The sequence below is a fragment of the Chiloscyllium punctatum genome, chromosome 48 (genome assembly GCF_047496795.1).
Source record: "Chiloscyllium punctatum isolate Juve2018m chromosome 48, sChiPun1.3, whole genome shotgun sequence".
Taxonomy (NCBI): domain Eukaryota; kingdom Metazoa; phylum Chordata; class Chondrichthyes; order Orectolobiformes; family Hemiscylliidae; genus Chiloscyllium; species Chiloscyllium punctatum.
This window is the reverse complement of record NC_092786.1, coordinates 61,914,299-62,184,537: the sequence shown is the minus strand read 5'-3', so window position 1 is coordinate 62,184,537 and position 270,239 is coordinate 61,914,299. Positions and strand designations below refer to the sequence as shown.

The following is a 270,239-nucleotide window of genomic DNA, read 5'->3' as shown; positions in this document are numbered from 1 at the left end:
TTGGCTGGGGAAGTGGAAAGTTCTGGAGCACAAGTCTTCAGTACTATTGCCAGAATCTTGTCAGGGCCTGTAGCCTTTGCAGTATCCAGTGTCTCCAACCATTTCGTGATATCATGTGAAGTGAATCGAATTGGCTAAAGACTGGTATCTGTAACGCTGGGCACCACTGGAGGAGCCTGAGATGGATCACCCACTCCACACTTCTGGCTAAAGATTGCTGCAAAGGTTTCAGCCTTATTTTTTGCACTCGTGCTGGACTCTTCCATGATTGGGGATGGGGATATTTGTGGAGCATCCACCACTAGTGAGGTGTTTAATCATCCATTCCGCAAAGACCATTTGTTCCGTGATACCTGGTCAGGTCCACGGCCCCCCCCAACAACCCACCCTCCCCTCTTGGCACCTTCCCCTGCCACCGCAGGAATTGCAAAACCTGCGCCCATACCTCCCCCCTCACCTCCATCAAAAGCCCCAAAGGAGTTTTCTACATCCACCAAAGTTTTACCTGCACTTCCACAAATGTCATTTATTGATCCATTGCTCCTGATGCGGTCTCCTCTACATTGGGGACGCCTGGATGCTTTCTCACAGAGTGCTTCAGGGAACATCTCCGGGACACCTGCACCAATCAACCACACCACCCTGTGGCCCAAAATTTCAACTCCCCCTCCCACTCTGCCGAGGACATGCAGGTCCTGGGCCTTCTCCACCTCCGCTCCCTCACCACCAGACGCCTGGAGGAAGAATGCCTCATCTTCTGCCTCAGAACTCTTCAACCCCAGGGCATCAATGTAGACTTCACCAGTTTCCTCATTTCCCCTCCCCCCATCTTACCCCAGTTCCAAACTTCCAGCTCATTACCATCCTCATGACCTGCCCCACCTGTCAATCGTCCTTACCACCTATCCGATCCACTCTCCTCTATGACCTATCACCTTTACCCCTTCCTCCATCCACCTATTGCACTCCCAGCTACCTTCTCTCCAGCCCCACTCCCTCCCATATATCTCTACACCCCCAAGGCTTTCAGCCTCATTCCTGATGAAGGGCTCCTGCCTGAAACGTCGATTTTCCTGCTCCTCGGACGCTGCCTGACTTGCTGTGCTTTTCCAGCAACATTCTAATCTTGACTCTAATCTCCAGCATCTGCAATCCACACTTTGCCCGTTTAATCATCCATCACTATTCACAACTAGATGTGGCATGACTGCAAAGCTGAGATCTGATCTGTTGGTTCTGGGATCACTTAGCTCTGTCTATCACTTGCTGCTTATGCTGTTTGGCAAGTAATCCTGTTTGGTGTCGAGAGTGTGATGCTTAAAAGCACAGGTCAGGCAATATCCAAGGAGCAGGAGAATCAATGTTTCAGGCAAAAACTCTTCATCAGGAATGAGTCCTGTTTGGTAGCTTCACCAGATTGACCCCTCATCTTCAGGTATGCCTGGTGCTGCACCTGGCATGCCCTCCTGCACACTGCATTGAACCAGGGTTGATCCCTGGCATGATGGTAATGTTTGAGTGGGGGATATGCCAGGCCATGAGATGGTGCTGGAGTACAGTTCTACTGCCGTTGATGGCCCACAGTGCCTCGTGGATGCCCTGTCTTGAGCTGTTAGATCAGTTTGAAGTCTGTCCCATTTAGCATGGTGATAGCACCACACAACATGATGGAGGTTATTCTCAATGTGAAGGCGGGACTTTGTCTCCACAAGGACAGTGCAGTGGTCACTTTTACCTATACTATCATGGACAGATGCTTCTACAGCTGGCAGATTAGTAAGGATGTGGTCAGGTATGTGTTTTGTTCTTGGTACCTTCACCACCGCTGCAGTCTCAGTGTAGCAGTTAAATCCTTTCAGACCCGACCAGCTCGATCAGTAATGCTGCCGCAGATGCAATCTTGGTGGTGAACATTGAAATCCCCCATTCAGAGTATGTTTTGCACCCTTGCCACCCACAGTGCTTCCATGTTCAACATGGAGGGATACTGATTCATCAGCCGAAGGAGGACAGTATGTGGTAACCAGTAAGAGGTTTCCTTGCCCATGTTTAACCTGGAGCCATGAGACTTTATGAGTTCGGAGTCAATATCGGGGGCTCCCAGAGTAACTCCTCCTGACTGTATCCCACGGTGCTGCCACCCTCTGCTGGGTCTGTCCTGCCGGTGGGACAGGACATATCCCAGGATGGTGATGGTGAGGTCTGGGACATTGTCTGTAAGGTATGATACCGTGAGAATGACTATGTCAGACTGTTGCAGACTAGTCTGCCAATTTTGGCACTAGCCCCCAGAAGCTGGGGTTTGCAGGGTCCACAGGGCTGCGGGTTAGGGTGAGGGGTTACTGTGAGGGGCTGTCGTTTGGGGGGCGCTTAGGGTTAGGGGTTGGCGTTAGCCTGATATTTAAAATCGGAGTTGGACAAGATAAATGTTTGCTTCAAAGACGCGTGGAGTGTGAGCTGCACGGAGTCCCCTGGAACTGAGGCAAATCTCAGGCTCTTCCTTCATGTGGCGCCGGAGGGACACTCGGGCTCGATCCCCGCTCCCTGATCGACTCCAGCAGGGAAAAGATGAGCAAACAGCGCCACTTCTTTCAAACACACTCTGTTTCTACTTCACTCTGGGTCGGGTTCCAGAATAGTTATAGTCCGCAGTAATAATGGATCACAATCTCTCCCGAGTTTTGTAAGAATCGTTCTGATCGCTACTAAAGGAACCGATCACCTCCCACAGTCCAAAGATGTGCAGGTCAGGTGAATTGGCCATCACCATAGTGTTAGGTGCATTAGTCAGAGGGAAGCGGGTCGGTGTGGACTGGTTGGGCTGATGGGCCCTGTTTCCACACTGTAGGGAATCTAATCTAATCTAATTTGCTAATTTCTGATTTATCATTTCACAAAGTCTCTTAAATTCTTGACGTGACTATTTATAAATAAGTTTTGACCTTTAAATTCTGATCCGATTTCCCTTTAAATTGACAAATTAAAAAGACTCCAACTGTTCCCAGAAACACAGAGAACCTCAGGCTGGCCATTGGGGATACAGGGGTGGGGTAGGAGGTGGGTCTGGGTGGAATGCTCTTTGGAGGGTCGGTATGGACTCGATGGGCTGAATGTCGTGCTTCCACACTTTTCTGCAACTTGAGAGTTCATGTCACTTTCATGACGGATTCTGTCTCGCCCAGCTTTCAGGCAGTAACTCCCACAACTTGCCCCTCTCCCCATCTCCACACACCCCACATCCGTGAAAAAAAAACACCACTTTCTTCAATCCTCCTCCACCTGTTAGTTCCTGGTAAGTGGTCACCTGTAGGTCAATGGGGCATTTGTTTTCACTCAGTTTTAAACTCCACACCATTGCATACAGTTCCAGTTAATCTCCGACAGGGAAGAGAACAACTCCGGGCTTAGACACATTTTAAGACAGCTATTATTCTGATCCCTGTGCCAGACCAGACAGCCATTATCACCAACAACACGTTACGTAAATACTTGGAAATACCGGCGCTTCAAGTACCTTCCAAACCGCACTTGTGAATGCACTCACGCACATACCCTGAGGCCACTCAGGGAGGCAACTCATTACAACATTGTCAGGGGCAACTGGGTAGGCGCAGTACATGCTGATGCAGCCAACAACACCCACATTCTGCAAACAAATAAATACTTTGCTACTGATCCTGTCTGTGCAGATCCTGCATTAAGGTTTCTTGGTGGGGTTAAGATTCAGAGCAGTCATAATCTAACTGAATGATTTGTAAAAAAAGGCTTTAAGTAGTTTTGAATAAACTACTTCAAAATCGGGAATTAAAAGGAACACAGAAGGAACAGAGTGGAAGTGAAAAAGGCATGCTAGAAAGGCAAAGAAAAGTTACGAGGAAGACTCGCAGCCAACATTAGGGGGTCTCCCAAAGTCTTCTGAAGGCAAATACACAGTATGGGACTGTTAAAAGGAGGAATAGGACAGATTAGGAATCAAAAAGGAAACTTACACCTGGAGGCAGGGGGCATAGTTTGAGGTATTAAATGAATCTGTCTACCAAGAAAGTAGATGATACCCAGGCAATGGAGACAGGAAAAAGAACTTTGTCACTAGAAAGTTCAAAATTGATAATGAAGAAATAGAAAATTAGAAAGCATAGAAAATAGAATAAGGCTAGTTGGCCCAGTGATCCTGTTCTGTCATTCAACATGACCATGGTACATTGTCCACCTCAGCATCATTCTCCAACTCTTTCTTCATACCCATTGACACCTTTAGATTCTCGAATTCTACCTATGTTTTCCATAAATGTTTTTAGGGACTTTGTGGTGGAATCCCTCAGCTTCACCACACTCTGAGTGAAGGTATTTCTCTTCAGCTCATTCTGAAACAACCTATAACTGTACCTTGAGATTGTGTGAGCCTGCAGCCAAAGGAGGGGTGGGGGTGAAGGGGTGGGGACACATTAGTCCTGTATCCGGTCTGTCCAACCCTGCTGGACCTTTATACATTTTATTTAGATCCCCTCTGTGGGATATAGGTAAAGTAGTGTTACTTCTGCAATTATAATTACTTATGCAAGGTAAATGAACTCACACCAGTGTGTAATTGTTTCACCTAAGAGCTGAGTCAACAAGAATGCAAACTATGTGGAGGAAATACATAATTGTTTTTGTATTAGTTAAAATTGTATGCAAGAATGAAACGTGACTGCAAAACAATGGTAGATGTTACAGACAAATAGATAAGGTGCTGTGAGGATGTAGGTTAAGCCAGATATGCTTGCACAAGCAGTAGTTATAAGCATCTGTTTCTCACTTTTACAGAAACATAGGAACAAACCCCAATTAGAAGGTCATAAGGATCAGTACGGTTGGGGAAAGCACAGATGAAGGGAGTAGATAATACCTAACAATGGGCCACAGCAGGATGTGGTCAAACGGCCTTTTGATAAGCATTTTGTCACAGATAAGGCCGGATAAGGCAAGAGATAAACAGGAGTAATGGGTGCTGGTCTTAGAGAAGTGGAAGATGTAAACGGGGAGGAGCAATGGGATAAAAAAAGGAATCAAATTACATAAATATCGTGTATTCGTTGGATTCAGGGTGTGTGTGTCCCCCTGCCTTGTAGACAGTGGACATCGCACCCTCTTGTAAGGGTAAATTAAATGACACTACTGATTCAGATCTTGACTGAAATTATTGAAATGAGTGAGCTTTGATTCTCACACCTCTTATTCTTCTGAATTTCAATTAATCCAAGCCCAACTGACCCAATCTCTTTTCATACAACAAATCTGCCATTGCAGGAATCAGTCTGGTGCACATTTGCATACTTTCTGTTGCAAGTATATTTTTTCTCAGGTAAGGAGACCAGGTGTGGTCTTACCAAGAGTCTATGCAACTGCAATAAGTCTTTCTTGCTCTTATACTCAGACCATGCATTAAATGTGAAATGTTGAATATAATGGAGAGACTGTCATTATTTAAAGTTGGCAAGGCACTATGATCAAATGAGATGTATTCAAGGATATTGAAGGAAGTGAGATTGAAAATGGCTATGGCACTGGCAAGGGTATTTCAGTCTTTTCTAGATGCTGGGGAGGTGCCAGAGACTAGAAAGTTGCAAACACCACATCCTTATAGGGTCAGTGGTGCGGGAGCTTCTAGAAGCAGTTATTCAGGATAGAATTACTAAATCACATGGAAAAATATGGGTTGATTAGGAAAAGACAATAAATTTCTAAAGGGGAAATCATGTTTAAATTTGCTGGGGTTTTCTGAAAAGTTATGTTGATGATGGTAACAATGTTGATGTGGATTACATGGATTTCCAAAAGGTGCTTAATACAGAGGAAGAAGTGAAGACTACAGATGCTGGAGACCAGAGTTGAAAAATGTGGTGCTGGAAAAACACAGCAGGCCAGGCAGCATCCGAATTTCCTGAAGAAGGGCTTATGCCTGAAACATTGATTCTCCTGCTCCTCAGATGCTGCCTGGCCTGCTGTGTTTTTCCTGGACCATGTGTTTAATACAGAGCCAAACAACAGACTTGTGAGTAAAATTATAGCTCATGGAATAAAAGGGACTATAGCAACATAATCACAAAATTGACTGAATGAGAGGAAACAGGGTAATAGCCCATGGATATTTTCAGGTTGGAGTTAAGTTTGTAGTGGTATTTCCCAGGTGCTGGTTTTGGGATCCTTACTTTTCCTGGTGCATATTCATGATTTGGATCTTGATGTATGGGAGGCAGTTTCAAAGTTTGTAGATAACACTAAACTTGGAAGCATTGTAAACTATGAGGAGGACAGTGTGAAACTCCAAAGTAAATTGAGAAGCTGGTGGAGAGGGCAGATAGGTTACAGATGAGGTTCAATGTAAAGAAGTGATGGCCTTTGGTTGGAGGAACATTGGAAGAGAATATAAAACAAGGGGTACAATTCCAAAGCAGGTGCAGAGCAGATGGACCTGGGAGTATAAATACACAGATCATTGAAGTAGCAAGACAGATGGAAAGAACAGTAAATCAAGTGTACTATTTTCTTGACTTTATTCAAATGAGCACAGAGTCCTGGGTGCCACACTATGGGAAGAAGAGTGAGAAAAACAACATTGTAATATTTTAGTGGAAGGAAATTCAACACAAAAGTGGGAGAGGTCACAAAGTGCGTACAATTTCAAAAGATTAGCATGAGCAGGGAGATTCTGGCGCATTTGCATAATCCTTTGCCAGGTCATTAAATAAAGTATTAACAATCCTGATCTTTGTACTTGGGAAAAACCGAGTACAAAGAAATATTTCAAAGGCACTGTTGGCTGGAATTTGCCCCCCAGGTTTTCTGCAGGATGACCTATGCCCAGGCAGGTAGGAAGGCCTTTCCTCCAGGGGTTTGGATTCTATACTAGCTGTGTCAGCCTGAACCTACCTCAACAAAACAAGCTGGGATCAGTATCAGGCTGCAGAAATTGGCTGATTGGTTGTGCTAGGAGCTTTGATCTCCATCTACCTCTGCTTCTGACTTCTGAGAGGCTCAAAATACTCAACCAAGTGAGTCCAATTGTGGGCTTCACATTTCAGGAAAGCTTTGAAGAGGGTGCAGAGAAATAACGACCATAATTCCAAGGATGAGGGATGAAAGGTTTCTGGAGAGCCTGGAGACACCCTGAGAGCAAAATAAGTTTTTTAAAAAAGGGCTTGATGGACCAGGTTAAAATTCATTGCAGTTTTAGTGACAGAAGCTAGAGAAACATTTGCCACTGGTTTCAGGAGATCAGTGAAGGAACCAAATGCAAGATGAGGAGAACCATTTCAATCAAAGAGCAGTCAGTCTAAGCACACTACCTCATGGGACCGAATGAAAAGCCTTCACAAGGGAATTAAAGAGGAGAAAATGGCAATACTGTCGAAAAAGTGTGTGGGAGTGGGACTAACTGAATTCAACTTGAAAAGAGACTTATTGTGTTCAAGAGTCTTCCTCTGTGGTGTATGGTTCTACAAGGGGAAGGAGAGAACTTGAAACATAATAACAAGTGAAGCCCAACAAGTGGAGATTGCTCACCACCAGGTATTCTGCCTTATGGACAATGTATCATTTACAAAGGCAATGGATTTCAATATGACCTGATGGTGGGAATTCTGCATAATTGGATTCTTTCAGGTAACTGTCAGTTTTGACAGGCTATCTCCTGTGGTAGAATTAACAGCATCCCTTTCAAATAATGTTAATCCAAAAGAGCCATCTCATCCCTCAGGTGAACACCAGAGAAGACCTCCCAGTATTCTGGGCCAATCAAAGATAGTAGTGGGAAGTTGTTTGTGGAATCTGAAGACAGAAGAGAATTGCTTAGTGAATACTTTTGATCGGTATTCACATTGGAAAAGGCCAATGTTAGTGAGAATAAGGAAATACAGGCTACAAGATTAGATGGGATCTCAGTTGATAAAGTGGAGGTTTTAGCAAATTGGAAGATCTCAAAATAGATAAGACCCCTGGGCCGGATGGGATTTATCCTCAGATTCTCTGCGAAGCCAGGGAGGAGATTGCAGAGCCTTTGGCTTTGGTCTTTATGCCATCATTTTTGACAAGAGTAGTGCCAAAAGACTGGAGGATAGTAAATGTTGTTGCCTTGTTGAAGAGGGGGAGTTGGGACAACCCTAGTAATTATAGGCCAGTGAGCCTTACTTCGGTTGTAGGTAAGGTGTTAGAAAGGGTTATAAGAGATCTGGAAAGGAATAATTTGATTAGGGATAGTAAACGCAGTGTTGTGAAGGGTAGGTCATGCCTAACTAACCTTACTGAGTTCTTCGAGAAGGTAATGAAACAGGTGGATGAAGGTAAAGTGATTGATGCGGTTTATATGAACTTCAGTAACGTGTTTGATAAGGTTTCACATGGTAGACTATTGCACAAAATATGGAGTTTCGGGATTGAAGGTGATTTAGTGATTTGGGTCAGAAATTGGCTGGCTGAAAGAAGACAGAGGGTGGTGGTTCATGGGAAATGTTCATCCTGGAGCTCAGTTACCAGTGGTGTGCCCCAAGGATCTGTTTTGGGGCCATTGCTGTTTGTCATTTTTATAAATGATCTGGATGTGGGCATAGAAGGATGGGTTAGTACATTTGCAAATGACACAAAGGTAGGCAGAGTTGTGAATAGTGCAGAAGGATGTTGTGGGTTACAAAGAGACATAGATAAGATGCAGAGTTGGGCTGAGAAGTGGCAAATGGAGTTTAATGCAGAAAAGTGTGAGGTAGTTCACTTCAGAAGAAGTAACAGGAATGCAGTGTACTGGGCTAATGGTAAAATTTTTGGCAGTGTAGATGAACAGAGAGATCCTGGTGTCCAGGTGCATAAATTCCTGAAAGTTGCCACCCAGGTTGGTAGGGTTGTTAAGAAGGCATATGGTGTGTTGGCATTTATTGGTAGGGGGATTGAGTTTCAGAGCCACTAGGTCATGCTTCAGCTGGACAAGACACTGGTAAGACCGCACCTGGAATATTTCATACAGTTCTGGTTACTGGATTATAGGAAGGATGTGGAAGCTTTGGAAAGGGTTCATAGGAGATTTACTAGGATGTTGGCTTGTATGGAAGGAAGGTCTTATGAGGAAAGAGTCTAGATTGGAGTGGTGCTGGAAAAGCACAGTAGGTCAGGCAGCATCCGAGGAGCAGGAAAATTGACATTTCAGACAAAAGCCCTTCATCAGGAATGAAGACTGAGGGAACTGAAGCTGTTTTCATTGGAAAGAAAAAGGTTGAGAGGTAACTTAATTGAGATGTATAAGATCATCACAGGGTTAGATAGGGTGGACAGTGGGAGCCTTTTTCCTTGGATGGTGAAGGCTAACACAAGTGGACAGGAGGTTAAAAAGCAAGACTTGAAGGGTAGTAATCTCTGGATTACTCCTGGTGCCATGTGTTATTGAGTAGGAATAGGAGGATAGGGCAGGTGAATCTGTGGCTGAGGAATTGGTGCAGATCTCTTCTGGGGCAGAGGTAACTTGTACAAAAGGGACAGTTTGCACATGAACAGGAGGGGGAACCAATATCCTAGAAGTGAGATTCACGAAAGCTACTCAGGAGGGTTTGAACTAGTCTGGCAGGGTGATGGGACCCTTAACATTTAGTGAGACAAGAGAGAAGGTTGAAGAGTAGAGGATTTAAAGAGAACAAGTTAAGTTGGCAAAGCAGACAAGAATATGGCAGAGAGTGATGGAAGACAGATGAATGAAACTCTGTTTATTTCAATGCTAGAGGCCTTACAGGTAAGGCAGTTGAACTCAGGCCGTGGATGGGAACATGGGACTGGGATATCATAGCTGTTACAGAAACATGGCTGAGTGAGGGACTGGACCGGCAACTCAATGTTCCAGGTTATAGATGCTATAGGAAGTATCGAAGGGGAGGCAAGAAAGGAGGGGAAGTTGTGTTTTGATGAGGGAAAACATCATGGCAGCCTAGACCTAGGATAGACATCAGGAATAGTATCTTTACTCAGAGAGTAGTATGGGCGTGGAATGGCCTGCCTACAACAGTAGTAGACTCGCCGACATTAAGGGCATTTAAATAGGCATATGGATAATAGTGGAACTGTGTAGGTTAGTTGGGTGTCAGATTATTTTCACAGGTCGGTGCAACATCAAGGGCCGTAGGACCTAAACTGCACTGTAACTTTCTACGTTGTATGTTCTATTTCTTCCTCAATGAACACCATTATTCTGAGAATTATCTCACTCATGTTTGTGGGATCCTGTGTTGCTGCACTTCCTACATTGCAATATGACCTACAGTTCAATAAACGAAAGAATCACCTGGGAACACAATCACCCACTAGTTACAGCACAGACAGTAGGAGGCCACTTATTTCATTATGTCCATTTGAGCTACATAACTGAAGTTCCTTATTCCTGAAACAATTTTCATAAATCTTTTCCACACCTTCTCTGATGCCTTCACATCCTTCCTAAAATGTAGTACCCAGGACTAAACACAAAATTTCATTTACAGCCAAAACACTATTTTATACAATGTTACCAAAATGACTCAAATCAGGCAAAATACTGCAGATGCTGGAAACATTAAATAAAAACAGAAAGTGTTGGAGAACTCAGCAGGTCTGGCTGCATCTGAGGAATGAGAAACAAAGATGATCTTTCTAGTCTGGTATGCCTTTCAGTTTTTATTTCACATAATTTCCTTTTTTGCATATTCTTGCCTTATTGATAAGAATTCTGTTGATAATCCCAGGATGTTGTTACGGTTTTATCAACCCTTATCTCAACCTTTTCTGTTACCTACAATAATTTATGTCACATACACACAATCCCAGTCTATTCAGCCTTTCTTTGTAATGCAACCCTTTCATACCCACCAACACCTTGGTAAATCTCTTCTAAACCCTCTCCAGCTTAATCATATCCTTCCCATACAAAATTTCTTATAATCAGATCCTCAAAATCTCTAGTCATCCAGTGTTCCCTACTCCTGCCAGCCTTCTCCTTCACACTAACAGGAACATACTGGCCCTGAACTCTTGTTATCTTACTTTTGAAAGCCTCCCACTTGCCAGACATCCATTTATCTGCAAACAGTCTCCCTCAATCAGTTGTTGAAAGTTCCTATTTCATACCATCAAGATTGGCCTTGCCCCAGTTTAAAACTTTGGCATGTGCAACAGGACTATCCTTTTCCATAACTATTTTAAAACTAATAGAATTATGGTTACTGTTTTGAAAGTGCTCTTGCCCTGCCTTATTTCCCAATAAGAGGCTGGGTTTTGCCCCTTCTCTAGTAAAGCTATCTATATATTGATTGAGAAAGTTTTCTTGAACACACTTATCAAATTTCTCCCCATCCAAGCCAGTCCATGTTTGGAAAGTTAAAATCCTTTACTATTGCAACCCTATTATTCTTATTTCTATCTGAGATCTGTCTGACTGATTTGCTCCTCAATTTTCCTCTGACTATAATCCATCAAAGTGATCGCTTTTGTTTTATTTCTGAGTTCCACCCATGTGGTTTTACTGAACGATCCCAAAGGAATATCCTCTTTAAGTGCTGCCATGATGTTTTCCCTCATCAAAACACAACTTCCCCTCCTTTCTTGCCTCCCCTTCGATACTTCCTATAGCATCTATAACCTGGAACATTGAGTTGCCGGTCCAGTCCCTCACTCAGCCATGTTTCTGTAACAGCTATGATATCCCAGTCCCATGTTCCCATCCACGGCCTGAGTTCAACTGCCTTACCTGTAAGGCCTCTAGCATTGAAATAAACAGAGTTTCATTCATCTGTCTTCCATCACTCTCTGCCATATTCTTGTCTGCTTTGCCAACTTAACTTGTTCTCTTTAAATCCTCTACTCTTCAACCTTCTCTCTTGTCTCACTAAATGTTAAGGGTCCCATCACCCTGCCAGACTAGTTCAAACCCTCCTGAGTAGCTTTCGTGAATCTCACTTCTAGGATATTGGTTCCCCCTCCTGTTCATGTGCAAACTGTCCCTTTTGTACAAGTTACCTCTGCCCCAGAAGAGATCTGCACCAATTCCTCAGCCACAGATTCACCTGCCCTATCCTCCTATTCCTACTCAATAACACATGGCACCAGGAGTAATCCAGAGATTACTACCCTTCAAGTCTTGCTTTTTAACCTCCTGTCTAACTCCTTATATTCACTCTTCAGGACCTCATTTATTTTTCTATGTCATTGGTACCAATGTGTACAGTGATCTCTGGTTGCTCACACTTCCCTTTGAGAAACAGCTAGAATCATTCTGAGACATCCTTGATCCTGACACCAGAAAGGCAACACACCATCTTGGAGTCTCACTTGCAGTCACAGAAATGCCTATCTGTGTCCCTGACTAGAGAGTCCCGAATCACAATTACTCATTTGGACTTTGCCGTACTCTGCTTTACAGCAGAGCCAGTTGTAGTGCCAGAGACCTGGCTGCTGCTGCTATTTTCCCATGAGACTCTATTTCTCAACAGCATCCAAAAAGCTATACTTGTTTGAGAGAGGGAAAGCCACAGAAAACTCCTGCACTACCTCTCCTGGCATTCACTCATCTAACTGACTGAACCTGCAGAGTGAACCCCTCCCTATCTATCACACAAATTAGTTCTCGGTTGTAAATCATAGAATCCCTACACAGCAGAAAGAGGCTGCTCGGCCCATCGAGCCTACATGGACGCTCTGAAGAGCATCTCACCCAAACCCAGCCCTATAACCCCGCATGGTGAATCTACCCAGCATGCAAGTCCTGGACATATGAGGGAATTTAGCATTGCCAATCCAACTAACCTGCACATTTTTGGATCGTGGGGGGGATCAGAGCACTCAGTAGAATGCCTCAAGGACACAGGGAGAAAGTGCAAACTCCACACACTCACCCAAGGCTAGAATTGAAGTTGGAACCTTGGTGCTGTTTGGCAGCAGTGTTAACCTCAGAGCCACCATGCCATCTCATTTTCCTTCGATGATCCGTATTTGCCTAAGTGATTTAGTTTTGTCTCAAATTAGCATTTCTAAAGACTTCCCAACACAAAGGTCAAACTGACTGGCCTTTTAATATTGAACAGATATTTTTTGAACAAACAAGTGATGTTTGCAATTCTCCAGCCCTCTGGCACCAGCCTGAATTTAAGCAAAAAAATACTGGATAATTATGGCCAGTGCTTCCACAATTTCCACTCTCACTTTCCGCAATATTCTTGCTTATATTATCCCAACCATTTGGAGAAAGTGCATGGATACTCTTGCCCCTCTCCTCCTGGCATCATCACAAAATAATTAATTAAATTACTCAAAGTTCTCAATTTACCTGCCTCAGGGTCATAGTAACCATTGACCAAGTTTCTGTACCTTACAAGAAATTCTGTTTATTCCAAATAAATCAGTTTTAACCACAGGGACACAAAACATAATTTAACTTATAATTCTTTAACTTAAATTTTACGTGTTAAACACCAACACACTTACAAGCAGATAGATACAAGCAAACAAAATATAGGTGGAAGGAAGAATAATTCTGGGAACAGGGTTCAATAGCGTCAGTCAATGGGATTCAATGCAGTATCCTTTTGTTTCTTCCGAACCCATCTCATCTCTGATCTTCTTTCAAAATCACTTCAGTTATTTTCTGACAACATGGGGCAATTGCCACATCAATTTTTCAGTTCGTGTCATTCGTTCAAGGCAACTTCTTAAATGGTGAAAGAGAATTTCTGGCTATCTTCCAGTACTTTGTTACTTCTCTGAAAGGAGAGAGAGGATATTGACATTTTTGGAGTCTGGAGGCTTCCTGTCTCTATATTGTTCACATACATGCTGTCTACTAGACCAGGAGCCAATGAAAGAGTTATTGTCATACTTGGAACTTCTGACCCACACAACTGATTCTGATGAATAGCAAATTAACAGTCTGTGTCTCGGCAAAACTGTCCTGGACACACAACAAAGGTGCTGAAGATTCCAGCAATTCTCCCTCACTGCTTGAGCAAAGCAACCATTGACATAGGAGCAGAACTCAGACATTCAGCCCAATTATTTACAATAAATAATAAGTTTTGTTCAGTGGGGAAACCTGGTCTGAAAGTCAGCTAAACCGGAGAACTCTGCACACCTTTGAAAAATGTTAACATTTGGTATGACTCCAGCAATAGTGGGGCGTGCTACCCCAGGGGATCATAACAGAAGATATTAGTTTTAACCAATGAAACTGAGCACAAAGAGTATTAGTTACCATTGAAATTCAGTTGAGTTTAAAACTTTGTGAACAAATTAAACCATTAGGGCTCCATATTTGATGTTGTCTATGATGGAACATTACTCATTCAGAACTGGTTAGACAACACATCAATAAAACGTTTATGCAATTTTAACTACAATTGGGCAGTCACAAGTAACAAGGGAATTGCATCTCATGTGACATCAAAAACAGCTGACAACAGAATTCCACAGCTCATTGCTCTTGAACATGTTCCACTTCCCATTGCTGTGCACGATGATCAAATGACAGTTAATCATTGTAACAATGCATTCTGGATTAGTGGTGCTGGAAGAGCACAGCAGTTCAGGCAGCATCCAAGGAGCAGCGAAATCGACGTTTCGGGCAAAAGCCCTTCTTTTGCCCAAAACGTTGATTTTCCTGCTCCTCGGATGCTGCCTGAACTGCTGTGCTCTTCCAGCACCACTAATCCAGAATCTGGTTTCTGGCATCTGCAGTCATTGTTTTTACCACGTTGATTGTAACAATGCAGTTGACTGGTGAGAATCAAACATTTGCCTGTGCAAATGCTGAAGTAATATAAATACCCCACTCTTTAATGAAATAATTGTTCAAATTTCAGACAATAGAAAACAAGACTTACAGTTAAAAAGCATCTTTCACAACCTTGAATGTCCCACAGTATGTTACATACTGGAGGTAATTTTTGAATTCAAGTTGGTGTAGTAGCAAGTAATACACTTCCTGATTCCTTAAAGCTTTTCCATTATCCACAAATCTGGATAATATATCTCTGTTCCTTGACTGTCAATGGGCCAAAAGCCTGAACTCTCTCCCTCACAGCATTGTGGGTTTACCTACAGCACATGGACTGCAGAAGTTCAAGGCAGCTCACCTCCACATTCTCAAGGAGCACCTAGAGACGGGAAATGAATCCTGGGCCAGCCAGTGATTTCTTCATCCCATGAAGGACTTTTTAAAAAAGTGCTGATTACAATAATAATCTGTTTGTTGCAGATGCATCTTCCTTCGTCAGAATCAGTAAGAATTACCACCCCAGTTCTCTTGTGAAGACGATGTCCTGTCTTTATATCAAGGATACCCTTCATTTTGTTGTGTGGCATTATCACTGTGCTAATTGGGATAACTCCAAATATATCAGCAATTCAAAACTCGGCATCCATGAGGTATGGTGGGCCAGCAGCAGCAGAATTGTATTCAACCACAATCTGCAACCTCATGATTCATTTTCAGACGTTTTATCAACATACTAGGAAACATGATCATGAGTCTCCAGATGAAGCACTGGTGGTATTTAAGGTTTCCTTGGGTTGGTGATGTCATTTCCTATGGTGTTGTCAGTTCCTGTTCTTTTTCTCTGGGGGTGGTAAATGGAATCCAAGTCAATGTGTTTGTTGATAGAGTTCCGGTTGGAATGCTATACTTCTAGGAATTCTCATGTGTGTCTCTGTGGGCTTGTCCTAGGATGGATGTGTTGTCCCAGTAGGCCCACTGGGCCATGTGGCTCGTTGGTCTAGGGGTATGATTTTCGCTTCAGGCCTTCAGCTGCGTGGACATGTGAGAGATCCCGGGTTCAAATCCCAGACAAGCCCTCATTTATTATGGGTGGCACAGTGGCTTAGTGGATAGCACTGCTGCCTCACAGTGCCAGGGACCCAGGTTCAATTCCAGCCTTGGAGAACTGTCTGTGTGGAGTTTGCACATTCTCCCTGTGTCCGCGTTGGTTTCCTCCCACAATCCAAAGATGTGCAGGTTAGGTGAATTGGCCATGCTAAATTGCCCATAGTGTTAGGTGAAGGGGTAAATGTAGGGGAATGGGTCTGGATGGGTTGCTCTTCGGAGGGTCGGTGTGGACTTGTTGGGCCAAAGGGCCTGTTTCCACACTGTAAGTAATCTAATCTAATCAAAGTGGTGCATCCACAAATGGAACTGTGTTAGAACATAATTTCAACAAGCCATGACACACTGCAGCACACAGGAACTACAAAGAGTAGAGGAAAATCACCTATACAGTGTATTCAAAATGAACACAGTCCACTGATTTCTCAGCAACAAACCCAAACAAGCAGACAAATCAATTCCAGAAACCCTAGTTGCTCTCCCCTACATCAAAGACATCTTGGGAATGACTGCCAGACTACTCAGACCCCTTGGCATCATGGTAGCCCACAAACCCACCAACACACTAGATCAGCAGCTAATGAACTTGGACCCCATACAGAAAACAAGCAAAACTAAGGTCATTTACAAAACACCTTGCAAGAACTGTAACAAACACTACATTGGAGAAACAAGCAGAAAACTAGCCACCAATATGCATGAACATCAATTAGCCACAAAACAGACATGACCCACTCTCACTCATATCCTTACATACAGATGAGGAAGAACACCACTTCGAATGGGATAGTGCATCCATCCTAGGACAAGCCAAACACAGACCCACACAAGATTTCTTAGAAACATGATATTCCAACCAGAACACATTGACTTGGATCCTATTTACCACCCCCTGAGAAAAAGAACAGGAACTGACGTCACCACAGGAAATGACATCACCAACCCAAGGAAGCCTAAACACATAAATAAAAAGGGGGCCATACCACCGGTCCTTCATCCAGAGGCTCGTTGAAGATGTTACCTAGTATGGTGATGAGACATCTGAAATCAAGCCTTCAAGCTCAGTGAACAAACCTACGTCCAGAACCTCAACCTGAGCTACAAATCTTCTCAAAACCCGCTAACCTCTTGGTTCAGTGTAATCCTCACTCGACAATTACCATCAAGCCAGGGGATCAACTCTGGGTCAATGAAGAGAATAGAAGAGCATGCTTGGAACAGCACCAAACAATCCTACAAATGAGGTTTTTGTTATTATTCATTCACAGGATGGGGGCATCGCTGTCTAAGGCCAGCATTTATTGCCCATCCCTAACTGCCCAGAGGGCTGTTGAGAGTCAACCACATTGCTGAGGAGCTGGAGTCACATGTAGGCCAGACCAGGTAAGGATGGCAGTTTCCTTCCCTGAAGGACATTAGTGAAACAGATGGGTTTTTACAATAATCGACAATGGATTTGTGGTCATCACTAGACTCTTAATTCTAGATTTTTAAAATTGAAATCAAATTCCACCATCTGCCGTAGTGGGATTTGAATCTGGGTCCCCAAAATATTGTCTGAGTCTCTGGATTAACAGTGATGACACTGGACCCCCTGTATGCCAAACAGTGGAAGCAGCCTGTGATTGGCTGGCCTAGTAATTATTCGTCCAACAGAGTTCAAAGTCCTACAGTCCTCTCCCAGGAATGTGGCTGAGTGTTACCTGCCTTGATTGCTCCAAAATCAAAGTGAGAACCTCCAACACACATAGACTGCAGGGATTCAAGTCTACAGTTTGCCACTACTTTCTTAATGGGAAACAATAAATGTCAACATTAGCCATATCCTATTAATGAGTAAAGAAATATAACTGAGAAATGTGAATCAATAATTAGTTTTTAACTGTCTGCTAGATAGTTTCCCCCGCCATACTTTCCAAAAATAGGTTCTTTATGGTTGTTTAGGTTAATGAGTTAGCAGCTTTCCAAATTACTTCTATTCTTGGAAACCAGATAGATCCATCAGGCCATGAGGTATTACAATCATTCTTAATCGCATTCTTACCCACACTGGGCCAGTGACACTGCATCATTTCCATGCTCATCTGAGACACACACACAATCTATCTGTAAATAACAGGAGGAATCATAGCAGCCTCTTCCTGAGCTGGAAGGGTCAATGCCAAATCAAGTGTTATCAACGCTGAAACACCACTATTTATCAATGTGAGCCCAGTTCTCCACTTTATCAAAACCCAGTGACAAGTCCTCAAACCCCAAAGAATGCTGCAGGGGAAATTATGGTCTTTTCATATTCCATGACTGGAACAGATATTTAAATTCTATATTGAAATATACAATGTTTTGAATAGAGTTTTAGGTTATATATCATAACTTTTAATTGTAATCTGTATTATTTGACTGCTAGCAATTCTGTTTGCTGTATCCCTTCAAACCTTCTGCCTCTCTTCAACAAATTTGTTAGAAATGCACCAACAGTGCTGGAGTTCCGAACAAACTTGTGGTGGAATTCACATATGCCAAAATTACAAAAAAAGTTTATCTAGGCACAGGAAAATCCAAAATAACTTTTGCTTCTCTAGGTGCTGCTTGGCCTTTTCCCACAGCATATTCCTAATAAATCACTCTGCCCTTGGCAAATTCACTCTTCACCAAATTTATAACTAAATTAGCTTAGATAGCCCATCAGTTTCATCAAATATTGTACTGTTCTTCTTGGGTTGAGCTAAAAACAGTCACAGCTGACAATATCAGAATTTGGACGCAGAAAGATCCTGTCCTGACAAAACTCGAACTACTGATGGTGATGGAGGAAACCAAAGGACCATCACAACCAGAATTGAAACCTTTTTGGATCTGGAGAGACCAGCTTACAGTACAGGATGGCACATTATTAAGTCGGGCAAGAATGATTATCCTAAGCAAAGGTCACAGCCAAATACTGGCTGAACTCTACCAAAGTCATCCAAAGGTCTCTAAAATGAGGGTGCTGGTGAGCCTGGTAGCCAGGCTTGGATACAGATACAGTCGCATTCGTGGGGCACTTCCCAGAGTGCCAACAAGGACAAAACTTACTACTAGCAGATCCCCCACATTGATGGGAATGACTAAATAAATCCTGAACATGGTTGCAAATCAATTATGCAGACCCTTTCATGGTCTGTGATCTTCGTCATAGTGGATGCTCACTCAAAGTGTTTGGATATGCATAGAATCCATTCATGAAACACCTGTCTCTCAGAATTGTAAGTCACAGATAATAGGCCATCATTTGCCTGAAGGGATTTAAGTAATTCCTAAAGTTGAATGGGATTTGATGTACAGCTCCATGCCACCCACTATCAATTGACCTGGCAGAAAGAGCAGCTCAAACTTTGAAGACTGGCTTGAATAACCTACAGCCTCCCTAAATACCATGCTGTCATGGTTACTATTTGGTTTTGGACCACGCCAAATGCAACTACAGGGATAGCACTGGCAGAGTTGTTAATGAGTAGAAGATTCTGAACCAGGTTAAATCTGATCTTTCTAGACCTGGAGCAGGGTGTGAAATGGCATCAGGAACGCATGTGTTGAACCCAAGACTCTGCCAGATACAGAAGTTGAAATTTGGTGTAAAAATCACCCAAATAGCCCTGCATGGAAAGGCAGCATAATCAGTGTGAGATCAGGATCAATGCGATATAAAGTCTGGGTCAGTGCAATGGTTCTGAACAAGCAGGTGTTCCATATGAAAGCTGCTAACTTGCAAACGATGCAGGAGCAAAATATGCCCTGCCCCTCAGAACAATCGAAAAGGCTGCCTAAACCTATGAACTCACCCTCTCCATCAAGGACTAATAAGACTTCTGCATCTGAGATAGACATGGCAGATGTAGCCGCTTCGATGCCTTGGTGGGGTAAGAAGAGACTGTATTTCTACCGAGGCATTTTTAAAAAATTTATTCTTTTGTGAGATGTGGGCATTGCTGGCTGGCCAGCATTTATTGCCCATCCCGAATTGCTCTTGAGAAGGTAGTAGTCAGCTGCCTTCATGAACTGCTGCAATCCATTTGGGAGGGAATTCCAGGATTTTAATCCAGCGACACTGAAGGAACGGACAAGATATTTCCTGAAGAGAACTTGAAGGTGATGGTGGTCCCATATATCTTCTGCCCTTGACCTTTGAGATGAAAGTGGTCAATGGGTTAGGAAGATGCTGTTTAAGGACCCTTGGTGAATTTTTGCAGTGCATCTTGTGGATAGTACATATTGCTGTTACTGACTGTCAGTGGTGGAGTGAGTGGATCCTTGTGGATGTGGTGTCAATCCATTGGGCTTCTTTGTTCTAGATGGTGTCAAGCTTCTTGAGTGCTGCTGGAGTTGCACCCACCCAAGTAAATGAGATGTGTTCCATCACACTCCCGACTTGCGCCTTGAGGATGGTGGATGGGCTTTGGGGAGTCAGGAAGTGAGTTACTCATCTCAATCTTCCTAGCCTCTGACCTGTTCTTGTAGCTAACATATTTATGTGGCAGGTCCATACATTCCTAGTTGCAAGAGGCAAGCTCCCATTACTCATCGTCCGTATTGGACACTGAGTCGGAGGAACCTGACCCGATGCTAAAACATCCTATGTCCTTGGACTCAGAGGGGGAGGAATGTAGTGATTGTAATAAGATCAGTCAACTGTACCTCTTAGAATAAGAGCTTCCTGATTGGGGCTGTTAAGCTGGGCTAATCAGGGAGCCCTGGCTGACAGATATAAACAGAAATGTTAGAGATTCTGAGACTCTAGGTGCAATCTGTGACAAGGCTCAGCCAGAGTCAAGGACTTTCCAAGTGTAAATAAAGGGTAGTTTCATCACACATGTGGAATTATTTCATCTGTGACTAGCAATGCACCACAGAGAGAAATGGTGAGACTTTTACTGTTTGTTACATACACTCACATCCAAATTATTAATGTAAAATGTATAATTAATAAATTTGCAGATACCACAATTCGTGTTGTTATTGATTATTATGGACTAGGCCAAACCACTAAGAACATTCTTAAGCAGGCAGCCCAGATCATAACTTTGCAATTTGTTTCACTAATGAACAGTGAAAATTACCTGGAGTAAGATAGCTAGGTTGACCACCATGTTTTAAAAAAGACAAACATTTATTCACAAATTACACAATGAAACACAAAGAAAAAAATAAAGAACTTCTACAGAATCAGTCTATCCAAACTAGATTTAATTATATTGTTCCAAATATACACAACAGTCCCAATAAACAACCCCCTTAAAAACCAATACAAATAGAACACATGCTTACAGGTCTAAGTTAGAAGGGCAGAGAGAGAGAGTTTCCACACAGCTCACTGTTGAACTCCCAACCAGTTCTGGACTGAACTAAACTGCTCAGCTCAGCTACAGAGCTGACCACTCGCCTTTCATTATACAGGTCACTTCTAAAACATGACCACTTTGGCCTGAAGTCTCATCTGTTCACATATAAACAAAAGGCCTCTCAAAGTTCTTTTCACCTCTATACCAAATCAGACTGATCAGAGCCCGGCCTGGTTTATTACCCCTCTGAAAAAAATCAAGGACCGAGTATCCTTGAGCCTAGGAACAGCTCATTTAAAAAAAGGGACTAGCTTTGTGACATGATAGTGAAGAGGATGGTCTCAGGCTACAGATATTGAGTAGCTGGTAAGTTGGGCAGAACAATGACAGATGGAATTTAATCCTCATAAGTGTGAGGTGATGCATTTGGGATGTCTAATAAAAGAAGGATGTACACAATGAGTGGTAAGCCCTTATGGAGCACTGAGGAACAAAGGGACCTTGGTGTACAAGTCCTTAAATCCCTGTAGGTAACAGTACAAGTAGACAGTGTAGTGAAGGAGACATACAGATTGCTTATTTTCATCAGCCAGAGCATAAAATATAGGAACAAGGAAGTCTTGTTACAACGTTTAAACATTGGTCAGGCCACAGATAGAATACTGGATGCAGTTCTGGTCACCAAACTATCGGAAGGTCATGATTGCACTGGAGAGGGTGCAGAGAAGATTCACCAGGACGTTGCCTAGGATGAAAAGTCTCAGTTATGAGGAGAGACTGGATAGGTTGAGTTCATCTTTCACGGAGCAGAGGAAACTTGGGGAGTGGGGGCGTTCTGATTAAGGTATATAAAATTATGAGAGGCTTGGATGAATCTCTTCCCCACGGTAGATATCATACAGTTACACGGCACAGGTATAGACCCTTCAGTCCAATTCATCCACACTGACTAGATATCCTAAATTAATCTAGCCCATTTGTCAGCATTTGGTCCATATCCCTCTAAATGTTTCCTATTCATGTACACATCCAGATGCCTTTTATATGTTGTAATTGTACCTGCCTCCACCACTTTCTCTGGCAGCTCATTCCATATACACACCATATTCTAAGTGAAAATGTCGCCTCTCAGGTGCCTTTTAAATCTTTCCTTTCCCATCTTAAACCTATACCCTCTAGTTTTGGACTCCCCTATCCTGGGGAAAGACCTTTGCTATTCACCCTATCCATGACCTTCATGATTTTATAAACCTCTTATAAGGTCAGCCCTCAGCTTCTGACACTCCAGGGAAAACAGCCTCAGCCTCTCCTATATATAGCTCAAAAACTCCAATCCTGGCAACATCTTTGTAAATCTTTTCTGAACCCTTTCTCCAAGTTTAACAACATCTTTTCAAAGCAGGGAGACCAGAATTGAAAGCAGTATTCTAACAGTGGTCTCACCAATATCTTGTATAGCTATACATCCCACCTCCTTTACTCCATGTACTGACCAATGAAGGCAAGCATGTCAAATGCCTTCTTCACCATCCTGTCTACCTGTGACTCCACTTTTAAAGAACTATGCATCTGCACCCCTAGATCTCTTTGTTCAGCAACATTCCCCAGTGCTCCACCATTAACTGTATAAGTCTGAATGTAGATGAGCAGAGAGATCTCAGTGTCCATGTACATAGATCCTTGAAAGTTGCCACCCAGGTTGATAGGGTTGTTAAGAAGGCATACAGCGTGTTAGCTTTTACTGGAAGAGAGATTGAGTTTTGGAACCAGAAGGTCATGCTGCAGCTGTACACAACTCTGGTGCGGCCACACTTGGAGTATTGCGTACAGTTCTGGTCACCGCATTATAGGAAGGATGTGGAAGCTTTGGAAAGGGTGCAGAGGAGATTTACTAGGATGTTGCCTGGTATGGAAGGAAGGTCTTACGAGGAAAGGCTGAGGGACTTGAGGCTGTTTTTGTTAGAGAGAAGAAGGTTGAGAGGTAACTTAATTGAGATATATAAGATAATCAGAGGGTTAGATAGGGTGGACAGTGAGAGCCTTTTTCCTTGGATGGTGATGGCTAGCATGGGGGTTCATAGCTTTAACTTAAGGGGTGATAGATATAGGACGGATATCAGGAGTAGTTTCTTTACTCAGAAGTTGTGGGGGTGTGGAAGGGCCTGCCTGCAACAGTAGTAGACTCGCCAGCCTTAAGGGCATTTAAATGGTCATTGGAATAGTATAGGTTAGATGGGCTTCAGATTGGTTCCACAGGTCAGCGCAACATTGAGGGCCTGTATTGCGTTGTAATGTTCTAACTCCTATCCTGTCCTGGTTTGCTTTGCCATTATGCAAATACAGAGGAATGTCAATTATCCATAGGACATGGGCAGGCAGTATTTCATTTGGTGAATTGAATTCCAGATAATTGAGTGCTGGATAACATAGTTTAGCTGAGCATTGAGACATTGCGATCTTCCAGCTAATCCAATATTTGAATAATCGAATGCTGAATAATCGAGGTTTCTATGTACAGCTGGGTCGAAGACCAGAGGGCACGAGTTTAATGTGAGGATTAAGTGGTTTACAGTGAATTGGAAGAATTTTATTTCACCCAGAGGGTGATAGAAACGTGGAAGGTGCTGCCTGAGAGGGTGGTGTAGGCAGATACACTCTCAACATTTACGAATCATCTGACGAGCATTTAAAATGCCAGAGTGAAGCATGATATGGCCTAAGTGTGGGTAGGTAGGATTAGTATAGCTTGGTGTTTGTTTGTCAGCATATACATGGTGGGTTGAAAGAACACTGATTGAAACTTGAAAAATTAATTGATTTATTGTCACATGTACTGAGGTTGCTCAGTGGCTTGCACTGCTGCCTCGCAGCACCAGGGACCAGGATTCAATTCCAGCCTCAAGTGACTGTCTGTGTAGAGTTTGCACATTCTCCCAGAGTCTGCGTGGGTTTCCTCCCGGTGCTCCAGTTTCCTGAATTGGCCATGCTAAATTGTTCATAGGGTTCAAGGATGTGTAGGTTAGATGCATTAGTCAGGGATAAATATGGAGTAATTGGGGAATGGGTCTGGGTGAGATACTCTTTGGAGGGTCGGTGTGGACTTGCTAGGCCGAAGGGCCTATTTCCACACTGTAGGGATTCTATGGCTCTATAAAAAGCTTTGCTTACAAGCAGATCAAAGTAAGCAAGGATGTATAGATCAAAAAGACTTCATTTAAGTTTAAAAGTGTAGTACGATTATAAGAAATGTTTGGGTTAAATCTGCTGTAGACAGCTCGCAAACAGGTGTATGGTGTAGGCGCCATCTTGAATCCTGTTTCAATACCGTATGACTCTAACCTCTTAAGCAGTTCTGTTTTCAATTGGATTGTTCAAGGATCAATTCTTGAAGCTTGAAGTTCTGATTCATTCTCTAATTATTCTGATGTCTCTACCTCATTCTCCATTTCTTTCATGACAAGTCCACTTAGCCCCTTGACTATCATCCCTGAGATAATATCTTTTCAATGTGTTAACATGGTACACTCATTGATTCTTTCTCCCACTTGAAGTACTCACGACACAATTCACATCATTTAATTTCTTTTGGATTTAATAAGCTCCAGCAAACCTTGCTTTTAATAGTTCTCCAGAAACAGGTTTTGAACTTTTGCTTTTTCATCTGCTCTAGTTTTCATTATTTGTTGAGCACTCTTCAAATGCTTTTCAGCCAGCTCAGATGCTTGGATCAGTTCCCCTCAAATTCAAAACATCAGTTAGAAAACAAAGCCCAGCTTTTGTTTATCAATTTAAATGGCCCTCCCAACTCATGTCATATATTGTATAAAAGGATTAAATCCTGTGGATTCATTAGAGATTATCCACAATAATGTGATTGAGTGCCAACTGCTTTCTGAAATGTAGAATCCCTACGGTACAGAAAGAGGCCATTCAGCCCATCAAGTCTACAATCCTCCAAAATGCATCCCAGCCAGACCGTGTTATGACACAGAGGTGAATCTTGCTGTTAATTAAACCAAACACCCAGAAAAGCTCAGCTTGCCTCATAATCTGTTAAAATATGGGTGACAGAGAACTCCCAAATTATATTATTTAAAGAAAATAACATCAATTTATTTTCTAACTCTAAAAGTGAACATTAAACAAAAACTATTCACAAATCTAAGCCCCCCTTCTTTTAACTGCTTACTATCTGTCTCCAACTCTGTAACAATATGCTGTTCCAGTAAGACACTTATTAAAATTAGATCAACTTAATTTCAAAACCACACAGTCTTTGTCTTCTTCTGTGTCTTCACTGTTCCAGCTGATGATCTCCCTGGGTCATCTTCTTCCTTTTTACTGTGAGTGTGTTTCACATGCAAAGGTAGCTTTCATAGAGAAGGTTTTCTAATTTCTTTGAGAGCAAGATGTTAGATGGGCAATTAGCTCTCCAGGAGTTTCTCTCTCTCTCTGACCAGTTTTCAAAATGTCCACACTCTTAAACTCCCACCATCAATTGTCTCATTGGTTCAGTGTTGGCAAAACAATAAATTCAAACTTGATTGGGTTTTATTGTCCTGGGGTATAATTCAAACTAGTTAAATTCAAATAGTTGTCAAAAAAGCTCAGCAACCAACTCAGTCATCCATTTCACAACCAAATGTTACATATTTTCAATTTTCCAGTACATTCAGTTCAGAATAGCATTCTCTCTCTCTCTCTCAAAGGTACAGTACACACACTTTCAACTTCATAACAACTCATACAATCCTCTAGCTTGTACATCTCTGGACACTACAGGGTAATTTAGCATGGCCAATCCATCTAACCTGCACCAGGATATCAGAGCACCCAGAGGAAACCCAAACAGTTACAGGGAGAATATGCAAACTCCACAGAGACAGTTACCCAAGGCTGGGATCGAATCCGCATCCCTGGCACTGTCAGGTAGTAGTTGCTAATCACTGAGCCACCGTGTTGCCCTAGCAACTATCCTAGCAAGACACTCAGTTCAAAGACAGTTAAGGATGGACCATGAATGTTGTCATTGCCAATTACCCTATATCCTACAAGAAAACCTTTTAAAATAACACAGGCTGCCATTGGACAAAATCAGTCAATTTGGCACATGATTCAGCAGTTTTGCCTCATGATCCCTTTTATGTTTTTTGCATTCAAGGTTATTTGCACTGCCTTTCCAATCTGCACAATTCTCCTGTGCAATTTATTGACTTACTGCAGATTTAGAGGAATTGAATGTTCAAGAGGAAGGGATGCTTGGAGTTGGAACATTTACCTTTGAACAGGACAGGGTCATTCCACTGTATACTGTGTTGCTGCCATAGGTAAGTGGCACTGAAAGATGTGAGCTGAAAGACAGAGGGATGTAAATCAGAGAGTGGAAATTCACCAAGCCATATCTGTGTGACAGCAGTGATGTGGGGGGAGAGAAAACTACAGAAAGGTGAGGAGGTACACGAAGATGAGGATAGATGGGGGCATGTAGAGACTATTTTCCTGAAGAAGGGCTTTTGCCCGAAACGTTGATTCTCCTGTTCCTTAGATGCTGCCTGACCTGCTGCGCTTTTCCAGCAACACATTTTCAGCATGGAGAGACTAGTTTAAGTTCCACAGAAGAGGGATTAATGCCAGAGGAGTCACAACTACAATTGTTCCTATCAGCAAAATAGGGGATTGAACAAACTTGGAAACAATAAACCAATCAGGTTTGGGGGGTGTAATACGTTAGTTACTGGAAACAGGAGACAGACATACACTATTTTTAAAAAATGCAGCGTGGATTCAGAAAGGCAAAGATAACCTGTGAGAATTCCTTGAAGTAAAATCCCTGCAATCCCACTTTCTCATTTAGAGGGTTACCTACCTCAGGTAAGGAGTGAGACTGAGAAGGAGAGACCTGCACAGTAATTTCAGCTTGTGCAGGAATTGAACCCAAGTTGTTAGTTTCGCATTGTGATACAAACCAGCCATCCACCAACTGAGCTAACCACATCAAAGGAAGGCCTTCAGGAGGTTGTAGGGGAAATAACTCAATGAATAGAACATTGCTTATGAGAAGAAAGCCAAACAAAGAGAGTTACTAAGATTGGAAGAAGGTAGAACGAATTGGTGCCAACGTCACTTCTTCATAATTTACATGAGCAATTTTGACTCAAGAACAAGAAATTCAAAATTAAAATTAGCAGATAATGCCAAATTGGCGAGTGCAGCTAACAGGAATAAAGAGTGATAAACAATAAAAGAAGACATTGGAAAACATGCAAATTGGGCAGTTAACTAAATTAACTAGCACAAATAAATGTGATACACTTTGATAGGAAAATAGACATATCATCAATACTGAAAGGATATAAAGGAAAGGATCTAGAATACAAGTGAATAAATCATTCACAACACAACCACAGGTTGGCACAGCAATTACACTAACAAGGTTCTGGAACAAAAATAGAAATTACTGGAAAACTCAGCAGGTCTGGCAGCACCTATGGGAAGAAAGCAGAGTTAACCTTCTGAGTCTGGTGACTCTTCGCTCAAACTGGAATATTATTGGTGTGATGATATTATGGCTGTAAAAGGCATATTTTGTCCTTTTTTTTAAGAAGAAAGGTTGAGACAGAGGCACTGAACAGTCTGCTCTAAAGCCAATAAACAGCTTGTAAGGCCTTGGTTTTTTTTATAGTTGGAACTATAGAAGCAGCCTGAATGGGTGGGCTCAAGCTCCCACAGAATCAGGATTATTTTTAGGTTTAGCCTTCATTTGCAGTTGCTGCTGGTCTCCTGAAGCTGGAAATGGAAGCTGTTTTTCCTCTCTTGTTACAGCTAAAAGCTGGGGCTCTCTTCTTACTGGTAGAATTGCGTGTGAGCCAATCTGTTTTACTGAATTTGTCTTTGCCAAGGGTGTGTTTATGGGAAGTTACCATGTTGAAACAGTTATTGTTTAATAGTTAAATAATCTATTATTCTGTTAGGTTTTCCAAAAGGGTTAAGTTAATCCAATTTTTTCTTTCTTTTGTTGCATTTTATTTATAATGTATGAATGAAGTATGTTTTACTTCAAAACTGGTAGTTTGACCAATCACATTGTATCCAGAAAGCAACGCCTGGCATTTGCCTTTAAACTAAGAAAAGTAAGGGCCTGGGCTATCATTTTAATGCATTTTGAGGTGGCTTGGTGTGGTCCATAACACTTGCTCTTTCGCTCTTCAGAAGCTGCCAAGCTGTAAAGCATTTTTAATATTTTCTGTTTTCAATTCAGATTACCATGTTATAAGTGTTGTTATAATACAGAGATAATACAACCAATCTTGCAATGCAGCACCTGTCCCACAGAATCTTGCAGTTGGAAAGTAAACTGGAGAATATTGAGACATGATTTCCATATTGAAATTATAATCTCATGTTGCATTCCTTGGATATCACAGAGGCAGGAATGGTTGTTGGATATTCCAAGATTTAGAAGTTTCAAAAGGATTGGGGTGAGGGGGACAGGTAAAAGAGGTGGAGGAGTGGCATTGCTAATCAAAGATAGTCTCACAGTTACAAAAAGGGTGGTTGTTGAGGAGGGTTTATCTCCACAGTCAGTCTGGGTGGAAGTCAGAAACAGGAAAGGAGCAGTCACTTTATTGGGAGTTTTTACAAACCCCCCAATAGTAACAGAGGCACAGATTGGTAGGCAGATTTTGGAAAGATGCAGAAGTAACACTGGGTGACTTTAACTTCCCTAATATTGACTGGAACCTCCTTAGTTCAAATAGTTTGGATGGAGCAGTTTTTGTCAGGTGTGACCAGGAAGGGTTCCTGACTCAATATGTAAATAGGCCGCTTGGCAACGAACCATGCCAGGTGTCAGATCTCTCGCTGAGAGAACATTGCAGTAATAGTGATCACAACTTCCTGACCTTTAATATACTCATGGAGAGGGATAGGAACAGACGGTATGAGAAAGTATTTAATTGAGGGAGGGGGAATTACAATGCCATTAGGCAGGAACTGGGGTGCCTAAATTTGGAACAGATGTTCTCAGGGAAATGCATGACAGAAATGTGGAGGTTGTTTTGGGAGCACTTGCTGATAGTGGTGGACAACTTGTCCCACTGAGGCAAGCAAGGGATGGTAGGTTGAAAGAACCTTGGATGACAAGGGATGTGGAACATCTAGTCAAGAGGAAGAAGGAAGCTTACCTAAGGTTGAGGAGGCAAGGATAAGAGGGTTACAAGGTGGCCAGGAAGGAAGTGGAAAATGGACTTGGGAGACTAGAAGGGGGCATGAAAAAGCTTTAGTAGGTAGGATTAAGGAAAACCCTAAGGCATTCTACACTTATGTGAGGAACAAGAAATGGCCAGAGTGAGGGAGGGCCGATCAGGGAAAGTGGAGGGAACTTGTGCCTGGAGTTGGATGAGGTAGGGGAGGTCCTTAATGAATACGTTGCTTCAGTACTAATTGCTGATAGGAATCTTGGTGTTTCTGAGGACAGCATGAAACAGACTGAAATGCTTGAACAGGTTGATGTTAGGAAGGAGAATATGCTGAAAGTTTTGAAATTCATGAGGATAAATAAATCCCCTGGGCCAGACAGGATGTACCCTAGGTTACTACAGGAAGCGAAGGAAGAGATTGCTGTGCCTTTGATGATGATCTTTGCACTCCCACTGCCCACTGGAGTAGTGCCAGATGATTGGAGAATGGCAAATGTTATTCCCGTGTTCAAGAAAGGGAATAGGGATAATCCTGGGATAACAGACCAATCAGTCTTACATCTGTGGTCGGTAAACTATCAGAGAGGATTTTGAGAGACAGAATTTATGGTTACTTGGAAAACCATAGTTCGATTACAGATAGTCAGCATGATTTTGTGAGGGGCAGTTCATGCCTTAAAAACCTTATTCAATTCTTTGAGGATGCAACAAAACACACTGATGAAGGTAGAGCAGTGGATTTTAACAAGCTGTTTGATAAGTTTCCCCATGGTAGGCTCAGTCAGAAAGTAAGGAGGCATGGGATACAGGGCCTGTCTGTATACAGAATTGGCTGGCCCATTGAAGACAGAGGGTGGTGGTAGATGGAAAGTATTCAACCTGGAGCTCGGTTCTGGGACCTCTGCTCTTTGTGATTTTTATAAATGGCTTGGATGAGGAAGTGGAAGGCTGGGTTAGTAAGTTTGCTGATGACACAAAGGCTGGTGGAGTGGTAAATAGTATGGAGCGATGCTGTAGGTTGCAACGAGACATTGACAGGATGCAGAACTGGGCTGATTAGTGGCAGATAGAATTCCACCTGGAAAAGTGTGAAGTGATTCACTTTGGAAGGTCAAATTTGAATGCAGAATACAAGGCTAAAGACAGGATTCTTGGCAGTGTGGAGGAACAGAATGATCTTGGGATCAATGTCCATAGATCCCTCAAGGTTGCTACCCAAGTTGATAGGGTTGTTCGGAAGGCATATTATGTGTTGGCTTTCATTAGCAGAGGCATTGAGTTTAAGAGCCGCGGGGTCATGCTGCAGCTCTATAGCACCTTGGTTAGACCACACTGGAATACTGTGTTCAGTTCTAGTCACCTCATTATGAGAAGGATGTGGAAGCTTTAGAAAGGTGCAGAGGAGATTTACCAGAATGCTGTCCTGAATGGAGGGCATGTCTTATGAAGAAAAGCTGAGGGAGCTAGGGCTTTTCTCACTGCAGCAAAGAAGGATGAGAGGTGACTTGATAGAGGTGTACAAGATGATGAAAGGCAGAAATAGAATGAATGGCCAGAGACATGTTCCCAAGATAGAAATGGCTACACAAGCGGACATTATTTTAAGGTGATTGGTGGAAGATTAGGGGAGATGGCAGAGGTAGATTCTTTACACAGAAAATGGTGGGTGCGTGGAAATGCACTGCGAGCAGTAGTAATTGAGTCAGAGACACTAGGGACATTTAAGCTACTCTTAGATAGGCACATGGAAGATAGGTCGGTCTGATCTTAGAGTAGGGTAAAATATCATCACAACATCAAAGGCCGAAGGGCCTGTACTGTGTTATACTGGTCTATGTTCTATTTCAAGCACATGGCTCATGGGAGATGAAATTTTCCTAATTAATAAATAATATCTGTGCACAATTCATTGTACCCTCCTTGGACACACAGAGTGGCTGTAGATTTTAAAAGTGTTGCATATCCTGCTGCATAACCTTAAAGACCTTAAAGACTAGGGACACATCAGCTAAGCGTCTCTTCTTTTTTACTTTGTGATAAGGGGACTACCAGGGATGGCAGTACAGGGAAAGCAATGTTCCTCCTGCATGATGTTTGAGGTGAGGGACACAATTAGTGTCCCATCCAAGTACATCTGCAGGAAGTGCACCCAACTCTCGCTCCTCCAAGTCCGTGTTAGGGAACTGGAGTGGGAGCTAAATGAACTTCGGATCATTCGGGAGGCAGAGGCTGTGATAGATAAGAGTTATGGGGAAGTAGTTACTCCTAGGCACGAAAAAACCTGGGTGACTGTTCAAAGGGGGAAAAACAGTCAGTGGAGGGATCCCCTGTGGTCATTCCCCTGAAAAACATGTATACCGTTTTGCATACTGTTGAGGAGGACAACTTACCAGAAATATGCAATGGGGCCCAGGTCTCTGGCACAGAGCCTGTCCCTGTTTCACAGAACGGAAGGAGGGAAAGGAGGACAGTGTTAGTCATTGGGGACTCAATAGTTAGAGGCTCAGATAGAAGGTTTGTTGGGAACGAATGAGACTCACGGTTGGTGTGTTGCCTCCCAGGTGCCAGGGTCCATGATGTTTCGGATCGTATCTTTGGGGTCCTGAAGGGAGAGGGTGACCAGCCTCAAGTTGTGGTCCATGTAGGTACCAATGACATAGGTAAAAGAGGGATAGGGATGTAAGGCAGGATTTCAGGGAGCTAGGGTGGAAGGTGAGAGCTAGAACAAACAGAGTTGTTATCTCTGGTTTGTTACCCGTGCCACGTGATAGTGAGGCAAGGAACAGGGAGAGATATCAGCTGAACATGTGGCTGCAGGGATGGTGCAGGAGGGAGGGTTTCAGGTTCTTGGATAATTGGGACTCATTGTGGGGAAAGTGGGACTTGTACAAACAGGACGGTCTTCACTTGAACCAGAGGGGTACTAATATCCTGGGTGGGAAATTTGCTATTGCTATTTGGGTGGGTTTAAACTAGCTCAGCAGGGGGATGGAAACCTGAGGTGTAGTTGTAGTGCACAAGAGTTTTACAGTAGGGAGGACAGGGGCAGGATTTCAGGGTCACAGGCATGTGCTGGCAGACAGTAAGCTGGTTTGAAGTGTGTCTACTTCAACACCAGAAGTATCTAAAATAAGGTAGGTGAGCTTGCAGCATGGATAGGTACCTCAGACTATGATGTTGTGGCCATTTCGGAGACATGGATAGAGCAGGGTGAGGAATGGATGTCGCAGGTTCCAGGGTTTAGATCTTTCATTAAGAACAGGCAAGGAGGTAAAAGAGGGGGAGGCGTGGCCTTGTTAGTCAAGGATAGTATAATGGTGGCTGAGAAAACTTTTGACAAGGACCCGTCTACTGAGGTAATGTGGACTGAGGTTAGAAACAGGAGAGGAGAGGTCACACTGCTTGGAGTTTTTTATAGGCCTCCGCAGAGTTCAGGGAGGTGGAAGAGAGGGTTGTCAAAATTATTCTGGGTAGGAATGAAAGGAACAGGATGGTCATTATGGGGGACTTTAGCTTCCCCAACATTGACTGGAAATGCTATAACTCTAGTACATCGGATGGATCAGTTTTTGTCCAATGTGTACAGGAGAGTTTCCTTACACAGTATGTCGAAAAGCCGACAAGAGGGGAGGAGGAGGCCACACTGGATCTGGTGCTGGGTAATGAACCAGGCCAGGTGTTTGGTTTAGTTGTCGGTGAGCACTTTGGAGAGAGTGACCATAATTCAGTTACGTTTAGTTTAGCGATGGAAAGGGATAGATACATGCCACAGGTCAAGAGTTATCAATGTGGCAAGGGCAATTATAATGCGATTAGGTAAGACTTAGGATGCATAGAATGGGGTGGCAAAATGCAGGGGATGCAGACAGTGGAAATGTGGAGCTGGGTTAAGGAACAGATATTGTGTGTCCTTGATAGGTATGTCCCTGTCAGGCAGGGAAGAAGTTTACTACAGAAATTGCATCTCTTATTAAGCAGAAGAAGGAGGCTTATGTGTTGATGAGGCAAGATGGTTCAGATGAGGCAATGGAGAGTTACAGATCAGCTAGGAAGGATTTAAAGAGAGAGTTAAGAAGAGTAAAGAGCAGACACAAGCAGTCTTTAGCAAATAGAATAAAGGAGAACCCTAAAACTTTGTATAGGTATGTGAGGAACAAAAGGATGATTAGGGTAGGAATAGGACCAATCAAAGACAGAAGTGGGAAGTTGAGTGTGGACTTGTGGAGATCGGAGAGGTGCTAAATGAACATTTCGCATCGGTTTTCACTCAGGAAAAGGAGAATATTGTAGAGGAGAAGAATGAGGCATGAGATATTAGACTAGAAAGGATCGAGGTTAGTTACGAACTGGTGTTATCAATTCTAGAAGGAGTGAAGGTAGACAAGTCCCTTGGACTGGATGGGATTTATCCAAGGATTCTCTGGGAAGCTAGGGAGGAGATAGCAGAGTCTTTGGCTTTGATATTTGAGTTGTTCTTGTCTACAGGTTTAGTACAGAGGAATGAAGGATTGAAAATGTTGTGCCCTTGTTCAAGAAGGGCAGTAACGATGACCCAGGTAATTATCAACCAGTGAGTCTTACTTTTGTTGTAGGAAAGGTTATGGAAAGGATTATAAGAGATAAGATTTATAATCATCTAGCAAGCAACAATTTGATTTCAGATAGTCAACACGGTTTCGTCAAGGGCAGGTCATGTCTCACAAACCTCATTGAGCTTTTTGAGAAGGTGACCAAGCATGTAGATGAGGGTAGGGCAGTTGACCGGGTATACATGGACTTCAGTAAAGCCTTTGATAAGGTTCCACATGGTAGGCTGTTGGAGAAAATGCAGAGGCATGGAATTGAGGGTGATTTAGCAGTTTGGATTAGAAACTGGCTTTCTGAAAGAAGGCAGTGAGTGGTGGTTGATGGAGAATATTCAGCCTGGAGTCCAGTTACTAGTGGTGTGCCACAAGGATCCGTTTTGGGACCACTGCTGTTTGTCATTTTTATAAATGACTTAGACGCAGGCATAGGTGGATGGATTAGTATATTTGCAGATGACACTCAAGTAGGTGGAGTAGTGAACAGTTTGGAAGAATGTTACAGGTTGCAGGGGGACTTGGATAAACTGCAGAATTGGGCTGAGAGGTGGCAAATGGAGTTCAATGCAGCTAAATGTGAGGTGATGCACTTTGGGAAGAATAACAGGAAGGCAGAGTACTGGGTCAATGGAAAGATTCTTGGTAATGTGGATGTGCAGAGGGATCTTGGAGTCCATGTACATAGATCCCTGAAAGTTGCCACCCAAGTTGATAGTGCTGTTAAGAAGGCATACAGTTCGTTATGTTTCATTAGTAGGGGGAGTGAGTTCCGGAGGCACAATATCATGCTGCAACTATACAAAACGCTGGTGCGGCCACACTTGGAATATTGTGTAGAGTTCTGGTCGCCATATTTCGGGAAGGATGTGGAAGCATTGGAAAAGGTGCAGAGGAGATTTACCAGGATGTTGCCTGGTCTGGAGTGAAGGTCTTATGAGGAAAGGCTGAGAGACTTAGGTCTGTTCTCATTGGCAAGAAGAAGGCTAAGAGGGGATTTGTTAGAGACATACAAGATAATTAGAGGATTAGATAGGGTAGACAGTGAAAGTCTTTTTCCTAGAATGATGACGTCAGCTTGTATGAGGGGGCATAACTACAAATTGAGGGGTGATACATTTAAGACAGATGTCAGAGGCAGGTTCTTTATGGGTGGTAAGAGCGTGGAATGCCCTCCCTGCTAATGTAGTCAACTCAGCCACATTAGGGAGATTTAAAAAACCCTGAGGTAAGCACATGGATGATGATGGGATAGTGTAGGGGGACAAGCTGAGAATAGTTCACAGGTCAGCACAACATTGAGGGCCAAAGGACCTGTTTTGTGCTGTATTGTTTTGTTTTCTATAATTTTGCATTATGTAACATTAAGTTTTGGGAATATGAAATCATTGCAGATAAACTGTTATTTATAGCTTTCAGCCAGGGTGGCATTTTCTGAAGAGCAGTCACAGACCCCTACATTCTTGTAGGCCACATTACTCTCATCAAAATCAGTCAAAATCAACCTTTACTAGTTTGGCTTTATGACAAGTCACTAAATAGACTGAGCTGCCCTGATACATCCATGACCTAAAGACAAACAGTCTCAAGTACAGAACAAGCTAATTTACACATAGGATTAATTAATAATCTTATTGTAAAACAACTTTTGGGAGATGTGTGACCACAATGTGATAAGAATTTTATATTGTATTTCAAACATTTGTAGCTCACTCTGAATCAGGGTGTTCGGTTTGAATAAGAGAAATTTTGAAGGGATTAGCCACAAATTGGCTGAGGTGGATTGGCTGAATACATTAGAAGTAATGACTGTACATAGGATTTGAATAGCCTTCAAAGAGTGTTACATGGCCTATAACAACTATACATTTCTACCAGGTGCAAAATCACAGAAAAGGTCAGTCAACCATTGGCTAACAAAGGAAGTTCAGGATTGCGCTCAATTACAGGAACAGACCTATAAAGTTGCCTGAAATAAAAGCCATTCTGAGGATTGGGAGGTTTATAGAATACACAAAGGGCAAGAATCTGATAAAGAAGATGAATGCAATCACTAATATCCTTTAGGGAAGGAAATTGAGGAGTGGTGAAATCCACATCAGTAAGATTATGCTGGAGAAATTAATGGGGCTGAAAGTTAATAAATCCCCAGGACCAATTCTATAAATGTTGGAATGGTTCCTGTGGATGGGAAAGTAGCAAACATGACCCTGCTATTTAAGAAGGGAGGATGAGAGAAAACACTGAATTGCAGACCTCTTAGTCCTACTTCAGTAGTTGTTGGGGATCAGTTAGCTCAGTTTGCTGGACATCCAATTTGATGTCAACAGTATGGATTCAATTCCCACATCAGTTGAAGTTACCATAAAATTTTCTCTCATCACCTAAGGTGTGGTGAAACTCAAGTTAAATCACATCCAGCTGTTACTCTTCTAGTGAGAGTGCAGCCCTATGGTCTGGTTAACATCAGTAGTAGGAAAATGCTAAAATCTATTATAAATGATAGGACACAGAGAAACCTGGTTGATAGTGGTCTGTTTGGGATAGTCAAATTTGCGAATGGGAAAGAGTTTGATGAACTTGTTGGTATTTCTTTTGGAAGGCGTTACTAACAAGATTGATTAAGGTGTCAATCGATGTAGTATACTTAGATGTCCAAAAGGCTTTTGAGTGGAGTAGTGTGTACAATTTTTATTTTCTCAGGAAAGATATTGCCATTGCAGGAGTGCAATGAAGGTTCACCAGACTTCGTTCCCGTTGGCAGGATTGTACCTCATGCCTGAACTGCTGTGCTCTTCCAGCACACTCATCCAGAATCTGGTTTCCAGCATCTGCAGTCATTGTTTTTACCTTGTACCTCATAGGAGCTAGTCAGAAAAATTAAAATACATGGAGGTAATACTCTGGCATGGATTAATCATTGACTAACAGACAGAAAAGAGAGTTGGAATATCTGAATCATTCTCACAGTGAAACAATGCGACTACCAGGGTATTGCAAGTGTATATACTTGGGGCCCCAGCTGTTCACAATATATATCAATGATTTGGAATTGGGAACCAAATGTAATAGTTCCATAATTGTAGATGATACAAAGTTAAGTGGGAATGTGTGTTGTGAGGAAGATCTAAAGCAACTTCAGAAGGATTTGGACAGGCTTAGTGAATGGGCAAGAACATGACAAATGGAAGGAAATATATAAAGAAAAATGATTTACTTTCATAGGAGAAATAGATGTGCAGAATTTTTTTTTAAATGGCAAGAGGTTTGAAGGGGTAGTGTTATGAAGTTGAAAGCATGTACTGTACCTTTGAGAGAGGGTGAATGCTGTTCTGAACTGAGAGATTACAAGCCCCTGTGTATATGACAAGATGGCAGCCCCAGAGTGTACTGGAAAATTGAAAATATGTAACATTTCACTGTGAAATGGATATCTGAGTTTTGGTTGCTGTTTTGACAACAATTCAAATTTAACCAATCAGTTTAAATTATACCTTAGGATACTAAATCCAAATCGAGTTTGAATTTATTGTTTTGCCAACATTGAACCAACGAGATGATCTGACGTTGAGGATATAAAAATGCGGACATTTTGAAAATTGGAGAGAGAGCATCTGCCATCAAGATAGATCCAAGAAATTAGGAACACTCTGTCAAAGGTAGCTTTTCATATGGAACATACTTGCACTAAAAAGAAAGATGACAACCCAGGGAGATCCTCAGCCGGAAGAGTGAGGTCACAGAAGACAACAGTGGCTGTGGGGTTTTGAAATTAAGTTGATGTAATTTTAATAAGTGTCTTATTGCAAAAGCATATTTTTATAGAGTTAGAGGCAGGTAATGAGCAGTTAAAAGAAAAGGAGGCTTAAAGTTGTGAATAGTTGTTGTTTAATGTTCACTTATAGAGCTCAAAATAAATTAAAGTTGTTTTCTTTAAATAGTCAAAGCGGCCTTTGTGTGGAGCCACAGAAAATGGGGGAGATACTAAATGAATATTTTGCATCAGTATTTACTGTGGAAAAGGATATGGAAGATATAGACTGTTGGGAAATAGATGGTGACATCTTGCAAAATGTCCAGATTACAGAGAAGGAAGTGCTGGATGTCTTGAAATGATTAAAGGTAGATAAATCCCCAGGACCTGATCAGGTGGACCTGAGAACTTTGTGGGAAGCAAGGGAAGTGATTGCTGGGCCTCTTGCTGAGATATTTGTATCATTGATAGTCACAGGTGAGGTGCCGGAAGACTGCAAGTTGGCAAACGTAGTGCCACTGTTTAAGAAGGGTGGTAAGGACAAGTCAGGGAACTATAGACCAGTGAGCCTGACCTCGGTGGTGGGCAAGTTGTTGGAAGGAATCCTGAGGGACAGGATGTACATGTATTGGGAAAGGCAAGGACTGATTCGGGATAGTCAACATGGCTTTGTGCGTGGGAAATCATATCTCACAAACTTGATTGAGTTTTTTGATGAAGTAACAAAGAGGATTGATGAGGGCAGAGCAGTAGATGTGATCTATATGGACTTCAGTAAGGCGTTCGACAAGATTCCCCATGGGAGACTGATTAGCAAGGTTAGATCTCATGGAATACAGGGAGAACTAGCCATTTGGTTACAGAATTGGCTCAAAGGTAGAAAACAGAGGGTGGTGGTGGAGGGTTGTCTTTTCAGACTGGAGGCCTGTGACCAGTGGAGTGCCACAAGGATCGGTGCTGGGCCCTCTACATTTTGTCATTTATATAAATGACTTGGATGCGAGCATAAGAGGTACAGTTAGTAAGTTTGCAGATGACACCAAAATTGGAGGTGTAGTGGACAGCGAAGAGGGTTACCTCAGATTACAACAGGATCTTGACCAGATGGGCCAAAGGGCTGAGGAGTGGCAGATGGAGTTTAATTCAGATAAATGCGAGGTGCTGCATTTTGGGAAAGCAAATCTTAGCAGGACTTATACACTTAATGGTAAGGTCCTAGGGAGTGTTGCTAAACAAAGAGACCTTGGAGTGCAGGTTCGTAGCTCCTTGAAAGTGGAGTCGCAGGTAGATAGGATAGTGAAGAAGGCGTTTGGTATGCTTTTCTTTATTGGTCAAAGTATTGAGTACAGGAGTTGGGAGGTCATGTTGCGGCTGTACAGGATATTGGTTAGGCCACTGTTGGAATATTGCGTGCAATTCTGGTCTCCTTCCTTTCGTAAAGATGTTGTGAAACTTGAAAGGGTTCAGAAAAGATTTACAAGGATATTGCCAGGGTTGGAGGATCTGAGCTACAGAGAGAGGCTGAACAGGCTGGGGCTGTTTTCCCTGGAGCGTCGGAGGCTCAGGGGTGACCTTATAGAGGTTTGCAAAATGATGAGGGGCAATAATAGGATAAATAGGCAAAGTCTTTTCCCTGGGGTCGGGGAGTCCAGAACTAGAGGGCATAGGTTTAGGGTGAGAGGGGAAAGATATAAAAGAGACCTAAGGGGCAAACTTTTCACGCAGAGGGTGGTGTGTATAATGAATGAGCTGCCAGAGGATGTGGTGGAGGCTGTTACAATTGCAACATTTAAGAGGCATTTGGATGAGTATATGAATAGGAAGGATTTGGAGGGATATGGGCCGGATGCTGGCAGGTGGGACTAGATTGGGTCGGGATTTCTGGTCAGCATGGACGGGTTGGACTGAAGGGTTTGCTTCCACGCTGTACATCTCTATGACTCTAGTGGGATTTGGAAGTTCTCTGTCACTTATTTTTTAACAGATTATGAGGCGAGGCAAGCTTTTCTGAGTGTTCCAATCAATTACCGAGGGGTTCACCACCATGTCATAACAGTATCGGGGCTCGGGTCTGAGATTTGGACAGGTTTAGACAGATCCAGTTTAGATTTGAACAGATTTGGGGTACAAAAGATTCCAGAAGATTTAAACATTTGCCAATTAGTGGCCGATATCTTTAAATAAACCTAGGTGAAAAAATTTGTTTAATTTCAGTTACTTGTGGGTGGTTAAATTAACAGTGAGGGAAATGGCTAAAGAGGTTCTGGGGTTTGAAGATGCTTCCCAAATTTGCCATGAAAGTTTAGAAAAACAGAGGAACAACATACTTGTAGAATTAGAAAACAGGTTACAATTGGGTTTAACCAGGGATGAAAGGAAAGCTGAAATTGTAATGGAGTTGATCAAGCACTGAGGTGTGTCAGAGAAACAGACAAGTGCAGTTGAGTTAGAAAAATGTAAATTGCAATTTAGGCAAATGGAGTTAAAGATAGAGAAAGGGAAAGAGCCATGAGAGAAGAAAAAGAGAGAAAGAGAAAGAGAAGAAAAAGAAAGGAAAATATTCTTAGCTGAGCAAAAAGAGAAAGAGAGAGAATTTGAACCTCAGAAGTTCCAAATTAGTTAAGTTAGCAGGATAGAGATGAAGAGAGAAGGTAGAGATGTGTGCAAATATGTTAAAACATTGCCACATTTTGACGAGAAAGATATCAAAGCCTTCTTTATTTCATTTGAAACATTGGCTAGGGAGATGGAGTGGCCAGAGAACTTGTGGATCATGCTAGTTCAGACTAAGCTGGTAGGCAGAACTAGTGAGGTATTTGCAGTGCTGTCAGATAAGGGGTAAAGAGATTATGCAGAATTGGTACCAGAAGCGTATAGACAGCAGTTCAGAAACATAAAGAAGGAACCAGGTCAGACTTATGTTCAGAGCAAAAGAATTAAACATAGTAATTTGACAGATGGGTTTAGGCCTTAAAAATAGATAAGACTTATGAGGCTCTAAGATAAATTATTCTGTTGTGTGGTTCTGTTCGCCGAGCTGGGAATTTGTGCTGCAGACGTTTCGTCCCCTGTCTAGGTGACATCCTCAGTGCTTGGGAGCCTCCTGTGAAGCGCTTCTGTGATCATTCCTCTGGCATTTGTAGTGGTTTGAATCTGCCGCTTCCGGTTGTCAGTTCCAGCTGTCCGCTACAGTGGCTGGTATATTGGGTCCAGGTCGATGTGTTTGTTGATTGAATCAGTGGATGAGTGCCATGCCTCTAGGAATTCCCTGGCTGTTCTCTGTTTGGCTTGTCCTATAATAGTAGTGTTGTCCCAGTCAAACTCATGTTGCTTGTCATCTGCGTGTGTGGCTACTAAGGATAGCTGGTCATGTCCTTTCGTGGCCAGTTGGTGTTCATGGATGCAGATCGATAGCTGTCTTCCTGTTTGTCCGACGTAGTGTTTTGTGCAGTCCTTGCATGGGATTTTGTACACTACATTGGTTTTGCTCATGTTGGGTATCGGGTCCTTTGTCCTGGTGAGTTGTCCAACTCACCAGGACAAAGGACCCAATGACCCAGCATGAGCAAAAACAATATATATTGTTGCCTAAGGCAAAATCTCGCCTCCAGCAAGAATTTCATCCTGTAAGGAATGAAAATTGGGAGAAGGGGAGGTCCTACAGAACAAAATAGAGAGTAGAGCACACTGGTAATAGTTTACCACAAGTGAAAAAAGAAGCCCAAGAGGGTGAAAAGGAGGTGAAAGAGCTCAGGTGTTTCCATTGTGGTAAGGTGGGACACATAAAGTCACAGTCATTGAAGAAAGGCACTGTGGGAAAAGATGTGGTAAAAGAGGCTAAACCAGTGGGATTAGTGAAAGTAGTAAAGGAAACCACAAGAAATGTTGAAGATCTGCAGGAGATTACACAGCCCAGACAGGGACTGGGTACTGAATTTGTGCCTGATCTCTTGAAGACATCACCTCTGTGGGTAACGTTTACTCAGGAAGAACAGAGGGAGAAGGAAAAGAATTTACAATTTTGAGGAAGGGAATCTAATCGGTTTCTCATGATAAGAGATGAAAGTATTTGCGCTCTGGCATGTTACCTGAGAGAGTGGTAATTTGTTTCAGACATTTTGTCGCCATACTAGGTAATATCATCAGTGAGCCTTGGGATGAAGCTTTGTCAGTTAGTAGGTTTGCAGATGATATCAAAATTGGACAGCGAAGAAGGTTACCTCAGATTACAATGAAATGAGAAGTGGCAGATGGAGTTTGATTCAGATAAATGCGAGGTGCTGCATTTTAGGAAAGCAAATCTTAGCAGGACTTATACACTTAAGGGTAAGTTCTGAGGGAGTGTTGCTGAACAAAGAGACCTTGGAGTGCAGGTTCATAGCTCCTTGAAAATGGAGTTGCAGGTAGATAGGATAGTGAAGAAGGCGTTTGGCATGCTTTCCTTTATTGGTCAGAGTATTGAGTACAGGAGTTGGGAGGTCATGTTGCGGCTGTACAGGACATTGGTTAGGCCACTGTTTGGAACATTGCGTGCAATTCTTGTCCCCTTCCTATCGGAAAGATGTTGTGAAACTTGAAAGGGTTCAGAGAAGATTTACAAGGAAGTTGCCACAGTTGGAGGATTTGACCTATAGGGAAAGGTTGAATAGGCTGGGGTGGTTTTCCCTGGAGTTCAGAGGTTTGAGGGGTGACCTTATAGAGGTTTATAAAATCATGAGGGGCATGGATAAGTCTCTTCCCTAGGGTGGGTGAGTCCAGAACTGGAGGGCATAGGTTTAGGGTGAGAGGGGAAAGATATAAAAGAAACCTAGGGGGCAACTTTTTCATGCAGGGGATGGTATGTGTATGGAATGAGCTGCCAGAGGAAGTCGTGGAAACTAGTACAATTCCAACATTTGTATATGAATAGGAAGGGTTTGTAGGAATATAGGCCTGGTGCTGGCAGGTGGGACTAGATTGGGTGAGGATATCTTGTTGGCATGGACAAGTTGGACTGAAGGGTCTGTTTCTCTGCTGTACATCTCTATGACTCTATGATGCATACTCAGAAATCAGAATGTATTAACTGAGCGTTATTATCTCAAAGACAGAATCCTAAGATGAAAATTGACACCGCAGCAGGTTAGTGCAAAGCAAAAATAGGCAGAAGTGCACCAGATTGTGTTGCTGGTAGCATACAGACAGGAAGTGTTACAGGTAGCACATGAATTACCAGTAGGAGGTCATCTAGGTGTGAGGAAGACTCAGGATAAGGTACAAAAGCATTTCTATTGGCCTGGACTGCACACAGATGTGGTTAAATTTTGCCATACATTCCAAATGGTAGGTACTCCACAGGCAGTAATAAAACCAGCATCTTTGTTGCCAATTCCCACATTCATAGAACATAACAGTGCAGTACAGGCCCTTCGGCGCTCGATGTTGCGCCGACCTGGCATACCAATCTGAAGTCCATCTAACTTACACTATTCCATGTACTTCCATATGCTTGTCCAAGAACCTTTCATGCTGGTTTTGATTGATTGTGTAGGTCCCCTCCCAAAAACTAAAAGTGGGGACCTGTACTTGCTAACCATAATGGGTATGTCTACCAGATTTCCAGTGGCAATTCCATTGTGGAGTATTAAGGCAAATAGAAAAGTGGGGGAGTTAGTAGCTTCCTTCACATTATGGGCTACCCAGAGAGATTCAGTCAGACCAAGGGTCTAATTTTACTACTAGGCTGTTTAAGGAAGTCATGGACACCTTAGGCATACAGCACTTTAAATCAAGTGTGTAGCATTCTGAATCCCAGGGAGCTTTGGAAAGGTGCCTTCAGACCCTGAAGACCATGTTAGAGCATAGAACATAGAACAATACAGTGCAGAACAGGCCATTCAACCCTCGATGTTGCGCTGAACTGTGAACTATTCTCAGCTCATCCCCCTACATTATCCCAAAATAATCCATGTGCTTATCTAAGGATTGTTTAAAACTCCCTAATGTGGCTGAGACACATATCTATAAGTTTTATATCTGATTAATGCCTGGAGACAGGGCGCTGGTGGAGAGTTGTGTGTGTGTTTTTCTGTGTATATCTGCTTAATGACAGGAGACAGTGTGGTGGTGGAGGGATGTGTGTTTCTATGTATATCTTTTTAATGGCATGAGACAAGGTGGTGGTGGGGGTGGGGTGCTTTTAGAACTGGAAGCATGTGACCTCCCGTGATACATAGGACAATGTGTTGGATCCACTTTTGTTTGTCATTAATATAATTGACTTAGATGAGAATTATAGAAGGCATGATTAGCAAACTTGCAGATAACATCAAGATTGGTTGTGTAGTGGACAAGTTTTGTATAATGGTTTACAGTCTATGATTATAGACAGATCTTGATGTTAACAGCATAGTGTTTGGATTACCGGAATGATTGGGATCAAGGTATCCCATTCGTATTGTTTGCCATTAGAGATGCCCCAAATGAATCAACTTGGTTTAATCCCTTTGAGTTGATATTCAGACATGAAGTGAGAGGGCCTTTGAAATTAATTGAAGAAAATTTGATAGAACTAAAGTCGGAGATCTCACACTTTGATTATGTATCTGAGGTGAGGTAGAGATTAAATTGGGTAGGTGAGTTAGCTAAACAGCACCTGAAGAAGGCATGGCATAGAATAAAGCAGATGGCGGATAAAAACTCTAAAACTCAGATATTATTCCATGGGGATGATGTATTAAAAATGTTACCAGTGATGGGAGATCCTTTCAAGGGCAGGATTAGTGGACTCTATCAAATTGAGAAAAAGTTGAGTCACATAAACTATCGGTAAAGATGCCAGATAGAAAAAAACTGTATTGGATATGTCATGTGAACATGTTGAAACCTTATTATAATAGAGAAAAGGAAGTGGAGAAACGTGTTAGTTACTGCCCCACAGACTGAGGAATCAAATACAGATGTCATGGAGTTTGATGTGCCTAAAAATCCGTTAAATAATGAGGAAGTCTATGAGGAGTGCAGTAGGATACTGAACTATCTGTCTCAGGACCAAAGAACCCAGTTGAAATGTTTATTGCAGCAGTATGAGGACATGTGCAGGAATAAGATAGGGAGGTCCCATATTAATGTGCATGAGGTAGAACTAGGGAATACTGTTCCAATAAAACAACATCCCTACAGACTTGATCCTCTCAAAGCCACACAGGCCCAGAAGGAAGTGGATGTGATGCTCAATTAAGATATCATCAAACTGAGTCAGAGGGGAGTTTGCTGATTGTGTTAGTTCCTAAAACTGACGGGACTCAATGATTTTGTGTGGACTGTCAGAAGGTCAATGCGATAACAAAATCAGATTCATACCCATTACCAATATTGAAGGACTGTATAGAGAAAGTTGGAGAAGCCACTTACATCACAAAGTTGGACTTACTGCGTGGTTATTGGCAGGTATCTTTATCAGAGAAAGCGAAAAAAGTTTCTGCGTTTGTAACCCTAAATGGGCTATATCAATTCAAAGTGATGTCCTTTGAAATGAAGAGTGCACCAGTCACATTCCAAACACTCATGAACAAAGTTGTGGCCAGATTAACAAATTGTGCAGGTTACCTGGATGATGTAGTGATCTTTAGTGAGTCAATGGAAAGATCACCTGGTACAGTTGGTAGAGCTCTTAATGATTATGAGAAGCAAAACTGGTAATAAACTTAAAGAAAACAGAATTCGCGAAGGCAGAGTGGTGTTCTTGGGACATAACATCAATCATGGAAGGTTGACCTCGAGGAATGTGAAGGTAAAGGCCATTGAGGAATTTCCAAGACAAATCTTAAAGAAAGAAGTGCTTTGATTTTTGGAACCAAGCGGATTCTACTAGAAGTCTGGTCCAAACATCAGCAGTGTGGTGGCATTGCTAACAGATTTACTAAAAAAAAACACAAAGTTTTGGTGGACAGAATAAGGCCAGGAGGCATTTGAAAATCTAAAAACAGTTTAAACCACCGCATCAGTTTTAGCTACACCAAATCTTTTGAAACCCTTCAAAGCTGCCATCAATACTAGTGTTACAGGAGTTGGAGTTGTACTGCTGCAGGAAGATGATGAAATTGAACAGCCAATTGGCTACTTTTCAAAGAAACTCAACACCCACCAGAGAAAATACTCTACCATCGAAAGAGAATTGCTGAGTTTGGTACTGTCCTTACAACATTTTAATGTTTATGTGAAGAACAATGTGTCAGAGACAGTTACATACACGGACAACAAACCTCTTACCTTTTTGGAAAGATTTAAAGACAAAAATATGAGACTATTTTGTTGAAGTCTTACTATTAATTTACAAATTGTACATGTTACAGTTCATAAAAATGTGATAGCAGATGGGTTATTAAGGATTTAAAGGAAAAGGTATAGGTAAGATTGGACACATTCCAATGTTAGATGTGTGCAGAAATTAATATGAAAGTATAACTTAGATTAATTTTCTTTGTATTTCATTGTAATTGGATTATGAATTAGAAAAAAATGAAGGCATCTTTTCATTATGATGATTCTTTTTTTCTTAAGGGGGAGGTGTTATGAAGTTGAAGGCATATACTGTATCTTTAAGAGAGTGAATGCTGTTTTGAACTGAGAGATTACAAGCATCTTCTTCACTATCCTATCTACCTGCGACTCCACTTTCAAGGAGCTATGAACCTGCACTCCAAGGTCTCTTTGTTCAGCAACACTCCCTCAGAACTTACCATTAAGTGTATAAGTCCTGCTAAGATTTGCTTTCTCAAAGTGCAGCACCTCACATTTATCTAAATTAAACTCCACCTGCCACTCATCCTATTGGCTCAACTGATCAAGATCCCGTTGTAATCTGAGGTAACCGTTTTGCTGTCCACTACACCTCCAATTTTGATGTCATCTGCAAATTTACTAACTATATCTCTTATGTTCATATCCAAATCATTTATATAAATGACGAAAAGTAGTGGACCCAGCACAGATCCTTGTGGCACTCCACTGGTCACTGCCTCCAGTATGAAAAGCTGTAGGGAGAGGTTGAATAGGCTGGGGCTGTTTTCCCTGGAACGTCAAAGGCTGAGGGGTGACCTTATAGAGGTTTATAAAATCATAAGGAGCATGGATAAATTAAATAGACAAAGTCTCTACCCGGGGTGGGAGAGTCCAGAGCTAGAGGGCATAGGTTTAGGGTGAGAGGGACACCAGACACACACACCCACATACACATACATGCTTGTGGGGTGAATTTGTACTTGCAGAGTTACATTGTACTTTGCTCAAAAACTGCATGAATCCATGTAAGACTCTGTTAACGTATTTTTTAGATTAGAATCAGCCTAAACATTACGGCACAGACAACAGTACATAAGGGGCTAACACCTTCAACACATTATCTGGGCTGACACCAATTATTAAAGTTAACCTGAGAATGTAACTTTTAAAAAAAATTTTGTGATTTACACATGAAAGGAGTGAAACTAGCATGGTCATTCTAACAGATGAGAGACTTAACAAACAATCAAGGTATTTTTCAATGTATAATTTCAGTTACATTACACTGTAAATTTTTGCTATAAATTCTGTGTCTTACAACCGTGTACACCACAATCACTTGCTAAAGGAGCAGTGCTCCGAAAACTAGTGCTTCCAATTAAATCTGTTGGACTATAACCTGGTGTCGTGAGATTTTTAATTTTGTACACCCAGTCCAACACTGGCATCTCCAAATCATGACTCTTTATCAAAGGTACCTTTTCACATGAAACATACTCACACTAAAAAGAAAGACGATGACCCAGGGACATCCTCAGCTGGAAGAGTGAGGTCACAGAAGACAACAGCAGTTGTGTGGTTTTGAAATTAACTTGATGTAATTTTAATAAGTGTCTTATTGTTCCAGCATATTGTTATAGGGTTGGAGGCATGGGAGGAACCGCGATTATCCGAACAATACAGGCGGGGAGTATTTTTTCGATAATCAAATGCCGGATAATCAAGGTTCCTCTATAATATTAAGAGAAAGGGGGGGCTTAGAGTTGTGAATTATTGTTGTTTAATGATCACTTTTAGAGTTAAAAAAATTGATGTTATTTTGTTTTAAATAGTGGGATTTGGGAGTTCTCTGTCACTCATGTTTCAACAGATTACGAGGCGAGGCGAGCTTTTCTGCATGTTTAATTTAATTAAGAGGGGTTCAACTCCATATCGTAATAGTTGTGCCGAGTGCAGGAGACTGGGACCAGCGTAGGTAGTCGTACATTTTTGGCTGTACAGACACAATGGATCAAAAGGCTCTTCTCTCCTGTATGATGCTATATACAAAGTGATCTAAGTGTCTTTGTTTTTAACCTTTAGTGACTTATTGACAAGTGCAGCAAGCTATTAGGAATATTCATGGTAAGTTAGTGTTTATCACAACAGGATTTGAGAACAGGAGGAATGAAATTTGCTTCAGTTCTATATATGCTTGGTTAGACTGCAGCTGGAGTAATGTGAAGTTTTGGTTGCCTCAGAATATTGTCATAGAGGGAGTGCAATGAAGATTTGCCAGGATGGCAGGGTTGTCTCATGAAGAGACCAGGCAAACTAGACCTGTATTTCTCCAGATTTCAAAGATTGAAAGATGTTATTTGAACCTACAAAATACTTAAAATTAATGGACAGGACAGATGTGGTCAAAATGTTTCCCCTGGTTAGGGAATTTAAAACCAAGGGAGTAAGTGGTTACCACTCAGGTGAGAGATAAAGAGAATTCATTTTACTCAGAAGGGTTGTGAACCTTTGCAATTCTCTACCTCCAAGTGGAAGCTCACCCTTTGAGTATATTCAAGACAAGAGTACAAATGATTTTCGATGACTAGAGGTGTACATGGTAAAAGGGATGGAGTAAGTAAAAGTAATCAGAATGTTCAATCAGCCATGATCATATGGAGCAGTGGGACAGGCACGATGGCCCGTGCAGGTTCCTATATTAAACTTGTTACAAATTCGCTTACATTGTCCAAATGAGGTGTGTGTAAAAGGAGTTCAGTCAGAGTCATAGAGATGTACAGCATGGAAACAGACCCTTCGGTCCAACCTATCCATGCCGACTTGATATCCCAACCCAATCTAGTCCCACCTGCCAACATCAGGCCCATATCCCTCCAAACCCTTCCTATTCATATACCCATCCAAATGCCTCTTAAATGTTGCAATTGTACCAGCCTCCACCACATCCTCTGGCAGCTCATTCCATACACGTACCACCCTCTGCATGAAAACGTTGCCTCTGAGGTCTCTTTTATATCTTTCCCCTCTCACCCTAAACCTGTGCCCTCTAGTTCTGAACTCCCCGACCCCAGGGAAAAGACTTTGCCAATTTATTCAATCCATGCTTCTCATAATTTTGTAAACCTCTATAAGGTCACCCCTCAGCCTCCGACGCTCCAGGGAAAACAGCCCCAGCCTGTCACCCTCTCCCTGTAGCTCAGATCCTCCAACCCTGACAACATCCTTGTAAATCTTTTCTGAACCCTTTCAAGTTTCACAACATTTTTCCAATAGGAAAGAGACCAGAATTGCATGCAGTATTCCAACAGTGGCCTAACCAATGTCCTGTACAGCCACAACATGACCTCCCAACTCCTGTACTCAATACTCTGACCAATAAAGGAAAGCATACCAAACGCCTTCTTCACTATCCTATCTACCTGCGACTCCACTTTCAAGGAGCTACGAACCTGCACTCCAAGGTCTCTTTGTTCAGCAACACTCCCTAGGACCTTACCATTAAGTGTATAAGTCCTGCTAAGATTTGCTTTCCCAAAATGCAGCACCTCGCATTTATCTGAATTAAATTCCATCTGCCACTTCTCAGCCCATTAGCCCATCTGGTCCAGATCCTGTTGTAATCTGAGGTAACCCTCTTCGTTGTCCACTACACCTCCAATTTTGGTGTCATCTGCAAACTTACTAACTGTACCTCTTATGCTTGCATCCAAATCACTTATGTAAATGACAAAAAGTAGAGGGCCCAGCACGAATCCTTGTGGCACTCCACACACCCTCTCTGTCTTCTACCTTTGAGCCAGTTCTGTAACCAAATGGCTAGTTCTCCCTGTATTCCATGAGATCTAACCTTGCTAATCAGTCTCCCATGGGGAACCTTGTCGAACGCCTTACTGAAGTCCATATAGATCACATCTACTGCTCTGCCCTCATCAATCTTCTTTGTTACTTCTTCAAAAATCTCAATCAAGTTTGTGAGACATGATTTCCCACGCACAAAGCCACGTTGACTATCCTGAATCAGTCCTTGCCTTTCCAAATACATGTATATCCGGTCCCTCAGGATTCCTTCCAACAGGATATTGGTTAGGCCACTGTTGGAATATTGTATGCAATTCTGGTCTCCTTTCTATTGGAAAGATGTTTTGAAACTTGAATGGGTTCAGAAAAGATTTACAAGGATGTTGCCAGGGTTGGAGGATCTGAGCTACAGGGAGAGGCTGAACAGGCTGGGACTGTTTTCCCTGGAGCGTCGGAGGCTGAGGGGTGACCTTATAGAGGTTTACAAAATTATGAGAAGCATGGATTGAATAAATTGGCAAAGTCTTTTCTCTGGGGTCAGGGAGTCCAGAACTAGAGGGCATAGGTTTAGGGTGAGAGGGGAAAGATATAAAAGACACCAAAGGGGCAACTTTTTCATGCAGAGGGTGGTACGTGTATGGAATGAGCTGCCAGAGGAAGTGGTGGAGGCTGGTACAATTGCAACATTTAAGAGGCATTTGGATGGGTATATGAATAGGAAGGGTTTGGAGGGATATGGGCCGGGTACTGGCAGGTGGAACTAGATTGGGTTGGGATATCTGGTCGGCATGGACGGGTTGGACCAAAGGGTCTGTTTCCATGCTGTACATATCTATGACTCAACTTGCCCACCACCGAGGTCAGGCTCACTGGTCTATAGTTCCCTTGCTTGTCTTTACCGCCCTTCTTAAACAGTGGCACCACGTTTGCCAACCTCCAGTGGGGTACCCGAAGACTATCGATGATACAAATATCTCAGCACCTTTCTTTCTTTACCAGCTTTTCAATGTCACTTGAGAAACCATTCACTGAGAAGTGAAAGAGAATGTACATTCACAATATAATTTGGTGGACTGAAATGCTCTTTAATTGTCAGTATTACAAATTTCAGATTTCTATTAAAGCATATGCCAATTTTCCATCTTGAAGGAAAATCAAAAACTGGCTCCAGGAATTTCCTTTTTACATTACAAATGGAAGCAAATACACCCTTTATCTTCCAACAGAAAGGACAAAGGAGTCAACAGGCATTTGTTCAGGAGTACACAGCTTTTCAGGCATTTGTGTCATCACCATAAGACCACAGTAAAATTACCCCTCATTACATCTCCCCAATGTCTGGAGGATACCGTGAGGAGTTGCTATTGAGTGTTTCCAGATAACTGCCTCTCTCTAGGATGAAACTGGCTAACAGTTTAGAGCGTGCCCACTCTGATTCAAAGCACCTGACTGCGGATTAACCCTGGCTACGGGCAGCACAGTTGCTCAGTGGTTAGCACTGCTGCCTCACAGCGCCAGGGACCCGTGTTAGATTCCAGCCTCAGGTGACTGTCTGTGTGGAGTTTGCACATTCTCCCCATGTCTGTTTCCTCTGGGTGCTCCGGTTTCCTCCCACAATCCAAAAGATGTGGTCAGGTGAATTGGCCACACTAAATTGCCCATTGTGTTAGGTGCATTAGTCAGGGGTAAATATAGGGCAGGGGAATGGGTCTGGGTGGATTACTCTTCGGAGGGTCAGTGTGGACTTGTTGGGCCGAAGGGTCTGTTCCATACTGTAGGGAATCTATTCTAATCTAAATGTTTAAAGTGCTCCTGTGTTGTGCCAAATGCAAGGGCTCACACACCAAATGGAATAATACCTGCATTAAATTTTTTAACAATTTAGAATTTTCTTAGCGGTTGCAATGGAAAAACCACCACAAGCCATTGTATTTTTACAATAACAACCTTCAAATGAAAAGCTGATGTGAGAAAGCTCTCAGTATTTACAGGCGAATATAATGGCTGACCAGGTATCATTAATATGAACTGTCCTACACAAATGGAGACAGATTTGAAACTTTGATGTTACGTGGGATATCTGGCAGATTGATGTTCTTGACAGCAGAGACTGCACGAGCAGGAGCTCCAGAGAAGCCAGCCTAAAATTACAAAAACAAACTTTACTTTCATGACATATAAAGTAATTCAAACTGAACACAGGGAACGAAACCAACAAAAAAAGACATCCAGTAAGTCATTTGTTCAAAAGTGCAATGTTACAAGCAAAATACAAAGAGCTTCCAAAAAAGAGTGGAGACAAAATCAGAAAAAGGAGGAGGAAATTAGTAAAGTGGAGTTACGTGTTAAATTTCCAACAATGTTGCTCCTTTCATGGAAAGTAGCTTGGCAAACCTCGTTAATCCACAACCTGCAAATACCAAGCGGTCAAATAAAAACACAGTAGTCTCTGCAGTGCACCTCACTCTTCAATCAGTATTCAGTCTGATCAGTGATAATTCATCTGTGTACTGCAGCCAGTCCATCTTAATCACATGTAAACAGCTATGAACTATCAACATATGGCTCTACTGGTTAAAACTCTAAACCTTTTAAAACTGCTATATATACATTCAGACACAGACAAACAGATAAACACTATTTTTATGGGTGGGGCAACACAGTTCAATAGCACCAATCCACTGAGTCCATTGAAATGTTCCCTTTGCTTATCAAGACTTTAGAGTTATAGAGTAATACAGCATGGAAATTGGCCCTTCAGCCCAAACTGGTCTATGTTGACTCAGCTAATTCCAATTGTTTGCATTTGTTCCATACCCCTCTAAACGCTTTCCAAAAAATGTACCTATCCAAATGTTTTTTAAACTTCGCTATTGTACTTGCCTCAACCAGTTTCTCTGGCAGCCCATTCCATATGCACAGCGCACTCTGTGTGAAGAAGTTGCCTCTTAGGTCCTTTCTAAATCTTTCTCCTCTCACCTTAAACCTATGCCGTCTAGTTTTCAATTCCCCATCCCTGGGAAAATGATGATATGCATTCATCCTTCATCCTATCTATGCCCCTAATGATTTTATACACCTCTATCAGGTCATCCCTCATTCTCTTACATTCCAAGGAATAAAGTCCTACCCTGGCCAACCTCTCTCTATAACTCAGAACTACTAGCCCTGGCAACATCTTCGTAAATCTTTGCATTCTTTTCAGTTTAACAAAGTCTTTCCTATAACAGGGTGATCAAAACTGTACACAATTCTCCAAATGCGGCCTCACCAACTTACAAAAATGCAACAGAACATCCCAACTCCTATACTCAATACCTCGACTGATGAAGACCAGCTAAATACCTTCTTCACCACCTTGTCTACCTTTGACGTCATTTTCAACAAACAATGTACTTGCAGTTCTGGGTCCCTCTGTTCCACAACACTCCTCACGACCTGACCATTTATTGTACAAGTCCTGCCTTGGTTTGACTTTCTAAAGTGCAACACCTCACGCTTCTCCACTGAACTGCATTTGTCAATCCACAGCCCACTTCCCCATCTGATCAAGATCCCTCTGTAACTTTTGATAACTTTTCTCACTATCAACGATATCTCCTAATTTTGTATCATCTGCAAACTTTCTAATCATGTCTTGTATATTCACATCCAGATTATTTATACAAATAACAAAGGTCCCAGCACCGATCCCTATGGCACACCATTAGTCCAGGCCTCCAGTCTGACAAACAACCTTCAATCGTCACCATCTGCTTTTTATCATCAAGTCAATTTTGAATCCAATTAGCTCGGTCTGTTGTGGCCTGTTTGCCGAGCTGGGAATTTGTGTTGCAAACGTTTCGTCCCCTGTCTAGGTGATATCCTCACTGCTTGGGAGCCTCTTGTGAAGCGCTTCTGTGTTGGTTCCTCCGGCATTTATAGTGGTTTGTCTCTGCCGCTTCCGGTTGTCAGTTCCAGCTGCAGTGGCCGGTATATTGGGTCCAGGTCGATGTGCTTATTGATAGAATCTGTGGATGAGTGCCATACCTCTAGGAATTCCCTGGCTGTTCTCTGTTTGGCTTGCCCTGTAATAGTAGTGTTGTCCCAGTTGAATTCATGTTGCTTGTCATCTGCATGTGTGGCTACTAAGGATCGCTGGTCGTGTCGTTTCGTGGCTAGTTGGTGTTCATGGATGCGGATTGTTAGCTGTGTTCCTGTTTGTCCTATGTAGTGTTTTGTGCAGTCCTTGCATGGGATTTTGTACACTACATTGGTTTTGCTCATGCTGGGTATCAAATCCTTCGTTCTGGTGAGTTGTTGTCTGAGAGTGGCTGTGGGTTTGTGTGCTGTTATGAATCCTAATGGTCACAGTAGTCTGGCTGTCAGTTCGGTCTCCCTGGATCCCATGCGAACTAACCTTCTTGACTAGCCTGGTGTGTGGGACCTTGTCAAAGACCTTACTAAAGTCCATATAGACAACATCCACTGCCCTACCCTTAACTATCCTCATGATTACTTCTTCAAAAAAGAAACTCAACAAACTTTGTCAGACATGACTTCCCATGCAAAAATCCATGCTGACTACTCCAAATCAGATTTTGACTATCCAAATGTTGGTTGATCCTGTCTCTTGGTATTCTTTCCAATAACTTGCCTACCATTGATCTCTCTCTCTCTCTCACACGCCGCATACACGTTTAAATCTATGGTGTGAAGTTGCATTTGCAGAATGATAATTGCAGATACATTTTATTCTGTTCAAAAGCACACAATCTGCAGGCAGTAAATCCATGTAACATTTTATAAATTCCTATATTGGAAATTGAACCAGTCTGACTCAAGATTGGGATACAGACACTCTAATCTCACCCCTTTAATGCATTGTCTAAGGTTAGATGTCACTTTTTTAAAAAATAAAACCTTGCTACCTTGAGAATGTGATTTGAAAGAAGTTTTGGGATCTACATATTAATTTTTAGATTAGATTAGATTAGATTAGATTAGATTTACAGTGTGGAAACAGGCCCTTCGGTCCAACAAGTCCACACCGACCTGCCAAAGCGCAGCCCACCCATTCCCCTACATTTACCCCTTACCTAACACTACAGGCAACTTAGCATGGCCAATTCACCTGACCTGCACATCTTTGGACTGTGGGAGGAAACCGGAGCACCCGGAGGAAACCCACGCAGACACGGGGAGAACGTGCAAACTCCACACAGTCAGTCGCCTGAGGCGGGAATTGAACCCGGGTCTCTGGTGCTGTGAGGCAGCAGTGCTAACCACTGTATTTATACTAGGCTCAGAGAAGGTGAGTCATGGCTCCAGAAGCAAAGGGAACAATAAAGAGGTGATAATGACAGTGCATAGAGAGATTATAGGGAGATTAGGAGCTGTGAATGACCAAGACTGAAGCCAGTGCTATGTGACAAAATATGTGGGGGATGGGGAATATGAGGAAGCAGAGGCAAAATGGAACATAGGGGAGAAGGGTAGCAAAGGGGGAAGAGGTGAAGAAAAAGGTGATGAGAGAGTGGGGAGCGAGAGAAAGAGAGACAATCAAGAAATAAGAGGTACAGAACAGTGAAAATAAATTTAAAAAGTAAATAAAATAAATGAAATAAAATTACGGAGCAGAATGAAAACAAAGGGGTCGAGATGGGATAATCATCTGAAGTTGTTGAATTCAATGTTGAGACCGGCAGGCTGTAACATGCCTAGTTGGAAGATGAGATGCTGTTACTCCAGTTTGCGTTGAACTTCACTGGAACATTGCAGCAGGCCAAGGGCAGACATGTGGGCATGGGAATAGGATTGTGTGTTGAAGTGGCAAGCCATGGGAAGGTCCGTGACCTGATTGCGTACAGACCGAAGGTGCTCAGCAAAGCGATCACCCAGTTTTGTCTCTCCGATATAGAGGAGACCACATTGGGAGCAACGAATGCTATAGACCAAATTGAAAGAGGTACAAGTGAAATGCTGCTTAATCTGAAATGAGTGTCTGGGGCCTTGGATGGTGAGCATGGAAGAGGTAAAGGGGCAGGTATTGCACCTTCTGCGATTGCATGGGAAGGTGCCATGTGTGATGGGAGAGGTGTTAGGTGTGATGGGAGAGGTGTTAGGTGTGATGGGAGAGGTGTTAGGTGTGATGGGAGAGGTGTTAGGTGTGATGGGAGAGGTGTTAGGTGTGATGGGAGAGGTGTTAGGTGTGATGGGAGAGGTGTTAGGTGTGATGGGAGAGGTGTTAGGTGTGATGGGAGAGGTGTTAGGTGTGATGGGAGAGGTGTTAGGTGTGATGGAGGAGTGCACTAGATTGTCCCGGAGGGAGGGATCAATCTCTGTGGAATGCAGACAGGGGAGGGAAGATATGTTTAGTGGTGGCGCCGTGCTGGAGTTGGCAAAAATGGCGGAGGATTATTCTTTGCATGTGAAGGCTGGTGGGGTGAAAGGTGAGAACAAGAGGGACCCTATCCTTGTTCTGGGAGGGGAGGGAGGGGGTGAGTGTTGTGGCATGGGAAGTGGACCACACGCTGTCGAGAGCCCTGTCAACAACTGTAGGTGGGGAGCCACGGTTGGAGAAGGACACATATTAAGAGCACCACTTTGGTGCTGAGGGAGAGTATGGTTCAGGTCTAGAATGCACTGCCTGAGAGTGTGGTGGAAGCAGATTCAATTAAAGCTTTCAAAAGGAAATTGAACTGTTACAAGGAGAAGGCAGCAGAATAACACGAACCGGTATGCTCATTTGGAGAACCAGTGCAGGCACAATGGACCAAATGGCCTCCTGTGTTGTAGCAATTCTGCAATTTTCTCAGTTTTGGCAACTTTACCTGAATATCCTGGACAAGGTCACATGCTCATCACATCTAACAGGTCAAAAGAATTCTCAAACTATAACTTGGTGGTACACCAAAAAGAACCATGCTGCATATTCAGTCTGACTGCTTTGACATCAAGTGATAACAAAGTTTTCACTGGATTAAACCAACAATCAGCACCACGACTTCAATTCACTTCAAGTTAGACTTAATCATTACTCATTAAATACTCTGAATTTCACTAAATCATCTTTTTTACTGCTTGTTTCTTCAATTGTTAGAAACGACTGATGCTGTGATCGAAAGTATATCGATAGGGAGCTTGATCCAATCACAGACTAATCAATAATTAACTCAACTTTAACATGGGTATGAGATTGTCTTAATAATCACAATCTTTACAAGATTAGATTGCATCCCTGCAATCAGTTAAAAGATTAGTTTTTAATGAAGCTTGAAGATTTATCTAGGTTTATTTTGGTACAATTAGATTTTGGAATAAATTGTCCTTGACTCATGAAGCAATTAAGCAATTCAAAACTGTATTTTGTGATCCTACCAAATTATCATCATCACTTTCTAACTGCTGACTCTGCCACTCTACTAAACCAAGTAAACTAAATTATTCCAAAGGTTTATGATCCAATATAAAATTGTATATCAATGAAAAGCCAAAATACTTCATGTCAACACAGGCCTGGAATTAGTTCAAACACTGAAAACCAAGAGCAGAAGAAATTAAGGGACATGGGGTGTGGGATGGAGGAGTTGAAGTCAGCCATCTCTTATTCCTTTAGCTTGTGCTCTGTGCTGGGGCTGCAGATAAATATTTACAAAGGAATAAGTTCATTAGAGAGAGAAGATCAATGTGAGGTAGAATACTTTGGAACAGAAATAAGCAGAGAGAAGAATTAAAAATAGTTTCAAGAAAAGTGAAATCTGAGATTTACAGAAAATTTCAATCACAAAGGAGCACGATGCAAAGACTGAAATCATTCTGCGTCATGGTGTGAAAGGGAGAGGTCATGCCAGCATGTTGTACAACAACCGCCTCAGGCTCCAAACCAACAGGTACACAGGAGTAAACCATCAGGCCCACTCCAATCACCGATATCCTCCTCTTCCACTGCATCTGGCAGCAATGAGAGACCCAGGGTTACCGTGTGATGGACAGGAATTTCCTGCAGATGTATGTCAAATATTTCTTACCTCAGATTTTTCAAGTTTAGTCTGTGCCTCAACCTGTGACACAATCTCAGTCATGTTAGTCTCTAGGACCATTCCTCCCATTACCACCTCCTGAAGAATACAATGAACCTGCGAGGAAACAGACAATAGCATCTATTTACTGACTCAGTGACTCTCAGACAGACTACAAATAACTGATTGTATTGAAACAATGCACAAATTCCACAGAAAAATACAATTCAGTATTTGGTTCATAAAAATAATTTAAAATAAAGTTATTCTACTTTTAACAAAGCAACTACGTCTTCCTTTCAAATGTCTATTCTTCAGGATTTAATGAACAAGTTATTGCTGTGGCTCAGCTTCACGCTGTCTTAACCGAACAAAGACGCACTTCAACCAGGGCAGTAGACTGCAATGGGATTAATCTAACCTATTTGAGACCAGAAATCAGAAATGAATGGTTGGTGGATCTCTGTAGAAAAGCTGATTCAATATTACAATAAGGAAAGAGGTATATAAAAGGCTGCCTGACTTTAGTTATTCTTGACTTCCAGATATTTCCAATCTGCAAAATTCCAAAATTTGGAATTAAGAGTCTAGTGATGATCATAAATCCATTGTTGATTGTTGGAAAAAACTTTTTTGGTTCACTAATGCCCTTTAGGGCAGGAAACCACCTTCCTAATGTGGCCTACATGTGATTGCAGACCTACAGCAGTGTGGTTAACGCTCAACTGCTCTCTGGGCACTTAAAGATGAGCAATAAATGCTGCCTAGCCAGTGATGCCCTCATCCCGTGATTGAATAAAGAAAAGTATCTCTGTAATATCAGTATCAAATGGCATGGGGATAAGAGAAAACTGGGCACTTTGTTCTGGGAGGTAGCCATATCCTTGTAAATCTGGATTAACAAACTTCCATCAATTGATTGTTATTCCAAAGACTGTTCATGGACTAAAATGGTCACAAAGGTCACTTGACCACAGATTGAGAAAGATTCATGAGACCTAAATGTAATCACCAAAACTGTGTACACGGAAATGACATTTTAATCTAAATACACAAAAGCAGGCACATTAGTCAACATCAAGAAATCTTGTAGTGTTCTAGAGATCTACAGCATAGAAGCAGACCATTCAGTCCAATTTATCCATGCTGACCAGATATCTTAAATTAATCTGGTCCCATTTGTTCGTATTTGGCCCATATCCCTCTAAACTCTTCCTATTCATGTATCCATCCAGATGACTTTCAAATGTTGTAGTTGTATCAGCCTGTATATCTTGTATATCTTTCCCCTCTCACCTCAAACCTATGCCCTCTAGTTTTGCACACCCCCCACTGTGGGGAAAAGACCTTGTCTACTCACCCTATCCATGCCCCTCATGTCTTCAAAAACCTCTATAAAGTCACCCCTCAGCCTCTGATGATCCAGGGAAAATAGCCCCAGGCTATTCAGTCTTTTCCTATTGCTCAAACCCTCCAACCCTGGCAATGTCCTTGTGAATCTTTTCTGAACCATTTCAGGTTTCACAACATCCTTCCTATAGGAGGGAGACCAGAACTGCACACAGTATTCCAAAAGAGGCCTAACCAATATGCTGTACAGCTGTAACATGACCTCCCAACTCCTGCACTCAATGCATGAAACAAATAAAGGCAAATGACTTCCTATTAACCTGGACTCCAAGGTCTCTTTGCTCAGCAACACTCCCAAGGACCTTACCATTTGCCTTTCCAAAATGCAGGACCTCACATTTATATACATTTAACGTCCTCTGCCACTCCTCAGCTCATCGGCCCATCTGATCAAGATCCTATTGTACTGAGGTAACCTTCTTTGCTGTCTGTTACACCTCCAATTTTAGTGAGTAGGGAGAGACTAGAGCTCCTTAAAGACCAACAGGGTCACCTATGTTAGGGGGAGATACCAAACAAGTATTTTGCATCAGTGTTTACTGTGGAGAAGGATATGGAAAATAAAGAATGTGAGGAAATAAATAGTAACATCTTGAAAAATGTCCAAATCACAGAGATGGTGTTGCTAGATGTCTTAAAATGCATAAAGGCTGATAAATCCTCAGGATCTGATCAGGTGTACCCTAGTACTCTGTGGAAAGCTAGAGAAGTGATTGCTGGGCCTCTTGCTGAGATATTAGTATCATCAATAGCCACAGGTAAGGTGCTGGAAGACTGGAGGTTGGCTAATGTGGTGCCACTGTTTAAGAAAGGTGGTAAGAAAAATAAGGGAACTATAGACCAGTGAGGCTGACATCAGTGACGGGGAAGTTGTTAGAGGGAATCCTGAGGGATCTGATGTACATGTATTTGGAAAGGCAAGGACTGATTAGGGATAGTCAAATAACTTTGTACATGGGAAATCATGTCTGATGAACTTGATTGAGATTTTTGAAACAAGATGATTGATGCAGCAAACGTGAGATGTTCATTAAGGTTCCCCATGGGAGACTGATTAACAAGGTTAGATCTCATGGAACACAGGGAGAACTAGCCGTTTGGATACAGAACTGGCTCAAACGTAGAAGACAGAGGGTAGTGGTAGAAGGTTGTTTTTCAGACTGGCAGTACCAGCAGTAAGCCACAAGGATAGGTGCTAGGTCCACTGCTTTTCATCATTTACATAAATAAGTTGGATATGAACATAGAAGGTATGGTTAGTAAGTTTGCAGATGACACCAAATGTTCTTTTCCTGTTTTAATTCACACTTGTATAATAATTTCACATCGGAAAATGAAAGGCTCACCAGCTATTTAGCCAGCTTGGAAAGATAATGGAACCAGACTCAGGAATATACAATGAACTGAGCGTAAGTGATATAGTAAGTAAGTTTGCAGATGACACCAAAATTGGAGGTGTAGTGGACAGCGATGAAAGTTACCTCAGATTTAAATGCGATCTTGATCAGATGGGCCAATGGGCTGAGAAGTGGCAGATGGAGTTTAATTTAGATAAATGAAAGGTGCTACATTTTGGGAAAGTAAATCTTAGCAGGACTTATACACTTAATGGTAAGGTCCTAGGGAGTGTTGCTGAACAAAGAGACCTTGGAGTGCAGGCTCATTGCTCCTTGAAATCAGAGTCACAGATAGATAAGATAGTGAAGAAGGCATTTGGTATGTTTTGTACAGGAGTACAGGAGTTGGGAGGTCATATTACAGCTGTACAGGACATTGGTTAGGCCACTGTTGGAATATTGCGAGCGATTCTGGTCTCCTTCCTATCGGAAAGATGTTGTGAAACTTGAAAAGGTTCAGAAAAGATTTACAAGGATGTTGCCAGGGTTGGATGATTTGAGCTATAGGGAGAGGTTGAATAGGCTGGCGGTTTTCCCTGGAGCCTCGGGGGCTATGGGGTGACCTTATAGAGGTTTATAAAATCATGAGGGGCATGGATAGGGTGAATAGACAAAGTCTTTTCCCCAGGGTGGGGGAAATCCAGAACTAGAGGGCATAGGTTTCGGGTGAGAGGGGAAAGATATAAAAGAAACCTAAGGGGCAACGTTTTCATGCAGAGGGTAGTACGTGTATGGAATGAGCTGTCAGAGGAAGTGGTGGAGGCTGATATAATTGCAACATTTAAAAAGCTTCTGGGTGGGTCTATGAATAGGAAGGGTTTGGAGGGATATGGGCTGGGTGCTGCCAGGTGGGACTAGATAGGGTTGGGATATCTGGTTGGCATGGACAAGTTGGACCGAAGGGTTTGTTTCCGTGCTGTACATCTCTATGACTCCATATACATACTTTTCAGCAGCAGAACAGAGATAAAGAACATGGATTCCCAACACCAAATTGACTGAAGTTGGTGTTTGTGAGAAGGACTGGTGATTAACAGCTATGGTTTCCAAACACTCACTCAATGGGTTTTCCTCAAGACAAGTCACCATTGGGCTGTTCTCTCATTACAGAGACAAAACTGGTGGTGATTTAACCTGAAGGCCACTACACCTCAGGTGAGAAAAAAGGTTGAGAAGGAGAGTCCTCCATAGTACCCTTAACCAGTGAGGGGAATTGAACCCACATTGTTGTATCACACAGCTTTGCAAACCAATCATGCAGCCAACTGAGCTAAACCGATGCCTGGCCTGGCCCAGCAGACTCCTCCCATAGCGTCATCCTGGAATGGCTTGGCAACCCACCGGCCTGGCATAGCTGCCTCCCCGCATGGCATCCTTGGCCCGCCCGGCGTGGCAGTCTGAAGCAATCTCTTAGTCTCATGATCCCCAAGGTGAAGCCCAGTGCAGTCTGGAGCCAATGCCTAGTCTGGACTGGAAGCTATGTGCCAGTATGGTCTGCTGTTCTGAACTTTTATTTTCTGCAATGCCTGACATTTTATTTCTCTACTGTCTAAAATCTTGTAACTAAAGAAAATAAAACGAGATACCTTTGTACTTAAGTCAGTGCTTTAAGTGGCAACGTATAAATTTTTCACTGTATTCATTTACTATATCTAATTCTTTCTCCCACAAGTGAAATGAGGAAAAGAATTCTGAGAAAGAGTGAAGGCTGCTTTAATTAGCTTTGATCATAATAAGATTTTGGCCCTTGATAGTTTTGCTCAGTATTGCAGTATTTCAAGTAGCCTTTAATCCTCAATTTCTTCTTTTAATGGTGTCTCTCGGTGCTCTTAAGTATTCTAACAAAATGGTGTCTATCACAGCAGTGTTAACTTTGATGAATCACTGTTCCACAAAGCCAAGGCAAATATATTGGCTTCCCTTATGGTGTCCTTTCAGTCTCCTGTTTCCTCAGAGTTTTAAATTGTCTCACTTTTACAAAGACTCAAAGTGTTCCAAAGGGTTAATCCAATTCAAATGTCTCCCTTTGTGATTGATACTGAGATAACACATCAGTCTGTCTGCTTTTTGGCTGACAGTAAATCAATGTGACTTCTGGACACATCTTGTAAAGCCTTTTTTACAATATATTTAATATTATAACACTTGACCTTTCAAAAGTATGTCAAAGGATCACAGGTTTAAACCAGAAAAATAAAAATTCAGAATTAGTACCAGAATATTGATTCTCACATGAGCCTGATGATCAGACAGCACTGGAAGGAAATACCAAAATCAATTAAGAACCAAGTGGAGACAACTGGGAAATTTTAGGGACAATCCTGGAGCATCTAATTTAGGCTAAATGATCTTTCTCAACTGGAATGATTTTGAGTGTTTGATACAGTTCCCCACAATGGAAATCCTAAAGCACTTCACCACTCTTTGTGTCGGCAAACAGGAATTATGTTGTGCAAGATTCCACAAACAGCAATGGAATCAATAACCAGGTCACCTACTCAACCACAAAATCAAAATACTGTGGAAATCTGAAACAGAAAATTTGATTTATCGGAAACATTAACCTTATTTCTTTGCAAATTTTATCTGACTTATTAAGTATTTCCAGTATTTACTGTTCTTGCTTCAGAAAATCAACTTCTGTGATAAATCTCCAACAAATGATCTTGATTTGCACTATCAGGAAACATTACAATGACTAAAGCTGAATTGGGAGTAAAGGTTGTGAAGAATGAGTGCAAGTGGTATTAATGCAACATATCAAATGATAAAAAAAAGGTTGTCAGCTTTTTTTCCCCCCTTGAGATTGATATCATGCAAAATAAACATTTATTACGATAAGTAATCTAAAATAATGTTTGATTTACCTGCTCTATTGCAGTATGTCCTGATGGAACTTCCATGTGAGAGTCGCAAAGAATCATTGAACTGAGACTTTCAACTCGACTTTGTGATTGCCTCAGTCTTGCCTCACAATTTACATATATATTGTGTTTTTAAGCTAGCAAAATATCCCATGATGTTTCATTATGTCAGAAACATCAGGATTTGATTTGAAAACTGAAGAGTTTGAAACATAATTTCTGTTTAATTCCTCCACTATGTTGCTAGTGTAATAACTTGGTCAGAGTTTAATTCTTTATAATAATAGAACCATTACCGTGCAGAAGGAAGCCATTCTGCCCAATGTCCCTGCACTGGTTCTGTTACCAAGTGCTAATTTCTGCTAACACCAGTTCTATCCAAATAATGCCTTAATTGAACTTGCTTCCATTATATTTCCAGGCAGCATTCCATGTCCAAACTACCCGCTGTGTGAAACAGTATTCTTTTTCTTCACAACACCCTTGCTTCATTTGCATTTCACTTTAAATCTACGCCCTCATTTATTCATTCTTTTATGAGTGGGAACTGCTATTCCTATCTACACGCTCCAGCTGGCTCATGATTTTCCAAATCTTTATTAGATCTCCTCTCAGATTTCTCTCCAAGGAGAAGAGTCCCAACCTCTCCAATCTAGCTTCATAACTGGAATTTAACATTCTTGGTACCATTCTTGTAAGCAATTTTACTCTTCTCCAATATGTACACATCCTTCCTGTAATGTTGCGCCCAAAACTGCACACAATATCTCAGCTGGAATCTGATGTGTGTCTTGTACAGTTCAACATCACCTCCTTTCTCTTGTATTCTATGCATCCTTAATTAACTGTTCGCTCCATCTGTCCTGACATTTTCAATGATCTGTGCACATACAGACTCAGGTACCTTTGCTCTTGCACTCTCTTTAGAATTGTTCTCCCTATTTTATCTTGTTTTTCAACGTTCTTCCAACCAAAGTGCATCATCCCACAATTCTCTGCATTGATCATCAAACTACATTGATATCCCCTATCTGCCTACTCCACCAACTTGTCAATGTCCTTTTAGAGTTTTACACCGTCCTCCTCACAGATTATAACTTTGCAACTTTAGTGTCATCTGCAAACTTTGAAATGTGTCCTACCCACCATGAACTGGATCATTAATATCTAAACAGAAAAGAAAGGTCCTAGTACTAAACCCTGGGGGACTCCACTGGAGGATAGGGCAGATGAATGAATGGCTAAGGAGCTGGTGTAAGGTGCAAGAATTTACATTTTTGAACTACTGGGATACATTTGAGGCTGGTACAGGTAGATAAGGGAAGCAAGTTAATTGATCAAGACAAGAGGCTTGACAGCTAAGGCAGATGAATTAGGGCATGGTTGGAAACATGGGTCTGGGATATCATAACTATTACAGAAATGTGGCTCAGGGAATGCAGGATTGGCAGCTTAATGTTCTGAGGTATATAATGTTCAGGAAGGATAGAAAGGTGGGGGGGGGGGAGCAAGAGAGGGGGGACAGTGGTGTTTTTGGTAAAGGATAACATTATGGTTGTACTTAGGGAGCATGTCATGAGAGAACGTCCAGGGAAGTTATATGGGTTCAACTGAGAAATAAGAAAGGGATAATCATTTTATTAGGATTGTACCAAAGGCCTCCCAATAGTCACCAAGAAACTGAGAAGCAAATTTGTAATGAGGTCTCAGACATCTGTAAGAATAATATGGTTGTGATGGTTGGGGATTTTAACTTTCCAAACATAAACTAGGATTCCACAATGTTAAGAGTTTGGATAGAAAGGATTTTGTTAAGTGTGTACAAGAATTTTTTCTTATTCAATAGGTGGATGAAAATATTTGAGAAAGAGCAAAACATGATTTTCTCTTGGGAAATAAGGCAGGGCGAGTGACTGAGGTGTCAGTGGGGAGCACTTTGGGGCAAGTGATCATAATTCTTTTAGTTTTAAAACAGTTGTAGAAAAGGATAAACCTAATCTAAACATTATAGTTCTAAATTGGAATAGGGCCAATATTAGGCAGTGTGGATTATAGGTAAAGTAGTGTTACTTCTGCAATTATAATTACTTATGCAAGGCAAATGAACTCACACCAGTGTGTAATTGTTTCAACTAAGAGCTGAGTCAACAAGAATGCAAACTATGTGGAAGAAATACATAATTGTTTTTGTATTAGCTAAAATTGTATGCAAGAATGAAACGTGACTGCAAAACAATGGTAGATGTTACAGACAAATAGATAAGTATTCACTCAGGAACAGGACACTGTTGCTGATGTGAATATTGAGTCACAAGTGATTAGAATGGATGGCCTTGAGGTACGTAGGGAAGAGGTCTGGGGAATACTGGAAAGGATGAAAATAGATAAGTCCCCTGGGCCTGATGGCATTTATCCTAGGATCCTCTGGGAAGCAAGGGAGGAGATAGCGGAGCCATTGGCCTTGATTTTTATGTTGTCGTTGTCTATGGGAATAGTGCCAGAAGACTGGAGGATAGCGAATGTGGTCCCCTTGTTCAAGAAGGGGAGCAGGGATAGCCCGAGTAACTATAGGCCAGTGAGTCTCACTTCTGTTGTGGGCAAAGTCTTAGAGAGATTGTAAGGGATAGGATTTATGAACATCTGGATAGGAATAATGTGATCAAGGATAGTCAGCATGGTTTTGTGAAGGGCAGGTCGTGCCTCACAAACCTTATTGAATTCTTTGAGAAGGTGACCAAGGAAGTGGACGAGGGTAAAGCAGTAGATGTTCAATAAGGTACCCCATTGCAGGCTAATGCAAAAACTATGGAGGTATGGCATTGAGGGTGCATTAGAGGTTTGGATTAGGAATTGGCTGGCTGGAAGGAGACAGAGGGTAGTAGTTGATGGTATAGGTTCATCTTGGAGCGCAGTTACTAGCGGTGTTCCACAAGGATCTGTTTAGGGACCATTGCTGTTTGTCATTTTTATAAATGACCTGGAGGAGGGGCTTGAAGGGTGGGTGAGCAAGTTTGCGGATGACACGAAAGTCGGTGGAGTTGTGGACAGCGAAGATGGATGTGGCAGGTTACAGCGCGATATAGGTAAGTTGCAGAGCTGGGCAGTAAGGTGGCAAATGGAATTCAATGTAGCTAAGTGTGAAGTCATTCACTTTGGTAGGAGTAACAAGAAGATGGATTACTGGGCTAATGGTAGACTACTTGGTAGTGTGGATGAGCAGAGGGATCTTGGTGTCCATGTACACACATCTCTGAAAGTTGCCACCCAGGTAAATAGTGCTGTGAAGAAGGCTTTATTGGTAGAGGAATTGAGTTCCGGAGTCCTGAGGTCATGTTGCAGTTGTATAAGACTCTGGTGCGGCCTCATCTGGAGTATTGTGTGCAGTTTTGGTCGCCATACTAGAGGAAGGATGTGGAGGCATTGGAACGAGTGCAGAGGAGGTTTACCAGGATGTTGCCTGGCATGGTAGGAAGATCGTATGAGGAAAGGCTGAGGCACTTGGGACTTTTCTCATTGGAGAAAAGAAGGTTTAGGGGAGATTTGATGGAGGTGTACAAGATGATTAGGGGTTTAGATAGGGTTGACAGTGAGAACCTTTTTCTGCGTATGGAGTCAGCTGTTATTAGGGGACACAGCTTTAAATTAAGGGGTGGTAGGTATAGGACAGATGTTAGGGGTAGATTTTTTACTCAACGGGTTGTGAGTTCATGGAATGCCCTGCCAGTAGCAGTGGTGGACTCTCCCTCTTTATGGTCATTTAAGCGGGCATTGGACAAGCATATGGAGGTTATTGGGCTAGTGTAGGTTAGGTAGGCTTCGGTCTTCGCAACATCGAGGGCCGAAGGGCCTGTACTGCGCTGTATTTTTCTATGTTCTATAAGGTGCTGTGAGGATATAGGTTAAGCCAGATATGCTTGCACAAGCAGTAGTTATAAGCATCTGTTTCACTTTTACAGAAACATAGGAACAAACCCCAATTAGAAGGTCATAAGGATCAGTACGGTTGGGGAAAGCACAGATGAAGGGAGTAGATAATACCTAACAATGGGCCACAGCAGGATGTGGTCAAACGGCCTTTTGATAAGCATTTTGTCACAGATAAGGCCGGATAAGGCAAAAGATAAACAGGAGTAATGGGTGCTGGTCTTAGAGAAGTGGAAGATGTAAACGGGGAGGAGCAATGTAATAAAAAAAATAGGAACCAAATTACATAAATATCGTGTATTCGTTGGATTCAGGGTGTGTGTGTGTCCCTGCTTTGTAGACAGTGGACATCGCACCCTCTTGCAAGGATAAAATAAATGACACTACTGATTCAGATCTTGTCTCAGACTGAAATTATTGAAGTGAGTGAGCTTTGTTTCTCACAGGCAGGAACTTTCAGAAGTTGGTTGGGGAGGTTGTTTGTGGATAAAGAGATGATTGGAAAGTGGGAGGCCTTTAAAAAAAACAGATAACAGGGGATTCAAGATGGCAGCAACTCAGCAAGTCTAAGTCTGTAGCAATCTGCCCAAGACTCAGGCAAAGTGGGATACCCGCCTCCACCACACCCTCTAAACCATTTAAAATAACTCTTACCCAGCATATTTAGTCATTTTGCACCAAACTTGAACAGTTTGGTGCTGTGCTTAAAATGACTAAGGTAAAAATGCCCGCAGCTCACAACAGGCAGGGACCTCTTTCCCACCCCCACCCCCTTCAGCAGCAGTGGAGATGTCCGCGGCCGCTTCGGAGGACTTACTGGCGGAGGTGAGCCTAGTCTCCATGAACAATAAGTTGCAGGAGACAATCGACGCAGTTATCGAAGAATCCAGGAGAAGTTGGGAGTTACTTTCAGTCATGCTGCAAAAGCACAACCAAGAAATTGAAAAACTTGAACATCGCGATGGAGGGGCGGAGCTAAAGGCCGCGACCTCAGAGACTGCCGCTGAATCGGCCATGGGCCGGGTCCAGGGTCTCGAACAGCGAGTCCGGACCTTGCAGAAACACACCGACGATCTCGATAATCGGGATCGTCGATAAAATATTCGGTTGCTGGACCTTCCCGAACGGGAAGAGGAAGGCCAGCTGGCAGTTTTTTTGGAACAATGGCTCCCTGAAATATTAAAATTGGAGTCTGGATCAGGTCAGGTGCGGGTAGAGTGGGCCCACCGGGTTGCTATACGCAGGCCTGGGTCAGACCAGCGCCCCCGCCTGGTTCTGTTCTGGCTCCAATGCTACAGAGAAACAGATGCTCCTGGAAGCCTCTAGAATCCTGGGGAAGGATCCCCAGGCCATGGTGTACAAGGGCTCTGGGATTATGCTGTTCCAGGATTTTTCTCCAGACATGGTCCGCAAAAGGAGGGCAATTCATGAGGCGAAGAAGCGTCTGAGAGACTTAAACATCCAATATTCCTTGCGTTACCCAGCAATGCTGTGGTTCAGCCATGAAGGATCAGTTTATAACTTTGGATCACCAGAGAAGGCTAAAGAATTTTTGGACTCTCTTAAATAGACTTAAGAATTAAACCGTATGGCTAATGATGCTATTATGTGGTGTCTGGGTCAAGGGCAGGGCACTGGTTGGGAGAGGATACGGTGGGTTTATTGATAGGTAGTGATGCCCCCTGGGAGCAAGGGGGAAAAATCTCCTTTTAAATGTGTTTTATATTTTTCTTATTTAGAAATAGTTTTAACTATATTGGCGTTAATGTATTAAAGAATTTCTACTTTTGTGAATTTTCTACAGTCTATGCTTGGGGTGTTTTGGGTGGGGTTCTTCCTCCCCGGGGAGGGGAGAGTCTCGGACTTGCACTTGCCTGGACGATCATGGTTAGTCATTCGATTAGGTGGTGTACCTGAAACGTCAAGGGGAGTAATTCACCCATCAAAAGCAAGAAAATACGATCAAGCCTCAAAAAAGAAAGGGTTGATATAGTTCTCTTACAAAGGACACACCTTCTGGATAAACAGCACTTAAAATTACAACAAGAAGGATTCGATCAGGCCTTCTTTTCATCTTTTAGTTCAAAGAGTAGGGGAGTAGTCTTTCTCATTCGGAAGAATCTTCCTTTCAAAATCTTAAGTCAGGTAAAAGATTAATCTGGATGGTATATACTGATTAAAGCCCTCATAAATGGAGAGGAGTATGGAATTTTGAATCTTTATTGTTCCCCGGCACACCCCTTCAAATTTATAATGAAAGCGTTCTCCAAACTGATGGCTTTTGGGGCTCGTTACACAATTATCGGACAAGATTTTAATTGTACTATGGACCCAGAGGTATACAGGATACCCAAGAGTACTGCAGGTATATCTCTTAGATCCAGACAATTGGCAGATTTGAATAAGGAGCTAGGGTTAATAGATGTGTGGAGGTGCCTTCATCTGCAGGGCAGACACTTTACTTGGTACTCTAACCCACATGAGTGTCATACTGGAATTGATATGTTTTTTGCTCCCTCGACCTTTTTGAACTCCATAGTATCCTGCAAAATAGGTAATATAATAATCTCTGATCATGCTGCAGGAAAGGAGAAAGTGAGGACTGCAGATGCTGGGGATCAGAGCTTAAAAGTCTGTTGCTGGAAAAGCGAGCAACATCAAAGGAGGAGAATCGACATTTACGTCGATTCTCCTTCTCCTTTGATGCTGCCTGACCTACTGCGCTTTTTCAGCAACACATTTTTAAGCTCATGCTGCAGTATACATGGAAGTTAAGACTAGGGACGATGAGACAAGCCCCGACATTGGCATATGGATTCCTTCTTAATGAAGGATAGCAAATTCATAAAATATTTCTCTCAAGAATTCAAAACCTTTTTGGAAATTAACAGGTACGGCCAGTAACCCGTCAGTGATGTGGGAGACCATTAAGGCTTATGCGCAAGGTCTCATTATTTCATACTCGGCGATACAAGAAAAACAAAAGGGAGAACAACAGCGTCTACTCGAGGCTTGCTTGAAGGCAGCTGAGACAGCGTATGTTGATCGGCCCTCTGCTGCTAAGTTACAAAGAATTACAGCCCTTAGGACAGCCTTGAATACCAGACTTACCCAAACAGCAAATAGGGAAATATTATTTGCAAAGCAAAGACTATATGAATATGGTGATAAGCCTGGTAGATACCTAGCGTATCTCGCAAGGAGAAAAAAGGCCCCACAAGCTATCACATCCATTAGGGAAAGTGCTAGTACTTTGACTCATGACCGCAAAAGGATCAGTACAGCCTTCAGAAAGTTTTATTCTGATCTGTATACATCACAGGATTTTGAAAACAGAGCTAAGAAGGTGGAGTCCTTTTTTAAAAGCCTGGCCTTTCCGGACTTAACCCCAGAACAGGGTGCTGATCCTGATTGCTCCCCTGGCAAGCCAGGAAGTACTTGATGCAATCAGGCAGCTTCTGAGTGGTAAAGCACCTGGCCCAGATGGATTCCAGGCTGAATTCTAAAAAGAGTTTATAGGGGTATTGGCTGGCCCACTTACAGACATGTATAATTATTCATATAGTCAGGACTGCCTCCCGCCTTCGATGAGAGAAGCAAATATTTCTCTCATTCTTAAAAAGGAAAGGCCCCAGAAGATTGTGCATCATACAGACTAATATCTTTGCTAAATGTAGATTTAAAAATTCTTTCTAAAACATTAGCATTAAGGCTGGAGAGAGTTTTACCATACAACATAAAAGATGACCAGATGGGGCTTATCAAGGGCCGTAGATCACCTAATAATATTAGAAGGGCTTTAAATGTGATTCAAACTGTCATCAGGAAAGAATACTGGGAATAGTAGTCTCCCTAGATGTGGAGAAAGCATTCGATGGGGTTGAATGGTTATATCTGTTTTACACATTGGAAAATTTCAGTGTCGGAGAGGTATTCGCTAAATGGGTCTCCATATTGTACAATGACCCCAAAGCAGCCGTGATTACAAATGGTTTAGGCTCAGATAGCATCAGTGTGGGTAGAGGCTGTCGTCAGGGATGTCCTCTCTCACTGTTATTATTCACGCTAATAACTGAACCACTAGCGGAAGCTATATGGGCCAATTCTAATATAATAGCTCCGAGAGTTGGTTCCGGTAAACGTAAAATTACCCTTTATGCAGACGATGTTCTCCTTTTTCTTAGAAATCCTTTGATATCCATGCCCTGCTTGATCCAAGTAATCAATTTATTTAGTGCGTTCTCACATTACAAAATCAACATCGGAGGCCATGTCGATGGATGGTCTTGCTAGTATGTCCAATTTATTGGACGGGTCTTGCTTTCCATTTCGGTGGTCTCTGGAGGGTTTTTAATATTTAGGTATTTTTAATCACCCCAGTATTTGGTCAGCTGTATAAAGCCAATTTGGGCACCCATTAGAGAGTATAAGGCAGGACCTTCAATGCTGGGGGGGGAATCTCCCAATATCTTGGTTAGGCAGAATAGGTCTGCTTAAAATGAATATTTTGCCCGTCTCTTATACTCTATGAGAATGCTCCCTGTGTGTACTTCAACACCAGGAGCATCCAGAATAAGGTGGGCGAAGTTGCAACACAGGTTGGTACCTGGAACTCCAATGTTGTGGCCATTTTGGAGACATGGACAGAGCAGGAACAGAAATGATTGTTGCAGGTTCCAGGATTTAGATGCTTCAGTAAGAATAGAGAACATGGTAAAAGAGAGGGAAGCGTGGCATTGTTAGTCAAGTTAGACAGTATTACAGTGGCAGAAAGGATGTTTGAGGACTCGTCTACTGAGGTAGTATGGGCTGAGGTTAGAAACAGGAAAGGAGAGATCACCCTGTTGGGAGTTTGAGAGGCCTCTGAATAGTTCCAGAGATGTAGAGGAAAGGATAGCAAAGATGATTCTGGACAGGAGCAAGAGTAACAGGGTAGTTGTTATGGGGGTCTTTAACTTTACAAATATTGACTGGAAATGCTACAGTTCGAGTACTTTAGATGGGTCAGTTTTTGTCCAATATGTGTAGGATGGTTTCCTGACACACTGCGTAGACAAGCGAACAAGTGGCGAGGCTGCACTTGATTTGGTAGTGGGTAACGAACTTGGCCAGGTGTTAGATTTGGAGGTAGGTGAGCACTTTGGTGATAGTGACCACAATTCGATTATGTTTACTTTAGTGACGGAAAGGGATAGGTATTATAGCGCAGGGCAAGAGTTAGTGCTGGGGCAAAAGGCAATTATGATTCGATTAGGAAAGTTTTAGGATGCATAGCATGGGGAAGGAAATTGCAGGGGACACGCACAATTGAAATGTGGAACTTATTCAAGGACAGCTATTGCATGTCCTTGATAAATATGTACCAGTCAGGCAGGGAAGAAATTGTCGAGCGAGAGAGCTGTGGTTTACTAAAGAAGTTGAATATCTTGTCAAGAGGAAGGGGGCAGCTTATGTTAGGATGAGATGTGAAGGCTTAGTTAGGGCACTTGAGAGCTACAGGTTAGTCAGGAAACACCTAAAGAAAGAGCTAAGAAGAGCCAAGAGGGAACATGAGAACCCGTTAGCAGGTAGGATCACGGAAGACCCTAAAGCTTTCTATCGGTTTATCAGGAATAAAAGAATCACTACAGAAAGATTAGGGCCAATCAAGGATAGGAGTGGGAAGTTTTGTGTGGAGTCAGAGGAGATAGGGAAAGTGCTAAATGAATATTTTTCATCAGCATTAACACTGGAAAAAGACAATGTTGTCGAGGAGAATGCTGAGATACAGGCCACTAGACTGGACTGGATTGAAGTTCACAAGGAGGAGGTGTTAGCAATTCTAAAAATAGGTAAGTCCCCTGAAAAATATTTCAATTTATTAATAACAGAGAAACCACTGCTCTTGGGCTAAAAAAATTCAAAGATTCATAAGCTTTGAAAGGAAATCATCTTCATTTTAGAACTAAATAGTCGATTCTTATTCTGAGACTATGACTCACGAGTTCTAAACTTTACAGCCAAAGGGAAGGTGGTGGATTAGTGGCATTATCGCTCGACTACTAATCCAGAAATTCAGAATAATGTTCTGGGGAATTGTGTTCAAATCCTACAAAAGCAGATGGTGGAATTTCAATTAAGAGTTGACTGATGACCCTGAAACCATAGTCAATTGTCAGAAAACCCAACTGGTTCACTAATGTCATTTAAGAAAGGGTATCTGCCACCCTTACCTGGTCTGGCCTGTATGTGACTCCAGAGCCACAGCAATGTGGTTGACTCACAACTGCCCTCTGAAATGACCGAGCAAACCACTTAGTAGAAATGAAACCAAATGGACCACCTAACATCGACCTTGGAACCAGAAAAGGCAACGGCAAAAATACAAATAGCCTGTCGACCATGCAAAGTCCTCCTTACCAACATCTGGGAGCTAGTGCTGAAATTGGAAGAACTGTCTCACAGACTAGTCAAGTAACAACCTGACATAGTCATTGTTAAGGTATCATACCTTACAGATAACTCCCCAGCCACCACCATTACCATCCCTGGATATGTTCTGTCCCACCGGCAGTACAAACCCAGCAGAGGTGGTGGCACAGTGGAAAACAGTCAAGAAGGAGTTGCCTTGGGTGTCCTTGACATCGACTCCAGACTCCATGAAGTCTCATGGCTTCAGGTTAAACATGGGCAAGGAAACCTCTTACTGGTTACCACATACTGTCCTCCTTCGGCTGATGAATCAGTATCCCTCCATGTTGAACATGGAAGCACTGTGGGTGGCAAGGGTGCAAAACATACTCTGAATGGGGGATTTCAATGTTCACCACCAAGATTGCCTCTGCGGCAGCATTACTGATCGAGCTGGTCGGGTCTGAAAGGATTTAACTGCTACACTGAGACTGCAGCGGTGGTGAAGGTACCAAGAACAAAACACATACCTGACCACATCCTTACTAATCTGCCAGCTGTAGAAGCATCTGTCCATGATAGTATAGGTAAAAGTGACCACCGCACTGTCCTTGTGGAGACAAAGTCCCGCCTTCACATTGAGAATAACCTCCATCATGTTGTGTGGTGCTATCACCATGCTAAATGGGACAGACTTCAAACTGATCTAACAGCTCAAGACAGGGCATCCACGAGGCACTGTGGGCCATCAACGGCAGTAGAACTGTACTCCAGCACCATCTCATGGCCTGGCATATCCCCCACTCAAACATTACCATCATGCCAGGGGTTCAACCCTGGTTCAATGCAGTGTGCAGGAGGGCATGCCAGGAGCATCAGCCATACCTGAAGATGAAATGTCAACCTGGTGAAGCTACCAAACAGGACTACTTGCCTGCCAAATGGCATAAAAAGCCAGTGAGAGGCAGAACTAAGCGATCCCATAATCAATGGATCAGATCTAAGCTTTGCAGTCCTTTCACATCCAGTCGTGAATGGTGGTCGACAATTAAATAAGTCACTGGAGGAGGCTATACAAATATCCCATCCTCAATGATGGAGGAGCCCAGTACATCAGTGCAAAAGATAAGGCTGCTGCATTCACAACAATCTTCAGTCAGAAGTGCCAAGTGGATGATCCATGTCGGGCTCCTCCAGTGTTCCCCAGCACCACAGATACAAGTCTCCAGCCAATTTGATTCACTCCATGTGATATTAAGAAATGGCTGGAGGCACTGGATACTGCAAAGGCTCCGATAACATACCAGCAATAATACTGAAGACAATGACCATCACCAATAACTGACACTCGAACCACGGCCCCTTGACATTCAATGGTATTACCATCACTGAATCCCCCACTGTCAACATCCTTGGGGTTACCATTGACCAAAAACTCAACTGGACTCAGCTCATAAATACAAGAGCAGGTCAGAGGCTTGTGATACTGCGGCAAGTAACTCACCTTCTGACACTCCAAAGTCTCTCCACCATCTACAAGACACAAGTCAGAAGTGTGATGGAATACTCACCACTTACCTGGATGGGTGCAGCTCCAACAACACAAGAAGCTTGATACCATCCAGGACAAAACAACCCGCTTGATTGGCACCAAATCCACAAACATTCAATCCGTCCACCACCGGTGCTCAATAGCATCAGTGTGTTCTGTCTACAAGATGTACTGCAGAAATTCACCAAAGATCCTTAAGACAGCACCTTCCAAACCCAGGATATACCACCCCTCCTGAACGCAGTGGCTTGCTCCATCATTTCAGGACATAGTTAAGAGTCACTCAGCAGCATTAAAATATAAAAGAGTGGAAAAAGTTTCCCAAATAAAATATAAAATCGAGCATATGAATCAAAAACAGGACTGGTGAAATACAACTAAAGAGTCAGACTATTTCTCAGAATTTTTATTTACTGAAAATATGTTTGTGGCAAAGAGGATCCTGCTGAATGTTGTTGCTTCATCATGTGTTTGAGCGTTGACCATCAAGTCACATCGCTACAATTTTCTAAGCTATATATTTGGCTACTTCCCCCTCCCCCGCCCCTGCCCGCCCCCACCACCCCTCCAAGATCAGCAGTCTATTTGGATCTTATCAATTCATGCAAGAAATAAATCTTGTAATGGGCCAGGTTAGGGCTTCCTAACAATGGGTTATATCTTCCTGTGGGAATACAGGAAAAAATTTGGGTCACAACTTTTGAGCAGCAATGGCTATCATGGAGTTTTGGGCCAAGGGCTAGAAGGCCTCTTTAAACACACTTTTTTAAAATGAAGGACATTGCCTAACTGACCAATCTCTGCAATTAAAACCATTTTCCCCAATCCCCACTGCTCTATCCTGACAACCTCACTCACTCTGGGGTGACTGCATTTTAAGCCTAAAAATAAGGTTACAGCAGGTGGAAAGTTTGGGAAGCACTAGTCAAGGGAAAGAACATTGATCCTGAAGTCCTGCCAGCTCATATGCATTCTAGTGAAAGTAAGCAACCGCTAATTCTAGCCTGAGAAGCCTTGTTACACTGAAACTTGAAACCACAAGGGAACCAAAGCTCAGTGACCCAGACACTGAAACTGACCAATCGAATGCATCAACACAGAAAGCTGATTCTAATCTTAACATTTAGGATTGAAATGCTCTAATTTCCAGGTGCTATATACATCTAAATACAATTACACAGCAGGCAGTTTTCAGTTTGCAACGTTGCCAAATCAGATAAAGTTACACAATCCTTTGGTAAGTTTTATTAGATATTTTTTCACTCCCATAATTGTGTTCTGTGAATGTGTGTCATAATGTTAACAAATCTGTCAGCAATTAATAAACAGAAAAACATTTCAATCACACGAAGCCAAGAATCTAGTGGGAGCAACAAAATATTTTTTGCAGCGGCAATTGGAGTGGGAGGAGCAACAGCGAGGACCAGAGGCCTGAAGGGAAGATAAATTTTAATTTTAAAAACTTACCTTAGGTATAAGCAGAGCGCACACTGAGCAGACGTGGACATGGGACTGCTGTTAAGTGAGGCTTTATATCTGGATGGTTGATTTATCCAAAACACTACTTGGGTAGTGTCTCCCACCCATCCTTCTCCTCTAACCAAAAAAAAAGGTTCTACGTGTCAGATTGGTAAGGTGACTTTTTTTTTGTTTTTCAGTAGTCTTGTTGGAAATTTAGAATAGTGGGAATGGAGGTTTGGGTAGTTGAATGCTACTCCTGCAGAATGTGGGAGGTAAGGGTCACCACTACTGTCCCTGCTGACAGCATCTGTGAGAAGTGCACCCAACTCCAACTCCTCGAAACCACTGGATCTGGAGGAACTTCGGATCATTCAGGAGGCAGAGGGGATTATTGAGAGGCGTTACAGTGAGGTAACTCGGGTAAAAGAAGAAGGTAGATGGGTTACTGCCAGGGGACGGAAAGGGAACCAGCAGGCAGTGCAGGCATCCCCTGTGGCCGTTCCCCCTCAATAACATGTATATTGTTTTGGATACTGTTGGTTTGGGGGAAATCATCTTACCAGGGGTAAACAATGTGGCATAGGTCTCTGCCACGGAGTCTGTCCCTGTTGCTCAGAAGGGAAGAGGAGTAAAGCATTAGTCACTGGAGACTCCATAGTTAGAGAGAAAGATAGGAGGTTCTGCGGGAACAAGAGAATCATGGTTGATGTGTTGCTTCAAGATGCCAGGATTTGTGATGTCTCAGATTGTGTTTTCGGGATCCTTGAGGGGCAGGGGAGCAGCCCCAAGTTGTGCTCACATAGATACCAACATAGGAAAAGAGATGGGGATTTAAGGCAGAAATTCAGGGAGCTAGGGTGAAGGCTTCGAGCTAGAACAAACAGAGTTGTTATCTGTGGTTTGTTGCCATGCCACGTGCTAGCGAGGCGAGGAATAGGGAGAGAGAGGAGTTGAACGCGTGGCTACAGGAATGGTGCAAGAGGGCGGGTTTTGGATTCCTGGATAATTGGAGTGCTTTCTGGGGAAGGTGGGACCTCTAAAACAGGATGGTCTTCACTTAAACCAGAGGGGTACCAATATCGGGGGGGGGGGGGGGGGGGTGTAATATTTGCTAATGCTCTTAGGTTGGGTTTAAACTAGTTCAGCAGGGAGATGGGAACCTAAACTGTTGTTCGAGTATACAGAAGATTGAGAGTAGTGAGGTCAGAAATAAGGTTTCAAGGTCACAAGAACACACCGGCAAGTAAGAAGTTGGATTGAAGCGTGTCTACTTCAACGCCAGGAGCATCCGGAATAAGGTGGGTGAACTTGCAGCATGGGGTACAGGGATTTCAATGTCGTGGCCATTTCGGAGACATGGGTACAGCAGGGACAGGAATGGTTATTGCAGGTTCTGGGATTTAGATGTTTCACTAAGAACAGAGAAAATGGTTACCAAAAAAAGGGGTTTGAGGTGGTGTTGTCAGTTAAGGACAGTATTACGGCGGCAGTAAGGACATTTGAGGACTTGTCTACTGAGGTAGTATGGGCTGAGGTTAGAAACAGGAAAGGAGAGGTCACCCGGTTGGGAGTCTCCGAATAGTTCCAGAGATGTAGAGGATAGGATAGCAAAGATAATCTTCAACAGGAGTGAGAGTGACAGGATAGTTGTTATGGGGGACTTTAACTTTCCAAATATTGACTGGGAATACTATAGTTCAAGTACATCAAATGGGTCAGTTTTTGTCCAATGCGTGCAGAAGGGTGTCCTGACACAGTATGTAGACAAGCCAACAAGGAGCGAGGCCACATTAGATTTAGAACTGGGTAATGAACCCGGCCAGGTGTTAAATTTGGAGGTAGGTGAGTATTTTGGTGATAGTGACCACAATTCAGTTATGTTGACTTTAGTGATGGAAAGGGATAGGTATATACCACAGGACAAAGGTTATAGCTGGGCAAAAGGCAATTACGATGCGATTAGACAAGATTTAGGATGCATAGGATGGGGAATGAAACAGCAGGGATGGGCACAATTGAAATGTGGAGCTTATTCGAGGAACAGCCACTGCTGATCCTTGACAAGTATGTACTTGCCAGGCAGGGAGGAAGTTGTTGACTGCAGGAACCTTGGTTTACTAAGGAAGTTGAACCTCTTGTCAAGAGGAAGGAGGTGGCTTGTTAGGATGAGATGTGAAGGCTCAGTTAGGGTGCTTGAGGGTTACAAGGTAGCCAGGAATGGCCTAAAGAGAGAGATAAGAAAAGCTAGGAGGGGACATGAGAAGTTGTTGGCGGATAGGATCAAGGAAAACCTTAAGGCCTTCTGTAGGTATATCAGGAATAAAAGAATGACTAGAGTAAGATTGGGGCCAATCAAAGATAGTAGTGGGACATTGTGCGTGGAGTCAGAGGAGATAGGGGAAGCGCTAAATGAAGATTTTTCGTCAGAATTCACGCTGGAAAAAGATAATATTGCCAAGGAGAATTCTGAGATACAGGCTATTAGACTAGATGGTACTGATGTTCACAATGATATGGTGTTAGCAATTCTGGAAAATGTGAAAATAAATAAGCCCCCTGGGCCAGATAGGATTTATCCTGCGATTCTTTGGGAAGCCAGGGAGAAGATTGCCAAGGCATCTTTAAGGCATCATTGTCTACAGGAATAGTGCCAGAGGCTGGAGAATAGCAAATGTTGTTCCCTTGTTCAAGAAAGGCAATAGAGACAACCGTGGTAATTAGACCAGTGAGTCTTACACCTGTTGTGGGTAAAGCGTTGGAAAGGATTATAAGAGATATAATCATCTGGAAAGGAATAAGTTGATTTGGGATGGTCAACATGGTTTTGTGAAGGGTAGGTCGTGCCTCACAAACTATTGAGTTCTTTCAGAAGGTGACCAAACAGATGGATGAGGGTAAAGTAGTTGATGTGGTGCATATGGACTTCAGTAAGGCATTTGATGAGGTTCCCCATGGTAGGCTATTGCACAAAATACAGAGGCATGGGACTGAGGGTGATTTAGCAGTTTGGATCAGAACTTGGCGAGCTGAAAGAAGACAGAAGGTGGTGGTTGATGGGAAATATTCATCCTGGAGTTCAGTTACTAGCGGTGTACCGCAAGGATCTGTTTTGGGGCCACTACTGTTTGTCATTTTAACAAATGACCTGGGTGAGGGCATAGAAGGATGGGTTAGTAAATTTGCGGATGACATTAAGGTCAGTAGAGTTGTGGATAGTGACGAAAGATGTCGTAGGTTACAGAGGGACATAGGTAAGCTGCAGAGCTGGGCTGAGAGGTGGCAAATGGAGTTTAATGCAAAAACATATGAGGTGATTCACTTTGGAAGGAGTAACAGGAATAAAGAGTACTAGGCTAATGGCAAGATTCTTGGTAGTGTAGGTGAACAGAGAGATTGCAGCGTGCAGTTACACAATTTGGAGATGCCGGTGTTGGACTGGGGTGTACAAAGTTAAATATCACACAACACCAAGTTATAGCCCAACAGGTTTAAGTGGAAGCACTAGCTTTCAGAGCGCTGCTCCTTCATCCATCTTCGACCACCTGATGAAGGATCAGCACTCCGAAAGCTAGTGCTTCCAGTTACACAGATCCTTGAAAGTTGCTATTCAGGTTGATATGGTTGTTAAGAAGACATACAGTGTGTTAGCTTTTATTGACAGAGGGATTAAATTTCGTAACCACAAAGTCATGCTGCAGCTGTACACAACTCTGTTGGAAGCTGCACTTGGAGTATTGCATACAGTTCTGGTCACCGCATTATAGGAAGGATGTGAAAGCTTTGTAAAGGGTTCAAAGGAGATTTACTACAATGTTGCCTGGTCTGGGGGGGAAGGTCTTATGAGGAAAGGCCGACAAGAGGGGAGGGGGAGGCCACACTCGATCTGGTGCTGGGTAATGAATCAACGCTTAACAGATTTACTTCAGTAATAATTTAGAAATCTAACATTCACTCATATTAAACTGCATTGCTTTCATGATGCTAAATTAAGCATTTAGAAATTAAGAAATGGGGACTGTCAAATAAAATTGAATTTCAAAGCAATTAAAGACAATTTCACACAACACATATAACAATAGCAGATACTAACATACCTTATCCATATGGAATATAAGGTCCAGCTCACAGACATTCTCAAAACACTTGTCCAATGTTTCCACAAATACCTGAAGAAACAAACAAGCAACAGCTGTTCCTCAGTCTGACAATTCAATATTTTCTAATCAACATTGAACCCATGCCTGCTAGTTTACAGATAGGGACATTATCATTGCACCAAAAGACCCCTGGCAGACCTATAAAAGGCCAGTGACTGCTTACCCTAAAATGTAGCCCCTCAGTCAGCCAGAAACTGGGAGAGGCAATGGACAAGTGGTATTTTTGCTGGACTGTTAAATCAGACAGGTTGACTCTGATTAGCCATGGCACTGTCCTGAGAACTGAATCAGCAAATGACTGTCATTATTTTATTGAGTTGAAACAGCTGTAGTGCATAAAACATCTTCCTAGACCAATAGCCTGAACTTCTGGATTACTAGTCTAGTGATGTTACCACTATGGACTATCCTGATGTATGCCACACATAAAACTTTGTCAGGATGTCTTTTTTTCAGCAATATAGATTGCTTTGAGAGACATTAAAAGCTGAATCACTGGACTGACAGTGGTTCACAGCCTATATCAAGCAGATGTATCTTATTTCAAAGAATGATAGAGGCAGATGAGGAACCTATCTGTCGGTAACTAATTAATTAAAGATTTAACTTAAAATCATAGGTAAAGCATAAAAAGAGGCCATTGTCCATTAGGCCAAGAGCAACTATGGATTCCTTAGCAAGGTTATGGCTTTTGCCCGAAACATCGATTTCAAAGCTACTTGAATGCTGCCTGAACTGCTGTGCTCTTCCAGCACCACTAATCCAGAATCTGGTTTCCAGCATCTGCAGTCATTGTTTTTACCTCTACAATTAATCCCACTGCCCAGTAACCCCACAAATTTCACTCTTAAATATTTATCCAATTCCCTTTCAGTAGTTATGACTGAATCTGATCCCATTGGCAGCTCATTCCAGATTACCATTCTCTCTGTAGGGAACAACTCCCTTACCCCAAAGTCTCTCTACCTTGTTTGGTGCGTTTTGTGGTCACCAAATGGTTTGTCAGAGAGAACAGTTTCACCTTAGTTAGTCTAATGAAACACTTTATGATTTAGAATACCTCTGTCTCTTTCTTTGCTGTTAGAAGAACAATCCCAGCTTTTCTGATCTCCGAACACAAGTGAAGTCCGACATCCGGAACTATTTTGGCAAATCCCCTCTGCACCCACACTAAGGACTAGACATTCTTCCTAAAGTGTGGTGCCCAGAATTGATTTTTCAATTAAGATCAAAATAATGATTTGTAGAAGTTTAATATAACTGCCTTGTTTTTCTACGCTTTACCTCTAATTATAAAGCCGAGAACCCAACACAATATTTGTAACAACTTTCTCACCTTGCCTTGCATGCACCTTTCTAAGGTTTTTTGGATAGACATGGTCTCTTCATTTCTGCACCTATTTTAAAATTATGTAATTCCACATATGTTCCTCCTACCGAAATTCATCACTTCACAATTCTCCATGAAATCACATCTCCCAAGTAACTGACCATTTCATGAATTTCACGCACATTCCTCATCAGTGTTTATTACATCATCTGCAAACTCTGAAATTATACCTTGAAAAAATGCAGGTTGTTAATATAGAAGGGATGGCAGTGCAGGGAGAGCAATGTTCCTCCTGCATGATGTTTGAGGTGAGGGATGCCATTCATGTCCCAACCAAGTACATCTGCAGGAAGTGCACCAACAACATAGGTAGAAAGAGGGATAGGGTTGTAAGGCAGGATTTCAGGGAGCTAGGGTGGAAGCCAAGAGCTAGAATAAACAGAGTTGTTATCTCTGGTTTGTTACCTGTGCCACATGATAGCGAGGCAAGGAACAAGGAGAGATATCAGCTGAACACATGGCTGCAAGGATGGTGCAGGAGGGAGGGTTTCAGGTTTTTGGATAATTGGGGTTCATTCTGGGGAAGGTGGGACTTGTACAAACAGTACGGTCTGCATTTGAACCAGAGGGATACTAATATGCTGGGTGGGAAATTTGCTGTTGCTATTCGGGTGGGTTTAGACTAGCTCAGCAGGGAAATGGGAACCGGAGTGTAGTTGCAGTGCACAGGAGGATGAGTGTAGGAAGGACAGGGACAGGATTTCAGGATCACAGCAATGTGCTGGCAGACAGCAAACCGGTTTGAAGTGAGTCTATTTCAATGCCAGAAGTATCCGAAATAAGGTAGGTGAGCTTGCAGCATGGATAGGTACCTGGGACTTTGATGTTGTGGCCATTTCGGAGACATTGATTGATAGAGCAGGGTAAGGAATAGATGTTGCAGGTTCCAGGGTTTAGATCTTTCATTAAGAACAGGCAAGGCGATTAAAGAGGGGGAGACATGCCCTTGTTCGTCAAGGATAGTATAATGGTGGCTGAGAGAACTTTCATTTGAGTGGGAGCAGCGGCCGAGGAAAAACGAACCCGGGAGACTACAGCTAAGGTAAGACAGTTTGTTTCAAAATTACTTACCTGTAGCGGGCAGCGGAAGTGAGGTTGGAGCGCATAGCTGGGCGGGAAGGTAAGTGATTAGTATTTGAGTGGGTGTGTTCTAAACCCCAGGTCCTACTTTCGTAGGGCCTCCTCTAACCTAACTTTAAAGTCCACAGGTAAGTGACTCAGTGTTCTTGTTTTTGGAGACAGTGTACAGTCATGGCAGCGCAGGCGGTGGAATGTTCCTCCTGCAGGATGTTTGAGCTAGGGGTGACCACCGATACTCCTGCCGACTTCGTGTGCAGGAAATGCAGTCAGATCCTGATCCTCACCGAACGAGTTAGGGAACTGGAACTGGAACTGGATGAGCTGAGGATTATTCGAGAGGCTGAGAGGGTGATCGATAGAAGCTACAGGGACATAGTTACGCCAGAGAACAGAGGTAGCTGGGTAACAGTTAGAGGTGGGAAGGGGAAGAAGCAGGCAGTGCAGGGTTCCCCTGTAGTCGTTCCCCTAAAAAATAAGTATGCAGCTTTGGAAACTGTTGGGGGGGACAGCCTTGCAGGTGTAAGCTGCAGTGAAGGGGTCTGTGGCTCTGAGATTCAGAAGGGAAAGGGGGAGAAGAAGAGAGCGCTAGTTATAGGGGACTCTCTAGTTAGAGGGACGGACAGGCGGTTCTGTGGACATGGGCGAGACTCTCGGATGGTTTGTTGCCTCCCGGGTGCTAGGGTCCGAGACGTCTCGGACCGTGTCTTCAGAATCCTTAAGGGGGAGGGTGTGCAGCCAGAAGTCGTGGTACACATTGGCACCAACGACATAGGTAGGAAGAGGGGTGGGGAGGTCATTCAAGAGCTCAAGGAGTTAGGCTGGAAGCTAAAAGCTAGGACAGACAGAGTCGTCATCTCTGGGTTGTTGCCGGTGCCACGTGACAGAGAGGCAAAGAATAGGGAGAGAGTGCAGTTGAACACGTGGCTGCAAGGATGGTGTAGGAGGGAGGGCTTCAGATATTTGGACAATTGGACTGCATTCTGGGGAAGGTGGGACCTGTATAAACAGGACGGGTTGCACCTGAACCAGAAGGGCACCAATATCCTGGGGGGTAGGTTTGCTAGCACTCTTCGGGGGGGTTTAAACTAATTTGGCAGGGGGATGGGATCCGGACTTGTAGTCCAGCAAGTAAGCTAGCTGTGTGTCAGGAAGTCCAAGACTGTAGGGAGGCTGTGGAGAAGGTAGCACTGACCGGGACTACTTACGGACACAGAGATGGGCTCAAGTGCGTATACTTCAATGCAAGGAGTATCAGAAATAAGGTGGGTGAACTTAAGGCATGGATCGGTACCTGGGACTACGATGTTGTAGCCATCACGGAAACATGGATAGATGAGGGACAGGAATGGCTGTTGGAGGTTCCTGGGTACAGATGTTTCAGTAAGATTAGGGAGGGTGGTAAAAAAGGAGGGGGGGTGGCATTGCTAATTAGAAATGGTATAACGGCTGCAGAAAGGAAGTTTGAGGGAGATCTGCCTCTGGAGGTAGTATGGGCTGAAGTCAGAAATAGGAAAGGTGCAGTCACCTTGTTGGGTGTTTATTATAGGCCCCCCAATAGCAGCAGAGATGTGGAGAAACAGATTGGGAAACAGATTTTGGAAAGGTGCAGAAGCCACAGGGTCGTAGTCATGGGCGACTTCAACTTCCCAAATATTGATTGGAAGCTCTTTAGATCAAGTAGATTGGATGGGGCGGTGTTTGTGCAGTGTGTCCAGGAAGCTTTTCTAACGCAGTATGTAGATTGTCCAACCAGAGGGGAGGCCATATTGGATTTGGTACTCGGTAACGAACCGGGACAAGTGGTGGGCTTGTTAGTGGGTGAACATTTTGGTGATGGCGACCACAATTCTGTGACTTTCACCTTGGTTATGGAGAGAGATAGGTGCACACAACAAGGAAGTTTTTACAATTGGGGGAAGGGAAATTACGATGCTGTAAGACAGGATTTGAGGAGCATACGTTGGGAGCATAGGCTGTCAGGGAAGGATGTGGTGGAAATGTGGGACTTTTTCAAGGAGCAGATACGACGTGTCCTTGATATGTATGTACCGATCAGGCAGGAAAGAAATGGTCGTGTGAGGGAGCCTTGGTTGACGAGGGAGGTTGAATGTCTAGTAAAGAGGAAGAAGGAGGCTTACATAAGGTTGAGGAAACAAGGTTCAGACAGAGCAGTGGAGGGATACAGGATAGCCAGAAGGGACCTGAAGAAATGGATTAGGAGAGCTAAGAGAGGGCATGAAAAATCCCTGGCGGATAGGATCAAGGATAACCCCAAGGCATTCTATGCGTATGTGAGAAACCTGAGAATGACGAGAACGAGGGTAGGTCCGATCAAGGACAGTGGTGGGAGACTGTGTATTGAGTCGGAAGAGATAGGAGAGGTCTTGAACAAGTACTTCTCTTCAGTATTTACGAACGAGAGGGACTGTATTGTTGAAGAGGAGAGTGTGAAACGGACTGATAAGCTAGAAGAGATATCTGTTAGGAAGGAAGATGTGTTGGACATTTTGAACAACTTGAGGATAGACAAGTCCCCCGGGCCTGACGGGATATATCCTAGGATTATGTGGGAAGCAAGAGAGGAAATTGCAGTACCGTTGGCAATGATCTTCTCGTCTTCACTGGCAACGGGGGTGGTACCAGGGGACTGGAGAGTAGCGAATGTTGTGCCCCTGTTCAAAAAAGGGAATAGGGATAACCCCGGGAATTACAGGCCAGTTAGTCTTACTTCTGTGGTAGGCAAAGTAATGGAAAGGGTACTGAGGGATAGGATTTACGAGTATCTGGAACGGCACTGCTTGATTAGGGACAGCCAGCACGGATTTGTGAAGGGTAGGTCTTGCCTTACAAGTCTTATTGAATTCTTCGAGGAGGTGACCAAGCATGTGGATGAGGGTAGAGCAGTGGATGTAGTGTACATGGATTTTAGTAAGGCATTTGATAAGGTTCCCCATGGTAGGCTTATGCGGAAAGTCAGGAGGCATGGGATAGAGGGAAATTTGGCCAATTGGATAGAAAACTGGCTAACCGGTCGAAGTCAGAGAGTGGTAGTAGATGGTAAATATTCAGCATGGAGTCCAGTTACAAGTGGAGTTCCGCAGGGATCAGTTCTGGGTCCTCTGCTGTTTGTAATTTTTATTAATGACTTAGATGAGGGAGTCGAAGGATGGGTCAGTAAATTTGCAGATGATACGAAGATAGGTGGAGTTGTGGACAGTGAGGAGGGCTGTTGTCGGCTGCAGAGGGACTTAGATATGATGCAGAGCTGGGCTGAGGAGTGGCAGATGGAGTTCAACCCTGCCAAGTGTGAAGTTGTCCATTTTGGAAGAACAAATAAGAATGCGGAATACAGGGTTAATGGTAGGGTTCTTGGTCAGGTGGAGGAACAGAGGGATCTTGGGGTCTATGTACATAGATCTTTGAAGGTTGCCACTCAGGTGGATAGAGTTTGTAAGAAGGCCTATGGAGTATTATCGTTCATTAGCAGAGGGATTGAATTCAAGAGTCGTGAGGTGATGTTGCAGCTGTACAGGACTTTGGTTAGGCCACATTTGGAGTACTGTGTGCAGTTCTGGTCGCCTCACTTTAGGAAAGATGTGGAAGCTTTGGAGAGGGTGCAGAGAAGATTTACCAGAATGTTGCCTGGAATGGAGTGTAGGTCGTACGAGGATAGGTTGAGAGTTCTCGGCCTTTTCTCGTTGGAACGGCGAAGGATGAGGGGTGACTTGATAGAGGTTTATAAGATGATCAGAGGAATAGATAGAGTAGACAGTCAGAAACTTTTTCCCCGGGTACAACAGAGTGTTACAAGGGGACATAAATTTAAGGTGAAGGGTGGAAGGTATAGGGGAGATGTCAGGGGTGGGTTCTTCACCCAGAGAGTGGTGGGGGCATGGAATGCGCTGCCCGTGGGAGTGGTAGAGTCAGATTCATTGGCGACCTTTAAGCGGCATTTGGATAGGTACATGGATGGGTGCTTAATCTAGGATAGAAGTTCGGCACAACATCGTGGGCCGAAGGGCCTGTTCTGTGCTGTATTGTATTGTTCTATTGTTCTATTCTATTGTTCTATTGTTTTGATGAGGACCTGTCTACTGCAGTAGTGTGGACTGAGGTTAGAAACAGGAGAGGAGAGGTCACACTGCTTGGAGTTTTTTATAGGCCTCCGCAGAGTTCAGGGAGGTGGAAGAGAGGATTAGCAAAATTATTCTGGGTAGGAGTGAAAGGAACAGGATGGTCATTATGGGGGACTTTAGCTTCCCTAACATTGTACTGGAGTTATAGCATTTCCAGTCATCGGATGGATCAGTTTTTGTCCAATGTGTACAGGAGGGTTTCCTGACACAGTATGTCTAAGGGCTGACAAGAGAGGAGGAGGAGGCCACACTCGATCTGGTGCTGGGTAATGAACCAGGCCAGGTGTTTGATTTAGTTGTCAGTGAGCACTTTGGAGAGAGTGACCATAATTCAGTTACGTTTAGTTTAGCGATGGAAAGGGATAGATACATGCCACAGGTCAAGAGTTATCAATGTGGCAAGGGCAATTATAATGCGATTGGGTAAGAATTGGGATGCATAGAATAGGGTGGCAAAATGCAGGGATGCAGACAATGGAAATGTAGAGCTGGTTTAAGGAACAGATATTGTGTGTCCTTGATAGGTATGTCCCTGTCAGGTAGGGAGGAAGCGATAAGGTAAGGGAACTGTGGTTTACTACAGAAATTGCATCTCTTGTTAAGCAGAAGGAGGCGGCTTATGTGTTGATGAGGCAAGATGGTTCAGATGAGGTGATGGAGAGTTACAAATCAGCTAGGAAGGATTTAAAGAGAGAGTTAAGAACAGCAAAGAGAGGACACAAGCAGTGTTTAGCAAATAGAATAAAGGAGAACCCTAAAGGTTTGTCTGGGTATGTGAGGAACAAAAGGATGATTAGGGTAGGAATAGGGCCAATCAAAGACAGAAGTGGGAAGTTGAGTGTGGACCCTATGGAGATCGGAGAGGTGCTAAACAAACATTTCTCATCGGTTTCCACTCAGGAAAAGCAGAATATTGTAGAGGAGAAGAATAAGGTACGAGATATTAGACTAGAGAGGATCAAGGTTTGTTACGAACAGGTGTTATCAATTCTCGAAGGAGTGAAAGTAGACAAGTCCCCTGGGCCGGATGGGATTTATTCAAGGATTCTCTGAAAAGCTAGGGAGGAGATAGCAGAGCCTTTGGCTTTAATAGTTGAGTCGTCATTGTCTATAGGTTTGGTACCAGAGGACTGGACTATTGCAAATATTGTACCCTTGTTCAAGAAGGGTAGCAGAGATGACCCAGCTAATTATCAACCAACGAACCTTACTTTTGTTGTAGGAAAGGTTATGGAAAAGATTATAAGAGATAAGATTTATAATCATCTAGCAAGCAACAATTTGATTTCAGATAGTCAACAAGGTTTCGTCAAGGGCAGGTCATGTCTCACAAACCTCATTGAACTTTTTGAGGAGGTGACCAAGCATGTAGATGAGGGTAGGGCAGTTGACCGGGTATACATGGACTTCAGTAAAGCCTTTGATAAGGTTCCACATGGTAGGCTGTTGGAGAAAATGCAGAGACATGGAATTGAGGGTGATTTAGCAGTTTGGATTAGAAACTGGCTTTCTGTAAGAAGGCAGTGAGTGGTGGTTGATGGAGAATATTCAGCCTGGAGTCCAGTTACTAGTGGTGTGCCACAAGGATCTGTTTTGAGACCACTGGTGTTTGTCATTTTTATAAATGACTTAGACGCAGGCATATGTGGATGGATTAGTAAGTTTGCAGACGACACTAAAGTCGGTGGAGTAGTGGGCAGTGTGGAAGAATGTTACAGGTTGCAGGGGGACTTGGATAAACTGCAGAATTGGGCTGATGGTGGAAAATGGAGTTCAATGCAGCTAAATGTGAGGTGATGCACTTTGGGAAGAATAACAGGAAGGCAGAGTACTGGGTCAATGGTGTGGATGTGCAAAAGAATCTTGGAGTCCATGTACATAGATCCCTGAAAGTTGCCACCCAGGTGGATAGTGCTGTTAAGGCAGCTAGGTTTCATTGGTAGAGGGATTGAGTTCCGGAGCCGCAATATCATGCTGCAACTAGCAAAACGCTGGTGTGGCCATACTTGGAATATTGTGTACAGTTCTGGTCCCCATATTTCGGGAAGGATGTGGAAGTGTTGGAAAAAGGTGCAGAGAAGATTTACCAGGATGTTGCCTGGTCTGGAGGGAAGGTCTTATGAGGAATGGCTGAGACACTTGAACCTGTTCTCATTGGCAAGAAGGCTAAGAGGGGATTTAATAGAGACATACAAGATGATCAGAGGATTAGATAGGGTAGACAGTGAAAGTCTTTTTCCTAGGATGATGACATCAGTGTGTACGAGGGGACATAACTACAAATCGAGGGGTGATAGATTTAAGACAGATGTCAGAGGCAGATTCTTTACGCAGAGAGTGGTAAGGGTGTGGAATGCCCTCCCTGCTAATGTAGTCAATTCAGCCATATTAGGGAGATTTAAACAATCCTTAGATAAGGACATGGATGATTTTAGGATAGTGTAGGGGGACGCGCTGAGGATAGTTCACAGGTTGGCACAATATCGAGGGCCGAAGGGCCTGTTCTGCGCTGTACTGTTCTATGTTCTATATATCAAAAACATCAGTGATCCTAACACTGGCCTGAGGTAACATCTCTATAAAATATCCCTTCAGTCTGAGGAAACAGTCAGTAATTCACTCAAAGACATTCTCAAAACACTTGTACAATGTTTCCACAAGTACCTGAAGAAACAAACAAACAGCAGCTGTTCCTTAGTATGACAATTCAATATTTTCTTATCAACATGTTCGGAGGTATTGAACCCAGGCCTCCTAGCTTAGCGGTAGGGACATTACCATTGCTCCACAAGACCCCTGCCAGACCTATAACAGGCCAGTGACTGCTTGCCTTAAAATATAGCCCCTCAGTCATCATGGCAATTTGTGGATCTATGCTGCCATTATCCCTTTGAATTTTCAATTTTACGATCATCTCTTATGTAAAAGAGGAGGTGATAGATTCAATAACAAATTCAATTTTAAAAATGTGAAACTAAGAGTCTAACAATGACCATCAATCCACTGCCGATTGTCAGAAAATCCATCTGGTTCACTGATGTCCATTTGGGGAGGAAACTGTCATCCTTTACTTGGTCCGGCCTCCATGTGACTCCAGACCCAAATCAATGTGGGCGACTTTTAACTGTCCTCTGAGCAATTAGGCTTGGCAACAAATGCTGGCTATGCCCTCAGACCACAAATTAATGAAACATTTGGTGCTATGTATAAGTCTGTATGAACATCATCAACTGTATAAACTCGGTAAAAACAATGCCTGCAGATGCTGGAAAACCAAATTCTGGATTAGTGGTGCTGGAAGAACACAACAGTTCAGGCAGCATCCGAGGAGCAGTAAAATCAACATTTCGGGCAAAAGCCCTTCATCAGGAATACAGGCAGAGAGCCTGAAGGGTGGAGAGATAAGTGAGAGGAGGGTGGGGGTGGGGAGAAAGTAGCATAGAGTACAATAGATGAGTGGGGGAGGGGATGAAGGTGATAGGTTGGGGGGGGTGGAGTGGATAGGTGGAAAAGAAGATAGGCAGGCAGGACAAGTCATGGGGACAGTGCTGAGCTGGAAGTTTGGAACTGGGGTGAGGTGGGGGAAGGGGAAATGAGGAAACTGTTGAAGTCCACATTGATGCCCTGGGGTTGAAGTGTTCCGAGGTGGAAGATGAGGCGTTCTTCCTCCAGGCGTCGGGTGGTGAGGGAGCGGCGGTGAAGGTGTCCTCGGCAGAGTAGGAGGGGGAGTTGAAATGTTGGGCCACAGGGCAGTGTGGTTGATTGGTGCGGGTGTCCCAGAGATGTTCTCTAAAGCGCTCTGTTCGGAAGCGTCCAGTCTCCCCAATGTAGAGGAGACTGCATCGGGAGCAATGGACACAATAAATGATATTGGTGGATGTGCAGGTAAAACTTTGATGGATGTGGAAGGCTCCTTTAGGACCTTGGATGAAGGTGAGGGAGGTGGTGTGGGTGCAGGTTTTGCAATTCCTGCGGTGGCAGGGGAAGGTGCCAGGATGGGAGGGTGGGTTGTAGGGGGGCGTGGACCTGACCAGGTAGTCACGGAGGGAACGGTCTTTGCGGAAGGCGGAAAAGGGTGGGGAGGGAAATATATCCCTGGTGGTGGGGTCTGTTTGGAGGTGGCGGAAATGTCGGTGGATGATTTGGTTTATGCGAAGGTTGGTAGGGTGGAAGGTGAGTCCCAGGGGCGTTCTGTCCTTGTTACGGTTGGAGGGGTGGGGTCTGAGGGCGGGATGTGGACGAGATGCATTGGAGGGCATCGTTAACTACGTGGGAAGGGAAATTGCGGTCTCTAAAAAAGGAGGCCATCTGGTGTTCTGTGGTGGAACTGGTCCTCCTGGGAGCAGATACGGTGGAGGCGGAGGTATTGGGAATATGGGATGGCATTTTTACAGGAGGTAGGGTGGGAAGAGGTATAATCCAGGTAACTGTGGGAGTCGGTGGGTTTGTAAAAAATGTCGGTGTCAAGTCGGTCGTCATTATTGGAGATGGAGAGGTCCAGGAAGGGGAGAGAGGTGTCAGAGATGGTCCAGGTAAATTTAAGGTCAGGGTGGAATGTGTTGGTGAAGTTGATGAATTGCTCAACCGCCTCGCGAGAGCACTATAAGCAGGAGCGTATAATCTCACCAACACTTTCCGCTAATATACCAAGAATGCAATGTAGCCAGTCAAATACAGTAATACTTTAACAAATTAGAGATCCATCAATCTGTAATGGCAACTCTGTTTTTTTCCCACACATACTGCCAGACCTGAATATTTTCAATACTTTTTGTTTATACTGCCCTTAAATATTTGCTGTCCATCATTTATTAACTCTGAATTTTCCAAATAACAATTAATTTATCTCAGAATATTGTGTTTAAGACGTTTTTCCATTTACATAAGGCTGAATGACCCACTTCTGAACCAAGGTATAAAAAAGGCAATCTTTTCTCCTTTGACACTAATTGCTATCCTCTTCTCACTTTGTGGCTGCCTCATTTACTGCTACATTAACAACATTGTTCTCCATGGAACACAGATGAAGACCTCTTACTTATTGAGGAAGAGCATATGGTCGAGATAATAAAATCTCTTTTCTCATCCCTTCATTCCTTTGACTACCTTTTGGCACAGTGTTAGCACTGCTGCTTCACAGCGCCAGAGACCCGGGTTCAATTCCTGCCTCAGGCGACTGACTGTGTGAAGTTTGCACATTCTCCCTGTGTCTGCGTGGGTTTCCTTTGGGTGCTCCGGTTTCCTCCCACAGTCCAAAGATGTGCAGGTCAGGTGAATTGGCCATGCTAAATTGGCCGTAGTGTTAGGTGCTGGGATAAATGTGGGGAATGGGTCTGGGTGGGTGCACTTCGGTGGTCGGTGTGGACTTGTTGGGCCAAAGAGCCTGTTTCCACACTGTAAGCAATCTAATCTAATTTAACTCTGGCTTTGCTTTAATGTTTATTTGCTGATTAACTCTCATAGTTTATCTTTAGCTCTCTTCATCCCATCCTCAGTTCTCAGCTGTTCTTTCTACATTTAACTTGCTTCTCTACAGAGTTGTGAACCTAATATTTATCAAAAGTCTCCTTATCTAATTTTATTTTACTATCTGTTTAATAATTTAATCCTCCGGAGTCTTTATTCTTCATATCTCCTTCATGGGAACATGTCTTGTCTGTTACACTCCCCCAAATCGTTTCCTCTTTGAAGCTCTCCCATTGCTCAATTACTTTTCTATCTGCCAGTCCTCAACTCCAATGCATCTGGACGTGGTCCATTTCCAGCTTATTTAAGAGCACTTTTTAAGCTTAAAGGGTTCATCTGGAGTGCAAGTAGGATCTAAATTTCATTACGTTTCTCCTCAAAATACATCCAAAATATTTTTCCCTGTTATCAGCTTTATTTGGATTGAGCACAATCCCGTCTGGTTACAGTACACAATTGAATTCGTAAAAGACAAATTCCTTAGATCATATTGACAACTCTGACAGATCAATCAAAGCAAAATGTGTTTCCTGTTAGAACACTTCACAGTGGGAAAGTGACCACTGCATCACGGGTTCAAATCAACTGAGACAAATCCTGTTTGACTACTGCTTGCTCAATTATTTCCACAGCTACTGTTGGGAATCTTTCAAAGGGAATTGGTTAACTGAGGACAATACAGTTTTAATTTTCTTTTGAATTTACAGAATTTAAATCAGAAATTCAAGTTGACTGGCAATGGCGTATATTCTTGAATTTTCTTTCCGCTATACTAGCATCACCTTGTTAAGTTGCATTCCAACCTGTGTTATATTTTTAAGTCAAAATCGAACAAGATAAATGGAGTGTCAGAAACTTATATTGTCTTTGGAATGGAAAGGAACATTAAATATAATTATTGGTAAACTTCATTTGATGAACTATTTTTGTTTCCCGAAACACTAAAACTTTTAAATTGGAAAAGACAATTTTACTGAGCTGGGATCTGACTTAGTATAAATGGAACATCCACTTGAAGGATGTCAAAGCAGTGGGGCACATTCATAGAGGATATATAGAGAGTATAGAATAAATATGTTCCCATTATTAAAAACAGAACTCTCAAATCTAAACCCACCCTGGATATCCAAGAAAATTTAACTCTTGTTAAGTCAAAAATAAAGAGAAGAGGCCAAACACTCAGGGCTCTGAGTCATGAAGTCATTTACAATGCAGAAGGTGGCTATTTGGCCCTTCAGGTCCATGCCAGGTGTCATGAGAAAAGCTTTGCCTAACTTTCCTGATCTAAACCTGTCATAATCATGCACACTAAATTTTCGCACAAACTCCTATCCACCCATGGAGGACAATCTGAGCTTCGCCAACGTAACCTTTCCCATCCTTCTAATTTCCCTGGAAGTCTCCAAACAAGGGCCAGGCCATATGCTAATTATTTCATTTGCTAATTTCTCCTTTGAATCCTCCCACTTCCTCCAAACAAAAGGGGTAGCCATGGGCACCCGCATGGGTCTCAGCCATGCCTGTCTCTTTGTCGGTTACGTGGAACAGTCCATCTTCTGTAGTTACATCAGCACCATTCCCCACCTTTTCCTCCACTACATTGATGACTGTATCGGTGCAACCTCATGCTCCCACGAGAAGGTTGAACAGTTCATCAACTTCACCAACACATTCCAGCTCAACCTTAAGTTTGCCTGGACCACCTCAGACACCTCCCTCCCCTTCCCAGACCTCTCAACATCTCTATCAATGGTGACCAACTCAACACGGACATCTTCTACAAACCCACTGCTTCCTACAGCTACCTGGACCACACCTCCTCTCACCCTGCCTCCTGTAAAAAATTATCCTTTATTCCCAATTCCTCTGCCTGCACTGCATCTGTTTCCAGGAGGACTAATTCCACCACAGAATTTACCAGATGGCCTCCTTCTTCAAAGACCACAATTTTCCCTCCTACATAGTCGATGATGCCGTCCAGCACATCTCATCCACTTCCCACGCCTCTGCCCTCCAATCCTACCCCTCCAACCACAATAAGGACAGAACTTAAGGATATAAGGACAGGTGGGCGGCATGGTGGCACAGTGGTTAGCACTGCTGCCTCACAGCGCTGGAGACCCGGGTTCAATTCCCGCCTCAGGCGACTGACTGTGTAGAGTTTGCACGTTCTCCCCGTGTCTGCGTGGGTTTCCTCCGGGTGCTCCGGTTTCCTCCCACAGTCCAAAGATGTGCAGGTCAGGTGAATTGGCCATGCTAAATTGCCCGTAGTGTTAGGTAAGGGGTAGATGTAGATGTAGGGGTATGGGTGGGTTACGCTTCGGCGGGGCGGTGTGGACTTGTTGGGCCGAAGGGCCTGTTTCCACACTGTAAGTAATCTAATCTAATCTAATCTAATCTAATCTAATCTAATCTAATCTAATCTAATCTAACTCCTTGGCCCTCACCTTCCACTCTACCAACCTCTGCATACATCGCATCATCCTCTGCCACTTCCACCACCTAAAAACTGACACCACCACCAGAGGTATATTTCCCACCCCCACTATCCACTTTCCGTAAATACCATTCCCTCCATGACTCTCTAGTCAGATCCACGCCACCCGACCCACCTTCCCTTCCTGTCACCTTCCCCTGCCACCACAGGAATTGCAAAACCTGCACCCACACCTCCTCCCTCACCTCCATTCAAGGTCCCAAAGGAGCCTTCCACATCCATCAAAATTTTACCTGGATGTCCACACATCATTTACTGTATCCGTTGCTCCCGATGCGTCTCCTCTACATTGGGGAAACAGGGCGCCTACTTGCAGAGCGCTTCAGAAAACATCTCTGGGACACCCGCACCAACGAACCCCACCGTCATATGACTGAACAGTTCAATTCCTCCTCCACTCCGCCAAGGGCATGCAGGTCCTGGGCCTCTGCCATGGCCACATCCTCACTACCTGACGCCTGGAGGAAGAACACTTCATCTTCCGCCTTGAGACCCCCCCCCCCCCACCCCACCCCCAACCACACAGCATCAATATGGATTTCACCAATTTCTACCTTTCCACTCCCTCAATTTTATTCCAGTTCCAACCTTCCATCTTGACACCTCCCTCATGACCTGTCCATTTTCCTACCCACCTATCCACTCCACCCTCCTCTCCAACCTTCACCCCCACCTCCATCTACCTATTGCACTTTCAGCTCCCTTCCCCCAAGCCCCACCCCCACTCCTATTTATCTCACCACCCTCACAGCTCACAAGCCTCATTCCTGATGAAGGGCTCTTGCGCGAAACATCGATTCTCCTGCTCCTCAGATACCGCCTGACCTGCTGTGCTTTTCTAGCACCGCACTCTCGAGTCTGATCCCCAGCATCTACAGTCCTCACTTTCTCCTAATGATTTCACTAGTCGTCATCTGCCATCATTGAGCCAACTGTTATTTACACATTACGTGTCCTTCTGGACAGGGCTATATTAATATGGGGAAATCATTATACTATGTAGGATGATATCATTGGACAGATGAAGGAGAAAGAAAAGTAGCAAATGAAATTCAATCTGGAAAAATGTCAGGTAATGCATTGAGGAGAGCAAACAAGGCAAGGGAATGGACAATACATGGTAGAATACTGAGTTGGACAGACCCTTCGGTCCAACTTGTCCATGCTGACCAGATATCCCAATACAATCTAGTTCCACCTGCCAGCACTTCACCCATACCTCCCAAACCCTTCCTATTCATGTACCCATCCAGATGCCTTTAAAATGTTGCAATTGTCCCAGCCTCCACCACTTCCTCTGGCAGCTCATTCCATACACGCACCACCCTCTGAGTGAAAAGGTTGCCCCTTAAATCCCTTTTATATCTTTCCCCTCTCACCCTAAACCTATGCTCTCTAGTTCTGGACTCCCCTACCCCAGGGAAAAGACCTTGTCTATTTATCTTATCCACACCCCTCATGATTTTATAAATCTCTATAAAATCACCCCTCAGCCTCTGACGTTCCAGGGAAAACAGCCCCAGCCTATTCAACCTCTCCCTATAACTCAAATCCTCCAACCCTAGCAACATCCTTGTAAATCTTTTCTGAACCCTTTCAAGTTTCACAGCGTTTTTCCAATAGGAAAGAGACCAGAATTGCACGCAATATTCCAACAGTGGCCTAACCAATGTCCTGTACAGCCGCAACATGACCTTCCAACTCCTGTACTCAATACTCTGATCAATAAAGGAAAGCACAGCAAAAGCCTTCTTCACTATGCTATCTACCTGAGACTCCACTTTGAAGGAGCTATGAACCTGCACTCCAAGGTATCTTTGTTCAGCAACACTCCCTAGGACCTTACCAATAAGTGTATAAGTCCTGCTAAGATTTGTCCTCCCGAAATGTAGCACCTCATATTTATCTAAATTAAACTCCATCTGTGACTTCTCAACCCATTGACCCATTTGATCAAGATCCCGTTGTAATCTGAGGTAACCTTCTTCACTGTCCACTATATCTCCAATTTTGGTGTCATCTGCAAACATACTAACTTTACCTTTTATGCTCACATCCAAATCATTTATGTAAATGATGAAAAGTAGTGGACCTAGCACCGATCCTTGTGGCACTCCACTGGTCACAGGCTCCAGTCTGAAAAACAACCCTCCACCACCACTCTCTGTCTTCTACCTTTGAGCCAGTTCTGTATCCAAATGGCTAGTTCTCCCTATATTCCATGAGATCTAACCAGTCTCCCATGGGGAACCTTGTTGAACGCCAAACTGAAGTCCACATAGATCACATCTACCGCTCTGCCCTCATCAATCCTCTTTGTTACTTCTTCAAAAAACTCAAGTTTGTGAGACATGATTTCCCATGCATAAAGCCATGTGGACTATTCCTAATCAGTCCTTGTCTTTCCAAATACATGTCCATTCTGTCCCTCAGGATTTCCTCCAACAACTTGCCCACCACTGACATCAGGTTCACTGGTCTATAGTTCCCTGGCTTGTCCTTACCGCCTTTCTTAAACAGTGGCACAATGTTAGCCAACCCTCCAGTCTTCTGGCACCTCACCTGTGACTATTGATGATACAAATACCTCAGTAAGAGGCCCAGCAATCATTTCCCTAGCTTTCCATAGAGTTCTAGGGTACATCTGATCAGGTCCTGGGGATTTATTCACTTTTGTGTGTTTCAAGACAGCCAGCACTTGTCACCATCTGTTTCCCTACATTCTATATCTTCTATGTCCTTTTCCACAGTAAACACTGATGCAAAATACTCATTTAGTATCTGCCCAATCTCCTGCGGCTCCACACAAAGGCCGCCTTGTTGATCTTTGAAGGGCCCTATTCATTCGCTAGTTACCCCTTTGTCCTTAATGTATTTGTAAAAATCATTTGGATTCTCCTTAACTCTATTTGCCAAAGCCATATCATGTCCCCGTTTTGCCCTCCTGATTTCTCTCTTAAGTATACTCCTACTGCCTTTATACTCTTTTAAGGGTTCACTCGATCTATCCTGTTAATACCTGACATACGATTCCTTCTTTTTCTTAACCAAACCCTCAACTTCTTTAGTCATCCAGCATTCCCTATACCTACCAGCCTTTCCTTTCACCCTAACAGGAATATATTGTCTCTGAACTTTCACCATCTTATTTCTGAAGACTTCCCATTTTCCAGTCGTCCCTTTACCTGCGAACATCTGCCCCCAATCAGCTTTCAAAAGTTCTTGCCTAATAACATCAAAATTAGCCTTCCTCCAATTTTACAACTTCAACTTTTACATCCAGTCTGTCCTTTTCCATTACTATTTTAAAACTAATAGAATTATGGTCGCTGGCCCCAAAGTGCTCCTCCACTGACATCTCAGTCACTTGCCCTGCCTTATTTCCCAAGAATAGGTCACGTTTTGCACCTTATCTAGTAGGTACATCCACATGCTGAATCAGAAAATTTTCCTCTCCATCTAAACCCTTAACACTATGGCAGTCTCAGTCCATGTGTGGAAAGTTAAAATCCCCTACCATCACCACCCTATTATCCTTACAGATAACTGAGATTTCCTTACAAATTTGTTTCTCATTTTCCTCTGACTATAAGGGAGTCTATAATACATTCCCAATAAGGTGATCATCCCTTTCTTATTTCTCAGTTCCCCACAAATAACTTCCCTGGATGTATTTCCGGGAATATCCTCCCTCTGTACAGCTGTAATGCTATCCCTTTATCAAAAAATGCCACTCCCCCTCCTCTCTTGCCTCCCCTTCTATCCTTCCTTGTAGCATTGTATCCTGGAACATTAAGCTGCCAGTCCTGTCTATCCCTGAGCCACGTTTCTGTAATTGCTATGATATCCCAGTCCCATGTTCCTAACCATGCCCTGAGTTCAGCTGCCTTCCCCGTTGAGCCTCTTGCATTGAAATAAGTGCAGTTTAATTTATCAGTCCTATCTTGTTCTCTGCTTTGTCCCTGCCTGCCCTGACTAATTGACTCCCTTTGTTCTCAAACTGTACCAGTCTCAAATTGAAATCTTTACTCACTATCTCCCTGGGTCCCACACCCCCACCTTACTAGTTTAAATCCTCCCGAGCAGCTCTAGCAAATCTCCCTGCCAGTATATTAGTTCCCTTTCAATTTAGGTGCAATCCGTCCTTCTTGTACAGGTCACTTCTACCCCAGAAGAGATACCCATGATCCAAAAATGTGAATCCTTCTCCCGGACACCAGCTCCTCAGCCATGCATTCATCTGCTCTATCCTCCTATTCCTGCCCTCACTAGCTCGCAGCATTTGGAGTAATCCAGATATTACTACTCTCGAGGACCTCCTTTTTAAATTTCTGCCTAACTCTTTGTAATCTCTCTTCAGAATCTCAACTTTTTCCCTTCCTATGTCATTGGTTCCAAGGTATACAATGGCCTCTTGCTGGCCCCTCTCCCTCTTGAGAACATTCTGCATCCTCTCTGAGACATCCTTGATCCTGGCATCAGGGGAGCAACACACCATTCTGATTTTTCGCTGCTGGCCACAGAAACATCTGTCTGTACCTCGGATTAGAGAGTCCCCTAACACTATCAATCGTTTGGAACTCGACTTACCTCTCATTACATTAGAGCCAGTCTCAATACCAGAAACTTGGCTGTTCATGCTACGTTCCCCTGAGAATCCATCACCCCCTACATTTTCCAAAACAGCATAGTTGTCTGAAATGGGGATAGCCACAGAAGACTCCTGCACTGCCTGCCTACCTCTCTTACCTTTCCTGGAGTTAACCCATCTACGTGACTGTACCTGAGACTGCCCCCCTTCCTGTAACTGCCATCCATCACATTCCATTCCTCTTGCAAATTCCTCAATACCTCTAACTGCCTCTTGAACCAATCCATTTGATCTGATAGGATTCGCAACCAATGGCACTTATTGCAGATATAATCCTCAGTAACCCACATCCGACAAGAGCATATCACTCTACTAAAGACCATTTTTGCTTCTTTCAATCTATAGACCCAGAAAATAGCATTCCGTCTATAAAACATTGCTCCAGGTTAAGTTAATACTTATGGCTTATATTTTAAGTTTAATCAAGAACCATACTTCAATAAAACATATAATCAAGAAAGAACCGACTCTACTCACTACCGCAGACCTATTTTAAGGCCACGCTTAAAATCCACTTATTTGCTTCTGTGCTGTGACCTCTCCCAGACAGGTTCCTCCAAGGTCAGTTGTGAATTTGACTGTTTTTTTAATTTTCCCAGACGCACTCCAATGTCCAGCAATACATGAATTCAACAGCAAAGGCAGTAACTGCTAACTCTGTCAGTTAACTCTCTTGCTTGCACTGACCTCACCATGCGCTTCCTTTGTTCTTTTTTTTTGAAGGTGCTGTTGATTTGACTTTTTTTCCCCCAAAGTTCCAAAACAATACAACAGCATATAAAACAATAATCGCTGCTCCTGGAATTCGAGGAAATAACCTCCAACACCTAAAATACCTCAAAAAAAAGGAGCACCTGTTACAGTCAGAAATTTTTCCCGTCCTCCATCTTGGATCACCCAGAATCCCACACTTTATTTGGGTGCAACTGATAAATAAGAAAGGCATGATCACCTGATTGGGATTGTATTATATACCCCCTAATTGTCAGCGGGAAATTAAGAAACAAATTTGTAAGGAGATTTTGGGCGGCACAGTGGCACAGTGGTTAGCACTGTTGCCTCACAGCGCCAGAGACCCGGGTTCAATTCCCACCTCAGGCAACTGTCTGTGTGGAGTTTGCACATTCTCCCAGTGTCTGCGTGGGTTTCCTCCGGGTGCTCCGGTTTCCTCCCACAGTCCAAAAATGGGCAGGTTAGGTAAATTGCCCGTAGTGTTCGGTGAAGGGATATGGGTCTGGGTGGGTTGCTCTTCAGAGGATCCGAATGGACTTGTTGGGCCAAAGGGCCTGTTTCCACACAGTAGGGAATCTAATCTAATCTAATAATAGGGTGGTTATGTATGGTATTTTAATTTTCCAAACATAGACTGGAATTGCCATAGTGTCAATGGTTTAGATGGAGAGGAATTTGTTAAGTATGTACAAGAAAATTTTCTGATTCAGTATGTAGATGTTCCTACTAGAGAAGGTGAAAAGCTTGACCTACCCTTGGGAAGTAAGGCAGACAGGTGATTGAGGTGTCAGTGGGGGAGCACTTTGGAGCTAGTGACCATAATTCTATGTTTTAAAATAGTGCTGGAAAAGGATAGACCGGCTGTAAAAGTTGAAGATCTAAATTGAAGGAAGGCTAATTTTGATGCTATTAGGCAAGAACTTTCAAAAGCTGATTGGGGGCAGAGATTTGCAAGTAAAGGGACGGTTGGAAAATGGGAAGACTTCAGAAATGAGATAATGAGAGTCCAGAGACGGTATATTCCTGTTAGGATGAAAGGAAAAGCTGGCAGGTGTATGGAATGCTGGATGACTAGAGATTCGAGGGTTTGATGAAGAATAAGAAGGAAGCATATGTCAGGTATAGACAGGAGAGATCGAGTGAATCATTAGAAGAGTATAAAGGCAGTTGGAGTATACTTAAGAGGGAAATCAGGAGGGTAAAAAGGGGACATGATATCGCTTTGGCAAATAGAGTTGAGGAGAATCCAAAGGATTTTTACAAATACATTAAGGACAAAAGGGTAACTAGCAAAAGAATAGGGCCCCTCAAAGATCAGCAAAGCAGCCTTTGTGTGGAGCCACAGGAGATGGGGGAGATACGAAACGAGTATTTTGCATCAATGTTTACTGTGGAGAAGGTCATGGATGATATAGAATGTAGGGAAATAGATGGTGACATTTTGAAAAATGTCCATATTACAGAGGTGGTGGTGCTGGATGTCTTGAAACGGATATAGGTCGATAATTCCCAGGGTCTGACCAAGTGTATCCTAGAACTCTGTAGGAAGCTAGGGAAGTGATTGCTGGGTCCCTTGCTGAGATATTTGAATCATTGATAGTTACAGGTGAGGTGCCGGAAGACTGGAGGTTGGCTAACATGGTGCCGCTATTTTAAAAAGATGGTAAGGAAAAGCCAAAGAATTATAGATCAGTGAGCCTGAATTCAGTAGTGGGCAAATTGTTGGGAGGGAATCCTCAGGGATAGGATTTACACATATATGGAAAGGCAAGGACTGATTAGGAATAGTCAACATGGCTTTGCACATGGGAAATCATGTCTCACTAACTTGATTGAGTATTTTGAAGAAGTAACAAAGAGGAGTTATAAGGGCAGAGCAGTGAATGTGACCTATATGGACTTCAGTAAGACGTTTGACAAGGTTCCCCATGTTATACTGGTTAGTAAGGTTAAATCTCATGGAATGCAAGGAGAACTAGCCATTTGGATACAGAACTGGCGCAAAGGTAGAAGACAGAGGGTGGTGCTGGAGGGTTGCTTTTCAGACTGGAGGCCTGTGACCAGTGGAGTGCCAAAAGGATCGATGCTGGGTTCACTATTTTTCGTCATTTACATAAATGATTTGGATGTGAACAGAGGAGGTATAGTTAGTAAGTTTGCAGATGACACCAAAACTGGAGGTGTAGTGGACAGCAAAGAGGGTTACCTCAGATTACAATGCAATCTTGATCAGATGAGCCAATGGGCTGAGGACTGGCAGATGGAGTTTAATTTAGATAAATGTGAGGTGCTGCATTTTGGAAAAACAAAGCAGAGTAGGAACTATACACTTAATGGTAAGGTGCTAGGGAGTGTTGCTGAACAAAGAGACCTTGGAGTGCAGATTCATAGCTCCTTGAAAGTAGAGTGGCAGGAAGATAGGATAGTGAAGGTGGCGTTTGGTATGCTTTCCTTTATTGGTCATAGTGCTGAGTACAGGAGTTGGGAGATCATGTTACCGCTGTAAAGGCCACTGTTAGAATGCTGCATGCAATTCTGGTCGACTTCCTATCAGAAAGATTTGCGAGATTTGAAAGGGATCATAAAAGATTTACAAGGATGTTGCCAGGGTTGGAGGATTTGAGCTATAGGGAGAGGGGAGAGGCTGATTCGGCTGGAGCTGTTTTCCCTGGAGCGTTGGAGGCTGAGGGGTGACCTTATAGAGATTTATAAAATCATGAGGGGCATGGATAGGTTAAACAGACAAGGTCTTTTCCCTGGGGTCCAGAACTAGAGGGCATAAGTTTAGGGTTGAGGGAGAAAGATATAAAAGGGATCTAAAGGGCACCTTTTTCACGCAGAGGGTGGTATGTGTATGGAATGAGCTGCCAGAGGAAGTGGTAGAGACTGGGACAATTACAACATTTGAAACGCATCTGGATGGGTATATTAATGGAAAGGGTTTGGAGGGATATGGGCCAAGTGCTGGCAAATAGGACTAGATTGGTTGGGATACCTGGATTAGTGGTGCTGGAAGAGCACAGCAGTTCAGGCAGCATCCAAGGAGCAGCGAAATCGACGTTTCGGGCAAAAGCCCTATTTTTTACCTGGTTGGCATGGACGAGTAGGACCGAAGGGTCTGTTTCCATTCTGTACATCTCTATGACTCTAAATATTAAACTAACTCACTTTTCAAAGCCACAAAAAAAGTCTCCAACAAACTCTCAGAACATGCATTTCAGCCTCCAAAAACTTGCTACTTTTCCTCAAGATGCCATTGCTCATTCTACACGTCAACATAATTCTGCACCTTCTGGTTCTCAATCCTTCCATGAGTGGGAACAGTTTCTTGCTATTCTTTCTGGTTAGGCCCATCTTGATTTTAAACACCTTGATTAGATGTCTTATTAATTCTCTTCTCTCCCGGGTGAACAGCTAAAGTTTCTCCAATGAACCTCACAACTAGAGTTAACATTTAATAGAATGTGATCAGGAATGAAGTCATCTTACTAGGAGTTCAAATTCAATAGGATGCAATTATTTTATTTGGAACAGACCAGGGTGATTTAATCAAGGTGTTTAAAATTATGTAGGGGCCTGGATAGGGTGGGTGGGACAGATTTGTTTCTGTTAGTACAGTGATCAATAACATAGCTGCATTGATTCAAAGTCACTGGTATCTTATAGAGTAAAATTTCCTCTATACTATCTGATTCATCATTCCCAGGGCATGCACATGTGTTAGCTGGGAAGAATACACCAATAATTGTGCCCCACTGGTACACAAGCCATCATGAAATGAATAAGATCCTAATGGGGCCACCAAACTGACCAATTTGCCTGATTGTCTGCTATTCAAGACAAAAACAATTCCCACCAGGTTTCTTTATTAACAGAAAATAATTAATGATTGTAACACATTTAATGTAAACAAGTGGCAAAGAAAAGACTGGCTTCCTAATCTACTCTGTACAACTTAAACTAAACACCTTTAAACTCCAAATTCATACATACACAGAATTACAACAGGCATAACACAGATGCTGTGACATGTATTATGAGTTAAAAATTACATATACAGGGAACAAAGTTCAGATTTCAAGATTGGGTTAAATTGTTTCTCAAGACTCCTTTTGGTTTCAGCAAAGATAATAATCTGTTACGTATAAAGTGATGGTTGTTCATCACTTTGACAGTTGATCCTGCAGATTTAGGTCTGGCTAAGTTTGAATTCCCTCTTAAGCTTTTTTTTTGCTTTTCACTCAGACCAGGAGGAGGAGGAGGATGTTTTCAGTTTTTTGTCTCAGAGGTCTCTGGGTGCTCAGCATTTTTAGATTTGCAGCAATCTGCAGCTCGACTGATCCGAGGGCTGTTTTCACGCAGTTTACCCTTAACTCAAAACCTCCTAAAGGTGCTCAGTCTCAAAGAAGTTATATTAATTCTCTTGCACAACTAACAGTGTGCATCACTTGTCTTTTCCAAGATGCAAAATGCTCCAAGCAATTCAGTGTCTAAATTCTCTTTCAGTTTATAGTCTATATTGGGAAATACATAGTTTCTTACAACAGCAAGTTAGATAAGAATGACATACCCTTTACACTGTTAGAGGCGTCTCTGATTTTTTTTGTTAATTTTATTCTTTTATCCATTTTGATTTGGAGCTGTGAATTGGGAACTGTGAGCCAAAATGACTTTTGAACTGTGAGTGACAGCTTGTGTTAAAATAAAACAGACAAAACAAGCTTTTGTTTACTCAAGAGGCCCGGTCCTTTTCTTCCACCCACCAACCTCCACATATATCGCATCATCCTCCATCACTTCTGCCACCTTCAAATGGATCCCATCAGCAGAGATATATCTCTCTCCCCAGTCTTATCAATGTTCCGGAGAGACCATTCCCTCTGCAGTTCCCTCATCAGATCCATGCCCTCCCACTAGCCCACACCCCACTCCTGGCACCTTCCCCTGCCACCACAGGAAGTGCAAAACCTGAGCCCACAGGACCCCCTTTCACCTCCGTCCAAGGCCCCAAAAGATCCTTCCACATCTGTCAGAAATTTACCTGTACCTCCACACATCATCTACTGTATCCATTGTACCCAATGTGGTCTCCTCTACATTGGGGAGACAGGACGCCTACTTGGGATTCTGGGACAACCGCACCAACCAACCCTAACGCCCTGTTGTTGAACAGTTCACTCCCTCCTTCCACTCCACCAAGGACATGCAGGTCCTGGGCCTCCTCCATCACCAAATCCTTACCACCCGACGTCTGGAGGAAGCACACCTCACATTCCACTGTAGGTCCCTGCAACCACACGGGATCAATGTGGATTGCACCAGTTTCCTCATTTCCCTCCCCCTACATTATCCCAGTCCCAAGCCTCCAACTCAACGATGCCCTCCGGACCTGTCCATCACCTTTCTCATCTATGCACTCCACCCTCCTCTCTGACCTATCACCTTCTCCTCCACCTCCATCTAGCTATCGCAGTCTCAGCTACCTTCCCCCCAAACCCCTCCCATTTATCTCTCAGCTCCCGGCCCAAAAGCCTCATTCTTGATGAAGGACTTATGCCCGAAACATCAATTCTTCCTCTCCTCAGATGCTGCCTGACCTACTGTACTTTTACAGAACCACACTCTCAACTCCCATATCTCAGTGAACTGTAAAGGTGACTCTGATTGACAGCTTCAGAAAGTCAACCAATATTTGTGGCTGTCAAACAACCGATCATGAAAACCATTTAAGTAATCTTGCCGGTTTTGTTGTTTTCTTTGTATTTATCCCATAACTGTATTTGTCTTTTTTGTGAATGCGATTGAAAACAAAAGTTTTTAGTTTTATAGCAAAGAACAATTAGATTATTTTGTTGTTTAATTTTACTCTGCTAAAGTTATGGCATTATTAATAAATTGCTAAATTTTCTTTTTAAGGTAAAAACTGGAATTAATTATTCAAAACGTCTGGTTAGGAACCATGGGAGTTGATTTTGAGGATCTTTTGAAGGCTTTAAATCTTACTGTGTTACAAATAGAGGTAGGAAGGCTGATTGGATACAGCTGTCTAAATCAGTGTTGTAACAACACTCTCCCCAACAAACTCTGCAATGACAGGAACAGCACCAGGTTAGATTCAAAGTAACACTTTGTCTACACCCTCATCAAACATTTCCAGGACACGTACTGCACAGGATAGATAGAGTCAAGCCCCCTCTACTCTTTTAAACTCAACTCTCTCTACTCTATTAAATTGAAACTAAAGCTCCCCCTACGGTTTTAAACTGAAACTAAAGCTCCCTCACTGTCCCCATCATACATTCCTAGAACAGGTACAATATGGAGTTAGATATGGAGGCAAGCTTCATCTATAGCATCCCCATCAAATACTTCTATGACAGTTACAGCCTTGGGTTAAATACAGAAGTCAATCCAAAAGACTTTACAATAACATCAATAAAATGCACATGAACCTTTAAAACTCGATTGCCTCATGATTAGAAAGGACATCTGGGTGTCTCTGGGTCAGCGTGGACAAGCTGAGTCAAATGGCTCCCTTCTGCACTGTATCATTTCTGTAGTTTCTTTGAAAGCATTTATCTGGCTCTCTTGCTGAGATTTTCTGTCGACCCAATAGGATTAACTGAGTTATACTAGGAAAACGGCATCTCACAAACCTGTATCAAATCCAGAATTCCCAATTCACTCTCAGACGAGTCAACACAGAACAGGAAGTAGAGAGTAGCATAGTGTCGATATATCAGCTTGTAGTCAGACCCACCGATCAAACTGGAACAAATCAAAACCAATATGAACATTCAAAAAGGAGCAGGTAGATTCTTGAGTTGGCCAATAACAGTGTGAACAGGGACATGTTTCCCATTCAGTAGCATCTCATGCAACTGATTGGAAGATCTCCAAGTCTGTTCTCAAATTGGCTGTTGGGTTTCTGCATGAAAGAGATGTGGGCAACTGAGATTTATGCATTAAACTACAAAACAAGCTACACCATTCTGTGATAGGATATGCATGACGAATCATCAAACCATCCCTGTCTTTCTTTATATCTTTAAATTGAAGTCTTATAAAAAGGAAGATAATATTCAACTGAACTTAACCACTGATTTTTTTTTCTCTTTTTTTTCCACAAATACTGCTAGTGAGGTCAACATTTGTTGCCCTTTAACTCACATCTCATAGGACACTTCAGAATCAACCATGTCGCTGTGGATCTTAAGTCACATGTAGGGCAGACTAAGTAAGAATGGCAGATTTCCTCCCCTAGAGGACTTTAGTGAATTAGAAACATTTTTACAATAAACATAATAAATATGATAGTCACCATTACCAAAACTAGTTTTATATCGCAGATTTGCTCACTGAATTAATATTCAATCAGCTGGCAGGATCAAGGAAGTCTCAGAGAGGGTGCAGACTGTACTCCATGGGGACAGGGACCAGCAGAAGGTCATCGTACACATTGGAACCAACTGCACAGGAAGGAAAAGGGATGAGATTCTGAAGGGAAAATATTGAAAGTCAGGCAGAAATTTAAAAAGGAGGCCCTCGAGGGTAGTAATATCTAGATTATTCCCGGTGCTTCAAGCTAGTGAGGGTAGGAATAGGAGGATAGAGCAAATGAAAGTGTGGCTAAGGAGCTGGTGTATGGGAGAAGGATTCACATTTTTGGATCATTGGAATCTCTTCTGGGGTAGACGTGACCTGTACAAGAAGGATGGATTGCACCTGAATTGGAAGGGGACTAATATACGGGCAGAAAGATTTGCTAGAGCTGTTCAGGAGGATTTAAACTAGTAAGGTGGGGGAGTGGGACCCAGGGAGATAATGAGGAATGAGATCAATCTGAGACTGCTACGGTTGGGAAAAGGAGCGAGTCAAACAGTCAAGGCAGGCAGGGACAAAGCAGGGAACAAGGTAGGACTGATAAATTAAACTGCATTTACTACAATGCAAGGGGCCTAATGGGGAAGACAGATGAACTCAGGGCATGGTTAGGAACATGGGACTGGGATATCATAGCAATTATGGAAACATGGCTCAGGGATGGCAGGACTGGCAGCTTAATGTTCCAGGATATAAATGCTACAGGAAGAATAGAAAAAGAGGCGAGAGAGGAGGGGGAGTGGCGTTTTTGATAAGGGATAGCACTACGGCTGTACAGAGGGAGGATATTCCCTGACATACATCCAGGAGAATTATTTGGGTGGAATTGAAGAATAAGAAAGGGATGATCACCTTATTGGGATTGTATTATAGACCCCCTCATTGTCAGGGGAAAATTGAGTAACAAATTTGTAAGGCAATCTCTGTTATCTGTAAGAATAACGGGGTGGTTATGGTAGGAGATTTTAACTTTCCAAACATAGACTGGGACTGCCATAGTGTTAAGGATTTAGATGGAGAGGAATTTGTTAAGTGTGTCCAAAAATGTTTCTGATTCACTATGTGTATGTACCAACTAGAGAAGATGCAACACTTGACCTACTCTTGGGAAATAAGTCGAGTGTGCAGTACTGGAAAAGAACAGCAGGTCAGACAGCATCCGAGGAGCAGGAGAATCAACGTTTTGGGCAAAAATCCTTCATCAGGAAAATAAGACAGGGCAAGTGATTGAGGGGTCATTGGGGGAGGACTTTGGAGCCAATGACCAAATAATGATGGAAAAGGATTGATCAGATCTAAAAGTTGAAGTTCTAAATTGCTGCTAATTTTGATGGTATTAGGCAAGAACTTTCAAAAACTGATTGGGGGCAGATGTTTGCAGATAAAGGATCGCCTGGAAAAGGGGATGCCTTCAGAAATAAGATAACAAGAGCGCAGAGACAGTGTATTCCTGTTAGGGCAAAAGGAAAGGCTGGAAGGTGTAGGGAATGCTGGATGACTACAGAAATTTAGGGTTTGGTTAAGAAAAAGAAGGAAGCATATATCAGATATAGACAGGATAGACTGAGTGAATCCTGGCCTGCTGTACTTTTCAAGCACCACACTCTGGGCCCCTCAAAGATCAGCAAGGCGGCCTTTGTGTGGAGCTGCAGGAGACGGGGCAGATGCTAAATGAGTATTTTGCATCAGTGTTTACTGTGGAAAGGATATGAAAGATATGGAATGCAGGGAAATAGATGGTGACATCTTGAAAAATGTCCATATTACAGAAGAGGAAGTGCTGGATGTCTTGCAAAGCATAAAAGTGGATAAATCGCCAGGACCTGATCAGTGTACCCTAGAACTCTGTGGGAAGCTAGAGAAGTGATTGCTGGGCCCCTTGCTGAGATATTTGTATCATCGATAGTCACAGGTGAGGTGCCAGAAGACTGGAGGTTGGCAAACGTGGTGCCACTGTTTAAAAAAGGTGGTAAGGACAAGCCAGGGAACTATAGACCAGTGAACCTGACCTCGGTGGTGGGCAAGTTTTTGGAGGGAATCCTGAGGGACAGGATGTACATGTATTTGGAAAGGCAAGGACTGATTCGGGATAGTCAACATGGCTTTATGTGTGGGAAATCATGTCTCACAATGTTGATTGAGTTTTTTGAAAAAGTAACAAAGAGGACTGATGAGGGCAGAGTGGTGGATGTGATCTTCAGCGGTGGACTTCAGTAAGGCATTCAACAAGGTTCCCCATGGGAGACTGGTGAGCAAGGTTAGATCTCATTGAATACAGGGAGAACTAGCCATTTGGGTACAGAACTGGATCAAAGATAGAAGGTAGAAGAGGTTGGTGGTGGAGGGTTGCTTTTTCGACTGGAGGCCTGTGACCAGTGGAGTGCCAATAGGATTGATACTGGGCCTACTACTTTTCATCATTTACATAAATGATTTGGATGTGAACATAAGAGGTATAGTTAGTAAGTTTGCAGATGACACCAAAACTGGAGGTGTAGTGGACAGCGAAGAAGGTTACCTCAGTTTAAAATGTGATCGTGATCAGATGTGCCAAAGTGCTGAGAACTGGCAGATGGAGTTTAATTTAGATAAATGCGAGGTGCTGCATTTTGGGAAAGCAAATCAGAGCAGGACTTATACATTGAATGTAAGTTCCCAGGGAGCGTTGCTGAACAAAGAGACCGAGGACTGCAGGTTCAGAGCCCCTTGAAAGTAGAGTCACAGATTGATAGAATAGTGAAGGCGGCATTTGGTATGCTTTCCTTTATCGATCAGCATTGAACACAGGAGTTGAGAGGTCATGTTGCAGCTGTACAGGACATTGATTAGGCCACTTTTGGAATACTGTGTGCGATTCTGGTCTCCTTCCTATCAGAAGGATGTTGTAAAACGTGAAAGGGTTCAGAAAAGATTTACAAGGATGTTGCCGGGGTTAGAGGATTTGAGCTATAGAGAGAGGCTGAACAGGCTGGTGCTGTTTTCTCTGGTGTGTCAGAGGCTGAGTGGTGACCTTACAGAGATTTACAAAATCATGAGGGGCATGGATAGGTTAATAGACAAAATCTCTGCCCTGGGGTGGGGGAGTCCAGAACTAGAGGGCATAGGTTTAAGGTGAGAGGGGAAAGATATAAAAGGGACGTAAAGGTCAACGTTTTCACGCAGAGGGTGGTGAATTTATGGAATGAGCTGCCACAGGAAATGGTGGAGGCTGGTACAATTGCAGCATTTAAAAGGCATCTGGATGGGTATATGAAAAGGAAGGGTTGAGAGGGATATGGGCCAAGTGCTGGCAAATGGGATTGGACTAGGTTAGGATGTCAGGTCAGGCATCCGAGGAGCAGGAAAATCAACGTTTTGGGCAAAAGCTGGGCCTTTGCCCGAAACAGGATTTTTCCAGCACCACGCTCGCGACTCTAATCTCCAGCATCTGCAGTTATCACTTCTGCCTAGGTTAGGGTATCTGGGCAGCATGAACGAGTTGTAGCGAAGGGTCTGTTTCTGTGCTGTACATCTCTATTACTCTATGACATGGCAGCACAATGAGTCAGTGGTTAGCACTGTTGCCTCACAGCGCCAGAGACCTGGGTTTGATTTTAGCCTTGGGTGGTGGTCCACGTGGATTCTTAGATTACTTACAGTGTGGAAACAGGCCCTTCGGTCCAACAAGTCCACACCGACCCGCCAAAGAGCAACCCATCCAGACCCATTCCCCTACATTTACCCCTAACACAACGGGCAATTTAACATGGCCAATTCACCTAACCTGCACATTTTTGGACTATGGGAGGAAACCGGAGCACCCGGAGGAAACCCACGCAGATACGGGGAGAATGTGCAAACTCCACACAGTCAGTCCCCTGAAGTGGGATTTGAACCCGGATCTCTGATGCTTTGAGGCAGCAGTGCAAACCACTGTGCCACCGTGCTGCCCACTGTGCCACCCGTGGAGTTTGCATTTTCTCGCCATGTCTGAGAAAATTTCCCCCGGGTGCTTTAGATGGGTCAGTTTTTGTCCAATGCATGCAGGTTGGTTTCCTGACACAGTATGTAGACGTGTCAACAAGGGGCGAGGCCACATTGGATTTGGTACTGGGTAATGAATCCAGCCAGGTGTTAGATTTGGAGGTAGGTGAGCAATTTGGTGATAGTGACCACAATTCGGTTATGTTTCATTTAGCGATGGAAAGGGATAGGTATATTCCGCGGGGCAAGAATTATAACTGGGGTAAAGGTAATTATGTTGCAAGGCAAGATTTAGGATGCGTAGGATGGGAAAAGGAACTGCAGGGAATGGGCACAATTGAAATGTGTAGCTTATTCGAGAAACAGCTACTGCAGGTCCTTGTTAAGTGTGCACCTGTCAGGCAGGGAGGAAGTAGTCAAGCAAGGGAGCCCTGGTTTACTAAAGAACATGAATCTCTTGTCAAGAGGAAGAAGGCCTATGTTAGGATGAGATATAAAGGCTAAGGTAGGGCACTTGAGAGTTACAGGTTAATCAGGAAACACCTAAAGAAACAGTTAAGAGGAGCCAGGAGGAGATATGAGAAGTCATTGGCAGACAGGATCAAGGAAAACCATAAGGCTTTCTATCGGTATATCTGGAATAAAAGAATCACTACAGAAAGATTAGGGCCAATCAAGGATAGTAGTGGGAAGTTGTGCGTGGAGTCAGAGGAGATAGGGAAAGCGCTAAAAAAATTTTTCATCAGTATTCACACTAGAAAAAGACAATGTTGGCGAGGAAAATACTGAGATACAGGCTACCAGACAAGACATGATTGAGGTCCACAAGGAGGAGTTGTTAACAATTCTGGAAAGTGTAAAAATAGATAAGTCCCCTGGGCTGGATGGGACTTTGGATGGGAGGAGATTGCAGAGCCTTTGGCTTTTATCTTTATGTCATCATTGTCTGCAGGAACAGTGCGAGAAGACTGGAGGATAGCAAATGCTGTTCCCTTGTTCAAGGAGGGGGGGTCAGGACAACCCTGGTAATTATAGGCCAGTGAGCCTTACTTCAGTTGTGGGTAAGGTGTTGGAAAATGCTATAAGAGATAGGATTATAATCATCTGGAAAGGAATAGTTTGATTAGAGATAGTCAACATGGTTGTGAAGGGTAGGTCATGCCTCACTGACCTTATTGAGCTCTTTAAGAACATGACGAAACAGGTGGATGAAAGTAAAGCAGTTGATGTGGTGCATATGGACTTCAGTAACGCGTTTGATAAGGTTCCCCATGGGATTGAGGGGGATTTAGCAGTTTTGATCAGAAATTGGCTAGCTGAAAGAAGACAGAAAGTGGTGGTTAATGAGAAATATTAATCCTGGAGCTCAGTTACCAGTGGTGTACCACAAAGATCTGTTTTGTATTGACTGCTGTTTGTCATTTTTATTAATGACCTGGACGAGGGTGTAGAAGGATGGGTTAGTAAATTTGCAGATGACACTAAGGTTGGCAGAGTTGTGGATAGTGCAGAAGGATACCTCAGTTACAGAGGGACATAGATAAGCAGCAGAGCTGAGCTAAGAGGTGGCAAATGGAGTTTAATGCGGAAAAGTGTGAGGTGATTCTCTTTGGAAGGACCAACTGGAATAAAGAGTACTAGACTAAAGGTAAGATCCTTGGTAGTGCAGATGAGTAGAGAGATGTCAGTGTCCAAATACATAGATCCCTGAAAGTTGGCACCCAGGTAGATAGGGTTGTGAAGAAGGCATATGGTGTGTTTTCCTTTAATGGTAGAGGAACTGAGTTTCAGAACCATTAGGTGATACTGCAGCTGTACAAAATTTTGCTGTGGCTGCATTTGGAGTATTGCATATAGTTCTGGACACCTCAGTATAGGAAGGATAAGGAAGCTTTAGAAAGGGGTCAGAGGAAATTTACTCGGAAGTTGCCAGGTATAGAGGGAAGGTCTTACGAGGAAAGGCTGGGGCACTTGAGGCTGTTTTCACTAAAGAGAAGATTGAGAGGTGACTTAATTGAGATATACAAGATAATCAGAGGATTAGACAGGGTGGGCAGTGCAAGCCTTTTTCCTCGGATGGCCAGCACGAGGGGACATAGTTTTAAATTGAAGGGTGACAGATGTAGGACAGATGTCAGAGGTAGTTTCTTAACTCAGAGAGTAGTATGGGCATGGAACGCATTGCCTGCAACAATAGACTCGTCAAATTTAAGGACATTAAAATGGTCATTGCATTAACATATGGATGAAAATGGAATAGTGTAGGTTAGATGGGCTTCAAATTGGTGTTACAAGTCGGCATAACATCAAGGACCAAAGGGCCTGTACTGCACTGTAGTGTTCAATGTTCTGGTTTCCTCCCAGAATCAAAAGATGTGCAGCTTAGGTGGTTTGGCCATGCTAAATTGCTCCGTAGTGTACCAAGAATTTGCCGGCTAAGTGAATTAGCCATGGGAAATGTGGGGTTATGGGGATTAGCAGGGGTCTGGACAGTTGTTAGATTTGACAGGCCAAATCCTCTGCAAGCATTCTATGAAGCAGTGAGGCTTGATTCTTACCCCAGTGCATTCACCCGAGTCTCTAATTTACTCTTCCAAACCACCAACAGACCTGCAGCAAGCTCTATTCCTGTATCTGCTTTATAAGCGTAAGAGTTATGTAGTTCATGCTGTCTCTCACAAACTTAAATATTATCTATTTTATCATTCTGTCAACATGAAATCTATTGCTTTTTGATTTTATTTCAGAACTACAAGAGGGCAGGTTTTGGGGTAATAATTGAATATGGAAATGTTGTAGATTGCGGGTAGTAGGGATATTCCAGGCAACTACAGACCAGTGAACCTGACGTCGGTGGTGGGGAAGTTGCTAGAGAAGGTACTGAGGGATAGGATCTATTTATATTTCGAAAAGAATGGGCCTATCAGTGATAGGCAACATGGTTTTGTGCGGGGAGATCGTGCCTTACCAACTTAATAGAGTTCTTCGAGGAAGTGACCAAGTTGATAGATGAAGGAAGGGCTGTTGATGTCATATACGCGGACTTTAGTAAGTCGTTTGATAAGGCTCCCCATGGTAGACTAATGGAGAAACTGAAGTCACATGGTGTGCAGGGTGTTCCAGCTAGGTGGATAAAGAACTGGTTGAGCAACAGGAGACAGAGAGTAGTAGATCAAGGGAGTTTCTTGAAATGGAGAAAGGTGACCAGTGATGTTCCACAGGGGTCAGTGTTGGGGCCACTGTTTTTTGTAATATACCTAAATGATCTGTAAGAGGGTACTGTTGGTATGATCAGCAAGTTTGCAGATGACACAAAGATTGGTGGAGTAGCAGAAAGCATAAGGGACTGTCAGAGAATACAAGAGGATATAGATAGACTGGAGAGTTGGGCGTAAAGGTGGCAGACGGATTTCAATCCAGACAAATGTGAGGTGATGCATTTAGGCAAGACTAATTCTGGAGCGAATTATACAATGAATGGAAAAGCCTTAGGAAAAGTTGATGGGCAGAGAGATCTGGGAGTGCAGGTCCATTGTACCCTGAAGGTTGTTGTACAGGTGGATAGAGTGGTCAAGAAGGCATATGGTATGCTTGCCTTCATCGGACGGGTTATTGAGTATAAGAGCTGGCAAGTCGTGTTAAAATTGTACAAGACATTGGTTCGGCTGCATTTAGAATATTGTGTATAGTTCTGGTCGCCCCAATACCAAAAGGATGTGGATGCTTTGGACAGCGTACAGAGAAGGTTTACGAGGACGTTGCCTAGTATGGAAGGTGCTAGCTACGAAGAAAGGTTGAGTAGGCTAGATTTATTTTCATTAGAATAAAGGAGATTGAGGGGTGACCTGATTGAGGTTTACAAAATCATGAAGGGTATAGACAGGGTGGATAGAGACAAGCTTTTTCCCAGGGTGAAGGATTCAATAACAAGAGGTCACACTTTCAAGGTGAGAGGTGAAAAGTTTAAGGGGGATACACGCGGTAAGTACTTCACACAGAGGGTGGTGGGCATTTGGAATGCGTTGCCAGCAAAGGTGGTAGAGGCAGGCACAGTAGATTCATTTAAGATCCGTTTGGATAAATGCATGAGTAGGTGGGGAGTAGAGGGATACAGATGCTTAGGAATTGACCGACAGGTTTAGACATTACATTTTGATCAGCTCAGGCTTGGAGGGCCGAAGGGCCTGTTCCTGGGCTGTAAATTTTCTTTGTTCTTTCTTATAACACAATTTGCTAGTAAATCATCAAGATTCACTCCAGATAGGATTTGATAATTTTACAGTATAAAAGAATTAGTGAATTCAACACTGTCTGGGAGCTAAATTAACATGTTCTGTTCAAAATTTGCACAACTGTTAATTAAATTGTTTGTAATTGTTCATGATAATCAAAATTAGAAACATCAAGATAACAATGTGGAAGTGAACCACTTATTCTTACTCATTTTATTAATCAATCCTCAACACAAACTCTTAAAAGAGCCCTAATCCCATAAACACTAATTTTTTGGGACATCATATCTTGAAAACCCAAATGAACCAACTCCACTCCTCCTTCTTTCCCTACCATGTTTACCACAGCCCCAAACATTTGTAACATAGTGTGCATGTGGTGCCCCACCTACTGGAGCTGAGCAGTAAAAATCTGTCCAGACCAACCGCCACTTGGGAGTTTCTTCAATAATCAACCCACTCACCTGCCACCTTCCAAAAAGTTGCAGACATTTTCATCTCTCCTGGAGACTAGATGGAACGTCTCTCGGATGATCTGCTGTTGCATGTCCTCTGACTGAAGTTTCAAAACAAACATATAAGCTTTGAGAACTACTGAAGCTGTTGCTGTGACACTGGTGGTGCTCAAAAAAACAAGCACAGCACCAATCAACATTACAACTGAACAGCATGTGTAGTCTTCAGTCAAAAATGGAAAGACAAGCACATGCAGATCTACTAGAAATATACAGAATATACACTCTGCAGTCTTTCGGAACAAGATCCACATTACTAGGGATACAATTATATCAATCATTGTGAATTCATTCTCAAATTATTTCATTATGAGTCCCAGATATAGAGAGCCAGAAATGCACCAACAGCAATTGGGTAGGAATGAAAGCATTCAGTTTAGGATTTCCAGTTAATAAACGTAATCATACAATTTAAGGACAGCAATTGGGACAGAAAAAAAAACTAAATACTGAAAATGTACAAGGAATGGCAAAATCATATTTGACTTCGTTGATTTTTATAGGTAAAAACTGAAAGAGTCAACAAGGTCATTTAAAAGTGTTTCCTAAAGTACAGCAAAATTGACTTCATAAAAATTGAAATGAGATGGAAGAGTTAAGGTCAGGAAATAGGACACAATGGTGACAGGTTAAATTTAATTGTGGAGGAATTGCACAGTGGGGTCGCCCAGAGCTCAGCGTTGAGACCCCGACTCTTCCGCATGTATATTAGTGGATGTAATCTAGCCACAGAGACATTAATGATAGTTTTAGGATGAGAAATGTTAATAAACACTGAGGAGAGCGGCGGGCTGGATAATGGTGTAAAGCGGTGCTTGTGAGGAGATGGGTTTTGGAAAGGAGACTCTCTGGACCATGGCGGACGGTAAAGGCCAAGAGCTGGAGCGGGACGGTCATAGATTTTGGATTTTTTACACAAAACCGTTTTTAAATGAAATATTCGCCCAAGGGGTGGGGGGGGGGGGGGGGACCAAGTCCCAGGCTCGGGTACTCACGAAGCGTTCATAGAAACGGCTGAGCCGCGGCTTCCCATGATTATTAAAGATCAGAATCGCCTTGATCATTCTGCCATTCACTGGTGCTACACCACTTCCTGTCCCCAGCCTCCCGGCGCAACGCCTCTTCCGGTCCCCCGCCTCCCCGCGCAACGCCTCTTCCGGTCCCCCGCCTCCCCGCGCAACGCCTCTTCCGGTCCTCCGCCTCCCCGCGCAACGCCTCTTCCGGTCCCCCGCCTCCCCGCGCAACGCCTCTTCCGGTCCCCCGCCTCCCGGCGCAACGCCTCTTCCGGTCCCCCACTGCAGCACCTTGAAGAGCTGTGTTCTCACAATGTTGTTAGAGCTTCAGGATTGGGACTCAGCGGCACTGAGGGAATAGCGAAATATTTCCAAGTCAGGATGGTGAGTGACATGGTGGGGAACTAGCAGGGGGTTCTGTCCCCATGTATCTGCTGCCCTTGTCCTTCTAGATGGAAGTGGTTGTGCGTTTAAGAAGGTGCTGTTTGAGCATCGTTGGTGAATTACTGCAGTGTGTCATGTTGATGGTACACAATGCTGCTATTGAGTGTTGATGGTGGAAGGAGTGGATGTGGTGCCAATAGAGTGGGCTGCTTTGTCCTGGATGGTGTCAAGCTTGTTGGGTGTTCTTGGAGCTGCACCCGTTCAAGAAGCAGATATTATTCCATCACACTCCTGACTTGTAGATGGTGGACAGGCTCTGGGGAGTCAGGTGAGCTCCTCACTGCAGCAGTCTGCACTTCTGACTTGCTCTTGTAGCCACAGTGTTTAAATGACTAGCTCAGTTCAATTTCTGGTCAGTGGCAACCTCTAGGATGTTGACAGTGGTGGATTCTTAGGAGGCCTATAAACTACTTCCCCACAAATGACCCTTCAAACTTTCTATCTCTTATCTCTATCCAAAAAATATCATGCTGGGTCCACTGTTTTTGTCATTTATAAATGAATATGTGAGTATAGAAGGAATAGAATGTAGGAACAAAAGAGAAAGACAACACAGAAGCAGGACTTTTGGTTCTCCAAGCCTGTGCTGATCATCATGCCCTAGCTAAACTGAAAAACAAACGTGACTTTATGTGGTCTATATTCCTCCATTCCCTCCCTATTCACGTAACCATCCAGATGTCTCTTAAATGTTGACAAGTGCGTGCTTCCAATACCTCTTGTGGCAGTGCATTCCAGTCTCCTACCACTCTCTGTGAGATAAACGTCCCCCACACGTTTACCTTCAACTTTCCCCCTCTCACCTTAAACCTCTGACCTCTTGTAATTGAAATTTCAACACTGGGAAAAAAACTCTGACTATCCATCCTATCTATGCCTCTCATTATTCTGTGGATCTCTAGCAGGTCTCCTCTCAGCTACTATCTTTCCAGTGAACACAATTCTAATCATTTTTAATCTTTCCTCATAGCCAATGCCCTGAGCTGAGGTAAAATTGCAGTGAGACCTCTCTCCAAAGCTTCCACATCCTTCTGGTAGTATGGTGACCAAAATTGCACATGGTACTCCAAATGTGGCCTAACAAGGGTTTTATATAGCTATAACATGTCTTATGAAGATGTGGGTGTACTGTGCCTTTAAAAGAGTTAAAAGCTAGCAGAACTACCAGACAGCAAGTGTTCTGAACAAGATATAATGTTACATGTGCTTGATTAGCTTGGGTAGCTGGTTGCCTGGAAATGACAAAACAGATTTGAATCAGGCCAATCAATTTTAAAGTATACCCCAACAAAACCAAACTCCGATCAAATTTGAATTTACTATATTGACAATCTTAAAAGCCAATTACACAATCTGATGCTTTGGGGGTATAAGACTGGAGAAAACTGAACATTTGGGAGGAGAACCATCAAGTCACCAGCATCTGCAGACTGCCAGAGAGTAGCTGTCTTCAGGGTATCTTTATTGATCAGTGACCTGTGAAACAGAAATCCCTAAGAAGAAGAAAATTCGACATCTGGCTGGTTCTTGAAAAGTTGAATTTCGGTGAATCTTAATCAGGGATTTTATTGGACTAGTATTATAGAAGGGAAAGTAAAAGATAGGTTGGAGGAAGGAGTTGTAATTAGTTGTTAGTTAATTATTCTGTTATATTTTAAGAAATAAAGTTTTTACTTTATACTTCAACTAGTTCTTGGCCTCTCGAATTTTTGCAGATTACTGCACGGGATAAATCTTTCCTGTGTTGCTGGTTTAAATTAAGCAGGAGGGTTTACCATGTGTTGTAACAGTTTGTGGGCTCATTGTCAGGCTTTGAACTGGTTTGAACAGGTTTGGGGGTACGAAAAATCCTAGCAGATTTAAATATCTGCAGGTTAGTGTCCTAGATCTTTAAATAAAACGTAGGTGAGGCAGTTTGTTTACTTTCGGTGACTTGTGGTAGATTAAATTGAAAGTGAGAAAAATGGCCCTTAAAATTGCTAAAGAGGTTCTGGGATTTGAAGATGATTATCAAATTTGCCAAGAAAGTTTAGAAGGAAAGAAAAAAGCCATACTTTTAGAATTAACAAATAAGTTAGATTTAGGTTTAACCAAGGACAAAAGTAAAGCTGAAATTGTAAAGGAGTTTCTCAAACACTTAGGTGTATCAGAGAAACAGACAAGTGCGGTAGACGTAGCAAAACTTAAATTACAATTGAGGAAAATGGAGTTAGAAGATAAACAAAGGGGGAGAGAGAAAGTTCTTAGCTGAGCAAAGAGAGAGAGAATTTGAACTTGAAGTTGCAACTTAGTAAGCAAAGTCAAGTTAACAGGATGGAGATTGTAGTTTCACAATCCAGGTCTTTTTCAATATATAATTTCAGTTAATTTACACTGTAAACATTGACTATAAATTCTGCGTCTTACGATCTTATACTCCACAACCACCTGATGAAGCAGCGCTCTGAAAGCTAGGCTTCCAAATAAATCTGTTTGACTATAACCTGGTGTTGTGTGACTTTTAAGGATGGAGATTTAAAGAGAAGGTAGTGATATAAACAAATATGTCAAAACTTCCACACTTTGATGAGAAATTTCATTTGTAAATTTGGCTAGGCAGATAGTGGTCCAAGGATTTATGGGTAATGCTAGTTCAGACTCAACTGGTCGCAGATGTAGTGAGGTATTTGCCATGCTGTTTGATGAGGTGTCAAGAGTTTATGAAGAGGCTAAACAGGCTATTTTAAGTGCTTATGAATTGGTACCAGAAGCCTATAGACAGCGGTTCAGAAACACAAAGAAGGAATCACATTAGACTTTTTGTGTTGAATTCAAAAGAATTAAATAGTCATTTTGATCGATGGGTGCGTGCTTTAAAAATAGATAGGACGTTTGAGGCTCTAAGAGCGATTATTCTGCTGGAGGAGTTTAAAAACGAACTTCCAGAGATGGAAAGAATTCATGTGGAGGAATAAAAAGTTCAGGAAGTAAGAAGGGCAGCAGAATTAGCAGATGAGCAAATGTTGGTGCATAGGACAAGCTCCTGGCCACAATTTCATCCTGTGAGGGATAGAAGTTGGGAGAAAGGGGGATCCTACGGTACGGAACTAAGAGTAGAGAGCACTGGTAAGAATTTACCACAGAATAAAAAAGAAGCCCAAGAGGATGGAAAGGAGGAGAAAAGCCTTGGGCATTTTCATTATAATGAAGTGGGACACCAGAAAATTACAGTGCCAGTGGTTTCAGAAGTGTGGTATCAGACCTTGAAGACCATGTTGAGAGCATACTGTCAGGATTACCCAAATGATTGGGATAAAGGAATCCCATTCATATAGTTTGCCATTAGAGATGCCCTAAACGAATCTACTCAGTTCACTCCCTTCGAGTTAATATTCAGTCATGAAGCGAGAGGCCCTTTGAAATTAATTAAAGAAAAATTGACAGAATCAAAGTCAGAGATTTCACATTTAGATTATGTATCGGAGGTGAGGGAGAGACTAAATTGAGTAGGTGAGTTAGCTAAACAGCATCTAAAGAGGGCACAGTATAGAATGAAGCAGGTGGCAGATAAAAATTCTGAGATTCAGACATTTTCCCGAGGGGATGATGTGTTAGTACTGTTACCATTAATAGGAGATCCTTTCAAAACCAGGTTTAGTGGTCCCTATCAAATTGGAAAAAAAAAAGTTGAATCAGGTGAACTGTCTAGTAAAGGTGCCAGATCAAAAAAAAAGGTTTCAGGTATGTCATGTGAACACGTTGAAACCGTATTATACTAGAGAGAAAGAACCAGAAAAACAGGCGTTAGTTACTGCCCTGTAGAGTGAGGAATTAAATCCAGATGATGTGGATTTTGATGTGCCTCAAAATAGATGAAAAAATGAAGAATGGATATCCCGTTGTCTCCTTATGAGGAGTAGGATAGCTTAGTAAGCTCTCTGTCTCGAGCATAGAATGCAGTTGAAAAATTTGTTATTGCAGTATAAGGACATATGTAAAATGAAATGGGGAGGACTAATGTTATTGTACATGAAGCAGATGTAGGGAATACTGCTCCGATAAAACAACATCCCTATTGGCTTAATCCTTTCAAAGCCAGGCAGGTCCAGGTGGAGGTGGAGGCTATGCTCAACGAGGACATTGTTGAACCAAGCCAGAACGAGTGGAGTTCATCGATTGTCTTAGTTCACAAACTGGACGGGACTCAATGATTCTGTGTGAATTATCGGAAGGTCAACGCAGTTATAAAATTGGACTCCTATCTAATTCCTAGATTGGAGGACTGTATCGAGAAATTCAGTCAACCTAGTTACCTCACCAAATTGGACTTAATGCTTGGTTATTGGTAGGTACCTTTTATCAGAGACAGCGAAAGAAATTTCTGCGTTTGTAACCCCAAATGGACTATATCAGTTTAAAGTGATGCTCTTTGGAATGAAGAACGCACCTGCCACATTCCAAAGACTCATGAACAGAATTGAAGCTGGATTAACAGACTGCGCGTCTATTTGAATGATGTTGTGATCTTTAGCAGGTCCTGGAAAGATCACATGGTACTGTTGGCAAAGCTCTTTGAATGACTATGAGAAGCAAAACTGGTGATAAACTTAAATAAAACTGACTTCGTGAAAGCAGGGGTAACATTCTTGGAACATAACATCGGTCATAGAAGGTTGACCCTACAGAACACAAAGATGAAGGCCATTGAGGAATTTCCATGACCAACCTCGTAAAAAGAGGTGCTTCGATTCTGGACTCAGTGGATTCTATCGGAAATTTGTACCAAACTTCAGTGGTGTAGTGGCGCCGATAACCAATTTGCTGAAGAACACCACAAAGTTTCAGTGGACAGAACAATGCCAGGAGATGTTCGACCATTTGAAATCAATATTAACCACCAAACCAGTTTCAGCTACACCAAACTTTTCAAAACCTTTTAAAATCACCATCGAAGCTAGTGACATAAGAGTTGGAGCTGTATTCCTACCAAAAGATGAGGATGGGCTTGAACTGCCAGTTGGTTACTTTTCGAAGATGATCAACATCCACCAGAGGAAATACTCCATAATCAAAAAAAGAACTATTGAGTTTGGTACTGGCCTTACAACATTTTAATGTGTGTGTCACGAACAATGTGTTGGAGACTGTTGTGTACACGGATCACAACCCGCTTACATTCTTAGAATGCTTTGAAGATATGAATATGAGACTATTTCGTTGGAGTCTTATGTTACAGACTTTTAATTTAAAAATCATACATGTTGCTGGACATAAGAATGTAATCACAGATGCGTCATCGTGGACTTAACTGATAACATTAAATAAATACAATTCTCATCTAAACTTTGTTATTTTAAATGTGTGTGTATATGGGAAGAAGTTAAGGTGACCTTATATTAAAATAATCTGTATGTTAGGGTAAGGTGTTTTAAAGAAATAGAAAAAAAATGAAGCCATCTTTTCATTATGATGGTTCATTTTTTCTTAAGGAGGGAGGTGTTATGAAGATGTGGGTGTGATGTACCTGTGAGAGTTAAGAGAGCTAGTAGAGCTTCATGACAGCACCAAGTCTTCTGAACATGTAACGTGGTTCAGTAGCTAGCTGCCTGGAAATGACAAAACAAGATTTGAATTAAGCCAATCAGTGTAAATTGTGCCGCAAAAAATACCAAACTCCAATTAAGTTTGAATTTGGTATACAGAGAAACCTCGATGATCCAAATGAGATGGGTGGGGCACTATTTTGTTCAGATAATTGATTATTCGTTTATTTGATTTCCTCTGGGGCTCGGAGTTTTCAGTGAAGTCTGCTCCCTTTTCAGGAGACGAGATAAAAGCACACTGCATGTGAGACCCCGCCCCACCGCCTGCCTGCCAACCCCCAAACCCCTTCCGCCCCAACTCTGTCCACCCACAACACTTCCCAGCCCCAAACCCCGCACCGCAATCCATCCCCCACCCACCATCCACCCCCCCCACCAACCCCAATACTAGAGTCCCAACCCTGCCCCCATCCATCCCCACACACCTTCTGACACCCATCCATACCCCTGCCTGTCTGACCCACTCCCCCCAGGGCAGCCATACTGTACACTAACAGTAAGACTGCTGCTGCCTTTGTGGGGTAAGTCTCCCTCAGAATTTTGACAGATTCCACCTCTCCAACAGGACAGTGTTGGAGAGATTATCTGGGGAAGGGGGTTTAGGGTGCACCCCTGTGTAAAACTCCAGGGAAAGTGTGGGGGGAGAGAGAGAGGGCAGGTGGTCAGTCATTTAGAGGTGGTGCCTGGGTTCATTTTTAATCACGCAATCAAGGTTGAAACAGCTCTTTGACGTAATGTTTCTATCGGGACCTTGAGATCCCCTTTGGATAATCTGATATTCGGATAGTCAAGGTTCCTCTGTATTGACAATTGTAAAGGCCAGTGACACAATCCGATGCCTTGGGGGGGGGGGGGGGGGGGTTCCTCTGTATTGACAATTGTAAAGGCCAGTGACACAATCCGATGCCTGGGGGTGGGGGGCGGGGGGGTATAAGACCGGGGAAACCGAACAGTTGGGAGGAGAACTGCCAAGTCACCAGCATTTGCAGACAGCCTAAAGAATAGCTCTCTTCAAGGTACCTTTATCGATCAGTGACCTGTGAATCAGATATCCCAAAGAAAAAAAGACGACCAAGGAAGCGAAGATTTGACAGCTGGCTGGTTTTTGAAAAGTTGAATTTTGGTAAATCTTAATCAGGGGTTTTATCGGACTAGTACTATAGAAGGGAAAGCAAAAGATAGGTTATAGGAAGGAGTTGCAAATAGTTGTTAATTAATTATTTTCTGTTATACTTTTTAAGAAATAAAGTTGTTACTTTTTACTTTAACTAGTTCTTGGTCTCTCGGAGTTTCACAGATTACTGCATGGGATAAATCTTTTGTGTTGCTGGTTTAAATTAAGCAGGAGGTTTTCCCTGCGTCGCAACACATGGTTTGCCAAGCCATGTCTTCCATGCCATGGCTGATGAAGGCAAGCATGCCAGAAGCCCTCTTAATCACCTTGGCCCCCTGTGTGCCACTTTGAACCTTCATGCCCAGATCTGCCTGTAGCTTAAGGGTTACAGGGCTAAGGGTTCTGCCATTTCTAGTTTTCTTCAGGTGACACACTGGTGCACCAATTTCCTCATTTCCCGACCATGCGGAAAGAGGCCATTCAGTCCATCAAGTTTGAAACAACCCTCCATACAGCATCCCACCCAGCTCCAGTTTCCATCTTATCCCCATAAGCCCATATTTACCACGGCTAATCCACCTAACCGGACATCTCCGGACACCACAGGGAAGTTTAGCACAGCCAATCCCCCTAACATGTAAATCTTTGAACTGTGGGAAGAAACCGAGCACCTGGAGGAAACCCACACAGACAGGAGAATGTGCAGACTCCGTACAGACCATTGCTCAAGACTGAATTGAACCCAGCTTCCTGAAACTGTGAGGCTGCAGTGCTAACCACTGAGTCACCATGCCACCCCAACTCCTCAATAACTTGTTTAGAGCCCTCTCTACTTTTCTGATGGTACAGTTCATAAGAACACTGTTTTCTTCAATCTCCCTGGAATGTTAGCTTTGGAACCGGAGATGCAGGGAGATAATTTCCAGTCACATGGACAGTGGCTAGTCCATTAAACTTGATTTTTCACAAGTTTTGTCTCAATGCTCTGCACCTGCCTTCCAGAACGACACAATTTGTTCCATGATCTTCTAGTGGAATCCAGAAGATACTGGGTAACTCATGACTAATCAAAGACTGTCTATTGTTCTAATCTGAGACCCAGCCTCAGTAACATTGGTATTCACAACCTTTACAAGCACAGCATTTCCAGCATTACCAGGAATTGCATCTGTTCACTGGCAGTAGCATCAAATGTAATCTGCTGAAGTGAAGTTTACCTGGCTGACCTATGTGAAACAGTTACTTGGAATTCAGTAAATGAGGGAAGCAAGCTTCCTAAGCAAAGAGTGATTGTTACAAAACATAGTTCCTATTCAAACTTCCCAGTGCAGATTCTCTGCCACAAATCTTTTTAAAAAAGCTAATCTAAGGTAGTAAAACTTGACACTGCAAAAAGAAACTGTTTCAAGAATAAGGCAACTTGTTGAGATCAATTTTCATTGAGATTCTGACATTTGGTCTTACGCAATAGTACATGTATAATGAAGTCTCAGTAATGTGCTGCGCATCAAGTAAGATCCAACTCGAGCTGCAACCATTACAGCATCCCATCAGTAACAGCTCTTTCATTACTTACAACTCCCATAAAGCACCGAAAGACACATGGATTCCGGGTCAACTTTGTGAAGCATCATTAGAAGTGCAGCAGCAACACAGATTCAGGAATTTTCAAAAACGGTACTCAATATCTCTCATTTAAGAAAAAAATTATGAAGTTTTCTTTAACCAAATTAGCAGTATTTCCCCAAACATTAAAAGAGTAAAAGTTGAAACACTAGCAAATGAACTTTATTAGCAGCAGTATACAAAAATGCACTCGATATTTTCAATAACTTATATGTTGCTCATTTGAAATCACTAAAAATAATTATTCTAAACTATGATGCAATCACGTCAGGCGATCACCTCAATTTTCCACTTCTGACTGTTTGATAACAGATGGAAAATTTCACATTCATCAGAAAATGAGTCAAGGCATCAACTAATAGAGTTACACAACTTTAGCACAAAATTGATATGTTTTATTTAAAAAGCTGGTGTGGAAAATTTACACTGATACAAACCACAGCAGAGGATTGATTAAACATTGTCAAAAGCTTTTGGTATCAATCCTTTCATTCCTGACCTGGTATCCATGTAAAACTAGTGTAAACTTTATCAACAGAATTTCTGTTGCCTTTAGAAGTAAAAGTTAAGAGAATTATTGAATGGTAACAGTGCTTCCTATTGTGTCCAAGCTGCAAGATTGGTTCCATTTCTCCAAGGCCCCACACCTTTTTTCCCCTCTTAAGATAGTTTATCTTACTATTTGGGCAATGCATTCCAGAGCCTAACTACTTTGCATGAAAACATTTGTTGCTTCTTTTGTCATTCATTGTTTCTGTCAATAGGAAAAGTTTCTCCCAAACTACCTGTATTCTGTCACCTCTTGTGACATTCACAAAATTTTAATTGTCAGCAAGTTGTACTAAGCTGCACCTGGAATTTGGTAAAGGATCTCAGCAATGAAGCCTGGAGAAAATATTTTATTACATTGGTCAATAATCTTAACTGCACACCTCAATCCCTCTGGTAATCGTTGACCACAGTTTGTACAAAGTGATAATATGCTGGAATTAAATAGCACAGACAGAATTAGTCATCTGTGGCAGGTTTCAAATGCAGGTGTTTCAAAGGAATTCCAACAGGCACACACAATTTGACCAGTCAATAAAAATTGATTCATTGTGTGGAGGTGCCAGTGTTGAACTGGGGTTGGACAAAGTCAGAAGTCACACTGACACCGGGTTATAGTCCAACAGGTGACTCTACCTGACAAAGCAGCAGCATTCCAAAAGCTTGTGATTCCAAATGAACCTGTTGGACTATAACCTGATGTTGTGTGAATTCTGACTTTAAGGCATCATCATCAATTACTTTCAACATTTTGTTTTCTTAAAAAGTTTATTTTGTAGTCTCATCTCTACTCTCCAAAGAAGGCATACAGTCCCTTCTCATACTTCAAGTACTAGAAATATACAGAAATATAACTCTTGGTTCGCTCCTTCGAACATTGATGAACAGAGTGGCTGGTCAATTGTAAGCAGAACATCAAATCATATCACTATCATACAGCACATCGACAAGGTTCAGTGACAGGTATATCAATCCCACAATCAGTTCATAATGTATTTCTGTTTGAGACTTTGGAGGAGATTTGTAGCTCAGTTGTGGATGAGCTTGACTGGGACAATATATCCATCCTGAGGAGACAGGCTAAACAAAGGCACACATGGGAATTTCTAGAGGCCTGGCATTCAAGCTGGAACGGAAGCCCATTAACAAGCATATAGATTTGGACCCCATTTACCAACCTCTCAGAAACAGAACTGGGAATGATATCACCCACCACAACAAACAGAGACAGATAAATAGCAAGCAGGACAGAACACTAATGCTTCACTGGAGGCTCATTGATGATAGTATCTAGCATGGTGACGAAAGGCCTGCAAACTTACAATGTGATATTACTAACATTTTGTCGATAACTTACACTTGACAATAAAATATTTTTGAGGCCAAAGGAAAAGGAAGAATAAACAGTGTAAAAGATAAATTAAGGTCTGACCATTCAGAGTAGGTTTACAGGAAGCTTTTAAAGAACATATTTGAATTTGTCAGTGAGAAATAAATGGAGATGCTCAGGGAGACAATTACAAAATGAGAATCAGGATTGCTGCAGAGACTATGAATGTAATAACCTCTAGGGGGATCAACAATTGTTGGACCTCCAACCATTTTGATCGAAGCTCTGTATTCATTGCATGAATCAAGGATAACTATACAGATGGACAACATGCTGGATGGTTATTTGAGCACATCAAGCAAACAATTGCAGATACTGGATTAGAGTCAGAAGACATTTAGCTGGAATGGTTCACTCAGTAATCTAGTCCAAGACTGGCTTCACCAAATGGTCCGAACACATTGTGGAGGTCCAATCATCCAACTTGAAGAAAGTACCTTGTTTGACACCCACTGGTGCTCCAAATCAGCCATGTCACTAAGGGAATCACAAGGCAATATTGGTCCAAATAACATTACTTCAAGGATAATTTTAATAGTGAAGAAAATGAAGGCCTTTGCAGACATATCAGAATTATCCTCTGCAATCCTCTAGTTAATGTTGTAATGCTTAACAAGACATCATGGTTATTGAAGTTTAATTTGTTTTGGTTTTATTGTTAGTAAAGTTTTGCTCCAAATTTCAAAATCAAAAATCAAATGAAAAATAGCTTGATCTGTGATCTCTTATCCTGTTCAATAATTTCCAGAATTGCTGCCATTTGTTGGTTTTGTTGATGTTAAGGAATCTCAATCAATCATCCTGGAAGAAAAAAAGATTAAATGAATATACTGAATGAACAGATCATTCGTCAAAAAAAATGGAAAGAGAAAATATTGAAAACAGAGGGTTAGTTCAGCAAAAATCAGACATATATTCAGCCTTCAGGTGAACTGGAAAGGACTGCACAAAGGGAAATGACATACAAGCTAAGAATCAGAAATATGTCTCTGAATAGAGAATCTATCTATCTATGGACTGGATTCTAAAATGTTCAGATTTGAAGCTAACATTTTCACTGATCACAAGGTAGATTCAATTTAGAAATTGCTCTTGGGTAGTGACACCAGGATCAGATCAGCTGCCTGTAACCCGCAGCACTGGATATGTAATTTTATCCATTAAATAGCACAAGCCGTATATCACAGCCAGCACTGTTCTGCACCATTGCTGGAGTGAAATACTCCCTCAAATGTCCAAACAAGAATCATATTTATAATCAATCTGAATTTTAAAGATTGCCTACAATTGCTTTGAAACACATTTTTACAAACTATCACAATTTCTAACACGATGATTAAGCTAGCTACTGAAGCCAACTTCTATCCTGAATTTGTAAAAATGGTTATTATTGATAATTAATTTTTAGATGTAATTTAATATTTACTGTGTCAGCTGTTCACGCAGATTTGTTGTATTTATTGTTTTGTAGACACTTGACAATGAATTCCTGAACAATATGACTCTTGAATGAAGTATCACTAAAGATCGGATAAATCTGCCAATATAAGGAGTAAGTGAAAGAAACACTCTCCATCCAAGTCTTACCCATTCATCCTCATCAACGCCTTCTCCTTGGGTGCTAGTTTTGGCCTCTTGCTCAGTTTTGCACTTTGCAGCAAATACATTGTCAGTCCAAGAAGTTCCCACCTTTTCACCTCCTGCAAAGTTGCATTTAGCCACAGTTCCAGCATCCATTTTGGCCAGTGAAACTAAAAAAAAGCATTTTTACAGTAAGAGCTTGTGACATTTTTAATCCTGTCAGAGACTTAGTCAAGCTTGGCTTATGGAAAGGTCACTCATTCAACTTCACGCTGAGTGACCCACAGCTAAAGGATACAAGGCGCAAGACTTAACTACTGTGAAACTTGTTTAAAGATATATATGTGTTACAGTCTATCATGGTCCAGTTAATAGTGGGGGTGGGGTGGGGTGGGCACACATTTTCCTTTTAGACTGTAAACTGGAATAGAAATCAGACACTACTAGAGACCTAAAATACTAGAATTCTGCAACTTGAAAAATTTAAAAGTGCAGATATTTAGCTATACATAACAATGTTGCTTTTGTAGTAATGAGATCATTATATTAGTGAGACAGAGCAGTATCAGGAGGTTTTGAATCAAGGAAAAGCTGCCTGATAACATCCTTCAGATTGGTCAAGCCATTGAGTCCTCAGTAGCAGTCTGTCAGGTAAATTGATCATCTAGTGGTCAATTGGATAATTACAAATTTGTGATGGCTTGTGGAAGAGCAAGACTCAATTATTGATGCAGTGTTGTTGCGATAATACAGTGAACTTCTGATATTTCAGATATATAGCATTTATCGAAAGTGCCAAATCATAAAGTAGTTTGGTAGGGTATTCATACTGGATTTACAGATGAGAAACTCCAAACAAACATCACACCATTAGATGCATTAGATCATGGATATTATCAGCCTTTGAATCCCACAGCAGCACTCTGGCGGCAGCAGCAGCATGGGGTGGGCTGGTGTAGCTTAAACTGGGGAAGTGGTGATGAAGAAGTTATCTTTCTTTATTTTGTTTTAAGTTGATGTGAATGACGCTGATTCTTGGCGACAGTATAAACTTTTCACTATGTTATATTAACTACACATGACAATAAACAGTTCACTAAGGTGCTAGTTAAAACAAAGTTGCTGTACAAGAAAAGATCCATGTCCACCAAAACAGCAGTCAAATTGAAGAATGACAATCGTTATATAGATACCAGCATATCACCAATGCTAAAAATAAAGGAGAGAGACAACTTTGGATCTTCAGAATTGTTTTCTTGGTGTCTTTTCAAGCTATGATATTTGTATCAAAATTTTTTGTCTCTTTTGTCTAATTCGTGAATGAGTGTGTATGTATTTGAGGTTTCAAGAGGGTATTGTTTAAGTCATAGAGTAGTACTCTTTTCTTCACTGCTATTTGTCAAAGTTCCTGTCAACATTGAAATCTGGTGTGAATTACTTTTGTCCTGAGTAGCAGTCCATCAAGTAAATTGATCATCTTGGTGATCAATTGGATAGTTACAAATTTGTGACAGCTTGTGGTAGAGTTAGGTTCAATTATTGGTGCAGTCTTCCCAGTTAAGTCAACAAAAGCACTTCCATCTCTCACTCACAAGATTAGAGGTTTAAATCTCAACCTAGGGATTAAGTACAGAAATCAAGGCTGACATCCTAGCTCTCACCTGAGCATGTGTGGCACACTCCGAAAGGTACTGCCTTTACATAAGGCATTAAACCAAGCCCTACCTGCCTAAATTGACGGATGAGCAACTTGGGATGGGCAATAAATGCTACCAGCCAGTGACTTCCATGAATTAATAATAAAAAAGAACAGTGGAGCAGACTCAATGGCTTAATTCTTCTCTTATATCTTATGGTCTTACGGATGTACAGGAACAATCGTTTTATTGCCCATCCCAAGTTGCACTTGAGAAGGTGGCCTTTTTTACCCACCAACATGAAGGAACAGCCATAGATTTCCAAGTCAGGATGGTGAGCTACTTAGAAGGTAATTTGCAGGTAGCGATATTCCCATGTAACTGCTGTCCTTGTCCTTCTAGATGGAAGCGATTGTGGGTTTGGAAGGTGCTGTCTAAGAATGTGTGATGAATTTCTGCAGTGCATCCTGTAGATAGTACAGCTACTGAGTGTTGGTGGTGGGGTTGGATACTTGTGGATGACATGCCAATCAAGTGGGGACTGCTTTGTCCTGGATGGTGTTGAGCTTGATGTGTTATTGGAGCTGCACCTATCCAAACATATGGCTGATAATGTTTCTCAACCTAGTCTCCTGCCATCTCCCAGTGACCCTTGAGCCCCTTACCACTCAAGAACCTGTCTGTCTCAAATACACTTAAATGATTTGGCCTCCACAGCTTTCTGTGGTAATGAGTTCCACAGTGTAACCACTCTCTGGGTGAAGAAATTCCTCTTCATCTCAGTTTTGAAGAGTCAACCCTTCACTCTGAAGCTGTACCATTGGGTCCTAAATCTCTCCTGCTAGTGGAAATGTCATATCCACATTTACCTATCCAGGCCTCTCAGTATTCTGTAAATTTCAATGAGATTCCACTCCATCCCAGGAATGAGTCAAGTGAATCTTTCTTTAACAGCTTCAAACACAATTCTATATATCCTTTAGGGAGATCAAAACTGTACATAGTATTCCAGATATGGAGTCACCAAGGTCTTGTGTAGCAGTAGCAAATCTTGCCTACTTTGATATTCTATTTTCACTGAAACAAACATCAAACATTCCAATTAACTTCATAGAATCTATTATGCTCTAAATCTACACTCATCCACTTTCCAGCATTTGGCCCAAAGCCTTGGATGTTATGATATTTCAAGTGATCATCCAAGTACTTTGTAAAAGGTTCTGAAGTTTCCCATCTCAATCATCCTCCCAAGAAGTGCATTCCAGATTTCCCTCCAACCTTCAGGTGGAAAAAAAATTCTTTGAATCTTCTCTAAGCTTCCTACCTACCAAATTGAAACTGTGCCCTATGTTTTTTTTAAATTAACCAATTTTTCTAACTAACCTGTTGAGAAATGTCATTACACATGTATGCAGCAGGAAAGACTTGAACACGGCCTCTTGGTTCAGGGGTAGGTATGCTACCACTGCACAAGAGAGCCTGGGCCCTCATTATTAATCCTTCAACTAAGAAGAAAGACTTGCTTTCTATCCAACCTATCCCTGCCCTTCAGTCCTTTACAACTCAACCATGTCCCCTCAGCCTCATATTTTACCCAGTTATCCAGCCTCTCTTCATAGCTAAAATGCTCCATCCCAGGCAACATCCTGGTGAATCAGCATCTCATTTCCCTGGGGACCCTGCAGCCTTCAGGGCTCAATATTGACTTCAATCATTTTAGGACCTGAGCACCTTCTCTCATGTCCTTCCCTCGACCGAGCACACCAGGCCTTGTCATCCAATGGGCTGTCAACCATAGCCAACCCATTGTCACCCACTAAAGGTCTCCATTAGCAGCTTTTCCTTTTCCCAAATTCCCCATTATCCATTTCATTCTCTACCCAACTGCTGTTCTCTCGCCCTGGGCTCTATTTCCACCGTCATTTCCTCCTTCACTCTTCCCCCCCCCCCACATTCTATCTCAGCATATATACAAAACATTTTATAGCTATAATCAGTTCTGAAGAAGGGTCACTGGATCCAAAACACTTACTCTGCATTGATGCTGTCAGACCTGCTGATTTTGTCCAACAATTCCTGTTTTGTTTCAGATTCACGGTTCTTTGTTTCTTTTCCTGCAGAATCTGCTCTACACCCCCTCCAGTGCAACCTCATCCTTCTTATAGTGCAGTGACTAGACCTGCACTGCATACTCCGGCTGTGGTCTCAAAGTTGTGTACAGCTCCAACAAAACCTCCCTGCTTTTATAATCTACACCACAATGATAAAGGCATGTGTCCTGTATACCACTTTAACCAACCTATTAACCTGTTCTGCTGCCTTCAGGAATCCATAGACAAGCGCCCTAAGATCTCATGTTCCTCTTGAGGTTCCTAGTATCCTGCCATTCATTGATTATTCCTTTCTTCCACATTACATTTCACATGTTTCCCCGTTAAATTCCATCTACTCTGATCTGCCCAATCCGGCTATATCTACCTGCAACCAAGACCTTATTCCTCACTGTCACCCCCCCAGCCAAACTTTGTATATTAGAGTCATACAGCATGGAAACAGACCCCTTGGTTCAACTTGTCCATGCTTCCCAAATTAAACCAGTCCTACTTGTCTGTGTTTGACCCATATCCACTCAAACCTTTCCTATTCACGTACTTATCCAATGTCTTTCAAATGTTGCAACTGTAACTGCACCATTTCCTCTGGCAGTCCACACACAAACCGCTGTGTAAAAAGGTTTCTCCTCATATCCTTCGTAAAACTTTCTCCCCTCACCTTAAAACTAAGCCCGATTTTGAACTCCCCTAACCCAGACAAAAGACCCTTGCTATTAACCTTTTCTTTGCCCCTCATGATTTTATAAACCTCTACAAGATCACCCCTCAACCTCTTACACTCCAGTTAAAACTTATTTTTCCTTCTTCCCCCTCCTTTCTCATCTACTCCATTTGTATAGATCATGAACAACAACAGGCCCAGCACTGATCCCTATGGCACGCCACGAGACATCTGCGTTCAGTTACATAAACAGCCTTCTACCACTATCATCTGTCTCCTTTCACTAAAATAAATTTGGATTCAACTTGCCAAGTTACCCTGGATTTCAGGTGCTTTTACTTTTTTCTAAACTTCGGACTCAATATCTTTGCTGAAATCCATACAAACTACATTAACTGCACAACACTCATCTAACACTCTGTCATCTCCTTGAATAATTCAATCAAAATTGTTAGGCACGACTTCCCTCTGACAAAGCCATGCTGAGTATCTCTGATCAAACATTGCCTTTTTAATCACTTAAACGCACCTGCATACTAACTTTTGAAACCACATGTTCTAGCTCACAGATCCCACTGGGCTTCAGAGTTCTGCAATCTCTCACCATTTAAAATAATGCTCCTTCTTGAGTCTTAGTGACAAATGGACAAGTTTACAATTTTCCATATTTTACTCCAATTGCAAAAATATCACAGTCACTTAATAGTCTATAAGGAATTTGGACTCAATAATATACACTTGACATTTTTTTTAAACATCCATTCTATACCTGTTTTTGTGCAATAAGCAAATGTGGCAATCATATTTGGATCCATGCATCCACATCATTGATACAGATTGTAAATAGGTGAGGTTCAGCATTAATATCTGTGGCATTACACTAGTTAAAGCTTGGCAATTTATATATGACCTACATACACCTATTCTATACAAGATGCAAGTATTCTCCCAGGGGAGATTATAGTGTAGTATAATGTCACAAGGTTGATATTCCAATGTTCCTGGGGAAATGGGTTTGAATTCCACTGTATCAGATAGTGAAATGTGTGCAATAGCAATATAAAGATAAATAGCTAGCCCAATGGCAGACAATTAACCATTGTCAATTATCATTAAAAAATGCTCTCGTTCACTAATGGCAATGTTATTACGCAGTCTGACCAATATCCAACTCTGATCAGCAAAAGGAGGGGAAATAAATGCTGGCCTAGCCTGTGAATAAATACATGAAACCTATTCAACTCTGTACCAACATTCCACATTATTGACTTCCCAATATTGCTCTTTAGAACCAATGCTCACTTTGGTTACATTTTCCTTTTTAAATACTTAAAACAGCTTTTAGGTTTAGTTATAATTGTGGAATGCTTTCTAATTCCTCCTTTGTTGATTTCCAAATCTTTATGGACGTCAGTTCCATCACTACATTAATTTTCACAGCAATATACGCTGCTCCCATTTTGATTCCAGCCTTCATCTCCCTTGTTAACTACCCAGAGGGCTGTTGAAGGAATATATGTTTAGTGACTTATGAAAAAATCTCTAAAATATATGGCACTGTCCGATCTTTTAACCCATTTTCCCATATTGATTTAGCAAAGTGTCCTTGTAATTGCCTTGATTCAACTTCAAGACACTAGATTTGAGTGCATGAGAGAGAGTGTGAAAGAGTACGCACATGAGAAGAAGAGATGGAGTGGGGGTTTGTCAGAGTAAACAGCTGGGTGTGTGTGTGATCCTACTGTGCACAAATGGTTTTGTTTCTCATTTTCTAATTTTGACAATCAACTATTGGCTGCGAAGGATTTGGGGAATTCCAGACTTGATGGAAGCTCTTGCTTCTCATAAGTTGGGGAACTTGCAGCATGGGTTGGTACCCAGGACTTTGATGTTGTGGCCATTCCAGAGACATGCATAAAGCAGGGACAGGAATGATTGTTGCAGTTTCCAGGATTAAGATGCTTCAGTAAGAACAGAGAAGATGGTAAAAGAGGGGGAGGTGTGACATTGTCAGTCAGGGACAGTATTACGGTGATAGAAAGAATATTTGAGGACTTGTCTATTGAGGTAGTATGGGTTGAGGTTATAAACAAGAAAGGAGAGAGGTCACTCTGTTGGGAGTTTTCTATAGGCCTCCGAATAGTTCCAGAGATGTAGAAGGGATAGCAAAGATAATTCTGGATAGGAGCGAGACTAACAGGGTTTTTGTTATGGGGGACTTTAACTTTCCAAATATAGTCCGGAAAAACTATAGTTCGAGTACTTTAGATGAATCAGTTTTTGTCCAATGTGTGCAGGATAGTTTCCTGACACACTGTGTAGATAGGCCAACAAGGGGCAAGGCCACATTTGATTTGGTACTGGGTAATGAACCTGGCCAAGTGTTTGATTGGAGGTAAGTGAGCACTATGGTGCTAGTGACCACATTTCAGTTATGTTTACTTTAGCGATGGAAACGAATAGGTATATACCGCAGGGCAAGAGTTAATGCTGGGGAAAAAGCAATTATGATGCAATTAGGCAAGATTTAGGATGCATAGCATGGGGAACAAAACTGCAAGGAATAGGTACAATTGAAATGTGGAGCTTATTCAAGGAATAGGTACTGCATGTCCTTGTTAAGTATGTGCCTGTCAGGCAGGGAGGAAGTGGTCGGGTGAGGGAGCCCTGGTTTACTAAAGATGTTGAATCTCTTGTCAAGAGGAAGAAGGTGGCTTATGTTCGGATGAGACGTAGAGGCTCAGTTAGGGCACTTGAGAGTTACAGATAAGCCAGGAAAGACCTAAGGAGAGATCCAAGAGCAGCCAGAAGGGGACATGAGAAGTCATTGGCAGATAGGATCAAGGAAAACCCTAAAGCTTTGTATAGGTATATCTGGAATAAAAGAATGACTAGAGAAAGATTAGGGCCAATCAAGGATAGTAGTGGGATGTTGTGCATGGAGACGAGGAGATAGGGGAAGCGCTAAATAAATATTTTGTCAGTATTCATACTGGAAAAAGACAACATTGTTGAGGAGAATATTGAGATACAGACTACGAGACTAGACGGGAAGAAGGAGGAGTTAGCAATTCTGGAAAGTGTGAAAATTGATAATTCCCCTGGGCCAGGTGTGATTTATCCTAGGATTCTCTGGGAAGCCAGGGAAGAAACTGCAGAGCCTTTGGCTTTGATCTTTATGTCGTCATTGTCTACAGGAATAGTGCCAGAAGACTGGAGGATAGTAAATGTTGTCCCTTTGCTCAAAAAGGGGAATAGAGACAACTCTGGTAAATATAGATCAGTGAATCTTACTTCAGTGGTGGGTGTGGAAAGGATTATAAGAGATAGGATTTATAATCATCTGGAGAGGAATAAGCTGATTAGAGATAGTAAACACTATTTTATGCAGGATAGGTCGTGCCTCACAAAACTTACTGAGTTCTTTCAGATGGTGACCAGACAGGTGGATGAGGGTAAAGCAGTTGATACGGTGTATATGGATTTCAGTAAGGCATTTGATAAGGTTCCCCACAGTATGCTATTGCACAAAATACAGTGGCATGGGATTGAGGGTGATTTAGCAGTTTGGATCAGAAATTGGCTAGCTGAAAGAAGACAGAGGGTGGTGGTTGATCAGAAACGTTCATCCTAAAGTTCAGTTACTAGTGGTGTACCACAGGGATCTGTTTTGAGGCCACTGCTGTTTGTCATTTTTATAAATGACTTATATGAGGGTTTAGAAGGATGGGTTAGTAAATTTGCAGATGCCACTAAGATCGGTGGAATTGTGGACAGTGCCTAAGGATGTTGCAGGTCACAAAGGGACATAGATAAGCTGCAGAGCGGGGCTGAGAGATGGCAAATGGAGTTTAATGTGAAAAAGTGAGAGTTGATTCACTCTGGAAGGAGCAATAGGAATAAGGAGTACTGGGCTCATGGTAAGATTCTTAGTAGTGCAGATGAGCAGAGAGATCTCAGTGTCGATGTACATAGATCCCTAAATGATGCCACGGTTGATAGGGTTGTTAAGAAGGCATATGGTGTGTGAGCTTTTGTTGGTATGAGATTGAGTTTCGGAGTCACGAGGTCATGCTGCAGCTGTACAAAACTCTGGTGCTGCATTTAGAGTGGGTTGCATACAGTTCTGGTCACTGCATTATAGGAAGGATATGGAAGCTTTGGAAAGGATGCACAGGAGATTTATTAGGATGTTGCCTGGTATGAAGGGAAAGTCTTACGAGGAAAGGCTTGAGGAGGAAGTTGAGAGGTGACTTAATTGAGACCAATGAGATAATCAGAGGGTTAGATAGGGTGGACAGTGAGAACCTTTTTCCTCAAATGGTGATGGCTAGCACGAGGGGTCATAGCTTTAAATTGAGGGGTGATAGATACGGGATAGATGTCAGAGATAGTTTCTTTATTCAGAGAGTAGTAAGGGCATGGAACACACTGCCTGCAACAGTAGTAGACTCACCAACTTTAAGGGCAGTTAAATGGTTATTGAATAAACATAAGGATGAAAATGGAAGAGTATAAGATAGATAGGCTTCAGATTGGTTTCACAGGTTGGCGCAACATCAAGGGCCAAAGGGACTGTACTATGCTGTAATGTGCTATGTTCTTGTTTTGTAAGAACACCAGCGAACGATTTACAGCTGCAAAAACAATGAGTCTCAGTATTGTCAATTATTCCAGGATGTAACACTCAAACTTACAAATAAAAGGACTGTCCCCCAGGGTTTTCAGTCGTAATCCATCTTCAACTTCCAGCTCAATGTTTTCCATCTCTCCCTCCAAGATCCAGAATGCCAAGCTGTGACTGGGGGTGTGTTTCTCTGAGATTTTAATAAGCTCTGGTTTATTAATCAATTGCTTCAGATCTTCAGCTGAAATCTTATCTGTCTGTCCTGCTGGTTCAACCTCTGCCACATGACATAAAACATGAAAACAAAAAGTTAAGAAACAGACTCTTAAGTCCATGGCATTAGGTGTTTGACAATTTTCACCTGCTTTTTGATGCGAGGTGCTGCATTTTGGGAAAGCAAATCTTAGCAGGACTTACACACTTAATGGTAAGGTCCTAGGGAGTGTTGCTGAACAAAGAGACCTTGAGTGCAGGTTCATAGCTCCCTGAAAGTGAAGTCGCAGGTAGATAGGATAGTGAAGAAGGTGTTTGTTATGCTTTCCTTTATTGGTCAGAGTATTGAGTACAGGAGTTGGGAGGTCATGTTGCGGCTGTACAGGATATTGGTTAGGCCACTTTTGGAATATTCTGTGCAATTCTGGTCTTCTTCCTAACGGAAAGATGTTGTGAAACTTGAAAGGGTTCAGAAAAGAAAGATCTACACGGATGTTGCCAGGGTTGGAGGATTTGAGCTATAGGGAGAGGTTGAATAGGCTGGGGCGGTTTTCCCTGGAGCATCGGAGGCTGAGGGGTGACCTTACAGAGGTTTATAAAATCATGAGGGGCATAGATAGGATAAATAGACAAAGTCTCTTCCCTGGGGTGGGACAGTCCAGAACTAGAGGGCATAGGTTTAGGGTGAGAGGGGAAAGATATAAAAGAAACCTAAAAGCAACTTGTTCACGCAGAGGGTGGTACGTGTATGGAATGAGCTGCCAGAGGAAGTGGTGGAGACTAGTACAATTGCAACATTTAAAAGGCGTCTGGATGGGTATATGAATAGGAAGGATTTGGGGGGTATATGAATAGGAAGGATTTGGAGGGATATGGGCTGGGTACTGGCTGATGGGACTAGATTGGGTTCGGTTATCTGGTCGGCATGGACATGTTGGACCCTAAAGCTTTCTATAGGTATATCAGGAATAAAAGAATGACTAGAGAAAGATTAGGGCCAATGAAGAATAGTAGTGGGACATTGTGCATGGAGTTCAAGGAGATAGGAGAAGCGCTAAAGGAATTTTTTTTGTCAATATTCACACTGAAAAAAAGACAATGTTATTGAGGAGAATACGGAGATACAGGGTACTAGTCTACTGCTAGAAAGGTCTGTTTCCGTGCTGTACATCTCTATGACTCTATGTGACCATTCTCACACCAACTCCTGCTCACGAAGGTTTTATGACTGCTGTTTTTGGTCCTTTATCTTTGACATAAAATAACACTGAAGAGGAAGAAACAAATATTCAAAACTTACCCAAAACTGATTTGCCAGTATGGATCACTTCGGGCAGATTGAATGACTTTGACTTTTTATAATTATTTGTGTTCTCTAAAGAAACAAAATGGGATCACCCACTGCCCCCACACCAAAACTAGTAATGTCATAAACACTAATTTCCAGATAATTTCAATCTGCACATCCTCCAAACATGGATAAACTTGCACACTGGACTAATAGAGAGACCATTCAGCCACTTGAAAAAAATTATACACAAATAGGAGGCCATTCATCTTCTCAAGCCTGTCACACTAGCCACTCAAACCTGTTACACAGGAACAGGATTATTCAGCCCTTGAGCCCATTATACGTGGTAGGTAATTCACACTGTCAAATCCATTTTAACATTCAATATGCTCATGGCTGCTCAAATCTAACTTCATATACTCACTGAAGGAAGACATCAAATAGCCAGTGTTGACCTTTTTAGTTTCACTGAAATTTGGTTCAATCTCCACACCAGCAGAATCAAACTGCCTTTTATGGATCCTTGTTGGTTCAATATAAAGAATGAAATAACGATGCTGGAAAATGTAAATACATTTTATTAAAAACTCAACAGACATTTCAGTTTATTAAATAAAGTAGACTAAATGAATTATATATAATTTATAGTTCCAATGAAGGGTCATTGGATACAAAAACTCTATTTCTGCCGCCACAGATTCTGCCAGACTGGCTGAGTTTCACAACCTCGACCCAGCCCCCCCTCACCCCCCGGCCCCCCTCAGCCCTCCCCTACCCCATTAAAACCTCCCCCCGCCCACCCCCTCTCCCACCGCCACGTCCAGTCCCCGCCCCCCTCCCACCCCCGATCTCCCACCGCCCCCCCCTCCCACCCCCGATCTCCCACCGCCCCCCCCCACCCCCGATCTCCCACCGCCCCCCCCCCCACCCCCGATCTCCCACCGCCCCCCCCCCACCCCCGATCTCCCACCGCCCCCCCCCCCACCCCCGATCTCCCACCGCCCCCCCCCCCACCCCCGATCTCCCACCGCCCCCCCTCCCTGTTCCTAACCCCGCCCTCCCCCAGCTCCTAGCCCCGCCCCCTTACCCCTCAGGGTAGTGGCCCCGGACTATCTTGCCGGCCCTTACCGTGCTCTTTCCGCTCTCGATGATTTGATGGCGACTGATGGCCCGCAGTTTTCCCTCCAGCACCACCCCAGGGCCGCTGCAAACAAAATGGAGCCGTTACCCTCTTTCGGAATCGCCCGCTTTCCGCCCCCTGGTTCCGGAGGGTCAGGGTCTGCAGGTCAGAGAGTCTGCTGCTGGAAAAGCACAGCGGGTCCGGCAGCGTCCGAGGAATGGCCCTGATGTCCCGACCCCCCTCCCTGCTGCTGCCTGACCCTCAAGGTACGGGCCCGTTACCGATACTCACCGCTGCATCTGAGCCGGCTCCCACCCCCCCGGTACCGACTCCGGGATCACCGGTCTGTTCGCTAACGCTTTATCCTCGTAAATTCTGCTCATGGCGTTTTCCTGGGACCGAGACACAGGCCCCGGGCTCAGAGGGCGGGGCGTCCGCGGGTTCAGGGGAGGGGCGTCCGCGGGTTCAGGGGCGGGGAGGGGCGTCCGCGGGTTCAGGGGCGGGGCGGGGCGTCCGCGGGTTCAGGGGCGGGGCGGGGCGTCCGCGGGTTCAGGGGCGGGGCGGGGCGTCCGCGAGGGGAGGGGAGGGGCGTCCGCGGGTTCAGGGGCGGGGCGGGGCTTCCGGGAGGGGAGGGGCTTCCGCGGGTTCAGGGGCGGGGCTTCCGCGAGGGGAGGGGTGGGGCTTCGGCGGGTTCAGGGGCGGGGTCTCTGGGGCCATGGTTGCGCTGCTCCTGCTCCCTCCAGAAGCCGGGGATCGGGCTTCCCAGCGCTGCCGCCTCGGGCCCCGGGCTTTGGCTGCTCTTGGCCTTGGCCTGGGCTCCCCGTTGCGGGTCTGGTTACAGGGTGGCTCCGCTCTGTGTTCCGCCTGGCCGCGGCGAGACCAGGCCGAGGGATTCTTGCAGCTCGACACCACGTGCGTGAGTCCGGGGCTGTTGGAGAGACCGGGCCCGGGCCGGGGCCGGGGCATGAGGCTGAGCCTCGGGCATTTAGAGCCTCTGTCCTCCGTTAAACTGAGGCGGGTCCGGGTGCGGACTGTGCAGGCGCCTGGGCCGTGGGGAGAGGTCGGGCCTGCTGTTCCAGCGGACGTCGAGCTGCTGCTGCTGAAGGAGCTACTCAGGGGGCTTTTCCTCCGCCCGGCGTTTGTGGTGACGGCGGAGGCCGCGGCCTGGCCTGGGCTGTTCCTGGTGGAAGTGGCCGCAGTGGAGCCGGAGCTGTGTCCAGGTGGAGCTGGGCTCATGGGCCCTGGGACCCAGCTGGAGGTAGCGGAGCGGCTGAACCTGGATCAGTTTCGAGCCCGAGGTCGGGGCCTGGGCCTGGGGCTGGGCGGACTGCACCACTCCGCTGCCCCGCTCCGAGAGATGCTGAGCCTCCCACTTCGCTTCCCGCAGTCCCTGCGTCGCCTCGGACTGTCGTGTCCTCGGGGGTTACTGCTGCTTGGGCCCCCGGGGGTGGGGAAGACGGCGCTGCTCCGGGCCGTGGCCCAGGACTTGGCCGCGCCGCTGATCCTCGCATCTCCCGCCACTCTCCGGGGCTCCCGGCCGGGAGACAGCGAGCAGAGGCTGCGCCGCCTCTTCGCCCAGGCCCAGGCCCAGGCCCGGGACAAGCCCTGCATCCTCTTCATCGACGACATTGAGTCATTGTTCCCCCGGAGGGCAGCGGCGGGGAGCCGGCCTGAGGACCGTCTGGTAGCCCAGCTCCTCACCCTGATGGACGGCCTGAAACCTCACAGTCGCCTGGTGGTGGTAGCGGCCAGCAACTGCCCTGAGGCCTTGGACCCTGCCTTGAGGAGGCCCGGCCGCTTTGACCGAGAGGTGCCCGCTTTTATGTCACTTCGGGATGTCTTCCTGCACCGGCCTCTTCCCGGGATCTGGGGATAGGGAGAGACAGAGGGAGACACCCACCTTGGTTTAGGGGGAGAAGCAGATACCAGGTATAGGAAGCACGAAGACAGGGAGAGACACCTGTGGGGTAAGGGTGAGGGGACAGGGAAGGGGGTCGAGGGATAGATCCTTGGGAGCAGAGAGAAAGAGAAACAAGACAGACATTGAGGGAGAGGAAGGCTGAGAGAGACATACCTGATGTAGCACGAGGTGAAATACTCCCAAAGAGTATTAAGTGCATTTTTTATGCACTTAACTCCTTAACGGGTGAGTTTATAATTTAGTGAATCTGAATCACTGAGTCTGCCTTTTAATTATTTTTGTAGATCTTAATTGGGGTTCCAACGATGTTGCAGCGCCAATCCATTCTGGAAGTAGTAACCTCATCGATGCCTCTGAGGGCTGATGTTGATCTGTCCTGGCTGGCAGAAGCTACAAGTGGTTATGTCGGTGCTGACCTAACAGCTCTCTGCCGAGAGGCTGCTCTGCAGCTCGTGAGGCGCAGCTCCCAGGTATGCAGAATACTGAAGAAAACAAAGTGCACTGTATATACTGACCCTGCTGCCCAAGGGAAAGTGAGGCCTGAAGTGGTGACTCGTAGAATTTATTTGTACCAACTGGAAAGTACCACCAGCTGTGAAAGCAAACTGTAATTCAATCAGCCCCAGAACTACCTACCTTCTCGCTTGAACAACAGCTCAGGCAATCGGGTCGTTGTTCTCAAGTTGTACAGCATGGTAACAGACCCTCTCCCTCTAAACCATTCCTGTTATTGTACCTGTCTGGATTCCTTTTAAATGTTCGCTGATGGAAAATGCTTGCAATTCTTTAATAAGTGTCTCACAAGTGTCTAGATTTGAAAAAAACTTTCCAAACTTTCAATGTGGTCAGCAATAAGAATGTTGCATGGTTTTCTCAACCTATGACTTCTGAAGTCATATGTAAGTCAGCTGAGGCCAGATCAGCATCTGCAGCATGTTATGAAGGTGTAAGGGGTACTGTACTTTTTAAGAGAGTTTAAGGACTTAGCAAGAACACAGTACTTGAGAATGTACAATGTAACACTTGGTCCAGCAGCTAGCAGTACCTAGGTTATTATGAGACAAATTCAAATTTGGCCAATCAGTTTAAGCTATGCCCCAAGATATTAAACTGTAATCAAGTTTGAATTTAGTATTTTGGTAATATTAACACCAATGAAACCAAAAAAATTGGATAGTTGGAGAGAGAACTGCCAAGCCACCAACATATGCAGACTGTAATGGAGAATAGCTCTCTTGAAGGTACCTTTTATCTATTAATGACCTGTGAAACAAATCCCTATTAAGAGAAAATTTGACAGTTGGCTGGTTTTGGAATTTGAATTTTTTGGTAAATCTTAATCAGGGGTTTTGCAGGCTAATATTGTAGAAAGGAGAGTTCAATAAGTTAGACAAAAGAGTTGTAAATAATTGTTAGTTAATATTCTATAATAGACTTAAAGAATAGTTCTTAAATTTTTTGTACTTTAAATAGTGACTTTTGGGATATTCTTGGCCTCTCGAATTTTAACAGGTTACAGCGTGAGTTGTTGCAAGCTTAAATCGAGGGAAAGAGGGGGTGTTTACCCCGTGTCATAACGAATCACGATATCTGGTCAGCATGGACGAGTTGGACTGAAGGGTCTAATTCCATGTGTGCATCTCTATGATTCTATGACTTCCTCCTCTTAGAGACTTTTTAAAAACTTTAGTATTAATCAGATGGACTTTAGGAATTGTTCTCCTATAAAATTTCCGTTCATTTTTATTGACTTTGATTTCTTTGAGGAAGGACACAGTGAACAAGAAAATCACCTTTGCAGACTTCTGTGAAGCAATAAAGGTTGTGCAGCCTTCCTGTCTGAGAAGCAGCGTTGGGCTAACTGACTTCAAACCTGTCCACTGGGATGAAATTGGTGGCCTGGATCAAGTGAAATTGAAATTGAAACAGGTGAAGAATGTAACTGTGGCTTAAAAATACTGTCATAACCCATGCCTCCCCCTCACCCCAGAAATCTGTCACGCACTCCCAGCTGTCTGCTCTAATGGACTGGAGATTTGAGAGGCAGATCTAGAATGCAGTCTGTAATTGTGAGCATTCTCTCTGCAGAGTATTCAGTGGCCAGTGCTGTACCCGCAGGCATTTGAGAGGATGGGAGTGACCCCCACTCATGGGATTCTGCTGTATGGACCCCCAGGATGTGCAAAAACCACGTTGGTGAAAGCTGCAGCCTCCAGCTACCGCTGTTCTTTCCTGTCGATCAGTGGGGCAGATCTCTTTTCACCATTTGTAGGTGATTCTGAAAAGATTTTGGCTCAGGTGTGTATTTACAGTAGGTTCACTCCAGGTCATCTACAGCCAGTTTAATAGTCACCTTATTTAGAGATTAGACACTATCCTTTAGTAAAAGGAAAGCCATGTGCTTCATTGTCTCCAACCCTGTAGTCTACCATTTCCCTGATTCTGAGCAATTCTGTTATATGTATATTTGTCATGCAGTGAGCACTTCACAAAATATCATTTCCTTTGCTAAAACTTTAATTCAGATTTTTCTGAAGCCTGTGAGAGCTCAATGTTCTTTAACACTGTTAGTATAAACTATTTATCAAATCTGTAAAAATGAAATTATGGTAATAGTTGATTGTGTTAGTTCTATATTTGCTGCTGCCGATCCCCTTTCCCCCAGCGCGTTGACATTCTGTTCTGTTTAAAGTGCAGGTTTTTCAGCAAGCTCGAGCTGCAGCTCCATCCATCCTGTTTCTGGATGAAATTGATTCCATCTTTGGATCGCGTTCATTTGATGGAGCAAATGGCCGTTCTGTTAAAGAGCGGGTACTCTCTGTTCTTCTTAATGAGATGGATGGAATTGGCCAGCCATTGATTGGGAAGAGAATCTCAGAGAGGAACATACTTGCATCTGAAGCAAATCAAGTTGAACCAACAAAAAAGGTAAAAGATTAAATTGACTAAAACTAAATGTGCTGCTGATTCTTGTGAGTGCTGAGCAATTTCAGTGAAGTGAGGGGGCATGGGGTGGGGGTGGTGAGGTGCTCTAATAAGGTCATCTCACATTTTACTAAACTGAGTCTAGGACTAACCACAAGACCATAACTTACCAAACCTCTCCCCAGGAGAGGTCCCTCCATATCTGGAATCAACCCAGTGAACGTTCTCTGGACTGCTTCCAGTACCAGTGTAGCTTTTGTTAGATACAGTAGTGCCTCGACTTACGAACTTAGTCCGTTCCGGGACTTGATTCGCAAACCGAATCAATTTTTCCCTTTGTTCGGATAGTGTAAGAATGTTTGGATGACTGTTCACAGCACATGCGCCAAAGACTAACTGAATGAGATCACGCAGAGCCAAAGAGCTTTTGCGTTCAATAAGCATGTAGCAAAGCAGAACAATGAAACCACGTGGTCGCACACGGGCTTTTTGAGGTCGTACCTTGAATTTCGTATGTACGTTTAAGCAAAATTTTACGTACAATCCTGTTCGTAAACCGATTTGTATGTGAACAGGGTCGTTCGTATGTCGAGGCGCTACTGTAATGGGATTAAAACTGTTCACAGTATTCCAGGTGTGGTCTAACTGGTGGCTTGTATAGTATAGCAAGAGTTCCCTTTTCTTATTCTCCATTCCCTTTGAAATTAAGGCCAATATTCCGTTTGCCTTCCCTATTACCCACTGAACCCGAAAGCTTTTTTTTATTATTAATGTATGAGGATGTTAAATCCCCCTGTATCTTTCTGCAGTGACTGTCTATTTAAATAACATTCCACTATCCTATTCTTTCTGCTAAAGTGCACTACTTTACATTTTTCCATATTATATTCCAAGTGCCAAGTTTTTGTCCATTTGCTTAACCTGTCTTTATAAGGACTGTATAAAGAGAAGTATAACAGAGCAAAGATAAGCGGGAAGCCGGAGGACTGGGAAACTATGACAACAGAGGATAACTAAAAAGGCAATACGTGGAGGGAAATGAGGTACGAAGGCAAACTGGCCAAAAAAAGAGAGTAAAAGCTTTAAGTATGTGAAAAGAAAAAAAATTTAGACTAAAATTGGTCCCTTGAAGACAAATGGGTGAATTTATTATGGGGATCAAGGAAATGGCAGAAATGGATCCGTCTTCACTGGGGAAGACACAAGCAATCTCCCAGATGTAATAGTGTCTGAAGGGTAATAAGTCCCCGGGACCTGATGGTCTGCATCCCAGGGTACTTAATGAGGTGGCTCTAGAAATCATGGACACATTAGAACATTGGAAAATGATTACCATCGATTCAGGAACAGTCCCTGCGGTTTGAAGGATGGCTAATGTTGTCCCACATTTCAAGAATGAAGGGAGAGATAAAACAGGGAATTATAGACCGGTTAGCCTGATGTCAGTGGTGGGAAAGATGCTGGAGTCAATTATAAAAGATGAAATTATGACTCATTTGAATAGCAGTAACAGGATAGGTCAGAATCAGCATGGATTTACAAAGGGGAAATCGTGCTTGACTAATCTTGAATTTTTTGAGGATGTAACTCTGAAGGTGGACAAGGGAGAGTCCGTGGATGTAGTGTACCTGCACTTTCAGAAAGCCTTTGATAAGGTTCCACATAGGAGGTTAGTGAGCAAAATTAAGGCACATGGTATTGGGGGCAAGGTACTAACTTGGATTGAAAATTGGCTGACTGACATGAAACAAAGAGTAGTGATAAACTGGTTCCTTTCATAATGGCAGGCGGTGACTAGTGGGGTACCACAAGGTTTGATGCTGGGAATGCAGCTTTTTACAATATACATCAATGATTTGGATGAAGATGTTAAAAGTAATATTAGCAAATTTACTGATGAGACAAAGCTGGGTGGCAGGGTGAAATGTGAGGATGTTATGAGAATACAGGGTGACTTGGACAGGCTAGGTCAGTGAACGGATGCATGGTAGATGCAGTTTAATGTAGAATGATATCTAGGTGTTCTTGTCCGTCAGTCAATGAACGCAAGCAAGCAGGTACAGCAGGCAGTGAAGAAAGCTAATGGCATGCCGGCCTTCATAACAAGGGAAGTTGAGTATAAGGGCAAAGAGGTCCTTCTGCAGCTGTACAGGGCCCTGGTGACACTGCGCCCGGAATGCTGTGTGCAGTTTTGGTCTCCAAACTTCAGGAAGGACACTCTGGCTATTGAGGGAGTGCAGCATAGGTTCACGAGGTCAATTCCGGGAATGGTGGGACTATCAAATGTTGAAAAATTGGAGCAACTGGGCTTGTATACGCTTGAGTTTACAAGGATGAGAGGGGATCTGATTGAGACGTATAAAATTATTAAAGGATTGGACACTCTGGAGGCAGGAAGCATGTTTCTGCTGATGGGCGAGTCCAGAACCAGAGGACACAGCTTAAAAATAAGGGGTAGGCCATTTAGAACCGAGCTGAGGAGAAACTTCTTCACCCAGAGAGTGGTGGGTGTGTGGAATGCTCTGCCCTAGAAGGCAGTGGAGGTCAAGTCCCTGGATACTTTCAAGAAAGAGATGGATAGAGCACTTAGAGATAGTGGAATCAAGGGTTATGGGGATAAGGCAGGAATAGGATTCTGATTGTGGATGATCAGCCATGAGGACAATGAATGGTGGTGCTGGCCTACTCCTGCACCTGTTGTCTATTGTCTATATCTATGCAACACCTTCTCAAACTAGTATGGAGTAAGGATAAAACCCTTTTGAGAGACAGAAAACACTGGCAAGCAGGAAACTGCTAAACCATGGTTCAATCGATGATAGTTTAGTTTTGAACGAGTTACTTTTTTTGTCTCATATCTAGAATGATTCAGTTAAGTGTTCTGTCTCCACAAACTGGTATTATTCTGAGGTACAAAAGAATGTACTTAAATAGAGGTCATCTTCATCGGCCTAAACATGGCTCCAGGACTTGAAAGTTCTTGTACTGTCAAAATTTGCCTTGCTCTAATTTAGAACTTCAACCGTTAGATCTGATCTATTTTTTTCCATCACTATTTTAAAACTAATAGAGTTATGGTCACTGGCCCCAAAGTGCTCCCCCACTGACACTTCAGTCACCTGCCCTGCCTTATTTCCCAAGAGTAGGTCAGGTTTTGCACCTTCTCTAGTAGGTACATCCACATGCTGAATCAGAAAATTCTCTTGTACACACTTAACAAATTCCTCTCCGTCTAAACCCTTAACACTCTGGCAGTCCCAGTCTATGGTTGGAAAATTAAAATCCCCTTACATAACCACCCTATTATTTTTACAGAAAGCTGAGCTCTCCTTACGAGTTTTTCTCAATTTCCCTCAGACTTCTTAGAGGGTCGATAATACAATCTGAATAAGGTGATCATCCCTTTCTTCTTTCTCAAATAACCTCCCTGGATGTATTTCCAGGAATATCCTCCCTCAGCTGTAATGTTATCCTTTATCAAAAATGCCACTCCTCCCCTCTTGCCTCCCTTTCTATGCTTCCTGGAACATTAAGCTGCCAGTCCTGCCCATCCCTGAGCCATGTTTCTGTAATTGCTATGATAACCTAGTCCCAAGTTCCTAACCATGCCCTGAGTTCATCTGCCTTCCCTGTTAGGCCTTTTGCATTGAAATAAATGCAGTTTAATTTCAGTCCTACCTTGTCCCTGCCTGCCCTGACTGTTTGATTTGCTTTTGTTCTCAACTGTACCAATCTTAGTTTGAAATCTTTCCTCACTATCTCCCTGGGTCCCAACCCAACACATCCTACTGGTTTAAATCCTCCCGAGCAGCTCTAGCAAATCTCCCTGACAGTATATTAGTTCCCTTCCAATTTAGGTGCAAATGTTCTTCTTGTACAGGTAATTTCTACACCAGAAGAGATTCCAATGATCCAAAAATGTGAATCCTTTTCCTGTACACCAGCTCCTCAGCCATGCACTCATCTGCTCTATCCTCCTATTCCTGCCATCACTAGCTCCGTAGCACTGGGAGTAATCCAGATATTACTATTCTCCAGGACCTCCTTTTTAAATTCCAGGTAAAGGGACGCTGGAAAATGGGAAGCCTTCAGAAATGAGATAGCGGACATTAAGGACAGGACAAAAAGGTAACTACGGAGAGAATAGGGAAAGAGAAGTTGTTCAGAGTGAGGACCGGTTCAGTCAGTCGAAGCCCTCCGCTTCTTCCTTTCCTGTCGAACCAACTAGTACCCTTCCGTTGACACCCTTCGACTGACTGAACTGGTCCTCACTCTGAACAATTTCTCTTTCCAATCCTCCCATTTCCTCCAAACCAAAGGAGTAGCCATGGGCCCCAGCTACGCCTGCCTCTTCGTAGGATATGTGGAACAGTCCATCTTCCACAGCTACACTGGCATCTCCTCCACTTCCTGCTTCCCCGCCCCTCCAATCACCACCAGGACAAAACCCCACTGGTCCTCACCTACCACCCCACCAACCTCCAGATACATTGTATCATCCTTCGTCCTTTCCACCACCTCCAAACAGACCCCACCACCAAGGATATATTTCCTTCCCCTCCCCTATCAGCGTTCCAGAAAGACCACTCCCTCTGCGACTCCCTTGTCAGGTCCAAACCCCCTACCAATCCAGCCTCCACTCCCAGCACCTTCCCCTGCAACCGCAAGAAATGCAAAACTTGCGCCCATACCTCCCCCCTCACTTCCCTCCAAGGCCCCAAGGGATCTTTCCATATCCGTCCCAAATTCACCTGCACCTCCACACACATCATTTACTGCATCCGCTGCACCCGATGTGGCCTCCTCTACATTGGGGAGACAGGCCGCCTACTTGCGGAACGTTTCAGAGAACACCTCTGGGACACCCGGACCAACCAACCGAACTGCCCCGTGGCTCAACACTTCAACTCCCCCTCCCACTCCGCCAAGGACATGCAGGTCCTTGGCCTCCTCCATCATCAGACCATAGCAACACGACGCCTGGAGGAAGAGCGCCTCATCTTCTGCCTAGGAACCCTCCAACTACAAGGGATGAATGCAGATTTCTCCAGCTTCCTTATTTTCCCCTCCCCCACCTTATCTCAGTCCCAACCTCTGACTCAGCACCGCCTTCTTGACCTGCAATCTTCTTCCCGACCTCTCCACCCCCACCCCCTCTACGGCCTATCACCCTCACCTTAACCTCATTCCACCTATTGTATTCCCAACGTCCCTCCCCCAAGTTCCTCCTCCCTACCTTTTATCTTAGCCTGCTTGGCACACCCTCCTCATTCCTGAAGAATGTCAGTGCTACCTGACCTGCTGCACTTTTCCAGCAACACATTTTCAGCTCTGATCTCCAGCATCTGCAGTCCTCACTTTCTCCTAGAGAATAGGGCCCCTCAAAGGTCAGCAAGGTGGCCTTTGTGAGGAGCCGCAGGAGATGGGGCAGATACTAAACGAGTATTTTGCATCAGTGTTTACTGTGGAAAAAGACATGGAAGATATAGAATGTAGGGAAATGGATGGCGACATCTTGAAAAATGCCCATATTACAGGGGAGTAAGTGCTGGATGTCTTGAAACATATAAGAGTGGATATATCCCCAGGACCTGATCAGTGTACCCTAGAACTCTGTGGGAAGGTAGGGAAGTGATTGCTGGGCCTCTTGCTGAGATATTTGTATCATCGATAGTCACAGGTGAGGTGCCAGAAGACTAGAAGTTGGCTAATGTGGTGCCACTGTTTAAGAAGGGTGGTAAGGACAAGCCAGGGAACAATAGACCAGTGAGCCTGACGATGGTGGTGGGCAAGTTGTTGAAGGGTATCCTGAGAGACAGGATGTACATGTATTTGGAAAGGCAAGGACTGATTAGGGACAGTCAATATGGCTTTATGCGTGGGAATTCATGTCTCACAAACTTGAGCTTTTTGAAGAAGTAACAAAGAGGATTGAGGGCAAAATGGTGGATGTGTTCTATATGGACTTCAGTAAGGCATTCAACGTGGTTCCCCATGGGAGACTGGTTAGCAAGGTTAGATCTCACGGAATACAGGGATTTGGATACAGAACTGGCTTAAAGGTAGAAGGCAGAGGAGTGCTACAAGGATCGGTGCTGGGTCCACTACTTTTCATTGTTTATATAAATGATTTGGATGTGAACATAAGAGGTATAGTTTGCAGATGACACCAAAATTGGAGGTGAAGTGGACAGTGAAGAGGGTTATCTCGGATTACAACAGGAACTTGGATCAGATGGGCCAATGGGCTGAGAAGTGGCAGATGGAGTTTAATTCTGATAAATGTGATGTACTGCATTTTGGGAAAACAAACCGTAGCAGGACTTATACACTTAATGGAAAGGTCCTCGGGCATGTTGCTGAACAAAGAGACCTTGGAATGCAGGTTCAAAGCTCCTTGAAAGTGGAGTTGCAGTTAGATAGTATAGTGAAGAAGGCATTTGCTGTGCTTTCCTTCATTGTTCAGAGTATTGAGTACAGGAGTTGGAAGGTCATGTTGTGGCTGTACAGGACATTGGTTAGGCCAGTGTTGGAATGTTGTGTGCAAATTCTGGTCTCCTTCCTATCGGAAAGATGTTGTGAAACTTGAAAGGGTTCAGAAAAGATTTACAAGGATGTTGCTAGGGTTGGAGGATTTGAGCTATAGGGAGACGTTGGATAGTCACTGGCTGTTTTCCCTGGAGCGTTGGCGGCTGAGGGGTGACCTTAGAGGTTTATAAAATCATGAGGGGCGTGGATAGGGTAAATAGGCAAAGTCTTTTTCCTGTGGTGGGGAAGTCCAGAACTAGAGGGCATAGGTTTAAGGTAAGAGGGGAAAGATACAAAAGAGACCTATGGGGCAACTTTTTCATGCATGGTACGTGTACGTGTATGGAATGAGCTGCCAGAGGATGTGGTGGAGGCTGGAACAATTGCAACATTTAAAAGGCATTTTGGATGGGTATATGAATAGGAAGGGTTTGGAGGGATATGGGCCAGATGCTGGCTGATGGGACTAGATTAGGATGGGATATCTGGTCGGCATGGACAATTTGGACCGATGGGTCTGTTTCCATGCTCTACATCTCTGACTGGTGCAAGGTCCCTGCTCCCGGCCTACTGCAGTCAGGAGTCGACACTCCTCCATTGCTGTAACCGACACCTCGTCATCAATTCGAGGAATCCACGCATGGGGCTTATGAAGCCAAGAGTCCCTACTTCAGTCATCACCACCAGTGCTCCAGCCTCACTGTGACATCAGGAAGATGAAGAAGAGAAGAAAAAAAATGCAGCCAATGTGGAGTAAATGGGCCCACTGTGCCACTGCTGCCGTTTGAAATGGCTGGGTCAACTCTCCCTTCCTCTGTCTTTGATGCAGCAATTCATTTCTGGGCACCTAATGATGAGAGCCTTCAATGATTGTGACATCTGTGCTAATACCAAGACCCTTGTGTATTAGGCAGCCATCTTTCTGAATCTTCTGTATGATTCTAAAACACGAATTACATATAGATACCAGCTCAAGACCCTTGAGAAGTACTGTTAATGCTATTTTGAAGTTGATTCGCTACGTCAGCTGGGAGGACAGCTGCATTATCAACAAGCAGCTAATAGCATCAGCACAGGCCATACTGACTCTGCTGAACTGGCCAGCTACCAAAGCAAATCATCTTCACCCCACTCAAGGAAGGCTCGAATGAGAGGGGCATAACAGAAGCATTTCAGAGACTCCCTGAAGATTTCCCTCCAGAATTGCAAAATTGATGTCAACGCATAGGAGATTCTCATTTAGAAGAAACTGCCTTGGGGGAAGCTCCAATATGAAAAGTTGTAATTCTATTGACAACGACTGTTCTCTGGAAACAACCAAAGAAAGTAATGCCCACAATCCCGAAACCCAGAAACCAATTCCACCTCCTAGAAAGACCTATCAAAAATGTGGTGGGTAATGCAGCTCTGTCTGGGCTCATCAGCCACAGAAAACCCCCCACAACCTGTTGTGACCAGAGAGAGACAATTTGCTGGGTAGACTATCATACTCATTTGCAAGTGAATACTAATGTTGACCATATACCTCTACAGTCTCGCTGTCGTCATCACTTACTTTTTGTGTGGTATGCAAATCTACCAATAATTCATACATATTTGTCATTGCTATAATTTACATATTATTTATTAATCCATTTGTGAGTGGTGGTGAATTAACAATTCACTGGAGGTGGCAGCTCCACAAATAACTTCATCCTTAATGATGGGACATTCCAATATACCAGTGCAAAAGATAAGGCTGAAGCATTTGCAGTGAGCTATCAGTGTCTTGCAGTGGCAGAAGGTGGCAGCTGCTTTACCACAAGCAAAATGGAGTTCCTAGTTTATAAATCTTATGACCTTTGATAGCATAGTCAGTGTTTGAACGAGTCAATGTTTATTCGTATCAGGCTCTAGTGTCCTGATGGGCAATATTGAGGCAGTGGAATCTCTACTCAAAATCCTTAAACGGCTATATCTGAAGCAGTAACGTAAGCTTGGGGCCATTTCCCACTTCACCCGCAGCTTCAGCATGAAGCTAATTTTAAAGAAGCAAAGTTGGACGGTTTCAGTCTGAAAGGGGTTTTTTATTTTTAAAAATCTGACTTTTAAATGACATTTGATGTTAAAAGTAAAGTCTATGGAACTGTTCTGTCTGTCTTTTTATTGATTTGTTTTTTGTAATATTTACAGTAACGTTTAAAGTATACTGAAGACAGTATTACAGGAGATACTCTTTGTATGTTGCACAAACTGTTTCAAGTTGATAAATCAGTGGTTGCAGTTTGCAGCAGCTATAAATTAACCCTCAAACATTACACAGGTGTTGACATCATTGGATGTAGATGGGAACAAAACTACTCCCACATTCGCTGTCTACACTTTGCATCAGATTGTTTAAACTAATAATTCCTAACTTGATGAATCAGATTATTAATCATTTCTAACAGTAAATAGGAAACACTTATCTACCTGCTTCTTGCTTTTTTTATTGACTGTGTTATTGAGGACTCATATTTCTGCCACTTGAGGGACAGGAGTTGTCTTTATCCCTTGGTATCCAAAGTTGTATACATCATGTTAACATTTCAACAGCTTCTCTCAAACACCCAGTTTGTTTAATGGAAGTTTTTTTTTGTGTTTTGTTTTAAAGTTTCAGGAGGTTTGTAACAAAAATGTGATCGTGGTTGCAGCTACAAATCGGCCAGACCTATTAGATGATGCTTTGTTGAGACCTGGAAGATTTGACCAAATCATCTTTGTTCCATCTCCAGATGAAAAAGTAAGTTTGGGCTTGAAGTTCATCACCAATACCCTATAGCTGTGATCTGGATGTTGAGGGCTGTGCTACTAAGCAGACACTATCTGTACTCTGATATTTCATTTCAATTGTATTCATGTCTTTGTCACAATGCAACAAAACATGCTCACTTTTTTAAAAAAAAACTTGTATTTAAAACACAGCCTTTGAAGGCATCCAAGACATTCTAAATAACTGCATTGAAGTATAGTCATTGTTGAACTTCTGGAAATGCAACAAGAACAAAACACAGTTAAACAAATGTAATAGAGGGAGAAAATAAACTTTGAGGATATGCTTGCAAATAGTAAGGAGACAGGATCAGCTTTAAAACAATATAAAAGGGAAAAGAGGAATCAAGTTGAACCTAGGCTCATCAGAGACTGAAGCTAGGGAAATAATAAGTCCCTTAGACCTGAAGGTATATGTCCTAGGATATTAAAGGAAGTGGCTACAGAGATAATGGATGCATGTACTAACCTTTCAATCTTAGATTCTGAAAACGTCTTGGAGGATTGGAGAACCGCTAGTGTAACACCTTTTGAGAAAGGGAAGGAGACCAAAGAAAGGCAATTGTAGGCCAGTTAGTTTAACATCTGGTATTAGGAAAATATTTACTGTAAAAGATATAATAGAATTGCATAATATAATCAAATAAAGTCAGCATGGCTTCGTGAAGGAGAAATCATGCCAGACAAACTTACGAGAATTCTTTGTGGTGGTGACAAGCAGAATAGGTAAAGGGAAACCGGAGGATATAAGGTATTTGGCTTTCCAGAAAATGTTTTAATGAGGTCTAACACCTCAGACCTGTTCAGAAGCATGTTGGTAGAGTGGAGCATGGATGGGCGATTAGGTAATGAGGTGAAGACAGTTGGGATTAGGGGGCACATTTTCTGGTAACTAGTGGTATGCCACAGGGGCCACAATTATTTATAATATTTATTAACTTAGGTGAATAAAGCGTGAGAGAACCAGATTTGTGGATTATGCAATAATAGATGGGAAGGCAAATGATGACAAAATGAGTTTGTAGAGGGGTAAGGACAGGTTGAGTGTGGACACAAATTCAGCAGGTAGAATATAATGGCAAATGTGAGGTTATGCACAATTCACAAAGTAGAGGAGCTGAGTATTATTTACAGGGAGAAAGTCTGTAGAAAGCTACAGAATTGAACAATTTTTATTTAATGTGATGTGGGCTTCACTGTCTAGGCCAGCATTTATTGTCCATCCCCAGCTGGACCTTGAGCTGCTTTCTTGTAAACCCACAATATCCTTGGGGGAGGCGATTCCAGGATTTTGATACAGCAAACTTTGTTTTAACAAGCACATGTGATAAACTGGCAAAAATTATACACCTGAAATATCAGAAGCTGGCTGTGTTATCAAGATATCCGTGACGTCAGAGTAGTCAGTTGAGGGTGAGAGTGAGAAGACTCTCTCCAGGTTAGTTTTATTTAAAGCATTATTATTGAAATGATGCTGTAAATAAAGTATAGTAGTGATGTGCATGCTCCCCATAACTGAGTGTCTTTTTACATAGATTATGTGGACCTCTTGATGAACTGGCACACTCCTGGTCTTATGGGTGCTGGTTAATAGAATGTTTTGCTGCAAGTGGCTGAGGGGATGTTGCAGATGGTGTTCCCATGTATCTGCTGCCCTTCTAGATGGAAATGGTTGTGGTTTCAAAGGTACTAATTTAAGGATCCTTTGATTTTTTTTTTTTTGCTAATGAGGATAGTGGTGGAGAGAGTGAATGTTTGTGGGTGGGGTGCCAATCAAGCGGCTGCTTTGCCCTGGCTAGGTGTCAAGCTTCCTAAGTGGTGGTAGAGCTGCATTCATCCAGGCAATTGCGGGGTTAGGAGGTGAATTACTCATTGCAGTATTCCTAGCCTGTGACCTGCTCTGGTAGCTACTATATTTTATGTCATGAACCCAGTTGAGTTTCTGGTTAATGGTAGCCCCAGAAAGTTGACAATAGGGTATTCAGTGATGGTAAGGCTATTGTATGTCAGGGTGGTTAGGTGCTTTCTTATTCATGGTTTGTGGACTTTGTAAGGAATGTTACTTGCCATTTGTCAGCCCAAGCCTGGATAATTGTCTAGACCTTGCTGCATTTGAACATGAACCGCTTCAGTATCTGAGGAGTCATGAATGATGCTGAACGTTATGCAGTAATAAGCGAACATCCCCATTTCTGATGTTATGATGGAGGCGAGGTCATTGAAGCAGCTGAAGGTGGTTGAGCCTAGGACACTACCCTAAGGAACTCCTGAAGGGATGTCCTGGAGCTGAGATGACTGACCTTCAACAACCACAGCCATCTTTCTACATGCCAGGTATCGTTCCAACTCTCAGAAACTTTGTCTCCAATTCCAGTTTTGTTTGGCCTCCTTATTGCCGCCTTGATGTCAAGGGTTGGCACTCTCACCTCACCTCTGGAATTCAGTTCTTTTGACCATGTTTGAGCCAGGGCTGTAATGAAGTCAGGAATTGAGTGGCCCTTATGGAACCCTAACTGGGCATTATTGAGCAGGTACTGCTTGATGGTGTTGTTGATGACACCAACTGTTGGAGAAATTTGCCCAATAGGTTAGAGATCACAAAAAACAGCTCAAAGTGAAATTGGCAAACAGTTTATTGCAAGCAATATTGCTGGAAGAGAAATTCACCTAGGCTGACACAGAACTGACAGTGTGTTACAAGTAGATCAGATTTCTCCTCCCAGAGCTGAGAATGAGACCAGTTTTATAGTAATGCTGCACAATGACACTAATGAATGGGAAACTACAATGTTTCTGGAAATGGAGTAATTTAGTTATAAGGGTGCAAATTGGAAAGCAGTTTAATCTGCTGAATGTCATGTTCCTTCACACAATTCAACAATACGTTTAAACTAAGTAGAGGGGGGGAGGGAACAAACTGGATGTTTAAGAAGGAAATTGAAGGGAAAGTTAGAACAAGGGAAGTCAAGAAAGACAACTGTATCAATGAGGCAGAAAACTCAGAAAAGGATCATGCTGTAAGGTTGAGTGAAATAGGAGTTGATGGGAACGGCGAGGGCAGTAACAAATTAAAAATACTATACATGAATGCACGAAGTATTAGAAATAAGATGGATGAGCTTGAGGCTTTTTTGGAAATTGGCAGATAAGATATTGTGGGGATAACTGAGACGTGGCTTCAAGTGGACAGGGCCTGGGAAATGAATATTCAAGGCTACACGTGCTATCGTAAGGACAGACTGACGGGCAGAGGGGGTGGGGTGGCCATGTTGGTAAGGGATGATATTCAGTCCCTTGGGTGGGGGGACCTAGAGTATGGGGATGTAGAGTCAGTGTGGATAGAGCTGAGAAATTCTAAGGGTAAAAAGAGGCCCTCTTGGGAGTTATCTACAGGCCCCCAAACAGTAGTCTGGATGTCGGATGTAAGTTGAATCAGGAGCTGAAATTGGCCTGTCGCAAAGATGTTACTACAGTTGTTATGGGGGATTTCAACATGCAGGTAGACTGAGAGAATCAGGGTGGTATTGGACCTCGAGAAAGAGACTTTATGAAGTACCTCCAAGATGGATTCTTAGAACAGCTGGTGCTGGAGCCTACCAGGGAGAAGGCAATTCTGGATCTGGTATTGTGCAATGAACCAGAATTGGTCAGGGACCTCGAAGTGAAGGAGCCATTGGGAAGTAGTGACCATAATACAATAAGCTTCAATCTGCAATTTGAGAGGGAGAGGGTATATTTCTGTTGAATAAAGGGAACTATGGAGCTATGAGGGAGGAGCTGGCCAAAGTTCAATGGTGCAATACCTTAGGGATGACAGTGGAGGAACAATGGCAGATATTTCTGTGGATGATGCAGAAGATGCAGGATCAGTACATTCCAAAATGGAAGAAAGATCCTAGGAAGAGGCATGGGTGGTCGTGGCTGAGGAGGGAAGTTAAGAAACATAAAGTTAAGAGAAAAAGTATAAAATTGCATAGATAAGTGGGAAAACAGACAACTGGGAAGCTTTTGAAGAACAACAGAGGATTACTAAGAAGGAAATATGCAGAAAAAAAATGAGGTACGAAGGTAAACTGGCCAAAAATATAAAGGAGGATAGTAAAAGCTTTTTTAGGTATGTGAAAGGCAAAAAAAAATGGTTAAGCCTAAAATTGGGCCCTTGAAGATAGAAACAGGGGAATATATTATGGGGAACAAAGAAATGGCAGAAGAATTGAATTAGTACTTCAGATCTGTGTTCACTGGGGAAGACACAAGCAATCTCCCTGAGGTAACAGTGGCTGAAGGACCTGAACTGAACGGAATTTATATTGGCCAGGAATTGGTGTTGGAGAGACTGTTAGGTCTGAAGGTCAACGTCCCAGGGTACTGAAGGAGGTGGCTCAAGAAATCGTGGATGCGTTGGTGATTTATTTTCCAGAGTTCAATAGATTTGGGATGAGTTCCTGCAGATTGGAGGGTGGCTAATGTTATACCACTTTTTAAGAAAGGTGGGAGAGAGAAGGCAGTAAATTATAGACCAGTTAGTCTGACCTCATTGGTGGGAAAGATGCTGGAGTCTATTATAAAGGATGAAATTACGACACATCTGGATAGTAGTAACAGGATAGGTCAGAGTCAGCATGGATTTATGAAGGGGAAATCATGCTTGACTAATCTTCTGGAATTGTTTTGAGGATGTAACTCTGAAGGTGGACGAGGGAGATCCAGCGGATGTCGTGTACCTGGACTTTCAGAAAGCTTTTGATAAAGTCCTGCATAGGAGGTTAGTGAGCAAAATTAGGGCACATGGTATTGGGGGCAAAGTACTAACTTAGACTGAAAGTTGGTTGGCTGATAGGAAACAAAGAGTAGTGATAAATGGCTCCATTTCGGAATGGCAGGCAGTGACCAGTGGGGTACCGTGGGGATCAGTACTGGGACCTCACTTTTTACAATATATGTTAATGATATAGAAGATGGTATTAGTAATAACATTAGCAAATTTGCTGATGATACTAAGCTGGGTGGCAGGGTGAAATGTGATGAGGATGTTAGGAGAATACAGGGTGACCTGGACAGATTAGGTGAGTGGTCAGATGCAGTTTAATGTGGATAAATGTATGGTTATTCACTTTGGTGGCAAGAACAGGAAGGCAGATTACAACCTAAATGGAATCAATTTAGGTAAAGGGGCAGTACAAAGAGATCTAGGTGTTCTTGTACACCAGTCAATGAAGGTAAGCATGCAGGTACAGCAGGTAGTGAGGAATGCTAATAGTATGCTGGCCTTTATAACAAGAGGGATTGAGTATAGAAGCAAAGAGGTTCTTCTGCAGCTGTACAGGGCCCTGGTGAGACCACACCTGGAGTTCTGTGTGCAGTTCTGGTCTCCAAATTTGAGGAAAGACATTCTGGCTATTGAGGGAATGCAGTGTAGGTTCACGAGGTCAATTCCTGGAATGGCGAGATTACCTACACTGAAAGACTGGAGCGACTGGGCTTGTATACCCTTGAGTTTAGAAGACTGAGAGGGGATCTGAGTGAGACAAATAAGATTATTAAAGGATTGGACACTCCTGGAGGCAGGAAACACGTTTCCGCTGATGGGTGAGTGCCGAACCAGAGGGCACAGCTTAAAAATACAGGGTAGACCATTTAGGACAGAGATGAGGAGAAACTTCTTCACCCAGAGAGTGGTGGCTATGTGGAATGCTCTGTCCCAGAGGGCAGTGGAGGCCCAGTCTCTGGATTCATTTAAGAAAGAGTTGGATAAAGCTCTCAAGGATAGTGGAATCAAAGGTTATGGAGATAAGGCAGGAACAGGATACTGATTAAGGATGATCAGCCATAATCATATTAAATGTGGTGCAGGCTTGGAAGGGCAGAATGGCCTACTCCTGCACCTATTGTCTATTATCCTGACAGTATCATGGTTCCATTCATCTCCACAGGTGGGTAGGTGTTAAAGTACACTGGTAGGTGTTAAAGTCTCTTCTAAAGTGGTGAGGTGCTTCCATTGCTCTGTTTCTGGAGCATGTCCTTTGTATTCCATTGCCTGCATGCTGTCTGACTTGGTTTGTGAGCTGCTCTGGAATTCTGGGTGTTCAGGTACAGTTTGGCCAATTTTTATTTTGTGGGCCAATCTGGATTAGCAAGTCTTTCCCCACATCTTCCATCACTTTACTGATCGAGAGTGGACTGATGCGGTAGTAGTTAGTTGGGTTGAATTTGTCCTTTGTGTACAGGATATAGTTGGGCAATTTTCCACATTGTTGGGTAGATACTAATGTTGTAACCGTACTGGAACAGTTCTGGAGCACAAGTCTTCAATACTATTGCCAGAATATTGTCAGGGCCTATAGCCTTTGCTGCATCCAGTGTTTCCATCTGTTTCTTGACATCACCTAGAATGAATCACATGGGCCAAAGGCTAGTAGATTGGTGCTGGAGACCACTGGAGGGGGCTGAGATGGATCTTATTGAGTTCTTTGAGAAGGTGAGCAAACAGGTGGATGAGGATAAAGCAATGTGCTGTATATGGATTTCAGTAAGACATTTGATAAAGTTCCCCTGATTTGCCTTTCCAAAATTTAGCACCTCACATTTATCTAAATTAAACTGTCAACCACTCCTCAGCCTGTTGGCCCATCTGATCAAGATTCCAATGTACTCTTGAGGTAACCTCCTTTGGTGTCCACTACACCTCAATTTTGGTGTCATGTGCAAACTTACTAATATACTTACTTTCGCATCCGAATCATTTATATAAATTTCGAAACAGTGGACCCTAACACCGATCCTTGTGGTACACCACTGATTACAGGCCTCCAGTCTGAAAGGCCACCCTCTGTCTTCTACTTGAGTCAGTTCTGTATCCAAATGGCTAGATCTCCCTATATTCTGTGTGATCTAACCTTGCTAATCAGTCTACCATGAGGAAATTTGTCAAAAGCCATACTGAAGTTCACAGATCATATCCACCACCCTGTCCTCATCTGTTCTCTTCAAAAAACTCAATCAAGTTCATGAAACACGACGTCCCATGCCCTAAGCCAGACAGACAGCCTGGCATGGTCTTAGGAAACAGAAATGACCACAGTCTACCCAGGCCTGCCATCTCAGTGAATCAGTCTTCCATACCATCATCTGGAGGCTTTTACCAAAATAGGGAGTTTTCCCTCCAATTGGTCAAACAAAAACCTGATGCAGAGTTTGCCAAAATGTCATTAGCATAAATTTGACAAAACTTTGTCAATCATCGCTTAGGTATGCTGTCCCATCGGGATGACAGATTCAGCACAGCTACTGGAGTATGGCATACGGTCAAGAGGTAGACTTTGGGTGTCCCTACAGTCCAAAGACTGCTGAGGTTGGAGATAGGTCATCACTACTACTGTGAGGATGTTTCGGGATGGATGATAAATGTTAGCCTAGCCAGTGATACTCCTCTTGTGAGCAATTCCTTTTAATCATTGCAGAGCAAACTCCTGCAAGCAGCAATGACAACATAATCTGTTTTTTGCTCATACTACTTAGATAATCTCCAGTTTGTTTTCTGAAGCAGCCATTTGTTTGTTTTGCTTAGTAACGATGTTCATTATACACAGACCAGACTTTCCATACTGAGGATTTGTACTTCCAAAACTCCACTGGATGATGTGTCTTTGGAGGGACTGGCAGCTGAGACAGCTGGTTTTACTGGAGCAGATATACAAAATTTATGCAAAGAGGTGAGTGAGGTGTTTGTCTGCGATTGGATCCTCCACCAAGGGTCAGCAAAGGTTTGGGTTTGTTCACTTCATCCTGTTAGCAGTTAGTGGTACGTGTATGGAATGAGCTGCCAGAGGAAGTGGTTGGGGCTGGTACAATTACAACATTTTAAGAGGCATTTGGATGGGTATATGAATAAGAAGGGTTTGGAGGGATATGGGCTGGTTGCTGGCAGGTGGGACTAGATTGGGTTGTGTTATCTGGTTAGCTTGGATGAGTTGGACTGAAGCTGCTGTACAACTCTATCAGGATTGAATGTGACCATCACAGGGTTTGAAACTGAAAAAGCAGCATTGTTTAGAAATGTAGGGACCCGAGTGCTTTGAATTTGAAGGTAATGAAAACATGGACTGGTTATGGGGTGATGCTAATCTAGGCTACAACGTTACAATCAATGCTGACCATGTCCCACAAATGAAGTTTGTTTTAAATCTCAGCTGGAACTGATCTGACCTTAAATTCTATTCTGCTGAAGGAACAAGGCACCTGTCAGCTCTATCATGTGTCTTGTCTCTATTGTCACCTTTCAACTGAAACGTTTTATTTTGTTGCTTGTTCCCCATAGGCTGCACTATTGGCTCTTCAAGAAAATGGACTGGATGTTGCAGCTGTGAAACATGAGCACTTTCTCAAATGTCTTCAGAGTCTAAAACCATCTTTGAGTGGTCAACAGTTGCATTTCTATCATCATTTATTCTCTACAGTGACCCAGGAGATAACATGATTTTTCTCATTGCAGTCAAGGACAAGCTAGCAATAAGAACCAAACTAGGATAGAACTGTAATTGTATTCTGTAAATGCATATTGTGTCTCAAAAATCAGAAATCTGAAAAATGTATCAATCTGATGATCAAATATAAACTGCAGCAGTTCAAGAAGGTAGCTCATCACCATCATTCGCAGCAAAACTGGAACAGTCAATACCTACTGACCCAGCCAGTAACTCCCACATCTCTCAAATGAATAAAGACATGTACAACACTCACCTATTACAGCCAAGATGGAGAGGTGCCAACCTGCTGTGATTCATTATTTAATGTAAAATAAGATATTTGATCATCGTCCTCGTCAGTGAGCACCACCTGAAGCAATGAGTATGAGGGTGTTCAGTATCAGCTTTGTGTTTTCCATTCCCTGATGAGTGCTGACCCCGTTATGAGTGGGGAACATAGGCTCATCTAGTGCTAACGATGAGCGAATGGAGTTTTCCAACAGTGGTGTTTGATAGGTGTAAACCTTCTGTCTAGTTCTGTTGCTTTGAATTAATGGATCCAGCTGCATGCAGCAGATTATACTCTAAAACAAGCTAGTGTGTTCTCACCCTGACATCAGCTCCATCCTGCAGAGAGAAGAGTGCCTGCAGATGATGGAGAGATGAGTTTTTAAGGTTGGCTTTGGATAAAAGATCTAACTGGTTTAAGAGAAATTGTAGCTGAGGGTAGTGTCCAATGTTATAGAACAGCAGGAGTGGTAAAAGTGCAGCCCAAAAATCCAGTATGAGATGTTGACCAGACTGGAGCAAAGCTGCAGAGGTCAGGTTTCAGTTGATCAGTTTAGAGGAGGTGGGTGGGGCCATTGTTAGGGCAAATGTTAAGGCAACATGCTAAAAATGTTGGGAGTCCTGCCTAATTCCAGGCCAAAAGGTTGAGCACAAAACTGGAGAAAATGTCAGTTTGAAAGACATTAGTCAAGGGCAGAGAGCATGGATTTGTTAAGAAGGTTACAAGCTCAGTGGCAAGTGGAATTCAATCTGGATAAAGTAAGGTGATGCACTAGGACAGGACAAACAAGACAAGGAATTACATGAATGATAGGACTCTTGGTAAGCACCAAGGATCAGAGTGTGTAATATCCACCCATCCTTAAGAAAGCAAAATAATGGGTAAAGTGATTACCAAGGTCTATGGAATAACTATCTTTATTAGCTGAGGCATAAAGTTGAAAAGCAGTGATGTTATGCTGGAACTGAGAAACGTTGGTTAGGCAACAGGTAGAGTATTGTGTACAGTTCTGAAATCCACATTATAGGAGCAATGAGATTGCACTGGAGAGGATGCAGGGGAGATTTACCAGGATATTGGCTGGGCTGGAGAGTTTATAAAGAGAAATTGGACAGACTCAAGTTCTTTTCCTTAAAGCAGAGGAGATTGAGGGAAGTCATGATTTAGATGCATACAATTATGAGAGATGCATAAGTTAGAAAAGAAGAGACTTTTCCAGCTGTAGGTTTGCTTGTTGAGCTCAAATGTTTGTTTTCAGACATGTTGTCACCATACTAGGTAACATCAGTGAGCCTCCAGATGAAGTGCTGGTGGCATAGCCTGTTTTCTTTTTTTTTCCTCCTACTACCGCCTAACTGCGGTAGTGCTTATTTTTTCCCCAGCACCCATGGTGTGTGTGTGCAGGTGTGAGACACAGTGAAAGACACAAAGTGCACATTGCCACCACCAGGAAGATATGTAAAACACCCGAGTGGCCAGTGACAAGTACTGCCCTTCACATCAAAGGGCAATGCTGTATGATCAAAACAGTGAAGGGGAGGGTAGGGACTAAATCAAAATAGAGTTGGACAGGGAAATAATGCACTCCACTCGCTGCGGTGCCCACCTGTCCCTGAACAACTCCAGGCTGTTGGTGGACATCACGTGCTCCTTCTCCAAGGACACCCGGGCTCTAATGTAACCGCGGAAGAGGGGCAGGCAGTCGGCCCTAACGACCCCCTCCACGGCCCGCTGCCTGGACCTGTTGATGGCCAGGCCCAGGAGCAGACCCACGAGGTGGTCTTCGGACCTGCCCTCCCTCCTCCGTACCGGGTGCCTGAAGATCAGGAGCGTGGGACTGAAGTGCAACCAAAAGCAGAGGAGAAGGTTTTTAAGAAAATCAAAAAGGGAGTGCAAACGCCCACACCCAATATATACATGGTCCACGGACTCCACAGCGCCACAGAACAAGCAGTTGGGCTGGGAGCATAGCCTGTTTTCTATTTGTGCTCAGGTTTCCTTGGGTTGGTGGTGTCATTTCATGTGGTGATATCACTTCCTGTTATTTTTCTTGGGGTGGGAGGGTGCTAAATGGGATCCAAGTCAATTTGTTGATAGAGTTCCTGTTGGAATACTGTGCTTCTAGGACTTCTCATACGTGTATCTGTTTGGGTTGTCCTAGGATGGATGTGTGGTCCCAGTCAAAGTGGTGTCCTTCCTCATCTGTATGTAAGGATATTAGTGAGTGGGTCATGTCGTTTTGTAGCTAGTTGATGTTCGTGTATCTTGGTGACTAGCTTTCTGCCTGTTTGTCCAATGTAGAGTTTGTTACAATTCTTGCACAGTATTTTGTTAATGAGTTTCGTTTGTCTGTAAAACAGACTGTGTATAAGGAGACTTTTCCCCTTTGATGGAGGATGACTGAGCAGAGGCATAGATTTGTAAGAGGCAGGAGATCTTGGGATGCGAGGAAAGACCTTTCTACCCAGAAGATGTAGGAATCTGGAACTCTCTGCCTGTAAGGGTGTTCTGAGCAGAAACTCTCCGAACAATAATGAAGTTTTTAAATGTGTACATGTAAAGCCAAGTGCGAAAAGTGTGATTAGATTAGATTAGTTGGCTGGTTTTTCACTGGTGTAGACTGGATGGGTTGAAGGGCCTTTTTCTGTGCTGTGAATCTCGACTTTTATATTGGAAGACAATGTGACAGTGTGCTGTGGTCGACATGGATGTCAGCAAGGCCATTATCCTGGCCCTGTTTTGTAGACCAGTCATGAAAATGGAGTCACGGGACTAAAATAATCTTTCGATGCGTTCCATTATTGTCTCCCTGCTGTTTGTGGGGTAGGTCAATGATTTAGACTAAATGGAGGGAACATGATGGGGAGGATTTTGCCAGACTCTAAAATGTTACGTCTGAGACTGTTTACTTAGGCCTAGTGAATCTGACGGGAGATTTAATTAAGATGGATAAATGATGAGGGATTTGGAAATCTACTTCCCTTAACAGAAGAATCAACAGCAATTAAAGTAATCGGAATCAGGATTAAAAGAGTGAGAAAAGTTTCCATATAGAAGATAGAGCTCTGAAACTTAGAAACCTCATTGCATTTTAGAAACACTTGAATTTGCAGGTGAAGGGCTGGAATCCATAGGGAAAGAGCTGAATAGTGATAATACCTACAATGTCATCAATGTTTCTGCAGCTCGGCCTGTCCTGTATAACCTCAGCAATGTGATCTTCGCTGGAAATTTCCCTCATCAACCCCGCTCCAGCCAATTGGGAGGAATGCAGGATTCTGCCAGAAGCATCCTCATTTCCTTCTAATCCTCTTCCTCCCAGACAATGTAAACAAAGTGATCAAATTACTGGAACTGAATTAGTTAATTGACCCACTAGAAATGAATATTTTAACCAAGCAGATTTTAATATAAATTGATCCGTTACCACTTCATTCACCTTGTATCAATATCCTTTTTATTCATCTGCCGTTTTCGCTGCTGACTTTAAAAAGACTTGCACCTACGTTTCAAGTTCAAAACAAAATAATAAAACATGAATAAGTTTCACATGCCGAGAGAAGCAGCAAGTAGATCTTGTCTCTGCGCCTCTCTGTCTTACCTGTATGATGTCTGCACATTTCTACCACTTGTCTGTTCCAGTGTCTCGAGATATCCGTTGTGTTTCTTTGTCTGTGTTTGGCTGACTGTTAGTGGCTTCATGTCTTGTTATTTCTCTTTCTCAACCTCTCTGGCTTTGTGTGTTGTTTCCGTTTGGTTCTCCCTTTTACTGCCTCAGCTGCTGTCGTTGTCTCACTCTCTTTCTCTCTCCGTGTTTCACTGTCTCCCATGTCGTTTTCACTGTGATCCTCTTTCTAACTTGATTATTGCCGATATCTGTGTGTTCCTTATTTTATGTGACCCTCTGTTCATTTTTCTGTGCCCCTCTCTTGTGAGCTCCTCTTGTCTGTGTTTTGTGTTCCTGTAGTTTCTTTGTGTGTGTGTATCTCTCTGGCGGTGTCTTTCTTTGTTTCCATAACCCCTTCTCCCCCCGGTCCCCTGCATCCCCATCTCTTTCCCCCCCCCCAACCCCCGTCACCCCTCCCCCAACCCCCTCTTACCTCCCCACACACGGTTAAAGGAAAAGTTATGGATTGATGGAGTAGACTCGATGGGCTGAATGGTCTAATTCTGCCCCACTGTAACTGGGTCTAAGGTCCCTGAGCTACACCTGTTTCCGCGTTACCCTGCCATTCGTGGTGCGGCCAGCAGAGAGCGCAGCGAGAGCGATGGAACAAGCGGCTGCTGCACAATCAGGAAGGAGTCGCCCTTCGTCGTGCCGCAGTTCAGACAACTTCAACCCAGCCTGGGCTTTCAGTTTTCAACAGGTACCGAACCCATGGAAAGATAGTGTGTAGGTACTCGGAATAACATCGTGAAACCGAAGTTGATCTCCTTTCTTCTTGTTTCAGGAACTAGGACACTGCACCGACTGAACATAATGAGTATCTTCAGTATGATGCGTAAAAGGAAAGAGGTGAGAATTTATTCCACATTCCGATCAATTACTTTCGATTTCTTTAACAAATATTTAATCTCCACTGTCATTTAATTGCTTGTTTGTTCATCAATTTCATGACATTTCATTCAAAACACTTTTTAAACATTTTAGATATTTCATTTTATTCCAATGTGATATAAAGAAGCAGATTTTCCGAATTCTGTTGAAACCGTTAATTTAAACTAAAATTCTAACTATTGAATTAATTGTTGGAATGTTCCTGTTTGCCATTCGGAGGTGCCGTTATTGAACTGACAGGATCCCAGTTACATTATCATATTGTTCCTGTGATCACGATCAGGGATATTGGCAGCAAATACCAAGTGAAACTGGTAAAACTGAGCTGCTGGTGCTATCACTTCCCTATTTCATGTTAATGCCTCCCTTCCCCATCAGGTGATTTTCAAAAGGAGGGTTTGGTCGATATTTGAAGGAAACGCACTTTCGGTGCTGCAGGGCTAGAGCGGGGGAAATGAGTTGTTCTGCAGGGGGCCAGTATCGACTGAAAGGTAGAATGGCCTCTCTGCTTTTTGGTTCTGGTGGTGATCACGGGCTGAAATCCCAAATGTTTAACTTTTTGTTGTAATAAGTTTTCGGAACGATCAGGTTCAGGTAGTTTGATGAAATGTCAGCCCTTGCAGTAAACTAAATCTGTGTGTCTCTCTGTCTGTGTGTCTCTCTGTCTGTGTGTCTCTCTGTCTGTGTGTCTCTCTGTCTGTGTGTCTCTCTGTCTGTGTGTCTCTCTGTCTGTCTCTCTCTGTCTGTGTCTCTCTGTCTGTGTCTCTCTGTCTGTCTCTCTCTGTCTGTCTCTCTGTGTGTGTCTCTGTGTGTGTGTGTCTCTCTGTCTGTGTCTCTGTCTGTCTGTGTGTCTGTGTCTCTGTCTGTGCGTGTACAGCTGATCCCTATTATTGGTCTGATGGCTGTCGCCGCGTCCGGGGCTACCACCGTCTCCATTTACTTCCTCCTCACCAAACCTGACGTCATGTAAGAATTGGGGATGGGGTGAGGAGTGGGGAGGGGAGTGAGTGAGTGGGGTGGGGAGGGGTGGGGAGGGGTGGGGAGGGGAGTGAGTGAGTGGGGTGGGGAGGGGTGGGGAGGGGTGGGGAGGGGAGGGGAGGGGTGGGGTGGGGTGGGGAGGGGAGGGGAGGGGAGGGGTGGGGTGGGGTGGGGAGGGGAGGGGAGGGGAGGGGAGGGGTGGGGAGGGGTGGGGTGGGGAGGGGTGGGGTGGGGAGGGGTGGGGTGGGGAGGGGAGGGGAGTGAGTGGGGTGGGGAGGGGAGGGGAGTGAGTGGGGTGGGGAGGGGAGTGAGTGGGGTGGGGTGGGGAGGGGAGTGAGTGGGGTGGGGTGGGGTGGGGAGGGGAGTGAGTGGGGTGGGGAGGGGAGGGGAGTGAGTGGGGTGGGGAGGGGAGTGAGTGGGGTGGGGTGGGGAGGGGAGTGAGTGAGTGGGTGGGGAGGGGAGTGAGTGAGTGGGTGGGGAGGGGAGTGAGTGAGTGGGTGGGGAGGGGAGTGAGTGGGTGGGGAGGGGAGTGAGTGAGTGGGTGGGGAGGGGAGTGAGTGGGGGTGGGTGGGGAGGGGAGTGAGTGGGGGGGGGAGGGGAGTGAGTGGGGGTGGGAGGGGAGGGGAGTGAGTGGGGAGGGGAGGGGAGTGAGTGGGGAGGGGTGGGGAGTGAGTGGGGAGGGGTGGGGAGTGAGTGGGGAGGGGAGGGGAGTGAGTGGGGAGGGGAGGGGAGTGAGTGGGTGGGGAGGGGAGGGGAGTGAGTGGGTGGGGGTGGGGAGGGGAGTGAGTGGGTGGGGGTGGGGGGGGGGGGGGGAGTGAGTGGGTGGGGGTGGGGGTGGGGAGTGGAGTGGAGTGGGTGGGGTGGGGAGTGGAGTGGGTGGGGTGGGGAGGGGAGGGGGAGGGGGAGTGGGTGGGGTGGGGATGGGAGTGGGTTGGGGTGGGGAGTGGTGGGGAGTGAGTGGGTGGGGTGGGGGTGTTAAAAGTGCGCCCGGGAATGAAAAGGACACAATTTAAAAGTAAACTGAGATTCATTTTTTTAAAAATGAATGATAATGGCTTCAGGTCCATTACTGAGGTTCTTGTTACTTCTGCCACAGACTCAATAAGACAGGAAATCCTACTCCCTGGGAAAACGTGGACCCCAAAAAACCACAGAAGGTACTCGTCTATTCGCTTTAAGGTGTTGATTCTGTGAGAGTCCGCCGCGAAGTCTGATGTTGCGCGGCTTTAGGCAGAGCTTTCCAAGTTATCCTCAATCGGGGATGTACAAGCGGAAGGGGTCGGGGGCAGGCCCAGCTGACTCTGAGTCAGGACTGATGATGATTCAGTCTCGGAAAAATACCAGCCCTGGCGCACCTTCACTCAGTAAGATGCAGACCAAGGGGAAATAAAGATACGAGGATCTTAACCCCGACCCGAATTCCTCCTAGATTCATCATTGTAGTAAGTTGGAGTTTCCCTTGATTTCTCTCCTTGAGTGTCAGTGCTGGGAAAAGTGAACACGGTTTCAGTGATGACAAGGTCTACACAGGAATTATTCAGCTCACGATTTTCCCTGAAATATTTACCGTTTCATCCTTTTTAAATAAGGCAAAAAATGAACTTGTGCTGGTTCCTGGCTGATGGCCATTTAGTGTAGATCAATAAATTTCAATCTGTTTTGACACATCAAATATTAATAACCCATGAGATGAGAGAAGCTTTTAGTATGTTGAACACAGTAATCAGCGGGTGACTTCAGTCTGCATATTGACTAAGTAAATCATTGAGCTGTAAAGCTGTGAGGTTTCTGGAGTGTCTTAGAGATCGTTTTCTAGAGCAACATGTTGAAAAGCCGACTAGAGGGCAAACTATTTTGGATCTAGTATTATGTAATGAACATAGACTAATTAACAATATTGTTGTGACAGAACCTTCAGGGATGAGTGACAATAATATGATAGAACTTTGTTTGAAAGTGAAGTAGTTCAATCTGAAGCAAGAGTTTTGTAATTGAATAAAGATATGAAAGCATGAGGTGTATGTTGGTTGAGCTGGATTTGGAAAATGCATTAAAAGGCATGACTGCATATCGGCAATTGGTAGTGTTTTTAAAGACTATCATAGGTACAGGTATATGGTTTACAGCAACTGTACATTCCTTTAGGGTGCAAAGACACAAGAGGTCAGTCAGCTATGGTTAATGAAGGACACTTAGGGTTATATAAGATTGAAAGACCAGTAAGGTGGCTCAATAGCTTTAATTTTGAGGATTTGGAGGTTTATAGAATACAACAAAAGAGGATCAAGAAACTGGCAAGGAAAGAGAATGGAATATGAATGCAATGTAGCAAAAACATTAAAAACAGACTGTAAAAGCTTCTGTAGGTATGTGAAAAGGAAATGTTTGGCTAAAATGAATGTAAGTCTATTGCAAGCAGAGGCAGGAGAATTTATAATGGGAAGAGAGAAATGGCAGGAAAGCTAAATGATTGTCTGTTTTCATGAAGGAAGATACAAGAAATAGAAATCTAAGCAATGAGGGAGAATGAGGAGTTGAAGGAAATTAACATCAGTAAGAAGATTCTACTGGAGAAATTAATGAGGCTGAGAGTTTCTAAATCATGAGCACCTGATGCTCTGCATCCCATAGTGTCGAAGGACATGGTTATAGAGGAAGCCAATGAATTAGTGATTCTAACAGTCTGTAGATTTTGAAATGATTCCTGTGGATTGGAAGGTAGAAAATGTGACAAAGAAGTGTGAGAGAAAACAGCTAGAATCTGTTAAAATAATTGAGATGAAGAGAAGTCTGGTTGTAAACAATGTGATAGGAGAAAATCAGCATGGATTTGCAAACAGGAAAGAGTGTTTGATGAACCTGGAGTTTTTTTAAATGATCCTTACAAAATTGATAAAGGAGAGCCAATGGATGTCATAAACTTAGATTTTCAGAAGGATTTTGATAGAGTCCCTCACAGGAGACTGGTGAGAAAAATTAAAGCATGCGGCATAGAAGGTAATGTACTGACCATGGATTAACGATTAACTAATGACAGTAAACAGAGTCAGAATAAATGGCTCAATCTCATGTTGACAAGCTGTGATTAGTGGGATACCAAAAGGATCAGTACATGGCCACAGCTATTCATGATATTTTTCAATGATTTGGAGGTGGGGACCAAACAACAGTTCCATCTTTTCAGGTGACCGTTCTAATACAGGAATGCATGTTGTGAGGAAGATATTAAGCAACTTTAGGAGGACAGTTTACGTGAGTGGGTAAGAACATTACAGATGGAAGAAAATGTGGAGAAATGAGAGATTATTCACTTTGGTAGGAGAAACAGATGTGCAGAGTACTTCTTAAATGATGAGAGGTTGAAACATGTGGATGTACAAAGGGACCTAGGTGTTCTTGTTGATAAGTCACTGAAGGCTAGTATGCAGATGCAGCAAAGTAGTGGAATATTAATCTTTACTACAAAAGGATTTAAGTACAGGTGTAGTGAAGTCTTGCTTCCATAACACACAATCTTTGGTTAGACTGCAGGTGAAGTACTGTGTGCTGTTTTGGTTCCCTTGCCTTCAGACAGGTATTATTGCCAGAGAGGGTGTGCACTGAAGGTTCATCAGTCTTGTTCCCAGAATGGCGTGACTGTCCTCTGAAGAGAGATTGAAGAAACTGGAAATGTGTTTATGGGGTTTCATAGAATGAAAAAGCGGTCTTAATGAAACTTACAAAGTACATAATGGGCTAGACTGGGTAGATGCAAGTCAAATATTTCCACTGGGTGGGAACTCGAGAAATGAGGCCTAATTTTAAAATAATGGTAGCCACCTAGGTCCAAGATGAGGCTTTTACTCAGAACCTTTGGAATTCTGTCTCTCAAAGGGAACTGTGAAAGCTCAGTCTTTGAGAATGCTTAAAGTAGAGGTTGACAGATTTCTGATTATCAATGGTTTATATGGCTATGGGGATGAAAAGGCTTTGAAGTGTTCAACCAGCCATGATTGAGCATGCTCCAACATTCTACCCAATGGGCCAAGTGGCCTACTCCTTTTCCAAAATAATTAAAAATAATTGATCAGTGACAGAAAATTGTGAGCAAACTTTCTGTACCAACTCTATCACAGTTCTTTTCAGTTGAACTGTATGAGATTTTGCAGAGTTTGTGAGGAGAGAAACAGAGGCCAAAATGGTTCAATATTTTGGAGACGACCCTTGATATTTCTATCACCTCATGGTGGGAATGGCCACAAGAACCAGGTAACAGATCTGTCCAGACAGTACAACTTGTACAACGGCATAATTGCCTACCAACACCCTAACCCCACACCCAACCCCCAGTCATGAGTTAATTTGACTACCACAAACAAAAACACATGTAGTGGTCATTCAACCAACCAGCATTATTCACCCTGACATTCCAAAATTGGAACAGTAATTTCTTAGGTACACCAGGAAGGGGGGAAATGTCTCAGAGCATCAAGAAGTTATCCATTTTCTGCTTTACTTAATATTTGCAACCTGTTGGAAGTGGGATTTAGGTTTTTTGAGTAACATTCAAGAATGATTCCTTTGGGATTATACTCAACAAGCATATGGATGAGAATGGAATAGTATAGGTTAGATTGGCTTCAGATTGTTGCACTGACCTGTGGAACCATCGAGGGCCAAAGAGCCTTACTGTGCTGTAATGTTCTATGTTCAATATTCCTGAAGCTGATATCTATGAGCACCTGAATGTGTTTGGATTGGGAACTGAGAATTGCAGGCAATGAATCCTCTGTTTCTGTTACTTGTCCACCTGCAGCTGCTAACGATTAACCAGAAGTGGGAGCCAGTGGAGGAGGTCCAGATATTGAAGCGTTACAGCAAGTAATGGAGCAGACTGTCTCATCAGTACTGAATGTTTCACTGATTCCTGACCTGAAATACCACTGGAGAGGAACAGCAACACTTCTGTTTGAATTTTAGGATTAAAAATTGTCAATTTCTACCCCAACAACTCCTCCCTCTCTTCCTCCCTCTCTTAACTTGTGCCTTTGTCTTCAGGATGAGTGGCTGCACTACGGATGGGCAGATATGAAACAGCAACGTGTGTATTTTGACTCAAATTATTCCTACTGATAAGATCTATAAGCCAATACATTACTGTAAAAAAAATCGTGTCTAATTTAAATGTGTTCAGAGTTTGTAATTAGATTCTAAGTTTAGTCATTCTTACCTAAAATGAATTTTATCTTTTGCTACTTTGGGTCTATTCAGCCTCCTCTAGACACTGAGTGAATCTCTTCATTTGCCACAGGAACAGTGCACACAAACCACTGGCCATTCATTGGATGTAAAACAGTTTATACTTTTTAGAGAATTTCATACAGTTAAGATGATTCTTGGAATAAGTGAATCTGCTCCAATTCTCATGGTGTGCCCCTGACTGAGTGTGTTTCCCAACATAGTCTATCTTGCCTTCAGTTCCTGCCCCAACTCTCAGAATCTTCTGCCTCTGGCCTGTGGCTGAGGTAGACAGCAAGGTCATGATGTGACTTTAACATTTAATATTGGAAGTTATTACTGAGGAAATAAAGTAAATGCATTAAACAGTTTGCTGAAGGGACAGACAGGCAGACACACAATCACCGAGTGCTGCTCACAGAATCAGTCCCATTATCTCAATGACCACAAAAGCCGCATTGTTTCCATTGGAAAATTGCTGTCTGGGTGTAAACGTTGGTGTAAACTGAATGAGGGAATCATCACAAGGTCATTCCAAATTCTTGCTACAAGGTTCCACTGAAGCCCAATGCGAGCTGGAGGAACAGCAGCACTTAATTTAGGCACTGAACACTCTCTATGGTACTAAAGCATGAACACTGTTCTCCATTTTGATCATCCATTCCCTTCCCCACCAAAGGCTTGTTTTGGGGGGTTCTGGTCTATTTTCTGTCATTGGTGCCAGCTAGCAACAGTCTCTACTCTTCATCTACATTTCCTTTTTACTATTGTTAGTACTTCTATATTTTGTTCTGGGGCACCTTCACTATCTGTTCAACTTATTCATTTCCCTACAGCCTGCCATCTATCATTTCTACAGGCCCCTACATTTTCAAAGAAAATGTCATATTGGACTCCAAGCATTAACTGTGTTCCTCTGTCCACAGCTGTTCCAGACTGAGTTTCTCCAGCATTTTTCTGTCTTTGTCACTGAATTTTTATTATTCAATCTCTTCATAACTCAACAGCATCCAACAAAAATACTTAAAATTTCCTAATTCAGATTCAACTCTAAATATGCAAAAACTTTTGTGACAAAATGGGACCCACCATTTGTTGATGCAGTTGTTCTTCAATTCAAATCACTGCCCGTTTTCCAGCTCCGTCATACACTCCATTTACAGAATCTGTATGTTGTGTTCAGTGGGATTCACTCCCAAAATCACATCACTTAGAGAGAAATCTGACATTACTCCTCTGAAGGGGGCAGACAGATAGAGCAGCACTGAGTGAGTGGGGGTTCAGTACAGCGGGAATGCTGCTCTGGGAGGGGATCAGTACAGAGGGAATGCAGCTCTGGGAGGGGGGCACAGAGGGAATGCTGCTCTGGGAGGGGGTCTGTACAGAAGGAATGCTGCTCTGGGAGGGGGTCTGTACAGAAGGAATGCTGCTCTGGGAGGGGGGCACAGAGGGAATGCTGTTCTGGGAGGGGGGCACAGAGGGAATGCTGCTCTGGGAGGGGGGTACAGAGGGAATGCTGTTCTGGGAGGGGGTGGTCAGTACAGAGGGAATGCTGCTCTGGGAGGGGAGTGTAGAGGGAATGCTGCTCTGGGAGGGGGGCACAGAGGGAATGCTGTTCTGGGAGGGGGGTACAGAGGGAATGCTGTTCTGGGAGGGGGGTACAGAGGGAATGCTGTTCTGGGAGGGGGTGGTCAGTACAGAGGGAATGCTGCTCTGGGAGGGGAGTGTAGAGGGAATGCTGCTCTGGGAGGGGGGTACAGAGGGAATGCTGCTCTGGGAGGGGGTCTGTGCAGAAGGAATGCTGCTCTGGGAGGGGAGTGTAGAGGGAATGCTGCTCTGGGGTGGGGCAGTACAAATGGACTGCTGCACGAATTGATAATGTTCGTAGCTTTTGAGCCGAAAAGGTGCAAAATGGAAGTGTTGTCCGAACGACCAGGGAAAGTCACTTGTCTGTTAACTACCTTCAGGGAATATATTTTTCATATAAAATCAAGCTCTTTATTTCTATATGACAAAATGTCCTAGACTCAGTAAATTAAAATCTGACTCGGAAACCACACATTAATGAGCGGTGAATCATTCAGAAACTAAGATCTCTCTTGCAGCTTTTCCTGTTCAATCTCGCTGCTACGTGACAAGAGATTTATGCTGAATCACTCCAACTCGGCATTTCTGAAAAAAAAGGAAGTAACTTCAGGATTATTTTACACAAACAGCCGGCTGATTGCTTCATTTTGGGAGGTACAGTTTCTCTTCATCGCCCCACGAACCAGACACTGATTCCAGGAAAAACTCTTTCTGTTCCTGGGACCTCCTTTTATGACATGTCTCACAGTTTTTATAATTTTGAGAAGCCAATGTTGGACTGGGGTGTACAAAGTTAAAATCACACATTACCAGATTATAGTCCAACAGGTTTATTTGGAAGCACTAGCTTTCAGAGGGCTGCTTCATTCGCTTGAAACCTGTGTTCTATGTTCAGACATGCTCTGAGGCATTTCTGTGATGAATCTAGTTTGATTGTATAAGCTTGAGCAGACCATAATATTCATTTATGAAATATTAATGATTTTTTGGGGAATTGAGAAGTATGTTGGTGGTCTTCCTGTCATGAATGTGGTGAACCTTTGCAAAGAAAATTTGAAGAGAAGAAACTTTGGTTGTAAAATCTGTAATAAAAACATAGCGAGGTACATGCCCTTTGGCCCTCTGTTGTGCCACCCTGTGAAACCAATCTGAAGCCCATCTAACCTACACTATTCCATTATCATCCGTATATTTAGATTAGATTCCCTACAGAATGGAAATAGCCCTTCGGCCTCACAAGTCCACGCTGACCCTCTGGAGACCAACCCACCCAGACTCATTCCCCTACCCTTTTTTTACCCCTGACTAACGCACTTAACACTATGGGCAATTGAGCATGGGCCAATTCACCTGGCTTGCCCATTTTTGGAAACTAGAGCACCCAGGGCAAACCCACACAGACATGGGGAGAACGTGCAATCGCCACACAGACAGTCGGCCAAGAGTGGAAGCAAACCTGGGCTCCCTGGCACTCTGAGGCAGTAGTGCTAATCACTGAGCCACCCTAGTGGACTAGTTATCCGACAACCATTTAAATGCCCTTAATGTTGGTAAGTCTACTACTATTAAAGGAATAAAAAGTCGCAAAACTGAAACATCTTTGTAAATTATGTTTTGTACATCTGTTTTTTTCAGAATCAGGTCTAACAGTGAAGAGTGAATTGATTGGAAGAAGTTGATTTTGAAGAAGTTTATGTTGTTTTGATTTGATTTTTTTGCTGCTGAAGATATAAGTTCCTGGTTATTGCCTTGATCTAGCAACGGTTTCTATCATCTCGTGTTTAGTTTTCTCAAGGACTATTGTCATCTCGATGATATAATCCTTTACATTATTGGAATCTATCCCAGATCATAGATAAACTCAATGGAAATCAGAGAGAACAGGATCTACAGCAAGGTGTTCTAAATGTGATATGTTCCTGTGACAGGGGAAAGACGTATGAACCAATATCTATTCTTGTAATAGATTATTGTACAAAATACACTCTGGAATCTCAGTTACAGGTTATGATTCGAGAGTATGGTGCTGGAAAAGCACAGCAGACAGCATCCAAGAAGCAGGAGAATCGATGTTTCATGAAAAAGCCCTTCATCGAGAATGAACTTCATCACTTTTTCCCAGGTTATGACTGTTTATTTTGTCAATGTAATGAGTGCAGATGAATACGTGGCTGCAGGGCTGGTGTAGAAGGGAGGGTTTCAGATATGTGGATCATTGGAATATCTTTTGGCAAGGTTGGACCTGTACAAGAAGGATGGGTTGCACCTGAACTGGAGGGGCACCAATATCCTGCACGGGAAATTTGCTTGAGCTCTTCAGGAGGGTTTAAACTAGATTGGAAGGGGGGCGGGAACTGAAGTTATGGATCAGATGATGGAATAGCTAGTGAACAGCCAGATACAGTGTGCAGAGAGTCTGTGAGGAGGGATAGGCACTTGATAGGGCAAAGGTGTCGTCAGTGTGATGGGTCGAAGTGTGTCTATTTTAATGCAAAAAGTATCAGGAATAAGGGTGACGATCAAGAGTACTTGGATCAGTACTTGGAGCTACAATGTTGTGGCCATTACAGAGACTTGGATATCACAGGGGCAGGAATAGTTGTTGATGTTCCAGGGTTTAGATGTTTTTAAAAGAAAAGGGTGACAGGGAAAAGAGGTGGAGGAATGGCATTGCTAATCAGGGATAGTATCACAGCTGCAGAAAGGGAGGTCGTCAAGAAGGGTTTGTCTACAGAGTCAGTCTGGGTGCAAGTCAGAAACAGGAAAGGAGCAGTCACTTTATTGGGAGTTTTCTACAGACCCGCCAAAAGCAACAGAGACAAGGAGGAGCAGATTGGGAGGCAGATTTTGGAAAGGGGCTAAAGTAACAGGGTTGTTGTCATGGGTAACTTTAACTTCACTAATATTGATTAGAACCTCTGTATTTCAAATAGTTTGGATGGAACAGTTTTTGTCAGGTGTGTCCAGGAAGGGTTCCTGACTCAATATGTAGATAGGCTGCTTGGCAATGAACCATGCCAGGTGTCAGATCTCTCGGTGGGGGAGTATTTCAGTGATCACAACACCCTGACTATACTCATGGAGAGGAATAGGAGCAGACAGTATGGGAAAGTATTTAATTGGGGGACGGGGAATTACAATGCCATTAGGCAGGAACTGAGGTGCCTAAGCTGGGAACAGATGTTCTCAGGGAAATGCATGACAGAAATGTGGAGGTTGTTTTGGGAGCACTTGCTGATAGTGGTGGACAACTTGTCCCACTGAGGCAAGGAAGAGATGGTAGGTTGAAAGAACCTTGGATGACAAGGGATGTGGAACATCTAGTCAAGAGGAAGAAGGAAGCTTACTTAAGGTTGAGGAGGCAAGGATCAGATAGGGTTCTAGAGGGTTAACAAGGTGGCTGGGAAGGAACTGAAGAATGGACTTAGAAGAGCTAGAGGGGGCATGAGAAAGTTTTAGCAGGTAGAATTAAGAAAAAAACTGAGGTATTCTACATTTATGTGAGGAACAAGAAGATGGCCAGAGGGAGGGTAGGGCTGATCAGGGATCGGGGAGGGAACTGTCCACTGGAGTATTGCCAGATGATTGGAGGATGGCAAATGTTATTTCCTTGTTCAAGAAAGGGAATAGTGATAATCCTGAGAATTACAGATCAGACAGTCTCACATTTGTGGTGGGTAATGTATTGGAGAGAATTCTGAGAGAGAGGATTTATGATTACTCAGAAAAGCATAGTTTGATTAGAGGTAGTCATCAACTTTTCCATGTATATGACATCTACGGCCCTTCCTTCATCTATCAACTTGGTCACTTCCTCGAAGAACTCTATTAAGTTGGTAAGGCACGATCTCCCCCACACAAAACCATGTTCCCATCACTAATAAGCCAATTCTTTTCCAAATATAAATAGATTTTATCTCCCAGTACCTTCTCCAGCAACTTCCCCACCACTGACGTCAGGCTCACTGGTCTGTAGCTACCCAGAATATCCCTACAACCCTACTTGTACAGGGGGAACAACATGAGCAACCTTCCAGTCCTCCAGCACCTCACCTGTATTTAAGGATGCTACAAAGATATCTGTTAGGGCCCCAGCTATTTCCTCTCTCGCCTCCCTCAGCAACCTGGGATAGATCCCATTCAGTCCTGGGGACTTGTCCACCTTAATATCCTTTAGCCTACCCAACACATCATCCCCCCTTATGTCAACATGATCCAGACTAGTCAAACTTCTATCTCTAATTTCAACATTCATCACGCCCCTCTCCTCAGTGAACACTGATCATTGAGAACCTCACCCATTTTCTCAGGTTCAACACACATTTCTTCCTTCTCCTTTAGTGGACCAACCTTTTCTCTAGTTACCCTCTTGCTTCTTATATAAGAATAAAAGGCCTTGGGATTCTCCTTAATTCTGCTTGCTGAAGTTACTTCATGACCCCCTTGAGCCCGCTTGATTCCTTGTTTAAGACTGGTCCTACTCTCCCGATATTCCTCCAGGCCCCGTTCTGTTCTTAGCTGCCTGAACCTTCTGTACACTTCCCTTTTCCTCTTGGCTAGTCGCACAATTTCTCCTGTCATCCACGGTTCACGAGTCTTGCCTTTCCTATCCCTTGATTTCAAAGGGACATGCCTATCCTGCACTATCTTTAACCTATCTTTGAAAGCCTCCTACATATAAAATGTGGACTTCCCTTCAAATAACTGCTCCCAATCCACATTTCCCAGTTCCTGCCGAATTTTGATAGAATTACCTTGGCCCAGTTTAGTATTCTTCCCTTAGGACCACTCTCATCTTTGTCTGTAAGTATTCTAAAATTTACAGAATTGTGGTCAATATTCCCAAAGAAATCCCTCACTGCAATTTCGACCACCTGGCCTGGCTCATTCCCCAACACCAGGCCAAACTGGACTATTGACATACTGACCTAGAAAACTTTCCTGGATGCTCCTTACAAATTCTGCCCCATCCAGACCTCTGACACTAAGTGTATCCCAGTCAATGTTGGGAAAAGTCTAATCTCCCATCGCTACCACCCTGTTGTCTCTACATCTTTCCATAATCTGTTTACTTATATGTTCTTCTACCTCACACTCACTGTTGGGAGGCCTGTAATACAGCCCTAACAATGTAACTGCACCCTTCTTATTTCTCAGCTCACCCATAATGCCTCACTACCCAAGACCTCCATAGTGTCCTCTTTTAGCACAGCCGTGATATCATCCCTGACCAGCAATGCATCTCCACCCCCCTTTTACTTCCCTCCCTGTCCTGTCTGAAGCGTCTATATCCTGGAACAATTAGTTGCCAATCATGCCCTTCCCTCAACCAAGTCTCTGTGATTGCAATAACATCATACCCACAGGCACCAATCCAAGCCCTAAGTTCATCTGCCTTACCCACTATACTCCTTGCATTAAAGTAGATGCACTTCAGACTGCCAGTTCTTTTGTGTTCATCTGCTCTCTTCCTACTCTTCCCCTTGGTAATTCTAACTGCATGATCCTTACAGTCTCCAGTCTCCACTTCGCTGCCTGCTTGTTTTCTCTTCTGGTTCCCAGTCCCCTGCCACATTAGTTTAAAACCTCCCCAATAGCAGTAGCAAAAACTCCCCAAGGACATTGGTTCCAGTCTGGTTCAGATGTAGACTGCCCATTTTGTAATAGTCCCATCTTCCCCAGAACGGTCCCAATGTCCAACGAATCTGAACCCCTCCCTTCTACACCATCTCTCAAGCTATGTGTTCATCCTGCCTATTTTTTCATTTCTACGCTGGCTAGCACATGGCACTGGTAGTAATCCTGAGATCACTACCTTTGAGGTCCTCCTCTTTAATTTCTCTCCTAGCTCCAAGAATTCTGCTTTCAGGACCTCATCTTGTATTTTACTTATATCATTGGTGTCTATATGCACCACAACAACTGACTGTTCACCAACCCCCCCCCCCCCCCCCCAACCTTTTAGAATACTCTGCACCCGATCGGTGACATCCCTGACCCTAGCATCTGGGAGGCAACATACCATCAGGGACTCTCGTTTTTGGCCACGGAACTGCCTATCTATTCCCCTTGCAATCGAATCCCCTATGTCTATAGCCCTTCCATTCTTTTTCCTGCCCTTCTGTACAGCAGAGCCAGCCACGGTGCCATGAACCTGGCTACTGCTGCCTTCCCCTGGTGAGCCATCTCCCCAAACAGTATCCAAAACGGTATACCTGTTTTGGAGGGAGATGACTGCAGGGGACACCTGCACTGCCTTCCTGCTCTTTCTCTGCCTTTTGGTCACCCATTCACTGTATCCCTCAGCAATCCTAACCTGCGGTGTGACCAGTTTCACTAAACGTGCTCTCCACGATCTCCTCAGCATCTCCTCCACTGCTCCACAGTGAGTCCATCCACAGCTGCAGAGCCGTCATGTGGTCTAACAAAAGCTGCAGCTGGACACACTTCTTGCAAGTGTAAGAGTCAGGGAGTCAGCCACGTCCCTGAGCTCCCACATCAAGCAAGATGTACATGCCATGGGTCTGAGGTCCCCTGCCATTGTAAACCTTAGCTTTAACTCAACTAACTAAAACAACACATTTAAATATATGAAAGAAAAGAAAAAAAACCTTACCTTACAGAGTCCTTTCCTTCTGGTTAGAGGAGGGGGGGAGGTTGAGCAGGAGGGAGATACTACATGCATAGTATCTCCTGTTTAGTCGCTGCCCAAATATATACTAAGTCCTTACTTTCCCGGCAACCTCCTGGACTCCAACATCACCTTTGCTCTATCTCCCGCTGCTCCTGGACAGGAAAAAGAATGCTCCCTGGACCGGAGGACATGTCTTATGAAGAAAGATTGAGGGAACTAGGGCTGTTCTAATTGAAGCGAAGAAGGATGAGAGGTGACTTGATAAAAGTGTACAAGATGATGAGAGGCATACATAGAGTGGATAGCCAGAGACATTTTCCCAGGGCGGAAATGGCTATCATGAGGGGGTCATAATATTAAGGTGATTAGAGGAAGGTTTAGGAGAGATGTTAGAGATAGGTTCTTTACACAAGAGTGGTGGGTGCATGGAATGCACCGCCAGGAGTGGTAGTAGAGTCAGGGACATTTAAGTGACTCACATGAAAAATAACACACTGAAGGGTATGTAGGTCAGTCTGATCTTCGAGTAGGATAAAAGGTCATTACAACGTTGAGGGCCAAAGGGCCTGTACTGTGCTGTACTGTTCTATGTCCTGTATTGGGAGAGCTCTAACTCAGAGGAGTTCTGTAGCAGCCAAGAAATTATCAGACATTTATACATTAAAAACAACATAGGCAGTACATTTCTTGATCTGTTTAAGGTCACAAATCAAAAATATATGTCTGTTGCAAATTGTAAAGAGGCGGGGTGTCTGGTACCCCTGGTCTTATCTACCTCCTGTATCTCCAGATGCTGCCCTAATCTCTCCTCTGGAGCCTGATTCTTATTAATCTTGTCATCTTGTGAGGCATCTCTCCCTACTACATCATGTTGTTGAACACAATTCAGAGTGACATGACATCTTTAGGCATTTAAGCTGCTGATAAGGACTCAGAGGCTACTACCAGCCCGACATTCCATCAGTTGTGTCTGCTATATCAGCATTTTAGCTTTGGATTCAATTTAACTCCAAAACTTTTCTTAATCTTAAATGGGAATAAATGAGCGATAAATTCCTTAGTCCTTTCTAATATAATCACTTAAGACTTAAGATTTTGATTGATCACACTCAAGGGTAGCCCATAATCTAAGTCCATATTCAATTCCTTTCTCCACAGCATCAAGCTTGGAAAAATGCTCTGTGCCTGAAAACTTGGGATTACACATTTCCAAGATTGGAATCTCATGGTAACATCTTTTTTTGTGCAGCATTCAGTTACCTTGGATTTAAACATTCATAAAGTATGTTATCTTTCTGCAAAACATGAGTAATCTCCTCTGTCCTGAAGCTCTTCAGCCTCCAACTTAGCACCACCCTCTTGACCTGTCCATCACCTTTTCGATCTGTCTGCTCCACCCTCCTCTCCAACCTATCACCTTCTCCTTCATCTACCTATCACATTGTCAGCTACCTTTCCCCCAGTCCCACTCCCTCCCATTTATCTCTCAGCCCGCCTGGCCCACAAGCCTCATTCCTGATGAAGGGCTTTTGCCCAAAACATTGATTCTCCTGCTCCTCGGATGCTGCCTGACCTACTGTGCATTTCCAGTGCCACAGCCTCGACTCTGATCTCCAACATCTGCAGTCCTCATTTTCTTCTAATCTAGTTTCACCAATCCATGTGGTCTTTGTTAAAGGGAGTAAATTGAACATGGCTTTAGAGAAATCAAACCTACAATACAGCACACTGTTTTTGTCTCTGTAATCAAGGAGGGATTCACTTGCCTAACAGGGGATGCAACCCGACTAATCCCTGGGCTGTCCATCAGGAGAGACTGAGTACAATAGAGTATAAGAATGAGAAATTATCTCAATGAAACACAAGGGGGTTATAAGAAGACTTGAAAAGGTAAATGCCAAGAAGACATTGATCTATAAGTCCCACTGAAAATAATCAGAAACTCTCTTCATCTCTCCTGGGCAGAAACATCCTGATCAATATGTTGCTTCCAAAATTTATTTTTACCAGAACATCAAGCAATTTTATCTTATCTAACTGACATATTTGCATAACAGGTACAGTACCATAAACCCTGACTCTATATCACAAAGATTGTATTGTCACTGAAAAAAGTTATTTACACAATGGCTTGATGTAAGATCAGCTCAGGAACTGAACTTCACTCAGGACATTTTAACTGTCTGATAGTAATTGTATCAGCCTGAGGGGGACCCACTAGATTCAAGTGGTCTCTCTTCATTGGCAGCTAATTACTGCCATAGATTTACAGTGACAGGAATCTATAGGCAGTATGTGTCTAGTAATTCTCTGCATAATGAGACACAGTTAATGACCCTTGCAACATGAACAGTGACTCACCCAAACTTGTCTTTTCTATTGCTGAAGATCAGAGAGTGACAACAAACAATTATTGAGATCACAACCAGTAAATGGCTGGTTACCAGTCCCACACCCTGTTGCTAAGGGAGATTAACATGTGGTTGTAGAAAAGGTGAGTGAGGGAGGCTTCACTTTCGTGAGACATATCAGTTCTGAGTGACAGGAAACTGTGGATAGTTTGTACCAGTGTAGCTGGGACCACATATGGAGATTAATGAGTCCACTAGTGGGACAAAGTTCAAATTAACATGGCAGGGAGTGTGAAACACAGGAGAAATGGTGCACAGAAAACCAGGAAGAGCTAACAGTATAATTCTAAAGTAATGCTGAAAAAGATAGACTGATGCTGTTGAAGCTTTTCATCTCTAAGGACGGATGTGCTTTGAGTGACACCTACAGCAAATTCTTGAAATTGTTTAAGAAAGAAAACTTACATTTACAGCAACTTTATAAAGCATTTGGAGCTATGGAATTAGAGAGAAAGAAGGAATTAGAAAGAGAGGAACAAAGGCATCAGGGATACATACACATTTATGGACAATGAGCAACTGGGCTATGGAACTTTGGACATTTCTGATTACTGCACAATTTCTTGGAAATGAGAAGTTGCAAAGTTAAAAGGAAATTGTGGGGTTTTTTTTACAGTTTACAACAGTCAGGTGACTCATAAAAGCAAAGTCTTTAAGACATAGGAGGTCCACTTTGTGTTGTACATTGTTTTATCACAATGTTCATTGTCTTATAACAGCCTCTTGGTCAAGTTACTGTGTGTTGTCATAGACCCAGGATGTGAGTTGTTGGAGAGTTTTGTAGAGCAGGCAGATCTGTCTCCCTCTCTCTGTCAGTAACAGACATATCTTAAAACAAACCCAGTATATGTCTCCCTTAGTGAGTAGCTTGAAAACCTGATAAAGGTTTCAAAGATTAATACTATTTGTTTATATCAGAATCTAAAATCTGGTCTAAAGATCTTCCATTATTCTGCAACCATAAGTAATTTGATGTGAGTGACTAAGGAATGTGAAAATTTAACCCATTAACATACAGATAGATCTGTGCAAGCAGATCCCATAGTTCCCTAAAAATGGCACACCGGTAGCCAAGGTGATTTAAGAAGGCATAAGGCATGCTTGACTTCATCGGCTGGGGCAGGGTATACAAGAGTTGGGAAATCATGTTACAGTTATATAAAACTCTTGTTAGGCTGCATTTGGAATATTATGTGCAGTTTTGTTCGTTACGCTACCAGAAGGACATGGAAACTTTGGAGAGAGTGCAGGGAAGGTTCACCAGGATGTTGCCTGGCTTCGAGAGCATTAGCTAGGAGAAAAGGCTAAAAAGACAAGGATTGTGTTCCCCGGAAAGACAGTGGCTGAGAGAAGACCTGATAGAGGTCTACAAAACAATGAGAGGCATAGATAGTCAGAGGCTTTTCCCCAGGATTGAAGTTTCAATTACAAGGGGGCAAAAGTTCAAGGTGAGAGGGAGGAAATTTAAGGGAGATGTGAGTGGGAAGTTTTTCACAGAGTGGAAGGAGCCTGGAACACACTCGCAGAAGTGATGGTGGAAGCAGGTACATTGGTGACATTTGATAGACATTTGGATGGTTACATGAATAGGGAGGGAATAGAGGGATACAGTCTGAATAAGGGCAGATGGTTTGTTTTTTTAGTTTAGTGAGGGCATGATGATCAGTATGGGCTTGGAGGGCCGAAGGGCCTGTTCCTGTGCTGTACTTCTCTTTTGTTGTTTGTATTCTGCCTTCTCTATTCAAACCCTTGACTGACATTGGGTGATGCTCCTGTTTTGCTTATTTTTATCCACAACCATAATCCCTCTGCAGAGCTCAGTTGTCTTGTCCTGTCCTGTCTGTATATGAATGTGGTTTGGAGATGAAGGGGGACATGGTACAGTATAATACTGCATAGTATCTTGTCAGATACAGTCATACAGTACAGAAACAGACCCTTTAGTCCAACTAGTTCATGCTGAACATAATCCCAAACTAAACTAGTGCTACCTGCCTGTTGCTAGACCATATCCTTCCAAACCTTTCCTATTCATGTATCCATTCAAATGCCTTTTAAACACAGTAATTGTATCTGCACCCACAACTTCCTCAGGATGTTCATTCCACTGAGTAGAGAATTTTCCCCTCATGTCTTTTTTAAATCTCTCTCCTTTCAACTTAAAAATGTGCCCCCTAGCTTGAAATCCCCCATTCTAGGGAGAAGATAACTCTGTTAACTCTATCCAGACCCCTCATTGTTTTTATAAACTGTCCTCTCAATCTCCTACACTCCAGTGAAAAACGTCCAGCCTTTCTTTATAAGTCAAACCTTCCATACCTGACAAAATTATGATAATTTCTTCTGAACCCTCTCCAACTTAATATCTTTCCTGTAACAGGGTGACCAGAACGGGACACAGTATTCTAGAAAATGCTTTATCAAAGTCCTATACAACCTCAACACAATATCTCAACTCCTATACTCAAAGGACTGAGCATTGAAGGCAAGCATACCAACTATCTTTTTAACCATTCTGCCTATATTGTAAGAATAAGTTTTTCCTTTAATGAATGTGTTCGTTTTGAAATTATGTTGAAAAGACTTTGGTCTAAGTCTCTTTTGTTCTAGATAATAGTAACAAAGAGGAATTAATTGACCATTCTTGTCAATAAATAAAACATTTACATTTTTGGTACAACCCATGAAATATTTGACATTGTTTTTCTGTTCACTTCGCCTGTCAGAATCAGTGAAAGAGGGAAAGAAAACATTAGAGAGAATGTGAGCAACGGAATGAGAGAAAGACAAGAGTGAACAAATTAATCAGAGAGAGAAAGCAAATGAAGATGTTGTGTAAGGTATAGGACGCTGGCGCAACTTCATGATAATACCGAGGAGCTGATCCATGAGGAGCTGCTTCCTGCGGAGTATGAAGATGATATTAAATATAGAAACAGAATTCGGCCATTCAGCCCATTGAGCCTGCTCCACCATTCCATCATGGCTGATATGGTTCTCAACCTCACTCTCCTGCCTTCTCCCTGTAACCCTTGATCCTGTTACCAATCAAGAATCTATTTATCCCTCTCTTAAAGACACTCAATGACTTGGCCTCCATGCCTTTTGTAACAATGCGTTCCTCAGACTTAACCCCCCCCCCCACCCCATCTGAAGAAATCCCTCCTCATCTCAGTTCTATAGGTTCATCCCTTCACCGAGAGGCTGTGCCCTCAGGTCCTAGTGTTTCCTACTAGTGGAGAAACTTTTCTCCATCTGCTCTATCCAGGCCTCTCAGTATTCTGTAAATTTCAGTGAGATCCCTCCTCATCTTTATAAACCCCATCGAGCACAGACCCAAAGTTCTCAACTGCTCCTCATGTGATAAGCCCTTCATCCCCAGGATCATCTTTGTAAAGCTACTCTGGACCCTCTCCAAGGCCAGCACATCCTTCCTTAAATATGGGGCCCAAAACTGCTCACAATATTTGAAATACTGCTCCTCGGATGCTGCCTGATCTGCTGTGCTTTTCCAGCACCACTCTAATCTAAACTCTGGTTTCCAGCATCTGCAGTCCCCACTTTTGCCATATTTGAAACGCTGTCTGACCAGAGCCTTTTACAGTCTCAGCAGGACATCTCAGCTCTTATATTCTGGCCCTTTTGAAATAAATGTGGACATTGTATTAGCCTTTTGAACTGCCAATTGAACCTGCATGTTAACCTTAACAGAATCCTGAACTGGAACTCCTAAGTCCTTTTGTGCTTTAGATATCTGAAGCCTTTCCCCATTTCAAAAAAAATCTGCATCTTTTTGCACCCTACCAAAGTGCACAACCTCATACTTACATTGTATTACATCTGTCATTGCTTTGCCCATTCTCTGAGTCTGTCCAAGTTTTTCAGTAGCCTCCCCACTACCTCAACACTACCTGTCCTTCCACCTATCTTTGTCTCATCTGCAAATTTAGTAACAATGCCCTCAGTTCCTTCAACCAGTTCATTAATGTATAACCTGAACAGTTGTGATCCCAACAAGGACCCCCTATGGAACTTCACTCGTCATCATCTACCATCCTGAAAAAGACTCCATTTTCTTCCCTCTCTGCCTTCTGCTAGTCATCCAATCCTCTGTCCCCAGTACCTTGCCCCTAGCACCATTGGCTCATATCTTATTTAGCAGCCTCACATGTACCACCTTGTCAAAAGTCATTCTGGAAATACAAAAATATCATGTCCACTGGCTGTCATTTGTCTAAGTTGCTCGATACCTCCTCAGAGGATTTTACCACGCACTTCCAAGTATTCTCCAATCTGATATTAATGGAGGTCATGCTAACCAGCCTATAATTTCCTGTCTTCTTCCTCGCTCCCTCCTTAAACAGGGGTGTTAGATGAGCCACTTTCCATTCGTCTGGGACCCTCTCTGACTCCAGTGAATCATGGAAGATCAAATACTGCAGTTTGGCAGGAGTTAATTTGAAGTCATTAGAATATAGCTACAGTAACTGTCTCTTAACAACGTGACAATAAGCTTAGGGCCTGGTATCATTATAAATGGTGTACTCCTGCTGAAGGCTGCCTGAACAGTTCTGGACCTTGTCCTCCTCGACCCAAACCATCAGCTATGACCCTGAAACCACGTGACAATGGAGGCCACTGGGAGAATCTCATGTGTGAAGTTGCGGGGAAAATGAGCAAAGAGCCTGAAATTGGGATTTATTAATTGGGAGTTGATAAAATGTGAATCTGGTCAAGCAGCATCAGGACCAGGTGGGTCGGGCAGGACCCCCCGCTTTACCCGCTGTGTTTTTCCAGCTCCACATTTTATTGACTCTGACTTTCCAGCATCTGCAGTCCTCACTATCTGCCAATTTATTGGGTGTTAACAGCTGGCTTTTTAAATAAGTGAGGGGTTTATACACACCCACAGTCTGAGCTTTTATTGTTTCACTCTGATTGGTGATGGATTCCAAACAGGATGCGGACGAAAAGCGGTTAGATTTAGCAACAGTTGGCTTCTAAAAATACTTGCGAAACAAACTCCACCAAAACAAAACACAGCCTCTGCCCCGGCGCCTCGTGAAAACCTGGACAATTATATTCACTGTCTCTCCTTCCAATCCCTCTCTCCTGAACTCTTCCTCTTGCTATTTCTCCTCTTCCCTCCTTTGTAGGAGGACACTAACATTTCCCCATCCACAGAGAGTCCACTTTCAGCAGGCAAAAGAGAAAATGCTGGAAAATCTCAGCAGGTCTGGCAGCATCTGTAAGGAGAGAAAAAGAGCTGACGTTTCGAGTCTTTTCTCTTTTGGTTTCAGATTCCAACATCCGCAGTAATTTGCTTTTATCCACTTTCAGCAGAGACTTTGTGACATTTCATCCTGAGCCGATTCTCCGCCGCGATACCTACTGTCGCCACTAGATGGTGCCGCTGACCGCTCAGCTTCAGGTCAAAGCCCAGTCCCGCGGAGACTGGAATCTGCAAAACACCAGGCTATGGTCCACCTTGTGATTTCAAATAAACCTGTTGGACTATAACCTGGTGTCGTGTGATTTCTAATTTTGTCCACCCCAGTCCAACACCGGCACCTCCACATTAAAGTTAGAAAGAGCTGGAAAACTCTGGCTCTGCACTTGGTAACAGATTCGAAACATTCACTGTTACAGCTCAGGTGTGGTCACATCTGCTGAGTTTCTCCAGCATCCTCTGTGTTTATGGCTGCTCGACCTTGATGGGCGTCACTCCATCAACCCAAGACCCTTTTTTCAATAATGGCGCAGCTGCATTGAGATAGCGCCTGGAGGTTCTTCTCCCAAGAGTTGTCAAATAAAGTTCAAACGTGAAGTAATTCTGCGAGCCTTCAACTCCCTCTCCAGCTTTTGCAGGAAATAATTGTTCACATTTGCTTTTCACAAATTTAAACTTGTATCTCCAGGTTCTACTGTTGAGTTAATTTTATTGTTTTCTACCTGGGAGTGTCCATTGAGTTTCCTGCAGGAGTTGCTGGCGCATTGACAATGCCCCTACCAATCGACTAGGAGGTACTGGGTCGAAGGAGTCCGGGGTCGATTCCAAACCCGTGTCAGTGCCAAGGCCCTCCTGGTGTACCGAGGAAGGGAGGTTCCTGAGAAAGGGAGATTTGAGTTTGAAAAGGAAACCGCCGAAATAGCCAAATCGCGAAACTCCGAATATTTCAGGACTTTCTGCTGAAACATTGATCCTCCCCTACCCAGGGAAGTGGCGGTTTAAACTTTACTCCAAGATTTGTGAACGGCCTGACACTCTTCCCCCACTCATTCTCCAGGAGATTAGCCCCATCTCCAGCCTCTGGAAGAAAGGGTCGCTATGGGCAGCTCCAAAATGAAATGTTTGTTGTAATTCTGTGCGGGTGTGTAATCAGTTAGAACACAACACAGAGGCAGCAGAGTAACATACATTTATGAACAGAAGGAGGCCGTTCAGCCCATCAAATCTGTTCTGCAGATACAAACCCTCCTCAGTTCACCACCTGGAAGAAGCTTTCACACAGAAAGTGGGCCTTTGGTATTTCTGTGGATGATAATTAGGCAACTCCTGTGGAATGGTGGCAGCAAGAATTCACTCAGAGCTGGTTAATGTCATGTGGAACAGAAACTCAAATCCACCTAATCTGTTTAGAGATTGTGGCAAATACAGACTCATGAGACTGTAAATGACCAAAAAAAAATCCTTAGGTCCAAGACTAAAGTTTCTATTTGAGAACATTTGGGTTATGTCAATACCAAGGCACATGATGAACACAAATCAATCTAACCCTAATTAGGATACCTAGTCCTATCTGCTCCAGAGGTGTGTCACCTGCCTGAATAGGTTGATTAAAAATCTCAATTTCCAGGGTTAGTCCAGTCAATATTACCTGAGTTTAGTTGGTGCAAATTCCCACTCATCCTGAATTCCTGACCAACTCCTCAGCTGTGCCAACGTGATATCAAAACTGGACTGGCTAACCAGATCCATGCACTCACTGAATGATCCTGAAAACTACAAAGTACTGTAGATGCTGCAAATTTAAATAAAAGCAGAAAATGCTGGAAACATTCAGTAGGGCAAGTTATATTTATGGAGAAAGATAGAGAGATAATGTTCCAGATCAAAGGTCCTCCCCAAAACTGGGATATGAGAGAGTTCATCAGACAGGAACAGAAGTAGGACATTCAGCCCATTAAGTCAGCTCTGGTGTAATCATTGTCACTCCATTTTTCTGCCTTTTTCCCATTACACTGGCTTCCCTTATTGATTAGAAATCTAGCCATCTCAGCCTTGAACAATTTTGTCATACAGCATCAACAGCCTCTGTGGCAAAGAATTCCACAGATTCACTATCATCCAGGAGCAGAAATTCATCCACATCTCTGCCTTAACTAGGTAATTACTCCCTCCCCAACCCCAACCATGCCCCCACCCCCACCCCACCCCCACCCCCACCCCACCCCCACTCTGAGATGATGATTTCTAGACCTAAACTCTTCCACAAAAGGAATCAACTTCTCTGCGTCTGTCTGTCAAGTTCTCTAAGAATCTTATGCTTCAATAAGTCGCCTGTCATTCTCCTAACCTCCAGTGAGAACAGACCTAACCTGCCCAGGATCAACTTAGTGAACCTTCTCTGGACTGCCCCAATACCACTACATCTTCTGTTAGATAAGGGAATCAAAACTGTTCACAGTTCTGAAGATACATCATACTAGATTCAAAATATTAGCTCTTTGTTTTCCACAGATGCTGCCAGACCTGCTGAGTTTCTCGAGCATTCTCTGTGTTTGTTTCAGATTTCCAGCATTTGGAGTATTTTGCATTTAGTTCAGTGCCATCCTCACCACTTGCCTTCCTAGTCACTTTTGGTGTTAGTACATTCACATCTTTCATCTAACTGGATAACTGGGGCTCTTTCTGGGGTAGGTGGGACTGCTACAAGCAGATGGTCTTCATCTGAACCGGAGGGGTACCAATATCGTGGGGCAGGGGGGAAATTCGCTAAGGGTACTGGGGTGAGTTTAAACTAATCCAGAAGGGGGATGGGAACCAAAATCGTTGTTCAAGTATAGAAAAGGTTGAGAGTAGGGATGTCCAAAATCAAGTTTCAAGGTTGCAACATGGCACTGGCAAGCAAGAAGTTGGTTTGAAATGTGTCTACTTCAACGCCAGGAACATCCGGAATAAGGTGGGTGAACTTGCAGCATGGGTTGGTACCTGGGACTTCGGTGTTGTGGCCATTTCGGAGACATGGCTAGAGCAGGGACAGGAATGGTTGTTGCAGGTTCCAGGATTTAGATGTTTCAGTAAGAACGGAGAAGATGGTAAAAGAGGGGGAGGTGTGGCATTGTTGGTCAAGGACAGTATTACAGTTGCAGAAAGGATGTTTGGGGACTCGTCAACTGAGGTAGTATGGGCTGAGGTTAGAAACAGGAAAGGAGAGGTCACCCTGTTGGGAGTTTTCTATAGGCCTCCGAATAGTCCCAGAGATGTAGAGGAAAGGATAGCAAAGATGATTCTGGATAGGAGTGAGAGAGACAGGATAGTTGTCATGGGGGACTTCAACTTTCCAAATATTGACTGGGAACACCATAGTATGAGTACTATAGATGGGTCAGTTTTTGTCCAGTGTGTGCAGGAGGGCTTCCTGACACAGTATGTAGACAGGCCAACAAGGGACGAAGCCACATTAGATTTGGTACTGGGTAATGAGCCCAGCCAGGTGTTAGACTTGGAAGTAGGTGGGCACTTTGGTGATAGCGATCACAATTCTGTTATGTTTACTTTAGTGATAGAAAGGGATAGGTGTATACCACTGGGCAAGAGTTACAGCTGGGGGAAAGGCAATTACGATGCAATTAGGCAAGATTTAGGAAGCATAGGATGGGGAAGGAAACTGCAGGGGATAGGCACATTAGAAATGTGGAGCTTATTCAAGGAAAAGCTCCTGTGTGTCCTAGATAAGTATGTACCTGTCAGGCAGGGAGGAAGCTGTAGAGCGCGGGAGCCGTGGTTTGCGAAGGAAGTGGAATCTCTGGTTAAGAGGAAAAAGAAGGCTTATGTTAGGATGAGATGTGAAGGCTCAGTTAGGGCGCTTGAGGGTTACAAGGTAGCCAGGAAAGACCTAAAGAGAGAGCTCAGAAGAGCCAGGAGGAGACATGAGAAGTTGTTGGTGGATAGGATCAGGGTAAACCCTAAGGCTTTCTATAGGTATTTAAGGAATAAAAGAATGACGAGAGTAAGATTAGGGCCAATCAAGGATAGTAGTGGGAAGTTGTGTGTGGAGTCAGAGGAGATAGGGGAAGCACTTAATGAATATTTTTCAACAGTATTCACTCCAGAAAACGACAATGTTGTCGAGGAGATTACTGAGATACAGGCTACTAGACTCGGTGGGATTGAGGTTCACAAGGAAGAGGTATTAGAAATCCTGCAGAGTGTGAAAATAGATAAATCCCCTGGGCCGGATGGGATTTATCCTAGGAGCCTTTGGGAAGCCGGGGAGGAGATTGCCGAGCCTTTGGCATTGATCTTTAAATCGTCATTGTCTACAGGAATAGTGCCAGAAGGCTGGAGGATAGCAAATGTGGTTCCCCTGTTCAAGAAGGGGAGTAGAGACAACCCTGGTAATTATAGATCAGTGAGCCTTACTTCAGTTGTTGGTAAAGTGTTGGAAAAGGTTATAAGAGATAGGATTAATAATCATCTAGAAAATAATAATTTGATTAGGGACAGTCAACATGGTTTTGTGAAGGGTCGGTCGTGCCTCACAAACTTTATTGAGTTCTTTGAGAAGGTGACCAAACAGGTAGATGAGAGTAAACTGGTTGATGTGGTTTTTATGGATTTCAGCAAGGCGTTCGATAAGGTTCCCCACGGTAGGCTATTATACAAAATGTGGAGGAATGGGATTGTGGGAGATATAGCAGTTTGGATCAGTAATTGGCTTGCTGAAAGATGACAGAGGGTGGTGGTTGATGGGACATGTTCATCCTGGAGTCCAGTTACCAGTGGTGTACAGCAAGGGTCAGTGTTGGGTCCACTGCTGTTCGTCATTTTTATAAACGACCTGGATGAGGGCGTAGAAGGGTGGGTTAGTAAATTCCTGATGAAGGGCTTTTGCCCGAATCGTCGATTTCGCTGCTCGTTGGATGCTGCCTGAACTGCTGTGCTCTTCCAGCACCACTAATCCAGTATTTGCTTTCCAGCATCTGCAGTCATTGTTTTTACCTAGTAAATTTGCGGATGACACTAAGGTCAGTGGAGTTGTGGATAGTGACGAAGGACGTTGTAGGTTACAGAGAGACATTGATAAGCAGCAGAGCTTGGCTGAGAGGTGGCAAATGGAGTTTAATGTGGACAAGTGTGAGGTGATTCACTTTGGTCGGAGTAACCAGAATGCAAAGTACTGGGCTAATGGTAAGATTCTTGGTAGTGTAGATGAGCAGAGAGATCTCGGTGTCCAGGTACACAGATCCTTGAAAGTTGCCACCCAGGTTGACAGGGTTGTTAAGAAGGCATACAGTGTTTTAGCTTTTATTAATAGAGGGATTGAGTTTCGGAACCATGAGGTTATGCTACAGCTGTACAAAATTCTGGTGCAGCCACGCTTGGAGTATTGCGTACAGTTCTGGTCACCGCATTATAAGGATGTGGAAGCTTTGGAAAGGGTACAGAGGAAATTTACTAGGATGTTGCCTGGTATGGAGGGGAGGTCTTATGAGGAAAGGCTGGGGGCCTTGAGGCTGTTTTCATGAGAGAGAAGAAGGTTGAGAGGTGACTTAATAGAGACATACAAGATAATCAGAGGGTTAGATAGGGTGGACAGGGAGAGCCTTTTTCCAAGTATGGTAACGTTGAGCACGAGGGAACATAGCTTTAAAGTGAGGGGTGATAGATATAGGACAGATGTCAGAGGTAGCTTCTTTACTCAGAGAATAGTAAGGGTATGGAATGTTTTGCCTGCATTGGTAGTAGATTCACCAACTTTAAGAACATTTAAGTCGTCATTGGACAGGCAAATGGACGTACATGGAATAGTGTAGGTGGGATGGGCTTCAGATTGGTATGACAGGTCGGCGCAGCATCGAGGGCCGAAGAGCCTGCGCTTTAATGTAATGTTCTATGTTCTAACTCATTCATCTACATTGTAAATAACTGTGGTCCCAGCACTGATCCATGTCGTACTCCAATAGTTACAAGTTGCTATCCTGAAAATACTCCCTTTATTCCAATTCTGTCTCCTACTAGTTCTCCAATACTCTCTCCATGCTAATGTACTACCTCAACCACCATGGACTTGCATCCTAAGTAGCCTAACATCTGGTAACTTATAAAACATCTTTGGAAATACAAATAGATCACATCTACTGCTTCCCCTTTACTTATCCTGCTTGTCACCACCTCAGAGAATTCAGGCATGATCTCCCCTTCATGAAGCCAAGCTGACTCTGATCATATAATGTGCAATCCTCTCCACTTAAGTCAAATTCGACATCTCATTTTATTGCAACCACACCAATCTTTAATCCTATTTTGTTATCTTGATTTTGATCTGGAGTGTTGCCCTGATGAGTTGATCAATTATCTTTGTTCTGCACCTATAATTATCTCCCCAGCCTCATTCTCTATGCACTTAAGTTCACTAAGGTCTCTCTTTAATATATTTAAAGACGATCTTACTGTCTGTTTATTCTTGCTAGTTTACCCTTCAAGTTTATGTCTTCTTTTTCATTGGCCATATTTTGTTGTTTTTAAAAACTTTTCCAATCTCTGCTGTACCACTAATCTTTGCCACATGCAACTGAGACAGATCTAGGGACACAATCTTCTTTTTCAGTTTGAGACTTTTATTATTAACTTACTTGGCTCACTGTGGTTGTTTTATCTCCTTCCTAGAATCCTTTCTCCTCAGTGGAATGTAGATTTTTTGTGTGTATTAACCCTTTGCAAAAATGTCTGCAATTCTTCAACTGTCTTTTTTGCTAAACTCATTTCCCAGGCTACCCCGGCAACCTTTATCACCATTCTTTAGAGGTTATCATTATTTGAGTTTGGTGCAGTTGTTTCTGACCCAGGTTCTCCCTCACAAACCACATGTTAAAGTCCACTGTTTTGGTCACTGTTTCCTTGGGGACCTTTACTCCAACATAATATGTTTAACCACTCTCATTACACATCACCAGATCCAAATGGCCTAATCACTGGTTGGATCCATAACATATTATTATACAAAAATGTCTTCTGCATGGCTACTTCTGCCAATCTGATTTATCCAATCTACATGAAGATTAAAATCACTCATGATGAAAGGAGTGCTTTTTTTATATGGTCATCATCATCTCCTGTCATATGGTATAGATACTGTTTTGGGATTCCTGTAAACGACCAGTGTCTTCCTGCTCCCCATCGAGAAGGATTCTATGACATCACATTCAAGATCATTTGTTACTTTTGTACCTGGTTCTATCCAACACCAACAAAGTACCTTCACATCTGTTTCATCTTGTCTGCCCTTTGAAAAAAATCACATACTCCTGAGGATCATACTCATTAATTCATATTGGTGCAGCCAATGCATTTATTTACTTGAATGTCCAAGTACCATGGACATTCAAGTAAAGAGCCCTTAATTTTTTTTTTAGATTACTTACAGTGTGTAAACAGGCCTGTCAGCCCAACAAGTCCACACCAACCCTCCGAAGCACAACCCACCCAGACTCATTCCCCTACGTTTACCCCTTCACCTAACACAAGGGCAATTTAGCATGGCCAACTCACCTAACCTCCATATTTTTGGACTGTGGGAGGAAACCGGAGCACCCGGAGGAAACCCACGCAGACAAAGGGAGAATGTGCAAACTCCACACAGACAGTTGCCTGAGGCGGGAATTGAACCCAGGTCTCTGGCGCTGTGAAGCAGCAGTGCTAACCACTGTGCCACCCACAAGTTTGCCTTTTTACAACATAGAACATAGAAAAGTACAGCACAGAACAGGCCCTTTGGCCCACGATGTTGTGCCGCGATTTAATCCTAATGTAAAATGTAGTAACTTGACCTACCCACCCCTCAACTCACTGCTCTCCATGTGCATGTTCAGCAGTCGCTTAAATGTCCCCAATGACTCTGCTTCCACCACCACCGCTGGCAACGTATTCCATGTATTCATAACTCTCTGTGTAAAGAACTGACCTCTGACATTTCCTTTATACCTTCCTCCTAATATCTTCAAACTATGACTTCTTGTACCAGTCAATCCTGCCTTGGGGAAAAGTCTCTGGCTATTGACTCCATCTATTCCTCTCATTATTTTGTATGCCTCTATCAGGTCTCTTCCTCCTTCTCTCCAGAGAGAAAAGTCCGAGCTTATTCAACCTTTCTTCATAAGGCAAGCCCTCCAGTCCAGGCAGCATCCTGGTAAACCTTCTTTGCATCCTCTCCAAAGCCTCTGTAATTTTCCTATAGTAGGGCAACCAGAATTGCACACAATATTCCAAGTGTGGTCTCACCAGGGACTTGTAGAGCTGCAGCAAAACCTCACGGATCTTAAACTCGATCCCCCTGTTAATGAAAGCCAAAACACCATATGCTTTCTTAACAACCCTATCCACTTGGGTGGCAACTTTGAGGGCTCTATGTACTTGAACACCAAGATCCCTCTGTTCCTCCACACTGCCAAGAATCTTGTCTTGAATCCTACATTCAGCTTTCGAGTTCAACCTTCCAAAATGCATCATTTCGCATTTACCCAGGCTAAACTCCATCTGCCATTTCTCAGCCCAGCTCTGCATCCTGTCTATGTCATGCTGCAGCCTGCAGTAGCCCTCTATACTATCGATGACACCTCCAACCTTTGTGTCATCTGCAAATTTACTAACCCACCCCTCAACCTCCTCATCCAAGTCATTTATAAAAACTATAAAGAGCAGAGGCCCAAGAACAGAGCCCTCCTGGACCCCACTCAACACTGACCTCCAGGCAGAATACTTTCCATCTACAACCACTCTCTGCCTTCTGTCAGCCAGCCCAATTCTGAATCCAGATAGCCAAATCTCCCTGAATCCCATACCTCCTGACTTTATGAATGAGCCTACCATGGGGAACCTTATCAAATGCTGAAATCCATATACAACACATCCACTGCTCAACCTTCATCGACCTGTCTTGTTACCTCCTCAAAGAACTCAATAAGATTTGTGAGGCATGACCTGCCCTTCACAAAGCCATGCTGACTGCCTTTAATCACACTATGCTTTGTCAAATAGTCATAAATCCTATCCCTCACAATTGTTTCCAAAACTTTGCTGACCACAGACATGAGATTGACTGGTCTGTAATTTCCAGGGATTTCCCTATTCCCCTTCTATAAAAGAGGAACAACATTCGCCTCCTTCCAATCCTCCGGTACAACTCCTGTGGAGAGTGAGGAGGCAAATATTCTCGCCAGCGGCTTAGCAACCTCCTTTCTCACTTCCCGGAGCAGTCTAGGACAAATCTGGTCTGGTCCTGGGGACTTATCAATCTTAATGTTTTCCAAATTTTTCGGTACATCAACTTCATCAATCTTGATCCGGTCAAGCCTGTATCCCAGCTACTGTACGTTTTCCTTCACAACAAGGTCCCTTTCCTTGGTGAAAACTGAAGTAAAAACCTCATTTAGGGCTTCCCCTATCTGTTCAGACTCCATGCACAAGTTCCCTCCACTATCCCTGTTCAGCCCTACCTTCTCCCTGATCATTCTCTGATCCCTCACGTATGAGTAAAATGCCTTTGGGTTCTCCCTAATCCTTCTTGCCAAGCCTTTTTCATGCCCCCTCCTGGGTCTCCTCAGTCCATTTCTGAGCTCCTTTCTAGCGAGCCTATAATCCTCTAAAGCTGTGCTCGATCCTTGCTTCCTCCACTTTATGTAAGCTGCCTTCTTCCTTTTGATGAGAAGTTCCTCTGTTCTCGTCATCCAAGGTTCCTTAATCTTACCCCTTCTTACCTGTGTCACAGGAACAAATTGGTGCATCACTCGCAACAACTGCTCCTTAAATAATCTCCACATGTCTGCTGTACCCTTTCTGTGGAACAATTTCTCCCAATCTGTACTTCCCAACTCCTGTCAGATAGCGCCATAATTTCCTTTTCCCCAATTAAATATCTTCCCTTGGTAACCGCTCCTTTCCCACTCCAAGGCTAAGCTAAATGTGAGGCAGTTGTGATCACTTTCACCAAAGTGCTCTCCCACTGTGAGATCTGACACCTGCCCTGGCTCGTTGCTGAGCACCAAATCCAAAATGGCCTCTCCCCTCGTTGGTCTGTCGACATACTGAGTAAGGAAACCCTCCTGAACACACCTGACAAAAGCAGCTCCATCCAAACCATCTGCACTGAGGGGTTCCAGTTGATATTGGGAAAGTTGAAATCACCCATAACAACAACCCTGCTACTTTTGCATTTTTCCAGAATCTGCCCGCCTATGAGATCTTCAGTTTCTCTACTGCTATTAGGTGGTCTGTAGAAAGCGCCCAATGTGGTGGCTGTTCCCCTGCTGTTCCTAACTTCTACCCATTTAATTTTATTTTCTATGTTTGTTTACTCTGTCCTTTCCTGTTCCACTCTGGATATCGTTACCCAAATATAAGCCCTGTAATGTCACATCCTCTTGATTTGTCAGCCTACATTTTCCTCTATCAAACCATCCCCTTCTCCAAACAGTTTAAAGCTCTCTTTACAGTCATGGTTATTTGATTCATCAGGTCACTGGTCCCCGCAGAGTTCAAAGGAAGTCCATCCCACCAAAACAGTTCCATCCTACCCCAGTGCTGATGCCAGTGCCTCACAAACAGAAACCCATTCTACCCACACCAATCTTTCAGCATACATTTAACTCTTTGACTTTACTAACTTTACACTAGTTTGCCTGTGGCTCAGGTGGTCATCCAGAGATTATAACCCAGGAGGTTCTGCTTTTACATTTAGTCCTTAACTGTTCAAAATCTTTCAGCAAAATCCTCCTTCTTAGTCATATCAATGTCATTGGTACCAATGTAGACAACAACTAGATTCCTCCCCACTCTCTCAAGTTCCTCTTCAGCCCTGAGGAAATGTCCTTAACCCTGGCACCATGCAGCCTTTGAGACTCCCACTCACAGAGAACTGTATCTTTCTTCTCAATTATTATTGTTCCCTGCCACAACAAAGTGCTTATTTTCCTGTGATGCCCTTGAATAGCTGCCTGTACCATAGAACTGTGGTCAGTTTGCTCAGGTTTCCTGCAGTGCCCACTCATGTTTACACAGTGTGTAAGAACCTTATAACTAATGGACAATTGTTGGGGCTTGGCTGTTTGAACACTACCCCCAAATCCCTAGATCTGTCTGAGCTGCAGTTACACCCTTCTGTCTCTGATCACACACCGATTTTGAATGACCTAATGTAAAGGGTGTGACTACCTCCTGCAATGTCCAGGTTACTTGCTCCTTCCCCGATCTGGTAAACTGGCTGCAGCTCAACTCCAGTCCCTCAACTTGGATTGAAAGTTCCTCAAGCTACAACCAAATATTTAAAGTGTAACGGCTAAAAGACTTTCCATCTCAGATGTTTTCTCATGTTCACTTTTGCAAGTGCAATAAAAGAGCAGAGTATTATTAAAACATAATATCACTGTGGAATACGGAGCTGCAGAGCGATTTGGGTTTTCTAGTGCATGAGTCACAGAAACACTAGTAAGCTTGTACAGCAAGTAACCACAAAAATTAATGAAATTTTATCCTTTATTATGAGAGGAATTGAAATGTAAAATAGGAATGTTATGGTTCAGTTATATAGGCCACATTACGAGTATCATGTGCAGTTTTAGTCTCCTTATTTAGAGTCATAAACTCATACAGCACATATCTATACCCGCCATGTCACTGCCGACAAGCAAACACTGAACTACACGAATCCAATTTACCTGGTCCATTGCCCATTATCCCCATGACCAGTGCTCATCCAGATGCTTCTTAAACAGTGAGAAATCTGTCTCCACCACCTCTTAGGTAGAATGTTCCATATTTCTACTTCCTCAGATTTCCTCTAAACCACCTACTCCTCACTTCAAATGGTCTTGGACACATCTGTTATGATGAGAAGATTGTCATGATCTACCCTGCCTATGGCTTTCTTCACTTTGTACACCTCAATCAGAAATTAATCCCCTCCCCACCACCACTCCCTCCCACCAACCCCCTAAGTTTCCACTGCACCAGGGAAAACAAACCCAGCCTAACCTCATAACTGAGAGAGGCAACATCCTGGTGAATCTCCTTTGCAACCTCTCCACTGCAGTCAGTCCTTCTGATAGTCTGGGAACCAGAACCATACACAGTATTCCATCTATAGTCAAACTAATGTTTTATAAAGGGACAACAAGACTTCCATGATTCTATAATCTATGCACCAGCTAATGAAGGCAAGCATCCTGTGTGTCTTTCTCCCCACCCTGTCTCCCTGTGCTGATACCTTCAGGGATCTGTGGACTTGTATACCAAAGTCCCTTTGTTCCTCAGTACTCCCTAGGGACCTACCATTCATTTTGTGTATCCATCCCTTATTAGAGCTCCCAAAATGCATCATCTCACACATAATAAGATTAAATGCCATTTGCCATAACTCTGCCCAATTTACCAACTGATTAATATCAGACTGTAGCCTGAGACCACCCTTCTCACTGTCAACAACACCATCAATTTTTGTGTCATCTGCAAACTTACTAATTAAATCTTCTTTATGCATATCTAAGTCATTAATGTGGATAACAAACAGCAAGGCTGCCAGCACTGAGCCCTGTGGTACACCGCTGATAACAGGCTTCCAATCAGAAAAACAGCCCTCCACCATCATCCTTTGTCTTTCATTTGCAAGTCAATTTGGATCCAGTTTGTAAAGATGTCTTGGATCCCATAAGTTCAAACTTTTTGGATCAGCCTTCCATGTGGGACCTTGTCAAAGGTCTTACTGAAATCCATGTAAACCGCATCAATTGCACTACCCTGATCAATATATTTCATCACTCCTTCAAAAATCCCCATTGAATTAGTCACACAGGATCTCCCTCTAATAAATCCATGCTGACCATCCTTGATCAATCCCTGCCTTTCCAAGTGTTGACTAATCCTGTCCCTCAGAAATGTTTCCATTAATTTCCCTGTCACTGACATAGATTAGCTGCTCTGTAATTACCTGGCCTATCCTTGCTGCCCTACTTGAACAAAGGAACTGCATTAACTATCCTCCGGTCATGTAAGATCCTGAATGATCTTGACAAAGTGAATGTGGAAAATAACTTTCCTGTTGTGGGTGAGCCCAGAACTAGCAGACACTGTTTTAAAACTAAGGGTGACCCTTTAGCACAGAGATGAGAAGAATTTGTTCTGTCAGAGGGTCATATGATTTTGAAGGTTACTATCTCATAAGATGGTGAAGATGAAATTATTTAATATTTTTGAGGTGGCGATGCATTGCTTCCCTTGTCTAACTAGAATCTATGGTTATTGTAGGCCAATGGTGAAGTGAGATGATTGATTATTTACATGTAATCAGCCTTAGAATAAACAAATGTAGTTCTAATCACTTATTCTAAGCATGATGGGATTTGTAACCAATTCTACACAAATGTAACCAAGAATGCAAGTTGTTAAGCTAAAGAAAGTTAACACCTTGAAACAACAGTCTGGGGGTGATATGGGAATGGGGATAAAACATTGTTAGGCTCGCAGTGATAACAAATCCCAGAAAGAACAAAAAATGTGAAAGGAACATCTACAGGGCTGATCATTGACAAGGCTGATGTAATGTAAGTGCAGAAAATCAATGACATGAACTGTAAAAAAAAACGTAATGACATGGGAGCATTAAGACTATAAAGTGTCATACTGACACATTAGAGAAAGATCTGGACTGACTTTTACCAATTGTGTCTCTGAGAAAATGCTGATAAAATAAAGTCTGTACTTAGTGAACCCAGGATTCAAAATATTTCTTAACCTCAACAATCAGAATGTGGTATCTAAAACAAAAACAGATCTTATTGCATATCGGAGCAGTATCTCAGAACCAACTCTACTCTAATTTATATGTTCACATGTTGCACTCTCCAGTGAATTAACCTAACTGGAAATATCTGACGGGACAATTCAGGTTCAGAGGCAAGACACTTGCATTTGAGTAGCATCCTAATGTCTACAACAGAAGCTGTCATGTGGTCCTGGGTTTGGGGCATGAACAGAAACGACATGCTTTACCAAGATTCTTCAATCACAACCCCATCTTGACCTCTGGATTAATCACCTCAGTGTACAAAAAGATGCAAGGGATTAAGAAAATGCAGAAGTTTCAAAACCTGCAGCATTTAAATATTCCACGGGCCAATCCACTGCTGTTACCCAGTGATTTGTGCTTGTGGATAATGGCCACAGTTCTGTCAGCAAATGCAGTTCAGAAGAAGTTAACCACATTTATCATGAAGCAATCTGACATGAAAGGCAGATTTTTCAAAAATTGAATTTCACTTACACAGAAATGCAAATATGGTCAGCACACAGTGCCTGGCAAAGCAATATGGTGGAAGGAGGCAGCTGCTCCCGTGGAGAATGACTGCCAAAGGCACCACATAAACAAGGTCAAGTGTCAAAGATGTCACTGCTCAAGAAATTAGGCCTTAGAAAAGTGGAGAATGTAGAAAAATAGTTTAGTAGTTTTGATTATTGAGATGAAGCTATGTTGTGCTTGAATTAATAAAGTTAGGTCGGGTAACGGTACATCCTGAGTATGTGCACATTCTCAAGAAATAGCTTTATAATAAACACTGAAGGCTCATTAATACAACTATAAAAAAACAATCTCAATAGCTTGTACAAATCACTAACTTTTATATTTTTAGATTCTCCTCATAAAACAATCCGAGTGTATAAAGTACAATTTCTATGGGAGAGGACAGGCATTTAGCGAAATAAATATTATCACAGAAAATCTTTCCCAAAAATACATCATTTAAAGTGTTGATTATAAAACACTGTTTAACAGTAAACACTGACAAAGTCAACATTTCAGAAAAAGGAACATATCGTGGATGAAATAAAAAACAAAATGCTGGAGAAACTCAGCAGGTCTAGCTGCACCTGTGGAGAGAGACAGAGTTTATGTCACAGGTCAATTACCTTTACTCAGAACTGCCTCACTCTTTATTTCCCACAGGTGATGCCAGAACTCCTGCGCATTTTCAGTATTTTCTGTCTTTACTTCAGATATAGTCAGTTTACTGCAGAGGTTTTATGTTCACATTCCAGACAAACTGTACTACTGCACGTTCAACTGTAACAAACTCAGTGACATGACGGTCCTGCATGCTACTCAGCTCATAGTTACGCTAGGTACAGACATTTCAAACTGCCTTCTTTAAGCAGAACCAAATCCCAAAGTCTTTGGCACAATGGTACTGGGGAGAGAATGTGCTGAAATATATTAAAATGTTTTATCTCCCATCAAATTTCTAACATTGGTTGTACAGAGCTACAGCAATAAGAGTTCTAATTCCCTGCATTGGGAATGAGATGGGGCCAGCAGTAAATGTGGAGAGGTTAAAATTATAACTCCATTAGAGGCACTTTCATAATCATTAATGCGTTTGTGGCTGAAGCAATAATATAACAAATCTTAATCCTGAACCTTGAACACTTTGGAAACTCAATGAATGACCCAGCATAGGAGGAGGCCATTTGTCCCATCATACCTGTGCTGAAATTATTCAACTTCCTTTTTCTTCAGGGCAGCGATGAGGGCATTGCTGGCCAGGCAGCATTTATTGTCCACCCCTAATTGCCTAGAGGGCAGTTAAGAGTCAACCACTTTGCTGTGGGTCTGGAGTCACGTGTAGGCCAGATTAAGTAAGGATGGCAGTTTCCTTCCCTAAAGGGCATTAGTGAACGAGATGGGTTTTTCCAACAATCGACACTGGATTCATGGTCACTGCTAGATTCTTAATTCCAGAATATTTATTGAATTCAAATTCCACCATTTGCCATGGCAGGATTTGAACCCAGGTCTCCAGAACATTACCTGGATCTCTGGATTAACAGTCCAGCGATAATATGGTTTCTAAATTCCCAGAATCTGCAATACTATAGACTGTAAATCATAACTACATTAAAGTAACTAACAAAACTGAAATATCTCAATGGCATAGCTAAAATAAAGTTGCTTTGTTGTATATGGAAAATACAAATGATGTAGTACTTAATGTGTAACAATTCAGTAATACTGTCCATTTACTGCAGAACAGAAATTATCAGAAATTGGAGAAGAACCTGACCAGACTCAATAGCAATTAAGCAGCAAAGATTCTTCAAAAGAAGCTTCTGGGAGTGAGGTCCTAATGGTGATACAACTACAATATATGACTAAGTGACATACCGGGTTTTGCGATGCTCAATATCACAGTTGTTTATCCTTGAGAATGGTCACCATGTTAAAATTTTTAAAAAACTACTTTTTACATTTATATAAAATTATCAATTGTAGATTTTCTGAGCAATCTTTTGTGTGAAGTTATTCTCTTCCTCAGACCTGAGTCCAGCTACTAAGCTTCCAAGGACCTGCACTTAGTGCAGACATTGTTCCCAGCCTCCTTGAAGATTTGCACTTGTACAGTGCATTGGTGCATTCCAAAAGTATGCAGCAAGATCTGCTGCACCTGACATTGCACATCTTCCCATCTGGAGAAACTCTCTGGAACTGAAAAGATATAAATATCCATCAGATTCTGTCAGTAAGATACATGGCAATGTTTTCAGAATCTCTTCAGACATTGGTTTAGGAGTGAAGGATGACATTCTCACAGAGAGGGAAGATCAACCTCTTGAATCCAGCACAACATCAAATCTCCAAAAGCAGCAGCTCAACACAGACCCACTATTTCAGGAGAAAGGCAACCAATTCACAGACTGTGTCGCCCTTCTGACCCCCCAAAACCAACTCAACAATCCCATCAGCTTCATCCTGTCTCCCTCTCTTTCTCTACTCCTCCCCATAATCCTTGTGTAATTCTCTTTCCATTACACTTACCTCTGTTCCCTCTCTCTTTTTCTCCCCATCTTTCTCTGCCACACTTCTCTCTCTTTCTTTCCCTCTCTCTATCACATGAACCTCTGTCTTGCTCTCTCCCTTTCACTATCTCTCTTTCTCTCCCCCTTGTTTTCTGACACACTCTCCCACTATCTCGTTCTCTGCCACAGTTCATGCTTCCTCTTAGTGACAGAAATTCAGCAGATTAAGACTTTGGACCAATCAATGACCTACATCTGATTGACAAGTGAGTGATTTGTTCACAGTCCAGTTAAACACTGCAATTTCTTTGAAATCAACCAGTAACTATGTTTTTCCAGAGCCTTTTGCCCAATCCCTAGCGCTGGGACATTCTGTGGTTTATCTTCGTGGTCTGGGTCCACGGCCTCATTGAAACAAAGACAGGTCTTCCCATCCTGTTAGCAAACTAAGGTGCAGTAAATGCTTGAGACCATTGGCAACTGTGTGTGCCTTAGGGTTTACTCCAGACTGAGTTAAAGGATTAACCATAGTCTATTCTATCGGTACCAAATAGTTAATCAGAGAGTGTGTCAGGATCAAACATGTAAATTGCTTACTCAGCTTTAAGTGCACAATTGCTGCTGTTTTGCCAACTGTTAGTGACCAGACATTCAGGCGTTGAATGGAATGAACATCATCAATCTTTAACAGAGCATCACGGAGACGATGAACATCAAGGTGTCGTGGAGTTCCTGGGAGAGGAAGAAACCGATGGAAAGCCACTTTTAGAGCAAAATACTTCCTGCCAAATGGTTCCATCAAATAATTCAGCCCAGCACAAGTTCTCAACACACATATTAAGCATTAAGCCTGTATCTTCCTGGATGTGCTAGATTTAAGTCAGACATTTACCCTGGGATCACAGACAGGGATTGTACATTGATTTAGGATAAAAGGAAAACTTCACAGAATGAGAACAAATATCAGACACTACGTTAAACAGTTTGTGCAGAATTTGATGCACAAATCCCCAGACTATCATGAGATAATGCAGACTGGTTGTTTAATCTCATTCATTTTGAAAAGCATCTCAACATAATATTTTAAATACTGTGGAAAATAGTGCTTTCCATAGGAACAGAGATTACAGACAAGCAGGCCATTCAGTCCATTCCTGATGAAGGACTTTTGCCCGAAATGTCGATTTTCCTGCTCCTCGGATGCTGCCTGACCTGCTGTGCTTTTCCAGCACCACTTGAATCTAGACTCTGGTTTCCAGCATCTGCAGTCCTCACTTTTGCCGTTCAGTCCATAGCACCACTGGAAGTGCTAGATCTTTGACAGGAAGTATCTGATTCTAGCCATTCATCTGCGTTCTTCCTGTTTATTCTGTTTATCCCATTTTTCATTAAAAAATCACCTCTGTATGTGCATGCGTGTGTGTGAGTGAGCGTGAGTGTATATGTGAATGTGTGTGTGAGAGAGTGTGTGTATGTGTCTGCATGTGTGTGTGTGAGTGCGACTGTGTGTCTGTCTGTCTGTCTGCGTATGGGACTGTGAGTGAGCCCAAGTGTGTGTGTCTGCATCTGTGTGAGTAAGTCTATATGTGTGAGAGTGAGAGAAACCTACCACCTACTCTTCACTCTTCTACTCTGCGGAAACTCAAATCAAAACAATGAGTGGACATCATTACAGTATTTCAGTGTCTAATTCGGGGGTAAGTGCAGAACAAAAGGGAAAATTGGGAGAGGTGTCTCACAGACTAGTCAGGAATACTCACAGAACCATCCCTTACAGACAATGTCCCGGACCCCATCATCACTGTCCCTGGATATGTCCTGTCCCATTGGCAGGGCAGACCCACTACAGGGGGCGATATAGTGGGATATAGTCAGGAGGGAGTTGCTCTGGGGATCCTCAACATTGACTTTGGAGTCCATGAAACTTCATGGCTTCAAATTAACCTCCTGCTGATTAACACGTACTGCACCCTTTTCTTCCTTTCAGAGGATGACCCTGTACTCCTCCATGTTGACCATTTGGAGGAAGCAATGAGGGTGGCAAAGGGCATAGGATGTACCCTGGATGGGGACTTCAATGTGCCCCATCTTTGTGTTCTTCTGTTAAAGGGAGTAGTTTTGAAATTTTGGCAAGGTAATATTAGAAAGAATAATATTCAGTAACTCATCTGCACAGTCCTCAGGGCGGAGAGAAAACTGGAATTGTTCTCCTGATGTTGCAATCCAGTGGGTATGATGGGACACAGCCACATCTTGATCTTTGATGCTAAAAGCAGACATTTCTTTTTCCAATGTGGGGAAATGATAAAGCCACATCCATCAACTGCCTCAAACACCACATTACACTGACCCTCCCTGTATCTGGGCAACTGGAATCCGGAGGGAATATCACACTGAAACTCATACCTTCCAGGAAGATTAAACCAGTGTCACGTAGGATTCGAAAAGTTGTGCACAGCACCAGGAAGGAGAAGATGTAAGTGCAGATTGGATCAGCGATCTTGTACAGAGGCTGCAAGAGTGGAACAGGGAGAATGAGAGCATTCATAGTCATCAGGGACTTTCTCACAGAGACAGAGTTCGTGTAGTGATCCACACCTACCCCACCCTAACCCAATATTCCCCACCTCCTGACAGTTCCCCACAATATCACCCTAACCCCATCAATGAAAGCCAATTTTAGTCACTTCATGAAGAGAAGCCCCAAGGGCAGATGAAGACTAATTTCTCCCATTGGTGATAGATTGAGAACCAAGAGTGTACAGATTGAAGAGGTAGGTTCCTTGCTCCTTATGATTTTAAATGCTTCACCTGGATTTACACTCAGCCTTCTCTTCACCAGGGAGAACTGTCCTAATTTCTCCAATTTATCTTCAGAAGTGAAGCACCTTAACATTCTCTTAAATCCCATCTGCACTCAATTCAATGCCTTCACATTTCCTTAAAGTGCAGCACCTGGAACTGGGCACAATATTCCAGTTGAGGCTGAGCGTCTTCATTATCAACATAATTTCCTTGCATTAGTGTTCTATGGTCCTTCTCACACAACTTAGGGTTCTGTATGTTTTACAGGTATATAATCCATTATCCAAAATTCCAAAATCCGAAAAGCTCTGAAATCTGAAATGCTTTTCATGGGAGTGTAGTGTGTCATTTTGGTGTGCGAGCAGGTGACCCTACTCCACATCCACTCGAACCATGTCACTCAGATGTGACATGGTGGCGTGGCCCAGTACTGGCAGGCATCAATTATGTGTCAGCGCTCGTACTATTCACACGTGCGTCTGCTGTTAGGTAATTTTTTAAAGTTTCACTGTGAAAATGTCATTTATTCTGAAACACAAAAAGCTCCAAATACCTAAAAACAACTGGACCCAAGGATTTTGGATAAAGAATTGTGTACCTGTATTAACCATGCTTTCAACCTATCCTGCCACCTTCATCAATTTACATGCATCTGCACCCAGCTCTCCGCTCCTGTACTCATCAATAAGATTAAATGTACATAGTTTGTACATAAGCCAAAAGAAATTTCTTCACACAGAGTGTGGGAGGCTATTGAAGTCATGCCAAGACTCAAGATTAGATTAAGGAAGGGGATAATGAAAAAGAATTATTGATATGTGAACAAGGCAGATAAATATGATGGAGATAGTTCACTCATTTGGACAGTACAGGGTAACATGAACAATATGGACTGAATGGCCTGTTCCCAGACTATAATCTCTATGTGTTTACTCGGAATATCAAGGTTGAGCTCCCCTGGGTATGGTAAGTCTGTTAGACAGAATATAGAACAGTACAGCACAGCTCTTTGGCCCTCAATGTTGTGCCGGCCTTTTAACTTATGCTAAGATCAGACTAACCTACACACCCTTCCATGTGCCTAAAAAGAGTCACTTAAATGTTCCTAAAGTATTAGACTCTACTACCACTGCTGGCAGTGCATTCCATGTACACACCACTCTCTGTACTTACCTCTGACATCCCCCTTAAACCTTCTTCCAATCACCTTAAAATTATGGCCCCTCGTGATAGACATTTAGCGGCACGGTGGCACAGTGGTTAGCACTGCTGCCTCACAGCACCAGAGACCTGGGTTCAATTCCTGCCTCAGGCGACTGACTGTGTGGTGTTTGCACATTCTCCCCGTGTCTGCGTGGGTTTCCTCCGGATGCTCCGGTTTCCTCCCACAGTCCAAAGATGTGCAGGTTAGGTGAATTGGCCATGCTAAATTGCCCGTAGTGTTAGGTAAGGGGTAGATGTAGGGGTCTGGGTGGGTTGCGCTTCGGCGGGTCGGTGTGGACTTGTTGGGCCGAAGGGCCTGTTTCCACACTGTAAGTAATCTAATCTAATCTAAAAAAAAATTCTGCCCTGGGAAAAAGTCTCTGGCTCTCTACTTTACCTATGCCGCTCAACATCTTGTACACCTGTATCAAGTCACCTCTCATCCTTCTTCACTCCAATTAGAAAAGCCCTAGCTCCCTCAATCTTTCTTCTTAAGACATGCCCTCCAGTCCAGGCAGCATCCTGGTAAATCTCCTCTAGAACGTTAAAACTTGCACATCTTTCTTCTAATGAGGCGACCAGAACTGAGCACAATATTCCAAGTGTGGCCTAACCAGGGCTCTAAAGAGTTGCAGCATAACCTTGCGATTCTTAAACTCAATCCCCCTGCTAATGAAAGCCAACACACCATCTACCTTCTTAACAACCCTATCAACTTGGGTGGGAACATTGAGGGATCTATGGATATGGACCCCTCAAAGGAACAGATCTATGGATCTGTTCCTGCACACTGCCAAGAATCCTGCCTTTATCCTGTATTCTGCATTCAAATTTGATCTTTCAAAGTAAATCACTTCACACTTTTCCAAGTTGAACTCCATCTGCCACTTATCAGCACAGTTCTGCATCCTGTTAACGTCACATTACAACCTACAACAGCCCTTCACACTATGCACAACTCCATCAACCTTCATGTCATCAGCAAACTTACTAACCCACCCTTCCACTTGCTCATCCAAGTCATTTATAAAAATCACAAAGTGCAAAGGTCCCAGAACCGATCCCTCTGGAACACCACTGGTCAACAAGCTCCAGGCTGAATACTTTCCATCTACCACTACTCTCTGTCTTCTATGGGCCAGCCAATTCTGAATCCAGACAACTAAATTTCCCTGTATCCCATGCCTCCTTATTTTCTGAATGAGCCTACCAAGTGTAACCTTATCAAACACCTTGCTAAAATCCATGCACACCACATTCACTGCACTACCTTCATCAATGTGTTTTGTCACATCCTCAAATAATTCAATAAGGCTTCAATAAACCTGCCCCTCACAAATCCTGTCTCTCAAAAACTTCTACAATACAGAGTAAAATCCTCCATTACCATGTTCCGACCCAAACTTAAGAAGAGTGTATTTCCAGTCCCAAAGGAGATAATATTTGTCTCATTTCAGTGATATTAATTCAAGGAGAATGTTATTTGTGAGTATCTCCAAATTTTTGCAAGGTTTGTGAAGGTTTGTACTTCAGGTTGAGGTTTAGGGTGTAGGTTTGCTCGCTGAGCTGTAGGTTTGATATCCAGATGTTTCATTACCTGGCTAGGTAACATCATCAATGGCAACCTCCAAGTGAAGTGAAGCTGTTGTCTCCTGCTTTCTATTTATATGTTTCTCCTGGATGGGGTTCCTGGGGTTTGTGGTGATGTCATTTCCTGTTCATTTTCTGAGGGGTTGATAGATGGCATCTAGATCGATGTGTTTGTTTATGGTGTTGTGGTTGGAGTGCCAGGCCTCTAGGAATTCTCTGGCATGTCTTTGCGTAGCCTGTCCCAGGATAGATGTGTTGTCCCAGTCGAAATAGTGGGTTTTTTTTCCTCTGTGTGAAGGCTACAAGGGAGAGAGGGCCTTTTTTTTTGTGGCTAGCTGGTGTTCATGTATCCTGGTGGCTAACTTTCTTCCTGTTTGTCCTACGTAGTGTTTGTGACAGTCCTTGCATGGAATTTTGTAGACGACGTTGGTTTTGCCCATGGGTTGTACAACCCAGGAACCCCATCCAGGACAAACATATAACCTACACCCTAGTATCTCCAAATAGCAGATACATATACCTGACAGACCCATATAGCTGGCAGAATTATTGCACGCCCACAGCAGGTGCTGTGGATTAAATACAACAAGTGAGCCATAAATGTGGGGATTAGGAGCAGCAGGAGGCTTTTGCCCCTCGAGCCTACTCTACTGTGCGACAGAACCGCAGGCAGGCTGGATACTGAAAAGATGTGTCCCACTGTGGAACAGACCAGATCTTAGGCATAGAGATTATAAACCAGGGCTGCTCCATTTAAGGTGGGGATGAAGAGAATTTTTGTTTTCTGAGAGAGTCGTAAGTCTTTGAAAGTCTCTTCATCAGTGAGTGCTGTGGGTGACAGCATTGAATAATTTTAAGGCAGAGTTAGATAGATGTTTGACTAATGAGGAATTCAAAGGTTACCTGGAAGGAGGTTGGAATGTGATGTGAGGCTATAATTAAAGGAGACACATTTCAAACTGGTTTCATTAAAGTTATTTGGGAGAGTCAGAGTTAGGAAAACGTTTACAAATGCATATTTTTCTTTCAGTTCAGCCTCTGAAAGCAATACTTACCTTAAAGCGGATGATGTAAGCAGCCACCAGGACACCAACACTCTGCACCAGGTCCCCAAGGGCGTGGATGAAAGCAGCTCTGACAGCAAGGCTGCCCATGTTGTGACTGTGCTCTGTGTTGTTCCTCTGATCTCCTCTAGCAACATGTTCTGACTGGCAGTGAGAATGGGAATGCATGTGACTGGACTGGTTCAGCAAAACTCCCATTCTGTTCAATTTGAATTAAAAAATACAAAGAATAGAAACAGTAAAGTACTTGTAGCTGCAGAGAACAATCAGGTAGTGTCAACAACTGTGTTTGTACTGGGCTCCAGCTTTCTTACTCTGTACTTTTGTACTGTGAACAAAAGTAAGACACCACTCAGAAGCCGAAATCTTAAACAACGTGCAGTTCTTGGAAGCAGGTGATGTTTGCACTCATATCTCAGGTAGTTTTGGGACAATAAACTACAGGTCCCTGATGTCAGAGGAATTTTAAAATTCAACTCAACAACAAGACTTCATTTTAATCTCAATATGCCACTGGTGTAACAGCCTGGAGTATGTGTTTGAACTCACAACCTTCTTACCCAGACTCACTTTTATTTCCAAATATCATTTAATAAAATGCTCCAAACAAATTCAGGTTTTTTCATTGCAGAAACAGTGGGCAGTGATCCTGTACCTGGTTTATTAGTAAGTATTTCCCATTCTACAGGACATGGGAAACAGCAAAATTGATTGCTGGCCTGGACACAGGAAATCACCCGGGCTGCTCTCAAGTAATCGCACAGTCTATGTCGAACTCCTGGTACTGCGAAATATTGGGTTTCAACTATTCAGTAGGACATCCTTGTGGTCCACCACTTAGGACAATATGACAGAGATTCCCTAACATGGGCCGTTTTGGGTCCAAGCCTGGATTTGTTTGGCAGGTAATGGTAGAGTGTCCATGAGGTTCAAAGTTGCAATGACTTCACCCATTTCTGGGGTACAGAAGGTACAGAGCTCAGGGCATCCACATTGGCTCGGTGCCTCCCTAGACCATGTTCCAAGGTATATTCGTAGGCAGCTAATAGCAATATCCCCCAACACTGAATCAGAGTTTATACAATGAGAGAAGTCACCTGTCTTCCTTGAACAGAGAGGTTTGTGATCAGTGACTATGGTGAAATGTTGACTGTAGACATACTGATGGAACTTATTCACTGTGAGTACCATGGCCAAACCTTCCTCCTCATCTGGGCAGACTTTTTTCTGCCTCTGTGATAATCCCAATATGTGACAGTACCGCCCTTATCCCACTGGGGGAGGTGTTGTACATTAAAATGAGTGGTCTCAGCAAACATAATGTTGACAAACATATTTGTTGACAGTGATTGTTGTTTAATGTTTGCAAAGGCCTTTTCTTGTGGCATTTACCACAATTATTTCTGATTTTCTTTTAGCAGACATGGAGAAGTGGCAGCAGGGTCACCATAATAATTTATGAGACCCAGAAAATGCTTACTGTTTCTTGGAGCTGGAGGCCTTTTTACGGCCTTTTGATTCTCTTCAACATTAACCCTTGTTAACCCTGTACCTGAGGAACATTACCTCATTTACCTAGAAGCTAGACACAGTGAAGACTTACTCCAAACTCTCCAAATGTTCCTTTGCAGTGGCTCCTGAGGTTAGAGTATCATCTGCATAGACTGTCTTCCTGGGCACCCTTGGAGAATGTTTTCCATTTCCTTCTAAAAGATGGCTCAAGTCAAAGACAACCAAAAAGGCAAGTGTACTCATACAGTCCTTCATGAGTATTTATCGTAACATACTTCCTGGGTGACACCTCAAGTTCCATTTGGAGGTAGGTGTAATTATTGTTCAGTTTGGAAAATATGTGACTCCCACCCAACTTTACAACCAAGACTTCTCTGTGTGGCATAGGATATGTGTCTAAGCAGGAAGCTCTGTTGACCATTAGCTTTTAATCCTCACAGATGTGGACTGAGTTGTCAGGTTTTAAAACTAGGACTATTGGTGTGGCCCATTCAGCAACCTTTACAGAGGGTATGATGCTGAGTTCCTCTACACTTTCCAATTCAGCCTCTACATTGGTGCAGAGAGGGCCAGCTGTACCTTGAGGTACTTAGGTCAGGCTTCTGGATTGACATGAATCTTGGTCCTGGCTCTTTTTATTCTCATGAGGCCCTTTTGAAAATCTTCGGAATTCTTTCTTAAGACTTTACACAGATTGCCAGTGCCCGTTTTAAAGATTTCTTGCCAATCTAGGTGTATTTTCTGTAGCCAGTTCCTTCCTGAAGTGTTGAAACCTTGCCCTTGTATCACCATTAAGGGGAGTTAGACTGTCTATTGTGTAATTGGGATTGCCAAGCTCCCAATAATAAGGGCTGTCCAGTCTATGTGGCTGATCTAGCCTTGGCGTCTCACAGGCAAGATGCCCCATTGGAGTTTCCGAAAGGTTTTCTCCCCAACAACAGATACAATGGTGCCTGGACCTACCTCCATGTCTCTTAAAGGTGGCTACTTACCTGGAGTTTTATCTTAATTGAGGCCACTTTGGGAGCAGTGATGTAATTTAGCTGTGTCAATTCCTCATCCTCAGTCTGATTTATTTGCTTGTCTTGAGGTGACTTTGCCCTTTGACCCGGGCAGTATGTATTTTGCCTGTTTTGATCGCCTTGTCTGGGAAGGACCCTATGATCACACGTGCAGACCGGACATTCCTGCTGCTCACTGTACGTGGAGAATCATCCCATCCAGTTCTGGAACCTCACAGTCCTCAACCTCAATCGCCCTTCTCTGGTAACAAACAGCAGCTGTGAGGACCATCCCACTGGGCACTTGGCTCAGTGTATGGGTGGTCACTCACGATAGGGGATTGTACCATCTATGGGTCCCTGAAGCTCCTGAGTCACTTTATCTGCATTTTCACCAGAAAGAGTCAGTTCTGTTGCTTTCTTGTGGTCTGGATCTGGTTTGGTGAGTTAGCTCCTTTGGGTCACAATGTTATTAATTCCACAAACAAAGTGATTCCTTAACATTTCCGGCAGTGCTGACCCAAACTGTCTGTGCCCTGCTAATTTCCACAGTTTTGTCAAGAATTGAGTACCTGGCTCCCCAGGAAGTCTGTTTACCGTATTAAACCTGTTTACCTGTTTACCGTGTTAAATTTGTTTGCCGTGTGAAACCTGTAAGGCTGCAGTATAGCAGATAGTTTGGCCTCAGAGTAGTTCATTATCATATCTATCAGTTCATCAAAGGAATTTAATTCCTGATTTGTGGGTAGGTTAATCTCTTTATGATACCGAAACTCAGGGCCCATAAGCGGTGAGGAGAATGACTTTTTGTCAGCGATTCCTATCTATCCCAGTTTTCTTAGAAAAGTATTTAATTCTTTTGGCATAAGATTCCCAAGCAGCAGCATTTCCAATATTTCCCCATCAAAGTCTTACCAGGATTTTTGAAAATCTCAGCTGCCTGAAATTTTTTTTCAGTCTCATCATGATTGTCATAACTCAGGAAAACCGACTAGAAAGGAACTGCGAAATAGAGTCACTCTTCACTGTGTACATTGACTAGCCCCAAGCCTGGGATAGACAGTTCCACAGATTCATCCCAAGGTCTGCTTTTTTTAAAAATTCAACTTGTTCAGCACTGTTATTACACACTTCCCAAGCAGAGGGGACTTGAACGTGGGCCTACTGGCCCAAAGGTCTGAACACTACCACTGTACCACAAGCCCCTCTTCACTCTGCATTTTCTTATATCCCAAAGCAATGGCACTGCCTTATTCTGTACTTCAGCTGGGATTTAGCACTATGTTTTCTGTTCATTACCTGTCATTCCTGAGAGTGGGTTAGTGGTATCCTCTGTTACACTGGTATGCAGTGTTAGTCATTAGTTATTTCAATCAAGTTGTTCAGACATGTCTGATGGGAATTCAGGTGGGATTTGAACCCTGGGTCCCCTGCTCAGAGGTAGGGACACTATTACTATGGCACAAGGGCCCCTGATGGGTCTGCGTTTTTATATTTGAAAGTCTTATCACAATGAGTTTGCTCTATAAATATCTCTGAGCGACTCGTTTGGGGATGTTCCTACACACCTCTGGAGTAGGTGACACTTGAACCTGGATCTCCTGGTCCAGAGGTAGGGACGCTACGACTACACCACAAGAGATTTCTGCGTTTAGTTGCCACTTTGATTTGGCTTCTCAATTCTTCCTTTCTCTTATTTTCTAAACAACCTGTCCAGCGATGCTATCACATACCCCTCAAGCAGATGTGACTTCAACCCAGACAACCTGCTCCAGAGGTAGGGACACTACCACCGCTCCACATGAGCCCTCTAGGCCTGTTTTTTTAAAATGTATATCTGAAAATGTTATCAAACACAACCAAACGCCTATCCCAGCACCAGCTCACCGTGATTTTCTTTTCATTTTTAACTATTTACCATCATCAGTAATCACCTGAGCAACCAACTAGACATTTACAGGTTGTTCTGCTATAATGTGCCTTTTGATAATGCGAATTCACTATTACACGATTGATGAACTGGGGACACTTTTTATAGTGTGAACTTCTAAAGTGTGAATTGGTTATAGCTCGATTCCTACCCCCATTTGTTTAATTGATGCTGCTATTATGTGATTTTCTTATAACATGGGGCTGCATGAGAACAGAACTACCACGTTACAGCAAAACAGACTGCACCTGCAAATGTGAGGGAGGGGTTAGGGAGAGAGGGAAGGGGCAAAATCAAATTGGAATTGGAGGGGAAAATAAAGTACTGTATCCCCTGTAGTGCCCATGTTCCCCGAAAGACATTGACAGCATCAGTGGGCACCGCATGCTTCCTCTCCAATGTCACCCGGGCCTGTCCACAGATTTCTGAAGGTGGTAGATAAGGTTAATAGGGCAGTCAAGAAGGCATATTGGACAGTTGTCTTTATAGGTTGAGGTATAGATGATAAGAGCAGGGAAGTCATGTTGGAGCTGTATAGAACTTTGGTTTGGCCAGAGCTGGAGTGCTGTGTACGTTAACTGGGAGGCAATGGCCTACTGCTAGACTGTTAATCCAGAGACCCAGGTGTTGTTCTGGGGACCCAGGTTTGAATCCCAACATGGCAAATGGTGGAATTTGAATTCAATTTTTTTTTTAAACCGGAATTAAGAGTCTAGTGATGACCATGAATCCATTGTTGAATGTTGAAAAACACATCTAGTTCGCTAAAATTCATTAGTGAAGGAAACTGCTATCCTTACCTGGACTACATATCACTCCAGACCCATAGCAATGTGGGTGACTCTTAACTGCTCTCAGGGTAATCAGGATTGGGTAATAAATACTGGCCTAGCCAGCAATGTCCTCATAATGGGAATGAATAAGAAGAAAATGTTCTGGTCTCTACACTGTAGGAAGGATGTAATGTGGTGCAGAGGCATTTCACCAGGATGTTGCCTGGGAGGGAGCATTTCAGCAGCAGAGAGGCTGGATAGGATCGACTTATTTTGTTTATAGCAAAGAAAGCTGATGGGGAAGCTGACAGAGGTCGATAAGATTGTGAAGGGCATGGATAGGACGAAAAGAAAATAGTTGTTCACCTTAGATGAAGGGTCAATAGTGAAGGGGCGCACTTTTAAGGTGAAAGGCAGGAAGTTTAGAGAGAAATTTGAGGAATGTTTTTTTTCCACCTAGAGAGCGTGGGGAGCTTGGAGGCACCACCTGGGAGGGTAGTCGAGGTAGGAAAGCTCACAATGTTTAAAATGTTCTTGGATGAACATTCCAGGCTTTAGGCCAAGTGGGACTAGTGCAGATTTAATAGAGTTTTGCTGGTACAGAGGGCCAAAGGGCCTCTTTTGTACTCTGTGGTTTGATTACCTTATTGAAACATACTTGATCCTGAGGAGACCTGACAGGGAGGTTGCTGGAAGGATTTCTCCTGTATGGGCAAGATTTGTTCAAAGGGACACAATGTCTTAAAAAACGAAGCTCTCCCATTTTAGATGGAGATGCAGAATGTCTTTTCTTTCAGAGGTTGAAAGTCTTTGGAACTCTCTTCTCCAGAGAGGAATGGAAGCAGAATTGATGAATATTTTTAAGGCACAGGTAGATAGATTCTTGACCAACAAGAAAGGTTATCCAGGTAACTGCAGGAATCCGGAGTTAAGATCACAACTGGATCTTGTTGAATAGTGAAGCAGGGTCAGGGGCTTGTATATTTATACGTAATGACATGATTTTATCTTGGTTTCACCAAATTGTGGTTAATTCTCTGCAAGACAATATTTTAAGCTTGTCTTTGAATTGAGTCTCAATTGGTTTGCTCAAGAAATACTTAGAATAAAGCCATTTGAACAGATCACTTCCTACACTCTCCACCTACTGCACTCTCCCCTCAATCCCCTGCCCCAACTCTGCCTCCCAATGGACTAAATAGCCTTGTTCTGGGCAGCTCATACCAGTCAAAACCAAACTGTGCACTGAGCAGAAAAACAGGACACAGCAGTTCAGGCAGCATCCAAGTAGCTTCGAAATCGATGTTTCGGGCAAAAATTATTCCTGATGAAGGGCTTTTGCCCGAAACGTCGATTTCGAAGCTACTTGGACGCTGCCTGAACTGCTGTGCTCTTCCAGCACCACTAATCCAGAATCTGGTTTCCAGCATCTGCAGTCATTGTTTTTACCACCCAGAAAAACAGGGCAGCTACAAGCAACTGATCCAACTAAACAACTGCTCAGGAATCCAAAGGAGATTTACTTTTAACGTTACATTAACATATTTGCACTGCACAGTAGCATATCCTGGAGACATGAGAATGATACTGAGGCTGTTTAAAGCAACTATTCAACTTACATGAGGTTCACTGCAACTCCAATTCCGGCGATGATGATCATCACATCTGCTTGGATCTCAAAATCCTGGTGTATGGTCCTCTGTACTGCTTCATAGATGAGCCAAATAGTCACAGCATAGATCAGCATTACACTGAGCACTGCAGCCAGGGCCTCTGTGCAGTATACAACAGAAGGGCCACATCAATTTACAGAAAATTAAATAAATAGTGCAATCAAATGACAACAGTATCAACACTAGGATGGCACAGTGGTTCAGTGGTTAGCATTGCTGCCTCATAGCGCCAGGGACCCGGGTTCAATCCCAGCCTCGGGCGACTGTCTGTGGGGAGTTTGCACATTCTCCCCTTATCAATGATGATTTCCTCCCATAATCCAAAGATGTACTGGCCATGGTAAATTGCCCATAGTGTTAGGTACATTAGTCAGGGGTAAAAGTGTAGGGGAATGGGTCTGGGTGGGTTACTCTTTGGAGGGTTGGTGTGGACTTGTTGGGCTGAAGGGCCTGTTTCCATACTGTAGGGAATCTAAACTAGGAGAAAGTGAGGACTGCAGATGCTGGAGATCAGAGCTGAAAATGTGTTGCTGGAAAAGCGCAGCAGGTCAGGCAGCATCCAAGGAACAGGAGAATCGACGTTTTGGGCATGAGCCCTTCTTCAGGAATGAGGAAAGTGTGTCCAACAAACTAAGATAAAAGGTAGGGAGGAGGGACTTGGGGGAGGGGCATTGGAAATGCGATAGGTGGAAGGAGGTCAAGGTGAGGGTGATAGGCTGGAGTGGGGGTGGGGGCAGAGAGGTCAGGAAGAACATTGCAGGTTAGGAAGGCGGTGCTGAGTTCAAGGGATTTGACTGAGAAAAGGTGGGGGGAGGGGAAATGAGGAACCTGGAGAAATCTGAGTTCAAATCTAAACTAGGCTTGCATAGAAGACAGAGATATTACAACAACCACCAGCATAAGAATGAAGGGGCCATAGTATAGGTAAAATCACTTGACTAGTAATCTAGAATCAAGGTTAATGTTCTGAGGACCATGGGTTAATATTCCACCAAAGCAGAAGGTAAAATTTGAATTCAAAACCCAGCTCTGATTGTGTAAAATCTCATCAAATTGAATAATGTTCTTTCGGGAAGGAAATCTACCATCTTCACCTGGTCTGGCCCACAGTGACTCTAGACCCACAGGAACTCTTAACTGCCCCGGGCAATTAGGCATGTCCAATAAATGTAGTGTAGCCAGAGATGCCCTCTTCCCATGAATGAATTTTTTAAAAGTAGTCATATCATAAGCATTTAATAGAACAGCACAAGCAACAAGTCTCTATCCACTGCTTATGAAAAGAGTTGAGATGGTACAAAAATAACTAGCATGCTTCAATAATCAGATATGGAGCCAAAGACACAGATGTGGAGTGGGGATAAGCAATAAACAGAATTAGAAAGATGGGCTGAAATCAATATTGAGCATTGTAAAGGAGGTGTAGGGAGGATTTGAGCTATAGGGAGAGGCTGAACAGACTGGTGCTGTTTTCCCTGGAGCGTCGGAGGCTGACCTTATAGAGGTTTACAAAATTATGAGGGCCATGGATAGGATAAATAGACAAAGTCTTTTCCCTGGGATTGGGGAATCCAGAACTAGAGGGCCTAGGTTTATGGTGAGAGGGGAAAGATATAAAAGAGACCTAAGGGGCAATTTTTTTCACACAGAGGGTCGTATGTGTATGGAATGAGCTACCAGAGGAAGTGGTGGAGGCTGGTACAATTGCAACACTTAAAAGGCATCTGGATGGGTACATGAATAGGAAGGGTTTGGAGGGATATGGGCTGGGTGCTGGCAGGTGGGACTAAATTGGGTTGGGATATCTGGTTGGCATGGACGGGTTGGACCGAATGGTCTGTTTCTGTGCTGTACATCTCTATGACTGTATGATAGAACATTTCAGAACTGGAGTTTCGAATATGAATGGTTAAAGGTCATAAATGGTAAGCAGAGTCTGGGTCAAGTGGAGAATTTGACTGAGGAAAGCTGAAGATATCAGATAATCAAATGTCTTGGCACAGTCTGAAAATACAAAGTGTGTTGTCAATCTTTGGTACTACATTGATCCTTACACAACGCTGTGTCTTTGTATCCATAAATAGCAAACCCTCTCCTCAGGTTTTAGAGAAATTGTATTGTGTACTGGATGAAAGTTACTCAGCACTGAGCTTCAAGTGTACACACTTAGTCCAGTTAGAACTGCTTTCCTTCTGAGTTGCAGGTTCAATGTGCAGACTAACCCAACCGTGATTATTGTCTCTCTCTTGCCAGTGCATGATACAAAGTTCAGACAAAGATTCTATGCTGACTCAACTCATCACAGAATGTGGCTCCGTAATGATTTTCAGCTGCCTTACTGCCACGCCAACTCCTCCCCGTAAAACCCAGCTACAAAGCCGTGACTTGATCAGTGCAACATTGAACAGAGTAAAAAGTCATACAATGATCCAGCAAAAAAAACTAGGCCATTCTGCCCACTGCACCTGTGTGAACTTTTGAAAGAACAAACTGCTTCACAAAATAACTCGGTTATTAAAGGGTAAACCTTGAAGATGCAGGATTTTAGACTAAACATGCTGTATTGCCAAGAGAATTTGGGAACATTTCACAAATTTAATAGCCCCGTAATTCAATATTCTGGGGTCTGGGGCTCCCATTCAAACATCCCAGGAGCAATTACAGAGGATCATGTCCAGTTATGAGATGGTGATGACTGAGCAAAGTGTTTCAGTTCATTGAAACCGATCCTGTAATCTCTGCATCCCTGCAGCTGGACTGTAGTGAAATGACTGTAGAGTTTCTCTCCACTCCTCCAAGTCACAGTCTATTCCTGGTGCTGAGCTCTCAATGAAAATAGTCTCCTGATGTGATGTAATTTATTAATTAGACGTTCATCACCAACAACAACAACTTGTGTTTATGTACAGCACCTTCAATGCCATTAAGTGTCCCAAGATATCTATATATGAACAAGGAAAAAGAGGAGGCCACGAAGCTCTTCAAACCTGCACAAACATTCAGTAGGATCATGGTTCTACACTCCTGCAAATTCTGATAGGTTTTGCCCTCTTGGAAATCAAGTATCTATCTACCTCAGCCATAAAAATATTTAAAGATTCTGTATCCGCTGCCTTTTGAGCAAGGGAATTCCAAAGACTCTCAATCCTCTCAGAGAAATAAAGTGTTTCCTCAGCTGTCTTAAATGGGTGACTCCTTTTTAAGCTGTGACCACAATTCTAGATTCTCCCATGAGAGGAACCATGTTTTCCACAACCATCCAGTCAAGTCCCTTTAAGATCTTCTTGCTTCAATAAAGTCATCTTCTAAACTCCAGAGATACAGGCCTAGTCCATCCAGCTTTTCCTCAAGGTAATCCACTTATTCCAGATACTAGTCTAGTAAACCTTTTCCATCAGACCAAAGGACACAGGAGCAGAAATTAGGCCATTCAGCCCATCGAGTCTGTTCCGCCATTCAATTATGGCTGATAAGAAAATCACAGCACAGGAACAGGCCTTTCGGCCCTCCAAGTTGCTCAATCCCATTCTCCCCACTTTCTCCCTGTAACGCTTGATCCCCTTTCCAAACTGCTTCCAATAGCTTTAACATCCTTCTGTAAGTAAGGTGACTAGTACAGTACTCCATATGTGGTCTCAGCAATGCCCTGTACAACTGAAGCATAAGATCACTACACTCACATTCAATCCCCTCATAATTAAATATGACATTGCAGCAGTTTTCCTGATTACTTATTGTACCTGTATATGAACCTTTTGAGATTCATAAATTAGAACACACAGGTCCCTCTGCATCTCAAGAACTCGGCAACCTCTTACCAATCAAGCAGGGAAGCTTGGTCAAGCTTCTCAAATGTTGTTGGAGTTGCACTTATCCAGGCAAGTATGGAATATTCCAGCACACTTCTGACTTGTGCCTTGGTGGACAGGCTTTGGGGAATCAAAAGGTAAGTTACTTGCAAAAGAATTCCCTGCTTCTGACCTAGTTTGTGAAGGAATGTTCATTGTTTAAAGAAACAGAAATATAAATGGTCAATTTCTGTCCAGTCCTGAATCCAATACACGTCCATCATTCCTCAAACATTCAGTCCCTCTCCTCCACATCTGTCAATGTATTCTGCCTTTTATTTCCCACCTCTGGTTTTCGAAACCCCCTGAAAATCCTTCTGTTTTACTGGCCTTTCTGGTCAGTGTTCATTTTGCTCCTTGTGGTGTAAATACTGGGAGATCCAGTTCTATATTTGTGAGGCACTACAATCAGGCTGCTCCATCAGGAAATCTTTGTCAGCTGGACTAAATATCAGCAAACACAATCATAAAATAAACTTTCTGATGTTTACAAGAAAAAAAATACTGTAGTCTTTCTAACCCACCAAATCTTACTATCGATCGAAGCCTTTAAAAAAAGCCTTAAACAAGCAATCACTGTAAAAGCAGTGTTATCGAGAGAAGGGAGAAATTCACCTCACATACCAAACCGGTGCAAGCCGAAGGTAAATCTGCTGCTTGGAGGCCTCCCAGCAAGGAACAGTGCGACCAAGGAAGCAGCAATTCCAAGGACATCAGCTAGCATGTGAACTGCATCAGTCATAACTGCCAGGCTGTTGGAGAGATATCCTCCTATAGTACAGCAAAGAAAGAAATATTTAGTAAATCCAGGCTGAACCAATCCAGGAGTGCAGATATCACCAGCCACAGACTGGAAGCTTGAACAATTAGTGTCTCATTAGGATGATAGGGCAAGCAACAAGGTGAGGGAATGTTTGAGTTAGATGTCCCTTCTTGTTACACACTGGAACTTCCTTTGATATTTTCCCTACCTCCAACATCCTAACCCCTACTCCCCCACCCAAACACTTTCCTACACATTGTAACTGCAGATGACAGGAACAAATATCTCAGAAACTGAAATTGCTGGAGAAACTCAGCAGGTCTGGCAGCATCTGTGGAAAGAGATGGCAGTGAGAGTGTGGAAAGTTCATTTAGTGGGGTAGAGTAAGATGTTCCAGTCAGAGCTCGTCTGCTTGCTAGCTCCTTTTCTTTATTTCTTTTCGTCTTGTTGCAGATTTTCTTGCCCCTACCCAACTTTTAACATCTTAAAGTACTTAAGTGGAGGGAATTGACAGCTGAGTCCCAGACCAGCCCAGTATGGGAGATGGGTCATGGGCCACAGTGGGAGAGAATGATCATGGAGCAGGGAGCAGAGCGAGTGTGGGCCGGAGCCTGGAGCCCGGACCGGAGTGAGGAGTAGAGCGAGTGTGGGCCAGAACCTGCAGCCCGGAGTGGGGAGCAGAACAAGTCGAGGCTGGAGCCTGGAGTGGGGAGCAGAGCAAGTGTGGGCTGGAGCCCGGAGCAGGGAGCTGGGAGCAGAGTGAGTGTGTGGTGGAGCACGGAGCAGGGAGCAGAGCGAGTGTGGACCGGAGCCTGGAGCCAGAGCTGGGAGCAGAATGAGAGTGGGCCGGAGCCCGGAGTGGGAGTCGAGTGAGTGTGAGCCAGAGCCCGGAGTGGGGAGCAGAGTGAGTGTGGGCTGGAGCCCGGAATGGGGAGCAGAGCGAGTGTGGGCTGGAGCCTGGAGCCCGGAGTGGGGAGCAGAGTGAGAGTGGGCTGGAGCCCAGAGTGGGGAGCAGAGAGACTCTGAGCTGGAGCCCGGAGTGGGGAGCAGAGCGAGTGTGGGCTGGAGCCCGGAGCAGGGAGCAGAGCGAGTATGGGCCGGAGCCTGGAGCCCGGAGCAGGGAGCAGAGTGAGAGTGGGCTGGAGCCCAGAGTGGGGAGCAGAGAGACTCTGGGCTGGAGCCCGGAGTGGGGAGCAGAGCGAGTATGGGCCGGAGCCTGGAGCCCGGAGTGGGGAGCAGAGCGAGTGTGGGCTGGAGTCTGGAGCCCAGAGTGGGGAGCAGAGTGAGAGTGGGCCGGAGCCTGGAGCACGGAGTGGGGAGCAGAGTGAGTGTGTGGTGGAGCCCAGAGCGGGGAACAGAGTCAGAGTGGGCTGGAGTCTGGAGCCCGGAGTGGGGAGCAGAGTCAGAGTGGGCCGGAGCCCAGAGTGGGAGTCGAGCGAGTGTGAGCAGGACCCCGGAGTGGGGAGCAGAGCGAGTGTTGGCTGGAGCCCGGAATGGGGAACAGAGTGGATTGTGTCCAGCCGGGTGACCACGTCCTGGTGGTGAGTCCTCAATGGAGGACAGTGCATGGCAACAGCGAGGCCTTGTTTTCTGAAGCCCAGCGGGCAAGGAATCAGTGTGAGAGGACTATAGCTTGAGTACATAAGACATTTCTTATTCTCATTCTGGACTATTCAAACTCCGTATTCACATTGTCACCGTGTTACCTTTTGTTACTGTCTCAATGCTGTTAACAACACTTAAAATATCTGTACCTAGCTCCCCTGTACCTAAGATGGCACTGAGTCCACGTGACAATAAAGATTATTATGTTCTATTTAACAAAAATTACGTTTTAATGAATAAATTTTAAATTGACAATTATAGTAAATAACTTAAAAATTCTAAAATGTACTTAGTACATCTGTTTTTGTAAAAATAAACTAATGCGACATAATCTGTTTCTTATGTTCTTATAACTCAATCGAATATAACAATGTTACAGATAAAAAAATTAATAAAACTCATCGAAAGCTTTGCTATTAATTTTCTGCATAACCCCCATATGCAGCTCCATCCTCTAATGCTGTTGCTGAATACTGCAGATCCTCCAGGGCCAACTGCCTCTGTCCAAACCTCACTCCCCATCTTCACAAAAACCTATCCTCCCTACTCATAATCTGCAATTCAGTAAGTGTGACCCTCCCTGTTGTGCTGCTCTGCAGGGTTTTCATGTTACAGTGAAGTTAAAGTAGTTAGAGACCTGGGCAGGAGTAGGTCACTTAGCCCACTGAGCCTGCTCTCTCATTCAATATTATCATGGTTTTTCATCTCACTCAGTGCTCTGCTCATGCCTTGTCCCCATAGAAATAGAAGAAGACAGCATATAACAGTCACTAAAAACTTAACATTGCAAATACTCGAGGGGAGTTTAGAAAGTACAGGGATCAAATGAGAAAAGAAGTTAAGGAACTCAAAGAATATGCATGATAAAGTATTAGCAAGCAAGATAAAGGAAAACTCACAGATCTTTTACCAGTATATAAAGAACAAAAGGATAATTAAAGAAAATGTGGGACCTATCAGGGATAAAGAAGGGGACCTGTATGAAGATTCAGATGATATGGGAAGAATTTTAAATGTTTTTTTTTACTCTGTGGTCACAAAGGATAAGCATGATGTGGATATAGTAATCCAAGAGGAGCAGTGTGAAATATTGGATAAAATAATCATATCGAGGGAGCATGTAATGGAGGAGCTGCAATTCTTTAAAATGGATAAGTCACTAGGGCTAAATGGATTGTTCCTTAGGATGTTGAAGGAGGACAGGAAGGACATAGCAGATGCTCTGAGGATTATTTTCCAATATTTTTTGAGACATGGGTGAAGTACCAGAGGACTGGAGAAATGCAAATGTGTTTACAAAGAGCACAAAGGAAATGCTAAACAATTAGAGGGCAGTTAGTCTTACTTTAGTGGTGGACAAATTGTTAGAATCAATCCTAAGAGATTAGATAAACACATGGATTAGTCTGGAACAGTCAGCATAGCTTTGTTCAGGGTAGTTTATAAAATGAAAAATTTGACTGAATTCTTTGAGAAAGTGACAAGGAGGATCAATGAGGGTAGTGCAGTGGATGTTGATGACATGGACTTTAGTAAGACATTTGACAAGGCCCCACATGGCAGTCTGGTCAAAAAAGTAAAAATTGATGAGATACATGGTAATGTGTTGAATTGGATCCAAAGTTGGCTCAGTAACAGGAAACAAAGGGCAATGGTCAATGGCATCCTTGTGAATGGAAAACTACTTGAAGAAATGTTCCACAGGGCTTGGTGTTGGGACCCCCTACTGTTTGTTTTGTACATTGGATTTGAACATGACTGGCATAATTGGGAAATTTGCAAAAGAGACAAAAATTGGCCGTGTAGTGAATACTGTAGAGGATAGTTGTAAGCTCCAAAATGATATACATGGGTTGGTGGAATGGGCAGGAAAGTGACAGATAGAGTTCAATGCTGAAAGTGTGAGGTAATGCATTTAGGGAGGTCAAACAATAAAAGGAAATACACAATAAACAGGAATATACTGAGAAGGGGAGACAAAGTGAGAGATCTTGGCATTGAAATGCCCAGATCCCTGAAGGTAGCAGGACAGGGTCAATACGGATGGAAAGACCCATATGGGATGCATTCTATTGTCATAGGTACAGAATACTAAATTAAGGTTTTAATGATGAAACTGTATAAGATGCTGGTGACACTACAACTGGAGTTTTGGTCACCATATTACAAGGAGGGTGTAATTGTTCTGGAGAGAGTGCAGAGAAGATTTACTAAAATGTTGTCAGGGCTGGAGAATCATAGCTATGAGGAGAGATTGGAAAGGTTGGGGTTGTTTTCCTTAGAAGAGAGAAGGCTTAGGGGTGACATGACTGAGGTATACAACATTGTGAGGGAGAGAGATAGACTAGACAAGAGGAACCTATTTCCCTTGACAGAGAATTCAAAGATCAAGGGTCTTAGATTCAAGCTCAGTGGCAGAGGGATTAGAGGGGATGTGAGGGAAAACTTTGTTCCGCAGAGGATGGTGGGTGTCTGGAATTCACTACCTGAGTTGGTGGTGGAGGAGGCAGAGACACTAAACTCTTTTAAAAAGTTCCTGTATCTGCACATTAAATGCTGGAACTTGCAGGACTGTGGCTGTGTTCAGGAAATGGGATTAGAAAAAGCATCTGGGTGTCTTTGGGTCAGCATGGACAACATGGGCTGAAGGCCCCTTTCTGTGATGTATTATTTTAATGGTTCTTCTATGGTTCTATACCCTTACACACCTTTAGCCATAAGAACTGCATTTAACACCTTCTTGAAAACATTCAACGTTTCGGCCTCAAGCAGTTCATGTCACAGAGAATACCACAGGCCCACCCCTTTCTCGGTGAAATATGACACCACTTTTGTGATATGTGAGTTACAGTCTCAGATGATTGTGACCAAAGGAAGTGTGTAATATAAATTGCCACAAATGGGACAGGATGTATAACCAGTGGAATAACTGTTAAACACACAGTTGCTGTTTACTGACGTTTAATTTCTGCTCCATTCAGTCCTGAATGGTCTACCCATATCCATGAACTGTGATCCCTGGTTCTGGACAGTCATTTCTGCCCTGGGGAAAAGTCTCTGGCTATCTACTCTATCTATGCCTCTCATTACCTTGCACACCTCTATCAAGTCATCTCTCTTCCTTTTTCTCTCCAGTGTGAAATGCCCTAGCTCACTCAACCTCTCTTCATGAGACAAACCAGGCTCCTCTGCACCCTCTCTAAAACATCTACATCCTCCCTATATTGAGGCGACCAGAATTGGTGTGGTCTAACCATGGCTCTATAAAGCTGCAGCAAAACCTCACAGCTCTTACACTCAATCCTCGTTAATGAAAGCCAAAACACCATATGCCTTCTTAAACACCCTATCAACTTTGGGGGATCTATGTACTTGGACCCCAAGATCCCACTGTTCCTCCACACTGTCAAGAGTCCTGTCTTTAAACCTGTATTCAGCATTCAAATTCAACCTTCCAACATGAATCACTTCGCATTTATCCAAGTTGAACTCCATCTGCCACTTCTCAGCCCAGTTCTGTATCCTGTCAATGTCATGTTGCAGCCTGCAACAGCTCTCAACACTATCTACAACACCACTGACCTTTGTGTCATCGGCAAACATACTAACCTACCCTTCCACTTCTTCATCCAAGTCATTTATAAAAACTACAAAGAGCAGAGGTCCAAGAACAGATCCTTGTGGGACACTACTGGTCACCGACCTCCTGGCGGAATACTTTCCATCCACTACCACTCGCTGTCTCCTTTCAACCAGCCAATTCTGTATCCAGGCAACCAAATTTCCCTGTATCCCATACCTCCTAAATTTCTAAATGAGTGGGGAACCTTATCAAATGCCTTACTGAAATCCATATACACACATCCTTCGTCAACTTGTCTTGTCACATCCTCAAAGAACTCAATAAGGTTTGTGAGGCATGACCTGCCCATCACAAAGCCATGCTGACTATCTTTAATCAAACTATGTTTTTCCAAATAGTCAAAAATTCTATCTCTCAGAATCCTTTTCAGTATCTTGTTTACCACAGACATAAGACTGACTGGTCTGTAATTCCCAGGGATTACCCTATTCCCATTCTTGAAGAGAGGAACAACATTCGCCTCCCTCCAATCATCCAGTACTATTCCCGTGGGGAGTGAAGATGCAAAGATCATCACCAGAAGCACAGCAATTTCATTCCTCGTTTCCCGTAGTAACCTTGGACATACCTGGTCTGGTCCCCAGAATTTCCAGTACATCCACTTTCTTACTATCAATCTGTTCAAGCCTATTAACCTGGTCCACAGTGTTCTCACTATCAACAAGCTCCCTCTTTCGAGTGAATACTGAAGCAAAAATCTAATTTAGGGCCTCCCCTACTTCTTCAGACTCCAGGCACAAGTTCCCTCTACTAGCCCTGATCAGCCCTACCCTCTCTCTGATCATTCTCTTATTCGTTATGTACGTGTAGAATGCCTTTGGGTTTTCTCTAATCCTTCCCACCAAGGCTTTTTCATGCCCCCTCCTAGCTTTCTTCAGTCCATTTTTGAGTTATTTCCTAGCTACCTTGCAATCCTCTAAGGTTGTGCCAGATCCTTGCTTCCTCAACATTAAGTAAGCTTCCTTCTTCCTCTTGACAAGGAGCTCCTCTGCTCTGGGCATCCAAGGCTCCTTCACCTTACCATTTCTTCCCTGTCTCAGTGAGACAAAGTTATCCAACACTTGCAACAAGTGTTCCTTAAAACAGCCTTCACATTTCTGTTGTGCATTTCCCATAGAACAATTGCTCCCAATTTGTACTCCACAGTTCCTGTCTAATAGCAGTATAATTTCCCCTCCCCAATACCTTCCCATACTATCTGTTCCTATCCCTCTCCATGGCTGTGGTAAAGGTGAGGCAGCTGTGGTCACTGTCACTGAAATGCTCTCCCACCAAGAGATCTGACACCTGGCCTGACTTGTTGCCTGGCACCAAATCCAATATGGCCTCCCCGCTAGTCAGCCTATTGACATATTGAGTTGAGAGTGTGGTGCTGGAAAAGCACAAAGGTCAGCCAGCATCTGAGGAGCAGGAGACCACACTCTTGACCTGTCTATCTTCCTTCCCACCTATTCGCTCCATTGTCCTTTTTGACCTATCACCTTTTCCCCTCCACATTCATCTATATATCACATTCCCAGCTACCTTCCTCCCAGACCCAGCCCCCTTCATTTATCTCTGAGCCCCTGGCCACAAGCCTCCTTCATGATGAAGGGCTTATGCCCGAAACATCGATTCCCCTGCTCCTCAGATGCTGCCTGACCTGCTGTGCTTTTCCAGCAACAGACTCTCGACTCTAATCTCCAGCATCTGCAGTCCTCACTTTCTCCTATCTACATACTGAATCAGGAGTCCTTCCTGGACACACCTGACAAAATCAGCTCCATCCAGACCATCTGCATTAAGGAGATTCCAATCAATACTGGGGAAGTTGAAGTCACCCATAACAACAACTCAGTTACAACTGCACCTTTCCAAGATCTGCTGCTCAATATGTCCTTCCATCTCTCTGCTGCTATTGGGGGTCTATAGAAAACACGTAATAAAATGACTGCTCTTTTCCTATTACTGTCTTCTACCTATACTGACTCAGTAGACAAACCCTTCTCAACCACCTCCTTTTCTGCAGCTGTGATACACTCTCTAACTAACAATGCTACTCCCCCTCCTCTTTAATGCCCCCCCCCCAGTTCTTTTTAAAAGACCCTGGAATATCCAGCAATCATTCCAGCCCCTGTGAAATCTATGTCTCTGTTATGGCAACAATATTGTAATTCCAAGTACTGATCCATGCTCTAAGTTTATCACACTTGTTCCTGACACTCCTTACATTGAAACAGGCACACTTTAACCCATCCCTTTGCCCTATCAACTGTGTATTCTTCCTGACAGACTCTCTGCATTCCATTTCTGCCCATTCAACAACTATCCTCTCCTCTGATCTGGAGATCTGGTTCCCATCTCCCTGTCAAACTAATTTAAACCCTCCTGAAGTACTCCAGCAAATTTCCCAGCCAGGACACTGGTGCCCCTCCAGTTTAAATGCAGCCTGTCCTTCATGTACAGGTCCCACCTTCCCCAGAAGGTACCCCATCGATCCACATATCTGAAGCCCTCCCTCCTGCACCAGCCTGGCAGCCACGTGTTTAGCTGCACTCACTCCCTGTTCTTTGCCTCATTAGCACGTGGCACTGGTAGAAATCCTGAGATTACGACTCTGCTCATCCTGCTTTTTAGCTTCAAACCTAAGTCCCTGAAATCACTTTTTTTTTGCTCATCCCTTTTCCCGGCTATGTCATTAGGGCCAATGTACACCATGACTTCTGGCTGCTTATCCTCCCCCTTCTGTCCTAACTGATATAGTCCTATATATTCCTAACTGATTTTGTCTCTCTTTGTATGTCAATCCTGTCATCGCAGGAATCAGTCTGGTAAACCTATGCTGCAGCCAGAAATCCTTCCTCAGAAAAAGGGACCAAAACTGCACATAATATTCCAGGTGTGGCCTCATCAAGGTTCTGTATAATTGCAGCAAGTCATTCTTGTTGCTGTATTCAAACTCTCTTGGTATGAAAGTTAACATACCATTTGCCTTCTTCACTGCCCACTGCTCCTGCATGTTTACTTTTAGTGACTGATATACAAAGACACCCAGGTCTCGTTGCACCTCTCCCTTTCCCAATCTATTGCCATTCAGATAATAATCTGGCTTCCTGTTTTTGCTCCCAAAGTGGATAACCTCATATTTATCCATATTATATTGTAGCTGGCATGAATATTCCTATTCACCAAACTTTTCCAAATCACACTGAAACATCTCTGCATCCTTCTCACAGCTCACTCTCCCACCCAGTTTTGTGTCGTCTGCAAAATTGGAGATGTTACATTTAGTTCCCTCATCCAAATCATTAATATATATCCTGAATAGTTGGGATTCAAACACTGATCTATGCAGTACCCCACTAGTCATTGGCTGTGATTCAGAAAAAGATCCTAATCTGTTTCCTGGAAGTCCATGTAAACCACATCCACTGGCTGTCCTTTACCATTTCTACTTGTTACATCCTTGAAGGATTCCAGTAGATTGGTCATGCAAGATTTCACTTTTGTAAATCTATGCTGACTCTCTCCAATCCTCCCACTGTCTTCCAAGTGCTCAGCTATTGAATCTTTTATACAGACTCTGGTATTTTCCCCACTGCCGACATCAGGCTGTCTGGTCTATAATTCTGGTTTTCTATCTGCCTCCCTTCTTAAATAGACGGGTTATATTGATTCTGCTTCAATCTGTAGCGACTATTCCAGAGTCTATTGAATTTGGGATGTAGATTATTGGGCCATGGAAGTTTAAACACCTTCGACCCAATTGATTTTGCCAACACTATTTCCCTGCTAATATTGATTTCTTTCTGTTGGTTACTCTCACTGTGCTTCCCAACATTTTTGGAACATTATTTGTGAAGTATATATTTAGTTGTTCAGCCATTTCTTTGTTCCCTATTATAATTTCCCCTGTATCTGACTGCAACTTCTTGTTAACATTTCCGAAATTGCCTCCTGATAGAACTTCCTTCTCCCTATTCACTGTATAGAAAGTGTCAGCCAAGTACACATTCTGGGAACAATTTTCCGCAGACTAATTTCTGCCGACTTGATTAAAGTAAAACTGTTAAATAAAAACGTGGATTTAATTGACTTCCCCCTTCTTCCACTCCAGCTCCACTCGCACTCCTCTCTCCCTCACTACCCAGTAATAAAAGTGCCCCTGAATTTGTTTGACTCCGGGTGTGCAGTGCCTACCGATGAATTCTCCAACAGTAAACACAACGTAGAGAGTCATCGCGATCCACAATTTCTTTTTCACTGCCTTTTGACGAGCCAGTTCGGAAGTCTTGCTGCAGCGATTGCATTTCTGCTCACTTGCCCTTGTGTCGTGTGGGGGTTCCTCCGGGACCCCCGCTCCCTGCCCGGGGTTAGGATCGGCCCCGGCTCCGTTACAAACTACCTCCTCGTCCCGAAGCACCATCCGCAGTTTGTTCGCACCGCTCAGAGTTGGCAGCTCGTCTTCATCTTCCTCTCCCATGGCCTCGGGGAGAGTCAAGCCTGCGGTGTCCACGGAGGAGGCATGTCCTCGCCTCAGGAAGGAACTGAAGGTGCCCCAGGGAGATCGGGCCATGGTGCTGCCGGGGCTGGGGGGGTCCGGGGGCAATCAGCGGCGAAGCGACATCTTCACACGGGGCTCCGCCTGCTCCTGCAACACAGTCACTCACACAGTGACCAGCTCAGTGACCAGCACCAGCCCCTGGAGCCGGCATCACTGATACACCCAACACTCCCCCCCCCCCCACAATCACTACAGGGATCCACTCACCCCCCACCCCCCGACCCTGGGATCACTACAGGGATCCACTAACCCCCCCCCCCCGACCCTGGGATCACTACAGGGATCCACTAACCCCCCACCCCCCCCGACCCTGGGATCACTACAGGGATCCACTCACCCCCCACCCCGACCCTGGGATCACTACAGGGATCCACTCACCCCCCACCCCCCGACCCTGGGATCACTACAGGGATCCACTAACCCCCCCCCCCCCCGACCCTGGGATCACTACAGGGATCCACTCACCCCCCACCCCCCCGACCCTGGGATCACTGCGGGGATCCACTAACCCCCCCCGACCCTGGGATCACTGCAGGGATCCACTACCCCCCGACCCTGGGATCACTGCAGGGATCCACTACCCCCCCGACCCTGGGATCACTGCAGGGATCCACTACCCCCCGACCCTGGGATCACTGCGGGGATCCACTACCCCCCGACCCTGGGATCACTGCGGGGATCCACTAACCCCCCGACCCTGGGATCACTACAGGGATCCACTAACCCCCCCCGACCCTGGGATCACTGCAGGGATCCACTACCCCCCCGACCCTGGGATCACTGTGGGGATCCACACAAACCCCAATCATGAGATCACTTCAGGATCCAGGCATTTCACGGTGCTGGGATCATACAACTCTCAATTTCGGGATCAATCTAGGGGTGCTCCCTGCGCCCCTGAGCTACCTGTAAGGATCTCCTGATCACTGCGGGATCCCCTGCAAACCGCCACTCCTCACCTCTGGACCAGGGGGACAGGCCACTCCTCCGGCCGATTCCACAGGATCACAGACCAAATCCTCACAGACCAGACAACCAGAACGACCAAATAGCCAATCACAACCCAGCGAATCCCTGATTGGATCATCAATAGCCAATCATCACCCGGTCACGAATTATTGGTTACAGCAGCAGCAAATCATGGCTCAGAATCCAGGTTTTGACAGTTCCAGGAGACTTGGGTGTTCCCTAAATTCAACATGTTTATCAGAAGTTCTGCACTTAAGGTCCCCTTCATCCCAATCAGGATGACATCTTGCGATGACACCTTTTACTTTAACCAACCTAGATACAGATCAACTTATCATTTCCTAAATTAGGGGAGAAACAAGTCCAGAATGAACCACTGACATTGCTTCCACTTTCTCTAGGAATAGCACCGTTAAGAATAGAATTAAATTGACTAGTTCTGAACATTTCGGGAATGAATTTTTTGAGGACATTATGAGCAAGGTGGAACCAGTTGCGTCTGGATTTCCAGAAGGCATTCAACAAGGTGTCACACAAAAAGCTGTTGCATAGGATAACATTGCATAGCGTTGTGGGTAATGTATTAGCATAGATAGAGGATTGCTCAACTAACAGAAGGCAGAGTGGCGATAAATGAGTGTTTTCCTGGTTAGTGACCAGTGGTTAGTGGTGTGCCTCAGGGATCCGCACTGGAATGGCAATTATTTACTGTTTACAATAATGATTGAGAGTTACATAGAACATTACAGCGCAGTACAGGCCCTTCGGCCCTCGATGTTGCGCCGCCCTGTCATACTAATCTGAAGCCCATCCCACCTACACTATTCCATGTATGTCCATATGCGTGTCCAATGACGACTTAAATGCACTTAAACTTGGCGAATCTACTACAGTTGCAGGCAAAGCATTCCATACCATTACTACTCTCTGAGTAAAGCAACTTCCTCTGACATCTCTTTTATACCTATATCTCCTCACTTTAAAGTTGTGTCCCCTCGTGTTTACCGTCTCCATACTTGGAAAAAGGCTCTCCCTGTCCACCCTATCTAACCCTCTGATTATCTTTTATGTCTCTATTAAGTCACCTCTCAACCTTCTCTCTAACGAGAACAGCCTCAAGGCCCTTAGCCTTTCCACGTAAGACATTTCTTCCATACCAGGCAACATCCTAGTAAATCTCCTCTACACCCTTTCCAAAGCTTCCACATCCTTCTTATAATGCGGTGACTAGAACTGTACACAATACTCCAAGTGTGGCTGTACTAGAGTTTTGTACAGCTGCAGCATAACCTCCTGGTTCCGGAACTCGATCCCACTATTAATAAAGGCCAAAACACTGTATGCCTTCTTAACAACTCTGTCAATCTGGCAACTTTCAGGGATCTGTGTATATGGACACTGAGATCTCTCTGCTCATCTGCACTCCCAAGAATCTTACCATTAGCCCAGTACTTTGCATTCCAATTACTCCGTCCAAAGTATATCACCTCACACTTGTCCACATTAAACTCCATTTGCCACCTGTCAGCCCAGCTCTGCATCCTATGAAAGTTGGGGACTAAGTATAGTGTGTCAAAATTCAAGATGACACTAAGAGGAGTGGTAGAGCAAAGTGTACAGGGGCACTGAAAGTCTGCAGAGGGATAAAGATAGGTTAAGTGAATGGGCAAGGGTCTGGCAGATGGAATACAATAATGGTAAACATGAGGTCATCCATTTTGGTAGGAAAAACAGCAAACTGGACTATTATTTAAATGGTGAAAAATCGCAGTGTGCTGCTGAGCAGAGGGACCTGTGTGTCCTTGTGCATGATTCACAAAAATATGGTTTACAGGTGGAGCTGGTCATTAAGAAGGCAAATGGAATATTGTCTCTTATTTCCAGAAGAATAGATTGTAACAGCAGGGAGGTTATGTTGCAGCTGTACAGGGTGCTGGTAAGGCCACACCTGGACTACTGCGTGCAGTTTTGGTCTCCTTACTCGAGAAAGGATGTACTGACACTGGAAGGGTACAGAGGAGGTTCACTAGGTTGATTTAGCAGGGTTGGCTTGTGAGGAGAGCTTGGGTAGACAGGGACTATACTCATTGGAATTTAGAAGAATGAGTGGGGATCTGATAGAAACATATAAAATTATGGAGGGAATAGGTAGGATAGAAGCAAAGAGGTTGCTTCCACTGGCGAGTGAAACTAGAACTAGGGGGAAAAGCCTCAAAATAAGAGGGAGCAGATTTAGGACTGAGTTGAGGAGGAACTTCTTCACCTAAAGGGTTGGAAATCTGTAGAATTCCCTGTCCAGGGAAGCAGTTGAGGCTACCTGGTTAAATGTTTTTTAAGGCAAAGATAGATAGATTTTTGAACAGTAAAGGAATTAAGCGTTGTGGTGTGCAGATGGGTAAGTGGAGCTGAGTCCATGAAAAGATCAGCCACGATCTTATTGAATGGCAGAGCAGGCTTGATGGGCCAGATCACCCACTCATGCTCCTATATTTCACAGTCAGAGGTCACACGACACCACGTTATGTTCCAACAAGTTTATTTGAAATCACAAGCTTTCATTGGACTGCTCCTTTATAGAACATAGAACAGTACAGTGTAGTACAGACCCTTCGGCCCTTGATGTTGTGCCGACCTTTTATCCTACTCTAAAGATCAAACTAACCTACATATCCTTCATTTTACTATCACCAATGTGCCTATCCAAGAGTCGCTTAAATGTCCCTAATGTATCTCACTCTACCACCACTCCTGGCAGTGCATTCCATGCACCTACCACTCTCCATGTAAAGAACCTACCTCTGACATATCCCTAAAACCTTCCCCCAATTATCTTAAAATTATGACTCCTTGTGATACCTACTTCCACGTTGGGAAAAGGTCTCTGACTATCCACTATATCTATGCCTTTCATCATCTTGTATGCCTCTATCAAGTCAACTCTCATCCTTCTTTGCTCCAATGGGAAAAGCTCTAGCTCCCTCAACCTTTCTTCATAAGACATGTCCTCCAGTCCAGGTAGTATCCAGGTAAATCTCCTCTGCACCATCTCTAAAGCTTCCACATCCTTCCTATAATGAGGCTACCGGAACTGAACGCAACTAACCAGGGCTCTATGAAGTTGCAGTATAACCTCATGGTTCTTAAATTCAGTCCCTCTGTTAATGAAAGCCAATACACCATGTGCTTTCTTGACAACCCTATCAACTTGAATGGCAACTTTGAGGGACCTATGGAGGTAGACCCCAAGATCTCTCTGTTCCTCCACACTGCCAAGAATCATGCCTTTAACCCTATGATCTGTATTCAAATTTGAACTTCCAAAATCAATCACTTCACACTTTTTCAGGTTGAATTCCATCTGCCACTTCTCCCCACAGCTCTGTATCCTGTCAATGTTCCATTGCAACCTACAACTCCACCAACCTTTGTGTCATTGGCAAACTTACTAACCCACCCTTCCCATTTCTCATCAAAGTCATTTATAAAAATCACAAAGAGCAGAGGTCCAAATTCCAGGCTGAATACTTTCTATCTACCACCATCCTCTGTCTTCTATGGGCCAGCCAATTCTGTAGCCAGACAGCCAAATTTCCCTGTATCTCATGCCTCCTTACTTTCTGAACGAGCCTACCATGCACTTGCTAAAATCCAAAAACAACACATCCACTGCTCTACCTTCATCAATGTGTTCTGTCACACCCTCAAAGAATTCAATACGATTTGTGAGGCATAACCTGATCCTCACAAAGCCATGCTGATTATCTATAATCAGACTATGCTTTTCCAAATAAACATATATTCTGTCTTTCTGAATCCTCTCCAATAATTTGACCACCACCACCTTTTTTGGGTGAAGTGAAGAAAAGGATACAGGCAATGTATAGGCAGTGAGATCAAAAGATAATACAAATGGTGTGAGTGGAGAGATCACCTAAGTCTCTGTAGGTGATCAAAACTGTCATATGGTGTTCTTATGAATTCAATTGAAAGGGTTTGATTACAATTTCACCAAAGAAATGTCACCAACTGATAAGATAAAGGAGCACAATTAGGCCATTAGAGCAGGTAGCAGGTAAGGGGGCAGGTTGGGGATTTGGAGGCTCACTGAAGATGTTACCGAGTATGGTGACAAAATGTCCGAAAACAAACCTTCCAGCTCAGCAGGCAAACCTACATCCAGGGTTGGGGATTGGTTGGGGGAAGCGGGAGGTTCAGGAGTGAGGGGTAGGGTGGGGGAGAGGGGGTAGAGAGTGGGTGAGGGGGCAGGGTGGGGGTGGAGAATGTGAAGAGAGGGGGTGAGGGTGCAGAGGGGGTGAGGGGTCAGGGGAGGGGGTGAGGGGCAGTGTGGGGTTGAGGGATCAGAGTGGGGTGAGGGGTCAGGGGAGGGGGTGGAGAATGTGAAGAGAGGGGGTGAGGGGTCAGGGGAGGGGGTGACGGGCAGTGTGGGGTTGAGGGTCAGAGTGGGGTGAGGGGTTGGGGAGGAGGTGAGGGGCAGTGTGGGGTTGAGGGTCAGAGTGGGGTGAGGGGTTGAGGGGTCAGTGGTGAGGGGCAGTGTGGGGTGAGGGGTTGGGGAGGAGGTGAGGGGCAGTGTGGGGTTGAGGGTCAGAGTGGGGTGAGGGGTTGGGGAGGAGGTGAGGGGCAGTGTGGGGTTGAGGGTCAGAGTGGGGTGAGGGGTTGAGGGGTCAGTGGTGAGGGGTGAGGGTCAGTGTGGGGTGAGGGGTCAGTGTGGGGTGAGGGGCAGGGTGGGGTGAGGGGTTGGGGAGGAGGTGAGGGGCAGTGTGGGGTTGAGGGTCAGAGTGGGGTGAGGGGTTGAGGGGTCAGTGTGGGGTTGAGGGTCAGTGTGGGGTGAGGGGTTGAGGGGTGAGGGGCAGTGTGGGGTGAGGGGTCAGAGTGGGGTGAGGGGTTGAGGGGTCAGTGTGGGGTGAGGGGTTGAGGGGTCAGTGTGGGGTGAGGGGTTGAGGGGCAGGGTGGGGTGAGGGGTCAGTGAGGGGTGAGGGGTTGAGGGGCAGGGTGGGGTGAGGGGTCAGAGTGGGGTGAGGGGCAGGGTGGCTCCAGGGGCAGGGCCTGCGGGAAGGTCGGGCTCTTGGCTGCGGGAGCCGCCGCCTCCTCCTCCTCCGGGATCGCGTCTATCTTCAGCCGGAGCTCCGTCCCCCATCTCCCCAGCGCTGAGCCGCACCAGGTACCGGAACCTGGGACACGGCCCGCACCTGGAGCCGCAGCCTCGGCCTGCGCCCGGGGAGTCGGCTCCGCTGGGGCCCGCACAGACCGGAGGGTTAGTGCAGGAAAGGGGGAGGCTTCAGAAGGGAACCGCAGGCCCCGTGCCCCATCCCGGTCTAGAGGGAGGGGGTAATGGAGAAGGGCTTGTGGGTGGAGATAGAGGCGGGGAATGGGGGAAAATTGGGTTGTGGTGTGGGGGCATTGGGGTATATTGGGTTGTGGTGTGGGGGCATTGGGGTATATTGGGTTGTGGTGTGGGGGCATTGGGGTATATTGGGTTGTGGTGTGGGGGCATTGGGGTATATTGGGTTGTGGTGTGGGGCAGTGGGGGGATAGGGGTATATTGGGTTGTGGTGTGGGGGCATTGGGGTATATTGGGTTGTGGTGTGGGGCAGTGGGGGGATAGGGGTATATTGGGTTGTGGTGTGGGGGCATTGGGGTATATTGGGTTGTGGTGTGGGGCAGTGGGGGGATAGGGGGAATGTTCGGTTGTGGTGTGGGGGCATTGGGGTATATTGGGTTGTGGTGTGGGGGCATTGGGGTATATTGGGTTGTGGTGTGGGGCAGTGGGGGGATAGGGGTATATTGGGTTGTGGTGTGGGGGCATTGGGGTATATTGGGTTGTAGTGTGGGGCAGTGGAGGGATAACAGACAATAGGTGCAGGATTAGGCCATTCTGCCCTTCGAGCCTGCACCACCATTCAATATGATCATCCTTAATCAGTATCCTGTTCCTGCCTTATCTCCATAACCCTTGATTCCACTATCCTTGAGAGCTCTATCCAACTCCTTCTTTAATGAATCCAGAGACTGGGCCTCCACTGCCCTCTGGGGCAGAGCATTCCACACAGCCACCACTCTCTGGGTGAAGAAGTTTCTCCTCATCTCTGTCCTAAATGGTCTACCCCGTATTTTTAAGCTGTGTCCTTTGGTTCGGCACTCACCCATCAGTGGAAACATGTTTCCTGCCTCCAGAGTGTCCAATCCTTTAATAATCTTAAAAATCTCAATCAGATCCCCTCTCAGTCTTCTAAACTCAAGGGTAAACAAGCCCAGTCACTCCAGTCTTTCAGTGTAAGGTAATCTCGCCATTCCAGGAATTGACCTCGTGAACCTATGCTGCACTCCCTCAATAGCCAGAATGTCTTTCCTCAAATTTGGAGACCAGAACTGCACATAGTACTCCAGGTGTGGTCTCACCAGGGCCCTGAACAGCTGCAGAAGAACCTCTTTGCTTCTATACCCAATCCCTCTTATTATGCAGGCCAGCATGCTTCACTACCTGCTGTACCTGCATGCTAACCTTCATTGGTGTACAAGAACACTCTGTACTGCCCCTTTACCTAAATTGATTCCATTTAGGTAGTAATCTGCCTTCCTGTTCTTGCCACCAAAGTGGATAAGCATACATTTATCCACATTAAACTGCATCTGCCATGCATCTGACCACTCACCTAACTTGTCCAGGTCACCCTGTAATCTCCTAACATCCTCATCACATTTCACCCTGCCACCCAGCTTAGTATCATCAGCAAATTTGCTAATGTTATTACTAATACCATCTTCTATATCATTAACATATATTGTAAAAAGCTGCGGTCCCAGCACGGACCCCATTGGTACACCACTGGTCACTGCCTGCCATTCCGAAATGGAGCCGTTTATCACTACTCTTTGTTTCCTATCAGCCAACCAACTTTCAATCCAAGTTAGTACTTTGCCCCCAATACCATGCGCCCTAATTTTGCTGACTAACCTCCTGTGCGGGACTTTATCAAAAGCTTTCTGAAAGACCAGGTACACTACATCTACTGGGTCTCCCTCGTCCATCTTCAGAGTTACTTCCTCAAAACAATTGCAGAAGATTAGTCAAGCGTGATTTCCCCTTCATAAATCCATGCTGACTCTGACCTATCCTGTTACTACTATCCAGATGTGTCGTAATTTCATCCTTTATAATAGACTCCAGCATCTTTCCCACCACTGAGGTCAGACTAACCGGTCTATAAATTCCTGCTTTCTCTCTCCCATCTTTCTTAAAAAGTGGTACGACATTAGCCACCCTCCAATCCGCAGGAACTGATCCCGAATCTATCAAACTCTGGAAAATAATCACCAACGCATCCACGATTTCTCGAGCCACCTCCTTCAGTACCCTGGGATGTAGACCATCAGGCCCCGGGGACTTATCAACCTTCAGACCTAACAGTCTCTCCAACACCAATTCCTGGCAAATATAAATTCCCTTTAGCTCAGGTCCTTCAGCCACTGTTACCTCAGGAAGATTGCTTGTGTCCTCCCCAGTGAACTCAGATCTGAATACCAATTCAATTCTTCTGCCATTTCTTTGTTCCCCGTAATATATTCCCCTGTTTCTGTCTTCAAGGACCCAATTTTAGTCTTAACCATTCTTTTGCCTTTCACATACCTAAAAAAACTTTTACTATCCTCCTTTATATTATGGGGTATATTGGGTTGAGGTGTGGGGCAGTGGGGGAATGGGGGTATATTGGGTTGAAGTGTGGCATAGTGGGGGGATTGTGGTATATTGGGTTGTGGTGTGGGGCAGTGGGGGGATGGGGGTATATTGGGTTGTGGTGTGGGGCAGTGGGGGGGGGATGGGGGTATATTGGGTTGTGGTGTGGGATAGTGGGGGGATGGGGGTATATTGGGTTGTGTGGGATAGTGGAGGGGGATGGGGGTATATTGGGTTGTGGTGTGGGGCAGTGGGGGGATTGGGGTATATTGGGTTGTGGTGTGGGATAGTGGGGGGATGGGGGTATATTGGGTTGTGTGGGATAGTGGAGGGGGATGGGGGTATATTGGGTTGTGGTGTGGGGCAGTGGGGGGATTGGGGTATATTGGGTTGTGGTGTGGGATAGTGGGGGGGGTGGGGGTATATTGGGTTGTGTTGGGCAGTGGGGGGATGGGAGTATATTGGGTTGTGGTGTGGGATAGTGGGGGAATGGGTATATTGCGTTGTGGTGGGGGGAAGGGGGTATGTTGGGTTTTGGTGTGGGACAGTCGGGGGGATGGGGGTATATTGGGTTGAGGTGTTGAGCAGTGGGGGATGAGGATATATTGGGTTGAGATGTGAGGCAGTGGGGGGGATGGGGGTATATTGGTTTGTGGTGTGGGGCAGCGGGGGAATGCGGGTATATTGGGTTGTGGTGTGGGATAATGGGGGTATATTGGGTTGAGGTGTGCGATGGGGTGATAGGGGTATATTGGGTTGAGGTGGTGGATGGGGGTATATTGGGTTGAGGTGGTGGATGGGGGTATATTGGGTTGAGGTGTGGGATGGGGGAATGGGGGTATATTGGGTTGAGGTGTGGGATGGGGGGGGAAAGGGGTATATTGGGTTGAGGTGTGGGATGGGTGGATGGGGGTATATTGGGTGTAGTGTGGGATAGTGGGGGGGAATGGGAGTATATTGGATTGAGGTGTGGGGCAGTGGGGGGATGGGGGTATATTGGGTTGTGGTGTGGGGCAGTGGGTGGATGGGCGTATATATGGTGTTGAGGTGTGGGGTAGTGGGGGGATGGGGGTATGTTCACCGAGCTGGGAATTTGTGTTGCAGATGTTTCGTCCCCTGTCTAGGTGACATCCTCAGTGCTTGGGATCCTCCTGTGATGCGCTTCTGTGATGTTTCCTCCAGCATTTATAGTGGTTTGAATCTGCCGCTTCTGGTATTGGGTTGAAGTCTGGGGTAGTGAGGGGATTGGGGTATATTGGGTTGAGGTGTGGGATAGTGGGGGGGAATGGGAGTATATTGGATTGAGGTGTGGGGCAGTGGGGGGATGGGGGTAAATCGGGTTGTGTGGGATAGTGTGGGGATGGGGGTATATTGGGTTGAGGTGTGGGGGAGTGGGGGGATAGGGGTATATTGGGTTGAGGTGTGGGGGTATGGGGGTGTATTGGGAATTGCAGTGTGGGATAGTGGGAGATTGGGGATAAAGAAGCTGGTGGGTCAGCAGCCCCCCCCCCCCCCCCCATGATCCGAGACATCAGTCAAGGAGAGTGGGAGAGCAACTGGGACGACACTGGAATATTGAGTTCATAGAAACTAGAAGCAGAAATAGCCCTTTTGTCCCTTGAGCCTGCTCCAAAATTCAATAAGATTACGACTGATCAGATTGTAATCTCAAATCGGCATTTCCTCGTCTACCAATAACCTTTCACTTCTCACTTAGTAGAATCTGTCCATCTCATCTTTAAAAGTATTCAAAGCATCTGCTTCCACAGCCATTTCAGGAGGACAGCTCTGTGATCCCCAGAGTTAAAAAAAATTTTCCTCACTTGTGTTTAAAATGGGTAACCTCTTAATTTTAAACAGTGATCCCAACATCGAGATTCTATCATGACAGAAAACACCCTGTCCTCATCCAATCTGTCAAGATCCCTCAAATCTTATATGTTTCAATGAAGTCAATTCCTACTCTTCTGACCTCCAGCAGCTACAAGCCTCACCTCATAAGACCACCCACCCAGTCCATAGAAAAATAGAAAACAGTTACAGGACTTGGCACAACAACTTTCTAAGGGCAGGGAATTCTACAGGCTCCCCACTCCCATGGTGAAATATGACACCATGTTTGTGATTTACCATAATTTCAGATGGTTGTAACAAAATGGGGAAGTAGTATAAGTTTTGGGAAATGGGACAGATTTTACAATTGATGGAAAATCTGTTGAATGCGGTTTCTGTTTACTGATATTTTTTGCATTATTGATTTTGTAAAAAGCAGCAGGTATCAAACCCAGGAAGCCATGGAGCCACAGAACACTAGTCCAAGTACATCTCCAGAACAGAACCTCATGGAAGGTAAGATGAATAGGTTGGACAGAGTAAGCAAGGTTATTAATGCCCTCATTATTTTTGAGCATTAACCTCTGAACTTCCACTTTCCCAATCTGCCTTGGCACTGGATGCCCGTCCTTCAGAGTAAAGATTAGTGTGGTGCTGGAAAAGCATATCAGGTCAGGCAGCATCCAAGGAGCAGAAAATCTGGTGTTTTGGGCAAAAGCCCTTCATCAAAAGCCCGAAACATTGATTTTCCTGCTCCTCGGATGCTGCCTGAACTGCTGTGCTTTTCCAGCACTACTCTAATCTTGACTCTAATCTCCAGCATCTGCGGTACCCACTTCTGCCCCTCCCTCAGAGACAGTGTCTCCCTTAACAGCTGATTCTAAAAGTGAGGGTGATGCTGGAGAGTTAGAATTAGAAGCAGGATGATAGTAATGGAAGGACATACTGGGCTGCAAGCCCAAGACTCGCAATATCCTGCTTAGTCACTAGTATGCCCTGAATTGAGGCTGATAATGTAGATTGATTGACCTAATGAGGTGAGTACTGGTATTCAGTGTAACTGGCACTTTAATCATTGTTGGATTGTCTAACTTTTGTTGCAACAAATAATTTCTTGACTGTATATCTCCATTTGGTGGCCAAGAATGTTGAGGTTGTGTGTAATGTAAGTGTTACTGTTGGGGAAAAGTTAACATTATTTGCCTGGAAGCCATTTTCCTGATTTGGCTGAGAGTTCCACTTTGTGTCCCCAGCCAGAACTTTGCTGGCTATGCATTCCTTACTATGAGGTAACGTGAAAGGTTGTCCTTATCTTCCTTCTCAAGATCGTGTCTCCTCCCTTTGCTGAATGATCAGTGCAGGCTGTAGAACCAGTCAAGTTGACACAGACTTTCCAATTAGTCCCCCTTTCTTCTCTAGTTATTGCCTCTTCACGGTCATTCAGCCAATTAGGGATATCTCTGCTCAGTATGAGCAATCTGTGTAACTAAAGCAGGTGGTGATGCCATTTGATCTGTCCACTCGTAGAATGCATAATCGTGCTTTAGTTTTGAAATAATGACTAACCTCTAATTTAGTACCAACTTGTAAGCATGCCAACCTGTGTAATTAACGATCAGCTCCTATCTGTTTTCTCTATATAATCCTGTAGTATCCTGATGTACTTTGGAATAACACCGAGCCATAGTTAGGACGGTGAATTCGCCATGATATATCGTGTAATAAACTACTCAGATCGCAAAGTCCGAGTCGCGAGAGTTTTCTTCAACACCCATATACCTCGGTATTCTCCTTTCCCAAAACACATATCAACCTTTCATTCATTTTTTCAAAAACTGTTCAATGTAAAATGAATGAAAGGTTGATATGTGTTTTGGGAAAGGAGAATACCGAGGTATATGGGTGTTGAAGAAAACTCTCAAGACTTTCTGGTCAGGTTGTTTGGGCGAAGGCGCTCCTTTGCAACGGGTTGCGTGCATCCACTCAGGTACTCCTTCAACCTTGACAGCTGTACGGGTCACTAGGAGGATGAGGTATGGGCCTTTCCATCTAGGAGAAAGAGAATTCTTTTCAAAGGATTTAATCATCACATATTCCCCTGGGTGGAACAGATGCAGGGGGCATCACACGGCGTGGGAAGGGTCTCCTTAACCAACTCATGGTTGTGGGTGATGACCTGGCATAATCCAGAAGGGATTCATGACTGAGAAGCAGTACCACATCTGCGGGAAGTTTGGGGGGTTGGAGCCCCGTGGGCATCGGGCAGCCCATGAGTACCTCAAAGGGAGTTAGTCCCGTAGTTCGATTAACTTGGCCCTGGAGAGTGTAAAGGGCTAGTGGCAATGCCTCTAGCCAGGGCAGACCTGTATCCTGGGTGACCTTGGTTAAAGGAGTTTTAAGGGTGCCCTTCATCCGTTCCACCATCCCCGAGGACTGGGGCTGATACAGAATGTGGTGTTTCCATGTAATACCCAAAATTTTACTAACCCTTTTGTGACCTCTGCAGTAAAATGCATCAGTCTGTCACTGTTAACACTATTCGGGACACCAAACTGAGGAACCATATCCTTCATGAGACACTTAACCACTGTTCTAGCATCATATGTGGAGGGAAAGCTTCCACCCATTTGGAAAACATATCCATTCTGACCAGCAGGTATTTAAAACCCTGTTTGGGTGGCATATGGGCAAAGTCAATCTGCAACTGTTGGAAGGGCCCATCTGGGATAGGCAAATGATCATAGTTGGCCAGTGGTTTAGCATTATTATTCTGTAGGCAGATCAGGCAACGGGACACTAGGGTTTGTGCCGCTGCAGTGAAGCTGGGAGCGTACCAGCTTTGTCTTACTGCATGTATCATTCCCCGTCTTTCTGTATGACCAACTCCATGGGCAGCCAGTGCCAAAACATGCAGATGTGATTGGGGGCAGACAATTCTACCATCCGGGTGTTTGCTAAGCTGCCTGATTCCTTAGCCCCTATACGTACCCAACTATCTTTTTTGGCCTGAAGTGCGAGCCACTGAGTGGCCACTATCCTATCTGCCTCTTGGTCTAAAGCGTCTTTTGAGAGCTTGCGAAACATATATAGTGGGGGTTAAAGCTGCTCGTTTGGCAGCTTGGTCAGCCCGCGCATTCCCTTGGGATATTGAATCATCTGTAGCAGTATGGGCCGCATACTTAATCACAGCCACAGCAGAGGGAAGCATTATAGCCTGCAGAAGGTTGTTGATGAGCAGGGCATGTTGGAGGGATCATCCAGAGGAAGTAATAAATCCTCTATGTTTCCATTGGGCTCCAAAATCATGGACGACTCCAAAAGCATATCTAGAGTCAGTGTAAATTTTAACAGACTTTCTGTCAGCTAGAATACAGGCCCTGGTGAGGGCAAACAGTTCGGCTGCTTGTGCAGAGGTCCCTTCTGGCAATGCAGCCAATTCGAGGGTATCGAAAGGGGTGTAGATTGCATATCTGGCCAACGTTTGATGGTCCGAGGGCCGAAAAGAGGAACCATCAGTAAAGAGAATCATGTCTGGGTTGTCCAGTGGGGTCTCAGAGAGGTCAGGGCGGGGGGTAACAACCTCCTGGACTGACTGCAAGCAGTCATGGGCTGCCTCAAGTGGGTCATGGGAGGTTGAGAGAAGGGTGGTCTGGTTCAGCACGGGTGCATGTTGCAAGGTAAGGTTGGTACAGGATAGTAAGATGACCTCGTAGCCAGTTCTCAGTGATGCTGTAAAATGTTGGGTTGCTGGTGAATTTAGCAGCAGGGAGACTGAATGAGGCACAAGAACAGTGCACGGATAATCCATCACAATAGGGGTGGACTTTTCTACCATTACAGTGGCAGCTGCCACAGCACGCAAACAGGCCAGCATTCCCCTTACAAAAGGTGGTCTACGGGGCTCCGGAGATCCCCACACATCTGTGTCAAAATGCCGGACGCATATCCCTCTTTTTCATGTACATAAAGCTGAAATGGCAGCATATAGTTAGGTATGCCCAGAGCAGGAGCCGAGGCCAGGCATTGTTTAAGTGTGTCAAAGGCCCGTGACATCTCAGGCATCCATGTCACCCGGGTCGGCTGCTTTGGTGGGGAAGCCTCACGGGAGAGGCACATCAACAATACGATAGTCTGGGATCCAGTGTCTGCAATAGTTCACCATGCCGAGGAAAGACAGCAGTTTAGTACGCGAAGCAGGAGGAGAAAGTTTGACAATGGTTGCAACGCGATCCAGAGATAAACCTCTGAGACCGTGCATAAGCTCGTGTCCCAGGCACTGCACTTTCTTCAGGCATAGCTGCATTTTCCCCAGTGAGACTTTATGTCCATCCTGAGCCAGACAGTGGAGCAGTGCTACAGTGTCCGTCATGCCGCAGGCAAGGCTGAAGCCACAAGCAAATCATTGGCGTACTGGATCAAGGTACTGTGACCTGGCAGGCAGAGGTCCTTCAGGGTCTGATGCACTGCAGAGGCACACACAGTGGGGCTCTCCGTGTACACTTGGGGAAGCTGTGTCCATGTATATTGGCGACCACCACAAGTAAAGGCAAAAAGGTACTGATTTTGGGGGGACAATTTAATGGAGAAAAAGGCTGAGCAGAGGTCTATAACTGAAAAACAGATAAAGGTAGCAGGAAGGCTCGTAAGGATTGTATTAGCATCCAGAACCGCTGGAGAGCAGGGAACATCAATAGCGTTAATCGCACTCAGGTTCTGCACAAACCTCCATCGGCCTGGCTTCCCTGGTTTGGGGATGGGGAGTACAGGTGTGTTGCAGAGGCTCACAGTGGGGACCAGGATGCCCTGGTGCAGGAGGGAGTGAATAACCGGTTTAATCCCCTCGGTGACAGATTGTACTGTCTTATAGACAGCAAGGTGGCCCCTGGTTTGACAGTGACCGTGTGAGGTAGAGCTGATCACACTAGGCCCGCATGATTGTAATGTCGCGCCCACAATGACGGAGGGAGAGCCTCAAGCAGCATAGGGCTGTCATAGGTTGGGGTGGGCGGTGCTGCCTGCAGGACAAATACAGTAGGAACCGAGAAGGGACGGCAATGAATACACAACTCCTCCGGTCCTAACCCAGCGACCTCAGGGAATCAGGTTCGGACGGGTCTAGGGGCTGAAATTCCCACGGCAACTCCCAGAGCTGGAGCAACATGGACCCCAAGTCCTGTGGGCGTGATGTGACTTTAACCGCAACCGGGATGCAGGGGAAGGAGACTGTGTCAGAGCGGAACAGTGGCTGCTGGTCGGCAACAAGTATGACCTCCACTGCCAAGCCTTGCTGCCCAATATAATAAAGCCCAGTCAAGTGCAGGGCAGAGGGCAGAGCGAGGCAGGGTCCTGCAAGGGTGGGGTAAGATGGACCAGGGTAGGTGAAGTACATCGCAGCGCAGTAGAAGTCACGCAGAAAATGACTTGTCTGTAGGATCCAGTGAAGGAAGGAAATCGTGGGGAATGGCGGAGCATGCAGTAAAGATGGGAGAGAGGAGAGAAAAGAGGTGCGCACAGGGTTGTCGGGGGACGGCCAAGCATAAAGTGTGGGAGTGGGAGTGGGCGGGCATGACAGATTAACCATAGCAGCATGCAGCAGGAGCAAACTGGAGCCAGGAAGCTCCAGCGTAATCCCCTGAGGGGAATAGTGAGTAGAGGCATTAAGTTTGCATAGTGTTTGGCCCCCCCAAAAGGCCGAGTGGGCAGGAAGGGGAAAGTATAGCCCGGTCAGGCACCACGCTTGGACCCCTCAAGGGGTACTCCGGAGACACCCACAGAGCGAACAGTATCAGAGCTGACAGGAAGAGACGCTGAGGGAGGCGTAGAGGAATGTGTAGCCCCGAAGTCCACCAGAACCTAAACTATACGGCCCCCCATCTCAATGTCCATCATGGGATTCTCGGACGGGGAGTGGGAGAGCCATATGGAAGTGGCCTGCATAACCGCCTGCATGTGGCAGCCCTAGGCTTGCGGGGCAGGGGGGAAGGGGTCACCAAAAGAGTAGCTGGCCGGTGAAAGCTGTTACTGTACTAAGAAAACGGGTTACCACTGAGGAACCCACTGAGGGGTTGAAGCGTGGCAGTCACATGCCCAATGACCAAACTTCTCACACGACCTGCATTGATCCTGGCTACTATCCCGCTGTGGCTGTTTCTGTCCATGCCTGCCCCAGCCGGCCCCCTTTCTCGGGCCATTGGCCTGATCCTGAAACCCTGCCTGCATCAAGCGGGAAAATGACATCTCTGTCACCTTTTGGTTGTTGAAAAGGCCTTGCTGATTCATGTTAGTGAGAGAGGTAAGGAGTTGATCCCAAGTTTTAGTTTGCCAATCAAGATTAAAAGACTTAAAAGTATGGGCATGTCGGGGCTGCATGCAATGGATAAGGGTCTGAGAGGCCAATCTGTCATTAGTCGCGAGGGGGATGCCCTCAGAGGACTCCAAAACCTCCTTAAAGCGAGTGAGAAAATCAGGGAAGGATTCGTCAGATTTCTGCAGACAGCGGGTGACCTCACCGAAATCTGCCTGCTGTCGCGCTGCTGCCAACATAATGGATTGAACCTTATCTTTAAGCCAGTCTGTCTGCGCTTCCCCATTGGCCCACATCCCTGCAGGGAATACCAGGGAGCCCTTGACAGATGCCCAGCGAGCCGCGTAAGCCAAACGCAGCAAAGTGTTAACATCCTGTGGCAGGCAGTTGTAAATATCGCAGACCTGAACGAGCCAACCATAGAAGGAAGCAGGACGCTTAATCGGATAGGGGCTTCCTGGAGCACAGCACGGACGTCAGCATGAGTCCAAGGCTTGTCAAAAGGGATGTCCCCAATCATGAGACGGGGAGCCTGGGTGGAGAACTTCGCCGTGTCCTGGGAGCGGAGAGTCATGCCAAAATGGCTACACTGCCCAGGAGCGGCACCATCAGTGGAAAAGGACACAGTAGCCTCCAAACTGGAAGCAGGGACAGTTGCATCAGAACTCAGTAGGCCGAGCACTAGGACCCTGCGAAGCGAGTGCGGTATCAGGTTGGTGTGCAGGGGCAGCAGCTCCAGCACCTTGAGCAGCATCCCGACCGTACAGCCAGGAGGCCACAAAAGCAGCAATTTCATCAACCTGAGAGTCAGAGTCTGATGTAGGGATGGGTCTGATGTAGGGACGGCAAGTTTGGGATACTGGGTGGAATAAGGTGGAGGGGCGGTATAGCAGGTATCCGCAGGAGCGGAAAGGGACGGCAGCTTCACTGGAACGCTGAGAGCGGTTTTTAGTCTTTGGGGTGGGGGGGTGTGCGGATGGCCTTTAGCAACTTCCTTAAACATATCCAGACAACCGAGCATGTACCTTGGGTCCCAGGAGGGATCCCCGTAACCACCCTGAATGTTCGCATGCCAGTAATCAGTCTTATCAAACCGAAAAGAGCCCCCGCAAGGCCAATTGCCATGGGAGCACCCGTACAGATCGGAGGTGAAAGGGATAACATTTCGGCTCTCAGCAGTCTCCTTCCAGACTGTGTCAGCCAGTGACCCGGGGGAAAAGAGAAGGTCTCCTACCCTACTCTTGCATCAAACACATTTACGATAGCCCTCGAGGGGGCAAAAGGATGGTGTCTGGCCTGCACAGCGGAACAGGATTGACCTGTCCTGGGGGCTGGTGCTTCAATCAGTCCCGTAGATACTCACAAACCCATCACCCAAACCGGAATTGTAAACAAGTACCTACAAACAAAGAAACAAAACAACCAAAATACACAAAGGCAAATGACTTAACATTACTAATAGCAGCGCCGCAACCTCTCCTCAAGGTCCTTACAGAAGCAGTGTTCTGGGCCACAGACAATCTTCCATCTCGTCCTGGGGGATCAGCCTGCAAGCTCAAGTCAGGTTAATACCAAAAATAAATTTAATGTGATCTTTCCCTTATTCCATCTTTCCCTCAGGGGATCAACCTGCAAGGCTCAGGTCAGGATCACGCATGTGTCCAATAAAAGTAATTTTGAGTGTCTCTTCACACTCTAACAGCCAACTGAACACAAATTTAAAACACTGTCTCTGAGAAGACAAACCCCCCAGTAAATGAAACTGCAGGTCCGGCTAACCTCTTAAATAGAGGCCGAACCGACTTCTCCAATTGTTGAATAAAGCTCTCGACACTCAGACCTTGCAAACTGATTAGTTTATTACACGATATATCATGGGGAATTCACCGTCCTAACTGTGGCTCGGTGTTATTCCAAAGTACATCAGGATACTACAGGATTATATAGAGAAAGCAGCTAGGAGCTGATCGTTAATTACACAGGTTGGCATGCTTACAAGTTGGTACTAAATTAGAGGTTAGACATTATTTCAAAACTAAAGCACGATTATGCATTCTACGAGTGGACAGATCAAATGGTATCACCACCTGCTTTAGTTACACGGATTGCTCATACTGAGCAGAGATATCCCTAATTGGCTGAATGACCGTGAAGAGGCAATAACTAGAGAAGAAAGGGGGACTAATTGGAAAGTATGTGTCAACTTGACTGGTTCTACAGCCTGCACTGATCATTCAGCAAAGGGAGAGACACGATCTTGGGAAGGAAGATAAGGACAACCTTTCATGTTACCTCATAGTAAGGAATGCATAGCCAGCAAAGTTCTGGCTGGGGACACAAAGTGGAACTCTCAGCCAAATCAGGAAAATGGCTTCCAGGCAAATAATGTTAACTTTTCCCCAACAATGGGACAGCGATTCTTATTTTAACATTTAGATATTCAGTGTCTTTAATAGCACCCAGTATTAATTAATTGAAGCCTGTGAAACAGGGTGTGACCTGTCAAATTTCCGTCCCAAAATTGGTTACATTCCAGCCTTTCTACAACCATCATCCTTGTGATGGCTGTTACTCCCTACTCTTGTCATTGCAATTTTGGTGACCGGTAAAACATAGAAACCTGTGCTATTTTTTGTAGTGCAATATTAATGAAATGAATGTGTGTTGCCTCTTTATCTCTCTCTCTAAATTTGTCACTGTGTCTCTTTACCCCTCTCTCTCTCTCGCGTCCCTCTGTTCCCCTTCAGGTTTAGTCACCTTCTTTCTTGTTTTTTGCCCCTTACTTTCTGTCTCCTTTTTTTTATGTCTTTCTATCCATATCTCTCACTCATTGAAGGAATTTGTTATGTGAGCCAGACCTTAAAGTTAAATCCGTAAAATTGACTGATGTTTTGCCAACAGACTGTCCCAGTGCGTAGGTGAAAGTAAGGACTGCAGATGCTGGAGATCAGAGTCAAGATTAGAGTGGTGAAGGAAAAGCACAGCAGGTCACGCAGCATCTGAAGAGCAGGAAAATTAACATTTCGGGCAGGAGCCCTTCATCAGGAGTGAAGCCATTCCTGAAGGAGGGCTCCTCCCTGAAATGTCGATTTTCCTGCTCCTCGGATGCTGCCTGACCTGCTGTGCTTTTCCTTCACCATTCTAATCTTGTCACAGTGCATAGTAACCTAAAGATAACAAAGGCATCAAAACATTAACAGCAAAGAGGGGTCAATTTTAGAGAAACAGTAAGGCACCTGTATCATCGCTGCTCTTCATTTTGAGATCTGAATCCAAATCTAGCCCAGATAATAAAACAAAGTATTTCTTCTCTTTGAATTCCTAGGTGAATTAAGGCTCTAGTATTTTAGTCTCATTGAAGGACATATTGAGTCAAAGTAGAGAGAGCATGACTTTGTCATACGTGTAACTGCATGGAACTGATTGAAGGTTTTAAAAATACAAAAGTCACATGTTCTATGGCTCACTTTTATGCACATGACAATGAACCTAAACTTTATTTTAGAAATTTGAAGGACTTCGTAACCCTAAGACAGAAAATATGCAAGTTTCTGTAATGCAATATTGTAATCTTGGATGATGGCCTTATAACTTTAACGATCATTCACTCTGTTTGTTCCTTTGTTTTAGGTTCCAATAAATCCAGAATGGATTTTGAGAACTCAGAGTTAATCTTTGTGAATCAGGCAACTGTGGAAAAACTGGCAGGAGGACTGATCTCTCACTATCTTCCTGATCTACAGCAATCAAAAATTGCCCTCCAGGAATTGACGTATGTTTCTGAGTGTATTTACCTTTGGTTGTTAATTATTGATTGTTTCCTCTTGTATTCTAAGTAAGTATTACTTTACATGAGATTAGTAATAAACTAAAATGCAGTCACATGAGGAAATATTAACACAAAGGTACACAGTTGATGTGGATACATAAAGTTTGATATGATTATAACTATGGGTGCTCTCATCCCCAGTTACCTGACACCACTCATCAAATCTCATTTCGTTTAAATAGGTTATTATTTAAATTAGCAAGTATATCTTTTGGAATTGTTAATCCAGGAGTTTTTCTGTGTGAAATGCTCATCCCATTGAGAATGATGAATCCATAAGGCTGGTCAGACACAGACAAACATTGTCTTACCCCTTCCAATGACTTGACAGTTAGTTCTGCACAGCACAGTATTCCCACAAAATTATAAAGCATCTCCAAATAGACTTCCTCGCACAAAACTCCATTAAACAGCTCCCTCCTCACCTCTGAATCTATCACAAAATGTTTTCCTCAAGGAATCTCCTTCCACTACTACAAGCTTTTCTGTCAGGTAATGTTCCCAAATTATCTTTGCAAGTATAGCTAAGAATTTCCTAACAGTGGGAATATTCAGTGTAGTGAGTGAGTGAGTAAGGAAGAGCACCAAGGCACACTGCCTGTATGTAGGTATACATATGTACAGGGTGGGGATGGATGTCTCTCTCAGGTAGGTTAGGTGTAGTTAATTAGCACATCAAAGGAGGCACAGACAGACATGTCTTTGAAAAGATGGCAGATCATACAAATGAACATGAATTAGGAATAGGTGCAGGCCATTCAGTTCCTTGAGCCTGTTCTATCATTTAATAAGACCACGACTAACCTCAAAACTACAGCTCTATCTAGCTGAATCCCTCATCTCCTTCTTTAACAGGAACCTATCAATATCTGCTTAAAAAAAATTCAAAGTTCTGCTCCCATCCCTTTTCAATGAAAGAATTCAAACTTGATGACCCTCGAAGAGAAAGGAAATTACCTTATGCCATTTAAATGAATGATGCATAATTTTTAAACAGTGACACCTGGCTCAAGATTCTCCCATAAGAGAAAACATCCCCCTCCATTTCCACCCAGTTAAGACCTGTTAGCCTTTTATCTGTCTGAATGAAGTCAATTCCCATTCTTCTATATTGTAGTAATAGAAGCCTGCCCTGTCAAACTTATTTGCAGAAAACAACCAGCCCATTCCAAGTATAGTCTGATACACTTGCTCTGAACTACTTGCAAAGAAGTTAAAGCACAGAATTGGGAGTGTCTAGTTGAGAGGGGAGAGGGACGGGAGGGTCACTGTCGGGGGTGTTGAGTGAGAGAATCTGTAGGAGAATTGATATAGAAACGTTGAAAATAGGAGCAGGACTAGGCCACTTAATCCCTCAAGCCTGCTCCACTATTCACTTTGAGTCGGGCTGATCATCAAGCTCAGGACCCCAATCCTACCATCCATCATATCCCTTGATCTCTTTAGCCCCAAGAGCAATGTCCACTTCCTTGAAAACACAATGCTTTAGCCTCAACTACTTTCTCCGGCAGTGTATTCCACAGGCTCACCACTCTTTGGGTGAAAAAGTTTCTCCTCATTTCAGACATAAGAGATTGACTCCTTATCCTTAAACTATGACCCTTCACTGTCAGGATCATACTTCCTGCATCTAACCTGTTTAGTATCCAAAACAGTATTAATGGATATTATGTCCAGTAAATGCTGGGATATGCCCAAATGGTTTCTCATGACTGTACACATTGTGTAGCAGAATGTCAGCACCTGCCAGTCAACAAACAAACCACTGACACCATCTGATAAACTGTGGGAGTCAGCATAGTTATCTGTGGAACCAGCAGAGTCTAAAATAGAACTGATAATAGTAATAGACTTTATTACTTTTTAAAAGAGTTTTTATTTCAACTATTTTAGACAGAATCAAGTGATCTTATTAGATACACTGGAGCAAGAGATTGCTAAGTTCCGGGAGTGTCACTTAGTGCTGGATATCAACATGCTTGTAAGTACCATCTTAAAGAGCCTGTATATTATGCATAGGTTGCAGTAACTATATAGAGGAATAAAGATGGTTCCACATTTATAGAATCACACAGTACAGGAAAATGCCACAGTGTCTTGCGCTTGCCTTGGCTATTTGAAAGATTTATCTAACAACTCATCTCCTTCCTTGCAATTAGATTGCAGAATGTGAAAAGTTCATTAATGTTGTCAGACTCTCACTGGGTGCAACTGCCTTGGACTGACAAAGGAATCAGCTTGTGCAAACAGAATTCCTTGTACATGTCTGATTTAGAGGAGGGGTTAGTCTGATGGAATGTTTTTCTTGCTGTGACATGACATTTTGCAGTTTTTAAATATAATTTGAATTTGATTGTTTTAACTAATAAAATTCAAAATTTTCAGATATTCATTTATGTGACATTATCTTTCCTTTATTCACAAGTTGTGAGCAATACTAACAGGTCCAGCATTTGATTCCCACCCCTAATTGCCCTGGAGGAGGCAGTAGTGAGGTACTCTCTTGAATTGTTGTAAATGCGATGTGGGGATGTTATGTAAAGACCACTTATTATTTTTGGATAGCAAACTAAAATGGTAATTGAAAGATATCGCTTTAAACAGAGAAAATGGTGAAATAAGTTATTGTCATTTTAAAAACGAGTCACTGAATACATTGTGAATTGTATTTACACCATAAGCTTTTTCAAGCAGTTGGGACGGAGGCTGGATGCCTTAGCTTAATTGACCAATTGAGGGCTCAGGAGGGCTCGATGTAGTAACAACTACTTGATTGGTTCTCTGTCTCTGTCTGTGTGTGTCCCTTTCTCTATACGTCTGTGTGTGTGTGTCTCTGTCTCTGTCTGTCTCTCACTCTCTCTATCTCTCTCTCTGGTCTTTGTCTCTCTAGTCTCTCTCTTTCTCTCTCTCTCTCTCTCTCTCTCTCTCTCACTCTGTGTGTCTCTGTGTGTTTCTTTCTGTGTGTGTCTCTCTCTCTGCATCGGTGAGGTTTTGAGAAGATTTGTAGCTCAGTTTGAGGTTCAGGATGTAGGTTTGCTCGCTGAGCTGGAAGGTTCATTTTCAGACGCTTCGTCACCATACTAGGTAACATCTTCAATGAGCCTCCAGACGAAGCATTGCTAATGATTCCTGCTTTCTGTTTATATGTTTGCGTTTCATTGGGTTGGTGGTGTCATTTCCTGTAGTGATGTTATTTTCTGTTCTTTTTTTCAGGGGGTGGTAGATGGGGTCTAACTCGATGTGTTTGTTGATAGAGTTCTGGTTGGAGTGCCATGCTTCTAGGAATTCTCATGCGTGTCTCTGTTTGGCCTGTCCTAGGTTGGCTGTGTTGTCCCAGTCGAAGTGGTGTCCTTCCTCATCTGAATGTAAGGATATTAGTGAGAGAGGGTCATGTCATTTTGTGGCTAGTTGGTGTTCATGTATCCTAGTGGCTAGTTTTCTGCCTGTTTGTCCAATGTAGTGTTTGTTACAGTTCTTGCAGGTATTTTGTAAATGACATTAGATTTGCTTATTGGCTGTGTAAGGTCTTTCAAGTTCATTAGCTGCTGTTTTAGTGGGTTTGTGGGCTACCATGATGCCAAGGGGTCTGAGTAGTCTGGCAGTCATTTCAGAGATGTCATTGATGTAGGGCTGAGTGGCTAGAGTTTCTGGATGTGATTTGTCTGCTTGTTTGGGTTTGTTGCTGAGAAATCTGTGGACTGTCTTCATTGGGTACTTGTTCTTTTGAATACACTGTATAGGTGATTTTCCTCTGCTCTGCATAGTTCCTCTGTGCTGCAGTGTGTGTTGGCTCGTTGAAATAATGTTCTGATGCAGCTTCATTTGTGGTTGTTGGATGATTGCTTCTGTAGTTCAATATTTGGTCTGTATGTGTTGTTTTCCTGTAGATTCTGGTTTGAAGTTCCCCATTGGCTGTTTGCTCTACTGTGACATCTAGGAATGGTAGTTTGTTGTTGTATTCCTCCTCTTTTAGTAAATTTATGCCAGTAAGGGTATTATTGATGGTCTTGAAGGTTTCTTCTAATTTGTTTAGCGATGACAAAGGTGTCATCCCACGTAACGGACCCAAAGTTTGGGTTGGATGATTGACAGAGCTGTTTATTCAAGTCTCTGCATTACTGTCTCTGCTAAGAACCCTGATATCAGAGATCCCATGGGTGTTCCGTTGGTTTGTCTGTCGGTTTTGTAGTTGAAGATGAAGTGTGTGGTAAGGCATAGGTCCACTAGCTTGATGATGCTGTCCTAGTTGAAGAAGTTGGTGGTGTTTGGTGTCTTGGTGTCTCTGCGGTTCTTAGAGAGACAGTAATGCAGAGACTCGAACGAATAGCTCTGCCAACCATCCAACCCAGACTTTGGGTCTGCAAGGTGGATGACATCTTTGTCATCACTAAATGAAACAAATTAGAAGAAACCTTCAAGACCATCAATAATACCCTTACTGGCATAAAATTCACTAAAGAGGAGGAAAACAACAACAAACTGCCATTCCTAGATGTCACAGTAGAGCGAACAGCCAATGGGGAACTTCAAACCAGCATCTACAGGAAAACAACACATACGGACCAAATATTGAACTACAGAAGCAATCATCCCAACACCCACAAACGAAGCTGCATCAGAACATTATTTCAATGAGCCACCACATACTGCAGCTCAGAGGAACTACGCAGAGCAGAGGAAAAGCTCCAATCCAGTGTATTCAAAAAGAACAAGTACCCAATGAACACAGTCCGCCGATTTCTCAGCAACAAATCCAAACAAGACAAAATACGTCCAGAAACCCTAGCCACTCTCCCATATATCAAAGACAGCTCGGAAATGACTGCCAGACTACTCAGACCCCTTGACATCATGGTAGCCCACAAACCCACCAACACACTAAAACAGCAACTAATGAACTTGAAAGACCCTATACAGCCAACAAGCAAAACTAATGTCATTTACAAAATACCATGCAAGGACTGTAACAAACACTACATTGGACAAACAGTCAGAAAACTAGCCACTAGGATACATGAACACCAACTAGCCACAAAACAACATGAACCTCTCCCACTAATATCCTTACATACAGATGAGGAAAGACACCACTTCGACTGGGACACATCCATCCTAGGACAAGCCAAACAGAGACAAGCATGAGAATTCCTAGAAGCTTGGCATTCCAACCTGAACTCTATCAACAAACACATTGACTTGGACCCAATTTACCACCCCCTGAGAAAAAGAACAGGAAATGACACCACCAACCCAAAGAAACGCCAACATATAAATAGAAAGCAGAAATCATCAGCAATACTACGTCTGGAGGCTCACTGAAGATGTTACCTTATATGGTGACGAAGCATCTGATAATGAACCTTCCAGGTCAGCGAGCAAATCTACATCCAGTCGCTCTGTATCTCTCTCCCTTCCTCCCTCCTTCCCTTCACCTGTGAGGAGCAGTCACACACAATCTCCCAGTATTTTTTCTCTGCCCATTTCCCTGTAAACTACTCTTTCTGCTAATTGCCGTTTGGAAGGAAAATGTGGAAAAATAACTTACAGCGACACTAACCACCTTGTCTCATAGCAAAGGACTGGTAGGAAACGAAAAAACAATTCAACCAACTGCAGTGGCCTGGAGAGGTTCTATTTAACTGTTTCTCCCACATTTATTTCCTCTCTTGTTTTTGACTCCTAAATATCACTGTCTTGTTTCTTTGTGTGTCTTTACGTGTTTTGGAATTTAAGTTATGATAGTAATTCATGTTTTTTTTGTTGGTTAAAAACATTTTGATTACAATGAAGTTGCTGTCTTAATAATAAGAAACCTGAAGTGCATATTCCTGTAACTGTCTAATTCTGGTTAGGTAAGATTTGGCAGACAGTGACTTAATGACATTTTTGCATTTATGACAGTTCCAGGTATAGTGGGACTTGATTTCCAACCATTATCCCAGGGAGTTGTGATAGCCCATAATTCAATTAGGAAGGGAGTTCAGGGTTTTGACCCAGTGACATTAAAGAAACAGCAATATATTTCCAAGTCAGGATAGTGAGTGGCATAGGGCAGATTTGTAGGTGATGCTGTTGTCGTGTATCTGCTGCCCTTATCCTTCTGGGTTGCTGGTTCAGAAGCTGCTGTCTGAGGAGAGATGTCTCAGGATCTTTGGTGAAAATCTGCAGTGCACCTTGCAGATGGTACATGCTGCTGCTACTGAGCATTGGTGATGAAGGAAGTGGATGCTTATGGATGAGGTACCAATCAAACAGGCTGCTTTGTCCCGGATGGTGTTGAGTTTCTTGAGTGTTGTTGGAGCTGCACCTGTCCAGGGCAAGTGGGGAGTATTCCATCACACTCCTGACTTGTGCCTTGTAGATGGTGGACAGGTGTGGGGAGTCAGGAGGTGTTACTTACTACAGGATTCCTGGCCTCTGACCTGCTTTTGTAGCTGCAGTCTTTATAGGGTGAGTTCAGTTCCATTTTGAAATGATGACTCCATTAATGGTAGCAGTTCTGATCTTATTCTGGCAAGCCAAATTCAGGAGTTCAGATCTCACCAAAAGTAAAATGTGAAAGTGTATTCAACAAATCTGATCATTTATCCATGAAAAATAATCCTGAAATCTTTGACCCAGTTTGAAGGACGTGAGTGAGTGGGCGGGATGTATCCAACTGCAAAATCTACTTGGTATATTCATTCATGCCCTCATTTGGAGTATTTTTTGGAAGATTTGTTTCTGATCATTGTGTAATTTGACAGGCCCATTTTTGATCATTTGAAAAGTCTGATGAGGTGTACTCCCAACCCCAGTTTGTGTCCCCTATGTTGTCCATTTTCTGTTTCTATTTGGATCCCAAAACAAAGTTATTAAAACTAGGACTAGGATTAGATTGTCTGAGTTGCAGCAGCTGTTTACAGTTTGATTGTGAGAGATTCTGCTCTTCCTTGTTCTTGTTTCTGTGATTGGAATCTGGGCAGGAATTGACCATTATGCATTGTACTCCATCTTCTGTTCTTATATTCAAAATATTTTTGGAAACTTTTCTGAATATGATTAACTTAATAAAAGTTTTGTTATTTCTTTCTCTTTAGTTCACAGAAGCAAAATGTTATTACAATAAGCTTGTTAACATTCGAAAGGAAATGATAACACTGCATGAAAAGACAACCAAACTAAAGGTGAGTGCTAACACTCCCACTCCCTGGGGGTAGTAACTCAGACACTCCAGGGAGTCATTTCCAACTCACTAAGTAACTCTTAGTTTTCTGCTCATTAAATGACATCTGTCACAACAAGCATTGAAAGTAGATTTTGAGAAATGGCTCAACCTGGGTCAAATCTTTTTTAAAATGTACTCATGGGATGTGACGTTACTGGCTAGGCTAGCGTTTATTGCCCATCCCTGTGTGTCCAAAGGACAGTTGAGTCATCCACATTGCTGTGGGTCTGGAGTCACGTGTAGGCCAGACCAGATTATGATGGCAGATTTCCTTCCCTGAAGGTCATTAGTGAACCAGATGGGTTTTTCCAGAATATTGGCAATGGCTTTATGGTCATCATTACACTCTGATTTCCAATTTATTATTGAAATCAAATTCCACAACTGTCAGTGCAGGATTCAAAGCCAGGTACCCAGAAGATTACCTAAATCTCTGGATTAATGGTCTATGCTAATACCACTAGACTATCACCTCCCCTTTTCTCAGGTTCTTGAATCTTCACCTGCGGGCTTCTGTTTTTTCCCAAGTGATGCCAATTTCTTCATGAAACTTTTCTGCCAGCATTGTGCTGTTTGCTGTTGACCATTTGTGACCTCCTTTAAATGCCTGGCAATTTCAATCTGTGTTTGTGTGTGTGATACTCTTGGGCTGACTGCAAGGCACCTTTACTTTGGGATTACTGCTTATGGACATCCTGAATGGTCTTTGATCATCTTGATCATGAGTTTACTCATCCATCTGATTTTGGGCATCTTACCAACATGAAGGGAGCGAGGCTTTCAGTTCACATGCTACACCGCAATGATGGGGCAGATATATGGGCCTGCGAAATTTGGATCAAACATGCTAGTGCTGTGGCTTTCCATCTTAAAGTACAGATTTCTTTTCCGAGCTGTTCATTTGGTCGAAGTAGATTGCATTATCTTATATTGGAGCTTCTGGTCACTTGGGACTGAGCACTCAGTTTACTTATTTAGGAGTTCTTGGGCTGTAACTTATCAAAGATTTTGAGACTTTTTGGGCCTCAGTTTTTCACTAAAAGGGCATTAATGTTACTGGCTCTTGTTTTTTTGTGAGGCATTTTTGTGAAATTTGTGGAATTTTCACATTCTCTCTATGTCTGCATGAATTTCCTCCAGTTGTGCCGGTTTCTTCCCACAGTCTGAAGATGTGCAGGTTAAGGTGGATTGGCCATGGGAAATTGCCCGTATGTCCAGGAATGTGCAGGCTAGGTAGGTTATCCATAGGAAATACAGGGCTAAGGGATAAGGTCGGGGTAGGTCTGGGTGAGATGCTCTTTGGAGGGTTGGTGTGGACTCATTGGGCCAAATGGCCTACTTCTACACTGCAGGGATTCTCGAAAATGAATTTGAGTGACTGATTGAAGACTTTCACAGAGGAGGAAATGTAAAGCAAAGATGTGAAGGAGAAGCTCAGGGAGTGATAGAAACTAAATGTTAGTTTAGATTTTTCAGCAATTTACTTAAACAGAGTGGGAAATTCAGTGTGTTACTGAGGGAGTGCAGCACAGTCAAAGGGTTATTGTTTAAGGGAATGCTACACTGTCGTAGTCAGCTCTGAGGGACCATTGTACTATCGGACAGTCAGCACTGAGGGAATGACATGCTGTTTGAGGGTCAGCGCTGAGGGAGTGCTGCACTGTTGGAGGATCAGTGCTAAAGAAGAGTCCCACTGTTGGAGGGACAGTGCTGAGTGAGTGACATGCTGCTTGAGGGTCAGTGCTGAGGGAATACAGCACTATCGTAATAACAGTTTTGTGGGAGTCTTGCACTGTAGGAGGGCCAGTAGTGAATGAGCTGTTGTGTGGTGAGAAGAGTAACTCTGAAGACACTTTGAGCATCTATACTAATGATCTCTTTTATTCAAGGAGCCAAAGGACAGAGTGATGTATCTGCTGTGACTCCCAGACAATGGTTACAACATATTTTACAACTGAGGGAGTGGGCACTGTCAGAGGGTCAGTGCTGAGGGAGTGGGCACTGTTGGACGGTCAGTGCTGAGGGAGTGGGCACTGTCAGAGAGTCAATGCTGAGGGAGTTTTGTGCTTATCTTATTACCCAGTGACTTCACATTGTTTATTTCTTTTAAAAATTGGACCTAAATACCTCAAAGCTCAAGTCTGCCCCTGTCCAGAAACTTTTGTTTATGCCTGAGGTTCTGCTGAAACCCTGTAGGAAATGTATAGCCTGATGTTTATCACTTCTTTTGAAATCAGTCAACTCAATCTCATCTCCTCTGTTTTATGGTTTTTCCCTCTTTTGTAACTTCATTGTGAAACCTTTTAAAATATTCTTTGGTCTTTCTGATCTTTTGTAGAGACGAGCTTTAAAGCTTCAGCAACAGAGACGGAAAGATGAGTTTGAGCAGGAACAACGGAGAGAAAAGGAACTTGAGCGGGAAAGACAACTCATTGCGAAGCCAGCAAAGCTCTCTTAGCCCAATCATTGTCACAAGGCTTCACCAGGAGCACACAACAGGAAGCTCACTGCCTATATTGTCTTGTTCTTCTTCTACTGGCTTGGAAATTATGACAAATAAATAAATGTTGTTTATATCTGTATTGTGATTAATTCAAAATACAGATTGTAAAATTTGAATTCTGTTTCTGAAGCCTGGAGGTTTACAATAAGATATAATTGCATCTCCTAACTAACCTTTTAATATAATTTTGTTCTAACCTGCCTTCTTGTCCTGTGACATGAAATTGAGTTTTCAGATTATTTGAGCATTAGTAAAGTCCTGTCACATGACACGAGAAATGCATTGCTACAGGCTATATATTTTCTTAAATAGTGTGACCCCTGAAATTACTGTTATTGACAGATGACTCTGACCGGAACTCTTCCCTCACTTTCTAAGCTGATGTGAGGCTACAGTTCTTGAAGGAACTGGACTTGGAAGATTGGGCAAATCTGCTGTTTTTGTGTGGGCTGCAAGTTGCAATTTTGTGGGTGAACTTATTTGCAATTTCTCAGGATATCAGTGTGGTATTTCAGGAACTGCTGTGCAAGCTGAGTGTGTTTAAAATTTAAAAAAATGTTTTAGCAATCTGTTGAAATGTTTTTCCTTGAAGGTTTTTCTCCTTTGTTAACATCAATTGTATCTGGATTGTTTGCTGAGAGATTCAATGAATACAGTTAGATTCAGCACACTGGTAGATTTTTGGTTTAGGATTCAGTGTATGAGCTGTGGGTGGGTGAGGGCTATATGAGCAACTAATTAGAGAGATTGTTTCATATTGAGGTATGTACTCTGTCAGAACTTCCGTGCAAACTAATAAAATTGCAACTGATCACTCCATTTCTGTGTTTAAGGTTTTACGACAATCCATAATTACTTTGTTGCAAGTTAAGTTTTCATTTGTCCAGCTTTGCATTCAATAACAGCTTTACTATGTTTATTGTTTCTAACATTTCTATTGAAGTTATATATTTTCCCCACCAATTGTCACTCAGGAAGTTTTCACGTTCTCCTTGAAATCCTGTTTCACAAGTTGTTCTCATCCCAAGCCATGGTGACACTGTCCCTGGACACCTCTGGCACCTTTCCCAATTGTCCAGCATTCACAATTGAGTTGTGACCATGAACATTAACAAAACACTCAAGAACTGGGTTTTCCTCTTTTTTACAATGATATTCGAATAAATTCCTAGTGTGGATGTTGTACGTACAGCTATATTCCTTCCTGTATTCCTTTATTGTTTTCTGGCCGTCATATTGAGTACAGATGCTGACAGTGGGAGTTCAGCCAACCTGCACAAGCTTCACTCAATGGTGGAAGGTGCCTCACCTGTGATCAGCAAACCCACTACAGACTGCAAGTCAAAGAAGGCCTTCACATTGTTTATGGTTTGACACAACGTAATCTGCTGAAAGTCAAGCATTTTTTATTGTTTCTTTGCAGGATGTGGGTGTCACTGGCTGGGCCAGCATTTATTGTCCATTCCTAAGTGTCCTGGAGAAGGCGGCAGTGAACTGCCTTCCTGAACCACTGCAGTCTTTGAGGTCTCGGAATACCTGCAATGTTGTTAGGGAGGGAATTCCAAGACTTTGAGCCAATTGACTGTGAAGAAATATATTTAATAGTTGGTATGGTGAGTAGTTTGGAGAAGAACTTCTTTCCAATAGTGATGGTGATGTTTGTTGCTCAGTGAGCCTCAGAATTCTGAATTAACCAAAATTTCTTGCAAATGGTTTCAGAACATAATATTCCAAAGTAAAAGTCGGCACAAGATCATAGAATCCCTACAGTGTGGAAACAGGCCGTTTGGCCTAACAAGTCCACACCGACCCTCTGAAGAGTAACCCACCCCCATATCACTCTACACTTACCCCTGACTAATGCACCTAACCTACACATCCCTGAACACTATGGGCAATTTAGCATGGCCAATTCACCTGACCTGCACATCTTTGGGTTGTGGGAGGAAACTGGAGTACCCAGAGAAAACCCACACAGACAAGTCACCTGAGGCTGGGATTAAACCCAAGTCCCTGATGCTGTAAGGCAGCAGTGCTAACCACTGAGCCACTGTGCCTCCAGATCTAGAGCTGAATAAAACTGAATGCATATTTATTCCTTGTTTATAAATGAAATTTAATGTTTCAACTTGCATAATCAGTATTTGTATATGGATTAAGCAGAACATGTTTAAATATCTACAGTTATGGAAACAATTTTATTTTTTATTTGAGTTACAACCATGTCACAAAAAGAACACCAAACAAAACAAGAAAAGAAAGCTCATAGCATAAGTGTTAAGCATGTTTGAAAACATTTAATTTGAAGAACATTCCTGAGTAACTACAAAGAGCTTTTGTATGAAGTTCTGTAGCCCAGACCTCAAACAGATTTATGGGAGATATGTAATCAGGCAGAGGGATCAACTGTTGTTTGCAAAAGATTGAGGAGAATCCGCAATGTTGTACTTACATTAACTTACTATATCAAACATGTTGTCATTTTTAAACCAGGTGAACGTTTTACATTCTGCTTACTCACGTTTCTGGGCCTCAGTGCTAACTATCAACTGACCTTCATAATTTGCCTAGTTTAAAATCCAGAGTTGTGAAAGTGAGAGTTGACCAAGAGCAGTTATGGTGTTCAGCCCTGCAATTTCCTCTAAGATTTTTGTTACTCTGCACCCTATCTAATATCTAATAGTTTTGTTTTTTAAAAAGGTCCATTACACTCAGTATTTATGAAGGTGAACTTCAGCTAAGAGTTCCTTCACCAATAAGCAATTGAAACCCCTGCTCAGTTTCTGGGGGGGGGGGTTGGGGGAAGTGTGATCACTGCTAGGAAATTTTTGAAAATGTATTTACTTGGAGTTGCTGACAGAGCCAGTATTTGTTGCCTATCCTAATTGTCCTTAGACTGAGTAGTATGCTATGCCATTTCAGAGTGCAGTCAGTCAGCCAGCCATATTGCTGTGGATCTGGAGTCACATGTGGTCAGCAGATTTCCTTCCCTTGCGTAAAGACACAAGCAGATGTCATATTTTTGAATGACAATGGTGATAGTTCATCTCAAAAACTCAATTCCACATTTATTCATTGAATTTAAGTTCCACCAGATGGGATTTGGACTCCTAACTCTAGGGAATTAGCCTGAGTCTCAGACGAATAGAAGAGTAAATTTTACCATTTTGCCCTCGCCGTCCTTTTAGTAACACTGGTAGCACCAGTGTGACCATCTCATGGGTCAGGTCAAGGGTCAGCCCTAGGTTTTCAGGTCTGTGTGTTTATCATATTCATAGGATACAATTGTTGGCCAAGCATCAGGATTAGTTACTATTTCTCTCCATAATCATGGGGATGTTTAGACTGACTTTCAATTCCAATGGTGCTTTTTCTCTTATTTTTTGAGCTTTAACTTAAGTTCTATTTTGTACTGTCATCGGGAGCAACGGATACAATAAATAATCCCACCCTATCTCTTGCAAAAATGCCATCTCCCACCCTATCTCTTGCAAAAATGCCATCCCGTATTCCCAATTTCTCCGCCTCCGCCGTATCTGCTCCCAGGAGGACCAGTTCCACCATAGGACACACCAGATGGCCTCCTTCTTTAGAGACCGCAATTTCCCTTCCCACGTGGTTAAAGATGCCCTCCAACGCATCTCGTCCACATCC

General features: G+C 43.6%; 5 protein-coding genes across 17 annotated transcripts; 3 read left to right on the top strand and 2 right to left on the bottom strand.

Annotated features, from left to right (window-relative positions):
- Positions 1-50,830: 50,830 nt before the first annotated feature.
- LOC140469134 (AP-3 complex subunit sigma-2) lies at positions 50,831-142,396 on the bottom strand. Of its 3 annotated transcripts, XM_072565451.1 has the most exons (10): positions 142,220-142,393; positions 141,937-142,012; positions 141,233-141,365; positions 139,375-139,581; positions 130,272-130,435; positions 116,916-117,007; positions 107,530-107,641; positions 80,859-80,930; positions 57,776-57,883; positions 50,831-51,907 (listed from the first exon to the last, which is right to left on the bottom strand). In XM_072565451.1, exons 1-10 carry the CDS (start codon positions 142,309-142,311, stop codon positions 51,800-51,802), a joined length of 1,164 nt encoding a protein of 387 aa, XP_072421552.1. In that variant the 5' UTR covers positions 142,312-142,393; the 3' UTR covers positions 50,831-51,799. The 3 variants fall into 3 exon arrangements, with proteins under 3 accessions (XP_072421552.1, XP_072421551.1, XP_072421550.1); XM_072565450.1 differs by lacking the exons at positions 130,272-130,435; positions 139,375-139,581; positions 141,233-141,365; positions 141,937-142,012; positions 142,220-142,393 and adding an exon at positions 117,962-118,097; XM_072565449.1 differs by lacking the exons at positions 50,831-51,907; positions 57,776-57,883; positions 80,859-80,930; positions 107,530-107,641; positions 116,916-117,007 and adding an exon at positions 126,886-129,485 and having other exon boundaries at positions 142,220-142,396.
- A 241-nt stretch (positions 142,397-142,637) lies between these two features.
- afg2b (AFG2 AAA ATPase homolog B) lies at positions 142,638-168,851 on the top strand. 3 transcript variants are annotated; one of them, XM_072565442.1, is made up of 8 exons: positions 142,638-143,738; positions 144,134-144,319; positions 145,620-145,778; positions 145,938-146,147; positions 146,547-146,777; positions 155,935-156,063; positions 163,682-163,804; positions 164,410-168,851. In XM_072565442.1, the coding sequence occupies exons 1-8, from the start codon at positions 142,644-142,646 to the stop codon at positions 164,566-164,568; spliced, it is 2,292 nt and encodes a 763-aa protein (XP_072421543.1). In that variant the 5' UTR covers positions 142,638-142,643; the 3' UTR covers positions 164,569-168,851. The 3 variants fall into 3 exon arrangements, 2 of the variants coding, with proteins under 2 accessions (XP_072421543.1, XP_072421544.1); XR_011955969.1 differs by lacking the exon at positions 164,410-168,851 and having other exon boundaries at positions 155,975-156,063; positions 163,682-163,803; XM_072565443.1 differs by lacking the exons at positions 155,935-156,063; positions 163,682-163,804; positions 164,410-168,851 and adding an exon at positions 147,709-147,811.
- Positions 168,852-168,975: 124 nt separating this feature from the next.
- c48h15orf48 (chromosome 48 C15orf48 homolog) lies at positions 168,976-175,569 on the top strand. Its single transcript, XM_072565458.1, is given in 6 exon segments — positions 168,976-169,157; positions 169,160-169,213; positions 169,298-169,362; positions 170,282-170,370; positions 171,479-171,539; positions 175,178-175,569. Coding segments are annotated over 6 exon segments (381 nt in total). The 5' UTR covers positions 168,976-169,114; the 3' UTR covers positions 175,247-175,569.
- Positions 175,570-206,108: 30,539 nt separating this feature from the next.
- On the bottom strand, positions 206,109-237,285 carry slc30a4 (solute carrier family 30 member 4). 4 transcript variants are annotated; one of them, XM_072565446.1, is made up of 8 exons: positions 237,207-237,285; positions 235,884-236,334; positions 226,318-226,464; positions 221,792-221,945; positions 214,948-215,155; positions 210,701-210,806; positions 208,892-209,026; positions 206,109-207,983 (listed from the first exon to the last, which is right to left on the bottom strand). In XM_072565446.1, exons 2-8 carry the CDS (start codon positions 236,257-236,259, stop codon positions 207,829-207,831), a joined length of 1,281 nt encoding a protein of 426 aa, XP_072421547.1. In that variant the 5' UTR covers positions 236,260-236,334; positions 237,207-237,285; the 3' UTR covers positions 206,109-207,828. The 4 variants fall into 4 exon arrangements, with proteins under 4 accessions (XP_072421547.1, XP_072421545.1, XP_072421546.1 ...); XM_072565444.1 differs by having other exon boundaries at positions 237,154-237,283; XM_072565445.1 differs by having other exon boundaries at positions 235,884-236,328; positions 237,154-237,283.
- bloc1s6 (biogenesis of lysosomal organelles complex-1, subunit 6, pallidin) lies at positions 236,124-267,404 on the top strand. 6 transcript variants are annotated; one of them, XM_072565456.1, is made up of 6 exons: positions 236,124-236,236; positions 247,182-247,258; positions 256,677-256,818; positions 258,769-258,856; positions 263,955-264,041; positions 266,421-267,404. In XM_072565456.1, the coding sequence occupies exons 2-6, from the start codon at positions 247,204-247,206 to the stop codon at positions 266,538-266,540; spliced, it is 492 nt and encodes a 163-aa protein (XP_072421557.1). In that variant the 5' UTR covers positions 236,124-236,236; positions 247,182-247,203; the 3' UTR covers positions 266,541-267,404. The 6 variants fall into 6 exon arrangements, with proteins under 6 accessions (XP_072421557.1, XP_072421558.1, XP_072421556.1 ...); XM_072565457.1 differs by having other exon boundaries at positions 236,216-236,236; positions 247,179-247,258; XM_072565455.1 differs by lacking the exon at positions 236,124-236,236 and adding an exon at positions 242,245-242,395.
- The last annotated feature ends 2,835 nt before the right edge of the window (positions 267,405-270,239 follow it).

Excerpts from the sequence above, each read along its gene's own strand:
- LOC140469134 (XM_072565451.1), bottom strand. The coding sequence starts at position 142,311 with ATGAGCAGAATTTACGAGGATAAAGCGTTAGCGAACAGACCGGTGATC. Across the intron at positions 139,582-141,232 it reads CTATTTGATGTCTTCCTTCA|AGGTTGAACCAGCAGGACAG; the intron begins GTGAGTATATGA and ends GTCATGTGGCAG. Across the intron at positions 57,884-80,858 it reads TTATATTCCATATGGATAAG|GTTCATTGTATTCTTCAGGA; the intron begins GTATGTTAGTAT and ends GTTTCCTCGCAG.
- afg2b (XM_072565442.1), top strand. The coding sequence starts at position 142,644 with ATGGTTGCGCTGCTCCTGCTCCCTCCAGAAGCCGGGGATCGGGCTTCC. Across the intron at positions 146,778-155,934 it reads AAGTTGAACCAACAAAAAAG|TTTCAGGAGGTTTGTAACAA; the intron begins GTAAAAGATTAA and ends TTTGTTTTAAAG. Across the intron at positions 156,064-163,681 it reads TTCCATCTCCAGATGAAAAA|ACCAGACTTTCCATACTGAG; the intron begins GTAAGTTTGGGC and ends CATTATACACAG.
- slc30a4 (XM_072565446.1), bottom strand. The coding sequence starts at position 236,259 with ATGGCCCGATCTCCCTGGGGCACCTTCAGTTCCTTCCTGAGGCGAGGA. Across the intron at positions 226,465-235,883 it reads TACTGTTGGAGAATTCATCG|GAGGATATCTCTCCAACAGC; the intron begins GTAGGCACTGCA and ends GCTGTACTATAG. Across the intron at positions 221,946-226,317 it reads CTTCGGCTTGCACCGGTTTG|AGGCCCTGGCTGCAGTGCTC; the intron begins GTATGTGAGGTG and ends TATACTGCACAG.
- bloc1s6 (XM_072565456.1), top strand. The coding sequence starts at position 247,204 with ATGGAGCCACAGAACACTAGTCCAAGTACATCTCCAGAACAGAACCTC. Across the intron at positions 256,819-258,768 it reads ATTGCCCTCCAGGAATTGAC|ACAGAATCAAGTGATCTTAT; the intron begins GTATGTTTCTGA and ends CAACTATTTTAG. Across the intron at positions 258,857-263,954 it reads TGCTGGATATCAACATGCTT|TTCACAGAAGCAAAATGTTA; the intron begins GTAAGTACCATC and ends CTTTCTCTTTAG.